Source organism: Salvelinus alpinus, chromosome 23 (genome assembly GCF_045679555.1).
Source record: "Salvelinus alpinus chromosome 23, SLU_Salpinus.1, whole genome shotgun sequence".
NCBI lineage: Eukaryota > Metazoa > Chordata > Actinopteri > Salmoniformes > Salmonidae > Salvelinus > Salvelinus alpinus.
This window is the reverse complement of record NC_092108.1, coordinates 50,291,142-50,579,499: the sequence shown is the minus strand read 5'-3', so window position 1 is coordinate 50,579,499 and position 288,358 is coordinate 50,291,142. Positions and strand designations below refer to the sequence as shown.

Below are 288,358 nucleotides of genomic sequence, written 5' to 3'. Positions count from 1 at the left end.
TCCCACCATTTTTTTCCTGCATAGGTAGCTATCACAATTTCGACCAAATAAAGATATAAATAGCCACTAACCAAGAAACAACTTCATCAAATGACAGTCTGATAACATATTTATTGTATAGCATATGTTTTGTTAGAAAAATGTGCATATTCCAGGTATAAATCACAGTTCTACATTGCAGCTGCAATCTGAAATAGTGCCGAAGCAGCCAGAATAATTACAGAGACCAACGTCAAATACCTAAATACTCATCATAAAACATTTCTGAAAAATACACAGCGTACAGCAAATGAAAGACCAACATCTTGTGAATCCAGCCAATATTTCTGATTTTTTAAGTGTTTTACAGCGAAAACACAATATAGCATTATATTAGCTTACCACAATAGCCAGAAACACAAGCCGTTTACCAGCAGCAAAGGTTAGCGATCCTAACAAACCAGCAAAAGATATATAATTTGACTAACCTTCATATACTTCATCAGATGACAGTCCTGTAACATCATATTACACAATGCATATAGGATTTGTTCGAAAATGTGCATATTTAATGGCACAAATCGTGGTTATACAATGTGATTAGTAGTCAAACTTCAAGCAATCTGTCCGGCGCCATCTTGGAGAGGCACCTAATCTAATCGATAACTAAATCATAAACTTGACTAAAAAATACAGGTTGGACAGCAAATGAAAGATACATTAGTTCTTAATGCAATCGCTGTGTTAGATTTTTTAAATTAACGTTACTACGATATACAGCGTGCGCTAAAGCGAGACCGCACCGCAATTCATGGCGGAATTATTGTTTCACATTTTTCAACATAAATACGAATTAATAGCATGAAGACCTCTTACTATTTGTTGAGCTTCCATCAGAATCTTGGGCAAGGTGTCCTTTGTCCAGAACAATCGTCTTTTGGTTGAAAGATATCCTCTTCAACCGTGTAATTAGCAGCTAACGTTAGCCATATGCCGGAGAGGTGTCCAACTCGCGACGACGCATGACAAAGAAATTCCAGAAAATCGCAATAAACTGCTATAAGTCGGTTTAAATTAACTACCTTATGAAGTTAAGACAAAAATCAAATTAAATCAGAGCCGGAGATATAGAGCTGCTAAAACGAAAGCTTTTCAGGACGCCATGCTGCTGTCCCTCCTGCGTCAGGCCCCCCGTTGAAAAGGTCGGACCTTCCGTTCCAAAAGCTTTTATAGTGCCCCAGATGGTGCAATCCACTCCATTCAAATTCTCACCGCTTACTGACATCTTGGGGAAGGCGTATGCAGTGCATGTAGCCCCATAGCTTACATGGGAATTTATAAACTGACCCTGGAACAGAGACCTCGATTTCAGAAATCTCACTTGACAGGAAGTGTGCTGCAGAATGAGTTCTGTTTCACTCAGAGAAATAATTCAAACGGTTTTAGAAACTACAGAGTGTTTTCTATCCAATAGTAATAATAATATGCATATTGTACGAGCAAGAATTGAGTACGAGGCAGTTTAAATTGGGAACACATTTTTTACAAAGTGCCAACAGCACCCCCTATTGAGAAAAGGTTAATAGCACATAATCTCACCATGGACTGCCCCCTATACACTAAAGCAAGATTTTGATACAGACCAACCAGTTAGATTGTTTCTATCTTCTCTTTTCAAAAGAGTTGCAGCTTGCTTGATGCTCCTTGGAACTTTGTGAATAATCAGACTCCCCTCAAATGACAGTTAGGTTAGTTGAGCTTTCTTCTGGTGTAGCATGCTTATTCTTTGCTGACTGAACATTTTTGTCAAAGTTTGTCAAAGTGGAAAATTAGTTCTCGCATGTAGCTGTGGACGCCCCTAAAGTCTGTCCATGATTCAGTTTAGTAATCACGGTCGTTATAGCGGAAAAAGGCCCAGAGAATCGTGCCAGGATATCAAGCGGGGTCCATTTGTCCTCATTGGAGCCAGAGTGGGCGATTTCAGTCTGAAAAAACTGGCGAGCGACACTAAACTCAGCTTCCACCAAATCTGTTTTGCTTAGATCCAGCAGTGGTTTCAGCTTTTTCACTAGAAAGTCATGGCTCTCTGGTTCAAGGTAATACAGGGCCTCCACCAGTTGGCTGTTGCATTCGCTAAATCGTCCTGACATTTCATCAATGACTGCATCCAACGTGTTGAAGAACAGTCTTTTACACTCTCTCCTGTCCTGCTTGCCTACTGTACTGTCCACCACATATTGCTGGAGATTTGTACTTGCAGCTGGTGGTGGTGTTGCGTCAGTGCCACTGGCACTGCACTGTGCCCAAATGGTGTCAAAACTCGCTGTCGCACCTCAGATTCTCAACGCACTGTGGACCTCTTTGACTCCAGTGTAAAGATCCATCGCTTTTGCCTGGAGTAAGTTGTTTGGAGGATCGAGAAGACTGAGTATTCTATGCACCATGGTGGCTGTAAACTTAAATTAAAGCCAGTGTCCGTCAACGCCTTCAGGAGCCCTGTAGCCTCGAATCGTCTGTGTTGTAGAAACGTGTGCGTTTTTTCCCGCTTTTTATGGAAACCCAAAGGAGTCATACCTAACCGCCTAGTGGCTTTCCATAGCCCCCCTAAACACACTGTGCTGTCCATTGTGCTGACACAGCGCAGCGGAGATACAGATGTTTCTTGCGCCAGCCTGTCGCTCAATAATTTTAATAGGGATACAAAACAGAAACTGTGGTGGCCAATAACGCTTTAGCCCTCTCGTGGAGCTGGGCCCGTCTCAATATACTGTAAATACTGTCCATGTAAATGAGGTAACAGCATTTGTTTCCATTTTCCCTTCCCTGTGCCACACCCTGCAGCTTACTACACTCACAGCCAACTGTATTTTCACCTCCCTTCTTAGCGACATGTTTTCTTGTTACCTCTCCAAGATGCAGTAAAGTGCCCTTCCTCATCATCATCATGTCAGTTCACATGATGTTGTCAGTTATTGTCAGCTAAAAAGCGGGAAAAACTGCTTTTTGCCATTTTCTTTAATAAAAGGTTAGGCCTATGGCCTACCCTCTCATACCGCCTGAAATCAAGTCTTGGTTTTAACTTAACAATGCATATACCAAATCTATGGATATAACAGCCTATAGTCTCATTTCTGTCAAACAGGTGCGCCTACCATTTATTTCTTAACTTAGCGCTAGGGGTCATATTTTTTTTTTTTTTTTTATACAGGTAACGAGTTCAAACAGGTGCAGCTAATACAGGTAATGAGTGGAGAATAGGAGGGCTTCTTAAAGAAAAACTAACAGGTCTGTGAGAGCCGGAATTCTTACTGGTTGGTAGGTGATCAAATACTTATGTCATGCAATAAAATGCAAATGAATTACTTAAAAATCATACAATGTGATTTTCTGGATTTTTGTTTCAGATTCCGTCTCTCGCAGTTGAAGTGTACCTATGATAAAAAATTACAGACCTCTACATGCTTTGTAAGTAGGAAAACCTGCAAAATCGGCAGTGTATCAAATACTTGTTCTCCCCACTGTATATATATATTTAAGCTATAGGGCATGAGGGGGGTGTGGCATATAGCCAATAAACCACGGCTAAGGGCTGTTCTTAGACAAGATTACTTTTTTGTTTTTGTTACATGACAGCCTATTCTAAAATGGATTAAATAAATAACAATTCTCAGCAATCTAGACACAACACCCCATAATGACAAGGCAAAAACAAGTTTTTAATAAAAAAAAAAAAACAGTAATACCTTATTTACATAAGTTTTCAGCCCTTTTGCTATGAGATTCGAAATTGAGCTCAGGTGCATACTGTTTCCATTGATCATCCTTGAGATGTTTCCACCTGTGGTAAATTCAATTGACTGGACATGATTTGGAAAAGCACACACCTGTCTACTGCATATACGGTCCCACCATTGACAATGCATATCAGAGCAAAAACCAAGCAATGAGGTTGAATGAATTGTCCGCAGAGCTCCGAGACAGGATTGTGATGAGGCACAGAACTGGGGAAGGGTACCAAAAACATTCTGCAGCATTGAAGAACACAATGGCCTCCATCATTCTTAAATGGAAGAAGTTTGGAACCACCAAGACTCTTCCTAGAGCTGGCCGCCCGGCCAAACTGAGCAATCGGGAGAGAAGGGTCTTGGTCAGGGAGGTGACCAAGACCCTATTGTCACTCTGACAGAGTTCCTCTGTGGAGATGGGAGAACCTTCCAGAAGGACAACCATCTCTGTAGCACTCCACAAATCAGGCCTTTATGGTAGAGTGACCAAACGAAAGCCACTCTTGAGTAAAAGGCACATGACAGCCCGCTTGGAGTTTACCAAAAGTCACCTAAAGACTACCAGACCATGAGAAACAAGATTCTTTGGTCTGATGAAACCAAGATTGAATTCTTTGGCCTGAATGCCAAGTGTCATGTCCGGAGGAAACATCCCTACGGTGAAGCATGGTGGTGGCAGCATCATGCTGTGGGGATGTTTTTCAGCAGCAGGGACTGGGAAACTAGTCAGGATCGAGGGAAAGATGAACAGAGCAAAGTACAGAGAGATCCTTGACGAAAACCTGTTCCATAGCACTCTGGACCTCAGGCTGGGGCAACGACCCTAAGCCAAGACAATGCAGGAGTGGCTTCGAGATAAGCCTCTGAATGTCCTTGAGTGGCCCAGTCACAGCCCGGACTTGAACCCGATCTAACCTTTCTGGAAAGACCTGAAAATAGCTGACAGAGCTTGAGAGGATCTGCAGAGAGGAATGGGAGAAACTCACCAAAAACAGTTGTGCCAAGCATGTAGTGTCATTCCCAATAAGACTCGAGGCTGTAATCGCTGCCAAAGTTGCTTGAACAAAGTACTGAGTAAAGGGTCTGAATACTTTTGTAAATGTGATATGTCAGTATTTTTTTTTTTATACATTTGCAAACATTTCTAAAAACCTGTTTTTGCGTTTTCATTATGGGGTATTGTGTGTAGATTGTTGAGGGAAAAAAACAATTTAGAATAAGGCTACAGCCTGAACAAAATTTGGAAAACGTCAAGGTGTCTGAATACTTTCCGAAAGCACTGTATATAGCCTAATAATCAACAAATTCTAAAACACTGAGAAATATTGAATTTTCATCAATTACATGACCCTCCCCTGTACTAGATTTAAAAAATGCTAAACCCTCCCCTCAACTGAAATTGAAAAAGCAATGCCCTCCCCCATTTTCCTTCAGGTAACCATTCTGTACATTTTTAACTGTACCTTAGATTAATTCTGACTATTTTGAGGAAGTGTATACTGGCTACGGCGTCTCAAGATGGACAAACAGTACTATAGCACACTCGTTCGGTTCGCCTAGCCTTTAGAGGGTTGTGATTGATTGGTTGCTTGTTCTCAGCAGCGAATCAAAAAAACACCTGGCTATAAGATGGGGAAATGAAGATTGGGAAATGAGAGTCAATGTGACCGTCTTTGAATACCTTTCCCTCGGGAGTGTTTGTGGGTAATATCCCAAAATGACGCTTTGATGTCAAGTCGCACTCAAAGGAGGAGGTTGTAGGGACTGTGGGACATGGGCAAGCTTCCCAAAGTCTTTTGTAGCTGAATTTCTCTAGAAACAATGTTTGATAGGGATCTTCTGTGTGTGATTGAACGAAATTCGTGAAACTAAGCACCTTTCTTTTCTACAATTGGTGTGGGTCTGGGTCATAGAGAGAAATAAAGTAAATAAAGCTACCTGTACAAAACTTCACGGAAACTCACCCTTGGTCAGGTGAGCTCCCACGGGAAGTATTTCCCGACTGGAGCGGGACACCTATGTTAATAGAATTACTAGAACGGACACTCCCATTCAAGTTCAACTGTTCTAGTCACTCAGTCGGGGTCTCAACCTCAACTTAATGTTACTTATGATAGTAGAATACACAATGTGCAATTTCTAAATTTGGTAGTGCATCAGCAGTTTTCCCCTTATGTTAGTCACTCAACCAACTAACATTTACTGACAGGGCACGCAAGGCACGTGCCTAGGTACCCTGATCTCTAGGGGGCCCACATTGATTTTGTTAGTCACTCTCACTCAGATATCATATGAACACAGCAAAATGTGTAGAATTGCAGGAAATTAGCCTAAAAACAATAAATTGTCCTCTCAACGGCATGTCAAAATGTGTAGAATTGCAGAAGCTTGCTTAAAAATTGCAACAATTTATCTACGCCCTATGGCAACATGTGTAGAATTGCAGAACACTAACTTTAAAGCTAGGGCTGTGACGGTCACCATAATAACCGATTGAAACATTTTAAATAAAAAAATATTGTAGAATTGTAGTGACAACATCAAAACTATGAAATAACACACATGGAATCATTTAGTAAGCAAAAACAAATAAAAATATATTTGAGATTTTAGATTATTCAAAGTAGCCACGATGACAGCTTTTGGCATTCTCTAACCAGCTTCACCTGGAATGATTTTCCAACTATTTTGAAGGATTTCCCACATATGCTGAGCTAGTTTTCCTTCACTCTGCGGTCCAACTCATCACAAACCATCTCAATTGGTTTGAGGTCCGGTGATTGTGGAGGCCAGGTCATCTGATGAAGCCCTCGCTCCCTCTCCTTCTTGGTCAAATAGGCCTTACACAGCCTGGAGCTGTGTCAGGTCATTGCCCTGTTAAAAAACAAATGATAGTCCCACTAAGTGCAAACCAGATGGGATGGCATATCGCTGCAGAATGCTGTGTTAGCCATGCTGGTTAAGTGTGCCTTGAATTCTAAATTAATCACCTACAGTATCACCAGCAAAGCACCCCCACTCCATCACACTTCTTCTCCATGTTTCAAGGTGGGAACTACACATGCAGAGATCATCTGTTCACCTACTCTGCATCTCAAAGACACCGTGGTTGGAATCAAAAATCTTACATTTGGACTCATCAGACCAAAATAAAGATTTCCACTCGTCTAATGTCCATTGCTCGTGTTTCTTGGCCCAAGCAAGTCTATTCTTCTTAGTGGTTTCTATGCAGCAATTCAACCATGAAGGCCTGATTCATGCAGTCTCCTCTGAACAGTTGATGTTGAGATGTGTCTGTACCTTGAACTCTGTGAAGCATTTATTTGGGCTGCAATTTCTGAGGAGGGAAACTCTAATGAACTCATCCTCTGCAGCAGAGGTAGCTCTGGGTCTTCCTTTCCCGTTGCGGTACTCATGAGAGACCGTTTCATCACAGCGCTTGATGGTTTTTGCAACTGCACTTGAACTTGACATTTTCTGGATTGAATGACCTTCAAGTCTTAAAGTAATGATGGAGTAATTAAAGCAATTGATTCACGTCCAACTACCACATTACTGATCCAGTATTGATGGTTAATTAACGTCTATAAATAGATTAAAATAATTTATTAAGCTTCCAATGACAAAAAAAAAAAATATGTTTTATTTAAATAATATGCAAGCTATCAGAGGGGGTGGTCCCCATTCCCCCACCATTTAGTGAACCCTCACCCATAGAATAATTGTTCGCTGACCTCAGTAGCGATATAAACAAAAACTACGCCATAAGCAAGAAAACAGCAGATATTGCGACAGACACCCTCCAAAATAGACCATCAGGTTGTGGCGAAATCCTGCACGGATCCTTCACCGTGCGCTGCCACTTTAAGAGCGAAGGAGGGGATAAAAGAGAGTTCGTTCAGCTCTTTGAGGAGGAGCTCTTGGGTGGCGCGACAGTTTGATTGTGTGTGCTATGCTGCAGAAGTTTTTGTTTGGTTTCAGCGTATGTAGTTTATAACGTATTTAACTCAATCATCGGTGTGATCGCTCTACTGCTTGGTTGTTTTCATTTGGGACCGCGCTGGTTATGGATCGCATGGATTAGTAGCAACATTGTTGCGAAGCTTTAACCTACAAACCAACAAACCATCAGACAGTACACCTGCACGCCTGAAGACCACAGCTAAGATCTCTCTTGTTCCCTTTCTCTCTTTTCTCTATCGTTCCAGTGCTTTACCCTGAAACAGACTCTCTATTTTCCTAATGCACTTCCCAGTGAAGTTCATTGGAGCTGGACTATTCTTGCCCTGCCAGAAGTATTTGGGTGGCCATTTTAGTTAAAAGGGAGATTGCTTTCAAGTGTGTATTATTATTTGAACTGTGTTGAGGTGGGGTGTACTAAGGACATGTGGCCGAGAAGATTGTGGACATTTTTGGTCTGCTACAGCTCCCTGAACATCATGGTCAGTGGCCTTGCTGTTCCATTTCTTGACTGCAGCTGTCACAATAAAAAAAACACAGTAAATTATATAAAAGACTAATGGATATGTAGCATCTTACAGGTTCCCCACGGCACGTAAATCAGCATAAACAACCGGTTTATCATTAAAACTTCTTGTCAATAGGGGGGCGCTGTTTTCACTTTGGTAAAAATCGTGCCCAAATTAAACTGCCTCGTACTCTATTCTAGATCGTACAATATGCATATTATTATTACTATTGGATAGAAAACACTCAAGTTTCTAAAACTGTTTGAATTATATCTGTGAGTAAAACAGAACTCATTTTGCAGCAAACTTCCAGACAGGAAGTGAAAAATCTGAAAACGAGGCTCTGTTTCAGGGCCTGCCTATTCAATTGCCTAATATTTATCGATATGAATGCACTTCATACGCCTTCCACTAGATGTCAACAGGCAGTGGAAGGTGGAATGGGGTGTCTAGCTTGATCTGAGGTCGAACAAGAGCTTTTGGAGTGGCAGGTCAGGAATTTCCTTTCTCTACCTAGGCGCATGAAGCACCTCTATATTGTCTTCTGATAAGCGTTCGGTATACACGGCTAATATCTCCGGCTCTGATTTTATTTGATACATGTGATAATAACATCATAAAGTATTTTTTTTTCAACCGAGTTGTATCAGTTTATTCAACGTTTATTGGGACTTTTGGAATTTTCCGTTCTTTGCGTCAAGAGAAGATGGGCATGTTCGCGCCACATGGCTAGCTATGGTTGCTAATTCGACAGGAGAAGAGGACATTCTAAAACCAAACAACGATTTATTCTGGACCTAGGACTCCTTGTACAAGATTCTGATGGAAGCTCAGCAAAAGTAAGAACAATTTATGATGTTATTTCGTATTTCTGTGGAAAATGTTGATTCCTATTCTCTGCCGTTTTGGTGGGCGCTGTCTCGCAATAACGCAAGCTGTTTGTTATGGTAAGTTATTTTTAAAAATCTAACACGGCGGTTGCATTAAGAACCAGTGTATCTTTCATTTGCCATACAACAAGTATTTTTATGTAAAGTTTATGATGAGTTCTTTGGTCAGATTAGGTGAGTGTCCAAAATAGCTCCGGACATTCTGGTGAATCGATGCTACATATTCACAATGTATAACCATGGTTTGCAGCTCTAAATATGCACATTTTCTAACAAAACATAAGTGTATTGTATAACCTGATGTTATAAGACTGTCATCTGATGAAGTTGGTCAAGGTTAGTGATTAATTTTATATCTTTTGCTGGTTTTTGCGAATGCTATCTATGCGGTGAATAAATGCGGTTGTGTGTTTGGCTATTGTGGTAAGCTAATATAATGCTATATTTTGTTTTCGCTGTAAAACACTTAAAAAATCGGAAATATTGGTTGGATTCACAAGATGTTTATCTTTCATTTGCTGTACACCATGTATTTTTCATACATGTTTTATGATGAGTATTTAGGTATTTCACGTTGCTCTCTGTAATTATTCTGGCTGCTTTGGTGATATTTTTGATGGTAGCTGCAATGTAAAACTATGATTTATACCTCAAATATGCACATTTTCGAACAAAACATAGATTTATTGTATAACATGTTATAACACTGTCATCTGATGAAGTTGTTTCTTGGTTTGTGACTAATTATATCTCTATTTGGTCGGTTTTGTGATAGCTACCTATGCGGTAAAAAAATTGTGAAAATATGCGGTTGAGTCTTTTGCTATTGTGGTTAGCTAATAGAAATACATATTGTGTTTTCGCTGTAAAACATTTAAAAAATTGGGAAATGATGGCTGGATTCACAAGATGTGTATCTTTCATTTGCTGTATTGGACTTGTGATTTCATGATATTTATATGCTAGTATTTACTTGTGGCGCTATGCTAGTCAGCTTTTTTACTGATGAGGGTGCTCCTGGATCCGGGATGGTGATGAAGTAGAAGTTAATTCGCCATTGCAAATCCTACTTGACGGAGCCACGAGTGTTACGCATAGCAGTACATATTCAATAGCATTTTCAACAAGTTTATATATTTAAATTATGGCGAATAAATCAGGAAAAGCTAAAACAAAGTCTAGGTATACAGATTTAACCCAATTTATAGAGGGAATTGATAGAGACAGCGAGACCGAGTCGCTTCAGGAAGATGAATCTTTCAGAGACGCTAGTTTTGACTCCCAGGCGGAAGAAATGTTTCTGCACGGCGAGGATGCCATGCTGGATTGGTAAATTCTAATGCTAATGTCATTGTTTGAAATTAGTAAGTTTTAAGTTCCTCGGCGTACACATCACGGACAAACTGAATTGGTCCACCCACACAGACAGCGTTGTGAAGAAGGCGCAGCAGCTTATCATCCATAAGGCGAGGTCAGTACAGGTGCATCAAAGCAGGGACCGAGAGACTGAAAAACAGCTTCTATCTCAAGGCCATCAGACTGTTAAACAGCCACCGCTAATTTAATTGATTCAGGCTCGACAATATCTCTCAAACATTGTTCAATGATCTCAAAAGGGCTTTGAACCCAGCTAAAAGTTGGTTAAAAACGGAACGATGCGACACTGAACTTCGAGGTCACAATGCGACTCATGCTGAAACTACTCTTCCAAGACATATTGCTTGTTCACTCTGTGTATGTTACCAGCCTCGAAACTGAACATCTGCTACTCGAAGCAGACTTGATTGATCGTTTGGTCCCACTGATGGATTGGAAACGCAACCAATTGTGGTCACAGGTAACCGTGCCGTCTCGAACACTGTCTTCTCCTTGCATTGACTGCGACACAGTCATCCACAAGGAGCATCTGTCGACAGCACCCCTTGGGAAAAAGACGTTCAGACACCTCTTGATGCAGAATCTGAATCAAGCCGATATTATGATATCAAGTCACATTCAACCAGCTAACCTGATTGACTATTATTTTCATGATTTCGAGCCAGCAGTCTCTGTGACTGAGCAAGTTCCTCCTCGTTGGAGTCATGTGATACTGTAGCTAAGATGAACTTCTCTTGTCCTTCGGACACTTCCGCAAGCACCGCAGCCGTCTCAGGAAACACGTGTAGAGTGGACTCTGCTTCCGATGATACATGTTCCGTTTTGAGAGGGACTGAAACCCCTTTCTATGACACTAACAGTGTCAGTCCCGCCACTGACTCAATGACTCCCACTGGGGAAACAAAAATATCCTTGTCTTAGTTCACAGGTACTGGAACGGTTGCCACATGCGGACGCTGTGGTGACTGGCAGGCCATGACGACTGGCAGGCCATGACAGCAACTGAGCGTTTTGAAGCACAAACACCAGGGGATTTGGTTGAAAGATTACAGGCAACGCGGCTGCTGACTACTCATACAAAGGGTCCAACCTTTTCTTTTGTACCTCGGACACCAAAGGGGAATACTGGGGGGGGGGGGGTTGAGACTACGTGCAACACTGTCTGATGAGGAAACAAATCTAGTTGTCAACTTCCACTTGAGAACAGAGAGGATCGGACAAGCCCCTCGACGGGGATAACCTTAGAATACATCTGAGATATCACTGGGGTTAAAATAAGTCCTGAAAACAAATGGTAACAATAAACATTCCATGTCATATGTAGTCTCAACTACAATACAACTGGTAAAATGCTCTAATCATGTGTTCCAGAAGGATAACATTTCAGAATGAATTGGTAAGATAGCTGTTCCCCTTGGGTACCACTACCAATGCCAGCAACCATCAGTCCAGCCACAATCAGTAAGAAGGTTAGAGACCTAACAATTCGAATTGCCATTGATAATAGCGACAAAGGAGGTAGTAGTCACTCAGCTTGCACGTGGAAGGGAGTCTCCAAAACACTCTTCTGATGGTTAACACACATGCCGCTAATAAATAGAACCCTCCATTCAGGAGTTAAGTTATTAAAAGTCATGAACCATGATCACACCGCGTACGACTAGTTCAGTGCTTATAGAGTACTTCTGTCGTGAGGTTAGCTCCTCCGTGGATAACATAGCTATGAAATAGACTCATTCAAACCTATCGCCACTACAATGGTGTAAGACACATTGACTTGTAGTAAAACCACTACAGGTCCCCTTGGCATGTGACTTGTCTCAGCCTCCAGTATTTATGCTGCAGTAGTTTATGTGTCGGGGGGCTAGGGTCAGTTGGTTATATCTGGAGTACTTCTCCTGTCTTATCCAGTGTCCTGTGTGAATTTAAGTATGCTCTCTCTAATTCTCTCCTTCTCTCTTTCTTTCTCTCTCTCGGAGGACCTGAGCCCTAGGACCATGCGTCAGGACTACCGGGCATGATGACTCCTTGCTGTCCCCAGTCCACCTGGCCTTGCTGCTGTTCCAGTTTCAACTGTTCTGCCTGCGGTTATGGAACCCTGACCTGTCCCAGACCTGCTGTTTTCAACTCTTAATGATCGGCTATGAAAAGCCAACTGACATTTATTCCTGATTATTATTTGACCATGCTTGTCATTTATGAACATTTTGAACATCTTGGCCATGTTCTGTTATAATCTCCACCCGGCACAGCCAGAAGAGGACTGGCCACCCCTCATAGCCTGGTTCCTCTCTAGGTTTCTTCCTAGGTTTTGGCCTTTCTAGGGAGTTTTTCCCAGCCACCGTGCTTCTACACCTGCATTGCTTGCTGTTTGGGGTTTTAGGCTGGGTTTCTGTACAGCACTTCGAGATATTAGCTGATGTACGAAGGGCTATATAAAATAAACTTGATTTGATTTGAGGTCGGCACCGATTCTTCTTAATGACACACGGCAATTGACACATAAATGATCTCATTCTGAACAGGTTGCAGCCTAGTAGGATACTTGGTAGGCGCTTGTGTAAGCATAAACGCACATGTACAACGGAACATTTAATGAGGATTTATACTAAGATCACTTAAGGGTACGAGCAAAATACCAGCCTTGGTAAAGTTGAAAATTCACTCTGAAGCCCCTTTGACTCCACATAATCACCAGTTTCTCCCCAGAGGTCCATAGGGTCATTCTTGTAGACGGTCCAAAGCTAGTGCCTTACCATGTAGTTATCAACTTAGGATAGTGCCCTAAGCAACACACCGCTAAGTAGGATCACCCTAGATATGACATTAGACAAAATGTCATGATTGTGAGGACAGACACTGGGAGATGAGAAGCAAGTACAGGGAGTGAATATTTAATAAATAACCGACATGAAACAAAACATGGACAGCGTCAGGACAAGGGAAACATAACGACATTAATGCTGACATGGGGATCAAACTGAATAGACTGATATAGGTAAGGCAATCACTAAAGTGATGGTGTCCAGGTGAGTCCAATGAAGCACTGATGCACGTAACGATGGTGACAGGTGTGCATAATGACGGGCCGCCTGGCGCCCTCGAGTGGGAGCAGGCTTGACAATGATAGAGTCATTTAGCCAACACCGTGGACGTATATAGAATATAGTCCAATTAGATGATTAATCTGTGGTAACTATATATTTTCTGTGTTTTTATTCATTTTTGTTTCATATTCTTTGACGATTAGGAAGTGTTAGAGCCACAAACAAGTTCCCCATACAACCACCAGTTAGTGCCACAATGCCGCTCATTTGGGGAGGAAATGAAATTATGTATTTTGTGAGTGCGTTGTTCACGTCTGTCTAAGTTACTGGGGTGGCAGGTCGCCTAGTGGATTAGAGCGTTGGGCCAGTAAATTAAAGGTTGTTGGATCAAATCCCTGAGCTGACAATTAAAAAAATCTATTGTTCTGTCCCTGACCAAGGTAGTTAATCCACTGTTCCCCAGTAGGCCATCATTGTAAATAAGAATGTGTTCTTAACTGACTTGCCAAATTAAATAAAAGTTATATAAAAAATACTGCCTAGACCCACCAGCCTGGATGACAGGTCTGGAATGGAGATCCACAAGCAGGACATCCCGTGGTTATTTTTATGGTGGGTTGCAACTTGCAAAGGATTCTGAGGTTGAACCCACCAGAGGGGGACTGTCATGACTACACGCTCAGATCAGCTTTGCAATGGTTGACAAATAACCAGGCCCTCTCTCACCCACAGAAGAGAGGAGGGTCATACATTTTATGCAGCAGAGACTTTCTCTCTTGCTCTTCAGTATCAATCAAAGGAATGGAATGTCTAGAGAGACTTTTGCCAGCCCAACTCTAACGTCCAAAAAGTTAACTTTGGAACAATATTTCTAACATCCGAATGTGGGAAATGGTAAGTGGATAGATGTAGAAAACTATTGTCATATTGTTTGTCATTTTGTGATGTTATTAAAAACTGAAACCCCCTTTGGCTGTCATCCAATCTGATGTGAATACAATATGAAGAATGTTTTTGTTAAGATAGGAATATGATTTTGGTTTTCTAATGAGATAATGGTTTTTGATGTCCTTTGCACTTTAAATAGCCATGCCCCGATTGAGCTCAGAGAGCTTGTCAGCGTGATGGAACCGCCCTTTTCGACCAGAGTGCTTAAAAGGACTGGCTAAGAATGAACATATCAGACCAGAAAGACGTGAGACCGTGGCCATCCCTTCTTCAGTCAGCTACCCCCCCCCCACACACAAAAAATAAACATCCATAACTGTCGGTTACACGGTTATATGGTAATTGTGCCAGCCCTATTTAAAGGTGCAAACATTTTCTCCACCGTCAAGATTCCACAAAAATATTCTTCCCGTGAAACAACGGTCCTGCTCACATTACATGAGTTTCACGTTGCGACCTCTGCAATTTCCAGATGTGTCATAGTACCCGTGGCTTTAAGAAGTGTCATCATCACCTCTCCTACTCTGTGGTTTTAACAGAATTACGGAGGTGCAAACAAGCACTTGCACAAGTCGCATCGTAGCACCCCCCTCACTACACAAGATATGATGGAATATTTCTGGCATGTCAGAAAAATAATTGGGACATAAGCTGCGGATCAGGAGAGCAATCAGGTTAGAGCCTATTACTTTAAGATTCACCTGCAATCCCAGAAATGTTATGGATCCTATAACAAAATCACAGTTTAATCGCGTAATGTATGGCAGGCTTTAGAGTTGTACATGAAGGAGATTTGTTTGAAAGGAAACCACGCTCCGTGACAAAAGTTCAAGAAGAAAGACACTTTGTAAACTAAGCCACGCTATCATATTCGACTTGGGGCCTGATACAAAAGCATGTTCTTGTTTTCAATTGAATGTGTCCGACAATAAATTGAGTTCCTTAGATAAAATGACTAAACTCAGAGACACACATACTGTATCTGCCTGACTGTCATTGTCATGAGAAAAAAAACATATAAGGATGACCTACCAAGAAGAAAAGGAGGGGGTCGAGGTATTGGCTGACGCTGTTGTGAACGGGGTGACCATGTGAATTAGCTATTAGATAGGATGTACTTGACCTTTGAATGAAGACATTTCCAGAACACACACGATAAAGGCAAATGCCACATCTGAGGCTCTGTCCGAAATGGCATACATATACCCTATGTAGTGCACTACTTTTGACCAGGGCCCTATGGGCTCTAGTCCACTAGCTAGGAAATAGAGCCCCATTCGGAATGCATTCTGACCCAGGATATTCACTATGTGTCATAAGGAGTGGCGTAAAGTGACTGAGCGATCAGTGTCCAATGTGACTACAGTGGCCCAGGTTTCACATGCGGGGTGGATTGATGCCCCCAAGCGCACACACACACACACACACACACACACACACACACACACACACACACACACACACACACACACACACACACACACACACACACACACACACACACACACACACACACACACACACACACACACACACACACACACACACACACACACACACACACACACACACACACAACCAGCATTAGTTACTCTGATAAAAATGTAAGAAACGTGTTTAATCCAGTTTAAAAGGGAAAAGGAAACCTTCATGAACAGCAGTACGTCCTCTTTTCAAGGTGCCGAATGTCAATAAACTATTTTATATGGCAGCCTTTAAAGCTATACAATATACAGAATCATTATTATGACAAACAGTTGGCAATGTCTACATAAAAACAGAAAGTACATAAGCTCTAAGACTTTCTCAAAATAGCTCCGGATCTGTACAAATGAAGAGATTTTAAGAAGTAAAATACCTGCATTTTGTCATGTTTCAAAGCAGTGTGCAAGACTCGTTCAAAAGACAATTACATACATGAGCATGTTCTATTCATGACCTAATCTATATCACAGCCGATTACTGTAAAAGCACAAGGAATTGACTGGTGTGCGTGGTGTCCTTGGGCTTCCAACGAGCTCCTCTTGAGCTGAGCTCTGTTTTTTTGTGTCTCTTTAAGTGTATTTTTTTGAAAATAATGAGAGATTAAAGCTTTATCTCAGATTCCAAAATGTTTTTTGACGCACTCCAGCAGCAAAGTGGTTCTCGGTACTCTGACAGGAGAGAATTTTTGTGATGTAGTTTCTTCCCCATTTACCTAATCATAGACCTTTACAGAATTGTTTGAAATGCTTATTTATCAGATTAGCAAATGTTCATGAGGTACACAGCATGTATTGAAATCTCTCACATGAGACCTATCACACTGATATTATATAAGGGTCATGTTCATTAGGGCAGGCAATGGATAAACGTTTAAAAATGTTTTGCAACAGAAAACTAAAATGAGTGTTTATTATTGGTCCAGGTAGCCCCTCCCTGTTTCAGTCAGTTTTCTTCAATTTGGTTCCTAATGAACATAGCCTGCTTAGGACTGAGTAGAGCTTCTAAAGGGTTTATAAATACATTACTCCCTTTCAGAGACACTTCGGATCATTTTAAACCACAGACAAACACTATTATGCCACATTTACATGGTAAGAAACACTGATTTCCAAATTTTTATATCACACTGGTGTTTTTACCAAAGTTCCTTTGTGGCTTCGGGGAATATACTATAAATATATCCATGGGTCTAGCTGGGTTACGCAGTATGAACCGTGAACATTGTGCTTTAATGAATCACATTTAAATCAGGTAACATGGGTTTCTGTAGTCATTTTATGAAGAGGGAAATATTACAACAAATTTAGACATACTTTTTTGGATATCCTTCCTAGTGCTCTTGCCGGAAGTAATATTATGTTGTGTTTTCAAAATATAAACCAACTATGATCTTACTCCGCAAAAGCTTTGTGTGTGAAGGTTAGTATGCATTATCTATTGACATAAGGGGGGTGGGTGGATATAGTACCTTGTTTGAGAGTGTGTTAATGGGGACAAAGTAGTAAAATGTTGGCTAATCACTGACTACTGTGCGTCCTACAGACTAATCATTAGCGGTGTGCTGAGTACACGGACAAAACAAGTATCGTAACGGATCTGGAGAATTTCTCTTGAATACGATTATGCCGCAAGTATTTTTGTAATTATCCATGCTTGGAAAAAAGTAATTTTCAGCTGCAATCTCCCTTTCACTCAAAGTGCTGTGTGCTGTGTGCTCTAAACAACTATTGGCCAGTTATTCTGTCTGTAAAGAAACAGGGGGGGGTATAGGTTGAGCCTGCTGCAACGATTAGATATAACAAGCCGCTCTCCCCCTTCTCTCATTTCCCCAGACAGACACACGCAGGGCTCTGTTTCACTCACCCATTTCACTTACAGTCACTCGTCTCAGGGCAAAAATCTTCCCTTTTCCAAAATGTGTGTATGAATTACAATCGGTAGCTGGTCATTGTTGTTCAATCTAGTTATTTTCTGTCAACGTTGATGATGCCACATGGTTGTTTTCGTCTATCTACTTGGCGTGGTTCAGTAGGCCTATTTTAATTTTTCTGTATAGTTATTCCATTGCTGACGACGTCCAAGCCCATGCTTGCTTACTATTATTATTTATTCTCTCCCAGTCATGTTTACCGAGTGACGGATCGTTAAGAAAATACAATGACAAATTAAGATTTTGATTGGAGAGAAAAGTTCTGCTCCTCTCAAAAGTGAAATAATATATGGGGCAAGCAAATTAGCCTACCTTCATTTAAAATGGTGTTCGTAATACATTCAAGCAGTAGTAGGCAGCCATGCAATTAGACTATTTATTAGCCTATTTAGTTGATAATTGACAAGAGCTAAGTAACTAAAACATGTGCATTTTTATCTGTTGGGGTCAATTAACTTTGAACAACGTGTGTGAATCAGTGAAATAACATAATGATGCCCTCTTAGATGCACTCTGAGTGATAGCGCAGTAATGCGCATTTGAGGTATAGGCTTTAACAGCATTTAAAGCGCACTTCCGGATTTTCGATCACTAGTAAATCTGATTAGGAGTATAAAGTGATATGATTACAAATACGAGTATGACAAGATCGGCACACCAATACTAATTGTGCTGCTGCTGCTGCTGAAAATGACTTTGACACCAGCTTTAGTAGTACAGAGCATGTACACTCAACAAAAATATAAATGCAACAATTTCTACGATTTTACTGAGTTACGGTTCATATAAGGAAATCAATCAATTTATATACATGGATTAGGCCCCAATCTATCAGATACAGTACACATCTGTTGGTCACAGATACCTTAAAAAAAAGATAGGGGTATGGATCACTAAACCAGTCAGTATCTGGTGTGACCACCATTTGCCTCATGCAGCACAACACATGTCCTTCGTATAGAGATGATCAGGCTGTTGATTGTGGCCTATAGAATGTTGTTCCACTCATTGGCTATGCGAATTTGGTGGATATTGGTGGAAACTGGAACACGCTGTCGCACACGTTGATCCAGAGCATCCCAAACATGCTCAATGGGTGACATGTCCGGTGAGTATGCAGGCCATTGAAGAACTGACCATTTTCAGGAGAAATAGGTGAAATCCTTTCAACTGTTGTTCTATATTCTCTGTGATATCCTCAACACGCCGTGACACTGTTTGTCTTGACAGGGAAACATTTTCAAACAGCTCTTTCTTGTCGGGGCAAAGTATTGCTGCAGAGTCAATTAAACATTCTTTAATGAATTCGCCCTCAGCGAATGGCTTGCTATGTTTAGTGATTTTGTGGGACAGTACATAGCTAGCTCTCACAATTCCGTCATTTGCTGAATGCAGTTTTGTGAAAAATCCTTGCTGCTTTTGCAACTGAGAAGGCAACTCTTTCGATGCACTTGCCCTCTGCTCAGAAGACATATTCCTATATTTCTCAGCATGCTTCGTCTGGAAGTGTCGGGACAAGTTTTAGTCTATCAAGACAGCGATGCTCTCTTTGCACACTAAGCACACACTAAGCACCCTGATACCTCAATAAAGAATTAATTTGATGTCCACTCTTGCATTACATTGCTTACATTGGTATTGACATTACAGTTGATCTGGAAGTATTACGTTTTTGGGGCGCTAAAATACGGTCAATTGTATGGACCAAGGCGATGTACAAAAGTGAGTGAGTTTACGTTATGTAAGTCAATGAGACAATATGGCATCTTGGATTAAATGTATTTTCGTTGTAAATGTTGTGGCTCTTAAAAGGTTACATTTTTACAAACAATGGCTCGTATTAAGTGTATTTACATGAGTACATACAATATGAACCATGCTAATGATATGTATTTTAGAAGGTTAATTGTTATGAAATGTATATCTAATGGATGCATGCTAACCCCTAACGTTAGCTAGCTAGCCTACCGTAACCTAGTTGTTGTTAGCTGTCCGTGGATTTATGTTACATTTAATACACAGGCCTCTTCTATAATTAGTTTGTACAATTAGCACTGTATATAAAGAGTGAATCAGATGTACTGTTGTTGCCTCAACAATGTATGGGTGTATTTAGTTATTTTTCTCACCACCATTTTAGTGATAGGGTAGCTACAGTTAGCTAAACAAACACTAATTAGATGGTAACTAACTGTTAGCTAGCTAGCTCCATGAAGTTAAGCGATAGCTTTAGCTATGATATGACAGCATTGAGAAAATGTAATTGTAATGTATTTGAGAATGTGTGAAAGTATTTGCTATTTCCATAATATACGGCGTCCACCCACACTGCCCAGAGTGGGTGAAATGCTCTTTGGTGATGAATTTTCACTTCCTTATATTATAAAATACATTTTACAAAGACAAATATGATTATTCATGTTCTGAATTGATCAGTGGACGTTCTCTAACATATCATTAGCAGTTTATCCAAAAAGTTGGATTTCGTAACCTAATACATCTGATATAACCACCGAGCTCTGTTGACATAGCAGTGCAGGTTTTTAGTAACAACTTTTGAGGAAATTACATTTTGTGGTCGTAGTCTTCAAAGTTGTTTCCACGGGTCGCAAAAAACTAAATTAGCATGACACAAGCTGAATTAAATGTAATAGGCTTTGAAAATAAAAAGCTTGGTATACGCTCGGTGCTCCATTGACATTTCACAGAGATAGCCTGGTTCCGCTCTAGGTTTCTTCCTAGGTTCTGGCCTTTCTAGGGAGTTTTTCCTAGCCACCGTGCTTCTACACCTGCATTGCTTGCTGTTTGGGGTTTTAGGCTGGGTTTCTGTACAGCACTTTGAGATATCAGCTGATGTAAGAAGGGCTATATAAATACATTTGATTTGTTCGATAATGTGCATATTTATATCCACAAATCTCGGTTTACATTGGCGCCATGTTCAGAAATGCCTCCAAAATATCCGGAGTAATTGCAGAGAGCCATGTCAAATAACAGAAATACTCATCATTAACTTTGATGAAAGATACATGGTTTACATATAATTAAAGATACACTTGTTCTTAATGCAACCGCTGTGTCAGATTTAAAAAAAACTTTACGTAAAAAGCACACCATGCAATAATCTGAGACGGCGCTCAGATTTAACAACATTTCTCCGCCATGTTGGAGTCAACAGAAATACGAAATTACATCATAAATATTCCCTTACCTTTTATTATCTTCATCACAATGCAGTGCCAGGAATCCTAGTTCCACAATAATTTCGTTGTTTTGTTCGATAATGTCCATTACTTATGTCCAATTAGCTAATTTTGCTAGCATGTGTAGTACACGTGTCCAAACGCTCGCCCAGATGCAGGCAAACGTTTGACGAAAACTTCAAAAAGTTATATTACAAGTCGAATAAACTGGTCAAACTTAGTAGAGAATCAATCTTCAGGATGTTGTTATCATATATATCCAATAACGTTCCAACCGGAGCATTCTTTTCAGTCTCTATAAGTAATGGAACGCATGACGATATCATGAGGAAAGTGCGTGACCAAGAACTGACACTCTGCCAGACCACTGACTCAAACACCTCCCATCCGGTCCCACAACACAGCATAAGCTTCATTCCACGTTCTACTGACTGCTGACATCTAGTGGAAGGCGTAGGAAGTGCAAACAGATCCATATATTACAGGGAATTGAATAGGCGATGACTTTAACATCGACCACTCTCAGAATTCTCACTTCCTGTTTGGATTTTTTCTCAGGTTTTCGCCTGCCATATGAGTTCTGTTATACTCACAGACATCATTCAAACAGTTTTAGAAACTTCAGTGTTTTCTATCCAATAGTAATAATAATATGCATATATTAGCATCTGGGACAAAGCAGGAGGCAGTTCACTATGGGCACGCAATTCATCCAAAAGTGAAAATGCTGCCCCCTATATCAAAGAGTTAAAAGGTCATTTACCACCTTCACAAGTGCAGTCTCAGTGCTATGATGGGGTCTAAAACCAGACTGAAGCATTTCGTATACATTGTTTGTCTTCAGGAAGGCAGTGAGTTGCTGCGCAACAGCTTTTTCAAAACATTTTCAGAGGAATGGAAGATTCAATATAGGCCGATAGTTTTTTATATTTTCTGGGTCAATGTTTGGCTTTTTCAAGAGAGGCTTTATTACTGCCACTTTTAGTGAGTTTGGTACACATCCGGTGGATAGAGAGCCGTTTATTATGTTCAACATAGGAGGGCCGAGCACAGGAAGCAGCTCTTTCAGTAGTTTAGTTGGAATATGGTCCAGTATGCAGCTTGAAGGTTTAGAGGCCATGATTATTTTCATCATTGTGTCAAGAGATATAGTACTCAAACACTTGAGTGTCTCTCTTGATCCTAGGTCCTGGCAGAGTTGTGCAGACTCAGGACAGCTGAGCTTTGGAGGAATACGCAGATTTAAAGAAGTGTCTGTAATTTGCTTTCTAATGATCATGATCTTTTCCTCAAAGAAGTTCATGAATTTATTACTACTTGGGGAATGCTGCTTCTTAGTTAGCTTTGCAACATTATCAAAAAGACATTTCGGATTGTTCTTATTTTCCTCAATTAAGTTGGAAAAATAGGATGATCGAGCAGCAGTGAGAGCTCTTCGACACTGCACGGTACTGTCTTTCCAAGCTAGTCGGAAGACTTCCAGTTTGGTGTGGCACCATTTCCGTTCCAATTTTCTGGAAGCTTGCTTCAGAGCTCGGGTATTTTCTGTATACCAGGGAGCTAGTTTCTTATGACAAATGTTTTTAGTTTTTAGAAGTGCAACTGCATCTAGGGTATTGCGCAAGGTTAAATTGAGTTCCTCAGTTAGGTGGTTAACTGATTTTTGTCCTCTTTTGTCCTTGGGTAGGCAGAGGGAGTCTGGAAGGGCATCAAGGAATCTTTGTGTTGTCTGAGAATTTATAGCACAACTTTTGATGCTCCTTGGTTGGGGTCTGAGTAGATTATTTGTTGCGATTGCAAACGTAATAAAATGGTGGTCCGATAGTCCAGGATTATGAGGAAAAACATTAAGATCTTCAACATTTATTCCATGGGACAAAACTAGGTCCAGAGTATGATTGTGACAGTGAGTAGGTCCAGAGAAATGTTGGACAAAACCCACTGAGTCGATGATGGCTCCGAAAGCCTTTTGGAATAGGTCTGTGGACTTTTCCATGTGAATATTAAAATCACCAAAAATGAGAATATTATCTGCTATGACTACAGGTCCGATAGGAATTCAGGGAACTCGGTGAGAAACGCTGTATATGGCCCAGGAGGCCTGTAAACAGTAGCTATAAAAAGTGATTGAGTAGGCTGCATATATTTCATGACTAGAAGCTCAAAAGACGAAACATATATATTTTTTTGTAAATTGAAATTTGCTATCGTAAATGTTAGCAACACCGCCGCCTTTGCGGGATGCACAGGGGATATGGTCACTAGTGTAACCAGGAGGTGAGACCTCATTTAACACAGTAAATACATCAGGCTTAAGCCATGTGTCACACCCTGGCCTTAGTATTCTTTGTTTTCTTTATTATTTTAGTTAGGTCAGGGTGTGACATGGGGAATGTATGTGTTTTTGTAGTGTCTAGGGTGGTTGTATGGTTTAGGGGGTTAAATAGAGTAGATGGGTTTGTGTTTAGTATAGGTGTCTAGCTGTGTCTATGGTTGCCTGAATGGTTCTCAATCAGAGACAGATGTCATTAATTGTCTCTGATTGGGAGCCATATTTAAGGCAGCCATAGGCACTAGGTTAATGTGGGTAATTGTCTATGTTGTACGTTTGTAGCATGTGTGTGCACTTACGTCATTAGCTTCACGATTCGTTTGTTGTTTTGTTTCAGTTTGTTATAGTGTTTGTTGCGTGTTTTTTTTCCTTTCTCTACAATAAAAGAGAATGTATTTTGCACACGCTGCGCCTTGGTCCACTTTCTCTCAGCAAGACGATCGTGACACCATGTTTCAGTCAGGCCAATCACATCAAGATTATGATCAGTGATTAGTTCATTGACTATAACTGCCTTTGAAGTGAGGGATCTAACATTAAGTAGGCCTATTTTGAGATGTGAGGTATCACAATCTCTTTCAATAATGGCAGGAATGGAGGAGGTCTTTATCCTAGTGAGATTGCTAAGGCGAACACCGTCATGTTTAGTTTTGCCCAACCTAGGGCGAAGCACAGACACGGTCTCAATGGGGATAGCTGAGCTGACTCCACTGGCTAACAGCCTGCTGCCTGGCCTGCACCCTATTTCATTGTGGAGCTAGAGGAGTTAGAGCCCTGTCTATGTTGGTAGATAAGATGAGAGCACCCCTCCAGCTAGGATGGAGTCTGTCACTCCTCAGTAGGCCAGGCTTGGTCCTGTTTGTGGGTGAGTCCCAGAAAGAGGGCCAATTTTCTACAAATTCTATATTTTGGGAGGGGCAGAAAACAGTTTTCAACCAGCGATTGAGTTGTGAGACTCTGCTGTAGAGCTCATCACTCCCCTTAACTGGGAGGGGGCCAGAGACAATTACTCGATGCCGACATCTTTCTAGCTGATTTACACGCTGAAGCTATGTTGCGCTTGGTGACCTCTGACTGTTTCATTCTAACATCGTTAGTGCCGACGTGGATAACAATATCTCTCTACACTCGCCAGTTTTAGCTTTAGCCAGCACCATCTTCAGATTAGCCTTAACGTCGGTAGCCCTGCCCCCTGGTAAACAGTGTATGATCGCTGGGTGATTCGTTTTAAGTCTAATACTGCGGGTAATGGAGTCGCCAATGACTAGGGTTTTCAATTTGTCAGAGCTAATGGTGGGAAGCTTCGGCGTCTCAGACCCCGTAACGGGAGGAGTAGAGACAAGAGAAGGCTCAGACTCCGACTCGCTGCTTAAAGGGGAAAAACGGTTGAAAGTTTCTGTCGGCTGAATGAGCGACACCGGTTGAGCATTCCTACAGCATTTCCCTCCAGAAGCCATGAGAAAGTTGTCCGGGTGCGGGGACTGTGCGAGGGGATTTGTACTAATGTTACTATCTGTACTTACTGGTGGCACAGACGCTTTTTCATCCTTTCCTACACTGAAATTACCCTTGCCTAACGATTGCGTCTGAAGCTGGGCTTGCAGCACAGCTATCCTCGCCGTAAGGAGATCGTTCTCCTGTATATTATGAGTACAGCGACTGCAATTAGAAGGCATCATGTTAATGTTACTACTTAGCTTCGGATGGTGGAGGTCCTGACGAATCATGTCCAGATAAAGCGTCCGGAGTGAAAAAGTTGAATGAAAAAAAAAGTTGTGAGGGAAAAACAAAAAATATAAACGTAAAAACCGTAAAGTTGTCAGGTAGCAAAGTAAGGTTGGCAACAAAACGCACAACAACACGTAAACAAAGCAGAGACAGACTGGCACCCAGGCTGGCTTTCAAATTGTACAACAGTCAATCAGTGAATTGGATGAGAACAGCTGATATTGGCCTTGTTGTTTAAATGAAATTCAATTAATAAATTGTTTCAGATGAAGACCATCAGACCAAAGGACAGATTTCCACCAGTTAAATGTCCATTGCTCATGTTTCTTAGCCCGAGCAAGTCTGACACGCTTTGCCCTCGGATTCATTCCTTCCCGCTGAGCGGATTTGCACCCTATAATTCAAGTATTTCCCATTCGATCACACATCCCATTCAATCACACATAACGCAAAAAACAAGGGCTGGCTACATCCCAAACAGCATCCTATTACCTTTATAGTGCACTACTGTTGACCAGGGCCCATATGTCTGTGGTCAAAAGTAGTGCACTAGTGTACATAGGAAATAGGATGCCATTTGGAAAGCATTTCTTGGGGGGAGCTTGAAGTGACAAATCCGGGCCTCCCTGGATTTTCCCATTTCATGCAATATGTGCTGTGTCATTAACATTACATGAGTGGAATTGTTACATTATATGTCTAGATAGACTCTCTCGCTATATTGCAGTCTCATTGTAGGTGTTTGCCGTAAGTGAGATATAATCTTTTCCTTCCAAGACAATGCTCATCCAATGTATTGCAATGTGTGTTGTAAAATGTGGATTTGACTGTGTTAAAGGCCCAGTGCAGTCAAAAACGTGATTTTCTGTGTTTTATATGTATATGCAGTATTTCCACTCTATGATGTTGGAAAAATACTGTGAAATTGGCTGTTTGAGGGATAGAGTTTTAGCCTGCCTGGTGACATCAACAGGTGGTAAATTAGTTAATAGACCAAAAAGAAAGAGAGTTCCAAACCTCACTGCCAATTACAGCTAGTTTTTCATTTTCCTCTCTCCCCTCAGACCATTCCCAGACAGACCTAGCAAAATTCTTGGTTGAGAAATTCCTCTTTGCTAAGAAGCAATTTTTTATTTTTTTGACTATTTCAATTGAAAACAATCACAGTAAGGTACTTAAATGTTACCCAGAAATTATTTGACATTGAGATAAAAATGGCTGCATTTGACCTTTAAATTGTAATAGAATCCAAAAGCCACATTTAATGATAGTCAAACTATGACAGAGACTATAAGGATTCAATTACATATGATTGACAGATTAATTCCCCTACTGTTAGATATGCACTACAGCATGTAACGAAGGTGGTCCGGAACCATATTTGTGTGATGAGTAAGTAACCTTGCCTTAGGCCTGAAGAATTGTGTTGGCTCCCCAAGATAATGCCTAGACTTTAATTTAGCAGGCTAACACAGTCTTATAATGCACAGGAGACCCAGGTTCATACCCTGGTTGGTAAAACCTACTCCTGCTATAACATAATTGTTTATTTTTTTTATTTTATTTCACCTTTATTTAACTAGGCAAGTCAGTTTAAGAACAAATTCTTATTTACAATGACGGACTACCCCGGCCAAGCCCTAACCCAGATGACGCTGTATCAATTGTGCGCCGCCCTATGGGATTCCCAATCGAGGCTGCTTGTGATACAGCCTGAAATCGAACCAGGTCTGTAGTGACGCCTCTAGCACTGAGATGCAGTGCTTTAGACCGCTGCACCATTCAGGAGCCCAAATAATGGTACAATTCATTTATTTTCTTGTTGCAATTTAAAGATATATATGTTTGATAAAGAGTATGTTAGTGTGTCCTATATTAATTCATACCGGATGTACGTAGCTTAGGAACTATGAGTGCATAGAAATTTAGGACAAGTGATGTGAAGATCAGGTACCAGTATGTTTCTGTTGTATTCACGAAATAATACTAAACAATACTATAGAATGCTTACCGTAGATGTGATCACTCAAGCAATGTCTGTGGAAGTTCACATACAGTGGGGAGAACAAGTATTTGATACACTGCCGATTTTGCAGGTTTTCCTACTTACAAAGCATGTAGAGGTCTGTCATTTTTATCATAGGTACACTTCAACTGTGAGAGACGGAATCTAAAACAAAAATCCAGAAAATCACATTGTATGATTTTTAAGTAATTCATTTGCATTTTATTGCATGACATAAGTATTTGATCACCTACCAACCAGTAAGAATTCCGGCTCTCACAGACCTGTTAGTTTTTCTTTAAGAAGCCCTCCTGTTCTCCACTCATTACCTGTATTAACTGCACCTGTTTGAACTTGTTACCTGTATAAAAGACACCTGTCCACACACTCAATCAAACAGACTCCAACCTCTCCACAATGGCCAAGACCAGAGAGCTGTGTAAGGACATCAGGGATAAAATTGTAGACCTGCACAAGGCTGGGATGGGCTACAGGACAATAGGCAAGCAGCTTGGTGAGAAGGCAACAACTGTTGGCGCAATTATTAGAAAATAGAAGAAAATAGAAGAAGTTCAAGATGATGGTCAATCACCCTCGGTCTGGGGCTCCATGCAAGATCTCACCTCGTGGGGCATCAATGATCATGAGGAAGGTGAAGGATCAGCCCAGAACTACACGGCAGGACCTGGTCAATGACCTGAAGAGAGCTGGGACCACAGTCTCAAAGAAAACCATTAGTAACACACTACGCCGTCATGGATTAAAATCCTGCAGCGCACACAAGGTCCCCCTGCTCAAGCAGGCGCATGTCCAGGCCCGTCTGAAGTTTGCCAATGACCATCTGGATGATCCAGAGGAGGAATGGGAGAAGGTCATGTGGTCTGATGATTCAAAAATAGAGCTTTTTGGTCTAAACTCCACTCGCCGTGTTTGGAGGAAGAAGAAGGATGAGTACAACCCCAAGAACACCATCCCAACCGTGAAGCATGGAGGTGGAAACATCATTCTTTGGGGATGCTTTTCTGCAAAGGGGACAGGACGACTGCACCGTATTGAGGGGAGGATGGATGGGGCCATGTATTGCGAGATCTTAGCCAACAACCTCCTTCCCTCAGTAAGAGCATTGATGATGGGTCGTGGCTGGGTCTTCCAGCATGACAACGACCCGAAACACACAGTCAGGGCAACTAAGGAGTGGCTCCGTAAGAAGTATCTCAAGGTCCTGGAGTGGCCTAGCCAGTCTCCAGACCTGAACCCAATAGAAAATCTTTGGAGGGAGCTGAAAGTCCGTATTGCCCAGCGACAGCCCCGAAACCTGAAGGATCTGGAGAAGGTCTGTATGGAGGAGTGGGCCAAAATCCCTGCTGCAGTGTGTGCAAACCTTGTCAAGAACTACAGGAAACGTATGATCTCTGTAATTGCAAACAAAGGATTCTGTACCAAATATTAAGTTCTGCTTTTCTGATGTATCAAATACTTATGTCATGCAATAAAATGCTAATTAATTACTTAAAAATCATACAATGTGATTTTTGGGATTTTTGTTTTAGATTCCGTCTCTCACAGTTGAAGTGTACCTATGATAAAAATTACAGACCTCTACATGCTTTGTAAGTAGGAAAATCGGCAAAATCGGCAGTGTATCAAATACTTGTTCTCCCCACTGTATGTGACTGAATTCAGGAAGGTGAGCTTATGTCAAACCTCCAACATTTTATACAATTACAGACTCAGCTTCAAAATTGGAGGAAACATGGGAAAGTTATGCTTCTTTGAAATGTTGATACACTTATTATCCTACTTTGGAGACAATTAATGAGTCAGCATGGCATTGTCATCCAGAAAGTAGTCTCTCTACTTAAACTTTCTCCTAAATTCATGGCAGAATTTTTGGGGAGAAATGTAGCAACACTTTTGCAGTTGTCCATATCTATAGTGCTTTCAGAAAGTTTTCAGACCCCTTGACTTATTCCACATTTTATTGTATTACAGCCTGAATTAAAAATGGATTGACATACAATACACCATAATGTCCATGTGAAAACATATTTTTAGAAATGTTTCCAAATTTACTGAAAATGAAATACAGAAATTTCTCATTCACATACACTACCTTTCAAAAGTTTAGGGTCATGGAATATCTACATAGGCGTACAGAGGACATTATCAGCAACCATCACTCCTGTGTTCTAATGGCATGTTGTGTTAGCTAATCCAAGTTTATCATTATTGTCCTGCTGATACATTTGTATGCCAGTGTTTATTGGAAAGCAGACTGAACCAGGTTTTCTCTGGGATTTTGCCTTTGCTTAGCTCTATTGTGTTTATTTTTATCCTAAAAACTTAACTCAATGTTTTTACTTTGGTGTTATGGATTATCATTGTCTTCATCAAACATGTAATCAGACAGGAAATAAATCAGTTAAATAGGGTTCTGAGGCGTCTCCTTCAGGGGTCAGTGATGGGATGGTAAGAATAGTCTCAATGGCTACGCTGCACAATTTCTTAATAGTAAGTTATAATAAGCATTATTGTAAAAAAATAAGTAAGCCATGAATCAACAATGAATATTGTAGCTCCCATAACACTAAATAATTACTGAACCCATCCAAATGGATTCCAATTGTTGTCTGGTTGGTGTTCTTTTGCGAGATCAACGCTAAGCTTTTTCAGATATTCCACTACAATAGTCAAGTTACCCTCACCCTGGGGTAAGAAGGTACAGCAATGGTCACCTATCATTTGGCACATTCTTATGCAAACATTCTGTCCCCGTATGTACTTAGCCGCCAGCTACAAATACATTTTGCACAATGAATTATTCTATCTAATCCAATACACGTTAGTCACTATTGCTAGTCCACTAACATAGTTATAAACATACTAAAACATGCTCAAGTCAATTGTACTGTATCATCCAGAAAGGCATATGTGTAACGGTTTTCTTCCATTGGTGAAGGAGAGGACCAAAATGCAGCGCGGCTAGTGTTCAACATATTTAATAAACAAAGAGACGAATACGTGAACACTATACAAAATACAAAATAACAAATGTGAAAACCGAGACAGACCTATCTGGTGCCGAACACAAACACAGAGACAGGAAACAATCACCCACCAAATCCCAACACAAAACAAGCCTCCTATATATGATTCTCAATCAGGGACAACAATTGACAGCTGCCTCTGATTGAGAACCATATTAGGCTGGACACAGAAACAGACAAACTAGACACACAACATAGAATTCCCACCCAGCTCACGTCCTGACCAACACTAAACAAGCAAAACACATAAGAACGCTGGTCAGGACGTTACAATATGTACTAATGTGCTTTAACATTATAATTTTGATAACATGGTAAAACAAAACCCCAACTATCAATGCTCCACGTTCAGTCTATCACTCAAATCCAATATAACACACACCCACACAGTTAGAATGTGTATTTACAAACAGTTTGCACTACTATCTTTCCTCGTTTATTCCTGTGTTACCCTGTCGTAAGTGGAATGTTAATGACAGATCGGTATCTCAATGCATTCTTAGTCTAATTTACTATACATTTCGCAGAGTGCAGACCTCCACAATCAACCTGCTACCCCAAATAAATAATTACAGCAAAGTTGACCAACCCCCCCCCTCCTCCTGGCACTCCTCCTTCTGGAGTGTCTTCATGTTCTTCTTCAGATTGTTTTTTAGTTCGTCCTTCCAATGGCACATGTTCAAAGTGGATGGCCGTTGATTATGCCTCTCACCTGAGCCTCCATTGTCCTTTACAGTCCATTATGTCTTGTCCATTTCCCTACCAGTACACCAGCAGCATGAAAGTAGTTGATCTCTCTCCATGCTCACTCCACATGGGCTCATGTCGCACTCCTGAGAAAAAAGGCATGAGAGAAAAGGCAGTTAAAGGCAGAGAAAAGGCAGCTTCGACTGGATGCTGTGTACAGGTTGCTGGCTCGGACTCAGGTCTCACGGTAGAAGTGGTGCAGGACCATACTGAACGCCATTGTCGCCATTGCTTTAGCCAGTTAGGGGGGGTTGAGGTTCTGTTCTTGGTCAAATTATCCGTCATGTATCTAGACACCATCTGTGGTCACTTTCCCCATAACCTCGAGAAAGGACAGATCAGAACAACAATTTAGTTTAGGCATTTCCGATTCAAGAAATCCAGACAAATGATTTACTGTATGACACATTTTTACTACTACCAATGTTCCTAATACACATTTCTAAGAGAAATGTAAAAAAGAAATATTAAAACATTTCAGATTGTCACAGGGTCGGGAAGTTAGAGGGCTAATCCTTAGGGAGAAATCCTGATCATCCAGCAGACCCAATCAGGTGAGATTTGACTCAAAACAAATGGAAACAGAACAAACAACACAACAATACACTCCTTCATATCAGTCGATACACTTCTAGATATCACTCGAGGTGTGTAAACAACTCCAATCCAAAAATCGTCAAAGGACTGGTAATTCCCCCATTTTGACACATGACTCACAACGTGATTAATGTGAAAATGAAAAAAACCCACAGCTGTTAACTTCTCTGGGATATGTGGGACGGTAGCATCCCACTTGGCCAAAAGCCAGAAGAAATGTAGCGCGCCAAATTTAAATATGAAATCACACATGAAAGACACCAAATTAAAGCTACACATGTTGTGAATCCAGCCAACATGTCTGATTTCAAAAAGGATTTACGGGGAAAGCACACCAAACAATTATGTTAGCTCAGTACAGCCACAGAAAAACACAGCCATTTTCCCAGCAAAAGATAGCTTTCACAAAAAGAAGAAATAGAGATAAAATTAATCACTAACCTTTGATGATCTTCATCAGATGACACTCATAGGACATCATGTTACACAATACATTTATGTTTTGTTCGATAATGGGCATATTTATATCCACAAATCTCCACAAAACATCCAAAATATCCGGAGAAATTGCAGAGAGCCACGTCAAATAACATAAATACTCATCATAAACTTTGATTAAAGACACATATTTTACATAGAATTAAAGATACACTTGTTCTTAATGCAACCGCTGTGTCAGATTTGTTTTTTTTTACTTTACGTTAAAAGCACACCATGCAATAATCTGAGACGGCGCTCAGATAAAAACAACATTTCTCCGCCATGTTGGAGTCAAAAGAAATACGAAATTACATCATAAATATTCCCTTACCTTTTATGATCTTCATCAGAAAGCACTCCCAGGAGTCCTAGTTCCACAATAAATTGTTGTTTTGTTCAATAATGTCCATTACTTATGTCTAAGTAGCTACTTTTGCTAGCATGTTTAGTGCACATGTCCAAACCCCCTCGCAGATGCAGGCGAACTCGGACGAAAACTTCAAAAAGTTATATAACAGGTCGAATAAACTGGTCAAAATAAGTAGAAAATCAATTGTTGTTCTCATAACTATCCAATAATGTACCAACCGGAGAATTCCTTCGTGTCTCTAGAAGAAATGGAACGCAAGGCAATATCATATGTAATGGGCGTGACCAGGAACTTGCATTCTGCCAGACCACTGACTGAAACACCTCCCATCCGGCTCAACATCACAGCAGAGGCTTCATTCCACGTTCTACAGACTGACATCTAGTGGAAGGCGTAGGAAGTGCAAACAGATCCATATCTTACAGGGAATTGAAAAGGCGATGAGTTGAATCAGCCTCAGAATTCCCACTTCCTGTTTGGATTTTTTCTCAGATTTTTACTCACAGACATCATTCAAACAGTTTTAGAATCTTCAGAGTGTTTTATATCCAGTAGTAATAATAATATGCATATATTAGCATCTGGGACAGAGTAGGAGGCAGTTCACTATGGGCACGCAATTCATCCAAAAGTGAAAATGCTGCACCCTATCATAAAGAAGTTAAATGAAAATAATGCAAATCAAATAATGAATCAAAATTACTACTATTAATAACTCCATAAGGAAATAATTGTATCTCATAAGTTAATTCAAGGAATAGAAAAATAGACTAGAATAGACAGGTCTGTCCTTCTCACGGTCCGAATCACACAAATAACTATTCATTATAAACTTCTTTGTGATAATAATTGTAGTTTTTTTACATATTACATATAAATCTTACCCAATGTTTCTCTCAGGCCTCACTAGAAAGTCAGACCAGAGGTCATTTAAAGTTCCGGGACCATTGATGCCGGCTATACGCACCAGGTCTCCAGTACGTCTCCACAGCCCGGTACGTCCTGTGCCTGCTTCTCGCACTCTCCCTCAAGTGCGCTTTCCCAGTCAGGTGCGTCCTGTTCCTGCTCCTCGGACTCTCCCTCCAGTGCGCCTCCACAGTCCAGTACATCCTGTGCCTCCTCCCCGCACTCGCCCTGAGGTGCATGTCACCAGCCCGGTACCACCAGTGCCGGCCCCACGCATTAGGCCTCCAGTGCGCCTCCACAGTCCAGTACGTCCTGTGCTTCCTCCCCGCACTCGCCCTGAGGTGTGTGTCATCAGCCCGGTATCACCAGTGCCGGCCCCACGCACCAAGCTTCCGGCAACAGTTCCCAGTCCAGAGCTTCCGGCGACAGTTCCAAGTCCAGAGCTTCCGGCAACGTTTCACAGTCCGGAACCTCCTGAGACGGTCCACAGTCCGGAACCTCCTGAGACGGTCCACAGTCCGGAACCTCCTGAGACGGTCCACAGTCCGGAACTTCCTGAGACGGTCCACAGTCCGGAACCTCCTGAGACTATCCGCAGTCCAGAGCCTCCAGCGACGGTCGGCAGTCCAGAGCCTCCAGCGACGGTCGGCAGTCCAGAGCCTCCAGCGACGGTCGGCAGTCCAGACCCTTCCCAGTCCGGAGCCTCCTGTGACGATCCACGGTCCGGAGCCTCCTGCGACGATCCACGGTCTGGTTCCTCCGGTGACGATCCACGGTCCGGAGCCCCCGGTGACGATCCACGGTCCGGAGCCCCCGCAACGATCCACGGTCCGGTTCCTCCGGCGACGATCCACGGTCCGGTTCCTCCGGCGACGATCCACGGCCCGGGGCCCCCGGCGACGATCCTCGGTCCGGAGCATCCGGCGACGATCCCCGCACCAGAGTCGCCATTGAAGAATAGGTATCCGCGAGCGGAGTGGGTACTTTGCCCCTGATGGTAGATGCCCACCCGGACCCTCCCCTATTGTGTCAGGTTTTGCGTTCGGAGTCCGCACCTTTGGGGGGGTACTGTCACGCCCTGACCATAGAGAGCCTGTTATTGTTATGCTGGTGAATGAGGACCCAAAAGCGACTTAAGAGAAACAGAGTCTTTAATCCAGTCTTAAACAAACAATGATACTCCTGGATATTATCATAGGAAAATCCAAAACAGGAAACTGAAATCCTCTCGTCAGTAGAGAGGAACGACTGGAGACGCGACCACAGACTGCAGGTCGCTTCAGGAAGGCACAGGCCGTAGCTGACATAGACACCTGCTCACACGCAGCATCTGAAGAAGGCAAAAACACGACAGGGCGGAACAAGGACACAGAACAGCAAACATCAAACAAGAATCCGACAAGGACAGAAGCGGAAAACAGAGGGAGAAATAGGGACTCTAATCAGAGGGCAAAATAGGGGACAGGTGTGAAAGAGTAAATGAGGTAGTTAGGAGAATGAGAAACAGCTGGGAGCAGGAACGGAACGATAGAGAGAGAGAGCGAGAGAGGGAGAGAGGGAGGGGGAGAGAGAGGGATAGAAAGAGGGAAAGAACCTAATAAGACCAGCAGAGGGAAGCACAGGGACAAGACATGATGATCAAAGACAAAACATGACAGTTATTCTCTATGTTGGTTAGGTCGGGGTGTGACTAGGGTGGGTCATCTAGGTAATTATATATCTATGTTGGCCTGGTATGGTTCCCAATCAGAGGCAGCTGTTTATCGTTGTCTCTGATTGGGGATTATATTTAGGCAGCCATTTCCCCTTTGTGGGATCTTGACTATGTATAGTTGCCTGTGAGCACTATGTTATCTTCACATTTCGTTTTGCTATTTATTGTTTTGTTTTGCTGGGAGTTTCACTTAGAAATAAAAAGATGTGGAACCCTGATCACGCTGCGCTTTGGTCCAATCATTATGACGAACGTGACAGTAGAAAATAGTAAAAACAATCCTGGATTGAGTAGGTGTGTCCGAACTTTTGACTGGTACTAGCTTCATTAATTTGATTAATATTAGGGTGTTTCTATTCCATGAAAAATGAAAAACCCTCAGGGTTTCCGTTGGGATGGAACAGAAAATCTGGCGCTGTACAATGTTACACTTGTAAATTCAGACTGTTTCGCTCTCGGAGCGCACACTGGACGTTCGGGCCGAGGAATAGGGTTGACTTGAGTGAGTGTTCTGGCCTTACAACGGCAGCTAGCTTGCTAGCTACTCCCAGACACAAATGAGACCACTTTACTCACCCTAGCTGAGCTGGTAAGGCAGTTTTTGTGTTAACCTGAACATTGGTGACTGTAACTGTGTTGGAAACAATTGAATTATGCTTTTATTCCGATGTTTGTTGAATGCTCGTATATGAACTATTCTGCGCTCTGGTACACTCAGACGAGAGTGTTCTGAAATCTGTGTAGATAGTAGGCTGGACACATGACATTTTTATCAACTAGTTCATTACATTAGCTGTGGAGCCCAGTTTCATAATATAACCATATTTCCCAGCTGCTTGCCATCGTTTTGAAGTACTCGCGAAAAAACAGGTCTTATTTTAATGCATTTTTCACCCTGCCAGCTCCTATTAGTTCTATTGAGCACCGTGGCACCAACTCACCTTCCGAACATTCTTTTCCCAGCTTATTGTTCAACGTCACAATGCCTGCTTCGCTATTGTTGGCAATGAGACCTGCTCACGTTGTTTTATAGTTAAAATGTAAACAATTCATTATATTGGAACTCTGCGGTCTTCCCATTGTTTCCTATGGGGGAAATATAGGCATGTCTGTCTATTTCGCGTGTATATTTAGATTTTTTTCAAGTCGGACACCATTTAAATCATGACAATCGTCTTTCTAATTATGTACGACTGGGCAGTTAGCTTGGTTGTCATAAAATGCTAGCCCCAAAATACGTTTTGCCCTTGGAATGCGAGCTCCCCCCCATTGTTTTCCTATGGAAAGTCATGCCTGTCTATTTCGCCAAATATCTCACTGTGTATATTTATATATTTTTTCAAGTCAGGCACCATTTTAAATCAGGAGAATCTCCTCTTTGTAATTATGTAAGTCTGGGCAGCGAGCTTGTTTGTCTTTGATCGTGTAGAAGTACATGAGATACATATATAACATACTGTATATACGTATAGGACAGCACTAGACATATAGTCTGCTGATTCCACTAAGTGCACACATACCAGAGGAATATGCGCCTAGGGCAACTGGACACACTAATGATAGAAGAGACACATAGTCTGCCAATTCCAATAAGGACACATACCAGAGAACATGCTGGGGCACTGAGTTAAATACAGTGCTGGGTCATAGGCCTATAGGATAGATGGACATATATTATTTTTAAGACAAGCACGGGTCTGGCCACTATTATAATTTAACTGAAAGCAGATAATGGGCGTTAGTAGGCGTGAACAAGCAGGAAGCCTGAACTAAAAAGATAATGATGGCAGGAAGAATTAGGGGAAGTATGCTTATTTGCATATGGGGTGGACCCATATGCTATTTGTGTATAAATGTTGGAGCCGGGGCTGGGAAGCGGTGTGTGTTCCGCGGGACATTCCGGCTGGCAATGCTCTGTATTAAAAGCCTAATTGATTTCACAAGTTCTTACGAGTGTTATATTTTTGAGACGATTTTCCACGACATATTTGGCGAGCTTAGCCAGGAGGGACAGGGACTGAGGAATGGCGTTCAGGGCTGGAGATAGTTTCTTTGGACAATCTGACAAACAAGGGTGGCCGCCCAACTATAAGAAGGTAAGCAAGTTCTTACAATAGTTGAAATGTTTGTGTAGATTGCTTCAGAGATCCTGTCTCAGCGAGAGGGGCGCCACGTAAGTCTCTCTTTCAAATTTCCTAAAATGAAACCAGTAAATACTAAAGAACTTTTGAATTCAATGAATTTGCATGTATGTGTAATTTGGGGAATTGTATTAAATATAAATGTATGCGCATGTATAGAGACTGAGTGAATAGGCGCTGTGAACTTTGCTTGTGTTAGGTGTTTAGCGGAGCGGGCATGCATGCGCTCGTACTGATCAGACCGTTCGAATGTGTAGCTTAAATGATGCGGTTGTTTGCGCATCTGGATGAGATGGCTGGCTATAATAAGGGACAGCCCATATGGTCAAAACAGATAATGTAGGTAGAAAATCCTGTGATACCTCTTCAATAAAATTAGTAGAAGGAATGCTTGGACAGGTTACTTATGAATAACGGCTCTAAAAATAATGGAGAACTGCATAAATAAGTAGTTAGGAAGCCACGATACCGCTCTTTAAAAAAGGAACATTTTTAAAGAGGTCTGCTTGGGTGGGATATTCACGGCAGAAGGGTCTGTGTGTGAATATTTAGTAGTTAAATAAATATTCATGGTTACCGCTCCGACAGGAGGACTGTACGGGTGAAATATTTAGGTTGCAGGAAAAACGTTGGCCCGATTGTGCGGCGTTCAACTGCAAAAGCAGCTTATACGGTTAAAACATAAATCAGTAGTTAAATAAATATTCATGGTTACCGCTCCGAAAGGGGGACTGTACGGGTGAAATATTTAGGTTGCAGGAAAAACGTTGGCCTGATTGTGCGGCGTTCAACTGCAAAAGCAGCTTATACGGTTAAAACATAAATCAGTAGTTAAATAAATATTCATGGTTACCGCTCCGAAAGGAGGACTGTACGGGTGAAATATTTAGGTCGCAGGAAAAACGTTGGCCCGATTGTGCGGCGTTCAACTGCAAAAGCAGCTTATACGGTTAAAACATAAATCAGTAGTTAAATAAATATTCATGGTTACCGCTCCGAAAGGAGGACTGTACGGGTGAAATATTTAGGACGTTGGCCCGATTGTGCGGCGTTCAAATGCAAAAGAAATCCTGCGAATAAAAACGCTCTGTCTAGCTAACGAGGTTTTGTAATTCAGTAGGTCACGCCACAATACTACTCTAATAATAGAAGAAAAGATCAGTATTGGGGGGTGAATAGGATATGAAGACAAGCTGATCCGATTAGACAGTAGTCTCGTCATATCGTAGAAATCCTATCAGTCTAGGCTTATGTTGAAGAAATGGATTAAAACCTTTTGTCAATAGGGGGTGCTGTTAGCACTTTATTTTTTTTGACATTGCCAAATTAAACTGCCTAGTAGTCAATTCTTGCTCGTACAATATGCATATTATTGTTATTATTGGATAGAAAACACTCTCTAGTTTCTATAACCGTTGGAATTATGTCTCTGAGTGGAACAGAACTCTATCTACAGCACTTTTCCTGACAGGGAGTGAGATTTCAGAAATCTTGGCCTCTGGTCCCAGGTCAGTTTTAATGTCCCTGTGAATGCTATGAGGATACAAACACTGCCTACACCTTCCTCTAGATGTCAGTAAGTGGTGACAATTTGAATGGAGTCGATTGCGCAATCAGGGCCCGTATAAAACACAAAAGACCGGAAGTAGCTTTCCTTTGGACCCTGCGCTCGACGCGAGAAGGACGTTGGACCGACCTCTTTCCAAGCCTTGGTTTAGCCAGTAATATATCGCCGGTCATGTTTTTACTTGTTATAGGTGTTAAAAACATCATAAGGTTTAAACCGTTTTATAGCAATTTATATCCGTTTAGTGCGATTTTGAGGCATTTATTTGTGACACCCTTCCATGAGCTGGGCACGTTTCCTGTACATACCGAACGTTATTGGCCATTTTGACGGGACAAGAGGACATCTTTCGACCAAAAGACGATTAGACCGGAGAAAGGATACATTGGCCAAGATTCTGATGGAAGAACAGCTCACAGTAAGAACTATTTATGATGATAAATCGCTGTTCTGTTGAAAAATGTTAAACGCATATATCGCCATTTTGTTATGTGTAGCTTCGCTTGGCGGACCCGGTATTGCACAGTAAGGATACTTTTTGAAATGTAAGTCAGCGATTGCATTAAGAACTAATTTGTCTTTCGATTCCTGTCAACCCTGTATTTTTTAGTCAAGTTTATGATTAGCTATCGATTAGACTAGATCACTCTCAAAGATAGCGCCCGACATTTTCAGGCCAGTTTTGCTACTATTCTCATTGTATAACCACGTTTTTTTGTGGCTAAATATGCACATTTTCGAACAAACTCTATATGTATGTTGTAATATGATGTTACAGGAGTGTCATCGGAAGAATTCTGAGAAGGTTAGTGAAAAAATTAATATATTTTGGTGATCATAACGTCATCGCTCCCCTTGCCTTGGATTCATGCTGGGGTAACGTTTGCACATGTGGTATGCTAATATAACGATTTATTGTGTTTTCGCTGTAAAACGCTTAGAAAATCTGAAATATTGTCTGAATTCACAAGATCTGTGTCTTTCCATTGCTATGCTTTGTCTATTTTTATGAAATGTTTTATGATGAGTAAATTGGTAATACACGTTGCTCTCTGTATTTATTCTAGTCGAGTTGTGATGGTGGGTGCAATTGTAAACTATGATTTCTACCTGAAATATGCAAATTTTTCTAACAAACACTATCCTATACAATAAATATGTTATCAGACTGTCATCTGATGAGGTTTTCTCTTGGTTAGTGGCTATCAATATCTTTATTTGGCCGAATTGGTGATAGCTACTGGTGGAGAGAAAAAATGGTGGACAAAGAAAAATTGTGTCTTTTGCTAACGTGGTTAGCTAATAGATTTACATATTGTGTCTTCCCTGTAAAACATTTTAAAAATCAGAAATGATTGCTGGATTCACAAGAAGTGGATCTTTCATCTGGTATCTTGGACTTGTGATTGAATGATATTTAGATGCTACTATTTACTTGTGACGCTATGCTAGCTATGCTATTCAGCTTTTTTACTGGTGGGGGGTGGGTGGTGCTCCCGGATCCGGGTTTCTGACTCGGTAGAAGTTAAGTCAATAAAGACAGACTGTAAGTTGTTTTTAGGTAAAAACAAAGTGATTGAATGAACGAATGGAAAAATAAACGAATGTATGAAAATACTGTAAGAGAATGAGTGGATCTGTGTAAAGATAGAACATTAGGAATAAGGAAGGATAGGTTGTGTGTGTTTAGGCAGAGCGTCCAGAAGAGGGAGCGCGCAGCCTTCCTGTGAATAGAGTATAGAGTTGTAGAAGGGTGCAGTTAACTGCTATTAGGCAGATGGAACGAAGTTAAGAAACATCGAAGTAAAATAAGTTATAAGCAAGGATAAAAAAACTGATGTGATAAATTGGTAAGAGACCGCGGTAAGAATAACAAAAAGGTGTCAAAACAAATAATAAATAAAAATACTTAAAAAGGCGTTAACCGAATAGTATAATACGGATAGGAAGTGGGTAACAAAAGAGAAAACAGAATCGCCAATAAACTGAAATTGTACTATAACGTTAAAACGAATCTAGGTTAGCTAAGATAAAGAGTGATAAATAGGTAAAATCCAGGACACATTAAGAATTCATAAACAGTGTAAACGGAGTAAGGGGAAAAAACAGGTGCTAGTCACTCTGTGGCCACAGAAACTACGGTCTAAAAATAGTCTGAAGGGCAGAGAGGGGTGTAAAAAATACTGAGGCTTGCCTCACTAGTAAATTGACCATAGGATCAAACAATAAGAATATAGAGAAAAGGTAAAAGTAAGACGTTAGATAGAGATCTTAACGGAGCGGGCAGTGGTCCCGTGTGGCTCAGTTGGTAGAGCATGGCGCTTGCAACGCCAGGGTTGAGGGTTCAATTCCCACGGGGGGACCAGGGTTCAATTCCCACAGGGGGACCAGGATGAATATGTATGAACTTTCCAATTTGTTCTGGATAAGAGCGTCTGCTAAATCACTTAAATGTAATGTAAATGTAATCTTAAAAATTGATTAGAACTGTAATAACAAACCAAACGAATAAAATGAATAAATAATGATATCTGTAAAGGGAAAAACACAGTGATATTTGAAGTACTGTACTAGAATAAGACATTAAGTCATCTGTAGTATTCAGAAATAATGTCTGTACTATATAGAGTAGGCTTTGATAAGAGAAATTAAGTGATGTGACAAATGAATTATTAATTGGAAAGGAGATTAGCTCTACCTCGGAAGAATAGTAAATAAAAGCTGTATAATACATGGGAGTATTTAGGAAAAATAAATAAATAAATAGTGGCATGAAAACAAAAGGACTGTTTCTCCATAGCATAGAGAGATGAGGGATTTCTTTTTTAAGCCATGGAGTCACTGAAAGAAGCGCACATTAGTTCTATCGAATTCGGATTGAATATGAAAAAACTGGATAATGGGGGACGCCATTACCCGGTAACATTCTATCATCAGAAAATACATAACTATAAAAGACAAATGTGGTTCCACTCGTCCTCGCAGACGTGCGGGTGATTAGTAGAACTATTGACAATATCTAAGAACAAATAAGAAAATAGCTCCCTGTTTTGAATATGGGTATAGCGGGTATGGGGAAAATTAGTGTAAGGTGACACTAGAACTTAGTGCGGTAGCAGGAAAGGCCGCTATACAAGAGTTTATATCCTTGTCAAAATAACAAACAACTAATCGGTTTGAGGTTAGTGAGAATGGAATTTTTACTTGGCGGTGTATAGTCTCTGAGCGAACAATGAGTGTTTCATAGAGATTACAGTTTATATGTGGTCAAGAAGAAGTATTAGATCACGTTTGACTTGACATCTAGTAGAGTACAGATGGAATTTTAATTGGTAGGCATTCTATACCGTCATTCTCTGAAAACTGTTAAGACGTTTATGGAATAAAAACTATTTGCTGATTAAAAGGTAACATTGTGAATATTAACGATATGTATACTTTCTTTTCCAGAAAAAAAGGGTTTAATCTTCTCTGGTCAAAATATAATTGGAGACTGCATTACTGTGGAAAGCAGTTAATTAAAGTCAGCCCCTTTAAAAATAAAAATATCTGGATAAGGCTAAAAAATTGAGTTCTGAATAGGTGAGTCCAGTCCCTTTGTGTTATTGGCTTATGATTCACTAGTAAGTACACCATGTACCGGGAATGAATATGCATTAGTAGATTTATTGGAAGGGTTTATTTCCAATTCAGTTTCAAATTGGGTATGCAGAAGGATGGAAATGTTTTTTGAAAAATGTATTTAAGTTGATCCTAAAGAAAGGGGAGTAGAAACATATTAATGGTGTCAAAATGCCCTGTATCCTAAGAATTTCCTGTGAAAGACTGATCACCTTTTACTAGAAATTGTTGGAACAGGTGGGATTTAATTATAAAATGATTAAAAGACACCAGATTCTATTCAAACTGTATAATTACTTTGAAAATCTATTATGTCCCTGGGAAAATTATGAAGAGTTGTACCCTTAAATTGAATAACTTATTCAAATAGGTTTAATTTTAATTTTGATATAACATGAGTTCATAGGTAAAATTATCAGTTCCTTGGGGTTATGGTCTTTGGGTAAATACACAATTGTGTTTTGTTCATTCTGCATATAAAAAGTGTTGAAAGTTACTCCAAAGAGTTTATTGGAGTGTGGGTCTCTGTGAGGGTTATGTTGATAAATACATCATCTGTAATTCGTCTGAGAAATCACCAGTAGAATAAGGGAGTTATCATGGAAGGTGACGTCAGAATGCTTTAAGGCATGGGAGAGAATATCATCACAAGTGGGTGTGGAGCTCAAACCCACCCTAACCGACTGAATAGTGAGGGACAACTGTGTCTGATAACCTATGAACTGTATCTAAAAATAGACATGCTGAAATGATATGGGCCAGGGAGAATAATGACTTAAGGGAATTGGGGTACTGACCTTTTATTACCAGGCCACTTATGAGAGAAAAACTGTGACAAAAGGGCTATTGGGAAAATAGATAAAACTGGTAATAAAAGTGTTTAGTATAAATGTCCATTATTAAAGGGATGATGTGTATTGAATAGATAAGGTCAAATTTGAGTTAAAGTAAACACTAAGGACTGTTATCCTGAATATTGGGTTGGAAAAAGTATTTAAAAAAGAACTGTTTAGTTATTTGGATATAGAAGTGTTTAAATTTAATAGGCCTAAGAAAGCTCTGGAAACTAATCCTGAGACAAGGAGGTTGACAAAACTTACAGAATATTAGATAAGGGTTTTTGTTTCTTTTGTTTTATAATGTCATTGGAATTATAATGATACAAATTTTATAATATAATTGAATAAAAAGGTAGTCTGTTGTGCGATGATACCCAATGATGAAGAAGAAATAGACCAACAATAACATTGGCATAGAATTACACGGATGGACATTTTCCCCAGGTTTAATTACATTACAAATAGTGATAATATTGCACATGTGCAATTATTATATATTTTTTTCTCTTTTTCTCATTTGGTCAATTTATTTTTGTTTTGAGGAACATAAGGTTGTGTATATGTTCCTGAGGAGGGACTGATACTGATATAAATGATATATAAATTGATTTAAGAATGTTTACATAGGGCTGTTATTAAAAATTAAGATTTAGTGATCTTGCTATAAGAAGAAAGTCTGTTGTCAGGAAATAACCCATGTGTTAGTGTGTATGTCCTCAGGAAGAAAAAAAAACAGCCAGAAATGGAAGGGCTTGGGCTGCATTCTGGAGACTGAGTGTACATCAAGATACACCAGGCTGGTGGTATACTTCGTACAACACTGCAGTGGTAAAGTTCTTCATGTCTCTCTTTGGTGGGTGCATAAGTCTCACGAGAAGTGAGGTCCAGCTGAATAATGGGTGAGCTTGAAAACACCATGACAGAGGACGTGGAATAAGAGAGAGAGAGAGATTAGATTCCACTATAGACATACTGGGTTGAGTTTGGGGGCTACTTTAGACATACTGGGTTGTGTTTGGGGGCTACTTGTTTCATTTTTTAATACATCATGTGAAAAAGAATAGATGATAGGATATTATACTCTAAACAAACATGTTAAAGGGATTGATATGAAAGCATATACAGTGTTGAATTAATTCAAGAAGAGATAATGTTAATTGTAGGTTATGCACATGATTATCAGTTGAAATGGAGCAGATGGGAAACTAAGTAAAAAATGACATGATTTGGGAACACCTCTCAGAACCTGGGGCCAAAAGGGGAAGACTGGGTGGAAGCATGAGGAAGCTTTTTAGGGCTTTTATTTTTGTGGAGTCCAGCAGAAAAGTATCCTGGAGGCATAGAGTCAGGTGAAGAGAGAGTGGGAATTGTCATGGTCTCAGATTTCAGTTTTCATGAATATATTTATGCATAACACATAACATTGTCAATACTGTTATGTTTGGTCTGTTGTTTTCCAAGTCTTATGTTTAGGAAACCAGAAGGAGAGGGGTTCGCCAGCTTCAGATGGAATGTCAGTTTGTTGTGTGATGAGTGATGGAAGTAAGAGGATGTATGGTGCAATTATAGAACAGAGGCCATAAGTCTCTAAGTATGAATGCCTCACAGAAAGAAGGCAGAAACCTGAACCAGGACGAGAGGTTCCGCGTCTGATGATCCAAGGGGACCAGAAGGACCTCTCCCAGTGATACCAGGAGATCTAGTCCACGTTCGAGTGTTCCGGAGGAAGTGGGATCAACCGAGGAGAGAAGGACCCTACGAGGTGGCAACAGCCACAAAAACAGCAGTCCAAGTGAAAGGAACCAAGACGTGGTATCATCTAAACCACTGCACACGAGTCCCAACAGAGAGAAGGATACAACCACATAGAGATGAGGACACAGAGGATGCTGATTCACCAGGAGGGAGCCCGGAGGGAGCAGGAGCAGCGGAAACGATTGAGACGCCAGGGAGGAGCCAAGAAAACAGCAAATCAAGTGAAAGCCAAAATACGACAAATGCACCGAGTAATGCACCCAGAAGAGGAGGAGAGGCCTCACAAGGAACAGAATGAGAACGTCTCTTCCTTTAAAATTGACACTCTTCCAGATAGGAAGCCAAGTCCGGCCTGAGGAGGGAGCCTCAGGTGAAGAAAGAGGAGGAAAAGTCCCGCATGCTGAAGAAGATGGAGATTTCCTCACAATTGACTTTTAAACTTTTGAATGGTCTCCTTTACAGACAATTGAAGTTAGAACAACAAAATAATAATGACATTGACATAACAGAAGTAACAGTGAATGCTAGTATAGAAACAACAGACTCATGCACAATCAAGACTTATGGTGGAAGCAGGAAGAGAAGAAAGGAATCAGTCGAACAATCCAAAAAGAATGACAAGGTTAGAATCTCTGTTCCACCTCAACTCAAAACAGAAGCAGGAGAACTGAAGTCTATCTCAATCATAAGGATCAAACCCTTACCGGAGATGGCACTCTGTGGATGGACACATCACCAAACAAAGGGACAAGTCGTTTGGGATCCGAAAGGATGTGACCTGACATTAATCAAAGAAAAAGACGAGAGGGTGCTCATCATGAACAAGAACAACAGTGACCGAAGGGAGTAGCTCCACGGTCATTAAGATTGATCCTACCCCTGCACCTGAACAGGAAGAACCTGTGACAATGACAACAACAATGGTGGCAGCTGTTGTGAAGACTACAGTAGCTACCACTAAGATGACATCGACTGTCCTTACCAAGCAGACCACCGTACCCACAAAGCAACCTGAGACGTCAGAGCCAGTAGTTTTTTACTGACATTTGGAACTTTCTGATAAACTCTACTGGCCTACCTCAAGACAAAAACATTGCAAAGATGACAGAAATAGATATATCAGACTCAGAACCACTCAAGGAAATCACACAAGAAGAAGAAGTGAAGAACGAATGTCAACAGTTAAACAGATGTCTGTAAGGAGAGATGACCCTCCTGTGGTGATTGATCCTGTACCGGGAAGCCCAGGCAATTATACCAATAAGTATGGAAAGCCTTGCAATGCGGTTGGAGGACCTCTTGACTGCCCTTTGGTAACCCTAACTGTCTCTATGAAGTGATTGGGGGGGGTGGTCATGCGTGTCACGATTTTCGTAAGGATGGTTTCATGTGTATGTTAAATTACCCAGTTCAGATGAATGTTTACTTATACATGTCCACAAAAAGTGTCATTTGCGCCGTAAGTGCAAGTGGTGCACAAAATTTAATGTGGAAGGCCATGACCATCACGGAGACCGCGTGTTTTGCGCGAAATGTCAAAGAGGTGATTGTAGAATCTGTCAGGATGAGGACTGTGCTCTTATGTAAGGATTTTAGTATATCTATTTTTGTTTAAGGCCTTGTGTTTTTGTATGTTTGGTTGAATTTTTAGATATGTATATCAATGAATATATCTGGTTTCCTTTAATTAAAGCTAGTTATGCCTTCTAAAAAACTAGGTTACTTTCAAAAACATGTTAGGTAACAGAGGGTATTCCGGTTACAAGTGTCTATGGACCATGTCCTTAATTTTCTAAAAAAAGGTTGGTATCATTGATATCACTTTATTAGAGAGGTGTCTGCGAGGGAGGATCATGTTGAAATGCTTAAATTTAGAATGATGTTGTGTTAATTTTCTTTTATAACTGCATGTAGGTCTTTGATTTTCTCATATTCAATTTATTATTATACTCATTGTATTATCTTTTATTTTTAATTTTCACATAACTGAGATAACCTCAGGCAAGGCTAGGTACCTACATGTTCATGCTTTTTCAAAAATGTAATATATTAATCTTTTTAATTTTATACTAAATTAGATCTTTTACTCTTATGAAAACTAGAGATGTTTGGTCTAGTTAGGTTTTCTTTAATGTTTCTGATTGGATCTTTTACTCCTATTTTCACATTGGAGATGTTTGGTCTAGTTGGTTTATATGCTTTACTTTGTTTGTTTATTTTATTGTCCATCATATGTATTCTCATTTACCATTCCAAAGTCATATTTGCATAATTTATGTGGCTATTTAGCCTCAGAGGAGGGATTTGTAGAAGTACATGAGATACATATATAACATATATACGTATAGGACAGCACTAGACATATAGTCTGCTGATTCCACTAAGTGCACACATACCAGAGGAATATGCGCCTAGGGCAACTGGACACACTAATGATAGAAGAGACACATAGTCTGCCAATTCCAATAAGGACACATACCAGAGAACATGCTGGGGCACTGAGTTAAATACAGGGCTGAGTCATAGGCCTATAGGATAGATGGACATATATTATTTTTAAGACAAGCACGGGTCTGGCCACTATTATAATTTAACTGAAAGCAGATAATGGGCGTTAGTAGGCGTGAACAAGCAGGAAGCCTGAACTAAAAAGATAATGATGGCAGGAAGAATTAGGGGAAGTATGCTTATTTGCATATGGGGTGGACCCATATGCTATTTGTGTATAAATGTTGGAGCCGGGGCTGGGAAGCGGTGTGTGTTCCGCGGGACATTCCGGCTGGCAATGCTCTGTATTAACCTTTCACGAGCCTCTACCCCGGGTCCGGGATCACCCCCCACCCCCCCCACACACTGATTAGCATAGCTAGCATAGCTTCACAAGTAGATAGTAGCATCTAAATATCATTAAATCACAAGTCCAAGACACCAGATGAAAGATACAGATCTTGTGAATAAAGCCACCATTTCAGATTTTTAAAATGTTTTACAGGGAAGACACAATATGTAAATCTATTAGCTAAACACGTTAGCAAAATACACAATTTCTTTGTCCACCATTTTTTCTCTCCACCAGTAGCTATCACCAATTCGGCTAAACTAAGATATTGATAGCCAATAACCAATAAAAAACCTCATCAGATGACAGTCTGATAACATATTTATGGTATAGGATAGGTTTTGTTAGAAAAAAGTGCATATTTCAGGTAGAAATCACAGTTTACAATTGCACCGACCATCACAACTCGACTAGAATTACTATAGAGAGCAACGTGTATGACCAATTTACTCATCATAAAACATTTCATAAGAATAGACAAAGCATAGCAATGGAAAGACCCAGATCTTGTGATTTCAGACAATATTTCAGATTTTCTAAGCGTTTTACAGCGAAAACACAATAAATCGATAAGATAGCATACCACATGTGCAAACGTTACCAGAGCATCGATTCAAGCCAAAGAGAGCTATAACGTAATCATCGCCAAAATATATTAATTTTTTCACTAACCTTCTCAGAATTCTTCGGATGACACTCCTGTAACATCATTTTACAACATACATATAGAGTTTGTTCGAAAATTTGCATATTTAGCCATACAAAACCGTGGTTATACAATGAAAATACTAGCTAATCAAGCCTCAAAATGTCGGACGTCATCTTTCAGAGTGATCTAGTTTAATCGAAAGCTAATCATATACTTGACTAAAAAATACAGGGTTGACAGGAATCGAAAGACAAATTAGTTCTTAATGCAACCGCTGATTTACATTTCTAAAATTATCCTTACTGTGCAATACAGGGTTCGCCAAGTGAAGCGATAACAAACAAAATGGCGGATTATGCGTTTAAAATATTTCGACAGAACAACGATTTATCATATTAAATATTTCTTACTATGAGGTGATTTTCCATCAGATTCTTGGGAAATGTATCCTTTCTTGGGTCTAATCTTCTTTTGGTCGATAGATGTCCTCTGTCCTTCGAAATGTCCACTAACATCGACCGAGACCCCGAAACGTGACCAAAGCTTCAAAGTGCACGACAAAGAAATTCCTCAAAATCGCACTAAACGGATATAAATTGCTATAAAACGGTTCAAATTAACTACATTATGATGTTTTTAACAACTATAACGACTAAAAACATGACCGGAGAAATATCACTGGCTAAACAACCATTTGGAAAGAGGCAAGTCCGATGTTCATCTTGCGTAAAACGCGCGAAGGGAAAGGACGGTACTTCCACGTCTTCTTGTTTTATAGTGGCTCTGATTGTGCAATCGACTCCATTCAAAGCGTGATGACGTACTGACACCCAGAGGAAGACGTAGGCAGTGTCGGTTTCTCCATAGCATTTACAGGCACCTTAAAACCGACCCCAGATCAGGGGTCAAAATTTCTGAAATCTGACTCCCTGTCAGGAAAAGTGCTGTAGAAGTAGTTCTGTACCACTCAGAGACAAAATTCCAACGGCTATAGAAACTAGAAAGTGTTTTCTATCCAATAATAACAATAATATGCATATTGTACGATCAAGAATTGAGCACGAGGCAGTTTAATTTGGAGACCAAAAAATGCTAATGCGGAACAGCACCCCCTATAGTTGCAAGAAGTTAAAAGCCTAATTGATTTCACAAGTTCTTACGAGTGTTATATTTTTGAGACGATTTTCCACGACAATCGCTAGACCAGAAATAGTCAGGAGTTTACATTTTTTCCCTACATTCACATTACGCAGATATAAGTACAGTTACTTTCTACACAAGTTGTTTTTTTCCAGTTTCATCCGACGAACAGATTTTAGTGGTAAAATAAAAAGGTCTACTTTTTTTGTGCTATTTAAGCAAAATGGAATTCTAAGCATCACTCCATTCAAAACAGGCTCTGCGAACTTTCGATTCCATTCATTTGCTATGGGCTTGCGCTAGTGTTCCAGTTTAGCCAACGTTCTTAAGCCTTGAGTGAATTTTGACTCGTTCTATTGTCCAGCCTATAGATAGCCAGAGCGAATTTACAAAAGCACCCGAAAGGCCATTGAGAACGCACTACGGCTATAACATTTAGCTAAGCTAAGAATGACAGGAATAATCAAGTCAATAAACATTGGGTAGTTAGTTAGCCTATTTTTAATATTCTGGCAAGTTTGATGTATAACTACAAACGTTAGGTAGCTAGTTAACATACCGGTACATACTGCTGTAATGATATGCTATGTGGTTCGTAAGGATAGCGTAACTAACAAATTGTCATTCAACATAATGTGTAAGGTAACTTATTTGAAAAGTCAATACTTTATTACATTGAATAGCAATCTACCCATTAGTCGTTAGGGCAAATCTGGTCTGTGATAGGAGGGGGGGTTTTCACAATGGCTCGGCTATTAGACTATTCTTTAGTAAAGGTTGAATAGTCTATTGTTCAGCTATTAGCCCCCCTCCCCAAATTGTTGTTCCCATCTCGTTCCTTTCTCTCTTCTACGCGTCATCATTCTGCGCCTGAGTGGCTCGCAAGCAAATTGATATATGCTATTGTTAGAGGAATTTTATTCCTATGTGTTCGTTAACCAATTAAATTATAACAAAGCAAACACTCTGTCCGTTTCTAAGAATTTGTAAGGTTCTTATTTGCATAAAATAGACATAGACCAGCCACCAAATTAATCAATAGCGTTTATTCTCGAGGGCTCTGACGTGCATATACAAAACCGTTCTTTTTATCCCTTCTCTTAAACTAACGCACATACATACACACTATATTTGGATTATCCCCTGAAGTCTCACCACAGTTTATTACCACTCAGCTGACAGTTCCAGTCCCCCCCAGATACGGAAAACCTGGAGGGGCTCTCGCTGTCTTATTTTATCTCCACAGAGTTATAGCTGGGTCGATTCAAACATAGGTTAAGGAGTCTCTTTGTTTTCTTTCGGCACACACATACATTCCTTTCTTCCCAAATGGTTATCATTTTTAATTACCCCTTGTCCATGCTACATAACCTCTAATCCTAATGGTTAATTTTCTGGATATAATTATTTAATCATTTATCTTAAACCTTTATAAAATATCTTAACAATTCTCCCTTAATGACTAAATAATTCATCCTGACATCATCCTGACATATCAAACACTGAGCCACGAGCTGCTCAGTGACACGAGCCTACCAGACAAGCTAAATGACTTCTATGCTCACTTCGAGGCAAGCAACACTGAAGCATGTATGAGAGTATCAGCTGTTCCGGACGACTGTGTGATCAGTAAGACCTTTAAACAGGTCAACATTCACAAGGCCGAGGGGCCAGACGGATTACCAGGACGTGTGCTCTGGGCATGTACTGACAAACTGACAGGTGTCTTCACTGACATTTTCAACATGTCCCTGATTGAGTCTGTAATATCAACATGTTTCAAGCAGACCACCATTGTCCCTGTGCCCAGGAACACTAAGGCAGCCTGCCTAAATGAAGTGCTTTGAAAGGCTAGTAATGGCTCACATTAACACCATTATCCCAGGAACCGTAAACCCACCCCAATTTGTATACCGCCGAAACATATCCACAGATGACGCAATTTCTATTGCACTCCACACCGTCCTTTCTCACCTGGACAAAAGGAACACCTACGGGAGAATGCTATTCATTGACTACAGCTCAGCGTTCAACACCAAAGTACCCTCAAAGCTTATCAATAAGCTAAGGATCCTGGGACTAAACACCTCCCTCTGCAACTGGATCCTGGACTTCCTGACGGGCCGCCCCCAGGTGGTGAGGGTAGATAGCAACACATCTGCCACGCTGATCCTCAACACTGGAGCCCCTCAGGGGTGCGTGCTCAGTCCTCTCATGTACTCCCTGTTCACCCACGACTGCGTGACAGTCACGACTCCAACACCATCATTAAGTTTGCAGATGACACAACAGTTTATAGGCCTGATCACCGACAACAACGAGACAGCCTATAGGGAGGTGGTTAGAGACCTGGCCAGGTTGTGCCAGAATATCAGCCTATCCCTCATCATAATCAAGACAAAGGAGATGATTGTGGACTACAGGAAAAGGAGGACTGAGCACGCCCCCATTCTCATCATTGGGGCTGTAGTGGAGCAGGTTGAGAGCTTCAAGTTCCTTGGTGTCCACATCATCAACAAACTAGAATGGTCCAAACACAACAAAAGTCATGAAGAGGGCACGACAAAACCTATTCCCCTCAGGAAACTAAAAAGATTTGGCATGGGTCCTCAGATCCTCAAAAGGTTCTACAGCTGCAACATCGAGAGCATTCTGACTGGTTGCATCACTGCCTGGTACAGCAACTGCTCGGCCTTCGACCGCAAGGCACTACCGAGCGTAGTGCGTACGGCCCAGTACATCACTGGGGCTAAGCTGCCTGCCATCCAGGACCTCTACACCACGCGGTGTCAGAGGAAGGCCCTAAAAATTGTCAAAGACCCCAGCCACCCCAGTCATAGACTGTTTTCTCTACTATTGTTAATAAAACGTTTACTGGAGACAGGAGAACAAGTGGAGACATAGGACGAGGTGGATAATTGTATAATAAGGCAGGTTTATTCAAGTGTAAAAATATTAGGCAAAGCGTGCAGCACGGCTCCCTCTGTCTGATCCGTAAGGGATCGTCAGGAAGAGAGAGCGTTTAAACAGTTGTACAGTTATATATGGGCAACAAGCAAAGTAGGTTGATCTGGTAGTCTGGCCTTCCGATTGGTCTATCTGGGTCTTGGGTAGTCCTGAACAGGCCTGGTGTCCACGTTCCATTGGTTCCTGACATAGTTCTTTGTCTGGAGCTCCAACCCTGAGTTGTGAGTGTCTGAGTGATTGTCATGGGGGAGGGAAGTTGTGGGTGTCGTGCATGTGTCCAATGAGTCCAGCATATGTCCAATAGAAAGAGGGAGTGTGTATATTGTGTCAACCATAGCTAATGTTTGAGAAGTTGTTAAAACAAGTTACCAATATCTAATACAATTCCTTACAAATCCCCCTCTTCACGTCTCACAAGAGACGTGACAAAGTATATAAAAAGACAAAACTAAAGGATAAAATTTGTCAGAAGACAAATTTTTGATTCCCTCTCTTCACGTCTCACAAGAGACGTGACATAAAAGTATATAAAAAGACAAAGCTAAGGGATAAAATTTGTCAGAAGACAAATTTTTGATTCCCTCTCTTCACGTCTCACAAGAGACGTGACATAAAAGTATCTTAGTCCTCAAATAGATAAACAGGTCCAGCTTCCCCATCATCAAGCAATGGGAACATTCGGGCCCTTTCCTGATTAGGGTCTATGGCAGCAGTTATAACACGGCTAACAAGCGTGCGCGCACATGGAATGCAACAGCATCCACAAAGTACAAGAATGCCTGCAAAAACGGAAATAGATACTAGGACAGAGGAAACCAACGTCTTATATTTACCAAAGGCATCCATCCATGAGTCCCACATAGACGTGTCCACTCCAGAATGCTGTTTCATCTTACCATTAAGGGCACGAAGTCCCTCTAATGCTACAGTTAGACTCCCATCCGTAGCTGTGTTATTGGGAATGAAAGTACAACACTGCTCACCAAACATTTCACAGACCCCCCCCCCGTTCAGCCAATAACATATCAACCGCGATTCTATTTTGAAATGCCATCAGGGATGTGGCTGCCAATTGTCCATGGACCGCCTCGAAGCCTTGTTGAGTCCAATTGCCCAGTTTCTGGACATTAAAATGAATGTAGTTAATTCTGTCCACATTTTTATTAACTGTACACCACCAACAGACAGAAGATTCAAACCCAGCTGTCACTTGGTCCACCAGTTTATATTCATCTGGCACCCCCTAGGGACACCAATAGCATCAATGTAAGTTGAGTCGTAAATGAGCAAGGACCAAAAAGGAGACCACTCCAATAACTACACCTGGAGTGGCCAACCACACATTAGTAACCCAAAAAACGAGAATATGTTAAACCCTCAGGTCCATCCCTCTATACAACCTGTACCAGGTGGGCTCGTCGCCACCCGGGAACTTCAAACCTTCACAACAGGGAGGACAAACATCACTTTTTATTCATTCGACCACATCAACTACAGCAAACCAAGGGTCCTCCTCTGTCAAGCCCACTCTCCTGCGGAAGCTTGTTTTCATATCAGCCTCTCCAACTGGAGCATCAAGCAACGGCATCATACCAGAGGCCCCCTACACATCTGTAACAGACTTCATCAAACAAGGTATGATACAGGCAACACAGAAATGAAAAACAACAACTAGTGTCAAAAATCCAGTATTCATCATTGCAGCGTACTTACCAAACCAACCACCCAGCCAGGGGAACAGTCCACTCTCCTCCACACCTGCAAGACCCTTCATCTCCATTGATAACCTTGCCAACCCACTCAGAGCTTTTGAAATGCTCCCATCCGGACTAGTATTGTTAGGAACAAACGTGCAACACTGTTCTACAATCTTTTTACATACACCTCCCTGGTTGGCCAGACTTATGTCCAGTGTTAGTCTATTGTGTCTACTGGTTTGAGAGGTAGCATCCAATTGTTCAGCCATCCCTGTAAGTGCTGTGTGGGTGTAGTTAACAAATCATTGTTGATTATATTAGATATAATTGATCCAGGCATTCTGCTTAGCATCAACAATGGCTGGGCCAATGATGGGAATCAGATGCCACAGGCCATCATTCCTGTTTGATGTCTGGTATTCGTGGGGGACCCCTATTGGGACCCCAACAGGTTGGTGTGCATGTTATCTGTACCCTCGGACCAAGGAGCGTCACGTTTCTACCGTCTCCTGGGTTGGTCCCGAGTCTCTGTGTCATGTACAGCTCCCAGAAGTTGGTTAGCTATAACCTCAATAATAGGCAATGGTGGTATCAGACTGGCCAAAACACATGTGCAACGACAATTTCCTTTCAAAATGGGGTCAACCGCCTGGCAGGTCCACACATCCACCATACATCAGCAACACCTCTAGTTAATAGTGGCATTAGTGATGCAGGTAGTAATAGGGAGCCCTCCATAGTCCCTACCTCTACCTGTACCAGTGTTACAGCTGTAATATCCTCCATATGCCTTAACTCCCCACGGTACCTTCTGGGGAGGTACTTCTGGGAACACAAAACTCAAGAGTTTTACACAAGGTTGAATTTGGCTTAAGCTTTCCAATATGCACATCCAACCTTCCCCATTACTTAGGACAAATGGGTGAGCAGCCAGAATAGGTCTGGCATGTCCACATACGACACAGTCCTTTCTATTAAGTGTTTTGTAGGCCAACCACATATTCTCCCTTCCCTCATAACCGGTTTCAGTCCCCAATTGTTCACTATCTGAGATGTCTTTTATATTTATCACCTCTACCGGATTAGAGAGCTTAGGTGGTGTTGTGGGACTTGGTCTTGAAGTGGTGGAGGAGGCCGGCTGAACCCTGGTCCGTTGGAACTGGTGGTGGTTCTGGCAGCACTGTGATGGTATCATCCCCATAGTATCCCAAACAGACAGCTCAGGACCACAAGCAGTTCTGTAAAGCCCCATCCTCTCCCAGAGAACACATCACCAGCCAGAGATCAAGCAACACTTTCACTTATAAGCACGTACACAGTGAGGAAAGGTCGGGGGCAGGGAATTCTTCATTAAGGAGTTGATCCCCGAACTCTATTAGTAACGGTTCTTCTCCTTAACTCTGTGATCATTCGGCAGTGTCAGTGTGTCTCACCCTCCAAGTGTGATATGCCCCCAGGTCGAGTGAATCACCTTCTCCCTTAATTCACCTGCAATGCATACAATCTTGGACATACAGGTTTGGTTAAACAAACAACCTTTTCATGTAATTAACAATACTTCTTACTATTTCTATATCTGCTTGTTTAGCTAGATTTTTTTAATTTTTTATTAGTTTATCATCCAATAGGCCACATCCTATCCTAGACCACAACTTACCCATCCCCCCTTTTTTACCTGGCTCTGCCAGGTAACAACCTTGCCTAACCTAACCAATGACTTAGGTAAAATTAGTGTAAATTATCCTTATGTCTGACATTATCATGTAGGAACGCCCCTTTCATCCGCCGCATGTCCAATTCTCCCTTGGGCGTCCATTCATATCTATCCTTTTCCAATTCTCTGTCAAGTGACTTATCTACTTTAAAAGGTATCTGTGCTGCTTATATATGTTCTTAGATATATATATATTTATTGATTTAAACCGTATCCCTCTTCTCACCTATCTTATTTCACAGCCTACCTTGCTCATGTCCTGGTTCCCCCCTCTCCACTCTGCTCTCAAACCTTCAAGGCCTCAACAGTGCGGGGTAGACCCCTCTGTCTGCCCTTTTTTAATAATAGTCAATAACAAACTATGAGTTCCTTTGCAATATTATCAATTTACCTCAAAACTAGTATCCCAAATGACACAAATTCATTATTCTCACTACATTTCCCCGTGAGTGATCAAGTCACCGGAAAATGCAACGAAAACAGAAAGATAGGTCAAAAGGTCACACCTACATTCGTGTTCCATACCATATCCAGACATACCAAAAGAACCCTTTATCTTCTCAAAGTCCCTTACCTAAATAAAACTCAAAAAGTAAAACTCCTATTTCAATATGAGTGTATTCTTTTAAGATATCTTGTCTCTGGGAACACGGAAACCCCTATCCTAAACATTTACTGCAAAAAACAAAATTATGTCACCAGCACTCAACCAGGCTCCCCGTCGGCTGGGAGACCGTTGAGTGCTGCAATACTGCCATCTTCTGTCCATTCACTGCACAGCTCTCCACCCACTCTCCTTCAACCTGCTCAATTTGAGCCATATTAGTTTCTTATTTTAACTGTTGTTTTTTACAAATTTTGATTTATTTTTTAATCTGTTATTACCTAGTTAGACTAGGGTGTCCGTGACATACATCCATGGGGATCCGGTTATAGTTATTCTATTAACCATGTGAAAGTGCCCAGGGACACCCCAAATATCAGTAGGAATATCACAAATAAGGGGCCAGATATCCCTAGTCTTGCCCAGGGAGGGAGAAATGTCCCTCTAACTGGGCGAGGTTTCTTTATCAGGGGAGGCGGAGTTTGATTCCGCATCACCTGAGTCAGGAATGTCTTCATTTGGAATCGAATTTAAGCTGTTTAAATCAGCTCTGACTTCTGTCAGTGTTCTAGAAGGGATCGGGGCTGGAGTGCAATGTGTGAGGTGGTGCCAAGGTGCGCCTGATTTACCTTTGACCTGGACTGAGTGTGAAGTAACCTCCCTCACTTCGTACAGTCCAGTCCACCTGGGTTCTAGCCACTTTCTCTTGTGGACATTAACCCCACCCAGTCACCAATTTTTCCTTCAGTGGTGCCAGTTCTCCCGTCAGCTTCCCCGTTGGACCTTGTGAATCTGTGTGAAGAGAGCTGCAGAAAGTTCCGTCAATTATCAGACATTACAATTTGTTGTACATCAAGGGCGGGCATATGACCTCCCTCCCTTGGTGAACCCAGCATGACTCCTCCAGCCATTGTCTCATGAGGAGAGAGGTGGGTGCCTGCACCTGGAGAGGCTATCATGGCCAGCAACGCCAGGGGCAGGACTTCAACCCAAATCAACTTCAAACCAGCACATACATTTGATTGGCGCGTTCCACGAGACTTATGAGATTGTGGCCTGTACACTAACCCCATCATTAAACAACATCCATTAATCAGTTGACATTTACACATCCGACCCTATTGGTACATGGAGCGTTTGTCATTAAACAATACACACCCAATCTTTCCTCCACCTGTCTCAGGTGTTGGTTTCTGAAATGGGACCCGTTTGTCGGATCGGATTTGCCTTGGAACTCCATACCTTAGTATGAGTTTGGTTTGCAGCCACTTAACTTCTTGCAACTATAGGGGGTGCTGTTCCGCATTAGCATATTTGGGTCTCCAAATTAAACTGCCTCGTGCTAAATTCTTGATCGTACAATATGCATATTATTGTTATTATTGGATAGAAAACACCTTCTAGTTTCTATAGAAGTTGGAATTTTGTCTCTGAGTGGTACAGAACAATTTCTACAGCACTTTTCATGACAGGGTTCAGATTTCAGAAATTTTTACCTCTGATCTGGAGTCTGTTTTTAAGGCGACAGTGAATGCTATGAAGAAACCGACACTGCCTACGTCTTCCTCTGGGTGTCTGTACGTCATCACGTTTTCAATGAACTCGATGGGACATTCACAGCCATTATAAATGACCAAAATGTATAGAGACCGCCCTTTCTCGTCGTGCGCCTGAAGCGTGAAGGCCATCGGACTTGCCTCGTTCCAAATCGTTTTTTAGAGAGTGATATTTCTCCGGTCATGTTTTCAGTCGTTATAGTTGTTAAAAACATCATAATGTAGTTAATTTGAACCGTTTTATAGCAATTTATATCCGTTTAGTGCGATTCTGAGGAATTTATTTGTCGTGCACTTTCTAGCTTTGGGAACGTTTCGGGGTGTCGGTCGTTGGTGGTGGACATTTCGAAGGACAGAGGACATCTATCGACCAAAAGACGTTTATAACATAGAAAGGATACATTGCCCAAGAATATGATGGAAGAACAGCTCAAAGTAAGCAATATTTAATATGATAAACCGTGTTTCTGTCGAAATATTTTAAACGCATATTTCGCCATTTTGTTTGGTATAGCTTCACCTGGCGAACCCTGTATTGAAAAGTAAGGATAATTTTAAAAATGTAAATCAGCGGTTGCATTAAGAACTAATTTGTCTTTCGATTCCTGTCTACCCTGTATTTTTTAGTCAAGTATATGATTAGCTTTCAATTAAACTAGATCACTCTGATAGATGACGTCAGACATATTGAGGCTTGATTTCCTAGTATTTTTATTGTGTAACCACGGTTTTGTATGGCTAAATATGCACCTTTTCGAACAAACTGTATATGTATGTTGTAAAATGATGTTACAGGAGTGTCATCGGAAGAATTCTGAGAAGGTTAGTGAAAAAATTAATATCTTTTGGCGGTGATTACGTTATAGCGCTCTTTGGCTGGAATCGATGCTCTGGTAACGTTTGCACATGTAGTATGCTAACTTATCGATTTATTGTGTTTTCGCTGAAAAACGCTTAGAAAATCTGAAATATGGTCTGAAATCACAAGAACTGGGTCTTTCCATTGCTATGCTTTGTCTATTTTTATGAAATGTTTTATGATGAGTAAATTGGTCATACACGTTGCTCTATCTAGTAATTCTAGTGGATTTGTGATGGTCGGTGCAATTGTAAACTGTGATTTCTACCTGAAATATGCACTTTTTTCTAACAAAAACTATCCTATACCATGAATATGTTATCAGACTGTCATCTGATGGTTTTTTTTATAGGTTATTGGCTATCAATATCTTAGTTGAGCCGAATTGGTGATAGCACCTGAAGGAGTAAGAAACTGATGGAGTTAGAATAGTGGTGTATTTTGCTAACGTGTTTAGCTAATAGATTTACATATTTTGTCTTCCCTGTAAAACATTTTAAAAATCTGAAATGGTGTCTTTATTCACAAGATCTGTATCTTTCATCTGGTGTCTTGGACTTGTGATTTAATGATATTTAGATGCTACTATCTACTTGTGAAGCTATGCTAGCTATGCTAATCAGTGTGTGGGGGGTGGGGGGTGCTCCCGGATCCGGGGTTAGTAGCCGTGAAAGGTTAATGACCGATTTTGCATCCTCCCTTGCTGTTGGTATTGCCTCAACCTATTTAGAGAACCTGTCTACCATAACTAACAGGTACCTTTTCCATTTGTCACATTGTCTTGCCCCATATCTGTGTAATCTATGCTGATGTCCTGCTAACCCATTGTGGTCCATCAGTATGGACTGCTCCATGAGCATACGCTGAGTCGGTGTAGATGTTTACAGTCTTTCCTTCAGCCTTTTCCAAAGCTTGTGTTAACCCTATGATTTCTGCCAGTTGGGCCGATGCAGGTTGTGGGATGATGGCAGATTCCAAGGTCACGTGTGATCCCTTCGGAAGCTGCTGCACCACTGCGTATGCTGCTATGTTCCCTTCCTCTCCTCTATAGCAGCATCCATCTTGTGTATAACCATAGGTCCAGGTTGGTGAGTGGTTCGTTCCCCAGGTCAGGTCTCAGTTTCAGTTCCTGTGCAGCTCTTTCTGCACAGGAGTGGGGTAGACCTTCTTCAGCATTGAGTGCGTCTGCCATGTTTTTGTCAGTGTTGACAAATGTGATGTGTGATTGTGTGCATTTATTCTGAATTTTCGTTTTTCTTTCAGCGCTGAACGTGAATTCTTTGCTCATCAGATATGCTGCAACCCCATGGTGGGTGTGTATTTCCAATGGATGGCACATTACCAAGTGGGCTGTTTTTTCAATAGCTTTTGCCACTGCAGCTACATATCTGGAACATGTGGTTTGTCCTACTTCGATGTGGTCCAATTTGGAGGAGTGATACATCAACACTCTTCTCTCCCCCTCTTGTTTCTGAAAAAGGATGGATGATGTGAATCCTTCCTTTTCAGAAACATCCAGATGGAATTTGTTTTTGTAGTCAGGTGATGTCAATGCTGCTGCCACTGAGAGATCTGTTTTCAAAAGTGCAAAAGCCTTTGATGCTTCAGTGGTCCATGTCAATGACGAGTGTAGGTTCCTTGGTCCCGCCTCTCGCACTATTTCTCTCAGTGGCTCAGTTCGGGCAGTGTAGTCTGGGATGTGTGTTCGGCTGTACCCTGTCAAGCCAAGGAAAGACAACATTCCCGACACCGTGATGGGGCGTGGATGATGAAGTATAGAGTCTTTGTGGGTTTTGGAGAGTCCTGCTCCTTCTCCCGAGATTTATCTGCCAAGGAAAAGGACAGTTCTGCGACAGGTCTGGACTTTGCTCATTTTGACTTTGTATCCTTTGACGGCCAGAAAGTCCAGTAATGTTTTTGTCATCTGTAGGCAGAGATCAGACGTGGGAGCCCCCAGCAAAAGGTCATCTACATATTGGATCAGTATCACACCTTCTGGGATTTTCAACTCTGCCAGGTGTGTCTTAAGGATATGATTGAATATTCCGAGTGAACACCTATAACCCTGTGGAAGAACAAAATAAGTGTACTGTTGATGTTCATACGTGAACGCAAAGAGTGGCTGAGAGTCATCAAGTGGGATGCTGAAGAAAGCATTAGCCAGATCCACCACCGTGAAGTATTGGTGTTTTGGAGACAGATTGCTCAGAGTGATGTGAGGGTCAGGGACAGGTAGGTCTATAGGTGCAGTAACGTCATTTACTGCTCGGAAGTCTTGAACCATCCGGTATGTTTCTCCTCCAGCTTTCAGCACTGGTAGGATCGGCGTGTTCCATGGAGATACAGTTCGATAGATAACCTGTGCTCTCAGTAACCCATCAATGGTCGGTTCGATCCCCATGATCTGTTCGGGTTTCAAACGGTATTGAGTTCGGTAGATAGGTATTTGATCTGGGTTCAGTAGGGTGATGGTGACCGGTGTCACCTGTAATTGGCCCACATCAAAAGGGGTATGAGTCCATAACCTTTCATCTATGGTGGAGATCAATGCTTTGGTAGACGGGTGGTCAGTGTATGGCTTACCATGGTGTCTTGGCAGGGTCAGTCGTTCTGGAAGACAGTGTTCTTCAGTGTCAACAGTCATGAACCTCCACATGTTTTCAGTGGTGGCCTTGTGTATTCCCGGTGTTTGGGTGGGTTCCCACTGAAGTTTGGATGCTCGTCTGATCATAGGGCCCAGGCTCCTTGCTTCAAAACCATTTCCCACCGCTAGTGTAACATGGGGAGCTGACTCCTCCCCTAGTAAGTACCAGGATTTCAAATGAGGTGGTAGGATGACTGGTGCTGCCATCCCCTCTTGTCCACACACAATGGTGCAACACCTGATGGATGGCGTTAGGTGCATCATGTTCTCATCCCAGTCATCAATGTATGTGTTCACGTCATTGTCAGTCACATTCAATGTACAGTGAATCTCAGCTTGTGGGGTCTTGTATGGGTGTAATGCATAGAATGTTGGGTCGGTGTCAATGGGTATGGGCACTGACGTGCCATATGTCCAGTTTGTTTACAATTGTAGCAGTTCATTGGTCGTGCTTGACCTGTCCCCCAGGGTGATGGGTATCGTGGTTGTTGTCCCCATGTTGAAGGATAGTCTTGTTGTGTTGGTTGATAGTATGGTGGGATGTCCATGGGTAATGGCTGATCCAGGAGTTGTGATGGTAGGTTAGGTCCCTGTGGGGTTGACATGGGGGGTTTTTGTTGCTGTATCATTTGTGAAACCGTTTTTTCAATGATTTGTGAGATGTCTGGTTGATCTTCAGCCACCATCTGTTTCTTGGGTTTTTCTCCTTTCTGGGCCTCTTTCAATTGTAGTTTCAAAAGTTGTACCTGTAGGGACTGGACTTGTGTTTCAGCCCCTCCCTTATCCTTATTGTATTGGGTGATGTGGTGATGCACATGGGAATTGAACTGAGCCTGGGGAAGTGCCATTAACCCCACAGTGCCCCTGAGATGGGTTGGGGCCGATGGGGCTGCTGTGGTGGTAGGTGGGGCGTCATTATTGTTGGGCCTGCCCTCTTTGGTGTCAGTTGGTGCTCCAGTGACCACCCCCATATTATCAGGTTTCCTGTAAGGGAGTGCTCTCCTCATTTCTTCAATCGCCCACATGCCTATTTTTAGTTCTGCCTCCGCTTTTTCCCTATGCTTTGTTCTATGTCTAGGTCTATTATTATCTTTGTATACTTTAGCCCGTCACTGATCGAAACCAGCGATGTATTTATTTATTTATTTTTTCTAACCCCCCCCGTCTCGTGTCCGACCCGCGTGGACAAAGAATTTTATTGCCGTGTAATCGATGAATTATTTTCGTTTTCCAACAATATTTCAGCTATATCTTTTTGAAACAATATACGAATATATTCACGCGCTCCTGATATAATTGGAATGACAGTTTTAGGTACTTATAATAAAAATATTATTTCTCTTCGCTTATTCAATTAATTAAATACTTTGGCAAAATATTTCAGAAGTTTCCTTTGGGAACAATATACTAGTAAATCAAGCGCTTCTAAAATAATTGTCAAATTAATTCTAACCCTTAAGGATTTATCAACAGCAGGAGAGGGAAAAATCAGGTCAATTTATCAGCAGAAAATAGCTGCTTCTCTGACCCGGCGGTCACTTCCAACACAGCCTCAATTTAGCATATGGCTAATTATTAGCAATCGGTCTCGTGGAACGTTCAATCACTCACATTAATTTGGAGAGTTTCAGGTTTAAATACCATTACTCCTATTTCAAGCTTAGATTTATCACCGATGCTCCTAGTTGAAGAATATTTCGACTAGTCCCAGATTACTAATGCGACTTGAATCCCAATGTGCCAAGCTTAGATTTATCACCGATGCTTCTAGTGGAGTGCCATTTCCACTAGCCTCAGATTACTAATACGACTTGAACAGGCTACATTACATTTCAACACTTTGAGTTTCAAGTTTAATACCATTACTCCTATATCAAGCTTAGGTTTATCACCGATGCTCCTAGTGGGGTGCCATTTCCACTAGTCCCAGATTACTAATTCGACTTGAACAGCGTCAAGCTTAGATTTATCCCCGATACTCCTAGTTGAAGAACAATTCAACTAGTTCCAGATTACTAATTCGACTTGAACAGCGTCAAGCTTAGATTTATCCCCGATACTCCTAGTTGAAGAATAATTCAACTAGTTCCAGATTACTAATTCGACTTGATTTTATACTTCGCAAATATCTTTACACAATGCCTTAAGATTCTAAACAATTCCACATAAATTTAGCAACAATTCACACTCACCACAGTACTTCTGATCATTGAATTTAGATATTGGCTATAATACAATATACAGAATTTGATTAAACAGGCATCTGCTCACCTTTTAGTTTCGAGCTCTTTTGATCAGTTTCCTGGGTGAGTTGAATCGCGATTCTCCTTCAAAAAAGGTCACCTCTCCTTCTGGAATCTTTCTCCCACGCGTCTCCTGTCTGATCAATTTTCTATGGACCGAAATCAAAGGTGTATTACCATCCTCTGCTTACCAAGTCTGTTAATAAAACGTTTACTGGAGACAGGAGAACAAGTGGAGACATAGGACGAGGTGGATAATTGTATAATAAGGCAGGTTTATTCAAGTGTAAAAATATTAGGCAAAGCGTGCAGCACGGCTCCCTCTGTCTGATCCGTAAGGGATCGTCAGGAAGAGAGAGCGTTTAAACAGTTGTACAGTTATATATGGGCAACAAGCAAAGTAGGTTGATCTGGTAGTCTGGCCTTCCGATTGGTCTATCTGGGTCTTGGGTAGTCCTGAACAGGCCTGGTGTCCACGTTCCATTGGTTCCTGACATAGTTCTTTGTCTGGAGCTCCAACCCTGAGTTGTGAGTGTCTGAGTGATTGTCATGGGGGAGGGAAGTTGTGGGTGTCGTGCATGAGTCCAGCATATGTCCAATAGAAAGAGGGAGTGTGTATATTGTGTCAACCATAGCTAATGTTTGAGAAGTTGTTAAAACAAGTTACCAATATCTAATACAATTCCTTACACTATCGCATGGCAAGCGGTACCGGAGTGCCAAATCAAGAACCAAAAGGCTTCTCAACAGCTTTTACCCCCAAGCCATAAAACTCCTGAACAGGTAATCAAACGGTTACCCGGACTATTTGCATTGCCCCGCCTCCCCAACCCCTCTTGTACTCTGTTGCTACTCTCTGTTTATCATATATGCATGGTCACTATACATTCATGTACAGTGGGGAGAACAAGTATTTGATACACTGCCGATTTTGCAGGTTTTCCTACTTACAAAGCATGTAGAGGTCTGTAATTTTTATCATAGGTACACTTCAACTGTGAGAGACGGAATTTAAAACAAAAATCCAGAAAATCACATTGTATGATTTTTAAGTAATTAATTCGCATTTTATTGCATGACATAAGTATTTGATCACCTACCAACCAGTAAGAATTCCGGCTCTCACAGACCTGTTAGTTTTTCTTTAAGAAGCCCTCTTGTTCTCCACTCATTACCTGTATTAACTGCACCTGTTTGAACTCGTTACCTGTATAAAAGACACCTGTCCACCCACTCAATCAAACAGACTCCAACCTCTCCGCAATGGCCAAGACCAGAGAGCTGTGTAAGGACATCAGGGCTAAAATTGTAGACCTGCACAAGGCTGGGATGGGCTACAGGACAATAGGCAAGCAGCTTGGTGAGAAGGCAACAACTGTCGGCGCAATTATTAGAAAATGGAAGAAGTTCAAGATGACGGTCAATCACCCTCGGTCTGGGGCTCCATGCAAGATCTCACCTCGTGGGGCATCAATGATCACGAGGAAGGTGAGGGATCAGCCCAGAACTACATGGCAGGACCTGGTCAATGACCTGAAGAGAGCTGGGACCACAGTCTCAAAGAAAACCATTAGTAACACACTACGCCGTCATGGATTAAAATCCTGCAGCGCACGCAAGGTCCCCCTGCTCAAGCCAGCGCATGTCCAGGCCCGTCTGAAGTTTGCCAATGACCATCTGGATGATCCAGAGGAGGAATTGGAGAAGGTCATGTGGTCTGATGAGACAAAAATAGAGCTTTTTGGTCTAAACTCCACTCGCCGTGTTTGGAGGAAGAAGAAGGATTAGTACAACCCCAAGAACACCATCCTAACCGTGAAGCTTGGAGGTGGAAACATCATTCTTTGGGGATGCTTTTCTGCAAAGGGGACAGGATGACTGCACCGTATTGAGGGGAGGATGGATGGGGCCATGCATCACGAGATCTTGGCCAACAACCTCCTTCCCTCAGTAAGAGCATTGAAGATAGGTCGTGGCTGGGTCTTCCAGCATGACAACGACCCGAAACACACAGCCAGGGCAACTAAGGAGTGGCTCCGTAAGAAGCATCTCAAGGTCCTGGAGTGGCCTAGCCAGTCTCCAGACCTGAACCCAATAGAAAATCTTTGGAGGGAGCTGAAAGTCCGTATTGCCCAGCGACAGCCCCGAAACCTGAAGGATCTGGAGAAGGTCTGTATGGAGGAGTGGGCCAAAATCCCTGCTGCAGTGTGTGCAAACCTGGTCAAGAACTACAGGAAACGTATGATCTCTGTAATTGCAAACAAAGGTTTCTGTACCAAATATTAAGTTCTGCTTTTCTGATGTATCAAATACTTATGTCATGCAATAAAATGCGAATTAATTACTTAAAAATCATACAATGTGATTTTCTGGATTTTTGTTTTAAATTCCGTCTCTCACAGTTGAAGTGTACCTATGATAAAAATTACAGACCTCTACATGCTTTGTAAGTAGGAAAACCTGCAAAATCGGCAGTGTATCAAATACTTGTTCTCCCCACTGTACATACTACCTCAATTATCCCGATTAACCGGTGCCACCGCACATTGGCTACCCAGCCAATCTGCATTGTGTACCTCCACCCACCACCCACAAACCCCTCTTTTACGCTACTGTTACTCTCTGTTTATCATATATGTATAGTCACTACCTACATGTACATACGACCTCAATTAGCCCGAATTAACCGGTGCCTGTTTATAGCCTCGCTACTGTTATAGCCTCGCTACTGTATATAGCCGCACTACTGTTATTTTTAACTGTCTTTTTACTGTTGTTTTTATTTCTTTACCTATCTATTGTTCACCTAATACCTATTTTTTTCTTAAAAATTGCACTGTCGGTTAGGGCCTGTAAGTAAGCATTTCACTATATGGTCTACACCTGTTCTCTTCGGCGCACGTGACAAACAAACTTTGATTTAATTTGATTAAGTTTACCTCACTCATGGTTTCAATATATGCCAATCTTGACAATTTTCCAAGGTAGTGATACCCACTTCCCCGGATAGTAGTTATGGTTTTTGTGCCTTTTAATTGTTCACGACACCTGATACTTTGTATTCGGACCAATACTAACACTCTGCCAATTTACTACTGGTGTCACCGGAGGGTGAGACGCAGGGCGATCCGGATGGAGGCGGTGGAAATCACTCAGCAGTGATGGATCCAAGATGTACTCCACCGGTACCCAGCACCTCTCCTCCGGACCGTACCCCTCCCAATCCACGAGGTACTGCAGGGCCCTCACCCAGCGTCTAGAGTCCAGGATGGAACGTACTGTGTACGCCGGGGGCCCCTGGATGTCCAGAGGGGGAGGAGGGACCTCCAGCACCTCACCTTCCTGCAGGGGAACAGCTACCACCGGCCTGAGCAGAGACACATGAAACGAGGGGTTAATGCGATAGTAACCTATAACACACCTCGTTTATCCTCCTCAGGACTTTAAATGGCCCCACGCACCGCAGCCCCATCTTCCGGCAGGGTAGGCGGAGGGGCAGGTTTCGGGTCGAGAGCCAGACCCGGTCCCCCGGTGCGAACACAGGGGCCTTCTGCCGCCCACCAGCCCGTTTTAGCGATTCCTGGACGGCTCTCCAGGTCTCCTTTGAGCGCTGCACCCATTCCTCCACCGGAGGAGCCTCAGTCTGGCTCTGATGCCAAGGTGCCAGGACCGGCTGGTAGCCCAACGCACTGGAAAGGCGACAGGTTCATGGAGGAGTGGCGGAGTGAGTTTTGGGCCACCTCCGCACATGGGACGTACCTCGCCCATTCTCCTAGCCAGTCCTGGCAAATACGACCGCAGAAGCCTACCCACATCCTGGTTCACTCTCTCCACCTGCCCATTGCTCTCGGGGTGAAAACCTGAGGTCAGGCTGATCGAGACCCCCAGACGCTCCATGAACACCCTCCAAACCCTGGACGTGAACTGGGGACCCCGATCAGAAACTATGTCCTCAGGCACGCCGTAGTGCCGGAAGACATGGGTAAACAGGGCCTCCACAGTCTGCAGAGCCGTAAGGAGACCGGGCAACGAGAGGAGACGGCAGGACTTCGAAAACCGATCCACAACGACCAGGATCGTGGTGTTCCCCTGAGACGGGGGAAGGTTGGTGAGGAAGTCCACCGACAGATGTGAGCGGGGAGGGGCTGTAACTTCCCTCTAGGCAGGTGTCTAGGAGCCTTACTCTGAGCGCACACCGAACAGGAGGAGACATAAAACCTCACGTCCTTAGCTAAAGTGGGCCACCAGTACCTCCCCCTAAGACCCCGCAACCGTCCTCTCAATTCCCGGATGACCCGAGGAGGGTAGCGTGTGGGCCCACCGGATCAATTTGTCATGAACATCAAGCGGCACGTACTTCTGGCCCGCTGGACACTGTGGTGGCGTAGGTTCTAACCGTGACGCCCGCTCGATGTCTGCGTCCACCTCCCATACCACCGGTGCAACCAGACATGAGGCCGGAAGTATGGGAGTAGGATCGATGGACCGCTCCTCGGTATCATAGAGACGGGACAGTGCGTCGGCCTTAGTGTTATGGGAACCTGGTCTATAAGAGATGGTGAAATGAAATCTGGTGAAATACATGGCCCACCTTGCCTGGCGAGGATTCAGTCTCTTCGCTGCACGGATGTACTCCAGATTACGGTGGTCAGTCCAGATGAGAAAAGAGTGTTTAGCCTCCTCAAGCCAATGTCTCCACACCTTCAGAGCTTTTACCACAGCCAGGAACTCCCTGTCCCCCACGTCATAGTTTCGCTACGCCGGACTGAGCTTCCTCGAAAAAAAAGCGCAGTGGCGAAGCTTCGGTGGCGTGCCCGAGCGCTGTGATAGCACGGCTCCAACCCCAGCCTCGGATGCGTCCACCTCCACCATGAATGCCAAAGAGGGGTCCGGATGTGCCAATACGGGAGCATCAGTAAACAGGCCTTCAGGCGACTAAAAGCTCTGCTCGCCTCCGCTGACCACCGCAAACGCACCGCCCCCCCATTCAGCAGTGAGGTAATGGCCAAAACCTGGCCAAAACCAGCCACCTGGCCAAAACCCCGGATAAACCTCCGGTAGTAATTGGCAAACCCTAAGAACCGCTGCACCTCCTTTACCGTGGTCGGAGTCGGCCAATTAAGCACGCAACGCGGTCACACTCCATCACCACACCAGATGTGGAAATGCGATACCCCAGGAAAGAGATGGCTTGTTTGGAGAACACACATTTCTAAGCCTTGACGTACAGGTCATGCTCCAACAGTCGCCCAAGTATCCTGCGCACCAGAGACACATGCACGGCGCATGTGGCGGAATAAATCAGAATGTCATCGATATAAACCACCACACCCTGCCCATGCAGGTCCCTGAGAATCTCATCTACAAAGGATTGAAAGATGGCTGGAGCATTCTTGAACCCATACGGCATGACGAGATACTCATAATTGTCAGGATTGTTCCAGTTTTGGTCACTAGATGCCCCCATTGGGCTTTTTTGCTCCGGTCGCCCTAGATGCAGCACCCCGTAACTCCATGGAGGTTGGAGCGGGAGTGCTGGGGGGTGGAACAACCAGAACCCGCTCTGGATGCCCGCGAGCAGCTAGCAGGTTGTCCAGCCGGATTGACATGTCGATTAGTTCGTCTAGTGTGAGGGTGGCGTTCCGACAAGCTAGCTCCCTGCAGACGTCCCCCTGGAGGCTACACCGGTAGTGGTCCATCAGGGCCTTGTCGTTCCACCCCACTCCAGCGGCCAGGGTCCTAAACTCCAGGCGCAGGCTGAAGAGGAGCTGGAGACAAAGTAGGGAGGCCGCTTCTCTCCCATCTCTCCATTCTCTCCATCATTTGATCCATCGCCGTCCCAATCCGGTGTAGGATGGCTGTGTGATGAAGGACACGCTCTTCCATGGATGGGAGGGGGCGCAGCTGCTCCTGCTGACTCCATGTTTATGGTGCGGGCTTCTGTCAAGGAATTCTAGGAGTGGTGGGTGTAGAGTCAGGCGCAGAGAGCAATACTTCCAATGGATGCGTTTATTTCGCTTGGTCTAGCCAACAATCAGGCAATGACCATAAAACAGGTGTGTCTCCAAAAACCAGGAAATAAACATACAGGAGAAAAACAACTTCACCACTGACAGTAGGAATAAGCCCGCACAAAAGCAGGCGGGCACTGGAAGTTTAAATAGACCATTGATGAACCAAAATAAGCAACAGGTGAAAACAATCAAGACAAAACTGCCTTTCTGTTTCCAACAACTGCGAGTAGTTGAGAAAGTACCCTGTACGTCCCATGCATAGTACCAATCACATGTAATCCCCAATTTACAGAGAAAATCTCTTCCTGACAAATTTACAGGACAATATGCAGACATTAATTAATTGATCAACTTTAGGGGAGGCATAGGGGCAGTCACTCCACATTGCTGACTGATTCATTTGACATGGGAGGTTTAAAGTTATGCCAGACCTTGCAGCACCAGTGTTTACTACAAAATCTATTGACTCACCTCTGACAAAGAGACAAACCATTGTCTCCTCGTAGGGGTTTGAAAAAATCTTTAAAAGCTGTCCAAGGGTGTCAACTGTCTCTACCTTCCGTCAGTCCATATGTGGGTTGGGATTGTTTTCGGTGGAGGTCCGGTTTTCCAAACGTACCCTGCTGCCCTCTGTTTACTCGGGTTTGGACACTTTCTAGCGAAATGTCCCTCTTTTCCACAGTTGTAACAAGCAAACACACACTCAGACACAAACACACAAAACAGTATTTGGTTAGGAATCTCTGCCTTTCATATAATAAAAAAAATGGTAATTTCTACTCCATCAAAATATTTTTAATTACTCTATGTAATTTAAAATGTTGTACCCACATGGTAGTCCCTCCTATGCAAATTTCCGTGTAGGTAATTTAAATGTATAGCTGGTTTCCCAATAATAACCAACTGTTTTACCAGTACACTGATTAATACATTTTGTTTTACAATGTTTATTACCTGCAGGAATAATTGTATTTTTTCTAACCTGCAGGAATATTTTCTTATTTCTTATTATTATTTCTTATACTTCATCAGATGACAGTCCTGTAACATCATATTACACAATGCATATAGGATTTGTTCGAAAATGAGCATATTTAGCAGCACAAATCGTGGTTATACAATGTGAATTGTAGCCAAACTTGAAGCAATCTGTACAGCGCCATCTTGGAGAGGCACCTAATCTAATCGATAACTAATCATAAACTTGACTAAAAAATACAGGTTGGACAGCAAATGAAAGATACAGTAGTTCTTAATGCAACCGCTGTGTTAGATTTTTAAAATTAACGTTACTCGACATACAGCGTGCGTTACAGCGAGACCATGCCGAAATTAATGGCGGACTAATAATTTTACATTGTTCCACAGAAGTACGAATTAACATCATAAATAGCTCTTACTTTTGGATGATCTTCCATCAGAATCTTGGGCAAGTGGTCCTTTGTCCAGAACAATCGTCTTTTGGTTGAAAGATGTCCTCTACTCCTGTAGAAATTAGCTGCTAACGCCGATGTACCGGAGAGGTGCCCAACTCGCGATAACGCCTGACAAAGAAACTCCAGAAAATCGCAATAAAGTGATATAAACTGCTATAAGTCGGTTTAAATGAACTACCTTATGAAGTTTTTAACTTGTTATGGCTGCAGGGGGCGTATTGAAAAACTGGAAAATATGTGCCCATTTTCAAATGGCCTCTTACTCAATTTTTGCTCGTACAATATGCATATTATTATTAGTATTGGATAGAAAACACTGTCTAGTTTCTAAAACAGGTTTAATTATTTCTCTAAGTGAAACATAACTCTTTTTACAGCCCATTTTCTATCCAAAAGTGAAATTTCCAAGAAGCTATGTCTCTCTTCAAGATACTCTCTATAAAAGGCCTTGGCACTTAGGACTGTAGAAACACGTCACACGCCTTCCCCTGTGTGTCATGCGGAAGTGAGAGAAGAAATGACTTGATTATCTCTGTCAGGGACTGAAAACAACATCTTGGAGTCAGAAGTGCGCACTTAATTTTTTTTTCTGGGCGCGAAATAGGAACTGGACTGCGCTCCTGGAAAACGCTCGTTATAGGTGAATATGACCTCCGGCTTCGATTTTATTTGATACATGTCACAATATCATCCTAAAGTATGTTTTTTCAATATACTTTAATTATATTATTGAAATTTATTCTGGACTTTAGACGTGATGCGACGCAAGAATTTTGTCAAGACGGAGAGGTTAGCACGGCATGGCCAGTGTGCATGCTAATTCAAGAGGGACATCGTTCGTTCTGGGTCCAAATGAAGACGGTTCTGAACAAAGGACCCTTTGGAGAACATTCTGATGGAAAATCAACAAAGATAAGGACCCAATTTGGGATGCTTTTTCATATATCTGTCGAACTGTGCTATCGCTAGCGTTTGACTAGAATCAATGCTGCTGTGTGTTAGCTATTGTAGTAAGCTAATATAACGATATATTGTGTTTTCGCTGTAAAACACTTCAGAAATCGGAAATATTGTCTGTATTCACAAGATCTTTCTCTTTCATTAGCTATCCACCATATATTTTTCTGAAATGATTTATGATGAGTAATAAGGTAGTTGACGTTGGTGTCTATTTTCTCTGGCTACTCCCGTGCGATTTCTGACTGTAGCTATGATGGTAGCAGTAATGTAAAACTGATTTATAGCTAAAATATGCAATTTTTTTGAACAAAACATAGATTTTTTGTGTAACATGTTATAGGACTGTCATCTGAGGTAGTTTTTTCTAGGTTATTTAGGTTGGTTCTAGGTTAGTTAGGTTGGCTTGTGCATGCTACTTGCATCCTACTTGTGCTGTGAAAAATGTCTGTCCTCTTTTTTATTTGGTGGTGAGCTAACATAAATATATGTGGTGTTTTCTCTGTAAAACATTAAAAAAATCGGACATGTTGGCTGGATTGACAAGATGTTTATCTTTCAAATGCTGTATTGGACTTGTTAATGTGTGAAAGTTAAATATTTAAAAAAAATAGATTTTGAATTTCGCGCCCTGCACTTGAGCTGGATGTTGTCATAGGTGTACCGGCGTCGGGCTGCAGCCATAACAGGTTACAAAAAACAAATTAAATCAGAGCCGGAGATATAGAACTGCTAAACCGAAAGCTTTTCAGGACGCCATGCTGGTGTACCTCCTGTGTCAGGCGCCACATCGAAAAGGTCGGTCCTTCCGTTCCAAGAGGCTTTATACTCCCCCAGATGGTGCTATCCACTCCATTCAAAGTCTCACCGCTTACTGACATCTAGGGGAAGGCGTAAGCAGTGCATGTAGCCCCATAGCTTACAAGGGAATTTATAAACCGACCCTGGAACAGAGACCTCGATTTCAGAAATCTCACTTCTTGACAGGAAGTGTGCTGCAGAATGAGTTCTGTTTCACTCAGAGAAATAATACAAACGATTTTAGAAACTAGAGAGTGTTTTCTATCCAATAGTAATAATAATATGCATATTGTACGAGCAAGAATTGAGTACGAGGCAGTTTAATTTGGGAACGAAAATTCTACAAAGTGTAAACAGCACCCCCTATTGAGAAAAGGTTTTAACCTCGCAGTGTTAGAATTCTAAAAATATATTCATTACGACATAAGGCTTATGTTATAGCGAGAGAGTGGCCAAAACCTGTGCGCAAAACTACTAGTACACAGTTCGACAGATATATGAAATAGCATCACAAAATGGGTCCTACTTTTAGCGATCTTCCATCAGAATGTTGTACAAGGGGTCCTTTGTCCAGAACAGTCGTTGTTTGGATTTAGAACATCGTTTTTCCCTCTTGAATTAGCAAGGACACTGGCCAAGTGGCGCGAAGCTCTCCATCGTCAACAAACACAGACAACGCAACACGCCTAACGTCCCGAAAAAATTTCAATAATCTAATAAAACTATATTGAAAAAACATACTTTACGATGATATTGTGACATGTATCAAATAAAATCAAAGCCGGAGATAGTATTCGCCTATAACGACAGCTTTCCAGAAGGCAATTCCAGGTTCATCTTCACGCTTTCCAGAAAACAGGAAATGGCGGACACGTCATTCCAAGAGGATTTATTCCACCTCAGACCAAGATAATCACTTCATTTCTTCTCTCACTTCCTCTTGACATCTAGGGGAAGGTGTATGACGTGCATGTATACTCATACGTATCATGCCCATTTATAGGCAGGCCCTTGAACAGAGCATCATTTTCAGACTTTCCACTTCCTGGTCAGAAAGTGTGCTGCCAAATGAGTTCTGTTTTACTCACAGACAAAATTCAAACGGTTTTAGAAACTAGAGAGTGTTTTCTATCCAATAGTAATAATAATATGCATATTGTACAAGCAAGAATTGAGTACGAGGCCGTTTAAATTGGGCACGATCTTCCCCCAAAGTGAAAACAGCGCCCTCTGTCCTCATCAGGTTTATTCAGGAAATTGTCCTGGTATCGCTGTAGTACCTCAGGATCTTATTCTGGAATCACTTACATCAGGACTCTGTCCTGGTATCTCTAACACGCATGACCTGTTAGAACAGGACTTTCTATAAGTTAGAACAGGACTTTCTATAAGTTAACTTTCCCCAATTGGAGGCTGTGTTTAAGAAAATCACTCTCACCCTTAATTTATTTTACCTGTCCGAAATGTATCCACTCACTGACACTCCCGGTAGGTCCAAGGAGGGTCCGTCCAGCTCCAAGTAAGTGGAGTGTGGGCTACCCTGAGCCACATTTAACGAAGACCCTGCACGCAGTTAACCTCGGTCTCCCAGGAGCAATCAGCAAGCGGAGTTAGCATCTCACCTCTGTCACCAAATTGTCGTAGAAATTATAATGAAAGAAGAGACTGCAGATTCTTTCAAACAACACTTTATTATAGGTTTTCTAAAAATGGAGCAGTTAACTATACACTTCAACAGTTGTGCAGTTAAGGCCCAACGAACAGCGTCGGTTCTCAGCTTTTATAGAGAAGCACATCCTTTTTGTATACCTGGCAGTCAGCAGATAGTGTGTAAAAGGAAATGAGTTGTCTGTGCAGATTTAAGATAGCTTGAGGTTGATAGCCTAAGGGCTCAACCGTCTAACTGCATTTACAACAGCAAACACTATAATGTGCTCCTTTCTTCAAGTTTCCATACATGTGACTTTCTGTAGATAGTAAACCCACGGGATGTCACATGCTGCGGTCACACCCAAACAGACCTTAGCTATATGCCCAGTCTTATGACTAAGTCCCACAAAGACAAGTTTGTATCAAGTTAAAACACAAGCATATAAAAATAAACTATTCATTAAGCAGTCAAACACGGGATGGCATGACTAATTGTGTCATTTTCCACAACACATAACAAATGGGGTTGAATACTTGTCTCAAGACATAATTCTGACATTATGTGGTATTGTGTGTAGGCCAGTGAAACAAAATCTCAATTTAATCAATTTTAAATTCAGGCTGTAACACAAAATGTGTAAAAAATGAAAGGGTGTGAATAATTTCTGAAGGCAATGTATACATTTAAAAACATCAGCGGTAGCAAAGATTAGCTATATAATGACCAGTGAATACCCCATTCTATTATAGACAGAAGCCTGTGACATGACAGACCAATCAGAACACATCACTCGGCATGTCCAATCCCTCCATTGTATCAGCCAATCATGGATCCTGCAAATCGTGGATCCTGCCATTCAAGATTATTCGAAATCATGGTAGCAGCCACATTTATGTAGAAGTGTTTAGAAACATATTCTATTCTTATTTACAATAAAAGTGACTACTAAATGACACAATACATTATTTACCATTAATTTCTATTGGGCACAAAATAATCTGAAACACAACCAAAACAAACAGCAAATGCATCCAACAAATGTGTAGCATCACAAGCATAATGTAGACATTGCGTGATATGAATATGGGACCAAAATACTTAACTTTTTACGACACATACAAGTAAATTCATCCCAATATATTTGGGGGAATATGTACAAAAAGTGCTGTAATTTCACCCGATTTGAATTAAAATATACTCAAATTGAAGCTGACTGTCACGATCGTCTTAATGAATAGACCAAGGCGCAGCGTGAGTAGAGTTCCACATATTTTTAATAAACCGAAACTCAGCAAAACAAACAAGCACAAACGAAACGTGAAGCTACTGGTACACACAGGCAACTATCCGTAGACAAGATCCCACAAACACAAATGAGGAAATGGCTACCTAAATATAATCCCCAATCAGAGACAACAATAAACAGCTGCCTCTGATTGGGAACCATATCAGGCCACCATAGAAATACAAAACACCTAGATGACCCTCTCAAGTCACTATCACGCCCCAACCAACAGAGAAAAAACTGCTTACTATGGTCAGGGCGTGACAGTACCCCCCCCCAAAGGTGCGGACTCCAACCCCAAAACCTGACTCAATAGGGTCCGGGTGGGCATCTATGATGGATGACACGGCGCCGTGCATTGTCGCCGGAGGAACTTGACCGTGGATCGTCGGAGGAGGAACCGGACCGTAGATTGTCGCAGGAGGAACCGGATTGAGAACCCCTGCTGAAGGCTCTGGACCGCAGACCGTTGCTGGAGGCTCTGGACCGCCGCCCGTTGCTGGAGGCTCTGGACCGCCGCCCGTTGCTGGAGGCTCTGGACCGCCGCCCGTTGCTGGATGCTCTGGACCGCCGCCCGTTGCTGGAGGCTCTGGACCGTGACTCGTTGCCGGAGGAATCGGACCGTGGATCATCGCCAGAGGAACCGGACCGTAGATCATCGCCAGAGGAACCGGACCGTAGATCGTCGCAGGAGGATCTGGATTGAGAACACCTGCTGAAGGCACTGGACCGCAGACTGTCGCTGGAGGCTCTGGACTGCCGCCCGTCGCTGGAGGCTCTGGACCGTGAATCGTTGCCGGAGGAATCGGACCGTGGATCATCGCAGGAGGATCTGGATTGAGAACCCCTGCTGAAGGCTCTGGACCGCAGACCGTCGCTGGAGGCTCTGGACTGCCGCCCGTCGCTGGAGGCTCTGGACCGTGAATCGTTGCCGGAGGCTCTGGACCGTGAATCGTTGCCGGAGGAACCGGACCGTGGATCATCGCTGGAGACTGCGGACTGTGGCCCGTCTCAGGAGGATCCGGACTGTGGACCGTCTCAGGAGGTTCCGGACTGGACTGTGGAGGTGCACTGGAGACCTGATGCGTGGGACCGGTACAGGTGGTACCGGGCTGATGACACGCACCTCAGGGCGAGTGAGGAGAGGAGGCACAGGACGTACTGGACTGTGGAGTCGCACTGGAGGTCTAGAGCGCAGAGCTGGCACAACTCTTCCTGACCGGATGCTCACTCCAGCCCGGCAAGTGCGGGAAGCTAGCACAGGACGCACTGGGCTGTGAAGGCAAACTGGAGAACTGATGCGTGAGACCGGTACAGATGTCACCGGGCTGATGACACACACCTCAGCTCTGCAGCGCTCTCAATGCCAGCACCTCTCTCCGGAATCTTGCGTCGAGCTCCTCACTCGACTCCCTGACTGGCTCTGGTTCACTCCTCGGCTCCGCCGACTGCTCCATGTGCACCCCCAAAAATGTTTATTGGGGTTTCTGTAGCCTTCCTCCCCGACGTCGTTGCTGTTCTCTCATGCTCCTAGGCGACTACCGCCAAGGAAGGCGATCCTGTCCTGCCAGGATTTCCTCCCAAGTCCAGGATCCCTTCCCATCCAGGATCTCTTCCCAAGTCCAGAATACTTCCTCCTCCTGGGCACGCTGCTTGGTCCTTTGTTGGTGGGATCTTCTGTCACGATCGTCGTAATGAATAGACCAAGGCGCAGTGTGAGTAGAGTTCCACATATTTTTTATAAACCGAAACTCAGCAAAACAAACAAGCATAAACGAAACGTGAAGCTACTGGTGCACACAGGCAACTATCCGTAGACAAGATCCCACAAACACAAATGAGGAAAATGGCTACCTAAATATAATCCCCAATCAGAGACAACGATAAACAGCTGCCTCTGATTGGGAACCATATCAGGCCACCATAGAAATACAAAACACCTAGATGACCCACCCAAGTCACTATCACGCCCCAACCAACACAGCTTACTATGGTCAGGGCGTGACACTGACCGTCTGCAATTTAACCTCAAAGTCATTGTATCATTTCAAATGCATAGTGCTGGAGTACAGAGCCAAAACAACAACAAAAAATGCACTGTCCCAATACTTTTTAAGCTCACTGTAGGACTCATGTTTGTTTGGCTTCTGCACACACTATTTCTTCAATTTTCCCTTTCACCATGGCCTGTACTACGCACTCTTCCTCATACTCCTTCTCAATGGGAATTTTTTAATGCCTTTTTCATCCCTTAATTAGGTGTGTCTCTGTAACGCCCTTCAATCCTCTGCACAGGTCATTTAGGAATGTTCCCCACATTGTCTCGACCTAACACATTTGGTTCCCTCCTCTTTTAGTCTTTGGTTCCCCCTAACAAGGCACAGGTCTTCATATATGGACTGTGTCAAAAGTAATGCCATGCTGCTTTGTGTGGGGGGAGGATCTGGCCCCTGTCTAAATAGCTCTCCCCAGACTTATGCTGTATATATAGATAGTTGGGCCAGTGCTGTTTCTGTCTGAACATTCCAAGTGTGCCACTTTCTCCTCTATAACTGTTGCTAAGTGAAAATTGACTCTTCCGCGTTGTGCTGTATATTTATGATAGTTTTCCACAGATCGCAGATATGCAATTTGCAGAGTACAGACTTGGTTTGACATTATCCTGAATGGTAATCAATAAAAATGTCTGTTAAATTCGCTGCTCTGTTTAGCTTTTTTACACCGTGTCATTTCATAGGAAATTGTCGGAGGTGCTCTCGTAATGTTACATCATCAAAATGTTGAGAATAAAGGCTCCCCCTTTTCCTTCTGTACATTCTCAAAATGAAGGATATAATAACATGTTCCTTCTTTTCTTTCGTTATTTCTTTTCATTCCTCAGGCCATCTCCATTGGACACAGCTATCCATAAGCAGACATCGGAGGTGGGGGCGGGAAAGGGGGGAGGAAAATAGGTTGGTGGGGGGTTCCTGGGTATGGGGTTTGTTCACAGCTAGACGGGCATGATGACCGCACTGGAGGCCCTACTCCTCCTCTAACCACCGCGTGCCCAAGCGGCATAAGCGGGGGGCCTTCGCCGTCATTCAGTGGACTCGCTGAGGCGTATGAGCACACATGCCCCACAGGAGATGAAACCGTTGTGATTGAAAAGCGACCCAGTCTCTCTCCTCCAAAAGCACCTGTCCTCTCTATTCCAAAAGCACCCATTATCTCTCTCTCTGCACCCCTTTCTTTCTCTTTTCTCTCTAACCGATCAATAACAAGTAAAACTATGGGAGCCTAAGATGAGAGATGGGGAAGGAGGGGCAGAGGGATGGAAGGAGAGGGGTCTAAGACTACAGGCTCGACTGCTTCAGTGTTGTCGACATCTGCCACTTATCAATGGGTGTCTTGATTGATTGAGGCCCACAGTAACTGCTTCGCAAAAGAGAGTGGAAGAAAGAGAGACGAAAAACAGAGGAGAGAGAGGTGCCTAAAGGATGGAGAAAAAGAGCAGTGGCAGCAAGTCCAGTCCTCTCTCAGCCAACAACAATATTGATGTTATTTTTCTGGCTCTTCAAAGGCAGCAGTCTGGGTTCTTGATTTGGGGTGTTGTGCTACAGCAGTTTCCCAACTCCTCTCAGAGGCTTGTGAGAAAAGCATCCTAGACACACACACACACACACACACACACACGCTCACATGCATACACATAGCCACACCATTGCACACGAGTGCAAATGCATACATATATATATACACACACACACACACACACACACACACACACACACACACACACACACACACACACACACACACACACACACACACACACACACACACACACACAAACCCCCCCCAGGTAGAGGAAATGGAGGAGAAATAAATATTCATCTGATTATGAAGCTTAATAAACTCACTCCAAGGGGAATGCTTATTTTTTGTGGCCTTTGGGCAAACATTGTTTCCACATGACAGGCTCACTGGCACAAATATACACATCTTTAAAATATTTTCACACTTTTTACTTTGTGTCACCTTGGGTGTTTGGGCACTTTTGTCTCACGGTGGAGAGACTCTCTTTTTTCCAATAGGTTATTTACAATTCCTCATAACAAGTTTTATTGAACATTTTCCACATATTTTGTATCTTGATAAAGTTGAGAAAAAGTAAGCAGATACATACAGACAAATGAAAACAGTATTCAAATAGATTTTTTAGCAGAATGTAACACAAGCTGGTTGGGAACTCACTCTGTTACAGTACATGGTCATTATGTGTTGAGTGTTGTGTACTCATGTCACAGTATATCCCGTTAAGAGGTCAATTTAGTTAGATAAATAAAAAAACGAAATGACAACTCAAAGGTGACTCTTCTTCCACCTGTGTGAATTAATTCTATTAATACTCTTATTATAAACAAATAGTTTTATGGCTGATGCACTAAAGATGCCCTACGGTCACACTCTTACTCATTCCAATATAGGCTTTGAAGACAGAGCGGATCTTCCTCTTTTCATGTATTGTTGGGATGAGTATGGCATCTTTAGTGCCTCAGCCATACATCTATTTGTGTACAACATGATTGTTGTATATTTTATTCTATGCATTACAGATTACGTCTTGGTCTACACACCGCAAACAACTTAAGATAAGAATCCACAAGTAGACATGCATGGGGTTTCGCCTTTTTCATGTTCCACAATGCTCATACTTCCACCCCTCTCATATATAACTCTATGAAGCCTTTCATGAATGGAGATTCAATGCTTCACCCATAGGCTTGAATCACCCCTGTAGCCACCCTGTTGGAATGAACATAGAGTTCACACTTGGAGGTGCCCTCTATTGTTCTGTGAACAGACAAGATGATGTAAGTGCGCAAGAGGCGCATCATCTGTTCTGTGCCTTCAGCGCTCAAATGCTGGTGTATTCCCATAAGACATGTGAGTGAGTGAGTGCAGGCCGCCATTTGTTTGTGTGTGTTTGTGTGTGTGTGGGGGGGAGGTTGCCGTGTGGGTGTGTGTGTATACACTCAGAAATAAAAGGTGCTATATAGAACCTAAAATGGTTCTTCGGCTGTCCCCATAGGAGAACCCTTTGAATAACTATTTTTGGTTTCAGGTAGAACCCTTTTGGGTTCCAAGAATAACCCTTTCCGCAGAGGGTTCTACATGGAACCCAAAAAGGTTCTACCTGAAACAAAAAAGGGTTATCCTATGGGGACAGCCAAAGAACCCTTTCTGAACGTGTGCTCGTCCTGTGTTTGTATGCTGGGGAGAGGGGGGAATCTAATTATGTTGCGGCTCATAGAGCTTGGACAAAATGTCCTGGGACTTGTCCCCACTCTGGGAACATGTAATCCTTAGCCATAAAATACAGTCTCTCACGTCAAATGCTACATCTAAGGAGATAGTGTACCAAATGACACTATATTCCCTATATAGTCCACTAAATAGTGAATAGGGTACCAAAAGGAAAGGCTAAATACAGAATAGGGTGCCATTTTGGATGCATCCACAGTGTGCTAGCTCATCACTTCCCATTCACTGTTCAAAACCAATGATGTCATAGACCGAAAAAAAAAATTGAGTGAAGTTTACTTAAATGATGTCTACTTCACATAAATATACTATGTCATTATAACAAATCCCTTGTGGGTGAAGTTTACTTAAACACAAACGATCTTGTCAATAGGGGGGCGCTGTTTTCACTTTGGAATAAATCGTGCCCAAATTAAACGGCCTCGTACTCTGTTCTAGATCATACAATATGCATATTATTATTACTATTGGATAGAAAACACTGTGAAGTTTCTAAAACTGTTTGAATTATATCTGTGAGTAAAAAAGAACTCATTTGGCAGCAAACTTCCAAATAGGAAGTGAAAAATCTGAAAACGAGGCTCTGTTTCAGGGCCTGCCTATTCAACTGGCTTTTATTTATCGATATGTATGCACTTCATACGCCTTCCACTAGATGTCAACAGGCAGTGGAAGGTTGAATGGGGTGTCTAGCTTGATCTGAGGCCGAATAAGAGCTTTTGGAGTGACAGGTCCGGTATTTTGTTTGTTTTCGACGACGCGCGGGGGACCTCGACATTGTCTTCTGAATAGCGTTCGGTATACACGGCGAATATCTCCGGCTCTGATTTTATTTGACACATATGAGAAAAACATCATAAAGTAAGATTTTTCAACCGAGTTTTATCAGTTTATTCACGTTTATTGGGACTTTTGGAATTTTCCGTTCTTTGCGCCAAGAGAGGATGGGAATGTCCGCGCCACAATGCTAGCCAAGGTTGCTAATTCGACAGAAACAACTCAACACGCTTTGAACCAATGAAGGTATGGAAACTCAATATACAGTAATTCCATAAAAAATTACATAAACACATGGAGAGACGGCACAAAAACTTAGTCTTAATTCAACACAGCTGATTATTGGGAAACAATATTCAATGATGAAATATTTTCCATTAATGACTTCTAAAACATGCTTCTAAACATCAATAATATCAATATATTGTTTCAGTTACAATAATAAAAGGTCCAATAAAGTAAACAGTGTTTCCTGAACAAGTATCATTCCAAGATGGCATAGCAGTCAAACATCTTTGTCTTTGTCCTGTCGTGTCCCTTGTAAAGATCTTTTTATATATTTTTCTTCGCATATCTTTTTAAAATATTTTCCTAAACCTCAACTTCTAAATACTCTCCTGCAACCCGCCTCACCCAATGTTGCGTGGATCTGTTTTTTTTCTAAAGTATTTCTATTTACTTCGGATCTGGAATCCCTCAACTGAAGCTAGCCAGCTAACTAGCTACCAGCTATCAGTCAGCAAACCACTGCTAGCAGTCATCAGCTAACCTTTAGCTCGGAAAGCTCTCACCAGTTTGTACAACGTGACTCAAACCAGAGCATAACGGACCTATTTTTCTCTCCATATCCCCGGATTCCTACCACAAACTCTGAACCTTTTCATCTGGATCTTCGCAACTAGCTAACCACAATCCCGGGTGACTACTCCTGGCTAGTGTTTCCATCCCGGAGCAAGCACCAATTAGCCTGAAGCTAGCCTGGCTAGGACTCCTGGGCTACCACCGAAGCCCACTCCTGGGCTACAATATCCGGACCCCTTCTACTGCCGGTACGGGGCACGGAACCCCGCCGATCCTCTACGACTGGAAAACTGACATAATTCCAACAGACCCCTCAGGCGCGACGTCCGCTGAAGGCCCATTCTGCTAACTGCGGCCTGCTAGCTATCTAGAGCTATTTGGAACCCTACTAATCCACGACTGGTCAATCGAAGTCACCTCACGAGGAGGCAAAAACAGACTTACCTCCATCGCGACGTCCCCCAAAGGCCCTTCTGTTAACTTGCTCGCCCCGGTATGCTAACTGCTAGCTTGCTAGCCCCGGTCTGCTAACTGCTTGCTTGCTCACCCCGGTCTGCTAACTGCTAGCTTGCTAGCCCCAGTCTGCTAACTGCTAGCTTGTTAGCCCCGGCCTACTAACTCCTAGCTTGTTAGCCCCGGCCTGCTAACTGTCTGAATCGTCGTGTCCCCAGCCAGTCCAACCACTCACTGGACCCATATGATCACTTCACTACGCATGCCTCTCTCTAATATCAATATGCCTCGTCCATTACTGTCCTGGTTAGAGATTACTCACTTATTTCACTGTAGAGGCTCTAGCCCTGCTCAATGTGCCTTAACCAACCATGTTGTTCCACCTCCTACATATGTGATGACATCACCTGGTTTAAACGTCTCTAGAGACTATATCTCTCTCATCATTACTCAATGCCTAAGTTTACCTCCAATGTACTCACATCCTACCTTACCTTTGTCTGTACACTTTGCCTTGAATCTATGCTATCGTGCCCAGAAACCTGCTCATTTTACTCTCTATTCCTGAACGTGCTAGACGGCCAGTTTGTATAGCCTTTAGCCGTACCGTTATACTACTTCTCCTCTGTTCCTCTGGTGATGTAGCAGTTAATCCAGGTCCTGGAGTGCCTAGCTCCACTCCCACTCCCCAGGTGCTCTCATTTGTTGACTTCTGTAACCGTAAAAGCCTACTCCCTAAGTTTGTTTTACTCACTACTTTTGCACACTCTGCCAACCGGGATGTCTTAGCAGTGTCTGAATCCTGGCTTAGGAAAACCACAAAAAACCCTGAAATCTTCATCCCTAACTATAACATTTTCCATCAAGATAGAACTGTCAAAGGGGGCGGTGTTGCAGTCTACTGCAAAGATTGCCTGCAGAGTTCTGTCTTACTATCCAGGTCTGTACCCAAACAATTCGAGCTTCTACTTCTAAAAATTCACCTTTCCAGAAACAAGCCTCTCACCGTTGCCGCTTGCTATAGACCACCCTCGACACCATATGTGAATTGATTGCCCCCCATCTATCTTCTGAGCTCGTGCTACTAGGTGACCTAAACTGGGACATGCTTAACACCCCGGCCATCCTACAATCTAAGCTTGATGCCCTCAATCTCACACAAATTATCAATGAACCTACCAGGTACAACCCCAAATCCATAAACACGGGCACCCTCATAGATATCATCCTAACTAACTCGCCCTCCAAATACACCTCTGCTGTTTTCAATCAAGATCTCAGCGATCACTGCCTCATTGCCTGCATCCGTAATGGGTCTGCGGTCAAACGACCACCCCTCATCACTGTCAAACGCTCCCTAAAACACTTCAGTGAGCAGGCCTTTCTAATCGACCTGGCCGGGGTATCCTGGAATGACATTGACCTCATTAGAGTAGAGGATGCCTGGTTATTCTTTAAAAGTGCCTTCTTCACCATCTTAAATAAGCATGGTCCATTCAAAAAATGTAGAACTAGGAATAGATATAGTCCTTGGTTCACTCCAGACCTGTCTGCCCTTGACCAGCACAAAAACATCCTGTGGCGTTCTGCATTAGCATCGAATAGGCCCTGTGATATGCAACTTTTCAGGGAAGTTAGGAACAAATATACACAGGCAGTTAGTAAAGCTAAGGCTAGCTTTTTCAAACAGAAATTTGCATCCTGTAGTACAAACTCAAAAAAGTTCCTCCCAGCTGCCCACTGCTCTGAGGCTAGGAAACACTGTTACCACCGATAAATCCACGATAATTGAGAATTAAAAAAAAAAAATCTCTAAGGCTGGCCATGCTTTCCACCTGGCTACCCCTACCCCGGTCAACTGCCCGGCACCCTCCACAGCAACCCGCCCAAGCCCCCACCATTTCTCCTTCAGCCAAATCCAGATAGTTTATGTTCTGGAAGAGCTGCAAAATCTGGACCCCTACAAATCAGCCGGGCTAGACAATCTGGACCCTCTCTTTCTAAAATTGTTGCAACCCCTATTACTAGCCTGTTCAACCTCTCTTTCGTATCGTCTGAGATTCCCAAAGTTTGGAAAGCTGCTGCAGTCATCCCCCTCTTCAAAGGGGGTGACACTCTAGACCCAAACTGCTACAGACCTATATCTATCCTACCCTGTCTTTCTAAGGTCTTCGAAAGCCAAGTTAACCTCTAATTCCTCCCAAACCCGGATCCGGGAGCACCCCCCACAGTAAAAAAGCTGACTAGCATAGCCTATCATAGCGTCACAAGTAAATACTAGCATCTAAATATCATTAAATCACAAGTCCAAGACACCAGATGAAAGATACACATCTTGTGAATCCAGCCATCATTTCTGATTTTTAAAATGTTTTACAGGGAAGACACAATATGTAAATCTATTAGCTAACCACGTTAGCAAAAGACACCACTTTTTTTACTCCACCAGTTTTTTACTCCATCAGTAGCCATCACTAATTCGACCAAATAAAGATATAAATAGCCACTAACCAAGAAAAAACTTCATAAGATGACAGCCTGATAACATATTTATTGTATAGCATATGTTTTTTTAGAAAAATGTGCATATTTCAGGTATAAATCACAGTTCTACATTGCAGCTGCAATCTGAAATAGTGCCGAAGCTGCCAGAATAATTACAGAGACCAACGTCAAATACCTAATTACTCATCTTAAAACATTTCTGAAAAATACACAGCATACAGCAAATGAAAGCCCAACATCTTGTGAATCCAGCCAATATGTCAGATTTTTTAAGTGTTTTACAGGGAAAACACAATATAGCATTATATTAGCTTAGCACAATAGCCAGAAACACAAGCAATTTACCAGCAGCACAGGTTAGCGATCGTAACAATACAGCAAAAGATATATAATTTTTGACTAACCTTGATATACTTCGTCAGATGACAGTCCTGTAACATCATATTACACAATGCATATAGGTTTTGTTCGAAAATGTGCATATTTAGCAGCACAAATCGTGGTTATTCAATGTGATGAGTGGCAACAGGTCATGCATTCTGGCCGGCGCCATCTTGGAAAGGCACCTAAGTTTACGATTATTTATCGATTAGATTGACTAAAAAATACAGGTTGGACAGCAAACGAAAGATGCATTAGTTATTAATGCAACCGCTGAGTTAGATTTTTAAAATTAACGTTACTAGACATACAGTGTGCGTTACAGCCAGACTAGTGCCGCAATAACGGCGGACAAATGCGTTTACATTTTTCCACATAAATACGGAATAACATCATAAATAGTTATTACTTTTGGACGAGCTTCCATCAGAATCTTGGGCAAGGTGTCCTTTGTCCAAAAGAATCGTTGCTTGGATGTAAAACGTCGTCTTCAACTTCGGAATTAGCAGCTAACAATAGCTATGTGGCCACAACATTCCCAAATCCCCAAAACGCAATACTAAGGAAATTCCGAAAATAGCAATATACTCGCATAAACTGATATAACTCGGTTTAAAATAACTTCGTTATGATGTTTCTAACACCTATATCGAATTAAATTACAGATGGATATAGCTAAGGCCGATAACTGAGCGTTTCAAAATGCCATCTTTAGGTCTTGCTTTGCGCAATGACGAATGACGAAAAGAGAGCGCACTTCGTTCCTTGGCCTTTTATAAGCTCTGAGAACTACGTAGACACTCCATTCCACTTCTCATTGGTTACTGACATCCAGGGGAAGGCGGGTGCAGTTCATGTCGACCCATAGGACACATACAGAGCTTTAAACTGATCTGAGAACAGAGCCTCGTTTTCAGACCTTCGCAGTTCCTGTCATGGATTTCGCTGCAGAAAGAGTTCTGGTTCACCCACAGACATAATTCAAACGGTTTTAGAAACTAGAGATTGTTTTCTATCCAATAGTAATAATAATATGCATATTGTACGAGCAAGAATTGAGTACGAGGCAGTTTAATTTGGGAACGATAAATGTCCAAGTTGAAACAGCACCCCCTGTAGTGTCAAGAGGTTTTAACAAACAGATTACCGACCATTTTGAATCCCACCGTATCTTCTCCGCTATGCAATCTGGTTTCAGAGCTGGTCATGGGTTCACCTCAGCCACGCTCAAGGTCCTAAACGATATCATAACCGCCATCGATAAGAGACATTACTGTGCAGCCGTATTCATCGACCTGGCCAAGGCTTTCAACTCTGTCAATCACCACATTATTATTGGCAGACTCGACAGCCTTGGTTTCTCAAATGATTGCCTCGTCTGGTTTACCAACTACTTCTCTGATAGAGTTCAGTGTGTCAAATCGGAGGGTCTGTTGTCCGGACCTCTGGCGGTCTCTATGGGGGTGCCACAGGGTTCAAATCTCGGGCCGACTCTCTTCTCTGTATACATCAATGATGTCGCTCTTGCTGCTGGTGATTCTCTGATCCATCTCTACGCATACGACACCATTCTGTATACTTCTGGCCCCTCTTTGGACACTGTGTCAACTAACCTCCAGACGAGCTTCAATGCCATACAACTCTCCTTCCGTGGCCTCCAACTGCAAGTAAAACTAAATGCATGCTATTCAATCGATCACTGCCCGCACGTCCAGCCTTACTACTCTGGACGGCTCTGACTTAGAATATGTGGACAACGACAAATACCTAGGTGTCTGGTTAGACTGTAAATTCTCCTTCCAGACTCACATTAAGCATCTCCAATCCAAAATTAAATCTAGAACCGGCTTCCTATATCACAACAAAGCATCCTTCACTCATGCTGCCAAACACACCCTCGTAAAACTGACCATCCTACCGATCCTCGACGATATCATCTGTAAAATAGCCTCCAACACTCTACTCAACAAATTAGATGCAGTGTATCACAGTGCAATCCGTTTTGTCACCAAAGCCCCATACACTACCCACCACTGCGACCTGTACGCTCTCGTTGGTTGGCCCTCGCTTCATACTCGTCACCAAACCCACTGGCTACAGGTTATCTACAAGTCTCTGCTAGGCAAATTCCCGCCTTATCTCAGCTCACTGGTCACCATAGCAGCACCCACTCGTAGCACACGCTCCAGCAGGTATATCTCACTGGTCACCCCCAAGGCCAATTCCTCCTTTGGTCGCCTTTCCTTCCAGTTCTCTGCTGCCAATGACTGGAACGAACTGCAAAAATCACTGAAGCTGGAGACTCATATCTCCCTCACTAGCTTTAAGCACCAGCTGTCAGAGCAGCTCACAGATCACTGCACATGTACATAGCCCATCTATCTACCTCATCCCCATATTGTATTTATGTATTTATCTTGCTCCTTTGAACCCCAGTATCTCTACTTGCACATTGATCTTCTGCACATCTACCATTCCAGTGTTTAATTGCTATATTGTAATTACTTCGCCACCATGGCCTAATTATTGCCTTAACTCCATTATCTTACCTCATTTGCACTCACTGTATATAGACTTTTTGTTTTATTTTTTTCTACGGTATTATTGACTGTATGTTTTGTTTATTCCATGTGTAACTCTGTGTTGTTGTATGTGTCAAATTGCTATGCTTTATCTTGGCCAGGTCGCAGTTGCAAATGAGAACTTCTTCTCAACTAGCCTACCTGGTTAGATAAAGGTGAAATAAAATAAAATAGAGTGCAAATGTTCACATTTAAAGTGAACACACAGTTCCCTTAGCAACGTCACCAGGCTTGGGGTCAATTCCTTTTCAATTCAGTCAATATAGAAAGCAAACTTGGCAAAATGAACTTGGCAGTGTTAGGCATGTTCAAGTGTCGTGTGTTACAAACAATGGACACCATGCTTGAAACAAAGTCAATATTTATCAATGCATGATATTTAGCAGGGGGGTAATAAATTATATTAAGGAAAATGACGGTTCTAAGAATCACCATGATCTACTATTATTTACCATTCACATTTAAAGAGTGTACACAGTTTACAGTAGCACCTCCCCCAGGGTTAGAGTTGATTCCTTTTCAATTCAGTCAATTCAGGAAGTAAACTGAAATTATAATATAAATTCCAATTTTCCTTATTGCATCCTATGAGAAAAAGTTATTGGAATTTCAGGAATTTCTTCCTGAATTGACCTCAACCCTGACCTCCACTGATACATTGCCCCATATGTAAGCCCCCAAATCAAATTGGCAGTGGTAGGCCTATCCAAGTTCAACAATGGGCAACATGTTTGAAACAAGGTAATTATGTCTCAAACAATAAGTCATCCTTAACATGATCAAAATAGTTAAGTTGACCGACACAGTTTTTAAGCAAATTCCCAACACTTCCTAGATCAGTGAAAATACAGATGCATCAGTAAATGTCCAGTGGTCATCAAGATAATAGATTATGTGCAGAATAAAAGATCATGGTGTCATGCTTCTCCTATTGTTCTACACAGTCCTACATAGAATTTGTGTAGTAGAAAACAGGCAATATTCATTGGGAGAATTTCAATTTCATTTCCTTGATTACTCGCATCTTCTCTCCTTGATTCCTTGTGTCCTCCAATTGGTTTTGAGAAGGAGGCGAGAGAATACGAGGAATCAAGGAAATGCAATTGAGATTCTCCCATTGACAAAGAGCAGGTTATTACAAAGAAATATGGTCTCCATCTCTTTATTCCAAATCCATTTCTTGGAGGAATCTCAATTGCATTTTCTTGATTCATTGTGTCCTCTCTCCTTGCCTCCTTCTCAAAACCCATTGGATGAGATGATGAGAGGTCCCTCCACTTAGAACTTCTCATCCAATGGGTTTTGAGAAAAAGATGAGGCGAGAAGATGCGAGGAGACAAAGAACCGCAATTGAGATTCTCCCCTAGGCTCTCCTCCCTATGGGCTCATAAAAGTGTAGAAGTATGCATTCATTTATGACAAAGGCTTCACAAAGACTTCATTTACTGATCATACTTCAAACAACTTTATATTTTGTACTGTATTCTAGATACAGCTCAACATAACAGTTCTTACTGAATCCAACCCAATGTCTCGTGGAACAAAAATAAATACAGAAAACTCCTGCCTTACGCCACATTCATAATGTTGAAAAAAGAACACAGGGTGTTTTAAGGCAGTGTTTGTCATTTGGGCAATGTCTTGACTTCAGTTTAACATCTTTTAAACTGAGCAGGATTTTCTGAATGAACTCAAAGGTGTTGGACAGTTCTTTGGAATAACTGAGATGTAGATCATAGATTAGACCAAACATTACCAGTTAAGCTTCCGCCAGTCTGGGGACAACAGAGATACTTGACCAGGTTGTAGTGGACTATATTTTCGGCGTGGTCACTGACGATTATAAGTAGTGCTACCGATTCGTCACCAAGCTCGTCAGAATGTTATATAGCAATATATCCACCCTGACCTATGGTTGTCTAGATAAAGTTAACACCATACTCACCCATCTAATCCTCTCAGATCACCACAGGTGTATAGGAGCTAGGTGTGGATTAATTCGTAATGGGCGCAATAACCAACAGCAACCAGATTAATAAAAAAGCTACCTTGCAAGTTAAGCAAAATTCAAAGACTTCCTTATGCAACAACACAAGAAGAGCACAGAGAACAGTGGTATGCCTTTTGTGGACATCCTTAAACTAAACATTTATTTTATGACATAGGGTTGCTAATCTAACCTGGTACATCAACAGTATGTCATTGGTAACAATTTACTAAATATCCACAAGAGAAATATTTGTATATTTAGCCTAAAATGACCTGTGATAAGTGCTGGGCTTGGTTTAATTTAACTGGTACAATGGAATCAAAGGAATAGTCACCAAAGGGCAAACTCTTAGCTGCCTTTCAAATACTATTGTTATAATTTCAAGGTTTTGAGTGTCATGGTGAAAATCTCATTTACATTTCCTTGATTTCTCGGGTCCTCTGTCCTCGCTTCAGAAAGGACTGACCTCTTCTCGTCCAATGGATTTTGAGAAGGAGGCAAGGAGAAAGGATGTGAGGAATCAAGGAAATGCAATTGAGATTTTCCCCTGTACAACACTTTTGATAAAGCAATGTCACAACTCGGATATCCAAAGCTTACCTTTAATTAATTGGTAGCCGGAAGTCTAGATGAGCACCAACATCCTTCAGTCAGGCCTGTAGAGAGAAAGTATCAATATAATGAGTATTACTATTCTTAAAATAGGCTTAAATGGTAACTAGTCTACATAGCAAAGTATGTTGGCCCCGTTACTGTTCATACAGACATAATTTGACAAAATAACATTGACAATTTTTGCTTAACGTTTCACACCCAAGCAAAAGCCCTTGATGTCCACTTCAGAAAATAAGCATATTACGTTAAAACATAATTCATAATTAGTTTTTAACTTAATGTTTTAATATGCAATTCAATTCCCTTACTGTAATTCTGGCAGTATTACACTGTAGTCAGGCAGCACTGCATTCAGAGTTTGGGCCGACGCTAATGCTGCCACCACCATGATTCACCGTAGGGATGGTGCCAGGTTTCCTCCAGACGTGACGCTTGGCATTCAGGCCAAAGAGTTCAATCTTGGTTCATCAGACCAGACAATTTTGTTTCTCATGGTCTGAGAGTCTTTAGGTTACTTTTGGAAACTCCAAGCGGGCAATCATGTGCCTTTTACTGAGATGCACTGTCAACTGTGGGACTTTATATAGACAGATGTGTGCCTTTCCAAATCATGTCCAATCAATTGAATTTACCACAGGTGGACTCCAATAAAGTTGTAGAAACATCTCAAGGATGATCAATAGGAACAGGATGCACCTGAGCTCAATCGAGTCTCATAACAAACGGTCTGAATACTTACGTAAATAAGGTATCTGTTTTTTTGTTTTAATACATTTGCAAAAATGTCTAAACTGATTTTTTTGTCATTATGGGGTATTTGGTGTAGATTGATGATAATATATATTTTTTAAATAATTTTTAGAATAAGGCTGTAACGTAACAAAATGTGTAAAAAGTCAGGGGGTCTGATTACTTTCCGAATGCACTGTAAGTTCAGTCATAAAAATGTACTTAACAAGTCATATAATAAGTTGCATCGACTCACTATGTGTGCGACAATAGTGCTTAATATGATTTTTGCATAACTATCTCATCTCTGTACCCCACACAATTATCTGTAAGGTCCCTCAGTCGAGCAGTGAATGTCAAACACAGATTCAACCACAAAGATCAGAGAGGTTTTTCAATGTCTCACAAAGAAGGCCACCTATTGGTAGACTGAGGGGAAAAAAGCATGGTGAAGTTATTAATTACGCTTTGGATGGTGTATCAATATACCTATTCACTACAAAGATACAGTCGCTTTACTAACTCAGTTGCCGGAGAGGAAGAAAGCAAATCGGGCATTTCACAATGAGGCCAATAGTGACTTTAAAACAGTTATGGAGATTAAAGGCTGTGCTAAGAAAAACTGAGGATGGATCAACAACATTGTAGTTATGCCACAATACTAACCTAAGTGACAGAATGAAAAGAAGGAAGCATGTACAAAATAAAATATATTTTTAAAATATATTTTAAAATATAAATATGTTACATCCCAAAACATGCATCCTGTTTGCAGTAAGGCACTAAAGTAAAACAGCAAAAAACATGGCAAGGAAATTAACTTTATGTCCTGAATACAAAGTGCTATGTTTGAGGCAAATCCAACACAACACATCACTGAGTTTCACTCTTCATATTTACAAGCGTGGTGGCTGCATCACATTACGGGTATGGTTGTCATCGGCAAGGACAAGGGAGTTTTTTAGGATAAAAATAAACGTAATAGAGTTAAGCACATCCAAAACCTGGTTCAGTCTGCTTTCCAACAGACACTATGAGGCAAATTCACTTTTCAGCAAGACAATAACCTAAAACACAAGGGCAAATATAAACTGCTTACCAAGATGACATTGAATGTTTCTGAGTGGCCTAGTTAAATTTTTGACTTAAATCGGCTTGAAAATCTTTGGCAAGACTTTAAAGTGGCTGCCTAGCGATGATAAACAACCAACTTAACAGAGCTTGAAGAATTTTTTAAAGAATAATGTTCAAATATTGTACAATCCAGGCGTGCAAAGCTCTTACAGACTTACCCAGAAAGACTCACAGCTGTAATCACTGCCAAATATGACTATAACATGTATTGACTCTGCAGTGTGAATACTTATGTGTTTAGGTCTTTCTGTATTTTATTGTGTTTTTTATCCTTCATGTTTTATTTAGCATTTATATAACCAGGGAAGCATTTATATAACCACTTTTTCGAGAGACATCACACAGACACAAACACAGACACTGTCAAACAGACAGACAGAAACTGTTACAACTTTGCAAGAGATCATTTGTGATTTTGGGGATGTCACTTCTTGCCACTGTAGGGCAGTAATGCATAAGGTGGTTAGGTTAGGTCAGAGACGATGAGGCAAAGCGAGAGGGTTTACGCTGCCTAAATCTGTCCACAAAAATAAGACTAAGAAGTGAGGAAGTCAATGGAGGTCAACAAAAAAGGTCAACAAAAAATGGAATTGCTAATTTTCTACGTGAGGCTTATTTAATCTAATAGACGTTTCATAATGGTTAGGTTGTTACAAATGCAGTGATAAGTGGACGCAAGTGGCATTTCAAAACTACTTTGTATTGGAGTTGAGCCTGTTGTTCACACGCGTATCTGCCCTCTCAATGGATAGAATGGTGCCACCTGATCTCGCCTCCTCTTGCCTGCCTTCCATCTTTGAGGACATGTATTTCCATTGTTAGAATGATCACCCGACCATCTTGTCAATATAATAGATAATCTTTGTTTAGGTTTTAAAGGGTGGCTGAACTTCCTAATTTGGTCTAATTTTTCATCTTGGTAAATAAGAAATGCATCAGCGGGGGGTGTCTCTTGTGTGTGTGTGTGTTTGTACATGGCAAGTGTTTGTACATTCACTCTGCCAAAACAATACACAGTTACAGTCACTCACCCTTCTAGATAACTTGAAACAGTCTAACCAGGTCTTGTGTCTTGAAGTCGCCCAGCCTAGCTAGTGCTAGCCAACTTCTTTCACAAATTAACTTCAGCCGGCTGGTGTATAACCATGGCAGAGCTGGTTTGACATTTGACATCTCTGTGGCTAGTTAGGGACCATCAATAAATGACTCAATGTAAATGGGACAATATTTTCATGTTGCACGTGTCATTAAATGTTTTCAATATTTGTATATGAATTTCTACAATTTATAGTTGGTTAGAGGTTTTTACATCATTGAAAAAAAAAAATATTACCATTTTAAAAATATTGTCCCATGTACAATGTGTAATTTACTGATAGACCCTAACTAGCCTCATAGAGATATTGAATGTCAAACCAAATTGGCGATGGGCATTATGATCAGGTCAGGTGCAGCTGTGCTCTGAAATGATGATTACTTGGGAGATTCCAGCTGTCGGCATGTGGGCAGGATTGAAATAAACCCAACCCAAGGAAAACTGTTGCTTGCGGGTGGCGCAGTGGTCTAAGGCATTGCATCTCAGTGCAAGAGGTGTCTCTACATTCCCTGGTTCAAATCCAGGCTTTATTACATCTGGCTGTGATTGGGAGTCCCATAGGGTGGCACAATTTGCCCAGCGCTGCACAGATTTTGCCGGGGTAGGCTGTCATTGTAAATAAGACTTTGTTCTTAACTGACTAAACCTAGTTAAATGAAGGTTAATATTGTAAAAAAATATGATGTTTTACTATTATCTCTCAAATCTCAATTTGTACACTAGAATAAATGTTTTTGAGTTATAGCGATGCCACATAGGCCGTTTTCAAAATGAGAAGTCGCTTTTTAGAGGCGGTCGCTCTTTAAGGGGGGCTGAACACACCGATTCAGCATGCTGCTCATAAAAAAAACTAGATTTAGGTCTTGGAGGTGTGGTTCAATGTGTGTGTTTTGTTCACTATATCATACGCTGGCAGTTATTGTTGTTTGTCCCTTGAGTCACGGTAGCAACATTTCATCCTCAATGAAGTCTGAATGAATCTTAAATTAATCAAAAAATCTGTAATTAATTTTGACATTTTTGCCAAGGAGGTCTTAGTCGCACAATTTTACGTCTAGCTAAGGGGTTTAGTGCAGTATTTCTCAAGTAAAAATGTTGCTGTACAATTGGCTAGAGCGCAATCAGTTTTCATTTTTTTCCAAATCTCTGTTTCGGAAGACACTGACCTTTAAGACCAAAATGATAATTTTTGGTTCAGCTGCTCTTCAAAGGTAGACTCAGCGAGATGACATAGATTCACAAAGTAAACCGTAGTAGTGGGTCAATTTCTGCAAAAACAAGGAGTGTTAATTAAAGCACGAAGCTAAACTTCTTTGCTGTTTGTGCACATGCGCAGATATTCTGTGTGACTGTGTGAGAGCAAAGTCTTGCATGTTGCTCATCTAAATGTGTGCATTCGAGCAGATCACTTTTGTGAACTTGGTGACCATCGTTGGTTACCTCCTTTCAAAGTGTGTTGCATTCTGGGAGTAAAAATGTATGGAAGTTTGGTATCACGTGTCGTAATGACGCAGAATTAAAATTGCTGCAACCAGAAAAGCAGAGGATATTGCAGTTTCGAGAGTCTCGTTGGTAGGAAATCCGTGATCAGAGGTCATCCATCTTATTATCAAGTGACTGGCCAGCAGAATGGAAGGAAGAGGTGGCCAGTTCTCCCTTCTTCTTAATCTCGCCAGGATCCCCCTCTCTTGCATTAGTAACATCGCCGTTTCCTCTTGGGTAGCCTGAAAATTGGGTCACAATTATAGAAAGAGCCCAGGGCAGATGAGTCGAAGTTGAAGTTGAGGCCTGAAATTAGGTAAGTAACTGCCGATCTGATGTTAAAAAGTTGTTGTTGGTTGTAAGAAATTATAGCGGATACATTTCGTGAAAATAAAGTTTAAATAAATGTGTGTGTTGGTCTCAGAGCTGGTCTCAGAGCATTTTGTATTATTCTGTACATAGATCTGAGACACTACATTTAGTATGATATGCTACGTTTCGTATTGGTATATATTAATTTGTGGATATCCATCATTCCTTTCATATGATATGTTATGAATTACAATTTGTAAAATATGTTACAAATTAGCAAAATGGAAAATACGTTTCGTATTGGTATATATTAATTTGTGGATATCCATCATTCCTTTCATATGATATGTTATGAATTACAATTTGTAAAATATGTTACAAATTAGCAAAATGGAAAATGTGTTATGAATTCGCAAAACATATGATCTGTTACGAATTGCAATTTGTTGTGGCTGACTATCTAGGTAGGTAACGCCAACATTAGCTAGCTGGCTAATGTTAACAAGGCTAGGGGTTAGGGTTTGGGGTTAGTGCAGGGTTTCCCATACTCTGTCCTCAGGACTCCATGGGGTGCACATATTCCCCCCTAGCACTACACAGCTGATTCAAATAATCAACTAATAATCAAGCTTTTGATCATTTGGATCAGCTGTGTAGTGTTAGGGATAAAACCAAAATGTGCACTCTTTGGGGTCCCGAGGACCGAGTTTGGGAAACGCTGGGTTAGGGTTAAGAATAGGAGTTAGGTTAAAGGGTTAAGGTTAGGGGAAGGGTTAGCCAAAAGGGTTAAGGTTACGGGTAGGGTTATCTAACATGCTAAGTAGTTGCAAAGTAGCTAAAAAGTAGTAAGTAATCGACCAACCACCCTCCTTTTGTTTTTACCTTAAGTAACCTTCTGTCTTATTTACATTTACTATGTTCTGTCTATGAGACCAGGCTGGTGTAAATGTCACATGTGTGTGTCACATGTGTCTGTCTGTCTTCCTACCTGCATGTGTGCATGCATGTCACGTGTTTATGCAGCACTGCCAGATTTGAGTTTGAGTTATGCAGATACAATTCGTGATTACTGGCAAATAGATTCGCCAGAGTTGACTGTAAACCCTGAGGGAAACAGAAGCGTAACCTATTGCCTTGGGAGGGCATTACACACACGTTGTGTTTAGGTAACCTGACAAGACACAACAATCAGATGGTTGGTTACACACTGCACACTGGTCACAAAGTAAATGTATTGCGTTGTTTGTGACAATATGTTATTTGGCAGTTTGGAAAGTTTTTTTACAAGGTTATCTGTTATCACACTGCTGCCATAAGTCTATTTCCTCCTTAGTGATAATTAGTTCAGTCCTACTACCCACCCATGTCTATGTTCATCCTAATTCAATAGTATTCTTAAAATATGCCAACAGTATTGTTGCGCATGGAAAAGTAGCCTAGAGCAGTACGCTTGACTGCCTGCCTAGCATGCCTATAAGGTGCCATTGAAGCGTCCGGGCATGTGACGCTTCAATGGCAACACGTCCCACAGCATGCGGGGCCATCATCGGTCTGCGTCCCGCTGCAGCTGTGACTTCTCAATGGAGCTCATTGTAGCGACAACATGTAGTTGGAGCTAGGGAGCTGAGCAGCGCAGTTATTGCAATCACGTTGAGCGCGCTGCTGTCTGTTGCAGTGGCATCGTCCTGACTGTGTGTGAGAGAGGAAGACATCAAACGACCGTAGTGGTAAGGTAGGGCTTATAAGATGTTACAGTGAGGCATCCTCAAGACTTCAACTATGGCAGAGTCTTTACAATGTGTTGGATTCTTTTTTAGAGCATACATGCGGTAAAGAGATCAATGGAACGCAGAACGTAGGGGATAGAAGAAGAATACTGGATTGGGCATATTCAACAAATCTAACAAAGTAGATATTCCTCAATTGTATTGTAACAGGCCCACAGTGTGGTTACTAAAGTCCGATGTGCATATATTTGGCTGTTTTCACTGCATAACATTTAGAAGTAGTCACTTTTCATGTTTAGAAGTGTCTGTTAAATGCGAACTCCCGTTCGTATAAGCTGGTAGAAATAGGTGGTAGTCAGTCGTTTTGAACTGTACTGCAGGTGACGATGACGTGAACATGTATTGGGGCTGACATCCATACATTTTTCTTGGGGGCAATGAGAAGATTCGGTATCTTTACCCCGCGAATTTCCATTAATTTGGTCAAGGTCCATTGACTTCTTTACCGCATCTATTGGCTATGCGATTGCGGTTTCCTTTTGAGTGCGTTTCGGAGCGCGAGAAAAAAAGGTATGAACCAGGATTCACTTTATATTATAACTGTCCAATTTTAATGCTTTGGATATTTTATGAGTTCTAGTATATTTCTTTGACACACATGTTCTGTATGAACTAAAAACGCATGTTTCTTCAAAACTGACTAGATATGGTTTTATTCTCAGTAGAATTTAACCTTAAGGAATCTGGAAGAATATAACAACTTGGAATTTTACATTTTTTAAATGTTTCAATCCGAAAAGATCTGTTTTGCTTAGGCTATTTCTCAATTTCCTATAACAGTGATGTTTCTTGCATGCGATGTATAATTGCATAATATGATAGTGATGCCTCTAATGAATATCGAAAACGATTGCATCGCAGACTCATGTATTAGTATTCCGTAGGCAATATTATAAAGCTGTATAATTATGGATCGGGCTACCTATACAGCGGCTCATGTTGCTCATACATTTTTTATTAGTTTAAACTTTTATGTATATTAACCTATACATCGAAACTATTTTATATGACATATTGGACGAATGGGAACTATCATTATCATGAATAATTGGTAAAGTAGGCTAGACTAGGCTATAATTTGCGTGTCCTCAAAACATTTTCAGTTTATTAGTGCGTAGGCCTATACGTTTGAGTGACACTTTGGGTTTCATAATAAATATAGGCAATCATATATGGCAGATAATGTGGTTAACTCTTGTTGATATGAAATGACACAGTATCATTCCATGTCTAACATCTCTGCATCATTCATCAGTCGAGTCAATGATTGTGCCGTTTGAATAACGGTCTTTCTGGTCCAGAGTATAGGTTTTATTTTGTCCACTGGGTGGCGTGGATGATACTAGCCTATAGATTGTAATGATTTGGGGTCCCTGTTCTAGCAACATTATGATCTGTAGGTCTATAGCCTACGACAAAGCAAAGTTATTCGATATAACTCTTCTGATTTTAACATTTGGGGGGATGCAAAGTCAACAACTACTCTATGTTTGAAAAACATATATTAAATAGACAATAGTTTATGTAGGCCTACAAATTGAGATGTTTTAGAAGTTTCACAACTTATACTTTTCTTTAACAATTTAAGACAATATTTGCCCAATATTAGGCCGTAATTCTTCCCCAAACAGATTGTTGTTTGATATGTGGGAGGCAGGTAAGATGAACTGAAAGGTTGATGTTTCGAATCTCAGTGCTGACATGGTGGAAAATCAGTCTGTATCCTTGAGCAAGGCACTTTACCCTAATTGCTCATGTAAGTCCTTCTGGAAAAGAGTGCATACTAAAATATAAATATGTTGATTTCTCTGCTAACCCTGGTCTAATATTTTGCGCAGAGGGAGAGTGCTCCCTTCTCGCTTAGTTCATGGTTCCGACTATGCTTGTTTTATTTCCAAGCAACTTGTTCACCAATGACAGTGAAGTGAAGAAATTGTCCATGGTGATATTCCTCTCCTTGCCAGTGTAAGGTTCCAGAAGCCTCATCACCACATTCTCCGTCACTCGCTCACCTGCTGCCCGATGTGGATCTTTTTCAGCGCGTACCGTTCTGGTTTGTTTGCGTTTAGGCCTCAAATGTGTAGGTTCAAGCTGAGGCTCAGAATCAGAAAAGTAATCATCAGAGATGTCATGATTCATTTCTTTCCCACCATCTGAGTCCTTATCATTCAGATATTGTAGCAGCGCTAACGCAGCATGTACATCCATTCTCCTTGGTCTTCTTGCCATTGTAAATTACACTCGCTCTCACTGTGTACTCCAAGTTAGCCAGAGTAGACTGATAAGACTGCTTGGATTTGGTGGACTGATATGGAGTACATTCCATTTTGAGATTATAATTAGAATATATCTATACAATAGAATGGCCCGCCCTGTTCTTCTGTCACAATTGGTGATTACAGAATTATGCATTGTTTGCTTCCCCTTGCTCATCAACTCACCCATTCTCCGCCTTTCTTCTCCATCATACTTTACTTAATTTATTTAATCTATTGTTATATGTGTGAAATTAGTTTCATATAGTTTAGGTGCTGTGCAGGTCTGTTTATTATTCCGACTGAGCTCGAACAACGAGACAAGATTGAAGATGATGATGTAGCCCACGTGTTTCCCTTAACACTAGAACCGCTGGGCCTCGAGGGGCCCCTTGTAAAGGGGTACATAACTGGTGGCAGGGAAGTCAGACGCAGGAGAGCAGAACTAGGTAGTAGCCGGAGCAGTTTAATCCAAAAACCAACGGCATAAACATACAACAGAATATGGGTACAAAAAAAACGAAGCGCACCAGTAAAGAAGTGCACAAGCACTTACAACAAACAATCCCACACAAAGACATGGGGGGAACAGAGGGTTAAATACACAAAAATAATTATGAGGGAAATGGAAACCAGGTGTGTTGGAAAACAAGACAAAACAAATGGAAAATGAAAAGAGGATCAACGATGGCTAGAAGACCGGTGACGCCAACCGCCGAACAAGGAGAGGAAACGACTTCGGTGGAAGTCGTGACACCCCTTTTCAAGCTAACAAGCAGTCATTGTGACTGCAACATTCTAAAAGTGTAATTAATACATTTATATATGCTATCTCTAAAATAATAATGTGGTTGTGCTCACGAAGGTGTTAGGTAACACTAGAATACAATTTATTTCCCATTTTAAATAGATAAATAGCATTTTCATAAGTTTATGTTACTGTAAGCTATATGTAAAAACAAAAAACACAAACGTTCAATCAATTTTATGCGTGTGTAACGGTGTTCCTCCTCCTCTTCATACGAAGAGGAGGAGTAGTGATTCGACCAAGGCGCAGCGTTGTGATATGACATGATAATATTTATTTGAACAAGAACAAAACGAACTATACTTGAAATGATACAAAATAACAAAACGAAAGTAGACAGACTTAGAACGACGAACTTACATGAAACACGAAGAACGAACGAACAAGTACTTACTACAAAACAAACGAACGAACGAAACAGTCCCGTATGGTGCAAACATATACACAGACACAGGAGACAACCACCCACAAACAAACAGTGTGAACAGCTAACCTATATATGGTTCTCAATCAGAAGACAACGTCAAACACCTGTCTCTGATTGAGAACCATATAAGGCTGATTACAATAGACCTAAACATAGAAACACAAAACATAGAAATGCCCACCCAAACTCACGTCCTGACCAACAAAACATACAAAACTAACAGAAAACAGGTCAGGAACGTGACATAACCCCCCCCTCAAGGTGCGAACTCCGGGCGCACCAGCACAAAGTCTAGGGGAGGGTCTGGGTGGGCATCTGACCACGGTGGTGGCTCAGGCTCTGGACGAGGTCCCCACCCCACCATAATCAAACCCAGCTTACTTCTCCCCTTTAGAATGACCACCCCATTATTCCACCCACCTAATATAAGGGGCAACACCAAGATAAGGGACAGCTCCGGGACAAGGTAGCTCAGGACAGCGAGGTAGGTCGGAATAGAGAGATAGCTCAGAATAGAGAGGTAGCTCAGGATAGAGAGATAGCTCAGGATAGAGGGGCAACTCCGGACTGAAGGGCAGCTCCGGACAGAGAGACAGCTCTGGACTGAGGGGCAGTTCTGGATTACTAGCCGCTTCGGGCTGAGGGGCAGCTCATGGCAGGCTGACGGCTCTGGACGCTCATGGCAGGCTGACGGCTCTGGACGCTCATGGCAGGCTGACGGCTCTGGACGCTCATGGCAGGCTGACGGCTCTGGACGCTCATGGCAGGCTGACGGCTCTGGACGCTCATGGCAGGCTGACGGCTCTGGACGCTCATGGCAGGCTGACGGCTCTGGACGCTCATGGCTCGCTGACGGCTCTGGCCGCTCATGGCTCGCTGACGGCTCTGGCCGCTCATGGCTCGCTAACGGCTCTGGCAGATCCTGTCTGGCTGGCGGCTCTGGCAGATCCTGTCTGGTTGGCGGCTCTGGCAGATCCTGTCTGGTTGGCGGCTCTGGCAGATCCTGTCTGGTTGGCGGCTCTGGCAGATCCTGTCTGGTTGGCGGCTCTGGCAGATCCTGTCTGGTTGGCGGCTCTGGCAGATCCTGTCTGGTTGGCGGCTCTGGCAGATCCTGTCTGGTTGGCGGCTCTGGCAGATCCTGTCTGACGAATGGCTCTAGCGGCTCCTGACTGACTATCGGCTCTGACGGCTCGGGACAGACGGGCGGCTCTAATGGCTCGGGACAGACGGATGGCTCAGATGGCGCTGGGGAGACGGATGGCTCAGATGGCGCTGGGGAGACGGATGGCTCAGATGGCGCTGGGGAGACGGATGGCTCAGATGGCGCTGGGGAGACGGATGGCTCAGATGGCGCTGGGGAGACGGATGGCTCAGATGGCGCTGGGGAGACGGATGGCTCTGGCCGGATAAGGCGCACTGTAGACCTGGTGCGTGGTGCCGGAACTGGAGGCACCGGGCTAAGGACACGCACCTTCATGCTAGTGCGGGGAGCAAGGACAGGGCACACTGGACTCTCAAAGCGTACTCTCTGCCTGGTGCGTGGTACCGGCACTGGTGGCACCGGGCTGAGTGCACGCACATCAGGACTAGTACGGGGAGAAGTAACAGTGTGTACAGGACTCAGGAGACGCACAGGTGGCTTAGTGCGTGGTGCCGGAACTGGAGGCACCGAACTGGATACACGCACTACAGGGAGAGTGCGTGGAGGAGGAACAGGGCTCTGGAAACGCACTGGAAGCCTGGTGCGTGGTGTAGGCACTGTTGGTACTGGACTGGGGCGGGGAGGTGGCGCCGGAAATACCGGACCGTGCAGGCGTACTGGCTCTCTTGAGCATTGAGCCTGCCCAACCTTACCTGGTTGAATGCTCCCGGTCGCCCGACCAGTGCGGGGAGGTGGAATAACCCGCACCGGGCTATGTAGGCGAACCGGGGAAACCATGCGTAAGGCAGGTGCCATGTATGCCGGCCCGAGGAGACGCACTGGAGACCAGACGCGTTGAGCCGGCCTCATGACACCTGGCTCAATGCCCAATCTAGCCCTACCAGTGCGGGGAGGTGGAATAACCCGCACCGGGCTATGCACACGTACAGGAGACACCGTGCGCTCTACTGCGTAACACGGTGTCTGCCCGTACTCCCGCTCTCCACGGTTAGCCTGGGAAGTGGGCGCAGGTCTCCTACCTGCCCTTGGCCCACTACCTCTTAGCCCCCTCCCAAGAAATTTTTGGGTAGTACTCACGGGCTTTTCGGGCTTCCGTGCTAGACGCGTCCCCTCATAACGCCGGTTCCCTTCTCCGGTTGCCTCTGCTCTCCTCAGTGCCTCCAGCTGTTCCCATGGGAGGCGATCCCTTCCAGCCAGGATCTCCTCCCATGTGTAGCAACCTTTACCGTCCAAAACATCCTCCCATGTCCATTCCTCCTTCTTGCGTTGTCCCTTCCTCCCGTTACACCGCTGCTTGGTTCTGGTTATTTGGTGGGTGGTTCTGTAACGGTGTTCCTCCTCCTCTTCATACGAAGAGGAGGAGTAGTGATTCGACCAAGGCGCAGCGTTGTGATATGACATGATAATATTTATTTGAACAAGAACAAAACGAACTATACTTGAAATGATACAAAATAACAAAACGAAAGTAGACAGACTTAGAACGACGAACTTACATGAAACACGAAGAACGAACGAACAAGTACTTACTACAAAACAAACGAACGAACGAAACAGTCCCGTATGGTGCAAACATATACACAGACACAGGAGACAACCACCCACAAACAAACAGTGTGAACAGCTAACCTATATATGGTTCTCAATCAGAAGACAACGTCAAACACCTGTCTCTGATTGAGAACCATATAAGGCTGATTACAATAGACCTAAACATAGAAACACAAAACATAGAAATGCCCACCCAAACTCACGTCCTGACCAACAAAACATACAAAACTAACAGAAAACAGGTCAGGAACGTGACAGCGTGGCATTCTTTTGTTACAACTATGAAACAAAAACCATATGTGTTGGAAGATGGTAAGAGCTTCTATTAATAAGTATTTATAAAAAAAAATACCCCAATTACAAAGATGCACGGTCAGCAGAACACGGTCAAAGGATGAAAACAGTAGCCTTAACATAATTACAAGCGCCACGTGTTCTTGATAAATAGTGAAAATCAGCACAAAAGCAATAATGGCATTATAATGAATATAAGTGTCAATATGACAGCAGTCAAAAATAGTCCATTATTGTCAGCTTTTGCTTGCTTACATTGTTTGCGTTTTCACGCAATGGCATCAGTGTGAGGGTGTTGGTGAATGGAAAAATGCAGAGTCAGGCGCAGGACACAGACATGAGTAATAGTCCAAAATGTACTCAAAATATAAGTAAAGTTCCAACAAGGAAAAACACAATAATCCAGAGCACGAACCCACATGACCAACAATAACGCACAAAACAGAGAGCGAAGTCAGAGGGTTAAATAAGGAACATAATTAATGGAATGGAAACCAGCTGTGTATGATAAAGACAAAACAAAACGAAAATGAAACATGGATCGGTGGTGACTAGAAAGCCAGTGACGTCGACCGCCGAACGCCGCCCGAACAAGGAGAGGGACCAACTTCGGCCGAAATCGTGACAGTACCCCCCCTTGACGCGCGGCTCCAGCAGTGCGCCAACACCGGCCTCGGGGACGACCCGGAGGACGAGGCACAGGGCGATCCGGATGGAGGCGGTGAAATTCCTGCAGTACTGATGGATCCAGGATGTCCTCCACCGGCACCCAGCATCTCTCCTCCGGACCGTACCCCTCCCACTCCACGAGGTACTGAAGGCCTCTCGCCCGATGTCTTGAGTCCATGACGGCTCGCACAGTATACGCCGGAGCCCCCTCGATGTCCAGAGGGGGCGGAGGAACCTCCCGCACCTCAGACTGCTGGAGCGGACCAGCCACCACCGGCTTGAGGAGAGACACATGGAACGAGGGGTTAATACGGTAATCAGGGGGGAGTTGTAACCTATAACAAACCTCGTTCAATCTCCTCAGGACATTAAATGGCCCCACAAACCGCGGACCCAGCTTCCGGCAGGGCAGGCGAAGGGGCAGGTTTCGGGTCGAGAGCCAGACCCGGTCCCCTGGTGCCAAGGCCTCACTGCGGTGGCGGTCGCTACTCACCTTCTGCCGCCTGATGGCCCGTTGTAGACGCGCATGAGCAGCGCCACATGTTGCCTCCGAGTGTCGAAACCATTCATTCACCGCAGGAGCCTCGATCTGGCTCTGATGCCAAGGTGCCAGGACCAGCTGATAACCTAGCACACACTGGAAAGGGGATAGGTTAGTGGAAGAGTGGCGAAGGGAGTTTTGGGCCATCTCCACCCAGGGGTCCTGGCAATAGGACTGCAGAAACCTACCCACATCCTGGTTGACTCTCTCCACCTGCCCGTTACTCTCGGGGTAAAACCTGAGGTGAGGCTGACCGAGACCCCCAGGCATTCCATAAACCCCGTCCAGACTTTAGACGTGAATTGGGGACCCCGATCAGAAACTATATCCTCAGGCACCCCGTAGTGCCGGAATACGTGGGTGTACAGGGCCTCCGCAGTCTGTAGAACCGTAGGGAGACCGGGCAAAGGAAGGAGACGGCAGGACTTAGAAAACCGATCCACAACGACCAGGATCGTGGTATTACCCTGTGACGGGGGAAGATCCATCACGAAATCCACCGATAGGTGTGACAACGGTTGTTGTGGAACGGGAAGAGGCTGTAATTTCCAGGTGGCAGGTGTCTAGGTGCCTTGCACTGGGCGCACACTGAGCAGGAGGAAACATAAACCCTCACGTCCTTAGCTAAAGTGGGCCACCAGTACTTCCCAGCAAGACAGCGCACTGTCCGGCTGATGCCAGGATGACCAGAGGAGGGTGACGTGTGGGCCCAACAGATCACACGATCGTGGACATCAAACGGAACGTACAGACACCCAACTGGACACTGTGGGGGAGTGAGCTCTGCACGTGACGCCCGCTCGATGTCCGCGTCCACCTCCCATACCACCGGTGCCACCAGGCAAGAAGCTGGAATTATGGGAGAGGGATCCGCGAACCGCTCCTCCGTGTCATACATCCGGGACAGTGCGTCTGCCTTAATGTTCTGGGAACCTGGTCTGTAGGATAGAGTGAAAACAAAGCGGGTGAAAAACATGGCCCACCTCGACTGGCGAGGGTTCAGTCTCCTAGCTGCCCGAATGTACTCCAGATTGCGGTGGTCAGTCCAAATGAGGCAAGGGTGTTTACCCCCCTCAAGCCAATGTCTCCACGCCTTCAGAGCCCTGACAACAGCCAACAGCTCCCGGTCCCCCACATCATAGTTTCGCTCCGCCGGGCTGAGCTTCTTCGAAAAGAAAGCGCAGGTGCGGAGCTTTAGTGGCGTACCCGAGTGCTGAGACAGCACAGCCCCTATCCCAGCCTCGGACGCATCCACCTCAACTATGAACGCTAAGGAGGGATCAGGATGAGCCAGCACGGGTGCCGAGGTAAACAGATGACTAAAAGCCCTGTCCGCCTCAGCTGACCACTGTAGTCGCACCGGTCCCCCCTTCAGCAAGGAGGTAATGGGAGCCGCTACCTGACCGAAACCCCGGATAAACCTCCGGTAGTAGTTGGCAAACCCTAAGAACCGCTGCACCTCCTTTACCGTGCTTGGAGTCGGCCAATTACGCACGGCTGAAATGCGGTCATTCTCCATCTCCACCCCTGACGCGGAAAAGCGGTACCCTAGGAAGGAGATGGACTGTTGGAAGAACAGACATTTCTCAGCATTGACGTACAGGTCATGCTCCAACAGTCGACCAAGCACCTTGCGCACCAAAGACACATGCTCGGCGCGTGTAGCGGAGTATATTAGAATGTCATCTATATACACCACTACACCCTGCCCGTGCAGGTTCCTGGAAATCTCGTCTACAAAGGATTGGAAGACTGATGGAGCATTCATCAACCCGTACGGCATGACGAGATACTCATAGTGCCCAGATGTAGTGCTAAATGCCGTCTTCCACTCATCCTCCGCCTTGATACGCACCAGGTTGTAAGCGCTCCTGAGGTCCAATTTTGTGAAGAAACGCGCCCCGTGCAATGACTATGTCATACATGCTATGAGAGGTAGTGGGTAACTGTATTTTACCGTGATCTGATTCAAACCTCGATAGTCAATACACGGGCGCAAACCTCCATCCTTCTTCTTCACAAAAAATAAACTCGAGGAGATGGAAGGCCGAATGTATCCCTGTCCCAGAGATTTGGTGACATATGTTTCCATAGCCGCCGTCTCCTCCTGTGACAGAGGATACACATGACTCCTGGGAAGTGCAGCGTCTACCAGGAGATTTATCGCAGAATCTCCCTGTTGATGGGGTGGTAATTGAGTCGCCTTCTTTTTATAGAAGGCGAGTGCCAAATCGGCATATTCGGGGGGAATGTGCATGGTGGATACCTGGATTGGACTCTCCACCGTAGTGGCACCTAAGGAAACACCTACACACCTCCCTGAGCACTGACGAGACCATCCCTTGAGAGCCCTCTGTTGCCACGAAATAGTGGGATCATGAAAGGCCAACCAGGGAATGCCCAACACAACAGGAAATGGAGGAAAGTCGATCAGAAAGAGACTTATTCTCTCCTCATGATTCTCCTGCGTTATCATACGGAGTGGAGCTGTGACCTCCCTGATTAGCCCTGACCCCAAAGGACGACTATTTAAGGCATGTACAGGGAAGGGGACATCAACAGGAACAATAGGGATCCCTAAACTAAGTGCAAAGATACGGTCAATAAAGTTCCCAGCTGCGCCTGAATCTACTAGCGCCTTATGCTGGGAATGCTGGGAAAACTCAGGAAATGCTATATACAACCACATGTGTGCAACAGGGAGCTCTGGGTGAGGTGTGTGCCTACTCACCTGAGATGATCCACCAGTGCTCCGCCTGCCACCTCGATTACCTGGGGAACCTCCCCAGTACCGACCAGCAGTGTCCCCCCTCCGGTCCCCCTCATAGCAGCACCTCCCAGCTCCAACGGGGTAGGATCTGAGGTGCTGGTGGATGGAACTGACGGACCCCGATCTGGACGTCTGCAGGAGGCCAACAGGTTATCCAGCCAGATTGATAGGTCCACCAGCTGGTCCAGGTTAAGGGTGGTGTCCCTGCAGGCTAACTCCCTACGAACGTCCTCACGTAAACTACACCTGTATTGGTCGATCAGGGCCCGCTCTTCCATCCTGCGCCGGCGGCCAGAGTTCTAAAGTCCAGAGCGAACTCTTGAGCGCTCCTCATCCCCTGTCTAAATGGAACAAGCATTCCCCCGCCGCTCTCCCTTCAGGTGGATGATCGAAAACCGGGTGAAATCTTCGTAGTTGTCCAATGTCGGGCCTTCTCTTCCCCAGATGGCGTTGGCCCAGACCAGTGCTTTTCCAGTCAGACAAGAGATGAGGGCGCTCACTCTCTCGCGTCCCGAGGGGGCCGGCTGAACAGCTGCCAGGTAGAGCTCCAGCTGGAGTAGGAACCCCTGGCACCCGGCAGCCGTTCCATCTTACGATCCCGGGAGCGAGAGCCGAATCCCACCGGATCCTGATGGAGGTGTGGACATCTGGGTCGGTTGTTGTGGGAGCTGGAGAGGTGCTGATGGGTGAACCGGAAAACCCCCTCTCTCCCATCGGTCCATGGTTTGCAGTACGATCCATGGCTGTACCGAGACTGTAACATGGTGCTGCTAAACACGCTCCTACATTGCGAGAGGAGGGCTGGCTGTACCTGCTGACTCCATTTGTGGTGCTTTATTCTGTGAGGGTGTTGGTGAATGGAAAAATGCAGTCAGGCGCAGGACACATGAGTAAAGTCCAAAATGTACTCAAAATATAAGTAAAGTTCCAACAAGGAAAAACACAATAATCCAGAGCACTAACAACACGAACCCACATGACCAACAATAACGCACAAAACAGAGAGGGAAGTCAGAGGGTTAAATAAGGAACATAATTAATGGAATGGAAACCAGGTGTGTATGATAAAGACAAAAAAATGAAACATGGATCGGTGGTGACTAGAAAGCCGGTGACTTCGACCGCCGAACGCCGCCCGAACAAGGAGAGGGACCACCTTCGGCCGAAGTCGTGACAATCAGTTAGATTTCATTTAGCGGTTATCCCTTGTCCTAACAGTCCACACAAATCTTTGCCACTGTCACTTACTTGAAACATCACACAAAAACTTAACTTGCAGGCGACATGAGTGTCTTGGGTTCTGTTCTTTGTTCATCTGGCCATCTGGCACTTTCTCCTCCAGGTGCTGTACGCAATTTGGCTCGCGCAAAAGCTTGCATGGAAACTTTGCTGCGGCCTTGGCCCTCATATGTCTCTCACGTAGCCAGTATGCTAGACTCATGGTGAAGTCTCTCCTGGGCATGGTGTTGTTCATGCACTGCTTGAACAACACTTGTGTGTTGATAGCAGCCAAGTCAAGCATGTTGTAGAACACAGTAACAGGCCAGCAGCGGGTGCCTCCTTTCACACAGTACAACCGTGCCATCTGATCCAAAACATCCACCCCAACCTATGGAACAGTATATAGTAGAAAACATTATGATTATTGTCCCTTAGGAAAAACAACATGTATTATACAGAAGAGCATAATGCATTGCATACGTTTACCGATATATGGCAATGTAATATTTACATATCTTGTTTGGTTGTAGGGGCGTAATAGTATCCGGTTTTCTCTTTATTGTCTCCCTTTCAATGGCAACTGTCGGATGCATTGTGCTCATGACAGAAACACTCTTTCTTGCCTTGATTTGGTATAGTGTGACTGTTGTCTTGTCATTTTTTAGCACCGTTGTGGAGAACAACGGCTGTGCAGGTGCATTATTTTGCACAGAGGGAGGGAGCACCCGTCTCGCTTAGTTCATGGTGCCGACTATGCTTGTTTTATTTCCAAGCAATTTGTTTGCCAATGACAGTGAAGTGAAGAAATTGACCATGGTGATATTTCTCTCCTTGCCAAAGTTGTCCACCGGGGCCTCCCACTCCTCTCTCTGTTCTGGTTAGAGCCAGTTTGCGCTGTTCTGTGAAGGGAGTAGTACACAGCGTTGTACGAGAGCTTCAGTTTCTTGGCAAATTCTCGCATGGAATATCCTTCATTTCTCAGAACAAGAATAGACTGACGAGTTTCAGAAGAAAGGTCTTTGTTTCTGGTAATTTTGAGCCTGTAATCAAACCTACAAATGCTGATGCTCAACTAGTCTAAAGAAGGCCAGTTGTATTGCTTCTTTAATCAGAACAACAGTTTTCAGCTGTGCTAACATAATTGTTAAAGGGTTTTCTAATGATCAATTATCCTTTTAAAATGATAAACTTTGATTAGCTTACACAACGTGCCATTGGATAATGGGCCTCTGTACGACTATGTACATATTCCATAAAAAATCTGCCATTTACAGCTACAATAGTCATTCACAACATTAAAAATGTCTACACTATTTCTGATCAGTTTGTTGTTATTTTAATGGGCAAAAAATGTGCTTTTCTTTCAAAAACAAGGAAATGCATAAGTGACCCCAAACTTTTGAACGGTAGTGTATATGTTGTTATATGTGTGAAATTAGGTTCAGTATAGTTTAGCTTCAGTTTTGAGGCAAATACCGGGCTGATTATCAACTGGACACCGCATATTTCATTGGAGGGGCAACGGGTGAAAACCATTGAAATAAAGACATCCCTTCCTAAAACTGGTTTATAACTCCAGTTCTATTTTTGATATTATGATTCGAACAACATCAATCTGTTATATAGACTTATTTAGGCAAATTCAAGGACGGAGGGGGGCATGACTTTAAAAATGGGAGAGTAATACAATAAATATATTCATGAGCTGTCAAAATTACTGATTTAGTGGTTCTAGTTAAGCCGGTAGGCCATGATAAGCAATCACAGCGCAGGCACTGCATCACATGTTGATTAGGGCCCTATACTTACCGCCCTAATGTCCTATAGAGATGCGTATAATGTGTGTGCCATCTGTATTGTGAAAAATAAATAGGCCTATGTTAAACAAGTCATCTACAAATAGAATCACATTACTCTTGGAAACAATGTGGAAGATTAATAAATTAACACACTAATCATGAAATAGGCCTAGGTTAGTTGATGACATGTTATTTGCAATAAGCATGTTGCTTTGAATACTTAAGTCTGTGCTTGCATGTAGCCTATGCTGTGTCAGGGTGTGTTTTGAATAGTCAATGTGTTAATTAAGAAGGACATCGAGTAGCTTGCAGCATACGCACAGGGCAAAATTATTAGGTTATACTTAATGCTTAATGCCATAGGAAAAAACCTAGAAGTGATTTATTTTTATTTTTACGATGGATTAATTCATTTTAATTAAAAGTTTTGTAAGAGTCAATTCACATTTGGTTAATTGATTAGGCTGAGTTCTGGTATGGAAATCATCATGCCTTTCCGTAAGCTATGTCTCCAAAGTGTTTCTCAACTACATGCATGATAACTTCTGCCTCAGTCTCTCTACCACAATAAAGAGATGAAAATTGAGTCGGCTAGCCATTATAACAAGGCTATGTTACCAGTCACTCCCCACGCTGGACTTTATGTCCAGATGACAGGAGTGGCGTGCACTCTCTGTGTTGAGCGATCACTCCCCAGGAGGCTGCAGTTGTTCCCACAGCGTGGTCTTGTGCTCTAAATGCCTGTGTTTGCACTTCACTCCAAGGGAGCTCTCTGTTTCTAGCAAATGGTTTGAGGAGAAGAAGGGACATAGAGTAGTGGGAGAGGGGAAGGGGGTTAGATATGGAGGGACGGTGGTGGTGCAAACGCTTGAATTGCGCACGGTTTGAGTGCGCTCTCTAGAAGCGTGCGCTTTCCGCCTGTGCAATGCGCGTCAGATGGCAGGAGAGTCTAATGAGACTTCATCATCCTGTCTCAGTCCATTTGGACAAGCCGCAGAACATTGCTTCGGCCATGCAGTACCAAGACCGACAACAGGCATATTTCAGGACTGGGACGAAAAAAAGGTGGGAAGCGAAAGAAGGGAGGAGGGTGAGGGCAAAGAGAAAATAAGGACAACTCTACTTGGTGCTCAGTTGCATATAGTGCTTCATATAGCAACTCCTGCAATAGCCTTCTTTGTTGGTTTCACACTGTAAGCCACATAGTACCAGACCTGGCGCTTGGATAAAGTGACTAAGGGGGCAGTTGAAATCGTCGAGGGGGCAATTTTGGGGAGGATTCTTGCATTGGAATTACAGTGCCTTCGGAAAGTATTTTTTTACGTTGCAGCCTTAATCTACACACAATACGGCATAATACGGCATTTTAGACATTTTTGCAAAATTATATATTTTTAAACGGCAATACCTTATTTACCTTATTTGCTATGAGACTTGAAATTGAGCTCAAGTGCATCCTGTTTCCATTGATCATCCTTGAGATGTTTCAACAACTTGATTGGAATCAACCTGTGGTAAATTCAATTGATTGGACATTATCTGGAAAGGCACACACCTGTCTATATAAGGTCCCACAGCTGACGGTGGAAGGAATTGTCCGTAGAGCTCCGAGACAGGATTGTGTCGATGCACATATCTGGGGAAAGGAACCAAAAAATATCTGCAGCATTGAAGGTCCCCAAGAACACGGTGGCTCCATCATTCTTAAATGGAAGAAGTTTGGAACCACCGACGCGCATTGCACAGGCGGAAAGCGCACGCTTCTAGAGAGCGCACTCAAACCGTGCGCAATTCAAGCGTTTGCACCACCACCGTCCCTCCATATCTAACCCCCTTCCCCTCTCCCACTACTCTATGTCCCTTCTTCTCCTCAAACCATTTGCTAGAAACAGAGAGCTCCCTTGGAGTGAAGTGCAAACACAGGCATTTAGAGCACAAGACCACGCTGTGGGAACAACTGCAGCCTCCTGGGGAGTGATCGCTCAACACAGAGAGTGCACGCCACTCCTGTCATCTGGACATAAAGTCCAGCGTGGGGAGTGACTGGTAACATAGCCTTGTTATAATGGCTAGCCGACTCAATTTTCATCTCTTTATTGTGGTAGAGAGACTGAGGCAGAAGTTATCATGCATGTAGTTGAGAAACACTTTGGAGACATAGCTTACGGAAAGGCATGATGATTTCCATACCAGAACTCAGCCTAATCAATTAACCAAATGTGAATTGACTCTTACAAAACTTTTAATTAAAATGAATTAATCCATCGTAAAAATAAAAATAAATCACTTCTAGGTTTTTTCCTATGGCATTAAGCATTAAGTATAACCTAATAATTTTGCCCTGTGCGTATGCTGCAAGCTACTCGATGTCCTTCTTAATTAACACATTGACTATTCAAAACACACCCTGACACAGCATAGGCTACATGCAAGCACAGACTTAAGTATTCAAAGCAACATGCTTATTGCAAATAACATGTCATCAACTAACCTAGGCCTATTTCATGATTAGTGTGTTAATTTATTAATCTTCCACATTGTTTCCAAGAGTAATGTGATTCTATTTGTAGATGACTTGTTTAACATAGGCCTATTTATTTTTCACAATACAGATGGCACACACATTATACGCATCTCTATAGGACATTAGGGCGGTAAGTATAGGGCCCTAATCAACATGTGATGCAGTGCCTGCGCTGTGATTGCTTATCATGGCCTACCGGCTTAACTAGAACCACTAAATCAGTAATTTTGACAGCTCATGAATATATTTATTGTATTACTCTCCCATTTTTAAAGTCATGCCCCCCTCCGTCCTTGAATTTGCCTAAATAAGTCTATATAACAGATTGATGTTGTTCGAATCATAATATCAAAAATAGAACTGGAGTTATAAACCAGTTTTAGGAAGGGATGTCTTTATTTCAATGGTTTTCACCCGTTGCCCCTCCAATGAAATATGCGGCCAGCTCTTCCTAGAGCTGGCCGCCCGGCCAAACTGAGCAATCAGGGGAGAAGGGCCTTTGTCAGCTGGTAGGTGACCAAGAACCCGATGCTCACTCTGACAGAGCTCCTCTGTGGAGATGGGAAAAAGTTCCAGAAGGACAACCATCTCTGCACCACTCCACCAATCAGGCCTTTATGGTAGAGTGGATAGACGGCAGCCACTCCTTAGTAAAAGGCACATGACAGCCAGCTTGGAGTTTTCCAAAAGGCACCTAAAGATCTCAGACCATGAGAAACAAGATTCTCTGGTCTGATGAAACCAAGATTGAACTCTTTGGCCCGAATGACAAGCGTCACGTCTGGAGGAAACCTGGTAACATCTCTACGGAAGACTCCATGCTGCAATCGCTGCCGAAGGTGCTTCAACAAAGTACTGAGTAAAGGGTCGGAACACTTATGTAAATTTGATATTGCAGTTTTTTTGGTTTGATAAATTAATAAAAAATTCCAAAAACTTGTTTTGCTTAGTAGTTATGGAGTATTGTGTGTAGATTGATGTGGGGAAAAAAACTATTTAACCAATTTTAGAATAAGGCTGTTACGTAACAAATTGTTTAAAAAGTCAACGGGTCTGAATACTTTCCGAAGGCACTGTATATTATATTTAATACCTTCCCAAGTTCTCTCACGTCACCCCGCTCCTCCGCTCTCTCCACTGGCTTCCAGTTGAAGCTCGCATCCGCTACAAGACCATGTGGCTTGCCTACGGAGCTGTGAGGGGAACGGCACCTCCGTACCTTCAGGCTCTTATCAGGCCCTACACCCAAACAAGGGCACTGCTTTCATCCACCTCTGGCCTGCTCGCCTCCCTACCTCTGAGGAAGTACAGTTCCCGCTCAGCCCAGTCAAAACTGTTCGCTGCTCTGGCACCCCAATGGTGGAACAAACTCCCTCACGACGCCAGGTCAGCGGAGTCAATCACCACCTTCCGGAGACACCTGAAACCCCACCTCTTTAAGGAATACCTAGGATAGGATAAAGTAATCCTTCTAACCCCCCCCCCCCCCCCCCTTAAAAGAGTTAGATGCACTATTGTAAAGTGGTTGTTCCACTGGATATCATAAGGTGAATGCACCAATTTGTAAGTCGCTCTGGATAAGAGCGTCTGCTAAATGACTTAAATGTAAATGTAAAATGTAATTAATTATACAATAATATCCATAACCAAACATTCTAAATTCATAGGGGAATATGTTGGGATTAACAGTAACTTCACTGATGAATATATGGGGCATTGATAAATATTCTCAAAACAATTGACACAATGAAACATATAGTGTGTACGAATTGGCGGGAGTTAGTGTGCAATAGTGGAGAGAGACGTGGATATATAGCGTATCTTCGCCACACACCCCTAACCTTATTCTGGTCTCGACATTTTAAATTATGCTCGAGATACATTCCTCACACATAAACAGTAACCTCAAACATTGTCAGGATGTAGCAGTGTTCATTTTCCCTTCACCTGAAATCATTTCGGTTCAGTAGCACTACCCAGACTAATGGACATGTGACATCAAGGCAGAAGGACACATTCCAAACGAGCACTGGGTACATGATAAATATTGACCAATATGGTATGTCCATTTGATGAATTCTAATATCCGTACATTACTGACCCGTAACTGAAAATGTTGAAGTGCGTTAGCTAAAACCCTAAAGCGAGGTGACGTCAGACCGTCTACTTAAGTAGGCAATAGAAACAAAGCCTGTCTATCATGTTCATTGATTGGGTTCAGACGAACCGTCACTCCAAAACTAGCGAACCAATGGAGACTCATTGTCTACGCCTCCCTCTAAACCCCCGCCCTTCACGGAAAAATAATGCCAAAACTCGCAATCGAAAAGACTGGCACTGAAAGCAGAGAAACAAACATCGAAAGCAAAGATACGTGTAGCGTAACCAAAAGTTAGTACATGCAGGCAAGAGTGTAGGTAAAATCTATTCAATAGGATTGGTTGCTGGGAAAGTTTATCCAGAAACTAATTTTGCATTTGTTTTCAAATATTTTTAAAACTAATTTGTCAGAGATTTGCTCTCGCTTTTAAATTATTTGCTTACAAGTTATTGGGTTTTGCTATTGATGTCTTATTTTTGTTTACAATTCTATACATTTTACTTTCAAATGTTTGGTTTTTGATTTCAACATCCATTATTTCACCTGTCCTCGAAAATACACTGCTCAAAAAAATTAAGGGAACACTTAAACAACACAATGTAACTCCAAGTCAATCACACTTCTGTGAAATCAAACTGTCCACTTAGGAAGCAACACTGATTGACAATAAATTCCACATGCTGTTGTGCAAATGGAATAGACAAAAGGTGGAAATTATAGGCAATTAGCAAGACACCCCCAATAAAGGAGTGGTTCTGCAGGTGGTGACCACAGACCACTTCTCAGTTCCTATGCTTCCTGGCTGATGTTTTGGTCACTTTTGAATGCTGGCGGTGCTTTCACTCTAGTGGTAGCATGAGACGGAGTCTACAACCCACACAAGTGGCTCAGGTAGTGCAGCTCATCCAGGATGGCACATCAATGCGAGCTGTGGCAAGAAGGTTTGCTGTGTCTGTCAGCGTAGTGTCCAGAGCATGGAGGCGCTACCAGGAGACAGGCCAGTACATCAGGAGACGTGGAGGAGGCCGTAGGAGGGCAACAACCCAGCAGCAGGACCGCTACCTCCGCCTTTGTGCAAGGAGGAGCACTGCCAGAGCCCTGCAAAATTACCTCCAGCAGGCCACAAATGTGCATGTGTCTGCTCAAACAGTCAGAAACAGACTCCATGAGGGTGGTATGAGGGCCCGACGTCCACAGGTGGGGGTTGTGCTTACAGCCCAACACCGTGCAGGACGTTTGGCATTTGCCAGATAACACCAAGATTGGCAAATACGCCACTGCCGCCCTGTGCTCTTCACAGATGAAAGCAGGTTCACACTGAGCACATGAGCACATGTGACAGACGTGACAGATTCTGGAGACGCCGTGGAGAACGTTCTGCTGCCTGCAACATCCTGCATGACCGGTTTGCACATTTGTGGCCTGCTGGAGGTAATTTTGCAGGGCTCTGGCAGTGCTCCTCCTTGCACAAAGGCGGAGGTAGCGGTCCTGCTGCTGGGTTGTTGCCCTCCTACGGCCTCCTCCACGTCTCCTGATGTACTGGCCTGTCTCCTGGTAGCGCCTCCATGCTCTGGACACTACGCTGACAGACACAGCAAACCTTCTTGCCACAGCTCGCATTGATGTGCCATCCTGGATGAGCTGCACTACCTGAGCCACTTGTGTGGGTTGTAGACTCCGTCTCATGCTACCACTAGAGTGAAAGCACCGCCAGCATTCAAAAGTGACCAAAACATCAGCCAGGAAGCATAGGAACTGAGAAGTGGTCTGTGGGCACCACCTGCAGAACCACTCCTTTATTGGGGGTGTCTTGCTAATTGCCTATAATTTCCACCTTTTGTCTATTCCATTTGCACAACAGCATGTGAAATGTATTGTCAATCAGTGTTGCTTCCTAAGTGGACAGTTTGATTTCACAGAAGTGTGATTGACTTGGAGTTACATTGTGTTGTTTAAGTGTTCCCTTTATTTTTTTGAGCAGTGTATAATGTTTACATTCTCAACTTTATTTTTCATGTTCACGATTAATTTGATTTTGAAATCAATACATATGGCGTGAGCTTGACCCCATAAGGCTAAGCCCCCTTTAGCCCCCTCGCGGATCCGGGTATGACACACACACACCACCAAACACACACAAACAAACAGAGAGTCATGCTTTGAAAGAGGAGCTATTTCCCCTTGAGAGTGAAGCAGGGATATGGCTACAGAGATGTGTAAATCTTGCCCGGGGACCCACGGTGCCCTTGTGTGCACTGTGTACACACCAGAGAAGAGAGGGAATTACTGGTTGTGTGTGTGTGTGTGTGTGTGTTCATGTGTGCATGCGTGTTTGTGTGTGCGGGGCTGATGGGGGGGTTGGAAACTCGTTGGCAAAATGTTTGGTGGGATGGAATTCAATCCAATCGTGCTTTCTCAGCTATGCACCTTTTAAAGCCAATGTTCCAGTGTTCGCAGAGACCGCATTCAACACTCCCCATGTCTGATTGGATTGAATCCCAGCCCCAGTCTAGGCTACAGAGTCAACAGGGTTAAGTGGAATAACATAACGTAGGCTACCATCAAGTTTATATACACAGCAGCACCAACTCACAGGGCTGAATTCAGTCAAATCGGCATTGCAGTAGTTTAGCATGTTAACATATCGCTTCTCTTGTTGCCAAATCAAATCTCAGAGCGATATTGGGTAGTTTCAAAGCACCAGGCAAAGCACTTCAAAGCACTTCCCCTCACAGGAAGATGCTTCAGAATAAGTCATATGTGTGTAAATCACTCCTCAGCTTGATGTCTCCACCCGCTGCTTCAAATTGCTAGCTTTTTGGTGGCGCAGCTGGCTACGATGTTGTCAACAGGGCGGTGACGTGTGCAGGACAGACGTCCCTAGATCCAGCCCACGGCTGTGAGTTGGTGAGGGAGGAAAAAGTAATGATAAGCAAACAGCGTGATGCCTGTTACCTGTGCATGACTGCTTGTGCAGGATTTTGTTGGCTAATATAAATAAAGATTTGACATTGCCAAGACAGGTCAGGAGAAATGGAGAAGTGTGGAATCAGTCAGGTCTGCCCCTCTTCTCTGTGGCCACTGAACAATAATGACTCCTATCGCAAGGGTGAGGGTGAGCAAGGATAGGACATAACACGGACATCAGAGTTTCTAATAACTCCATTCAATGTTCGCAGACCGGGGTTCAGAAAGTATTCGTTTCCTTTAAAATATTTTGATATAGCCGGCCCAAATCGCTTGCTAGCTTCTTTAGTAACAAACTATTTCTCAAGCAAGAATTTTGCTCATACTGTGGGAGTGGACTGAGTGGGGAGGGGAAATCTAGCTGTTATTGGTAGAGAGGTTTGGAACTCTTTGTTATTGGTCTATTAACCAATTTACCCCCTGGTGATCCCGCCGATGCAAACTTGCTGATTAGAAGGTCCTGTGTAGGTTGTATTTTCAACCAGCAACTATCAGGAAATAACACTGATACATTTTTTTCAGATTTTACAGTGTTAGTTTCATCAGCTGTTGTACAATAGGATAAAAACACAATTGTTTTGACTGCACTGGGCCTTTAAGAGCCCAGTGCAGTCAACTGTTTCATTGCATGGAGTGCCAGATGGACGGGATTGCACTTTTGGGACAACTCCACTTGTTCCATTGTGCCGGGCAAGCTAAATCAAGCGCTACTAGCATATTTTAAATAACTTTCCAGTAGTAGTTGAGCCCCAGTCTGGTAGTCAGGTCCGCCCTAACGTCACGTGCTATACACGCTTATAGGCTCTGCTAGTGCTGTCAGATACATTGTAGTGTAGTCACTCGAATGTACAGCAACGAGTCGTCTAGAATAGTAATAAATAAAAATCATATGGGTGGCCCCAGCGAGAACCAAACCCACTACCCCTGGCGTTGCAAGCGCCACACAGGAATAGAATAGTGAAAACTGAATCTGACATTCTAGGTGATTATATCCAATAGCTGTGTTTACCATTTCCTGAACTCTCCAGTTGTTCAATTCAACAGACTGTATTGCATGTATGCTGTTTAGAGACGGTATCTATCTAATCGGTTACTAAGCACTTGTAATTCCCTGTAAAGTGAGGCTTATAAAAGAGATTAGAGGGTTCAGATAAGACATTTCCTCTTCATGCAAATGTCACCTCAGCAGCGTTGCAGCATGTGGGAAGAGAGAGAGAGAAAGAGAAAAAGAAAGGGAGTGAGAGAAGGAGGGAGGGAGAGATGGATGGATGGATGGAAAGGAGGCTGGATAGAGGATGATCAAAGAGAATGGCATAAGTTCATCTTGCACCTCTGAATCCAAGGGGCCTTGTGAATAGTGAGGAGAGTCTGTGGGTTTATTTTTGTAATTTTAGTATTTTTTAAAAGTATTACATTTTAGATTTTTTCACCTTTTTTTTACACTCCAAAAACAAACGTATACATTCGAACAACAACTTGACCAACAATGACTACCTCTCATCTGCTCAGACCCGCATGCTCACACCCCCATCCCTAGTGCCTACATTATTGTTAGCAACTTAGCCTTAAATTGTACCAATTCGTTTTTCTCGGTGGCCCATGCTATTTCAATGTTTCAATAATAAATCGTAAAAATGTTCCATTGTGTCCAAGTTTTGCTATACACTTTTTCAAGATTTGTGATGAAAAGAGAGTTGTCCAGCCAATCGCGCTACACCCCCATATGCCATGTCTTGAAATATGCAGACTGTCACGGCCGTTGAAAGAACTTGACCAAAGCACAGTGTGGTGGGCGTACATATTCCCTTTTATTAGGTGATGACGCCGACAAAACAATAAACAATCGTGAAGCTTAAGGCTAAGTGCCACAAACAAAGTTAACTTCCCACAAAGACAAGTGGGAACCCTACCCGGCCAAAACATAGAAATACAAATAATAGAACGAAAGAACATAGAATACCCACCCCAAATCACACCCTGACCAAACCAAATAGACATAAAAAGGATCTCTAAGGTCAGGGCGTGACACAGACGGATTAAAGTAAGTTTACATTGTATTACTTCTAACAGCCAACTTTTAGCTCTGCCGACAACTTTAGGACTTTATAGCATTCCCAGAAAGCATGGGCTATTGAATCATTACAAGTTTACACATGAGACATGACTCTGCCAGTCGTGCTTTAGCATTTGTGAAATTTGTCTTTTGTATAATACATTATATACATTAGTTTATACTGGATTGAGCATACATTTTTGCTAAGTGTAATTTCATTAGTTATGCTCCAACTTTCCTTCCTTTTTAAGTCTTTGTTCCAATAATTTATATTTTTTCTAAGAGATTGTTAGTTGAATATGCTCTCTGCAAGGTTTTGCATATCTTCCCTATCATATGAACATCCTTTTCTGATTTAAATAAGATTACCTCAATCCAAAAGATTTCAAATCGAAATGTTGTGATTTGCAACTTTTAAGTTGCATGTATTTGACTATTGGTCAGTCCAAAATTACTTTTTAATTCTGTCATGGACCTAATTGTATTTCCTGTTACCAAGTAATTTGTGGTTTCTATGTCTATAGTTTTCCATGTGGACCAATTTATCAGTGAATTCTGAAATCTATCCAAGCATTGTTCCATAAGGTTGTTTTTAGTGAGTGATGTTGGTTCTTGTTGAAGAAATTACATTTTCTTCCATGTTGTTATAGTGTTCTTAACTATGAAGTTGTTAGCTTTATCTTTTGAAAATAGATTCTGGGGATGAGAATGTGCATCTTCAATATGTACAGATTGTTCCTCTTTAGGCACTAGCCACACGTTTCAACAATTACTTGTCCACTAGGGGTGTTGTGGATGCATATATGTTGCAAGTAAAAGCCTTGGTTAGTGAGTTGATACAATTCCAAGTCAGGAAGGTTAAAAAATTAAGCAAATTCATACTTGATCCGAAAATGTGGTTGCAGGCTTCGCAATGGAGGGTGTGACGCAAATGCGGAGCCTCCGGAGGAACGCAGAGGCCAAATCAAGCTCTCTACCGTATCGCTAGCTGTGCGCCTCTCAAATTTGGTAAAAATCCGGAGGGCTCTGTATAGCTCTGCATTGACATGTTTGGTTGCAGTATGTGGGGGCGGTACGTCCTGTATGAACACAAACTTCCTTGACAACTTCCTTCACAATAGCTCTGCTCCGCTAAGCGCAAGAAGTAGGAAGTATGAAAGCCATGAAGTCTGCTGAGGCTGCATCGCAGTAGATGCTGTAAGGCCAGCCTTTTAGGAAGATGTAAAACTTTGCTTTTATTCTATGAATTTTATTTCCCCATATAAGGTCTGTTATACTTATTTAGAAGAATGCTTTAGGTGGTGTAATTGGTATTACCGAAAATAAATACAAAAACTTTGGCAGAAATGCAATTCTAAAGATGTTTATTCTAACTAAGATTTATGGGAAGTTTATTCCATTTAGTTAGATCTGTTTTCATATTGTTGAGTAATGGAATAAAGTTATCTTTACATGTTTGTTGTTTGTTGTCACTTATTAAGCATCCTAAGTATTTAATATATGTTTTGTGAACATCTAAACAGCCAAATACAAATCCCCATGTCGAACCAAATATTGTATATCAACACGTCCTGTCATCCGTCAATCAAACTGCAAAACAAAAGTGCTGTCATTCACTCATCAAACCAAAACCAACCTTAAGGCTCAAGTTTAGGCGTGAATTCCGAGTGGTTAGACTTAAGGTTTGCATTAAAACAGACAAACTAAAATGAAAAAACAAGTGCCTAGCACTGGGAATGTACCCACAATGTTCGGAGCCATAGCTCACTTGTTAGCCCATCCTCACCCCCATCGACAACACCCCTAGTGGACAAGTAACTGTCGAAACGTGTGGCTAGTGCCTAATCCACTGGAGCTTTGGCTTGTTTATGTTAGTATATACTGTGAATTGCATCAAGAGAGATAACAATATTGTTAGATATTACTGCATGGTCAGAACTAGAAGCACAAGCCTTTCGCTACACTCGCATTAACATCTGCTAACCATGTGTATGTGACAAATACAATTAGATTTGATTTGATTTAGTTGGGCCACTTATGGACATTCAGAGACTTGTCCCGAATCTACTCCTGCGTTGTTTTCGCTGTGTGCTTAGGGTCCTGTTGGAAGGTTAACCTTCGACCCAGTCTGAGGTCCTGAGTGCTCTGGAGCAGGTCCTCAACTGGTAGCTTCATTAAATAGTACCCGCAAAACACCAGTCTCAACGTCAACAGTGAAGAGGCGACTCCGGGATGCTGGCCTTCGTGGAGCGAACCAGCGAACCCGATGTCTGTTCAATCCGACGTCTGTTGCGGCCATAAACAATTGACAGCGAAGCAGCCTTGGTGGAAGTTAGGGCATTCATCATTCCTGCGCTACACGGAGCAGAGCTGTTGTGTGACAGGCTTTGTGGCGGGCTTTGTGTTGTCGGGCGACCTCTCCTTACAATGTCTAACTTTTCTTGAAAAGTTTGTCTTGAGAATGGCGTTATAATTATATCCTCGACCAAATCGATATCTTCTCCTCCTTCCGCCATTGTGGGTTGAAAAAACAGCTTAGGTAGTACGCGAATTAATTCGTTTATCAAATTCAGTTTCCTAGATCTGCATAGACCTGCCCATAGGACCTGCCTCTCAATATTGGTAATCCAATCAAAAGACGTGCACGCACTACGCCTGCTAGCTGGCTCCTGTGTAACACTGGAGCCAGCTAGCAGGCGTACAATAGCCAACTCTAAAGCTGATTGGTTGACACTAAATTTTAATTTCCATTCACTATAAGCTACAAGCGCCCGCACTGTTGATTCTGAAGGCCTGAGGGCAGATTTTAGACCCCTGGCAACACATGATGGCTGAATATGATTGGATAAAAGATCTAACATAAAGACCAGCCCTCCAAATCTCAACCTGGGGCTGGAAGCAGTGCAACCAAGAGGAAAGCTTTGAAATGAAGAGTATAACTCTTACTCTGGGGAATAATTTAATACATATTTGTGGGAAAATATATTTAAAAAATATATATATATATTCTGATGATGTTTAGGCCAGCAGAGAAGGCCTTGCAGGCCCTGACGGCCCACCACTGCAGTAGGGTAGTATTTATTACTGCACACCATAGAAAATAAAGTGAGTGTTTCTTATTGGACAAGTTCAGGTACTCCCTCCCCTGTTTTGGACCATTTGGACCATTTTCTTCCATTTGGTGCCTAGTCTTACATGGCCAGCCTTCCTAATCCTGTCTTTTTCTCTTGACTATTGGCTCTGAGTAGAAATGATGTTTCCACTCAGGAGATGCTTGTGTTTTGTAAAAAACAAAAAATAAATGTTTTCCGTGTCTCTTTTCCTATCATGTCGGACTAAGTTTTGGTTGTCATTCGTTTTGTATCATATGCATGCTAGCTTATTGCAAGTCAGAATTATTTTGGAACTTCACCCATGCAAAATATTTTATTGGTTTGATAAGTGGCAACGCATCACTAGCTTCCGTACTCCACACCTTTTATCGTCTTTCTGAAAGGAGAACTTCTCTAGGCTTTCGAACAGTAATGTGATTAACATGGGCTGACATGGCTAGCCTCACAAGTCAGACACAGGGTTTTCAGACAAGTTTCCCTTATGTGAATTTTTTTCTCACATGTTTATTTAGACCACTCCCATCCAGGGACCAGGGACAAGAGGACTAGTGCCTCTAACACCACTGAAGACCACACATTTTTTTTTAACCTTTATTAAACTAGGCAAGTCAGTTAAGACATTTGTTTTATTTACAACGACGGCCTACCAAAAGGCAAAAGGCATCCAGCAGGGACATACAGTGGGGAGAACAAGTATTTGATACACTGCCGATTTTGCAGGTTTTCCTACTTACAAAGCATGTAGAGGTCTGTAATTTTTATCATAGATACACTTCAACTGTGAGAGACAGAATCTAAAACAAAAATCCAGAAAATCACATTGTATGATTTTTAAGTAATTCATTTGCATTTCATTTGCAGCCATAAACCGTGGCTGCCTTCCAAGCAATGGTAACCTCCCCAGAAAGGAGAGACAGGTTAAAAATGTTGGAGATAGGCTTGGCGATTTAAAGAAGAAAGGGTCTAAACCATCTGACCCAAATGTCTTTTGGGGGGCTCCTTTAGCACCTAGAACTCAGTGACTGGCTGCAGGGAGAACATTTGTATCGGGCAGGGGAAAAATAGGGAGAAGCATTGGGGATAGTCGCATTAGAACGGGTGGGAGATGAGGAAATGTTGGATGGGCAAGGAGGCATGGCTGAGTCAAATAAGAATCCTGACTTAATGAAGTGGTGATTAAAGAGCTCAGCCATGTGCTTCTTGTCATTAACAATCACGTCATCAACATTAAGAGACATGGGCAGCTGTGAGGAGGAAGGTTTATTCTCCAGGTCTTTAACAGTTTCCCAGAACTTATTGGGGCTAGACCTACAGAGAGAGAGCTGCTCCTTAAAGTAACACACTTTTGCCTTCCGGATAGCCTGAGTGCAATTTTTTCTCATTTGCCTGAACAAGAGCCAGTCAGCCTGCGTATGCGTGTGTCGTTCCTTTTGCCAAATGAAATTCTTGATGTGGAGTAACTCTGCAAGATCACGGTCGAACCAGGGGCTGAACCTGTTTTTAATTCTCATCTTCTTTATGGGGGAGTGTTTGTTAACAATATCACTGAAAATATTTTTTTAAAAGGTCTAAGCGTCTTCGACAGAGCTGATTCCATACCATTTTACAGAGGCCAGATCATGAAGGAAGGCTTGCTCATTAAAGTTTTTTAGCAAGCGTCTATGACAAATCAGGACAGGTCGTTTCACTGAGCAGCCATTACGAACACAGGCTGTAAAACAGTGATCACTAAGGTCATTACTGAAAACACCAGACTGATACCTATCAGGATTATTTTTTTAGTATAACATCAAGAAGAGTTGCATTTTTTGGGTGTTTGGAGTCATACCGTGTGGGATTGGTAATAATCTGAGAAAGATTTAGGGACTCCCATTGCTTTAGGACTTGGTCAGGTGGTTTAAGCATGTCCCAGTTTAGGTCACCTAGCAGGACAAATTCAGACTTAGTGTAAGGGGCCAGGAGAGAGCTTAGGGCAGGTAGGGTACAGGCCGGTGCTGATGGAGGACAATAGCACCCAGCAACAGTCAACAAAGAGCTACATTGAAAGTTTAATACTTAAAATCAGCAAATCAAATTGTTTGGGTACACACTTGGTGGAGACAACCCGAGCACTGAAGGTGATCCTTGGTAAAGATTGCCACTCCCCCACCTTTGGAAGATGTGTCTTGCCGAAAAAGGTTATAACCAGAAAGGTTAACATCAGTATTCATAACACTCTTCCTTAACCGTATCTCAGTAATGATCAACACATCTGGATTGGAGGTGTGAAAACCCAGACTTTGTACGAGAGCAGAAATCAGTGAAGCAGATATCAGAGCACAAGTCAGAATTGCGGCTAGCAACAGTAGATTGGCCAGGGTGTACATGCACATTTCCAGATATCATCAACAGTAATACAATCAAGGCATGGCATAGTACAGGGAGAGCTCTGCAGTGCTGATTTATGACATCTGAATTTTTTCACCTTTATTTAACCAGGTAGGCTAGTTGAGAACAAGTTCTCATTTGCAACTGCGACCTGGCCAAGATAAAGCATAGCAGTGTGAACAGACAACAACACAGAGTTACACATGGAGTAAACAATAAACAAGTCAATAACATGGTAGAAAAAAAGAGAATCTATATACAATGTGTGCAAAAGGCATGAGGAGGTAGGCAATAAATCGAATAATTACAATTTAGCAGATTAACACTGGAGTGATAAATCATCAGATGATCATGTGCAAGTAGAGATACTGGTGTGAAAAGAGCAGAAAAGTAAATAAATAAAAGCAGTATGGGGGGTGAGGTAGGTAAATTGGGTGGGCTACAGTGGGGAGAACAAGTATTTGATACACTGCCGATTTTGCAAGTTTTCCTACTTACAAAGCATGTAGAGGTCTGTAATTTTTATCATATGTACACTTCAACTGTGAGAGACGGAATCTAAAACAAAAATCCAGAAAATCACATTGTATAATTTTTAAGTAATTAATTTGCATTTTATTGCATGACATAAGTATTTGATCACCTACCAACCAGTAAGAATTCCGGCTCTCACAGACCTGTTAGTTTTTCTTTAAGAAGCCCTCCTGTTCTCCACTCATTACCTGTATTAACTGCACCTGTTTGAACTCGTTACCTGTATAAAAGACACCTGTCCACACACTCAATCAAACAGACGCCAACCTCTCCACAATGGCCAAGACCAGAGAGCTGTGTAAGGACATCAGGGATAAAATTGTAGACCTGCACAAGGCTGGGATGGGCTACAGGACAATAGGCAAGCAGCTTGGTGAGAAGGCAACAACTGTTGGCGCAATTATTAGAAAATGGAAGAAGTTCAAGATGACGGTCAATCACCCTCGGTCTGGGGCTCCATGCAAGATCTCACCTCGTGGGGCATCAATGATCATGAGGAAGGTGAGGGATCAGCCCAGAACTACATGGCAGGACCTGCCCAATGACCTGAAGAGAGCTGGGACCACAGTCTCAAAGAAAACCATTAGTAACACACTACGCCGTCATGGATTAAAATCCTGCAGTGCACGCAAGGACCCCCTGCTCAAGCCAGCGCATGTCCAGGCCCGTCTGAAGTTTGCCAATGACCATCTGGATGATCCAGAGGAGGAATGGGAGAAGGTCATGTGGTCTGAGGAGACAAAAATAGAGCTTTTTGGTCTAAACTCCACTCGCCGTGTTTGGAGGAAGAAGAAGGATGAGTACAACCCCAAGAACACCATCCCAACCGTGAAGCATGGAGGTGGAAACATCATTCTTTGGGGATGCTTTTCTGCAAAGGGGACAGGACGACTGCACCGTATTGAGGGGAGGATGGATGGGGCCATGTATCGCGAGATCTTGGCCAACAACCTCCTTCCCTCAGTAAGAACATTGAAGATGGGTCGTGGCTGGGTCTTCCAGCATGACAACAACCCGAAACACACAGCCAGGGCAACTAAGGAGTGGCTCCGTAAGAAACATCTCAAGGTCCTGGAGTGGCCTAGCCAGTCTCCAGACCTGAACCCAATAGAAAATCTTTGGAGGGAGCTGAAAGTCCGTATTGCCCAGCGCCAGCACCGAAACCTGAAGGATCTGGAGAAGGTCTGTATGGAGGAGTGGGCCAAAATCCCTGCTGCAGTGTGTGCAAACCTGGTCAAGAACTACAGGAAACGTTTGATCTGTGTATTTGCAAACAGAGGTTTCTGTACCAAATATTAAGATCTGCTTTTCTGATGTATCAAATACTTATGTCATGCAATAAAATGCAAATTAATTACTTAAAAATTATACAATGTGATTTTCTGGATTTTTGTTTTAGATTCCGTCTCTCACAGTTGAAGTGTACCTATGATAAAAATTACAGACCTCTACATGCGTTGTAAGTAGGAAAACCTGCAAAATCGGCAGTGTATCAAATACTTGTTCTCCCCACTGTATATACCGATGGACTATGTACAGCTGCAGCGATCGGTTAGCTGCTCGGATAGCAGATGTTTAAAGTTGTTGAGGGAGATAAAAGTCTCCAACTTCAGAGATTTTTGCAATTCATTCCAGTCGCAGGCAGCAGAGAACTGGAAGGAAAGGCGTCCAAATGAGGTTTTGGCTTTAGGGATGATCAGTGAGATACACCTGCTGGAGCGCGTGCTACGGGTGGGTGTAGCCATCGTGACCAGTGAACTGAGATAAGGCGGCACTTTACCTAGCATAGCCTTGTAGATGACCTGGAGCCAGTGGGTCTGACGATGAACATGTAGCGAGGGCCAGCCGACTAGGGCATACAGGTCGCAGTGGTGGGTCGTATAAGGTGCTTTAGTAACAAAACGGATGGCACTGTGATAAACTGCATCCAGTTTGCTGAGTAGAGTATTGGAAGCTATTTTGTAGATGACATCGCCGAAGTCGAGGATCGGTAGGATAGTCAGTTTTACTAGGGTAAGTTTGGCGGCGTGAGTGAAGGAGGCTTTGTTGCGAAATAGAAAGCCGACTCTAGATTTGATTTTGGATTGGAGATGTTTGATATGAGTCTGGAAGGAGAGTTTGCAGTCTAGCCAGACACCTAGGTACTTATAGATGTCCACATATTCTAGGTCGGAACCGTCCAGGGTGGTGATGCTAGTCGGGCGTGCGGGTGCAGGCAGCGAACGGTTGAAAAGCATGCATTTGGTTTTACTAGCGTTTAAGAGCAGTTGGAGGCCACGGAAGGAGTGTTGTATGGCATTGAAGCTCGTTTGGAGGTTAGATAGCACAGTGTCCAAGGAAGGGCCAGAAGTATACAGAATGGTGTCGTCTGCGTAGAGGTGGATCAGGGAATCGCCCGCAGCAAGAGCAACATCATTGATATATACAGAGAAAAGAGTCGGCCCGAGAATTGAACCCTGTGGTACCCCCATAGAGACTGCCAGAGGACCGGACAACATGCCCTCCGATTTGACACACTGAACTCTGTCTGCAAAGTAGTTGGTGAACCAGGCAAGGCAGTCATTAGAAAAACCGAGGCTACTGAGTCTGCCGATAAGAATATGGTGATTGACAGAGTCGAAAGCCTTGGCCAGGTCGATGAAGACGGCTGCACAGTACTGTCTTTTATCGGCTTATGATATCGTTTAGTACCTTGAGCGTGGCTGAGGTGCACCCGTGACCGGCTCGGAAACCGGATTGCACAGCGGAGAAGGTACGGTGGGATTCGAGATGGTCAGTGATCTGTTTGTTGACTTGGCTTTCGACGACCTTAGATAGGCAGGGCAGGATGGATATAGGTCTGTAACAGTTTGGGTCCAGGGTGTCTCCCCCTTTGAAGAGGGGGATGACCGCGGCAGCTTTCCAATCCTTGGGGATCTCAGATGATACGAAGGAGAAGTTGAACAGGCTGGTAATAGGGGGTGCGACAATGGCAGCGGACAGTTTCAGAAATAGGGGGTCCAGATTGTCAAGCCCAGCTGATTTGTATGGGTCCAGGTTTTCCAGCTCTTTCAGAACATCTGCTATCTGGATTTGGGTAAAGGAGAAGCTGGGGAGGCTTGGGCGAGTAGCAGCGGGGGGGGCGGGGCTGTTGGCCAAGGTTGGAGTCGCCAGGAGGAAGGCATGGCCAGCCATTGTGAAATGCTTGTTGAAGTTTTCGATTATCACGGATTTATCGGTGGTGACCGTGTTACCTAGCCTCAGTGCAGTGGGCAGCTGGGAGGAGGTGCTCTTGTTCTCCATGGACTTTACAGTATCCCAGAACTTTTTGGAGTTAGAGCTACAGGATGCAAATTTCTGCTTGAAAAAGCTGGCCTTTGCTTTCCTGACTGACTGCGTGTATTGGTTCCTGACTTCCCTGAACAGTTGCATATCGCGAGGGCTCTTCGATGCTATTGCAGTTCGCCACAGGATGTTTTTGTGCTGGTCGAGGGCAGTCAGGTCTGGAGTGAACCAAGGGCTATATCTGTTCTTAGTTCTGCATTTTTTGAACGGAGCATGCTTGTCTAATATGGTGAGGAAGTAACTTTTAAAGAATGACCAGGCATCCTCAACTGACGGGATGAGGTCAATATCCTTCCAGGGTACCCGGGCCAGGTCGATTAGAAAGGCCTGCTCGCAGAAGTGTTTTAGGGAGCGTTTGACAGTGATGAGGGGTGGTCGTTTGACCGCGGACCCGTAGCGGATACAGGCAATGAGGCAGTGATCGCTGAGATCTTGATTGAAGACAGCAGAGGTGTATTTGGAGGGCAAGTTGGTCAGGATAATGTCTATTAGGGTGCCCATGTTTACGGATTTAGGGTTGTACCTGGTGGGTTCCTTGATGATTTGTGTGAGATTGAGGGCATCTAGCTTAGATTGTAGGACTGCCGGGGTGTTAAGCATATCCCAGTTTAGGTCACCTAACAGAACAAACTCTGAAGCTAGATGGGGAGCGATCAATTCACAGATGGTGTCCAGGGCACAGCTGGGAGCTGAGGGGGGTCGGTAGCAGGCGGCAACAGTGAGAGACTTATTTCTGGAGAGATTAATTTTTAAAATTAGAAGTTCGAACTGTTTGGGCATAGACCTGGAAAGTATGACAGAACTTTGCAGGCTATCTCTGCAGTAGATTGCAACTCCTCCCCCTTTGGCAGTTCTATCTTGACGGAAAGTGTTATAGTTGGGTATGGAAATCTCAGAATTTTTGGTGGCCTTCCTAAGCCAGGATTCAGACACGGCAAGGACATCAGGGTTGGCAGAGTGTGCTAAAGCGGTGAGTAAGACAAACTTAGGGAGGAGGCTTCTGATGTTGACATGCATGAGGCCAAGGCTTTTTCGATCACAGAAGTCAACAAATGAGGGTGCCTGGGGACATGCAGGGCCTGGGTTTACCTCCACATCACCCGAGGAACAGAGGAGTAGTAGGATGAGGGTGCGGCTAAAGGCTATCAAAACTGGTCGCCTAGAGCGTTGGGGACAAGGAATAAAAGGAGCAGATTTATGGGGAAGGTTGAATAGATTCTGGGCATAATGTGCCACCAGGGGTATGGTGGGGCACGGGTACAGCGGAGGCAAGCCCAGGCACTGGGTGATGATAAGAGAGGTTGTATCTCTGGACATGCTGGTCTCAATGGGTGAGGTCACCGCATGTGTGGGAGGTGGGACAAAGGAGGTATCAGAGGTACGGAGAGTGGAACTACGGGGTCCATTGCAAACCAAAACAATGATAACTAGCCTGAACAACAGTATACAAGGCATATTGATATTTGAGAGAGACATACAGTAAGGCATAAAGTGATTGCAGGTCTTGATTGGGAGAGCTAGCTAAAACAACAGGTGAGATAACAGCAGCTAGTCAGCTAACACAGCAACGCAGGTAAAAATGGCGACGACTAGGCAGAGAGGGTCGGATTAACTACACACAGAGCCTGAGTTAAAGCACAGAGCCGACAGATAAAACACAAATAAACAGAATGGAGTACCGTGAATTAATGGACAGTCCGGCAGGCATCAGCTATGTAGCCAAGTGATCATAGTGTCCAGGGGGCAGCCGTAGATGGAGCAGGGAGGCCGCCACTAAGCTAGCACGCGGTGTTTATAGTTTGTAGCCCGGGGGGGTGGTCTGCTCAGACGGAGGGGGTCTGCTCAGACGGAGGCCGGTTGAGGGCACAGCAGATGGGGTATTCGTCTGCAGACCAGACGTGGTCGTGTCGACAGAGAATCCAAGCCGGATGGCGATGGCGAAAGAGAGGTTGTGATTGTAGAATTGTGTTTGCTAACTGGTGCTAGCTTCGTGGCAGTGGCGCTAGCTGCGCTAGCTGCAAGCTAGCTGTGAGGATCAGAAGTAGTGGCTCAGGGATTACGGCAGGAATCCGGCGTTGTTGTCGAGAGACAGTCCGATGCTGGTAAATTGGTGAGTAATATCCAGGCTAATAACAGGGCTGGTGTCTGTGCAGAAGGTAAAAGCTGCTAGCAGCGGCTAAAAATGGCTAAATAGCTTGTAGCTGATTAGCTGGTTAGCTACTGGGGGTTCTTGAATGTGTTCCAAAGTTAAAAAATAATAGCGATTCCGTATCACATTGGGTGAGGTGGGTGAGGTAGGTTACCGGAAGGTATAATCGAATTAAAAATCGAAAAGAGATAGATTATTTTTTTTTTTTATATATACAAGAAATGCGAAAAATACAAACGTACACGAGAGGACTAAACAAACACGTCTACACTGCTACGCCATCTTGGTTTGGAATGTGCATCAGATGGCAACAAGATCATATTGTACAGCAATTTCATCAGTTACCATGAGTACAAAGCTGGCGAAAGGTGGTTAGTATGGGATGGTAGGCCAAAAGGTAACCAATAGAGAGTCAGAGTCCCGAGTGTGAGAACAAACATAGTCTAACAACCAGGGCAGATGGTGAACCAGGGCAGACGGTGAACAGATCGCCAGGTGGAATCCAAGCAGCAGTGCAGCAGGCAACAGGAGTAGGTGTCACACCCACTTGGGAGAAGCTCAAAGGCTTCAACACCTATCTCGCTTCACACGTCAGTGCTAAAGAAAGAACCCTTGGAATTTAGTATTTAGTTCCCATATGCTCAACAGTATATGGGAGAGGCTATACGGAAACACCTGGTTCCCAAAATGTATGTCATATGTCAAGCAGCGAGAGTTGAATAGGGATGAATGGATTCATCCTAATGAGCCCTCCCAAGCTAGCTAGTTTATGCTTCTGGCTAAAAACTTCAACTATATATATATTTTTTTTTACAAACATGTTGTAATGCTGTAGTTGTAAAAAATGTTTTTTTAAATCACTACAATAAATGTGCTTTAGATGTCACCCTGACCTGATATTGGCTACACTATCTAGCTACTTCCCTCTCCGTACTGCAGGACAGCAGTCAATAAGCTGGTGGAAACTCTCCCCATTGAGCAGTAGACTGTATCACTGTGACATCCAGATTCTTACTACCAATACTCCAAGTTATTTCTCGTGTAGGCTGCTATCCTACTCTAAGTATAATCAGTGGGATGTTAGCTACCGCTAGCGACATGTGATACTGCTACCCAGTGGGAAGCACCTCGATACAACACCGTTGCACTGGTCATTCTCCCCGGCATGTCGTTACGTTAGATAAATGGCATGTCACGGTGACATCCAGATGGTGACCAATACTACAAGTTATTTCAACCTTACCCATCAAAATAAACATCACTTTCTTTTACAAGTTTTAACTAGCTCCATGCTGCTTTTGATGCCAGCTAGCCGCTATAAACTAGTTGGCTGAGAAGGGCACATCAAGACGACTGACTGACCTGACTGAACTGAATCCATTCGTCTCCACTCGACTCTCAGCTGCCCGACATACTTCATTAATTTGGTCACCAGGCATGTCCGTATAGCCTCTCCCATATAATGTAGCTGCCGACAGGCACAGTGGTCTTACAGCTCCTAGGGTAAGAGCAAACAAAGGCTTCTGGAGTGAGCATGACTGCTGATGCCATTTCCACACACAACTCAAAGGCAAGTCACACAGAGACAATGAGAGAAGGCTTTCTCCACGTAGCTATGAGAAAACAAATCTTTCCTATTGAATCTTCACTGCGGTTTGATAGGCTCTGTATTATATGATTGTCAATGCTTGCTTGTTCTTTTGAAAGTCTCAATGGACAGTGTAATCTCAAAGACTGTTTTCTCAGCCGCAGCGAAAGGTTAAGCCACTTTGAAGTACAATGTAATTCATCATGCGACAGTGAAAGTATTTACCGACTTCAGGTACCTTTTGTAGTTACCAGAACTTAAATATATTTATCTCGGTAGAAACTATGTCACGGTGTTTTTTGTATTATTATTGCTTACAGAGGTGTCATGCCCTTCCAAGGTGCACCACTTAGGAAAGATGTGCTAGGCAGGACACTAGATGTTGTAGTGTGTGCAGACTGTACCGTCAGTGGAGGAGGAGAGAAAGTGTTGAGTGACACACAGCGTTTCATTTGATTTTAGCTGCCGATGATGGGCAGGACTCGCAGGAAGTATGTTTGTAAATTAATTGAATCAAGCTATGTAGCCTATTGATTCCGTCTTGATGAATACATTTTTATAAAGTGTTTTGTTGTTTCTATATAATACTAGCCACCTAGCAATTATTTAGCTAGCCAGCTAGATAGGTTCCCAATCGCCTAACCTCATAACTAGCTACCGAGGCATTTTAGGCTATTAATCAAGTTAAAGTAGTTTGTCTAACTATCTTAGCTGGCATACTTGCGGGCAAGGTAGCCTGACTTTCGAAAATACAAAAATTGCTTTCATTCTTAGGTTAAGATACTATATACCATGCATAAAAGTTTGTAAAAAACAAACGAGAGTCAAAGTCCTAGTCTCCACGGAAATCTAATTATCATAAGAAAAAATCCCAATAAAAATATGTACGTTTTAGCTAGAGATCAGTTATTTTTTCTCAATCCACAGCATCCCGCTGATGTCTCACTTCCGCATCTGCGGTGCACTGTGACAGAGCTAGAGCTCTTCTCACAAAATTGTCTGTAGTGTCCGAACTGTAGTGTCCCCTCTATGGAAAGATGAGACTCTCGTGAACACGATGGTGCTCTCCATGTTGCTCTACGACCCCCACAAGTTTCTTAGGACTCATCTTAATTCAGTACAACTGATCTGCCAACTTCTGTCTATAGCGTCCAAACAGTTTGGGCTGTACACTAATATGACCCCTCTATGGAAACGTGAGACTCTCACAAACACGTACACGCCAACAGGCCTCACAAGACTCGTCTGAAAAAATTTATGGAAATACTGTTCAGTGCCAAATATAAGGAATTAAATACAACAACAAAAAATACAAAAAAATTGTCTAGGTATATGTAGGTCTATGGTGGCCTGAATTGGTTCCCAATCAGAGGCAGCTGTTTATTGTTGTCTCTGATTGGAGATCATATTTAGGTTGCCATTTTCCCTTTTGGTGTTGTGGGTTCTTGTCTATGTGTAGTTGCCTGTTCAGCACTCTTTGTATAGCTTCACGGTTCGTTTTGTTGTTTTGTTAAGTGTTCATTATTAAAATAAAGAGAATGTACGCATACCACGCTGCGCCTTGGTCTCCTCCCTACGATGGCCGTGACACTATCTGTTGTTCCATGTAGTGCATATGTTATTCAATGCATTTGTATATGGGCTAATAGCAGTAAGGCCACATATTTTTTAAATCAAATAAATGTTTTATATTTTGGGGGGATACTTCAAGGGCTCTTAAAATTCTACATGAAATAGCTAAATGATTCCACATTGACAAATGCTAAATTCTCTGGATTTTTTATTTTTATGGATGCATGTTATCCCTGAATGCTTGTTATTATACATGTAAGCCATGGCATGAGAATTTTCATCCAACATTGAATCTCTCTCTCCACCTCACCTTCTTTTCCCTCTCACTCTCCCCTCCCCCCTCTCCTTCTCTTCCTTCCTTCCTTCCTTCCTTCCTTCCTTCCTTTCCCTCCCTCCCTCCCTCCCTCACACCCTCTCTCTTTCTTTCTGATAGGCTCCAATTATTCATTGTGCTCAGGTGTAAAGAAGACCATTCTGCTGCCGTAGCCGTTTTCTGACTCCTTGACAACCAACAATCACTATCTTCCGTCTGTCTGCTGAAGGATACACTTGCTTGTTAAACAAATGACACCTGGACTGGGGTGTCGCTTCTGTTGAACCCCAAAATTGCTGTGGATGGTTGACAACATTTCTTCTTGAGTCTTTCGCAGTTCATTTTCACCCAAAAAATGTGTATCGCAATGATGAGACTGACTACACTGTGGAGTGTGGTTAGCCTGTTGACTTTGTTGCTATTACCACTTTGGGAGATGGGCTGCTCTGGCCTGAGCTTTAACTCAGTGCCCCTGCCGCCGGTCGGGGCGTACCAAAGAAGCTGCGAAGGGGGGGCACACCACAGGCAGAGGCGCAGTTGGGTGTGGAACCAGTTCTTCGTGCTGGAGGAGTACACAGGGGATGAGCCACTCTATGTGGGCAAGGTAAGAATTTCTCTCTCATCTGGATTCTCTCTCAGCTGTGCATTTATACAGGGAACCGGTGGATGTGTGACTGTCCTAATATGGACACCATACAGGTGGATTCGGGGAAGGGGAGAAAAGATGCTGAGTACAAGATGATCAAAAAGTCTTGACCCAACTATGACTGGAGTTAATGCTACTTGTGTTATCCAATACTTATTTACCTGTTTGTGCATTTGTTGGAGATGTGAGTTCACAGGAAGGATTTAGGAGTAACAGAGAACATTTTGTGTTTCAGAGAGTCTCGGGTTCTCAGGTCTTCTCCCATCTCCATTAGATGCTCTTGTGTAGAAACCTTTTCATAAAGAGTGCATGAAGAGCGCAAGGGTTTTCAATTGCATGTTTACTTCAGGGGTTTATTTAGTGAGATGAAACCTTCAGAAGTTTGCCGATAGAAATAAATAGAGCTTACTTGATTCCCTAATTCTACTTGACAATCATGCCTGTTCAAAAAAAAAAAGGCTTTCTATCTGAACATTCTGTAACTTTGCATCCTCCTGAACAGGCCTGTGGTGTCCACTTATGCCTCCTGCTTAAGGTCTGACAAGAATTATAGGTTTTGATAGGGCACCTCCAAGATGGAGTAGTGAATGGATCTCATCACATTGTGATACAGTGGCAAGAAAAAGTATGTGAACCCTTTGGAATTACCTGGAATTCTGCATCAATTAGTCATACAGTTTGATCTGATCTTTATCTTAGTCACAACAATAGACAAACACAGTGTGCTTAAACTAATAACACACAAATTATTGTATTTTTCTTGTCTATATTGAATACATAATTTAAACATTTACAGTGTAGGTTGGAAAAAGTATGTGAACCCCTAGGCTAATTACTTTTCCAAAAGCTAATTGGAGTCAGGCGTCAGGTAACCTGGAGTCCAATCAATGAGACGAGATTGGAGATGTTGGTTAGAGCTGCTATAAAAAACACTCACAAAATGTGAGTTTGCTATTCACAAGAAGCATTGCCTGATGTGAACCATTCCTTGAACAAAAGAGAGCTCAGAAGACCTAATATTAAGAAGTGTTTACTTGCATAAAGCTGGAAAGGGTTACAAAAATGTCTCTAAAAGCCTTGATGTTCATCAGTCCACGGTAAGACAAATTGTCTATAAATGGAGAAAGTTCAGCACTGTTGCTTCACCCTAGGAGTGGCCGTCCTGCGAAGATGACTGCAAGAGCAGTGCAGAATGCTCAATGAGGTTAAGAAGAATCCTAGAGTGTCAGCTAAAGACTTACAGAAATCTCTGGAACATGCTAACATCTCTGTTGACGAGTCTACGATACTTAAAACAGTAAACAAGAATGGTGTTCATGGGAGGAAACCACGGAAGAATGCTGTCCAAAAAAAACATTGCTGCACGTCTGAAGTTTGCAAAAGAGCACCTGGATGTTCCACCGCGCTTCTGGCAAATATTCTGTGTACAGATAAAAACAAAAGTTGATGTAAGGGCTGTCTCTCTCCTCATCCTCGGACGAGGAGAGGAGAGAAGGATCATCAGACCAAAATGCAGCATTCGGGAAGTAAGCCATCTTTTTATTATTAACGACGATGGCAACACGAAACAAAACACTTTCAAATATACAAAACAAGAAAACGACGTTGACGAAACCTGAACATAAACTTACATAACTAAACGTAAACTCACGGACAGGAAACAGACGACATCAAAATAAACGAACAGCCAAACAGTCCCGTATGGTACATACATTCAACGACACAGGAGACAATCACCCACCAACAAACAGTGAGAACACCCTACCTAAATATGACTCTTAATTAGAGGAGAACGCAAAACACCTGCCTCTAATTAAGAGCCATACCAGGCAACCACAACCAACATAGAAACAGATAACATAGACTGCCCACCCAAAACACATGCCCTGACCTAAACACATACAAAAACAACATAAAACAGGTCAGGACCGTTACAGTTGAGTTGTTTGGAAGAAACAAACAACACTATGTGTGGAGAGAAAAAAGGCACAGCACACCAACATCAAAACCTCATCCCACCTATAAAGTATGGTGGAGGGAGCATCATGGTTTGGGGCTGCTTTGCTGCCTAAGGGGCTGGACAGCTTGCTATCATCGACGGAAAAATATATTCCCAAGTTTATCAAGACATTTTGCAGGGAAATGTAAGGCTATCTGTCCGCCAATTGAAGCTCAACAGAAGTTGGGTGCTGCAACAGGACAACGACCCAAAACACAGGAGTAAATCAACATCAGTCCTGACCTCAACTCGATTTAAAATGCTGTGGCATGACCTCAAGAGCGGTTCACACCAGATGTTCTAAGAATATTGCTGAACTGAAACAGTTTTGTAAAGATGAATGGTCCAAAATTCCTCCTGACCGTTGTGCAGGTCTGATCCTCAACTACAGAAAACATTTGGTTGAGTTTATTGCTGCCAACCAGTTATTAAATCCAAGGGTTCACTTTTCCACCCTACACTGTGAATGTTTACATGGTGTGTTCAATAAAGACATGAAAACATATAATTGTTTGTGTGTTATTAGTTTAAGTAGACTGTGTTTGTCTATTGTTGTGACTTAGATGAAGATCAGATCAAGTTTCATGACCAAATTATGCAGAAATCCAGGTAATTCCAAAGGGTTCACATAATTTTTCTTGCCACTGTATGTGATTGTGGCAGCTCAACCGAATGGCTGGTTTGGGCACACATATCCACAAGGAAAAGGAAGCTCTGATTGTGTCATGCCCTGATCTGTTTCACTTGTCCTTGTGCTTGTCTCCACCGCCTCCAAGTGTCGCCCATCTTCCCCACTTGTCCTCTGGGTATTTATACCTGTGTTTTCTGTCTGTGCCAGTTCGTCTTGTTTGCTTAAACCTCTCTGGGATAGGGGGGACGCTTGCGTCCCACTTGGCCAAAAGCCAGGGAAAATGCAGAGCGCCAAATAAATAAAAAAAATGATATAAAAATCTAACTTTCATTAAATCACACATCTAAGATACCAAATTAAAGCTACACTCGTTGTGAATCCAGCCAACATGTCAGATTTGAAAAAAGGCTTTTCGGCGAAAGCATAAGATGCTATTATCTGATGATAGCACAACAGTAAACAAAGAGTGCAGCATATTTCAACCCTGCAGGCGCAACACAAAACGCAGAAATAAAATATAAATCATGCCTTACCTTTGACGAGCTGCTTTTGTTGGCACTCCAATATGTCCCATAAACATCACAAATGGTCCTTTTGTTCAATTAATTCCGTACATATATATCCAAAATGTCCATTTATTTGGCGCGTTTGTTCCAGAAAAAAACAGCTTCCAATTTGTATTACTACAAAATATCTCAAAAGTTAACGGTAAACTTTGCCAAAACATTTCAAACTACTTTTGTAATACAACTTTAGGTATTTTTTAACGTTAATAATCGATCAAATTGAAGACGGGTCTATCTGTTTTCAATACAGGAGGACAACAAACTAACGCTACTTTTCTAGTCTTGCGCAACTCTCAAACAGTACACATAACGTTACTCTGATTCAAGATGGCCGTACTTCTTCATTGCACAAAGGAATAACCTCAACCAATTTCCAACGACTGGTGACATCTAGTGGAAGCGGTAGGAACTGCAAACAAGTCCATTAGAAATCTAGTATCCCAATGAAAACTCATTGAACAGACAGTGACCTCAAAAAAAAAAGAAATCTGAATGGTTAGTCCTCGGGGTTTTGCCTGCTACATAAGTTTTGTTATCCTCACAGACATGATTCAAACAGTTTTAGAAACTTCAGAGTGTTTTCTATCCAAATCTACTAATAATATGCATATCTTATATTCTGGGGATGAGTAGAAAGAAGTTGAAATTGGGCACGCTATTTATCCAAAAGTGAAAATGCTGCCCCCTATCCTAGAGAAGTTAAGCCTACCAGTGGTTTGTCTCAGCTCCTGTTTTTCCCCAGTCGCTCTTTGTCTCGTCCTCCTGGTTTTTGACCCTTGCCTGTTCTGACCAGGTACCTGCCCGCCTGACCACTCTGCCTGTCCCTGACCTGAGCCGGCCTGCCATCCTGTACCTTTGTTCCACCTCTGGATTACCGACCTCTGCCTGACCTGACCCTGTGCTTGCCTGTCGTCCTGTAACTTGGCCTCTACTCTGGATTATCGACCCCTGCCTGCCTTGACCTGTCGTTTGCCCGCCCCTGGTGTTACAATAAACATTGTTACTTTACACAGTCTGAACTTGGGTCTTACCTTGATTCCTGATAGATTGTTGGGCAATACAAGGGGAAGAAAGTAATTCAAACACCCAACCTACACTTTTTTTGGAAATTATGTTGAAATTATACTCTAACAACCCTAGTCGATAGGCACCTTACAATCTCTTACAATGGGAATAGTGGTTAGGGCGTTCTTCTTTGGGCCTGGTGATTTGGGTTTGCGGCCTGCTAGGGAACTCATGCTACTGCCTCCGTTCATTAAAATACTACAGAGATACTATTTTCAATTACTATTGTTGAATGGCACTAGTTGGCAAAACAGAGGCATTTGGAAAGCTACATACTGTACAGCAACAGGGAGGTCTGGAAGACACAGGCATTATAATATTATTCTAATCCCTTAATCAACCCTACCTTAGTCTACAGTAAATGAAGACATAGCAAAGCTACTTAAGCAGTGACATTTTCTTAAGGCTCAAAATTTCTCTCGTTTACGATCTGAAAGAAAAGCCGAAGAGCAATTGCATCAACGAGACCTCTCGAACGCGAGCGTGTACATCCTCTCATTTGATACTCGACCCAGTCAAATAATCGCTGATGAGTTCATTGCGATCAAAGGATTCCTTTATCTTTCAAATGCTTTCAGTATTGAAACAGATCTTGTATGTAGATGGCAGGGGCATACAGCGATGAACACGTCTCTTTCGCTTGGGAATCCGAGAGGTTGTTGGAACGCGTGTCTCTCATGGGGGGTGAATCTATCGAGTGTTGCCTTACACGTAAATTAATCTTTAGCATGCGGACAAGTGGGAGGACACCACCACAAACCATGAACGTAACCATTTGTGAGTCCTTAGTCTTCTCGGCACATATTAGCAGTGGTGGAAAAAGTACTCAATTGTCATACTTAAGTAAAAGTAAAGATACTTTCATAGAAAATGAAGGCACACATCTGTCTATATAAGGTCCCACAGTTGACAGTGCATGGCAGAGCAAAAACTAAGCCATGGGGTCGAAGGAAATGTCCATAGGGCTCCGAGATAGGATTGTGTTGAGGCACAGATCTGGGGAAGGGTATCAAAAAATGTCTGCAGCATTGAAGGTCCCCAAGAAGACACTGGCCTCCATCTTTCTTTAATGGAGAACCAAGACTCTTCCTAGAGCTATGGTAGGCATGTTGTGTAAGTCAAATTATACAACCCCCCCCCCCCCAAAAAAAAAAAAAACTTTCATTCCAGGTTGTAAGGCAACAAAATAGGAAATATTCCAAGGGGGTTGAATACTTTCGCAAGCCACTGTATATTTACAAAATGGATCTGTGATTTTCACCAATGTCATGTCACATTCTTTTTGGGGAACCATTTTGTTTCAGGCTCTTTTATTTATTGGGTACTTGAGGGACAAATGCATATGTCCCTCTAGTACACCATTGTATGACAACATTCTTAAGCCATTTCTCCAATCTACATAAATTGTTATGAATGTTCAAAAGCATAACTAGAGAAGGAGTGTAATGCAGTTTCAGTAAACTGTTGTTTTTAATCACCTTGAGCATTTTTCATTCGGATTTCAAGCTTATTTTTTGGGTTTCTAATTCATCCATTTTTTGCACTACAGCAATATATTGTGGTGCTAGGACAGCTATTTGATATACCTGCTTTACAGTACAATGTTCTTTTTGCTTAACTTGAATTATCACTACTACTATTTTCAAGACTCTGACAGCCTTCCACGCTTGTAAGGTAATTTATCTTATTGGCCGTACAGTGGGGAGAACAAGTATTTGATACACTGCCGATTTTGCAGGTTTTCCTACTTACAAAGCATGTAGAGGTCTGTAATTTTTATCATAGGTACACTTCAACTGTGAGAGACGGAATCTAAAACAAAAATCCAGAAAATCACATTGTATGATTTTTAAGTAATTCCTTTGCATTTTATTGCATGACATAAGTATTTGATACATCAGAAAAGCAGAACTTAATATTTGGTACAGAAACCTTTGTTTGCAATTACAGAGATCATACGTTTCCTGTAGTTCTTGACCAGGTTTGCACACACTGCAGCAGGGATTTTGGCCCACTCCTCCATACAGACCTTCTCCAGATCCTTCAGGTTTCGGGGCTGTCGCTGGGCAATACGGAATTTCAGCTCCCTCCAAAGATTTTCTATTGGATTCAGGTCTGGAGACTGGCTAGACCACTCCAGGACCTTGAGATGCTTCTTACGGAGCCACTCCTTAGTTGCCCTGGCTGTGTGTTTCGGGTCGTTGTCATGCTGGAAGACCCAGCCACGACCCATCTTCAATGCTCTTACTGAGGGAAGGAGGTTGTTGGCCAAGATCTCGCGATACATGGCCCCATCCATCCTCCCCTCAATACGGTGCAGTCGTCCTGTCCCCTTTGCAGAAAAGCAGCCCCAAAGAATGATGTTTCCACCTCCATGCTTCACGTTTGGGATGGGTTCTTGGGGTTGTACTCATCCTTCTTCTTCCTCCAAACACAGCGAGTGGAGTTTAGACCAAAAAGTTATATTTTTGTCTCATCAGACCACATGACCTTCTCCCATTCCTCCTCTGGATCATCCAGATGGTCATTGGCAAACTTCAGACGGGCCTGGACATGCGCTGGCTTGAGCAGGGGGACCTTGCGTGCGCTGCAGGATTTTAATCCATGACGGCGTAGTGTGTTACTAATGGTTTTCTTTGAGACTGTGGTCCCAGCTCTCTTCAGGTCATTGACCAGGTCCTGCCGTGTAGTTCTGGGCTGATCCCTCACCTTCCTCATGATCATTGATGCCCCACGAGGTGATATCTTGCATGGAGCCCCAGACCGAGGGTGATTGACCGTCATCTTGAACTTCTTCCATTTTCTAATAATTGCGCCAACAGTTGTTGCCTTCTCACCAAGCTGCTTGCCTATTGTCCCGTAGCCCATCCCAGCCTTGTGCAGGTCTACAATTTTATCCCTGATGTCCTTACACAGCTCTCTGGTCTTGGCCATTGTGGAGAGGTTGGAGTCTGTTTGATTGAGCGTGTGGACAGGTGTCTTTTATACAGGTAACGAGTTCAAACAGGTGCAGTTAATACAGGTAATGAGTGGAGAACAGGAGGGCTTCTTAAAGAAAAACTAACAGGTCTGTGAGAGCCGGAATTCTTACTGGTTGGTAGGTGATCAAATACTTATGTCATGCAATAAAATGCAAATTAATTACTTAAAAATCATACAATGTGATTTTCTGGATTTTTGTTTTAGATTCCGTCTCTCACAGTTGAAGTGTACCTATGATAAAAATTACAGACCTCTACATGCTTTGTAAGTAGGAAAACCTGCAAAATCGGCAGTGTATCAAATACTTGTTCTCCCCACTGTATATGCCTCAATTAATCATATTAGTCATTCCCAATGCTGGTACCCCACTTCATAAAACCAGCCACCAAGACCAAGAGGGACCCTGTACCTTTCCACATCTCCATACCGATCTGATTACCCAATTGCAAGTTGACTGGAATCAGTGTCCGTAGTGACTCCTATCAAGCATTGTTTTTGAAACCAGTGGACAGCCAGTGAAAAATGCCCTCTTGCAACAGCTGCATAGTGTGGATCCCAGCCTTTTGAATAAAAGTGAGGCTTTTATTGCTCAATCTAATTCATGCTGATACATTTTTTTATCTAGAGGCCTAATGGACACATGCTCAAACTCGCACACTTTTGATAGACTTGAAGGGGCAATCTGTAGTTTCTACATCCATTTTTTTTTTAAGTTCTGTTGATAGCTGCAATATCACAACCTACACTCCGTTCAAAGTTTGGAGTCACTTAGAAATGTTTTGCCCATTAAAATAACATAAAATTCATCAGAAATAGTGTAGACATTGTTAAACCTCTCTGGGGCAGGTGGGACGCAATCGTCAGCTTGCAATTTGCGCAACGTCACTACAAAATGTATCAAAAATGTATCAAAAAAAACAGCTTCCAATTTGTATTACTACAAAATATCTCAAAAGTTAACGGTAAACTTTACCAAAACATTTCAAACTACTTTTGTAATACAACGTTAGGTATTTTTAAACGTTAATAATCGATCAATTTGAAGACGGGATGATCTGTGTTCAATACAAAAAGAAAACAAACTGACGCAACTTTTTTCGTAACGTGCCTCTCTCAAAAAATGTACTTCATGTGACCCTCATTTACGATAAACCTACTTCTTCATTACACAAAGGAATAACCTCAACCGATTTCCAAGGACTGGTGACATCCAGTGGAAGCGGTAGGAACTGCAAGCAAGTCCATTAGAAATCTGGTGTCTCTAAGAAAACTCATTGAAAAGACAGTGACATCAAAAAAATAATAATTCTGAATGGTTTGTCCTCAGGGTTTTGCCTGCTACATACGTTCTGTTATTTTCACAGACATGATTCAAACAGTTTTAGAAACGTCAGAGTGTTTTCTATCCAAATCTACTAATAATATGCATATCTTATATTCTGGGGATGAGTAGCAGGCAGTTGAATTTTGGCATGCTATTTATCCGAAAGTGAATATGCTGCCCCTGCCCACAAGAAGTTAATGTTGTAAATTACTATTGTAGCTGGAAACGGCAGATTTGTTATGGAATATCTACATAGGCGTACAGAGGCCCATTATCAGCAACCATCACTCCTGTGTTCCAATCAAATCAAATCAAATGTATTTATATAGCCCTTCTTACATCAGCTGATATATCTAAGTGCTGTACAGAAACCCAGCCTAAAACCCCAAACAGCAAGCAACAGGTGTAGAAGCACGGTGGCTAGGAAAAAACTCCCTAGAAAGGCCAAAACCTAGGAAGAAACCTAGAGAGGAACCAGAGGGTTATCTTCAACCACCAACGTACCATCCTGAGACAAGGCCGAGTATAGCCCACAAAGATCTCCGCCACGGCACAGCCCAAGGGGGGCGCCAACCCAGACAGGAAGACCACGTCAGTGACAACACACTCAAGTGACGCACCCCTCCTAGGGACGGCATGGAAGAGCACCAGTAAGCCAGTGACTCAGCCCCTGTAATAGGGTTGGAGGCAGAGAATCCCAGTGGAGAGAGGGGAACCGGCCAGGCAGAGACAGCAAGGGCTGTTCGTTGCTCCAGTGCCTTTCCGTTCACCTTCACACTCCTGGGCCAGACTATACTCAATCATATTGAGTATATTAGTGAAGACGAGTCTTCAATAAAGACTTAAAGGTTGAGACTGAGTCTGCGTCTCTCACATTGGTAGGCAGACCATTCCATAAAAATTGAGCTCTATAGGAGAAAGCCCTGCCTCCAGCTGTTTGCTTAGAAATTCTAGGGACAATTAGGAGGCCTGCGTCTTGTGACCGTAGTGTACGTGTAGGTATGTACGGCAGGACCAAATCGGAAAGATAGGTAGGAGCAAGCCCATGAAATACTTTGTAGGTTTGCAGTAAAACCTTGAAATCAGCCCTAGCCTTAATAGGAAGCCAAATTTGGTTCTAGTCAGGATTCTAGCAGCTGTATTTAGCACTAACTGAAGTTTATTTATTGCTTTATCTGGGTAGCCGGAAAGCGGAGCATTGCAGTAGTCTAACCTAGAAGTGACAAAGGCATGGATACATTTTTCTGCATCATTTTTGGACAGAAAGTTTCCGATTTTTTGCAATGTTACGTAGAGGGAAAAAATCTGTCCTTGAAACAATATTGATATGTTTGTCAAAAGAGAGATCAGGGTCCAGAGTAACGCCGAGGTCCTTCACAGTTTTATTTGAGATGACTGTACAACCATCAAGATTAATTGTCAGATTCAACAGAAGATCTCTTTTGTTTCTTGGGACCTAGAACAAGCATCTCTATTTTGTCCGAGATTAAAAGTAGAACATTTGCAGCCATCCACTTCCTTATGTCTGAAACACAGGCTTCCAGCGAGGGCAATTTTGGGGCTTTACCATGTTTCATTGAAATGTACAGCTGTGTGTCATCCGCATAGCAGTGAAACATTATGTTTTTGAATGACATCCCCAAGAGGTAAAATATAAAGTGAAAACAATAGTGGTCCTAAAACGAAATCTTAAGGAACACCGACATTTACAGTTGATTTGTCAGAGGACAAACCATTCACAGAGACAAACTGATATCTTTCCGACAGATAAGATCTAAACCAGGCCAGAACTTGTCCGTGTAGACCAATTTGGGTTTCCAGTCTCTCCAAAAGAATGTGGTGATCGATGGTATCAAAAGCAGCAATACGGTCTAGGAGCACGAGGACAGATGCAGAGCCTCGGTCTGACGCCATTAAAAGGTATTTACCACCTTCACAAGTGCAGTCTCAGTGCTATGATGGGGTCTAAAACCAGACTGAAGCATTTCGTATACATTGTTTGTAGCAAGGCAGTGAGTTGCTGTGCAACAGCTTTTTCAAAAAAATGTTGATAGGAATGTGAGATTCGATATAGGCCGATAGTCTTTTATATTTTCTAGGTCAAGGTTTGGCTTTTTCAAGAGAGGCTTTATTACTGCCACTTTTAGTGAGTTTGGTACACATCCAGTGGATAGAGAGCCGTTTATTATGTTCAACATAGGAGGGCCAAGCACAGGAAGTAGCTCTGTCCGTGTAGACCAATTTGGGTTTCCAATCTCTCCAAAAGAATGTGGTGATCGATGGTATCAAAAGCAGAACTAAGGTCTAGGAGCACGAGGACAGATAATAATAAACAGTAGTTTAGTTGGAATAGGGTCCAGTATGCAGCTTGAAGGTTTAGAGGCCATGATTATTTTCACCATTGTGTCAAGAGATATAGTACTAAAACATTTGAGTGTCTCCCTTGATCCTAGGTCCTGGCAGAGTTGTGCAGACTCAGGACAACTGAGCTTTGGAGGAATACGCAGATTTAAAGAGGAGTCCGTAATTTGCTTTCTAATGATCATGATCTTTTCCTCAAAAAAGTTCATGAATTTATTACTGCTGAAGTGAAAACCATCCTCTCTTGGGGAATGCTGCTTTTTGGTTAGCTTTGCGACAGTATCAAAAAGACATTTCGGATTGTTCTTATTTTCCTCAATTAAGTTGGAAAAATAGGATGATCAAGCAGCAGTGAGGGCTCTTCGATACTGCACTGTACTGTCTTTCCAAGCTAGTCGGAAGACTTCCAGTTTGGTGTGGCGCCATTTCCGTTCCAGTTTTCTGGAAGCTTGCTTCAGAGCTCGTGCATTTTCTGTATACCAGGGAGCTAGTTTCTTATGACAAATGTTTTTAGTTTTTAGGGGTGAAACTGCATCTATTGCGCAAGGTTTAAATTGAGTTACTCAGTTAGGTGGTTAAAGTCACCAAAAATTTGAATATTATCTGCTATGACTACAAGGTCTGATAGGAATTCAGGGTACTCAGTGAGGAACGTTGTATATGGCCCAGGAGGCCTGTAAACAGTAGTTATAAAAAGTGATTGAGTAGGCTCCATAGATTTCATGACTAGAAGCTCAAAAGACGAAAACGTCAGGGTTTTTTGTACATTGAAATGTGCTATCATAAATGTTAGCAACACCTCCGCCTTTGCATGTTGTGTTAGCTAATCCAAGTTTATCTTTTTAAAAGGCTAATTGATAATTAGAAAACTGTCATTGATTAAAGAAGCAATAAAACGGGCCTTCTTTAGACTAGTTGAGTATCTGGAGCATCAGCATTTGTGAGTTTGATTACAGGCTCAAAATGGACAGATACAATTTCTTTCTAAACTCGTCAGTCTATTTTTGTTCTGAGAAATGAAGGCTATTCCATGCGAGAAATTGCCAAGAAACTGAAGATCTCGTACAATGTTGTGTACTACTCTCTTCACAGAACAGCGCAAATTGGCTCAAACCAGAATAGAAAGAGGAGTGGGAGACCCCGGTGCACAACTGAGCAATAGGACAAGTACATTAGAGTGTCTAGTTTGAGAAACAGACGCCTCGCAAGTCCTCAACTGGCAGCTTCATTACATAGTAACCACAAAACACCAGTCTCAACGTCAACAGTGAAGAGGTGACTCCGGGATGCTGGCCTTCTAGGCAGAGTTCCTCTGTCCAGTGTCTGTGTTCTTTTGCCCATCCCCAAACTTTTGAACGGTAGTATATATATTTATATATCCATTGATTCTTGACGAATATTACTTATAGATGCCTCAAACTTGTTTTTCTCCAATATTTGTAAACATTGTAAATGTAAACAAACACTTCATAACATGGTTATAACAATGCATCCATAGCTCTGGCTATTAGTCTGAGAGTGGTTACATTTCTCCAGGACCATGCCTCAGCTTTTTACCAAAACAGAGGTGGGGCCACCGTTTTGTTATTGTTTCAACTATGGATTTAAACAGCTGCATATTATCAAAATATCAAAGTGTCATCAACAAAACAGTAGGCCTACAGCAAATGCAGAAAATGACATTCATTTTTCACATGTAAATAGCACTTTTCAGTAGTGCTCAAAGCAGGCCATTCCATGAGAGCAGCATTTATTTTTCAACTCGAATCAATGAGCCCAATCAGTCCTCCATGTTAACAAAATCTTAAACAAATGAATAGGGCTGGCTAATAAGTCCTTAGTTTTGGGGTTATGCTCAGGTATTTATACTTCCATATTTCCAAATCATATTGTCACGCCCTTACCTTACATAGCCTTTTTTATTCTCTATTTGGTTAGGTCAGGGTGTGACTTGGGTGGGCAAATCTATGTGTTCTATTTCTTTGTTGGCAGGGAATGGTTCCCAATCAGAGGCAGCTGTCTATTGTTGTCTCTGATTGGGGATCATACTTAGGCACCCTGTTTTCCACCAGAGTTTGTGGGATCTTGTTTTTGTACTGTTACTGTGTAGCCTGCAGAATGTTACGTTTGTTCGTTTATCTTTTTTTTTTTTTTTTTACACACATTTTTGTCTTCTAATGCCTCTTAAGGGGAAGGTAACTGAATGTAATCAGATTACGTTACTGAGTTTGGGTAATTCAAAAGTTACGTTACTGATTACAATTTTGTACAGGTAACTAGTAACTAACGGATTACATTTAGAAAGTAACCTACCCAACCCTGGTTGCAGCCTTAATAAGACAGACGAAGCAGGGTTTGATATGTATGAGCATGGCAAGAGAATATTCAAGTCGCTGAGGGGGTTGTAGTTATTAAAGGACCTTGCTAACAAGTGCTCTGGCTTGTTCAGTGTGAAATAGCATGGTAGCGTGGAGCCAGGGTCCGTAGCAGTTAATTGGTGCACTGGGCCTATAAGGGTATTGCCCTTTGGGACCGTAAAGCCAACCTAAGGTCACTTTTAAAGTGGCGTTCAATCTCAAACACCAAGTCAATCTTGCGTATTTGAAGTGTTGATGTTCATATAGTCACAGCATTTACTGATACTTTAAGTCCACTGCCTCCAGTGCAATAGGCCTGATCAAAAATATTGCGGAATTCCACACGATTCCCCGTTAACTCTATTACGATTCCTTTAGCACAGTATGGAGCGACCCAGAGCATCCTGGCCTGAGCCGATCACATTTTCCCCTATCCTTCCCTTGTTTGCCTAGTTTCTCCTGAGGAGAAGCCCTTTGAGTCCAGGTTTAATTGGAGGAGATCCTTTGCAGGCAAGGAGGAGAACGTTCGCCAGGAGCGTCTGGGAATCTACTGGGCCGCTGCTGCAGTCTATTACCATTTCCTGTTTACCACGCAGCCCCAAAAAAACCTGACATGAACTTCATTCTCTTTGGTGTGATTTTGAATGTGTTTGTTAATGAAATGCAATTCCAGGGCTATGAATCTGTATCTCCCTGTCTCTGGGCTGCTCCGCAATGGCCATTTATCAGAGCAGGAGGTGAAAGTCATCAGTTTGGCAATCACCAGTGCTTTCTCCTGGCACGCCTTCAAGCGACACCACAACAGCCATTCTCACCGAGACACCACACACACGCACACAGAGACACACACACACTAATTATGGAGAAAATGAATAGTCTGCCTTTCATATAATTAGGTAGATGGGCTGGTGGCTGTGGCATGAACATCTCTTTTCATTCAAGCCAGCAGAGCTCTTTATGTGCTGAAAACGATATGAGCAGACATCTCTGATTCTAATGAAGATGATAAAAGTAAAAAGCTCTCGATGTCATTTGAATGGAGCAGTACCACAAAGTAATACAATACAATTTGCATTTATATAGCTAGCACTCTTGATGCGTTCATTCATTCACCCCCCCAAAATGTAACTTAAAAAGGGAAAGGAGTTTCTGGCAATGAGACTGGAAACATACAAGAGTCTCATTCAAAGCTATCAAATTCCTTTCTGACCCTCTAAAACAAGACCAAGGTTCAAATACTATTTGAAATCAATCAAATATTTTGAATGGTTGCTTTAGCCTGCCTGGGGTGCTAAATTGGCAGGGTTTGCAGTTTTGCGAATAACCTATTAGTTCCATTGCATCAGGCAAGCTCAATCAAGCCCAGCTTAATTTGAAATTGTTTAAATAGTATTTGAACACAGGTCAGCTAAGAACCTGGTGGTGAGTTGGGGTAATTGTATTGGATCTTTCAAATATTGGCATTCTTAAATACCATAGGCATTCTGTCATGTCTTTTTAGGGATGAGAGGCTCTCCACCAGACAGAAAAATAAATTATGAAATGTGGAGGTGCTTCTCCTCCACCTGAGCTCAGAGCAGAGGGAGGCAGCGGGAGCCAAAGTGAGACGATGACAGGAGGCCCTGAAATATGAAGCATTCTTTCTTCTCGCCGTCTCTCTTCTTCTCTGGGCCTTTCTCTCTCTCTTTCTCTCTCTGTCTGAATCTCTTTCTCAGGGTTGCTTTCTCACTCTTGCTTTCTCTCTCTGTCCCTCTCCTCCACAACACAATAAACTGAGACGTTATATTCTAGGGTATTTCTAAGGCACAAAGGATTCGGATGCTTGTGGTATACACAGATGCGTCAAATAAATAGAATCAGGATCTGTGTTTGAATACATGCCAGTGCTGATGGAAAGCATATACTCTGCAATGAAATACAGTTGAAGTCGGAAGTTTACATATACTTAGGTTGTCATTAAAACTTGTTTTTCAACCCTTCCACAACTGTCTTGTTATTAACAAACTATAGTTTTGGCAAGTTGGTTAGGACATCTACTTTGTGCATGACACAAGTCATTTTTTTACAATTGTTTACAGATTATTTCACGTATAATTCACTGTATCACAATTCCAGTGGGTGGTAAGTTTACACACACTACGTTGACTGTGCCTTTAAATGGCTTGGAAAATTCCAGAAAAGTATGTCATGGCTTTAGAAGCTTCTGATAGGCTAAGTGACATCGTTTGAGTCAATTGGTGGTGTACCTGTGGATGTATTTCAATTTCTTTGCTTGACATCATGGGAAAATCGAAAGAAATCAGCCAAGACCTCAGAAAAACAATTGTAGAACTCCACAAGTCTGGTTCATCCTTGGAAGCAAACGCCTGAAGGTATCACGTTCATCTGTATAAACACCATGGGACCACGCAGCCGTCATACTGCTCAGGAAGGAGACGCCTTCTGTCTCCTAAAGATGAACGTACTTTGGTGCGAAAAGTGCAAATCAATCCCAGAACAACAGCAAAGGACCTTGTGAAGATGCTGGAGGAAACAGGTACAAAAGTATCTATATCCACAGTAAAACGAGTCCTATATCGACATAACCTGAAAGGCCGCTCAGCAAGGAAGAAGCCACTGCTCCAAAACCACCATAAAAAATCCAGACTACGGTTTGCAACTGCACATGGGGACAAAGGTCGTACTTTTGGGAGAATTGTCCTCTGGTCTGATGAAACAAAAATAGAACTGTTTGGAGGAAAAAGTGGGAAGCTTGCAAGCCGAAGAACACCATTCCAACCGTGAAGCACGGGGGTGGCAGCATCATGTTGTGGGGGTGCTTTGCTGCAGGATGGACTGGTGCACTTCACAAAATAGATGGAATCATGAGGTGGGAAATTATGTGGCTATAATGAAGCAACATCCAAAGACATCAGTCAGGAAGTTAAAGCTTGGTCACAAATGGGTCTTCCAAATGGACAATGACCACGTATAATTCCAAAGTTGTGGCAAAATGACTTAAGGACAACAAAGTCAAGGTATTGGAGTGGCCATCACAAAGCCCTGACCATGATCCTGTAGAAATTTGTGGGCAGAACTGAAAAAGCATGTACGAGCAAGGAGGTCTACAAACCTGACTCAGTTACACCAGCTCTGTCAGGAGGAATGGGCCAAAATTCACCCAACCTTTTGTGGGAAGCTTGTGGGAGGCTACCCAAACCGTTTGACCCCAGTTAAACAATGTAAAGGTAATGCTACCAAATACTAAATTGAGTGTATGTAAACTTCTGACCCACTGGGAATGTGATGAAAGAAATTAAAGCTGAAATAAATCATTCTCGCTACTAATATTCTGACATTTCACATTCTTAAAATAAAATGGTGATCCTAACTGACCTAAAACAGGGAATTGTTACTTGGATTAAATGTCAGGAATTGTGAAAAACTGAGTTTAAATGAATTTGGCTAAGGTGTATGTAAACTTTCGACATCAACTCTATTATTGGAATTTATTTGTATTTTCTATTGTTTTATTGACTGTACATACAAAACAACCCATGAACTCAAAGGAACATGCGTACATCTGAAAGAACTAGATAGCTATAAGTAATACAGTGAAAATTCCACCTAGCCTATTAAAGGGAAAGATGGAGCTACTACCATATTGCTTATGCCTATCAAATTCTTTCAGATCTACACAAAGTGCCTCCGAGGGGAAGGGACTGTTTTTGGACCAAGCCTCTTGTCTTCATCTTCCAAGTCAGCAAGAGGCTCATATCCATAAGAATCATTCATGAATGACAGAGTATGCTAATACTGCCAATAAGAAGGCAAACCTTCCGACTGGTACACAGCAGCCCTTTTCAGATGCATAGACCAAAATCCAACAATTGCTTCCCAGCTTTCCAATGCTCATTACTAAGTTATCTCAAAACTTTGCAAATGGTCTAGCTGTTGTTCTGCCCTGCATAAGAGTGAACAGTGCCCTGACAAACAGCTCTATTTTGTTATTCTGTTAGATCTCTTGTAAAATTAATTTGGGAGATAGACTATTCAATTGGTCATGTCTATATTCATTTCCTATAAAGGGAGAGATTGTATGTAAGTCAAGTAGACTCGTCAAAAATTTAATTTAATATGAACTTCCCCTGTTACCTTTCTGAACAGGGCTTTGTTTCCGTGATGGGAATGAGGTTACATTGACACATTGTCACGCCCTGACCTTAGAGATCCTTATTTATTCTCTATGTTTGGTTAGGTCACGGTGTGACTCGGGTGGGAAAATCTATGTTTTCTATTTCTTTGTGTTTTTGGCTGAGTATGGTTCCCAATCAGAGGCAGCTGTCTATCATATATAGGTTGTCATTTTCCGTTTGGGTTTTGTGGGGAGTTATTTTCTGTTTAGCTGTTTTTGTTGCCTGACAGAACTGTGCGCTTTCGTTTTTTCTACTTTGTTATTTTGATGCGGTGTTCAGTTTATTGAAAAATCATGAACGCCTACCACGCTGCACCTTGGTCTCCTTCTTTATCCGACGAGTGCCGTAACACACATTAGTCGTTTAGCAGATGCTCTTATCCCGAGCAACTTACAATAAGTGTGTCAACAAAGTCAAGCACATAACATAATCATTGCTAATAAAACCTGTTACATTAATTACTTTCAGGGTAATCTGTATTGTATTCCTGTCTGCCTGACCAGGGACACAAAGTTTCAAAATAACTTCATACTCGCTAAGCTAGCGTGCTTACATTTACCCTACCATTAGGTTGTTGTTTACAGTAAATTCTTCACTTCTCACGAGAGAATAAGTGTAACACTTTACATTAAGTTGCTCTTTTACCAGTGTAGTAACACTGTTATTACTACAGTTACAAAATTGTTGCTACATATTACTTTAGTAAATACTTAGCAATTACATAGAAATCGATTTTTCCACATTTTCCCATACAACGTCCTTTAAATATAGAGGGATGATTGAGTCTTAAGTATTGAATTAGAGCCGCCATCTGCACGGCATCCATCAGCTCTCGGTCTCACCCGCTGTAATTGAATTTGCCCAAACTAAATCCCATGTACTGTCTTGGAGTGTGGCGGGCCAAAGCCCATCACTCAGGATATGACATGCATTTCGACGCCGCTTATTTGATAGGATGGTTTATGAGCTGGCGAACGGGCACGTTCGTTGAGGGGAGAAAACAGTCAGAGACTGATAATTGATGTGTGCTGGCAGGAGAGAATACACGACAACGCCATATTCCTTCATCGGGTGACATTTACGGAGGGGCCAGTTGAGATGTGGGGTTAGCTGCGATACAGGAAGTGAAACAGATGAATACTAAATTAGCGTGTCTGAAACGAGCTGGGTTTGTAATCTCGCTGGCATAATTGGTGTTCGCCATGTGCCATTGGACAAACGAGGAGGCTTGTGTTAGCTAGGTTCATTTGTCTCCCTTTATAACTGTTGCAATATATTGTGTTTGATAGATGCACACACACATGAACACCCACAGACAGACACGTTCACACACACACACACACACACACACACACACACACACACACACATACACACACACACACAGCCTTTGTTAGCCTGGCTGGCTGTTTCTGCCTGGCTGTCTCTATCTGTACATTTACATTTTACATTTAAGTCATTTAGCAGACGCTCTTATCCAGAGCGACTTACAAGTTGGTGCATTCACCTTATGATGTCCAGTGGAACAACCACTTTACAATAGTGCATCTAACTCTAAGGGGGGGGGGGTTAGAAGGATTACTTTATCCTATCCTAGGTATTCCTTAAAGAGGTGGGGTTTCAGGTGTCTCCGGAAGGTGGTGATTGATTCCGCTGACCTGGCGTCGTGGGGGAGTTTGTTCCACCATTGGGGTGCCAGAGCAGCGAACAGTTTTGACTGGGCTGAGCGGGAGCTGTACTTCCTCAGAGGTAGGGAGGCGAGCAGGCCAGAGGTGGATGAACGCAGTGCCCTTGTTTGGGTGTAGGGCCTGATCAGAGCCTGAAGGTACGGAGGTGCCGTTCCCCTCACAGCTCCGTAGGCAAGCACCATGGTCTTGTAGCGGATGCGAGCTTCAACTGGAAGCCAGTGGAGAGAGCGGAGGAGCGGGGTGACGTGAGAGAACTTGGGAAGGTTGAACACCAGACGGGCTGCGGCGTTCTGGATGAGTTGTAGGGGTTTAATCGCACAGGCAGGGAGCCCAGCCAACAGCGAGTTGCAGTAATCCAGACGGGAGATGACAAGTGCCTGGATTAGGACCTGCGCCGCTTCCTGTGTGAGGCAGGGTCGTACTCTGCGAATGTTGTAGAGCATGAACCTACAGGAACGGGTCACCGCCTTGATGTTGGTTGAGAACGACAGGGTGTTGTCCAGGATCACGCCAAGGTTCTTAGCGCTCTGGGAGGAGGACACAATGGAGTTGTCAACCGTGATGGCAAGATCATGGAACGGGCAGTCCTTCCCCGGGAGGAAGAGCAGCTCCGTCTTGCCGAGGTTCAGCTTGAGGTGGTGATCCGTCATCCACACTGATATGTCTGCCAGACATGCAGAGATGCGATTCGCCACCTGGTTATCAGAAGGGGGAAAGGAGAAGATTAATTGTGTGTCGTCTGCATAGCAATGATAGGAGAGACCATGTGAGGATATGACAGAGCCAAGTGACTTGGTGTATAGCGAGAATAGGAGAGGGCCTAGAACAGAGCCCTGGGGGACACCAGTGGTGAGAGCACGTGGTGCGGAGACAGATTCTCACCACGCCACCTGGTAGGAGCGACCTGTCAGGTAGGACGCAATCCAAGCGTGGGCCGCGCCGGAGATGCCCAACTCGGAGAGGGTGGAGAGGAGGATCTGATGGTTCACAGTATCAAAGGCAGCCGATAGGTCTAGAAGGATGAGAGCAGAGGAGAGAGAGTTAGCTTTAGCAGTGCGGAGCGCCTCCGTGACACAGAGAAGAGCAGTCTCAGTTGAATGACTAGTCTGTACATACGCCATGTGTATATATAGGAGTTGATGAATCACCATTCAGAGTTGGGCATCTTTGAGACATTTGAGGGCACTAAGTTTTTACAGCAGGGTTGGGGTCAATTCAGGTTTCCATTCTGTCAATTCAGGAAATTAAATTGAAATTTTCCCATTCGGTCAAAAAGTAATTATGTTAATTCAGTCTGTTGAAATAATGTGGAAACATTAGTTGGTTCAACCATTTTTTGGTCCGGTGTGATGTTTCTCCTAGCATAGTGGCGGGTTTGTGTCTAACAGCTGAAATAACCTATCATAATATGGTCCTAACTCTGTCATTACCCATATATTTACACCTGTTGTGACTTAAATTGCATTATTTATGGATGGCTATGACACCGATATAAGATTTTCAAAACCCATATTTATTCTAATTAATTTTTCCCTGCCAAGAATTTTCCTTTCATTTGAAAGTTTGTTTCTTAAATCCTTTGTTGTTGTAATGAATTCTTTACAGTCATGTATATATATATATATTTTTTATCATATTTTAAATAACTTGTAGAAAATGCACTTTATGACACTGTCATGAAGCATTATGACCATCCTGTGTCACTTTACTTGGACTAAGAAATATATGACCTTATATCAATCATCAGTCAAAAAGAGTGTGTTTTGTCCTGCTCCTGAAATATGCTCCTGCATTAATCCCAGTCATCAGCAAGAGAGGATTGAGGTAGGTGCATGTCTGACATCAACCAACTTCTGTACCCACGCTACTTTTTGCCTACATTCAGTATTAACCCAGTTTGTTCTCTGAGCTGTTTCTTTAGTCTGTTTTCTTGAAGCAACTTCAAGCTTGCATTTGTTATACATTTCTGGTGGGCCTTTTTCTAAGCAGGGAGCAAAGATATTGTCCTCAGATGTGACATTGTGATATCTAGCACTTTTCTGTCCTGTGGAGCGGTAAGAGATGCCCACTAGCCTTGGAGGAATGACAGCCATGAGCCACAAGGGTCATACTCTGTGTGGACTTTGTGTGCTCAGCTCTTTTCTGACATTGTTAAAAGCAACATCCTGAGGACCTGACCATCCTAAAAGGGATAGACTGAGAGACATTTGTAACTAGGAAATCTCAGCCACTTCTCCACACAGATGTAGGATTTTAATTTGATCACCCTTTTGTTGCTAGATAATTGTCCTGTGCCGCAGGAAATGTAGATGAGCTATGTGATATAGGTAAATTCACTGAAAACACAAACTAACACATAGCTAGGGTCGTTGATGTGACAGCCCTTTTTTAATTCTCTATATTGGCAAGCACAAACTTTTGTTTCTTGTGACTTGAAAAGCCGTAGTGTCAATCAATAATATAATAATTGTAACAGTTTTCCTCCTCCTCTTCATCCGAAGAGGAGGAGTAGTGATTGAACCAAGGCGCAGCGTAGTGAAATGACATGATAAATTTATTGAACACGACGAAAAAACAAACTAAACTTGAATAAACTAACAAAACAAATAAACGATGCAGACAGACCTGAACGACGAACTTACATATAACGTGAAGAACGAAACGAACAGGAACAGACTACATAAAATGAACAAACCGCAAACAGTCCCGTATGGTGCAAACATATACACAGACACAGGAGACAACCACCCACAACGAACACTGTGAAACAACCTACCTAAATATGACTCTCAATTAGAGGAACGCCAAACACCTGCCTCTAATTGAGAGCCATACCAGGCAACCCTTAAACCAACATAGAAACAGACAACATAGAATGCCCACCCAAACTCACGTCCTGACCAACTAACACATACAACAAACTAACAGAAATAGGTCAGGAACGTGACATAACCCCCCCCCTAAGGTGAGAACTCCGGGCGCACCAGCACAAAGTTTAGGGGAGGGTCTGGGTGGGCATCTGACCACGGTGGTGGCTCAGGCTGAGGGCGAGGTCCCCACCCCACCATAATCAATCCCCGCTTCTTTATCCCCCTCACAATGCCCACCCTCCAAATAACCCCACCTAAATTAAGGGGCATCATCAGGATAAGGAGCAGCACCGGAATGAGGGGCAACACCGGAATGAGGGGCAACACCAGAATGAGGGGCAACACCAGAATGAGGGGCAACACCAGAATGACTGGCGGATCCTGGCTGGCTGGCTCTGGACGCTCTTGGCTGGCTGACGGCTCTGGACGGTCATGGCTGGCTGACGGCTCTGGACGGTCATGGCTGGCTGACGGCTCTGGACGGTCATGGCTCGCTGACGGCTCTGGACGGTCATGGCTCGCTGACGGCTCTGGACGGTCATGGCTCGCTGACGGCTCTGGACGGTCATGGCTCGCTGACGGCTCTGGACGGTCATGGCTCGCTGACGGCTCTGGACGGTCATGGCTCGCTGACGGCTCTGGACGGTCATGGCTCGCTGACGGCTCTGGACGGTCATGGCTCGCTGACGGCTCTGGACGGTCATGGCTCGCTGACGGCTCTGGACGGTCATGGCTGGACGGCTCTGGCTGGTCCTGGCTGGACGGCTCTGGCAGATCCTGTCTGGTTGGCGGCTCTGGCAGATCCTGACTGACGAATGGCTCTAGCGGCTCCTGACTGACTAACGGCTCTGACGGCTCGGGACAGACGGGCGGCTCTAATGGCTCGGGACAGACGGATGGCTCAGACGGCGCTGGGGAGACGGATGGCTCAGATGGCGCTGCGGAGACGGATGGCTCAGACTGATCCTGTCTAGCGGAAGGCTTTGGCTGCTCCTGTCTGGCGGAAGGCTCTAGCGGCTCCTGTCTGGCGGAAGGCTCTAGCGGCTCCAGTCTGGCGGAAGGCTCTGTAGGCTCATGGCAGACGGGCGGCTTTGCAGGCTCATGGCAGACGGGCGGCTTTGCAGGCTCAATACAGACGGGCAGTTCATGCGGCGCTTGGCAGACGGACAGTTCAGGCGCCGTTGGGCAGACGGCAGACTCTGGCCGGCTGAGACGCACTGTAGGCCTGGTACGTGGTGCCGGAACTGGAGGCACCGGACTGGAGACACGCACTTCAAGCCTAGTGCGGGGAGCAGGGACAGGACACACTGACCTCTCAAAGCGCACTATAGGCCTGGTGCGTGGTACCGGCACTGGTGGCACCGGGCTGAGTGCACGCACCTCAGGACGAGTACGGGGAGAAGGAACAGTGCGTACAGGGCTCTGGAGACGCACAGGAGGCTTAGTGCGTGTTGTCGGAACTGGAGGCACCGAACTGGATACACGCACCATAGGAAAAGTGCGTGGAGGAGGAACAGGGCTCTGGAGACGCACTGGAAACCTGGTGCGTAGTGTAGGCACTGGTGGTACTGGGCTGGGGCGGTAGCGCCGGAAATACCGGACCGTGCAAGCGTACTGGCTCTCTTGAGCATTGAGCCTGCCCAACCTTACCTGGTTGAATGCTCCCGGTCGCCCGACCAGTGCGGGGAGGTGGAATAACCCGCACCGGGCTATGTAGGCGAACCGGGGAAACCATGCGTAAGGCAGGTGCCATGTATGCCGGCCCGAGGAGACGCACTGGAGACCAGACGCGTTGAGCCGGCCTCATGACACCTGGCTCAATGCCCAATCTAGCCCTACCAGTGCGGGGAGGTGGAATAACCCGCACCGGGCTATGCACACGTACAGGAGACACCGTGCGCTCTACTGCGTAACACGGTGTCTGCCCGTACTCCCGTACTCCCGCTCTCCACGGTTAGCCTGGGAAGTGGGCGCAGGTCTCCTACCTGCCCTTGGCCCACCACCTCTTAGCCTCCCCCCAAGACATTTTTGGGTGTTACTCACGGGCTTTTCGGGCTTCCGTGCAAGACGCGTCCCCTCATAACGCCGGTTCCTCTCTCTCTTTTCCTCCGCTCTCCGAACTACCTCCAGCTGTTCCCATGGACGGTGATTCACTTTAGCCCATGGTCCTTCTCCGTTAAATATTTGCTCCCAACTCCACAAGTCCTGTATACTTTCCCGTTGCTCGAAATTACGCTGCTTGGTTCTGGATTGGTGGGTGGTTCTGTAACGGTTTTCCTCCTCCTCTTCATCCGAAGAGGAGGAGTAGTGATTGAACCAAGGCGCAGCGTAGTGAAATGACATGATGAATTTATTGAACACGACGAAAAAACAAACTAAACTTGAATAAACTAACAAAACAAATAAACGATGCAGACAGACCTGAACGACGAACTTACATATAACGTGAAGAACGAAACGAACAGGAACAGACTACATAAAATGAACAAACCGCAAACAGTCCCGTATGGTGCAAACATATACACAGACACAGGAGACAACCACCCACAACGAACACTGTGAAACAACCTACCTAAATATGACTCTCAATTAGAGGAACGCCAAACACCTGCCTCTAATTGAGAGCCATACCAGGCAACCCTTAAACCAACATAGAAACAGACAACATAGAATGCCCACCCAAACTCACGTCCTGACCAACTAACACATACAACAAACTAACAGAAATAGGTCAGGAACGTGACAATAATACTCTTAGTAATACTCTTGTTAATCTTTAATTTACAATCTGTAGAAACTATGAGAATAGAAAGATTCAGAAGTTTTACGAAAACATTTCAGCACAGTTTAAAAATATATGGCAATTAGAAATCAAAACTGGATGGTTTTCAGAGATAAATGGGAGGGTTTGAGGGTAGCTGAAGGGTGGGACTAAAAACAAATAAAAAAAGATAACTAATGTAATGAAAACATGAATCAAATTTTGTTCACCTACTCTTGTACTTATGAAACTGAAGTTTATTTTAAGAAACAGTAGTCCTCAAGTCAATTCATGATATTTCTAAATAGTTCTGATTGATTCAATTTTGTCCCCAAAATGTCCACATGGTGTGACACAATTTTGTGATAAATTGCGCAGGGGAGGGTTCTCTTACAATGAGGAAGTACATAAGACATTGCTGGAGCACATGGTCTGAACAGATTGTAAGCTTTTTTAGAAATATTTCTTCCATTGACATAAAAGGGGTCCATTTCTTAGTCCTTTGGTGTGACGCCTTTTGAATGTATAATAGAAATAAGAATATTACAGTACAAATCGAATGGTAGGCTTAATGTTAACAATAAGGCCAAAAATGTACCATATAGCCTGATAGATTCACTGGTGGGACAGCTTTTTTCCCTTGGTGTGACATGAAGAGGGTATCACATCAGAGGAAATAATGACAATTTTAGACTTATTTTCTATCTAATAACACTTATTTGTATTATACATATGTGTCCTGTTGCAATTTTGCTCTTTTTAAGTGGTTCTGAGTGCAGTATTTACATATTCATTCTCCCACGCCTGGTTTCTCACATCCTGCAGGTGACCATTGCTCCGGCGACCTCTGGGTCGGTCTCTGCCCTCTGGTTCTTTTACCTGGCCCTAGTGCTGGTGCAGGTAGATATTGGCGACTGAATGTGGTGCTCCCACTCCTGGTTCTCACTCTCTGCATTAGACCAAACATCCCCTCGATCCCTCTGTCTCTGTCCCACCAGTATCACACCTCCTGGCCAATTGGTATACGTAATCCATCCCTGGGAGGGACACGTTGTGTTTCTCAAACCCTGTCATTAGCTCCATTTTGCGGTTTACTCCAAAAACCCTCCAAAAGAACACGTCTCGAGTGGTGCCTCAGCTCCCACGGCTTCGACTGTTGGTAGGTTGGGACCTTACACTGGGTAGGCTTAGGTCTCCTCCATCACTGGAGAACTCTTCCCCTGCGCCTTTCTGCACTGCCAAGTACACATCAATGTTCTGGGGGCTATCGGAGTGATCCTGCCAGTAGCATATTCCTGTCTCAAAGACTTGCCATGCAAGTCTTAGTACAAAGGGCCGGTACAGTGAAACTGCAAATGCCTCATTAAATTAGTTATGGTTCCTTTGATTGCTCCAACGTCACTTGGATTGGATGACTGCAGCAATGATAGAGCTAATACATGCCAACAAGTGTTGACCCTCAGGGATGCATGCATTTATTCAGACCCAAAACCCATGCGAGGTAGGCCTACTCTCAGATGCTTTTGGTGACCCTATAACTTCGACAGTTGGCATGCCATTCGTGGCAGTCTGCCCTATACACTTTCAATGGTACTTTCTGTTCATTCCATAGTGACCAAAGGGGAATCATGGTTAGATTCCGGAGAGGGAGCCTGAGAAACGGCTACCACATCCAAGGAAGGCAGCAGGCGTGCAAATTACCCACTCCCGACTCGGGGAGTTAGTGACCAATACAGGACTCTTTCGAGGCAATGTAATTGGAATGACTACATTTGAAATCTTTTAATTAATGAGGATCCATGACTGATGTTTAGAAGTTGCATTTTAGAGCAGTCAGAAACTTCTGAAAGTGTCATTATTTATGTTTTAACCATAACATTTAACTGCCTGTTGTGTATTTTCCATCGGTGTGACATAATGTCCTATGGGTTGGCGCCAATAAATGAAAAGAAAAAAAAGGGGTTGTCTTGAACAAAATGTTACAAATATTTTTTTAACATGAGGCAGGTAACATTATCATAATACACAAGTAAACTAATTGCTTTTTTTGTACTGTAGGTTTTTGTCAAATGACTAAATCTTACTAAAAATGTATTGGGGAGACACTTGGTTATCGTCATTATACAAGAAAATGTTGTGTTTTTCAATTGAATTGACAGAATATGATTACTGATTTTAAAACAGAAGTATTTGGGAATCATTAAACACCCCCCAAAAAGCTGGCCACATAAATAACATTTGGAATTGTTTAGACAGTTGTTTTTTCCAATTAGATGTTTTTTTTTCTTACATTTTATAATAAAACATGTTTTCACTATTGTTTTGGCCATTTGGCAACTTTCTACTTTTCATGAAGCCTCATTTTGACCAGCTAATCGCCTAACCATCGATCAAGCAACGTTATAGACTAATTGCTACGCCAATACAGGTGATATTCATATTTTATATTGGAAAATGTACAGGGAAGCTAAGTTGTGCACCTGTACTCGACCAAGTCTTGAGGGGGAGAAAAAAAGAAAGTTCTCAACAACATCAACACACAGCCAAGTTCCCTACCCGAAATGTATATGTTTAAAAACGTGTTGGAAATACAATAATTGCACAATTACACATTTGATTGTAAGACAAATTGAATTGTAACATGTTAAAAATGCATTCTACCCTGTCTTTGCTTTCACAAACATCTGAAAAAGCTTGTCTGGAGAGCATTTTTAGTGCCCGAATACATTATTTTGTATTCTAAATGTACTGAAAACACGTTAAGTCATTTCACATGTATATCCCCTGTTTTTGTTTACACGACTATAACTCTTGCAAACATGTCATATTTGCGGTCATATCTCAATGGCTAGTAGCTATTTTGGCCTTGACGGAACTGATGTCCTCACCTATTCCAACTAACATCCCTTGAGCAACTTTGAACAAATAACACAATGGCTGGATACTAAAGCAGCAAAAGGTTCTAAAAAAGGTTCTGTAAGCAGCTGCGGGCAATCACTTAGAAAAGAGCATTGAGCTGTGCCATGGAGACCATCTTGTTATCTGCCTTTGCCCATAGAGAGGAGGGTGGATATGGAATAGACTTCTGTGTTGTTCTCCTTGGTTCATTACTGTAAATACACAGATGACTGAGCAGAACACAGAACAAAACCCAACCATGCCCCACAAACACACACACACATTTGTTTAACTATCAAAATCTTATTTTCCCTAACCTTAACCCCTAACTCTAACTCCTAACCTTCATTGTAACCCTAACCCCTATGCCAATAATAGCCTTTTTCTTTGAGGGGAACTGCGAAATGTACCCATTTGTCTGGATGTTCCTTGTTTTACTATCCTTGTAAGTACTTCTGTTCCCCACAAGGATAGTAAAACCAAACACACACACACATACACACAAACTCTCTTTTCATACTCCTGAGTCTGGAGAAGGTTAGATTGACCTGAAAAGTATGATGGTTTCAATATTAGAGGAGAAAAAGCTAAGGGCCTGGCTTGTGACCCAGGTGCCTCTAGAGACCGAAATTAAATAAAGCGTTTCTCTATTTGAAACAGAGGGAGAGAAAGAGCGGGGGTGGATGGGTAGAGAGGGAGAAGGGCAACATAGATTTCCTGTTTGAGATGATGTAGAGCATTTTTTTTCAATCTCCAGACACCAGTGATGGCTGCTGAGGGGAGGACGGCTCTAAAATAATGGCTGGAATGGAGTGAATTATATCAAACACATGAAAAAAAAATGTGTTTGATACCATTCCATTTACTCCATTCTGGCAGTATTATGAACTGTCCTCCCCTCAGTAGCCTCCACTGCCAGACACATATTACAGTCATGAATGGATTGTATTAGAATTATTTTCCATTGAGAAATGAAAACAAGCCCAAAGATGGCCTATGTCTTTGTTTTTACATAGAGCAATTATATTAATAGCATTGAATATAAATCTCCTTAATTCAGAATGTGATACGAAAAACACTGGCGCGTTGTGTTTCTTCACATATGGAGGCAGATGTGAAATAACTTGTTGGCCAATATTTGCATTTTAACTTGAGATTCAGTGTCTGTATTTGAATGAAATCCATGGTAATAATGAGCGAAGTTTGTACACTGGGGCAAAATTATTAAACTACGTAAATCCATGTTGGTACACCACCTCAAGTAAGAAATGACAGAAAAACACATTTTCTTGAAAACAGATCCCCGAAACCTAGGGCACCTGGAGGGGTACCTGAGAAATTTAAAGCGTGTTGTACACTGATGTATTATGTTTAACAAGATATCCTTGACCAAGGACGGCAGTTGGTATTCATGTGTTCCAGAAATGTGCTGATTCTGCAAAGACTGAGGTGTGTGAAGAACAGAACAACTTGACTTAATCTTAACACGCAATTCCCAGCTGTCTTTTAAACAAATTCTAAACCAGATCAAATCATTTCAACAGTATCTAAGGATTATTCTATATTAGTTCAATGATATACAGTGCCTTCAGAAAGTACACACCCCTTGACTTTTTCCATATTTTGTTGTGTTACCGCCTAAATTTCAGATTGGTTAAATTGAGATATTGTGTCACTGGCCTACACACAATACCCCATGATGTCAAAGTGAAATTATGTTTTAGTATTTTTTACTAATTCATAAAAAATTATAGCTGAAATTTGTTGATGGTGGTGGCTGCGTAATGTTATTGGTATGCTTGTCATCGGCAAACACTAACAAAACACTAATAAATAAATGATATAGCGCTAAGCACAGGCAAAAGCCTAGAGGAAAACCCGGTTCAGTCTGCTTTCCAACAGACACTGGAAAACAGGAATTCATCATTTGATATATGAGTAAATCAATATTGTCACTGGTTCGATTTTGAGGTGCTATTAACACAAAGACATGTAAAGTGTCATCTTTTATATTGTCTCAATAACTATCTGACTCCCACAACCTCAAAATGTGTTTGTTTAGTTGTCTGGGGGGGGGTTTGAGAGCAGAGCAGAGGACCACTTTCCATTGTGACAAATGGAAAATAAAGCTGTTTTATTTTGTAATATAACCTCCTCTCTACCCCTGTAGCTGCACTCGGACGTGGACAAGGGTGAAGGGCAGGTGAAGTACGTGCTCAATGGCCAGGGAGCTACCTCCATCTTCACCATTGATGAAAACACTGGTGATATCCATGCCACCAAGCGTCTGGATCGCGAGGAGCAGGCTTACTACACACTCCGGGCTCAGGCCAGGAATCGCAAAAACAACCTGCCCATGGAGCCCGAGTCTGAGTTTGTCATCAAGGTCCAGGATATTAATGACAATGAGCCCAAGTTCCTAGATGGGCCCTACTCAGCCAGGGTCCCCGAGATGTCCCCAGTGGGTGAGTAACATTAAGTGACATCAACCCAGTGGGCAAAACCGAGCAAAAACTGTTTTTGGTTGGAATTATCTAATTTCAACCATCTAATTACAACCAGTTTTTCCTGCTGGGAAGTCCTATGGAATGGTGCAAAAAATGCATAGTGGGTGACAAGCAATAGGCATACACTGTGTAGCATGGAGGACGTTTTGTTTAACTTTCTTACTACACTGGACAAAAATATGAACGCAACATGTAAAGTGTTGGTCCCATGTTTCATGAGCTGAAGTAAAAGATCTGTCACGTTCGTTATAATGATTGGACCAAGGCGCAGCGTGCATAGAGTGCCACATGTTTATTTAAATGAAACTCCCAGAAAACAATAAAGAAACAAACTAAACGTGAAGAAAAATGGAGTACTCACAGGCACTACACAAAAACAAGATCCCACAAAGGGGAAAAGGCTGCCTAAATATGATCCCCAATCAGAGACAACGATAAACAGCTGCCTCTGATTGGGAACCATACCAGGCCAACATAGAAATATAATCACCTAGATCATCCACCCTAGTCACACCTCGACCTAACCAACATAGAGAATAAAATCTCTCTATGGTCAGGGCGTAACAAGATCCCAGAAATGTTCAATACGCATAAAAAGCTTATTTCTCTCAAATTCTTTGCACAAATGTATTTACATCCCTGTTAGTGAGCATTTCTCCTTTGCCAAGATAATCGATCCACCTGACAGGTGTGGCATATCAAGAAGCTGATTAAACAGCCTGATCCTTACACAGCTGCACCTTGTGCCGGGGACAATAAAACGGCACTCTAAAATGTGCAGTTTTGTCACACAGCACAATTCCACAGATATCTCAAGTTTTGAGGGAGCGTGCAATTGGCATTTTGACTGCAGTAATGTCCACCAGAGCTGTTACCAGAGAACTGAATGTTAATTTCTCTACCATAAGACACCTCCAATGTTGTTTTAGAGAATTTGGTAATGGCCTTACAACTGCTGACCATGTGTAACCACGCCAGCCCAGGACCTATACATCCAGCTTCTTCACCTGCGAGTTCATCTGAGACCAGCCACCCGGACAGCTGATGAAACTGTGGGTTTGTAGAACTGAATAGAGTGCCCCCATGGTGGCGGTGGGGTTATGGTATGGGCAGGCATAAGCTACGGACAACGAAGACAGTTGCGTTTTATCGATGGCAATTTCAATGCACAGGGACACCGTGACAAGATCCTGAGGTCCATTATCGTGCAATTTATCCGCCGCCAACACCTCATAGTTCAGGATGATAATGCATGGCCCCATTTCGCAAGGATCTGTACACAATTCCTGGAAGCTGAAAATGTCCCAATTCTTCCATGGCCTGCATACTTACCAGACATGTCACCAATGAGCAAGTTTGGGATGCTCTGGATCGACGTGTCAACAGCTTGTTTCAGTTCCCGCCAATATCCAGCAACTTCGAAGCCATTGAAAAGGAGTGGTACAACATTCCACAGGCCACAATCAACAGCCTGATCAACTCTATGCAAAGGAGATGTGTCACACTGCATGAGGCAAATGGTAGTTATGCCAGATACTGACTGGTTTTCTGATCAATGCCCTTACATTTTTTTTACCCCGTAGAGTTGATGTCCACGCACCTGCGGAAATCTAATTAGCATTAAAAAAAATAACCATGCAAATCTGTCCGTTTAAGATAGAGATATCTTGGATGCTTATGAATCCACCGCATCCACCAATGTTACACTTCCGCATCTACGGTGAAAGGTGACAGAGCTAGAGCGGTATTTGTCAGACCATGAGACATCCCGAAAATTGGTCTTCTCACAAAATTGTTTGTAGCAACCGAACGGGAAGCAACGTCAGCACAATATCTGTTCGTCGGGAGAGTCAGGAAATGAATTTCCATGGCCGATCAGCTGCACACAAGCCTAAGATCACCATGCACAATGCCAAGCATTGGCTGGAGTCACCGCCATTGTAAAGCTTGCCGCCATTGGACTTTGGAGCAGTGGAAACACTTTTTCTGAGTGATGCATCACTCTTCACCATCTGGTAGTCCATCGGAATAATCTGGGTTTGGCGGAAGCCAGGAGAACGCTACCTGTAGTGGCAACTGTACCGTTTGATGGAGGAGTAATAATGTCTGGGACTGTTTTTCATGGTTCGGGCTGGGCCCCTTATTTCCAGTGATGAGAAATCTTAACCGTACAACATACAATGACATTCTAGACAATTCAGTGCCTCCAACATTGTGGAAACAAATTGGGAAAGGTCCTTTCCTGTTTCAGCATGACAATGCCGCGTGCACAAAGCGAGGTCCGAGCAAAAATGAAATGGTTTGTCGAGATCGGTGTTGAAGAACTTGACTAGCCTGCACAGAACCCTGACGTCAACCCCATCGAACAGCTTTGGGATGAATTGGAATGCTGACTGCAAGCCAGGCCTAATCGCTCAACATCAGTGTCCGACCTCGCTCATGCTCTTGTGGCTCAATGGAAGCAAGTCCATGCAGCAATGTTCCAACATCTAGTGTAAAGCCTTCCCAGTAGATTGGAGGCTGTCCACATACTTTTGGTCATGTAGTGTGAATGGATCTGATTAAGAGAAAACTATTTGTTTAATTTGGTAATTAAGAGCTTGTTTGCAGTAATGCCTCTCAAGACAATTTGCTGTGACAAATGAGATGGCACGTAGAAAGAAAACTGTAATATGCCAGCTATAGTATTAGAATTTTTATTTAATCCTTATTTTACCCGGGAAATTGACTGAAAACACATTCTCTTTTACAACATTCTCTTTTAAACATTCAAGTCTAAATTACCAAAGTTACGATAGATTGTCAGAGATTTTCTGTTAATTACCAAAATTCCTGAAGATTCCGGTAACTTTGGTCAGTTTTTTTACATTTGACCGTAAAGGTCAAATATGTTCCCCCAATTTTCCCTTTAAGTGCCACCAAAGTAACACAGTGGTGACGTCTCTGTATCCCTTATGAAAGGAATATGTCCGAAGCCACAATTGGCAGGCAAAGGGCAAACACATAAAAAAGAAAAAATACAAGAAACGTCGAAAAGTAGACTTTTTTGTCTTCATAGAGAGCCATTGAATTGTACCTTGACCAAGATATAGTGAAAGAGAAGCCGGCTGTGAAGCCATTAAACAACCGGGAAAGGAGGCGGCCTTTTCAATCATGAGGAGAAAGGGACCAGAGGGGGATCTTATTTAACTGAATCCAAGATTCAAGATTCTACCAATACATTTGAGTAGCCACCATAGCTGGCTGAAATGGTCCCCTTGTGACTGAATCGATTGTGCTGAAGAATTGCAGTTTAATTACTGAAGGCCAGTTGAACCACCAAGGTAGTGATTGGGTGACATTTTATATGCAGATATTGTATGTTGGGGAATGTATAATTTCTTGGAACTGTGTGAGTATGTGTATACCAATGCAAATGGCAAAAAACACATGCATGCAATCAAAACTCGCAAATGTATGTCTGTGGTAGCTTCCGTGTGGGCTGTCTTGAAACGTGTTGTTCTTCCCGATTCAGGGCATGGCGGAAATGATAAATTCACAAAACAACTATTATTAGCGTCCATGTGTTTTAATTAGGATCATGTTCAAAATGTTTATTAAACATAAGCAGGCTTTATCACAAGTTTCATATTAGCGAAGGTATGTTTTGGAGCAGTTTGAAATAAAGTTTTGGCTGATTTTCAAAGCACACCTCACAACCAGGCTCATGAGAATGAGGCGGCAGGTAGCCTAGTGGTTAGAGCATTGGACTAGTAACTGAAAGGTCACAAGATTGAATCCCAAAGCTGGCAAGGTAAAAATCTGTCGTCCTGCCCCTGAACAAGGCAGTTAACCCACTGTTCCTAGGCCATCATTGAAAATAAGAATTTGTTCTTAACTGACTTGCCTAGTAAAATTAAAAAAATGTAACACATTGAATTGAAACGCAAGACCAACTCTAGCCTACACCATGCAATACATTATCACTACAACCCTACTTTAGGCCTTTCGTCTAGTGGATAACACCACCACCACGTTCACTATCCAACCGAGTCCTCATGGGATCAAATCCTGGTTCCACAGCTACTTCGACAAAAAAAAATTATCAGCATTTCTCTGTCTACCTACATTATCCTGTCTGTTCAACTACGACACTTGAAGAAAAATCAAATTGCGAACAGGCTTTTCAGTTGTTTTTATGACCAAATGATTTGTCATTACAGGCACATCTGTGGTGACGGTGGTGGCAACAGATGCGGATGACCCCACATATGGAAACAGTGCCAGGGTGATCTACAGTATCCTCGAGGGCCAGCCCTACTTCTCTGTGGAACCAAAGACAGGTGAGGATTAAACCAAATCACACAGAGGTGTATACTGTCTAAAAGCTGGATCAACGAACACCCCAAGGTGTTGGAAGCCAGGGTCAGCCACAGTGAAGCACCCCTGGAGCAGTTTTAGGGGTTAGGAGCAAAATAGGGATACCTAGCATCCCATCAGATTCTGTGCTTACATACAAATTACATACAAATTATTAAACCTCTGCAGGGATAGTTTGTTAGATTCCAAAATTAAAATATGAGATATATTGGAGAATTCTGACATTATGTTACACAGCAAAGTCAAGTTTCCTCAAACTTACAAAGGGCAATTAGATTGAAAGCTTATTTGAGAGTGTTTTATGTTTTGTACATTTTAAGTTTGTAGATAAATACTTTACTGAATATTTCTTCAAATTGCCCAGTAGCGGTACGTGGGTAAAATCACTGAGGAAGCCAAGCCAGGATAAAAGCCATGTTACAACTTATGTTGTGATAATTGCAATGTTTGCTCTATAACCCATGAGTTCATATGCCACCGTAAAACACGATAAAGCTGAGACAACAAAATTACAACAAATCAAATCAAATGTTATTGGTCACATACACATATTTAGCAGATGTTATTGCGGGTGTAGCGAAATGCTTGTGTTCCTAGCTCCAACAGTGCAGTAGTATCTAACAATACACACAAATCTAAAAGAAAAAGAATGGAATTAAGAAATATATAAATATGATTGAGAAATGTCAGAGTGGCATTGACTAAAATACAGTGAAATAGAAAACAGTATATACATATGAGATGAGTAAAGCATGTCCAAAATTCCGTCAACAGTCACACTGTGGTGGAATAAATTCAACTACACATGAGTTAAAGTAAATAATGCATGTAACAAAAAGTTACATGACCTACAGCATGGTCAAGCAATTTAATGTGTCAGTTCATTAAACAGTTTACTAAACAACTATGGTATGGTTGAGAGAATGCCAAGAATGTGCAAAGCTGTCATCAAGGCAATGGGTGGCTACTTTGAAGAATCTCAAATATAAAATGTATTTTGATTTGTTTAACACTTGTTTGGATACTACATGATTCCAAATGAGTTATTTCATAGTGTTGATGTCTTCACTATTATTCTACAATGTAGAAAATAGTAAAAATAAAGAAAAACCTTGGAATGAGTAGGTGTGTCCAAACTTTTGACTGGTACTTTATCAAAGGTGGAAATTATTATCTAGTTATCACTCTATACAACTCAAACTGTGTTTATGATGGTTCTCCTGATGTTTCTGAGTGTAAGGGGGGTGCACACGTACAGTAGTCTGTTCCCAGATTAAAAGCCTCTCCTCTGCCATCAAGGACAGCATTTACAACCTAACACGCTGCCTCTTATTTCATCATTCTGTGTGCTGACCGTGGGCGACGGGGACAAACTGTAATAACGTTCCTGAGTTATGAGTTTAAGGCTCAGAGCGGTGATGGCGCATTCGCCAAGGATTATTCTAGAATACAGCCATAATGTCATTGTCATACCAGGGAGAAACTCTTCCCAGCGAGCAAAAGAGGTTGCAATGACATCGTTATGACGTATTTTATGTTGTGGTCAGGTTGTGTACTGGTTGTTTAAGGAGGTTTTGTTAATGTCATTTAATCAACCATAAAAATATATCTTCATCTGGTTGTAACCTAATGATCTGACGAGATCATAAGAACCAAAATACGACTTATTTCCCATGATGCCTTGATCTCGCCATCTTTTTTTTCTATTTTCCGGAGTGTAACAAAGACCAGTTGGTTGTCTTCTCTACCAGAAAACCAGTTTACAACCAGAAAAAAACTAAATTATTACATCATGTAACAAATTTTGCACGCTGGGCAAGTCGTAGTGGGATTTGTCTATTCTTTTTTCTGAGTTACTATAATATTATAATGAATCTGAGTAAAAAATTAATCAGTCATTTCAAGATGGTTGAAAAATTGCCACGTAGAAGACATAACATAAGTTGATTCATAAAACATACCAAGATGTACCACGTTATATTATAACTGAAGGCCCTAAGTAAAGTGTTACTGAATCTTTTTTTGCAGGCGTGGTCAAGACAGCTCTGCCCAATATGGACCGTGAGGCACGGGACCAGTATCTGTTGGTCATCCAGGCCAAGGACATGGTCGGCCAGATGGGAGGACTCTCTGGGACCACCTCCGTCGTGGTGACTCTCACTGACGTCAACGACAACCCACCACACTTTTCTCGCAGTAAGCCCTTCTTTTCAGTCAGTTTGCACTATTTTTTTTATTTAACCAGGCAAGTCAGTTAAGAACAAGTTCTTATTTACAATGACAACCTACACCAGCCAATCCCGGACGATGCTGCGCCAATTGTGCACCGCCCTATGGGACTCCCAATCATGGCCGGTTGTGGATTCAAACCAGGGTGTCTGTAGTGATGCCTCAAGCACTGAGACGCAGTGCCTTAGACCGCTGCGCCACTCTGGAGTCCAAAGACTGTAAAAATGGGAACGGATGCATCTCTGCATTAAGGAGATAGACTGAGGGTGAGGCTCTGCGATAGACTAGAGTTATGTCCAGTGGGTGTACTTGTACATCAAGCTGCCTCAAGAGATAAACAGGAGATAGGCTCCTGCTCATATGAGACGTTCCGGCTCACTCGTGCAAGGCTACTTACTTACTTACGTCCTTCTCAGGCTGGGTCTAAAGTTTTATATTTAAGGGCAAAAATAACATTGTTTTGATAAAACTGTATACAGTATTTTGCGGGCCAGAATCTATCTACAGGACCATAATCAACCGCAGAACACCATTACTCAACTAGAAAAGGCAATTTTTTACTGGATTTTTACAACAACAGTTTTTTTATCGCTACCTAATGAAAGGTGGTGCCATTGTTAAGAAGACGGTATTGAGACAATGCTATAACAGCATTATTGAGTGATAGAGAAGGGGTTGACCCATCTAAAGATCTGCATTTTCAGATCAAAAAGCTCCATCCCAGAGACTTGTGGAGAATGAGGATGCTTTTGTCTACCTGCCCATGTACTTCAAGTGAAATTAGCATGCTGGCTAAATCTGGCACGTTCACAGAAATGTTGATTAATATGCTTTGTCGCTTTCAAATAAACTTAATAAAGTGAAGTTGCAACCCTGAAGGTTCCATGGTTCCTTGAGGTGTGTATAACAGTGTTGGGCTGCGTGGTGCAGCGGTCTAAGGCACTGCATCTCAGTGCTAGAGGCGTCACTACAGACCCTGGTTTGATTCTAGGCTGTATCTACAGGTCTTGATTGGGAGTCCCATAGGGCTGCGCCCAATTGGCACAGCGTCATCTGGGTTTGGCTGGGGTAGGCCGTCATTGTAAATAGAATTTGTTCTTAACTGACTTGTCCAGTTAAATAAAGGTTAAATATATATATATATTTTTTTTTTTAATGACTCAGCCAGGGATGGAGCTCCCAACCTTCCAATCTCAGGGTGGACACTAACCAAAAGTTGTTGGTTGAGAAGGAAGTGGTGGTGGGAATCTATAACTTGTATGTGTGGGCTGTTTTTATAATTTTCCTCTTCTCTCTGTCTCTCTCTGTCTCTCTCTCTCTCGCCTGTAGAAAGTTATCAATTCAGCATGTATGAGTCCCTGCCAGTGGCCTCAGTGGTAGCCAAGATAAAGACGCTAGACTCGGATGTGGGGCCCAATGCTGAGATGGAGTACAGGATTGTGGATGGGGACGGCCTCGGGTTGTTCCGAATCACCCCCGACCGAGACACACAGGAAGGCCTCATCACTCTGCAAAAGGTATAATGCAGACCTTTCCTTTAAGGAAGCCATCGCTAGAGGTCTGCTATAGTATTGCACTGTCCTCATGGACACCCTATAAGACCAATAGATAAGGTGTCCGTATTAGGACACAGGAAGTTGTGTCAGAGTTTGAAGTTGGTGTCAAAACGACAACACCAACTCAAATCTCCAAGTGAGTTTGACACAAATTCCATGGACGTGTAACTCTTGTCCATGGACACTCTATAGATGCAGATCCTTAATCTAATGCTTTTCCAACTCTGGTCCCAGATAGCTACTTTTTGTGCATGCTTTTGCTCCACCCTGGCAATAACACACCTGATACAGCTAATCATTTTACATTTTTAATTTAACCAGGAAAATCCCATTGAGACACAGGCTTATGTGAAACAGGTGTGTTAGTACTAGGCTGGAACTAAAGCCGGTACACACCATAGCTCCTCAGGCTGTGTTGAAAATCTGTCTTGCCTACTTTATTATTAACCTTTAATTAACTAGACAAGTAAGTTAAGAAAAAATTCTTATTTACAATGACGGCCTAGCGGGTAACAGTGAGTTAAGGTTAACTGCCTTGTTCAGGGGCAGAATGACAGATTTTTACCTTGTCAGCTCAGGGACTCGATTCAGCAATCTTTTGGTTACTGGCCGATCACTCTAACCACTAGGCTACCTGCTGCCCCCATAACTATTTACTAAAACTACATACTGTGTACTAATTATATTACATACCATTTAGAATGTACTGTTTAGTATAAATGTATGCAGTAAGCAACAAATATCAACATACTAAGCTCACCCATATGGAGAATGCGTTCAAAATGCGCAATTCTGTTGTTTCCCGCCATTCGTTCATGTTGATACAGACCTCCTCTTATCTGATTATCAGCTGTTGTAAAACACATGTGGGTCTGAAAAGATGATTCTCTTGCTCAAAAGCCTGCAGCGAATTCTACTAGATGAAAAGCCAAAATGAGTATGACATCCTAGCATTTGAAGCACACGACATTTTAGAAATTTGACATACTATAAAACTTTATATTTTCGCAAATCCAATCAGTCTACTATTTAGAACACAAGTATGGGTATTCATACACACGGCCAATGTCTGTAAGACGTCCCCTGGAATTTGAAGAACTTGACTTCTAAATGATTCTTAAGTTTCTCTGAACTTAATCATAAAGCTTTTGACTCTTGACAAAATATCTGTTTCAAATGGAGATAAAAATATCTCTTTAGCTTTTCTCTACAATTTGAATTATTTACAGACAATGAGTGTATGCTCAATACTTTGCATTTGATATCTTAAAAAGCAATAATTTCATAACTCTGACAGGATGAATAAATGAGGAGCTGCGAGAGTTTTTTTTTTTCAGGTTCTTGTACCTTTGTCTTAATATCAATATGTTGCCTTGGCACAGGTATGTACTGTAAGTCAATATGACAGCAATGTTCAGAGATTGAGGAGATTCAGAAAACAATTGTATATGTGTGGACAAAATGAGATCAGAATAGTAAAGGGTATGAGAGTAACCCTGGGCCTTTATCTATTGTGAAGTGATTTTTGCTGACTTATTTTTTCTTTCTTAATTTTTTCTTGTTCCTCACTTCCTTCCCTCCCTCTCGTTCTCTCTCTCCCCCCTCCCTCTCTTCCTTATTTTTTTTTTTACTCCCTTCCATATTTAAAAAAACATTTGTCTCTTTCCTCCATCCTCAGTGGCTTGCGAAAGTATTCACCCCCCTTGGAATTTTTCCTATTTTGTTGCCTTACAACCTGGAATGAAAATGTTTTTTTTGGGGGGGTTTGTATAATTTCACTAACACAACATGCCTATCACTTCGAAGACGCAAAATATTGTTTATTGTGACACAGACGAGAAATAAGACAAAAAACAGGAATCTTGAGCGTGCATAACTATTCACCCCCCAAAGTCAATACTTTGTAGAGCCACCTTTTGCAGCACTTACAGCTGCAAGTCTCTTGGGGTATGTCTCTAAAAGCTTGGTACATCTAGCCACTGGGATTTTTGCCCATTCTTCAAGGCAAAACTGCTCCAGCTCCTTCAAGTAGGATGGGTTCTGCTGGTTTACAGCAATCTTTAAGTCATACCACAGATTCTCAATTGGATTGAGGTCTGGGCCTTGACCTAGCCATTCCAAGACATTTAAATGTTTCCCCTTAAACCACTCAAGTGTTGCTTTAGCAGTATGCTTAGGGTCATTGTCCTGCTGGAAGGTGAACCTTCATCCCAGTCTCAAATCTCTGGAGGACTGAAACAGGTTTCCCTCAATAATTTCCCTGTATTTAGCGCCATCCATAATTCCTTCAATTCTGACCAGTTTGCCGATGAAAAACATCCACACAGCATGATGCTGCCACCACCATGCTTCACTGTGGGGATGGTGTTTTCTGGGTGATGAGAGGTGTTGGGTTTGCGCCAGACATAACATTTTCTTTGATGGCCAAAAAGCTACATTTTAGTCTCATCTGAACAGAATACCTTCTTCCACATGTTTGGGGAGTCTCCCACATGCCTTTTGGCGAACACAAAACGTGTTTGCTTATTTTTTTCTTTAAGCAATGGCTTTTTTATGGCCACTCTTCCGTAAAGCCCAACTCTATGGAGTGTACGGCTTAAAGTGGTCCTATGGACAGATACTCCAATCTCTGCTGTGAAGCTTTGCAGCTCCTTCAGGGTTATCTTTGGTCTCTTTGTTGCCTCTCTGATTAATGACCTCCTTGCCTGGTCCATGAGTTTTGGTGGGCAGCCTTCTCTTGGCAGGCTTTTTGTGGTGCCATGTTCTTTCCATTTTTTAATAATGGATTTAATGGTGCTCTGTTGGATGTTCAAACTTTTGGATATTTGTTTATAACCCAATCCTGATCTCTACTTCACAACTTTGTCCCTGACCTGTTTGGAGAGGTCCTTGGTCTTCATGGTGCCCCTTGTTTAGTGGTGTTGTAGAATCTGGGGCCTTTCAGAACATGTGTATATATACTGAGATCATGTGACAGATCACGTGACACTTAGATTGCACACAGGTGGACTTTATTTAACTACTTATGTGACTTCTGAAGGTAATTGGTTGCACCAGATCTTATTTAGGGGCTTCACAGCAAAGGGGTGAATCCATATGCACATACCACTTTTCAGTTTTTAATTTTTTGAAATAAGTTATTTTATGATTTCACTTCACCATTTTGGACTATTTTGTGTATGTCCATTATATGAAATCCAAATAAAAATCCATTTAAATTACAGGTTTTAATGCAGCAAAATAGGAAAAATGCCAATGGGGATGAATACTTTTCCAAGGCACTGTGTTCCTTCCATACAAATATTATTTCATCTAATGCGCAATTGCGTTTTTTCCAGCCATTTTTTCATTTTGGTACAGCACATCCCCTTATGTCATTATCAGCTGTTGTCAAAGACATTACGTCCCAAAAGATGATTCTCTTCCTCAATAGCATGCAGCGAATTCGTACTAGATGAAAAGCCAAAAGAATTGTCGAAATTGTCAAAATTTTACTTACAATATTTGACTAACTATATTTTCACATTCCCAACTAGCCTACTATTTAGAACTCAAGTACTGGTATTCAGTCATGCCCAAAGTCTGACCCTCCCTCCTTCTTTCCCTACTTCCTTCAATAAATATCTCTCTCTCCCTTTTAAATCGGTAGGGCCTGGACTTTGAGACCAAGTCGAGCTACACCCTGCGTGTCGAGGTGTCCAATAGAAACATCGACCTGCGATTCCTCTCCCTTGGCCCATTTAGCGACACAGCTACAGTGCGCCTCATCGTGGAGAACGTGGACGAGCCGCCTGTCTTCTCCTTGCCGCTCAGCAAGATGTTAATATCGGAGGAAGCAAAGGTTGGCACCACCATCGGGACGGTCTCCGCACATGACCCCGACTCCACCAACAGTCCCATCAGGTAGGGGTGTGGCAAGGATTTGTCTTGTCTTTGGCTATGCCGGATTAAGTGATATGACATGCTATTCTATAAAATCCTTTCTCCGTAATTAATATTATCTGATTGAGCTAATCATGTAAATGTAATTAACTAGAAAGTCGGGGCACCACAAAATAATATTTATAGAGCTGTTATCTTCCGAATAAACTCTTAAAGACCTAGTAATATTTACATCAATAGCAGTCAATATTAATCGTCACCTTATTTCAGTCTCATCTGAAAGTTGTAAATTCTTGGTTATCTTCACGAACCCTGGCTAATCACACATATTTACATATACACAGAATGAATCATACCTTGATTACAAATTACGTCATAAAGGAAAATGTCCCTAGCGGACGGAACAGATATGACAGCTGGTGACACAAAAGAAAAGGGGGCTGGGTTTGAGTGAAAGAGCGGGAAGACTTGAGGAACAAAGGGAGAAGCCATGCTATCGTAAATACAGTATCTTATGCATTCTAAATTACCGCCCATTTGGAAAAGGAAAATGCAATAAATATTTACTCTGAGCTACGCTTCGGTAGGTTGGTGGTAGATGGAAGGCCGTGTTTCCCAACAGAGTCCTTTGTCCTTTGAAGAATGTCTCTGGTGGTAAATTGGCTACGTTGTAGTGTTTTCGTTGGGTGGTAAATGGGATACTCTGTCTGTCCTTTCCTAGCCCACGTTTTTAGCTGCTGTTGCTAACTCAACGGCTAGGAGGTATCACTTCTGTAGTGAATAAGAGTTCAAAGTTCATACCATTCGCAACCACGCTGAGGTTGGCTTCGTTCTGTAGTTATTATCTGAACCATTCTGACATCGGATCGTCATCCTAATGTACCCGGAACAGGAGGTTACATTTTCCTCAAGGCTTTATATAGTGGAGGGAGAAGGGTGTGTTTTCATAGTTTTATAACCCCTGTCTCTTCACAGGGGCAGGCCACTGATTGAGCACAGCCCTAACCTTATGAAAACCCAAATCTCTCATTTGGAAGCTAAAATTACATTTAATATTTTCACCAATGTTATATTCAAACATTTAAATTGCCCAACAATTCCATGTGAATCTGATAACTCTAATGTGTAGACTTTCCACTGTAGAGTTTGTCATCCTATCATTGATGAGAATGTCTCAGATGACAACCGAACTGACATCATATTCATTAAGTACCAACTCATATGTTCAACTGGTCGGATTACCAAAATATGGTTCATTTCCCCCCACCTTCTGATGTTCCCAGAATCTCTATGTTAACCAAGGGATTTTCAAATGTCACATCAGTAGGGTAGAGAGAGGAAAAAGGGGGGAAGAGGTATTTATGACTGTCATAAACTTACCCCCAGGCCAACGTCATGACAGATTCATCATAGCAAGTTCTAAATCGTAATGCTCTGTTACTGTTTGAACGTTTTTGATCAGTTCTATTTTGTGTTTCTACGACAAATACATGTGCTGGTTGTTTAACTGCTTGTTATGTATTTGGTATGCATCAGTTGTAGCCTTCCTCATTCGACATATGATTGCTCCTTATTATAACAGCCTGCATAAATGTACAGTATGCATCCCTGATTAATGCATTCTTAATGCATTGCCCACAGATGGTCCATAGAATCTGTTTATATGGCGGGTGCTGTTGAATCTGGCCCTTGATAGGAAGCCTCATCAACAGGCTCTCTCTCCTGTCTACCTAACTCCAGGTACTCAATAGACCGCAACACCGACTTGGAGCGCTTTTTCAACATAGACGCCACCACCGGTGTCATCAGCACTGCCAAGCCGCTGGACAGAGAAGTCAACGCCATACATAACATCACCATCTTCGCCATGGAGAGCTGTAAGTGTCCTTACTCTGCTCTGTCTGCACAGTTGCTACATTACATCCGGGTTCTTGTCAATCACTGTTACAACTTACAGATACACAATGGAGTTGCTAATTGTGTACATCAAATGTTGGCTTTCTGTACAATGAGACGATTTCTGGACAATATGTCTATTTAAGGGACCCCTAAAGAGCACCCCTAGAGGCAAATGTTATGTAGTGCCTCTTCAACAGTGACATCACATACGATTTAAGACTATTTCACACTGACAAATCCCAAATTCTCTTTAAAATTAAGTAAATCCTGTATCATAAAAGATAGACTTAAGCTTCCTGTACTATTTCCCAATGAATATCATTAGTAGAAGGCTCACTGAGATGTTGCCAAATTCTCCCGGAAGTCTGAAAATCAGTAGGGAGAACGTGCACAGACCCTTCATCTCCTTGACTCGTAAAGGAGAGTTTGTGCAGATGCTCTGCTGCTACAGAGGTCGACTGCAGTTGATTGCTGGCTCTAGAACTTGTGGTTTTTGATCGAGCCTCACCTTGATTCCAAACGATGGCCGAAGCTGATCCCCACACACACACACACACACACACACACACACACTTTCCTCCCAACGCCCGGGCTCTCCCGCTGCAGACTTTGTCTGTGACCTTCACCAAAAGAAATGCACCTGTTCCCCAATCGTTCCATCTGACTCAGTACTACTGAGGCTGGAGTTCAATCAAACTTGCACCGTGGCAAACCCCCATTGGGGCTGGAGGAGTGTAACATTGCTCCTTAATCATTTTACTTTCAACATACTTAAGTAGATTTCTAACTACTCTAACATAACGAATCCCCGAGCTGACAAAGTAAAAATATGTATTTCTGCCCCTGAGCAGTTATCCCACTGTTCCCCAGGCGTCGAAGACGTGGATGTCGATTAAGGCAGCCCCCAGCACCTCTCTGATTCAGAGGGGTTGGGTTAAATGCGGAAGACACATTTCAGTTGAATTTATTCAGTTGTACAACTGACTAGTTATCCCCCTTTCCTTTCCTTAATGTAATTTTAGTTTCAACATATTTACATGTAAATACACTCTTAGAAAAAAAGGTGCTATCTAGAACCTAAAAGGGTTATTCGGCTATACTCATAGCAGAACCCATTTTGGTTCCAGTTAGAACCCTTTTAAAAAGGGTTCTCCTATGAGGACAGCTGAAGAACCCCTTTGGAACCTTTTTTTCTACGAGTGTACAGTACTTTCTACTCTAACATTGCTCCTTAGTCAATGACATTTCACTTTCAACATATCAGTAGAGTTGAGTAGGGTACTCTAACATCCCTCCTTGTAAATGTAATTACAATTTTTACATATTTTATTAGAATAGAGTACTACTATAACCACTCCTCAGTCAATTTCATTTGACTTTCAAAACATTTTAAGCAGTGCGATTAATTAGACAATGAGTAAATATTGAATAAAACTCAAATCAAAGTAGATATAACGTGCATTTTTGCAGGGACAGTATATGAATTTTTTATTATTTTTTATTTCACCTTTATTTAACCAGGTAGGCCAGTTGAGAAAAAGTTCTCATTTACAACTGCGACCTGGCCAAGATAAAGCAAAGCAGTGCAACACAAACAACAACACAGAGTTACACATGGAACAAACTTACAGTCAATAACACAATATAAAAAGTCTATATACAGTGTGTGCAAATGGAGCAAGGAGGTAAGGCAATAAATAGGCCAGAGTAGCGAAGTAATTACAATTTAGAAAATGAACACTGGAGTGATAGATGTGCAGATGATAATGTGCAAGTAGAAAAACTGGTGCGCAAAAGAGCAAAAAAGTTAATAAAAACAATATAGGTAGGTAGATTTGATGGGCTATTTACAGATGGGCTGTGTACAGCTGCAGCGATCGGTAAGCTGCTCAGATAGGTGATGCTTAAAGTTAGTGAGGGAGATATAAGTCTCCAACTTCAGCGATTTTTGCAATTCGTTCCAGTCATTGGCAGCAGAGAGCTGGAAGGACAGGTGGCCAAAGGAGGTGGTGGCTTTGGGTTGACCAGTGAGATATACAGTTGATGTCGGAAGTTTACATACACCTTAGCCAAATACATTTAGACTCAGTTTCACAATTCCTGACATTTAATCCTAGTAAAAATTCCCTGTCTTAGGTCAGTTAGGATCACCACTTTATTTTAAGAATGTGAAATGTCAGAATTTATTTATTTCATCACATTCCCAGTGGGTCAGAAGTTTCCATACACTAAATTAGTATTTGGTAACATTGCCTTTAAATTGTTTGACTTGGGTCAAATATTTTGGGTAGCCTTCCACTAGCTTCCCACAATAAATTGGGTGAATTTTGGCCCATTCCTCCTGACAGAGCTGGTGTAACTGAGTCAGGTTTGTAGTTCTCCTTGCTCGCACTCGCTTTTTCAGTTCTGCCCACAAATTTTCTATGGGATGGAGGTCAGGGCTTTGTGATGGCCACTCCAATACCTTGACTTTGTTGTCATTAAGCCATTTTGCCAAAACTTTGGAAGTATGCTTGGGGTCATTGTCCATTTGGAAGACCCATTTGCGACCAAGCTTTAACTTCCTGACTGATGTCTTGAGATGTTGCTTCAATATATCCACATAATTTTCCTCCTCATGAAGCCATCAATTTTGTGAAGTGCACCAGTCCCTCCTGCAGCAAAGCACCCCCACAACATGATGCTGCCACCCCCGTTCCTCAAGGTTGCGATGGTGTTCTTTGGCTTGCAAGCCGCCCCCTTTTTCCTCCAAACATAACGATGGTCATTATGGCCAAACAGTTCTATTTTTGTTTCATCAGACCAGAGGACATTTCTCCAAAAAGGACGAACTTTGTCTCCATGTGCAGTTGCAAACCGTAGTCTGGCTTTTTTATGGCGGTTTTGGAGCAGTGGCTTCTTCCTTGCTGAGCAGCCTTTCAGGTTATGTCGATATAGGACTCATTTTACTGTGGATATAGATACTTTTGTACCTTTTTCCTCCAGCATCTTCACAAGGTCCTTTGCTGTTGTTCTGGGATCGATTTGCACTTTTCACACCAAAATACGTTCATCTCTAGGAGACAGAATGCGTCTCCTTCCTGAGCGGTATGGCGGCTGAGTGGTCCCATGGTGTTTATACTTGCATACTATTGTTTGTACAGATGAACGTGGTACCTTCAGGCGTTTGGAAATTGATCCCATGGATGAACCAGACTCGTGGAGATCTACAATTTTGAAATGTGGAGGCAATTATTTTTTATAAAGACTAACTCATATGATTTCTCCTGTTCTATTGTTTCATTGTCTAGAGGCCAAAGGCATTATCCTAATGATATTTGCGACCCTTGAAAGTTGTTGCATCTTTAAATCCCTCTGCTTTCTAATTGTCACACCCTGACCTTAGAGAGCCTTTTTATTTCTCTATGTAGTTAGGTCAGGGTGTGATTTGGGTGGGCATTCTAGTTTGTCTGTTTCTTTGTTGGCCAGGTTTGGTTCCCAATCAGAGGCAGCTGTTTATCGTTGTCTATGATTGGGAATCATACTTAGGCAGCCTTTTTCCCACATGTGTTTGTGGGTAATTATTATTATTAACTCCCTGTCATAGATGAGCCAAGGCGCAGCGTGCATGTAATACCACATCTCTTTTAATCGTAGTGAAACCTTCACAAAAAGAACAGGTAAACAGAATCAAACGTTACACAACCGTGGCGCACACAAACACACAATTTTTTTTAAATAATTACCCAAAACATTAGGTGGGAAAAGAACTGCCTAAGTATGATTCCCAATCAGAGACAACGATAGACAGCTGCCTCTGATTGGGAACCACACTCGGCCAAAAACAAAGAAGTAGAAACCATAGAATGCGCACCCAAATCACACTCTGACCTAACCAAATAGATAAATAAAACGGCTCTCCAAGGTCAAGGCGTGATATTTAAGCTAAACATTCTGATCTGTTCCATCAGCCCTATTAAATGATAGGCATACAACTCCACTACACTACTTTGATACGTATCAGTGGGAATTAAGAAGTGAGTATACGCAATGCCCACAGAAAAATAAGTGGGTATACGGTATTTACCTGCATATACCCTCCACTACACCACTGCTATTGAGGAAGGGAATCATCTTTTCACACCCACGTGTATTTGACAACAGCTAATAATCAGAATATGTGATGTCCTGTACAAAAATGAACAAATCACCATTGCACATTAGATGACGCTTTCTCAGTATGTATGATTAGTATGTTGATATTTGTTTCTTACTGCATACATTTTTACCAACAGTGAATTCTAAATAGTAGGACGTTTGATAAGTACACAGTATGTAGTTTTAGTAAGTAGGTAAGACAGATTTCGGACACAGCCATAGACAGATATGGATATTGATTTGAATAATGTTGAGTAAAGAGATTGTGAGTTTTGCTCCAATATCAAAGTAGCCTTTGGGAACACAGTCTTCGGTTGCCACCTTACATAGGGCTCTATTTTCAGCTGGCGCTATGGAGGCGCAGGTGTCAAACGCATATTAGTTTGCAATTTTGTCATGTTAAAACTGGCACGTTGGCATTTTCCAGCCCTAACGCCAGGTTTCAAGTTCAGTTTTAATTTTGCGTCACAAGTAAAGTGAAATGCCTTTCTTGCAAGCTCTAAACACAACAGTGCAGTAATCAATAACAATGTAATACAAAAAATAACGTAAGCTGGAACAAAAACACCCAAGAAATAAAAATACTAAATAAGAAGATCAAGAGAAAGTAAGTAAGCATACTGTATACAGGGTCAGTCAGTTCCCTTACCATATTTACAATGTTTACAATGATACTGGAGTGATAGAGATAGATATGTATAGGGCTAGGACCAGGATGTCTTGCTCCCAGACAGACTAAATAACTTTTTTGCTCGCTTTGAGGACAATACAGTGCCACTAACACGGCCCGCTACCAAAACCTGTGGGCTCTCCTTCACTGCAGCCGAGGTGAGTAAAACATTTAAACGTGTTAACCCTCGCAAGGCTGCAGGCCCAGACGGCATTCCCAGCCGTGTCCTCAGAGCATGCGCAGACCAGCTGGCTGGTGTGTTTAAGGACATATTCAATCAATCCTTATTCAAGAGGGCCACCATTGTTCCTGTTCCCAAGAAAGCTAAGGTAACTGAGCTAAACGACTACCGCCCCGTAGCACTCACTTCCGTCATCATGAAATGCTTTGAGAGACTAGTCAAGGACCATATCACCTCCACCCTACCTGACACCCTAGACCCACTCCAATTTGCTTACCGACCCAATAGGTCCACAGACGACGCAATCGCAACCACACTGCACACTGCCCTAACCCATCTGGACAAGAGGAATACCTATGTGAGAATGCTGTTCATCGACTACAGCTCAGCATTTAACACCATAGTACCCTCCAAACTCATCATCAAGCTGGAGACCCTGGGTCTCGACCCCGCCCTGTGCAACTGGGTCCTGGATTTCCTGACGGGCCGCCCCCAGGTGGTGAGGGTAGGTAACAACATCTCCACCCCGCTGATCCTCAAGACTGGGGCCCCACAAGGGTGCGTTCTGAGCCCTCTCCTGTACTCCCTGTTCACCCACGACTGCGTGGCCATGCACGCCTCCAACTCAATCATCAAGTTTGCGGACGACACTGCAGTGGTAGGCTTGATTACCAACAACGACGAGACGCCCTACAGGGAGGAGGTGAGGGCCCTCGGAGTGTGGTGTCAGGAAAATAACCTCACACTCAGCGTCAACAAAACAAAGGAGATGATTGTGAACAGCAGAGGGAGCACCCCCCTATCCACATCGACGGGACAGTAGTGGAGAAGGTGGAAAGTTTTAAGTTCCTCGGTGTACACATCACGGACCAACTGAATTGGTCCACCCACACAGATAGCGTTGTGAAGAAGGCGCAGCAGCGCCTCTTCAACCTCAGGAGGCTGAAGAAATTCGGCTTGTCACCAAAAGCACTCACAAACTTCTACAGATGCACAATCGAGAGTATCCTGTCGGGCTGTATCACCGCCTGGTACGGCAACTGCTCCGCCCACAACCGTAAGGCTCTCCAGAGGGTAGTGAGGTCTGCACAACGCATCACCGGGGGCAAACTACCTGCCCTCCAGGACACCTACACCACCCGATGTCACAGGAAGGCCATAAAGATCATCAAGGACAACAACCACCCGAGCCACTGCCTGTTCACCCCGCTATCATCCAGAAGGCCAGGTCAGTACAGGTGCATCAAAGCAGGGACCGAGAGACTGAAAAACAGCTTCTATCTCAAGGCCATCAGACTGTTAAACAGCCACCACTAACATTTAGTGGCCGCTGCCAACATACTGACTCAACTCCAGCCACTTTAATAATGGGAATTGATGAAAATGATGTAAAAATGTATCACTAGCCACTTTAAACAATGCCACTTAATATAATGTTTACATACCCTACATTACTCATCTCATATGTATATACTGTACTCTATATCATCTACTGCATCTTGCCATCTTTATGTAATACATGTATCACTAGCCACTTTAAACTATGCCACTTTATGTTTATATACCCTACATTACTCATCTCATATGTATAGACTGTACTCTATACCATCTACTGCATCTTGCCTATGCCGTTCTGTACCATCACTCATTCATATATCTTTATGTACATATTCTTTATCCCTTTACACTTGTGTGTATAAGGTAGTAGTTGTGGAATTGTTAGGTTAGATTACTTGTTGGTTATTACTGCATTGTCGGAACTAGAAGCACAAGCATTTCGCTACACTCACATTAACATCTGCTAACCATGTGTATGTGACAAATAAAATTTGATTTGATTTGACTAGGCATCAGGATGATATATAATAAACAGAGTAGCAGCAGCGTATATGATGATTGTATGTGAGTGTGCGTGTGTGTAGACTCAGTATAAATGTTTGTGCATATTATGTGTGTGTGAGCAAATTATGAAGTGTGTTTGTGTGTGTGTTGAAGGGTCAGTGAGTGTGCATAGAGAGAGTGCAAATGACTACACAGACTATGAATTCAATTAGTCCATGTAGCCATTTTGTCAGGTATTTAGTTAGCTATTTAGCAGTCTTATGACTTGGGGATAGAAGCTGTTCAAGGAGCCTGCTTGACAGACTTGTTCCGGTACTACTTGACATGCAGATGCAGAGAGAACGGTCTATGGCTTGGGTGGCTGGAGTCTTTAACGATTTTCTGGGCCTTCCTTTCACACCGCCTGATATAGAGGTCCTGGATGGCAGGGAGCTCGGCCCCAGTGATGTACTGGGCTGTCTGCACCACTCTCTTTAGAGCCAAGCCGTGTTACATCCGGTCAAGAAGCTGTCAATGGTACAGCTGGAGAACCTTTTGAGGGTTTTAAGGCCAATGCTAAACATTTTCAACCTCCTGAAGGGGAAGATGCACTGTCACGCCTTCTTCATGACTGTTCGCCTGTGTGTGGACTACCGTAACTCCTTAGTGATTTGGATACTGAGGAACTTGAAGCGCTCGACCCGTTCCACTGCAGCCCTGTTGATGTGTCAGGGACACAGCTGATGTGAACAGTAGTACTTCTCTTCTTTGTCATCCGGGAGATAGGTTGCATCACAGAGCTCATCTTTCCTGAAAGGAGAAATAAATACAGTTGTGTAAATGTTTCGTAGTTATGTCTAGATAGAAAAAATATGAAAAAAAGCAGTAGGTAGTCTACATACACAATAAACAGGGTCCATGTGGGACCACAATTGCTTTGCAGCATGTTCAGGATTTGGTAGTCAGTATACCATTTGAATAAACTAGATTTCCTAAATAGTGGTGTGTTTGCATTGGCTGAAAAATATAGGCTCTACAGCACTAGCTCAGCCAGCCAGGAGTACCTGTAGGTGAGGTTGAGGGAGATTGACTGATCAATTGTTTCATCCAGGAAAGAGGTTTCATCCGAGCAGGGGTACAACATCATTCCTGAAGTAAAATCTAAAAAAGGAATTATTCAAAAAGCTAAAAAAAATCCATAAATCCAGCACAGGTCTACACAATATAAAAGACGCATCAAACTGGTTATGCTATTTATTGAACAGTTCAACAGGCAAAAATGAACATGTTCATTAGTGATTTACTTTGTTGGTCATATCGCTTATGAAAGTGAACATGGAATGGAATGTAGTTGATAGAAGATTCCCCAACTTGTGCCCGCTAGACTAAATAGAAAAACAAGATACTCATCTTTGACTCAAGATTACTTGACCCGAAGGAAATGTCATAAACAGAGCTGACAGGATTTCGCATTATCAATCAATCAATTTTATTTTATATAGCCCTTCGTACATCAGCTAATATCTCGAAGTGCTGTACAGAAACCCAGCCTAAAACCCCAAACAGCTAGTAATGCAGGTGTAGAAGCACGGTGGCTAGGAAAAACTCCCTAGAAAGGCCAAAACCTAGGAAGAAACCTAGAGAGGAACCAGGCTATGAGGGGTGGGCCAGTCCTCTTCTGGCTGTGCCGGGTGGAGATTATAACAGAACTATGCCAAGATGTTCAAAAATGTTCATAAGTGACAAGCATGGTCAAATAATAATCATGAATAATTTTCAGTTGGCTTTTCATAGCCGATCATCAAGAGTTGAAAAACAACAGGTCTGGGACAGGTGGCGGTTCCATAACCGCAGGCAGAACAGCTGAAACTGGAATAGCAGCAAGGCCAGGCGGACTGGGGACAGCAAGGAGTCACCACGGGCGGCAGTCCCGACGCATGGTCCTAGGGCCCAGGTCCTCCGAGAGAAAGAAAGAGAGAAGGAGAAAATTAGAGAGAGCCAAGATTTTCAAAATGTTCATAAATGACAAGCATGGTCAAATAATAATCAGGAATAAATCTCAGTTGGCTTTTCATAGCCGATCATTAAGAGTTGAAAACAGCAGGTCTGGGACAGGTAGGGGTTCCATAACCGCAGGCAGAACAGTTGAAACTGGAATAGCAGCAAGGCCAGGCGGACTGGGGACAGCAAGGAGTCACCACGGCCGGTAGTCCCGACGTATGGTCCTAGGGCTCAGGTCCTCCGAGAGAAAGAGAGAAGGAGAAAATTAGAGAGAGCCAAGATTTTCAAAATGTTCATAAATGACAAGCATGGTCAAATAATAATCAGGAATAAATCTCAGTTGGCTTTTCATAGCCGATCATTAAGAGTTGAAAACAGCAGGTCTGGGACAGGTAGGGGTTCCGTAACCGCAGGCAGAACAGTTGAAACTGGAATAGCAGCAAGGCCAGGCGGACTGGGGACAGCAAGGTGTCATCATGCCCGGTAGTCCTGACGTATGGTCCTAGGGCTCAGGTTCTCAGAGAGAAAGAGAGAACGAGAGAATTAGAGAGAACATACTTAAATTCACACAGGACACTGGATAAGACAGGAGAAGTACTCCAGGTAACCAACTGACCCTAGCCCCCCGACACATAAACTACTGCAGCATAAATACTGGAGGCTGAGACAGGAGCGGTCAGGAGACACTGTGGCCCCATCCGAAGAAACCCCCGGACAGGGCCAAACAGGAAGGATATAACCCCACCCACTTTGCCAAAGCACAGCCCCCGCACCACTAGAGGGATATCCTCAACCACCAACTTACAATCCTGAGACAAGGCCGAGTATAGCCCACAAAGGTCTCCACCACAGCACAAACCAAGGGGGGGCGCCAACCCAGACAGGAAGATCACGTCAGTAACTCAACCCACTCAAGTGACGCACCCCTCCTAGGGACGGCATGAAAGAGCACCAGCAAGCCAGTGACTCAGCCCCTGTAACAGGGTTAGAGGCAGAGAATCCCAGTGGAGAGAGGGGAACCGGCCTGGCAGAGACAGCAAGGGTGGTTCGTTGCTCCAGAGCCTTTCCGTTCACCTTCACACTCCTGGGCCAGACTACACTCAATCATATGACCTACTGAAGAGATAAGTCTTCAGTAAAGACTTAAAGGTTGAGACCGAGTCTGCGCCTCTCACATGGGTAGGCAGACTGTTCCATAAAAATGGAGATCTATAGGAGAAAGCCCTGCCTCCCGCTGTTTGCTTAGAAATTCTAGGGACAATTAGGAGGCCTGCGTCTTGTGACCGTAGCGTACGTATTGGTATGTACGGCAGGACCAACTCGGAAAGATAGGTAGGAGCAAGCCCATGTAACGCTTTATAGGTTAACAGTAAAACCTTGAAATCAGCCCTTGCCTTAACTGGAAGCCAGTGTAGGGAAGCTAGCACTGGAGTAATATGATCAAATTTCTTGGTTCTAGTCAGGATTCTAGCAGCCGTATTTAGCACTAACTGAAGTTTATTTAGTGCTTTATCCGGGTAGCCGGAAAGTAGAGCATTGCAGTAGTCTAACCTAGAAGTAACAAATGCATGGATAAATTTTTCTGCATCATTTTTGGACAGAAAATTTCTGATTTTTGCAATGTTACGTAGATGGAAAAAAGCTGTCCTTGAAACAGTCTTGATATGTTCGTCAAAAGAGAGATCAGGGTCAAGAGTAACGCCGAGGTCCTTCACAGTTTTATTTGAGACGACTTTACAACCATCAAGATGAATTGTCAGATTTAACAGAAGATCTCTTTGTTTCTTGGGACCTAGAACAAGCATCTCTGTTTTGTCCGAGTTTAAAAGTAGAAAGTTTTCAGCCATCCACTTCCTTATGTCTGAAACACAGGCTTCTAGCGAGGGCAATTTTGGGGCTTCACCATGTTTCATTGAAATGTACAGCTGTGTGTCATCCGCATAGCAGTGAAAGTTAACATTATGTTTTCGAATAACATCCCCAAGAGGTAAAATATATAGTGAAAACAATAGTGGTCCTAAAACGGAACCTTGAGGAACACCGAAATGTACAGTTGATTTGTCAGAGGACAGACCATTCACAGAGACAAACTGATATCTTTCCGACAGGTAAGATCTAAACCAGGCCAGAACTTGTCCGTGTAGACCAATTTGGGTTTCCAGTCTCTCCAAAAGAATGTGGTGATCGATGGTGTCAAAGGCAGCACTAAGGTCTAGTAGCACGAGGACAGATGCAGAGCCTCGGTCTGACGCCATTAAAAGGTAATTTACCACCTTCACAAGTGCAGTCTCAGTGCTATGATGGGGTCTAAAACCAGACTGAAGCATTTCGTATACATTGTTTGTCTTCAGAAAGGCAGTGAGTTGCTGCGCAACAGCTTTTTCTAAAATTTTTGAGAGGAATGGAAGATTCGATATAGGCCGATAGTTTTTTATATTTTCCGGGTCAAGGTTTGGCTTTTTCAAGAGAGGCTTTATCACTGCCACTTTTAGTGAGTTTGGTACACATCCGGTGGATAGAGAGCTGTATTATAATGTGGCTTATGTTACCGTTCCTTCCCTTTCTTTAGGCTAAGCTTCTAGCTACAATGGCGTTCTATGAAACCTGAATGTACTATGTAACTAACATTTATAGCAATAACTACACATTGTAGCTACAACAGTAACACCAACAATCAATACCCATATCCAATGTTGCTACTTACAAGTGTCTGTCCAGTAGAATAAGGCCATGCCTTGCTTGCTCGAATGTGTCTTCCACCAAAACAAGCCTATGTGCTGAACAGCAACTTTCGGGAGTCAAATCATTTTGGTGGGGGATGGGCAATGCTGGTCACTACCGGTCAAAAGTTTTAGAACACCTACTCATTCAAGGGTTTTCTTTATTCATACTATTTTCTACATTGTAGAATAATAGTGAAGACATCAACACTATGAAATAACACATAGGGAATCATGTAGTAACCAAATAAGTGTTAAACAAATCAAAATATGTTTTATATTTGAGAGTCTTCAAATAACCACCTTTGACTTGATGACAGCTTTGCACACTCTTGGCATTCTCTCAACTAGCTTCACCTGGAATGCTTTTCCAACAGTCTTGAACTTTTTGTCCAGAATACAATGTGTTATGTTTGGGGCCAAACCAATCCAACAGATTACTGAGTACCTCTCTCCATATTGTGGAGTAACTACAATGCTACTCAGTTTTCCCCTATATAACAGCCATTAAACTCTGTAACTGTTTTAATGTCACCATTGGCATCATCGTGAAATCCCTGAGCGATTTCCTTCCTATCTGTCTGTATTATAAGCTCACAGGGATCATTTATGGTGCCTGTAACTGCATTTAGACATAGCCTATTTAAAACAAGTTATGGAATTTTAATAAGAATTTGGTCAGAATTATACACTGTAATTTTAGGCCTTATCAATAGCCTAGTAAATTGAATCTTGTTTATTGACTATGTTTGGCATGTCCATGTCCAGATTGCAATATAAAGTAGGCCTAGCCCCTAAATCAGTGTCAATGCTGTAGCCTATGTTTAACAATGTATTTCCATGTTGAAACAATGCAATTAGAACAATGTGGAAAGCATATATATTCAACATATTTAGCAAATATGGGGCAGGCTATTTAACAAACTAGGCTATAACGTATTCAACATTCTATTTGGAGTTGATGACAATGCAATACATAAAAGACTGTAAATACACGACGTGAAGCAGCCATATATTTAGCCATGGAGCACATTCTGATTGGGCACTGAGGGGCCGAGCCTAGACACTCCCACAACTTGTTTATTCATAAAAACCGAGCCCTTTCGCACCACCGCCAGCTTCTACGCCCATAATTCCAGTTGTGAAAATAGCAAAAATATTGTAGACACACCCCCGAACACATACCGCTACACTCTGAGAAGAAAGGGTTCCAAAAGGGTTCTTCGGCTGTACCCATAGGATAACCCTTTTTGGTTCCAGGTAGAACCCTTTTGGGTTCCATGTAGAACCCTTTCTACAGAGGGTTCTACATGGAACCCAAAAGAGTTCTACCTGTAACCAAAAAATGGATCTTCAAAGGATTCTCCTATGGGGACAGCTAAAGTATCCATTAAGGTCGTAGATAGCGCCTTTTTTTCCAAGAGTGTAATGCCAGCGCTAATATTAACCATTGCGTTAGGTTTGTTGAAATAGAGACTTTAAAGTCAATAGATCATGGTCAGAGGCATCGCAGCTCCCTTAAATGTGTCTTGGCAGGGAAGATTGAGGTGTCTTCTCCTATGTTTCTCTGGGTGGGAGACATGGCAGATCCCTGAAGAAGCCGTGTGTCCATTGTGTTAGCCAGAGTTAGCAATTAGCAAAAAAATTAAGGTATTCTTGAAAACAAATCTTGGGACAGGCCTCAAGGACACATATTAGGTTTAGTCTTGGACTAAAAAGCATGCTCAATAGGGAATCTCCATTTAAATAGCTTCTTAGTCAAGGACTAGAATTAGTCTGTGTCTGGTAAACTAACCCTAACTGCAATCAGATGATCGAGCTCACCATAACAATTGGATGCCTATCACCCTTTGGTGTTGTGACTCCAAAATGTGCTATTCGATTATACAATTGCAGGAAAAGCTGGGCTTCAGATGTGAGATGTTTCTTTTAGAAATTGATTGAAAAGCTTCTATCTTTGGATATCCTCATGATTTGGATATTTGATGAGTTGTTTGTCTCACTTTGGACTGGGATTAGAAAGTTAGAGATAAGTTGTACCACAGCAGGCCAATTTGCAAGAACAGAAGTTTGCTCCAAAGGCTAACACTCAGTTTTTGTCTCTCTATACCTCGTTCCAGTCTATGCCCTCAAGACATTGAATAGAGTGGGGAGCTGTATCTCTATGACAACATACTTTACTGCCATTGTCAGAGTCGGTAGAGCTCAGCTAAAATATCACCTCTCTTTATTTATTTCCTTTGGGCAGCATCATAAACCAACTGGGTTACTGTACCTGGAGAGTGAGGCAAGATTCCTGGATCTGCTTCCCACCTGTGGCTGGCAGCCTTACTGAGAAGTGTGTGTATGTATGGTGTGTGTGTGATTTACAGTACTCTCTCTCCCTCTCTTGCACTCTCTCACCGCTTCACCTGTAAATTAACAGCAGATGTGCATGACTCACTGACAGATGCACATAGTCTATTTCCGAGTCGAGCTGCAATCAGCACTGTGGAGACATGTAGCTAACGCTACACTAGTGAAAGGTGTTAATTTCGCAAATGTTTTATTCATGGGGATGTTTTGATATCATTTGCATGAGGGAGATAAACATTGGATATTTGCACTGGAATTTTGCACTACAAACACATGTACTGTATGCTTACAGGAAATCTCATTATGATATTGGCCGCGTTCCAGACCGACTACAAAGCAGTCAAACTGCACATATTAATCATTGATTTGGGCATCAGATTTCAATATCATTGCAACGTCTGCTTCCAACTCACACCCTCAAACACGTAGATCCCCTGAACGCAGCTCACTCTCCAGATCCCAATCACCTGTTCACACACCTGTATGTCATTATCACACACTATTTAGTTCAGTTCTTTGCACCCAGTCACTGTGAGGTATTGTTTGTTTGGTGACACACGGCTTTCAGAGCTCTGGGTTTCCCGTGAGTTACTCCTCCCGTGTACAATAGATTTTGCCTGCCTCACTAATGATGCCTTTTGCCTATTCCCTGCCTGTACTTTAGCCTATTGGATTTCCTGTTATCTACCTATTACCTGATCTCCTGGACTGCGTTACTAGCCTTTTCCCTGCCTGTACTGTTGCCCTTTTGGACCCCTGTGTATGACCTTCTGCCTGCCCCTGGACCCAGCTACCTGCCTCCTCCTGTGGTCCTTTGCAATAAACACCTGCTGCGCCCTGCACTTGAAACAAGCTCTCTGTCTCCCCTCGTGTTAACTTCTCTGCGCTACGGATCCCTTTAGCGGGATCATTTTCCTAAACAACCGCTGAATTGCAGGGCGCAAAATATTACTAACAATATTTATAATCATGCAATCACAAGTGAAATATACCAAAACACAGCTTAGCTTGTTGTTAATCCACCTATCGTGTCAGATTTTGAAAATATGCTTTGCAGCGAAAGCAATCCAAGCTTTTGTGAGTGTATCAATCAATGCTACAACAGCTAGCCCCAAATTAGCATGGTCACGAAAGTCAGAAAACCACTCAAATTAATCGCTTACCTTTGATAATCTTCGGATGTTTGCACTCACGAGACTCCCAGTTACACAACAAATGTTATTTTTGTTCGATAAATATTACTTTTATAACAAAAAAACGCCATTTGGGTTGCGCGTTATGTTCGGAAAACCAAAGCCTCGTTCCGTTCGACGAAAATTCCAAAAAGTGTCTGTAATGTTCGTAGAAACATGTCAAATGTTTTTTATAATCAATCCTCAGGTTGATTTTAACAAACATAATCGGTAATATTTCAACCGGACCGTAACCTATTCAATAAAAGAGAGAAAGAAAATGTCGCTCATTTTTCAAAATAAAAGCCATGAAACTATGTCTAAAGCCTGGTCACAGCCTGAGGAAGCCATTGGAAAATGAATCTGGTTGATACCCCTTTAAATGGAAGAAAGACGGGCCAGGAAACACAGATTAAAAAAATGAATAAATCACGTCCGGGTTAGATTTTCTCAGGTTTTCGCCTGCAGAATCAGTTTTGTTATACTCACAGACAATATTTATTATATGCATATTCTACGATCTGGACCTGAGAAATAGTCCGTTTACCTTGGGAACGTTATTTAAAAAATAAAAATCTGACCCCTAGCGTCAAGAGGTTTTAATTACAATCATATTGATGCTTTTACTGTCATGTTAAACATTTTCGGAGGTTATGCGGCGGCCTGGAACACAGCCAATGTGTCATCCCACAAAATTATATACTGTAGATGGCAACTGATACATCCTAATTTTGTGCTATTTGCTCAATTAAAGCAAGGCGTTTAGAGTCGTGTTCATTAGGGCATGTTCACACCACAGCAAAACATTTTGCAACGTAAAACAAAAACAGACAAGTTTAAATAGTACCTCCTTGTTTCACTCTGTTTCGGACAGTTTTCTCCCATGTCGTACCTACTTGTTAGATTCTAAATATCAGAGTAAGAACTCGGCGAACATTGTGAAAGCTTTAACCAAGTTTATTCATCCCAAAGAATCGAACAGCTAAACAGACAAAGACATGGTTCTACCAGTGGTGGTATATATACGCCAATTTGGGGTGGAGTCACCTCCTTCTCGCTAAACATTGCATCTTTATTGCTAGGCAGGAAATTAAGTGATACGGGCAATAAACTGTTCCTTCTCCCTTAATGTGACCTGACCTGACTTCGACCCCCTTCATCACTAATCCACGGCTCTCTCCCCTTATCAGTGCTGCCACGTGATTGTTTCCCCTACACTCAGTACATTCCAAACTTAATTGCACTGATCATATACATTCCTCCTACAGATACCCATTAACTTATGGTGTAGACTCTAGACTATGGCACCCCTCATGTCTCGAGCATAGCTAATGATTAATAATATTCAAAGTTTAGAAATCCGAAACCCATCAGTCCATCCTCTTTGAACATTTGATATCATACTGTTCAACATTACATAAACTTGGAAATGACTTAGAAATGGACAAACAATGACAATAAAACATGAACAAAAAATACAACATAATTGACATTCACAGTGAGGTTTAAAAACTTTGAGACTTATGGCCTCTGTTCTATAGGCTCACCATGCACACACTAATTTCCAGTTCTCATAGAACACTGATAATACCGTGTCTGCTGGTGTTGTCGACTCCTTCCATTTAAACTTTCTCCTTCTGGTTCCTAAGACAGTGATAGCACAGACACAGACAGTGATAGCAATGAGAAACACAAAACAACAGTATTAACAAGGTGGTAAGCTATGCATAATTATATGTGCATGAAAACCCAAAGTTTGAAAACATGACAACTCCCACTCTCTCTTCACCTGACTATCCCTTCAGGATACTTTTCTGCTGAGTTTGGCAAAAATGAAAGCCCTGAAAAGACTCCTCTTGCTAGCAAAACATTTTGCAACGTAAAATGAAAACAGACAAGTTTAAATAGTACCTCCTCGTTTCACTCTGTTTCTGACAGTTTTCTCCCATTTCGTATATACTGAACACAATTATTACATTACTGCCATTGTAAGACTGAACTGACCGACCTTGCATGGTAGCCAGACATTTGTTGATCGAGAACGGATTTGAACCCACAGCGTTAGCAACCTTGCAGTGAAGCTCTCTGGCTAGATTCAAATCAAATCAAACTTTATTTGTCACATGCGCCGAATACAACAAGTATAGACTTTACCGTGAAATGCTTACTTACAAGCCCTTAACCCAACAGTGCAGTTCAAGAAGAGTTAAGAAAATATTTACCAAGTAGACTAAACTAAAAAGTAACACAATAACGAGGCTATATACAGGTGGCACCGGTACCGAGTCAGTATGCGGGGGTACAGGTTAGTTGAGAGGTAAGTTGTACATATAGGTGTGGGTGAAGTGACTATGCATAGATAATAAACAGCGAGTAGCAGCAGTGTACAAAAGGGAGGGGAGGGTCAATGTAAATTGTCCGGTGGCAATTTTATTAATTCATTTATTATGGCTTGGGGGTAGAAGCTGTTGAGGAGCCTTTTGGTCCTAGACTTGGCGCTCTGGTATCGCTTGCCGTGCAGTAGCACAGAAAACAGTCTATAACTTAGGTGACTAGAGTCTCTGACAATTTTATGGGCTTTCCTCTGACACCGCCTATTGTATAGGTCCTGGATGGCAGGGAGCTTGGCCCCAGTGATGTACTGGGCCGTACGCACTACCATCTGTAGCGCCTTACGGTCAGATGCCGAGGAGTTGCCATACCAGGCGGTGATGTGACCGGTCAGGATGCTTCGTGTGCACTATGGTGTTGAACGCTGAGCTGTAGTCAATGAACAGCATTCTCACATAGGTGTTCCTTTTGTCCAGGTGAGAAAGGGCAGTGTGGAGTGCGATTGAGATTGCGTCATCTGTGGATCTGTTGGGGCGGTATGCGAATTGGAGTGGGTCTAGGGTGTCTGGGAGGATGCTGTTGATGTGAGTCATGACCAGCCTTTCAAAATACTTCATGGCTACCGATGTGAGTGCCACGGGGCGGTAATCATTTAGGCAAGTTACCTTCGCTTCCTTGGGCACAGGGACTATGGTGGTCTGCTTGAAACATGTAGGTATTACAGACTCGGTCAGGGAGAGGTTGAAAATGTCAGTGAAGACACTTAACAGTTGGACCGCGCATGCTTTGAGTACATGTCCTGGTAATCAATCTGGCCCAGTAGCTTTGTGAATGTGGACCTGTTTAAAGGTTTTGATCTCGTGCAAAATTCAGTATTGCTTGCCTCGAAGCGAGCATAAAAGGCATTTAGCTCGTCTGGTAGGCTCGCGTCACTGGGCAGCTCGCATCTGGGTTTCCCTTTGTAATCCGTAATAGTTTTCAAGCCCTGCCACATCCGACGAAGCGTCCAGATTATAAGAATCCAGATTAGTGTCCCACTCCCGCTCTAGCCTTTAGCTCGATGTGGATGTTGCCTTTAATCCATGGCTTCTGGTTGGGATATGTACGTACAGTCACTGTGGGGACAACGTCGTCGATGCACTTATTGATGAAGCCGATGACTGAGGTGGCGTACTCCTCAATGCCATTGGAAGAATCCCGGAACATATTCCAGTCTGTGCTAGCAAAATAGTCCTGTAGCATCTGCGTCATCTGACCACTTCCATTTTGAGCAAGTCACTGGTACTCCCTGCTTTAGTTTTTGCTTGAAAGCAGGAATCAGGTGGATAGAATTATGGTCAGACTTACAAAATGGAGTGCGGAGGAGAGCTTTGTATGCATCTCTGTGTGTGGAGTAATGGTGGTCTAGGATTTTTTTCTTCTCTGGTTGCACATGTGACATGCTGGTAAAAATTTGGTAAAACTGATTTAAGTTTGCCTGCATTAATGTCCCCGGCCACTAGGTGCGCTGCTTCTGGATGAGAATTTTATTCTTTGCTTATGGCCTTATAGAGTTGGTTGAGAGCAGTCTTAGTGCCAGCTTCGTTCTGTGGTGGTAAATAGACGGCTACGAATAATATAGATGAGAACTCCTTTGGTAGCCACTGTGGTCTACAGCTTATCATACGGTACTCTACCTCAGGCGAGCAATACCTCGAGACTTCTTTAATATAGACATGGCGCACCAGCTGTTATTGACAAATCGACACACCCCCACCTCTCAACTTACCAGAGGTAGCATCTCTGTTCTGCCGTGCATGGAAAATCCCTTTAGCTCTATATTGTCCGTATCGTCGTTCAGCCACGTCTCAGTGAAACATAAGATGTTACAGTTTTTGATATCCCATTGGTATGATAATCTTAATCGTAGGTCATACATTTTATTTTCCAATGATTGCACGTTAGCAAGAAGAACGGATTGCAGTGGGAGTTTACTCGCTCGCCTACGGATTCTCAGAAGTGTACTCCTGTTTCTTTAACCTAACGAAAAACATTTGATCTCCCCTGCAGCCTAAATAAATCGAAATAATTGTTGTCATATCCTCTTCATTATGCAGCAAAAACGTGCAGAACTGACCCAAAGTAAGGACAGCGAGAGGGAGAGACGGTTGGAATTATATTGTGGCAAATGCTTTTTTATCACAGAGGACAAACGGAACGAGGGCAGTTGTAATTGCCAAGCAGTCAGACACACAAAAACTCTGAGTCTGAGCCTGCCTGGCAGGGTTGGTTCAACAAAGCCAAAGCCCCTGGATTGGAGAGCACAATATACAAACATTTTGTCAAAGCTACTAATGACAACCTTGACGACCTCATACCTAACCGGTGGGAATACCGGTGGAGAACCCCCACCCAGGTAGTGGTAGTGCTGGCAAAACTGGCTGCAGTAATCCATGGGGAGGGGGCCAAATTTGGACAATCAGAGAGAGGGTCAATTATTGTGGCACTGGCGGCACAGAATAATCAAATGGTCTGACTGAACAGAGATGCTTAGGAAGAAGGGTCACAACGGGGGAACAGCGCGTGTGTGAGTGTTGGGGGGAAGGGGGGTGCCCGAGCTCCATCAGCTACGACTAGACATTGGTTAACTTTTCTAGGGTAAGGGGCAGCATTCAGAATTTTGGATGTGAGTATAACAGAACTTATTTAGCAGGCGAAACTCCGAGCACACACCATTCAGATTTTTTTTTTTGAGGTCACTCTCTTTTCAATGAGGTTTCATTGGGAAACCAGATTTCTAAGGGACCTGCTTGCAGTTCCTACCGCTTCCACTGGATGTCAACAGTCTTGAGAATTTGGTTGAGGTTATTCCTTTGTGTAATAAATAAGTACGGCCATCTTGAACGAGAGTCACTCGACGTGTCAGGTTTGTTAGAGGCGCGAGACCAGAAAGCTAGCTACAGTTGGTTTTAATCCTGTATTGAACACAGATCATCCCGTCTTCAATTTTATTGATTATTAACGTTAGAAAAATACCTAAAATTGTATTACAAAAGTAATAACAGATAACCTTTGTGATATTTTGTTGTCACGTTTGAGCAAGTTGGAACTGGTGTTTTTCTGGATCAAACGCGCCAAATAAATGGACATTTTGGATATATATCGACGGAATTAATCGAACAAAAGGACCATTTGTGATGTTTATGGGACATATTGGAGTGCCAACAACAGAAGCTCGTCAAAGGTAAGGCATGAATTATATTTTTATTTCTGCGTTTTGTGTCGCGCCTGCAGGGTTGAAATATGCTTATCTCTCTTTGTTTACAATCGTGCTATCATCAGATAATAGCATTGTTTGCTATCGCCGAAAAGCCTATTTGAATTCTGACATGTTGGCTGGATTCACAAACAGTGTAGCTTTAATTTGGTATCTTTCATGTGTGATTTAATGAAAGTTAGATTTTTATAGTAATTTTTATAGTAATTAATTTGAATTTGGAGCTCTGCATTTTCTCAGTGTTTTGCCAAGTGAGACAGTAGCGTCCCGCCTAAACTCAGATTTTTGGATATAAATATGAACTTTACCGAAACAAAAAATACATGTATTGTGTAACATGAAGTCCTATGAGTGTCATCTGATGAAGATCATCAAAGGTTAGTGATTAATTTGATCTTTATTTCTGCTTTTTGTTTACTCCTCTCTTTGGCTGGAAAAATGGCTGTCTTTTTCTGTGACTTGGCTCATACCTAACATAATCGTTTGGTGTGCTTTTGTCGTAAAACCTTTTTAAAATTGGACACTTTGGCTGGATTTACAACAAGAGTATCTTTAAAATGGTGTAAAATACTTGTATGTTTGAGGAATTTAAATTATGGGATTTCTGTTGTTTTGAATTTGGCGCCCTGCAGTTTCACTGGCTGTTGACGAGGTGGGACGCTACCGTCCCACATACCCTAGAGAAGTTAATCAAATCTTGACATTCCTGCTCAATTTGGCATGCCTTCTCAAACAGCTACAACTATATACACATTCACACATCAAGTATTCTCTTGAGTTGGGCTTGGGGATTGAACAACTGTTGAACGTGTGTGTGTGTGTGTGTGTGTGTGTGTGTGTGTGTGTGTGTGTGTGTACGTGCATGAATGAGTGCGTAGGGGGTTGATGGTCGGTCTATCGGTGGAAGGGGAGAGAGGGGTAGAGGTATTTGTGTCGGAGGGGTGGGGTGAGTGCGTGTATACATCCCACATCTGTTGCTATGGGGTAATGATGGATGGAATCACAAGGTGTAGTGTAAAATGAATTGTAATAGCTTGCCAAATGTTTTAATTTTGTACTGCCAGTCCTTGTTATAGGTAAAAATCCTTCGTAGGAAGAGCCTACATTATTCTGGATATTATTCGTCAATTGTGGAAATAATTAACACATGCACAATTTTTTTATGTAAATACAGTACCAGTCAAAAGTTTGGACACACCTACTCATTCAAGGGTTTTCTTTATTTTTACTATTTTCTACATTGTAGAATAATAGTGAAGACATCAAAATTATGAAATAACACATGGGATCATGTAGGAACCAAAAAACGGTTAAACAAATCTAAATATATTTGAGATCCTGTGAAGTAGCCACCCTTTGCCTACTCTTGGCATTCTCTCAACCAGCTTCACCTGGAATGCTTTTCCAACAGTCTTTAAGGAGTTCCCAAATATGCTGAGCACTTGTTGGCTGCTTATCCTTCACTCTGCGGTCCAACTCATCCCAAACCATCTGATGCAGAACTCAATCACTCTCCTTATTGGTCAAATAGCCCTTACACAGCATGGAGGTGTGTTGGGTCATTGTCCTGATGAAAAACAAATGATAGTTCCACTAAGCGCAAACCAGATAGGATGGCGTATCACTGCAGAATGCTGTGGTAGCCATGCTGGTTAAGTGTGCCTTGAATTCTAAATAAATCACCCACAGTGTCACCAACAAAGCACCCCCACACCATCACACCTCCTCCTCCATGCTTCATGGTGGGAACCACACATGCGGAGATCATCCGTTCACCGACTCTGCGTCTCACGAAGACACGGCGGTTGGAACCAAAAATTTCAAATTTGGACTCATTAGACCAAAGGACAGATTTTCACTGGTCTAATGTCCATTGCTTGTGTTTCTTAGCCCAAGCAACTCTCTTCTTATTATTGGTTTCCTCTAGTAGTGGTTTCTTTGCAGCAAATCAACCATGAAGGCCTGATTCAGGCAGTATCATCTGAACAATTGATGTTGGGATGTGTCTGTTACTTGAACTCTTTGAAGCATTCATTTGGGCTGCAATTTGTTAGGCTGATAACTCTAATGAACTTATCCTCTGCAGCAGAGGTCTTACTTTCCTGTAGCGGTCCTCATGAGAGCCAGTTTCATCATAGCGCTTGATGGTTTTTGTGATTGCACTTGGAGAAACTTTCAAAGTTCTTGAAATGTTGTGCACTGACTGACTTTCATGTCATAAAGGAATGATGGACTGCCGTTACTCTTTGCATATTTGAGCAGTTCTTGCCATAATATGGACTTGGTCTTTTTCCAAATAGGGCTATCTTCTGTATATCGCCCCTACCTTGTCACAACATAACTGATTGTCTCAAATGCATTAAGTGTTTAGCATTAAATTCCACAAATGAACTTTTAACAAGGCACACCTGTTAATTGAAATGCATTCTTAGTGACTACCTCGTGAAGCTGGTAGAGAGAATTTCAAGAGTGTGCAAAGCTGTACCAGGGCAAAGGGTGGCTATGTTGAAAATATAACATATATTTTGATTTGTTTAACACTTTTCTGGTTACTACATGATGTGTTATTTCATAGTTGTGTTGTCTTCACTATTATTCTACAATGTAGAAACTAGTAACAATAAAGACAAAAAACTTGAATGAATATGGGTGTGTCCAAACTTTTGAATGGTATTGTATATCTTTTTAAAACTACAAATAATACTGTCGTGGCCAAAAGTTTTGAGAATGACACAAATATCATTTTTCACAGTCTGCTGCCTCAGTTTGTATGATGGCAATTTGCATATACTCCAGAATGTTATGAAGAGTGATCAGATGAATTGCAATTATTTGCAAAGTCCCCCTTTGCAATGCAAATGAACTGAATCCCCCAAAAACATTTCCACTGCATTTCAGCCCTGCCACAAAAGGACCAGCTGACATCATGTCAGTGATTCTCTCATTAACACAGGTGTGAGTGTTGACGAGGACAAGGCTGGAGATCACTCTGTCATGCTGATTGAGTTCGAATAACAGACTGGAAGCTTCAAAAGGAGGGTGGTGCTTGGAATCATTGCTCTGTCAATCATGGTTACTTGCAAGGAAACCCGTGCCGTCATCATTGATTTCCACAAAAAGTGCTTCACAGGCAAGGATATTGCTGCCAGTAAGATTGCACCTAAATCAACCATTTATCAGATAATCAAGAACTTCAAGGAGAGCGGTTCAATTGTTGTGAAGAAGGCTTTAGGGTACCCAAGAAAGTCCAGCAAGCGCCAGGACCGTCTCCTAAAGTTGATTCAGCTGCGGGATCGGGACACCACCAGTACAAAGCTTGCTCAGGAATGGCAGCAGGCAGGTGTGAGTGCATCTGCACGCACAGTGAGGCGAAGACTTTTGGAGGTTGGCCTGGTGTCAAGACGGGCAGCAAAGAAGCCACTTCTCTCCAGGAAAACATCCGGGTCAGACTGATATTCTGCAAAAGGTACAGGGATTGGACTGCTGAGGACTGGGGTAAAGTCATTTTCTCTGATGAATCCCCTTTCCAATTGTTTGGGGCATCCGGAAAAAAGCTTGTCCGGGGAAGACAAGGTGAGCGCTACCATCAGTCCTGTGTCATGCCAACAGTAAAGCATCCTGAGACCATTCATGTGTGGGGTTGCTTCTCAGCCAAGGGTGTGGGCTCACTCACAATTTTGCCTGAGAACACAGCCATGAATAAAGAATGGTACCAACACATTCTCCGAGAGCAACTTCTCCCAACCATCCAAGAACAGTTTGGCGACGAACAATGCCTATTGACTCTTTGCATCAACTTCATGTAATTGTCAATAAAAGCCTTTGACACTTATAAAATGCTTGTAATTATACTTCAGTATTCCATAGTAACATCTGACAAAAATATCTAAAGACACTGAAGCAGCAAACTTTGTGAAAATGTATATTTGTGTCATTCTCAAAACGTTTGACCACAACTGTACAACAGAGGCTAAAGAGTTAATCTGGTTCTGTTCTGTAGGTTTCACTATGTGTTCTTTTCAAAGGATGTGTTCCAATCTCTCAAAGGACTTAGGATTCATGTCTACAGAGGTGGTCTGTCAGTCACTGGAACGACAACCCAACTTGGGATGGGGGGGGGGGGATTTAGTGGGTGGAATATTGTAGGACAATTGGAGGTTGACTCAGTCGCAATGCAAATATCATGGTACACCTATATGGACATTCAATCAGCATTGTACTTTTTAATGGTACATTTGCAAACACATTGCGGTAAATCGAATTGAAACTTGTATATCATTATGCTAAGTGGTGAAATAAGTTTAGCTAGTTATAAATGTAAAGGCTTAGTGATTAAAAAGAAAAGACAATCAGTTTTTACCTGGCTAAAAGACAATGAAACATACAGTTGAAGTCGGAAGTTTACATTCACCTTAGCCAAATACATTTGAACTCAGTTTTTCACAATTCCTGACATTTAATCCTAGTAAAAATGTCCTGTCTTAGGTCAGGTAGGATCACCACTTTATACTAAGAATGTCAGAAAAACAGTAGAGAGAATGATTTTTTTCAGCTTTTATTATTTTCATCACATTCCCAGTGTGTCAGAAGTTTACATACACTCAATTAGTATTTGGTAGCATTGCCTTTAAATTGTTTGACTTGGGTCAAACACTTTGTGTAGCCTTCCACAAGCTTCCTACAATAAGTTGGGTGAATTTTGTCCCATTCCTCCTGACAGAGCTGGTGTAACTGAGTCAGGTTTGTAGGCCTCCTTGCTCGCACACGCTTTTTCAGTTCTGCCCACAAATGTTCTATATGATTGAGGTCAGGGCTTTGTGACGGCCACTCCAATACCTTGACTTTGTTGTCCTTTAGCCATTTTGCCAAAACTTCGAAGTATGCTTGGGGTCATTGTCCATTTGGAAGACCCATTTGCGACCAAGCTTTAACTTCCTGACTGATGTCTTGAGATGTTGCTTCAATATATCCACATAATTTTCCTCCTCATGATGCCATCATTTTTGTGAAGTGCACCAGCCCCTCCTGCAGCAAAGCACCCCCACAACATGATGCTGCCACCCCCATTCTTCACGGTTGGGATGGTGTTTTTCAGCTTGCAAGCCTCCCCCTTTTCCCTCCAGACATATCGATGGTCATTATGGCCAAACAGTTCTATTTTTGTTTCATCAGACTAGAGGACATTTCTCCAAAAAGTACAATCTTGTGTCATTTGCAAAACGTAGTCTGGCTTTTTATGGCGGTTTTAGAGCAGTGGCTTCTTCCTTGCTGAGCGGCCTTTCAGGTTATGTCGATATAGTACTCGTTTTACTGTGGATATATATACTTTTGTACCTGTTTCCTCCAGCATCTTCATAAGGTCCTTTGCTGTTGTTCTGGGATTGATTTGCACTTTTCGCACCAAAGTACGTTCATCTCTAGGAGACAGATCCTCCTTCCTGAGCGGTATGTTGGCTGCGTGGTCTCATGGTGTTTGTACAGATGAACATGGTACCTTCAGGCATTTGGAAATTGCTCCCAAGGATGAACCAGACTTGTGGAGGTCTACAGGTTTTCTGAGGTCTTGGCTGATTTCTTTTGATTTTCCCATGATGTCAAGCATAGAGGCACAGAGTTTGAAGGTAGGCCTTGAAAAACATCCACAGGTACACTTCCAAATGATTCAAATTATGTCAATTAGCCTATCAGAAGCTTTTAAAGCAAGACATAATTTTCTGGAATTTTCCAAGCTGTTTAAAGGCACAGTCAACTTAGTGTATGTTATCTTCTGACCCACTGGAATTGTGATACAGTGAATTATAAGTGAAATAATCTGTCTGTAAACAATTGTTGGAAAAATTACTTGTGTCAGAGAAGGCCGATTGGCCGATTTTACTGTGTCGAAAAGGGACAACGCAATCCCCTCTAGTTAATGCCCTTGTTATCCTGGAGGTGCTTTCCTTGAGCATAATATGCCAGGATAGAGATGGAGGGACAAGACCATTCAGGATCTTAAGACAAGGCTTGCATCTACATACTGCTTAAAGCTATCCAGGCTAAAAAAATTATGTTTGTAAATGATATGACAATGGCGGTAACTATTTGGTTTGTTATATAAAATCTTAAGTGTTTGTTTGTAGAGTGATTCAATTGGTTTCAGAATAGTAGCACCTGCTTGTGACCAGCATGTGAGTCAATATCTCAAATGTGAGTAGATCATTGCATGCATATATAGTTTGGCGGCCTCCAGAGGAAGGAAATATCTTATAAATCTATAATCACCTTCTTCAGATGTTTGGAGTCCAAAATGACACCAAGATACCTGAAGTTAGACACACATTTCAGATTCTACCCATTAATAAGAACAGCTCGTTGGGAAGAATCAATGGATTTCTTAGAGAAGTACATACAGTCTTGTCGATATTTAAAATCATTTGTCATCCATTTAGAAACATGTACAATAGCTTCAGTTAACTTGTTAACAACCAATTGTCTATTTTTTGAGTGTACATAAAGAACTGTATCATCTGCATGTTAACTTGTTGGCAAGCAAGTGGGAGATCATTTATATAGATGGTTAACAGAAGTGGGCCTAATATTGACCCTTGTGGGACCCCAATGTTATAGTTAAGAGAGTTCATTGAAATGGTTACTTGCATAGATAGCGAGTCTTTTGTTTAGACATATAGCTAGCTAGCTAAACAATGAACAATTATCCGAACTCATAACGTTACTACCCTGCATGAATCTACAGGTAGCTAACCACCAGGTTCAATGTTAGCTAGCTAGTTAACATTAAGCTATAACTAGCAATGCAACTGGCTCTGTGATCCAAATAATATTACTACACAGATCATACATGTAAGGTTAGCTAGTGAGCCAGCCAGCTAACGTTAGCTAGCTAGCTAACAGTACGCTTTAACTTGAAATGAAAACAACTTTGACAAAATAAGAAATGTGTAATATCTGAAAATGTAGCTAGCTAGTCTATCTTACCTGTATACATGGATGGATTCTTCTCCCTCTCTGTCATGGATGCGATGGTTGCCCATAGTTTGAAGATGTAATCCGGAGACAGATGTTTTATACCATAGCCTTCTGTGTTCTCTTTTCGACCCTCTTTGCATAATTGCAATCAAACGGCAGAATCTCCTTAGCTATCATACTCTAATTCCACTGATTTCAAAACTTGGCCTTCCAAAAAGTGGAGAACAACGCTTTTGCAGTTCTACTACGTGATATCTTAAAAAAAAATGCACGTTGGAAAGGATTACCTACACATACTGACCAGCTGACAGAAGCGTGCTACATGGCAGACCAATCCAAACTCATCTCTCGGCATGTCCAGCCCACCTACAATCATGGCTAGCGGGAAGGTTCATGTCTTTTTCCATTGCTAAGCCAACTAGACTCCTAAAATATATTTTGATTTGTTTAACACTTTTTTGGTTACTACGTAATTCCATATGTGTTATTTCATAGTTTCGATGACTTCACTATTATTCTACAATGTTAAATAGTTTCAATAAAGAAAAACCCTGGAACGAGTAGGTGTGTCCAAACCTTTTACTTGTACTGTCCTAATATTGAGTTGCATCCCCTTTTCGTGGGCGTGGAAGATTTTTTTGTATGAGATAGGACTGTTGTCGGGGGATTGTTGTGTTTGGCCCCTCTGGCCCCCCTCCCAGAGGTTTCTTTTCACTTCATCTGCTGACTCGAGCCAAAATCCTCACTCCTCCCTAGCTCCGCAGCTGGCCTGCCTTATCAGAGACTAACTATTGCCCTTTGTGTCCTTCCTTAGAAACATGGATTTTATGCACCCCCATTGTCTCACTCAGTAACTTTCCATATGGCAAGTCCTTATCTACCCTTCTATTGACCCAACATATACATTCCTTATACATGCAAATAATCAATAAGTTCTAGTATGGTAACATGAATAAGTATATTTCAAGATGGAATCCAACACTAGTAAGACAAAATGTCTAGACCAATTAATTAAATATACCTCTTGATTATAAAGATGTTATATGTGCTACATTATCATGCATCTCATACAGAATGTGTCCATAGGGCCATAGGTCATTATACTATACACAAAGTTTGTAGGAAGTTGCAAATGAGATAAAAAATAGTCTGATTTAAAATATCTGTATTTATACCTTCAAACGATTCTACAGTGGAGAATTTAGCGTGCCGAGTAACCTTGACCTGTCTGTTATCCCTGATTCATAATTTATATTAAGGTAAAGATTCAGATGAAGATGACGTGAACAAGACAAAATGAGCTTGTTAAAAAGCAAACATACAGTACGTTGTCTGGCCATGAAAACCACTGAGTTGTCGTCGAGCTCTGACTCTTTATGAGGAAACTTCCAGACTTCCTACACAGACTGTTTTCTGATGGCTTTAAAATGAATGTTTTCTTAAAGGGATAGTTCACCCAAATTAGAAAAGTACTTATTGGTGCTCTTACCCAGTCTATTTACAAAGTAATACAGCAACCCATGCTTTGGTTTTGTTTACCTGGACACTGTTGCCAAATGCTAACTTTTTAGTCTCTGAAATTGTCTGAAATTGATCCTGTAGCTCTATGAAGTTAACTTAAGACACTTACAGATACAGGTGTGTGGTGAATGTGTCAGTCAATCGTGTTAGGTTCTTATATTTCAGAGTAAATAACCCAAGGACACTAGAGAAGCTTAACCAAGTTTAATTCTTCCCAAAGGTTCTGTACAGCTGTATTCAGACAACACAACATTTGTCCCATCCAGATATTTATATCCCACTTAACCTGTTATGGCTGCAGCCCGACGTCAGCCCGACGCCGGTACACCTATGACAACATCCAGCTCAAGTGCAGGGCGCGAAATTCAAAATCTATTTTTTTTAAATATTTAACTTTCACACATTAACAAGTCCAATACAGCATTTGAAAGATAAACATCTTGTCAATCCAGCCAACATGTCCGATTTTTTAAATGTTTTACAGAGAAAACACCACATATATTTATGTTAGCTCACCACCAAATAAAAAAGGAGGACAGACATTTTTCACAGCACAAGTAGGATGCAAGTAGGATGCACAAGCCAACCTAACTAACCTAGAACCAACCTAAATAACCTAGAAAAAACTACCTCAGATGACAGTCCTATAACATGTTACACAATAAATCTATGTTTTGTTCAAAAAATGTGCATATTTTAGCTATAAATCAGTTTTACATTACTGCTACCATCATAGCTACAGTCAGAAATCGCACGGGAGTAGCCAGAGAAAATACAGACACCAACGTCAACTACTAATTACACATCATAAAACATTTCAGAACAATATATGGTGGATAGCTAATGAAAGAGAAAGATCTTGTGAATAGAGCCAATATTTCCGATTTTTCAAGTGTTTTACAGCGAAAACACAATATATCGTCATATTAGCTTACTACAATAGCTAACATCACAACAGCATTGACTCAAGGCAAACGGTAGCATAGCACAGTTCGACAGATATATGAAAAAGCATCCCAAATTGGGTCCTTATCTTTGTTGATCTTCCATCAGAATGTTCTCCAAGGGGTCCTTTGTTCAGAAATGTCTTTATTTCGATCCAGAACGAACAATTTCCCTCTTGAATTAGCAAGCACACTGGCAGTGCGACGCTAACCTCTCCATCTTGAAAAAATTATTGCGTCGCATCACGTCTAAAGTCCAGAATACATTTCAATAATATAATTAAACTATATTGAAATAACATACTTTAGGATGATATTGTGACATGTATCAAATAAAATCGAAGCCAGAGATCATATTCACCTTTACAGAGTGTTTTCCAGGAGCCGAGTCCAGGTCCTACTTCGCGCCCAGAAAGAAAAATAAACTGCGCAACACTCACTCCAAGAGGTTGTGTTCAATCCCAGGACGAGATAATCAAGTGATTTCTTCTCTCACTTCCGCATGACACCCAGAGGAAGGCGTATGACGTGTTTCTACAGTCCTAAGTGACATGCCCTTTTATAGACAAGGGCTTGAAGAGCGACATCGATTTTGGAAATCTCACTTCCGGATAGGAAATGGGCTGTAAAAATAGTTCTGTTCCACTTAGAGAAATAATTAAAACGGTTTTAGAAACTACAGACTGTTTCCTATCCAATGGTAATAATAATATGCATATTGTAAGAGCAAAAATTGATTAAGAGGCCGTTTGAAAATTTGCACATATTTTCCAGTTTTTCAATACGCCCCCTGCAGCCATAACAAGTTAAGACACTCCTCCTCCTCTCCAATCCTTACAATTTATGGCTCTACAGGAAGCTAATAAAGAGGGTAACAGGATACCAAACATTTATTACTCTCTTAGGAGACTCTGTCCTCACCTCCTGACCTCAACCCCTCTTTCATCTAATACACAGATGTCCATCTGTCTTTCCGTTATCAACACGTCGCTCTCCTCTCCATCAAACACATTCCAAAGCCTTCTGGCTTTCTACAGAGAACCCTTAACTTCCTCCTTTGATTCTATGCTTCTTCTCTATCATTTATTTAATATCTCAATGTTCAAAATGTCAAACCCAACAATGGAAACTGATGTTGTTTTAGGGCAGGACATGCAACTGGGTATTGCTTCAAACATTTAGCTTCCCTGCATTTACACCATCAGCTACCAGATACATGCTTCAAAGACCAGTGCATTTGGTTGACCCTTGACCTCACCTCGATCCTTGACCTCATGTTTCTCTCTTGTTTATTTTTTCAGTGCACCCATTACAAGTGGGAAAGGGCATAATTCTGATCACAGTGACGGACATCAATGACAACGCACCCGTCTTCGCCATCGAGTACGAGACCTACCTTTGTGAGAGTGCCAGACCTGGACAGGTATGTCAACATCTAAATATCCTATGCCTCCAAAAGCTACTATTTGTAATGGAAAACCACAGTGACAAATACATTTTACACTGGACTGACACAATTTAATGTTCTGAGGCAGTTCAAAGAGGATGTGACGGGATTCTGGTAGTGCTGTTATATTGGGTAAAAAAATAATTTTGGCTGTCATTGTCGCAATTAAAACAAAACATGAATAATTGGACATATGAATAATTAGGCACATTTTGGAGACAGAAAACTATTATCTGCGCAATAATTCTCTCATAGTCAACTGTATAATTGCAGGAGTGGTCAGGTGAAAGGAGTTAGATGCGTCACATGGATCTCCATAGCAGGTGCCTAATCAGGGGATCAAAGCATTGTGCTGCCATGTGGAAAAAGTTTTTAAAGAGCGATGAAAAACAGGGGGATTGTTGGGGGGATTGTGGCATGAAATTGATTTGTGCGAAAGCGTGGTGTGGTATCAAGTGCTCGGTGTCAGCTCACCACGACAGCCAACTGGCCACGCTGACACCACATGTTTACTTATGCATCCTCCGTGGTGTGAGAGCACAGCTGAGATGTGTGTGTGTGTGTGTGTGTGTGTGTGTGTTGCCTGCTGCCTGCGTATGCATGTGTTTGACATTACACCTGTGTGTGTGACGAAATGGCATCATTAAGACGTTCATGCTATTGCAAATAAGCTCCACATTCCCGCATTCCATACGAAAATAATAGCAGTGAATTTTTCACACCACATTGGCATTCCCCATACTCAAAAATGTATTGTATTACACCAATTGAAAGACAGTTAAACGGTCTCTTCAAGCAGCCATTATAATAATATACCTTCACACACATCTGTCCGAAAACAATTACAATGGGAGATGATAGCTGACAACGTCTTAACTTTAGCTAATTTTTATTCATTATTACAGGAAAATAAACTCACAACAGGATCATTCCTTACAAGTTAATGTCAAGCTAATTACATAAAATAACTTACAGTTGTGAGTGTGACGTAATAAAAGCAAGGCATTCTGATCATTTTTGAACTTGGACACTGTCTTGTTGGCCTAACTTTATATCCTAATTTGTCTTTGGTGCAGGTCATGTTGTTCTTCATATTACCATCTCTGGTAAACACACACTATATCAAATAAAAGCTACGTTTATTTGTCACATGCACAGGATACAGAAGGTGTAAACGGTACAGTGAAATGGTTAAATGCATAGTGGAGTCTTATGTTTACGTATGTAGCTAATCCCAACTCATAAGGTTACTACCATGCATGATTCTGCAGGTAGCTAAAGCTAACCAACTAGGTTCAATATTAGCTAGCTAGCTAACATTAGGCTATTACTAGCAATGCAAATGGATTTCTGAGATACGAAAAATATTTACGACACAGATAATACACGTAACATTAGCAAGCAAGCCAGCCATTCCACTGATTTCAAAACTCGGTCAACTTCTTCTGTGACAACAACACGGTTGATCGCCGTTAAAGTCTGCAGGTCTGCCCAAGCTGACAGACAACAATGGTATGTTCCCCAATAACCAACCACAATCATTCACAATGTCAGCTCTGGATGAGTGGCATTTAAAACATGCACTCTGATGATTGATGAGGACAGCCTGCAACTCCTCCTCAACACAGGAGCTAATGTGTCTCTGATTAACTTAGAGACATATAGACAGTTTCTCCCACCAACCATTGGGCATCCCCTCAACTGCCCTATGTGGTTATGCCAACTCCAAAATTGACATTGTGGGATCCATCCAGCTACCTCTTAAATACGGGGAGAAAGCTTCGCCAGCTGTTTAGTTTTAATGTGTCTCGCCAATAGGGCTCGACCTGTTCAACAGCCTACCCTTCTCCCTTTTGGACACCAGTGGTTCAGAGATCTTCACTGTCGCCACCCTGTGGCAGCAACAGCACCCTGCACCCTGCGCTGGGATGCCTCTTCTCCTTTGCACATCAGCCCCTGATTGATCCCACCGTGACCCCCCCTCTACTCCGCGTTCCACTGGCCCTGCGAGCAGATTTCGTTGCCGAGCTCCAGCACCAGCTAGAGGAAGATATCATCAAGCCTATCGATGCATCCCCCTGGATCTCCAACCTGGTGGTGGTAAAAAATTAATCAGGGGGCCTGCGTACCTGTGTGGACCATAGAGCAGCAAATAAGACCATCATCCCAGATAAATAACCCCTGCCCACTGCTGAAGAGCTCACTTCTCTGTTCTACGACTCCACTGTGTTCACCAAGCTGGACTTCCATCAGGGATACCTACAGGTGCCGCTACACCACAGAAGCCGCAACCTCACAGCATACATCACACACTTAGCTGTCTTCCACTACAAGCGCATGGCATTCGGATTAAGCTCTCCCCAGCTGCTTCCAAAATATTATGATGTCTGTCTTCACGGGGATCCCATCTATCTCGATGACATTGTTGTTCATGGGCCCACTACCAGGGTCAATGATGAGCGCCTACACAGCGTGTTCACTTCACTGCCAAAACACCACCTCACTCTCAATGGAGAAAAGTGTTTCTTCTTCGCCCCTGCCATTGACTTTGTGGGATTTTGCCTCCTAGCCAAGGGGATTTCCCCACTCCCCCCCTTACACTGAAGTGATCCACCATATTCCAGAGCCAACCTCTGCTGCCCAGGTTGCATCCTTCCTGGGTATGATATCGTACAACCTCTGTTTCCTACCACAGAACTCATCCACAACCGCTCTGTTGCGCCACCTGCTGAATAAAGTGGTGCTCCGATGCTGTGCATCTCCTTAAATCACAGCTCATCTCATCACCGGTCTTGGCCCACTTCGACCTCCCAAGCACCACCCTTGTCACGTGCGATGCCTATGCCGTTGCCGTAGGAGCAGTGCTGTCCCGGCTGAAAAATGGACAGGAGAGGCCGATCGCCTTCGCCTCCCGAGCCCTTAGCCCACAGAGCAGAGATATTCTGTGGATGAGCGGGAGGCTCTAGCATGCGTCTGGGCATGTGAACGGTGGCACATGTATCTGTACTGACATGCATTCACACTTCGGACGGACCACTAAGCGCTCACCACCGTTCTGGCCACGTCTGGTACAGGCCTCAAACCTCTCCACCTCTACCACTGGTTGAACTTCTGCCTCAAGTTCATAAGTCTCTAAGAGCTTTACCCACCTGGATTGTACAATATTGACACATTGTTATTAAAACAATTCTTCAAGCTCTGTCAAGGTCATTGTTGATCATTGCTAGATTTTCAAGACGATTTAAGTCAAAACTAACTAGGCCACTCAAGAACATTCACTGCAGCCAACACCATGTTTGATATTTTGAAGAGTGATTCTCAGTGATGTTTTGTGTTGGATTTCCCCCGAACATAATGCTTTGCTTTACTCAGCAAACTGGATGCAGTTTATCACAGTGCCATCCGTTTTGTTACTAAAGCACCTTATACGACCCACCACTGCGACCTGTATGCCCTAGTCGGCTGGCCCTCGCTACATGTTCGTCGTCAGACCCACTGGCTCCAGGTCATCTACAAGGCTATACTAGGTAAAGTGCCGCCTTATCTCAGTTCACTGGTCACGATGGCTACACCCACCTGTAGCACGCGCTCCAGCAGGTGTATCTCACTGATCATCCCTAAAGCCAAAACCTCATTTGGACGCCTTTCCTTCCAGTTCTCTGCTGCCTGCGACTGGAACGAATTGCAAAAATCTCTGAAGTTGGAGACTTTTATCTCCCTCAACAACTTTAAACATCTGCTATCCGAGCAGCTAACCGATCGCTGCAGCTGTACATAGTCCATCGGTATATAGCCCACCCAATTTACCTACCTCACCCCCCCATACTGCTTTTATTTATTTACTTTTCTGCTCTTTTGCACACCAGTATCTCTACTTGCACATGATCATCTGATGATTTATCACTCCAGTGTTAATCTGCTAAATTGTAATTATTCGATTTATTGCCTACCTCCTCATGCCTTTTGCACACATTGTATATAGATTCTCTTTTTTCTACCATGTTATTGACTTGTTTATTGTTTACTCCATGTGTAACTCTGTGTTGTTGTCTGTTCACACTGCTATGCTTTATCTTGGCCAGGTCGCAGTTGCAAATGAGAACTTGTTCTCAACTAGCCTACCTGGTTAAATAACGGTGAAATAAATGTAAAAAATTGTATTTGCTTTGTATTTTTTTCAGTTTAACTTTAGTGCCTTCTTGCAAACAGGATGCATGTTGTGGAATATTTTTATTCTGTACAGTCTTTTCACTCTGTCATTTAGGTTAGTATTATGGGGTAACTACAATGTTGTTGATCTATCCTCAGTTTTTTGCTCTCACAGCCATCTGTAACTGTTTTAAAGTCCCCATTGGCCTCATGGTAAAATATCTGAGCGGTTTTCTTTCTCTCCGGCTACTGAGTTAGGAAGAACACCTGTATCTTTGTTGTGACTGGGTGTATTGATACACCATAAAGTGTAAATAATAACTTTCCCATGCTCAAAGGGATATTCAATGTCTGCTTTTTTATTTTTTTACCCATCTACCGATAGGTGCCCTTCTTTGCGATGCATTGGAAAACCTCCCTGGTCTTTGTGGTTGAATCTGTGTTTGAAATTCACTGCTTGAATGAGGGACTTTACATATACTTGTATATGTGGGGTACAGAGATGAGGTAGTCATTCAAAAACCATGTTAAACACTATTATTGCACACAGATAAACTTGTTATGTGACTTGTTATGCACATTTTTACCCCTGAATTTATTTAGGCTTGCCATAACAAAGGGGTTGAATATTTATTGACTCCAGATATTTCAGCTTTTCATTTTTAATTCATTTGTAAACATTTCTAAAAACATAATTCCACTTTGACGTGGGATATTGTGTGTAGGCCAGTGACACAAAATCTCAATGTAAATTTTAAATTCAGGCAGTAACACATCAAAATGTGAAAAAAGTCAAGAGGTGTGAATACTTTCTGAATGCACAGTATATATTAAATAGTCAGTGGTATAAGTTATATAATTAGTAGTATACAGACCTATGTCCAATGTATGCATGTTTCATTAATTTGAACAATAGGCTTAATTGAGCTAACATATGCCATTGCCCGTAGAGACACATAAGGCAAGGCCGAGGAGATGATATCTCCTATATGATAACTATACAGTATATTATAAACTGGGTGGTTCAATCCCTAAATGCTGATTGGCTGACAGCCGTGGTATATCAGACCATATATCACGGGTATGACAAAATATTTATTTTTACTGCCCTAATTACGTTGGTAACCAGTTTATAATAGCAATAAGGCACCTCGGGGTTTTGTGGTATATGGCCAATATACCAGGGCTAAGGGCTGTGTCCAGGCACTCCGCGATGCGTCGTGCTTAAGAACAGCTCTTAGCCGTGGTATATTGGCCATATACCACACCACCTTGGGCCTTATTACTTAATTATATACTCCTCCAATTCAAATCTGGACATCGAAGCCAGTTCCACAGCTTTTTTTGTCAATCCCCTCTAATCAGGGACTGATTTAGACCTGGGACACCAGGTGTGTTCAATTAATTATCAGTTAGAACAGAAAACCAGCAGTATCCCGGATCTCGTAGGGTGGGATTTGAATACCCTGTTATATAATGTAGTTAGTGGGATTCAATCTCATATGTAATGAGTATATAGTAAGTGTTATTCACACGTGGCTTGAATGAATACTTGTGAGTTGTTTAAAAGTTAGGCTTACATTTTTTGAGGAGATAATATATCCTATATGATAACTATTGGTAGTGGTTGTCAATATCCTATATAATAACTATATATATTAAATAGTTGTATTCACACCTGGATCAAATGTACAGTGCATTCGGATTAAGACTTTTACCACATTTTGTTAGTCTTATTCTAAAAATATATTTTTCATTCCCGTCATCAATCTACACATAATACACCATAGTGACAAAGCAAAAACAGGTTTTTAGAACATTTTGAAATATTATAATTAGCTAAGTTTTCAGACCCTTTACTCAGTATTTTGTTGAAGCACCTCTGGCAGCGATTACAGACTCAAGTATTTTTGGGAATGACGCTACAAGCTTGGCACACCTGTATTTGGGGAGTTTCTCCCATTCTTCTCTGCAGATCCTCTCAACGTCTGTCAGGTTGGATAGGGAGCGTCGCTGCACAGCTATTTTCAGGTCTTAACAAAATCCTGTCTCGGAGCTCTACGGACAATTCCTTCGACCTCATGGCTTGGTTTTTGCTCTGACATGCACTGTCAACTGTGAGACCTTATATAGACAGGTGTGTGCCTTTCCAAATCATGTCCAATCAAATGAATTTACCACAGGTGGGCTCTAATCAAGTTTTAGAAACATCTCAAGGATGATCAATGGAAACAGGATGCACCTGACCTCAATTTCGAGTCTCATAGCAAAGCGTCTGAATTCTTATGTAAATAAGGTATTGCTGTTTTTTATTTGCAATACATTAGCAAAAATGTCTAAACTGTTTTTGCTATGTCATTATGTGATATTGTGTTTAGATTGATGAGAAAAATTTATAATTTAATACATTTTAGAATAAGGCTGTATTGTAAAAAAATTGAAAAAGTCAAGGGGTCTGAATACTTTCCGAATGCACTATATGCATTTAAAAGTAAGACATGTTTTTAGTTTTTTTGTAGAGTACCTGAATACTACCCTGGTCTCAGTTCTGTTTGTGCTGTATAACCAATTACTATGGTCATTGTAATGCCAAACATGGAGCTTTCCTGACAAACGTGGAGTTGACATACTAAACTTTGAGTTGACATAGCATGACAACAACTACACTGAACGGAAATATAAATGCAACATGTAAAAATGTCAACAATTTTACTGAGTTACAGTCCATATAAGGAAATCAGTCAATTGAAATACATTCATTACACCCTAATCTATGGATTTCACATGACTGGGAATACAGATATGCATCTGTTGGTCACAGATACCTTAAATAAAAGGTAGGGGTGTGGATCAGAAAACCAGTCAGTACCTGGTATGACCACCATCTGCCTCATGCAGCGCGACACATCTCCTTTGCATAAAGTTGATCGGGCTGTTGATTCTGGCTTGTGGAATGTTGTCCCATTCCTCTTCAATGGTTGTGCAAAGTTGTTGGATATTAGCGGGAACTGGAACACGCTGTCGTACACAACGATCCAGAGCATCCCAAACGTGCTCATTGGTGACATGTCTGGTAAGTATGCAGGCCATGGACATTTTCAGCTTCCAGGAATTGTGTGCAGATCCTTGCGACATGGGGCCGTGCATTATCATGCTGAAACATGAGGTGATGGCGGCGGATGAATGGCACGACAATGGGCCTCAGGATCTCGTCACGGTATCTCTGTGCATTCAAATTGCCATGGATAAAATGCAATTGTGTTCATTGTCCGTAGCTTATGCCTGCTCATACCATAACCCCACCGCCACCATGGGGCTCTTTGCTCACAACGTTGACACCAGCAAACCGCTCACTCACACAACGCCATCTGCTATCTGCCTGGGACAGTTGTAACTGGGATTCATCCGTGAAGAAGATACTTCTCCAGCATGCCAGTGGCCATCGAAGGTGAGAATTTGCCCACTGTTATGACACCAAACTGCAGTCAGGTCAAGACCCTGATGAGGATGACTAGCATGTAGATGAGCTTCGCAGAGATGGTTTCTGACAGTTTGTACAAACCCACAGTTTCATCAGCTGTCCGGGTGGCTGGTCTCAGACGATCCCGCAGGTAAAGATGCCGGATGTGGAGGTCCTGGGCTGGCGTGGTTACATGTGGTCTTTGGTTGTGAGGCGGGTTGGACGTACTGCCAAATTCTCTAAAACAACGTTGGAGGCGGCTTATGCTAAAGAAAGTAACAGTCAATTCTCTGGCATCAGCTCTGGTGGACATTCCTGCAGTCAGCATGCCAATTGCACGCTCCCTAAAAACTTGAGAAATCTTTGTTGTGTGACAAAACTGGACATTTTAGAGTGGCCTTTTTCTGGCAACCTATTGGGATTAGGCTAGATGATTTGAGGATGGTGATGCCAGATGATGATGATGGAGTTGACTTGCTGGCCCTGATGTCTTTCTAAGCTCAACCTCTCTGTAGCCTGGACTTAGTTCTCCACCACAACTAACGTGTAGCACCCACTTGAGTGATGCCTTTTCAGCTGCTATTGCGCAAAGAAGCTCACCACACATCAGTCCAGAGCAGTAGTCATCCTCCTCACGAGCTCTTTGCCATTTCCACAATTCAGTCAGGTCTCATTGATCAAGAAGTCTGTGCTGAGTGAAATGCATATTTTAAATGCAGCAGGCTTCTTAGCCAGCCAAACTAAACAAGCAGACTTGCCATCAGTCCTTCAACTCCATGGGTAAAAATAACCATATATATCCAATCAACGACACTCAATCATCTAAAATATGTACAAAATATACAGAGCTCTCTGTTTAGGCTACCTTACAGAGCCATGGCAGCCATTATGTGATTCATAAAAACGATCAAAATGAGCCCCTGGTTGCAGCACTGGGAGACACACTGACAAAAACGAAATAAAAAATACTAGCCTACATACAGTGCTGTGAAAAAGTATGTGCCCCCTTTCTAATTTTCTCTACATTTGCATTTTTTTTATACTGAATGTTATCAGATCTTCAACCTAAACCTAATATTAGATAAAGAGAACCTGAGTCAATAAATAACACAACAATGATATAGCTACATTTATTTCATAGACAAAGTTTGCAACACCCAATGCCCCTGTGTGAAAAAGTCATTGCCCCCTTACACCCAATAACTGGTTGTGCCACCTTTAGCTCCAATGACTCCAACCAAACGCTTCCTGTATTTGTTGATCAGACTCTCAAGTCGCTGTGGAGGAATTTTGGCCCACTCTTCCATGCAGAACTGCATTAACTCAGCGACATTTGTGGGTTTTCAAGCATGAACTGATCATTTCAAGTCCTGCCACAACATCTCAATTGGGATTACGTCTGGACTTTCAAAAACTTCAAATTTGTTGCTTTTTAGCCCTTATCATGTAGACTTGATTGTGTGTTTTGGGTCATTCTCTTCCTGCATGACCCAGCTGCGCTTCAGCTTCAGCTCACAGACAGCTCACAGCCTGACATTCTCCTGTAGAATTTTCTGATACAGAACAGAATTGATGGTTCCTTCTATTAAGGCAAGTTGTCCAGGTCCTGACGCAGCAAACCATCCCCAAACATCACACTCCCACCACCATGCTTGACTGTTGGTATAAGGTTCTTACTGTGGAATGCAGTGGTTGGTTATCGCCAGGCATAATGGGACCGATGTCATCCAAAAATGTATACTTTTGAATCATCTGTCCATAGAACATTCTTCCAAGAGTCTTGATGATCTTCCAGGTGCTTTTTAGCAAACTTCAGTCAACTTTTTGGACGAGATGGGTCTCATGTCGAGAGTAGGAGTAGAAAATAATATATTTTGCATTGGCAAAATGAAAGTTCAAAATTGGTTACTGAAACAGACACACTCAAATCCGATAGGTTAACCAGAGAAATAAGAAACAGACTAGAGGTAAATCATATCTGTATGCACTCACAAGCATTTACACTATGATCATTGCATCAATCATATTCATCCACAATTCGAATGTATATGATATTTACAAGGCCAACGTCAACAGTACCTTAGACTCCTGTGAGTTCAGTATTTACTGCCTATACCTGATTGTAATCAGATGACAATGCCAATCCTGTAAAAAGAAACAACATGACTGTGTCCCTGATTGACTATGCTGCTTTGAAGCTGCTGCAAAGAGTGCTTAAAGACAATTTATTTCCTCCATTAGAGACTTATATTCAAACTGCAGAGAGAGGGCGAGATGGAGGGAAGAGAGAAGGAGAGAGAGGCGCAGATTGTGTTTCCACATAATACCCTGTGGAAACATCATTGTTTGCACTGAAGCAAATTAGGCCCAGCTTGTTCAAGTACCCACTCTAAATCGTATTTGTTGTTCCCTTACTGTCAGTGGTGTGTATTCATGGTTGCCAAGGGAAGCCAGGCTTCCCCAAATATTTGTCTCTGTGTTTTCATAATTTTCCCAATTTGCAAGTGGCTAAATCTCACTGGAGAAATCATCCGATCGAGGGAAACAGCGCCCCTCTGTCTGAGTATTTGTAGCCCATGTGTCTGATGCTGTCTGGAACAAAAGAGTATGACATCTTGCCGCTGTAGCATTTGATTGATTGATACCAGCAAGCATTTGGCCTGCCTTGATAAAACAATTATGAAAGAATTAGACAATCAGCCAAACGCTCAACCCTGGGTTGCCCTGGTCGCAGCAAAACTCATCCCAAGGGGTTTGGATTTCGCTTCACACCAATCCAATCATATCCTAAGGTAAACGTCGTCATTGTCAGAAAACACTTGTCTGTTTGTGTTAATGTCCTGCAGTGGCTAGCTTGCTAACTCAACTCTTTCCTAAGCCATGGATGGAGATGGGGATTTAGACTTGAGGCTTTGACTTAATTCTCTCTACAGGCTAAGGATTACGGCGGCGATTCTGATCTAACCATAAATTCATATATTGTGCCACTGGCCTGAGACAATTGAAGTTCAATATGCAGCCTAGATGTAGCCTAGTAGGCTCACGTTAACTAACTAGCTAGCTAACTTAGCTGGTTCATTGTTGCCCATGCGAGGAAGTTAGGCAAGCAAGCACTTTAGCTAGGTAGCCTATGACATCAAAAACTAAAATCATGCTGTATGACAGAGCCATAGACCGTTTAGCCAACATGAAAGACAGGAGGATGGCATTGGCGTTCAACTAGTCTACAAGTACTGTGAGTAAAAAAAAAATGTTTTCACTTGCGCACCTTGCACACACAGACAGAAATCAGTACCATGGACAGCCACATTATATTTAGCAACACTGATAAATTGTTTTGGTATCTTTAAGTTTGTTTTCAGTGTATTAAATTAAGAGTATATAGCCTTATTGATTTGATGATGTTTAAATGTTCAAGTTGAAAGGGTGATGGAGTAGCAGAGGCAGGGCTCCTGTTGTCTTTTTGCTGACTTACGGTATCTCTGTGGTTCTAAATCAGCAGTTGTTTGGTAAACTGTCAAAAACATTATCTTGCTTGACCATGCTGCAGGTCATACAGTGGGGAGAACAAGTATTTGATACACTGCCGATTTTGCAGGTTTTCCTACTTACAAAGCATGTAGAGGTCTGTAATTTCTATCATGGGTACACTTCAACGATGAGAGACGGAATCTAAAACAAAAATCCAGAAAATCACATTGTATGATTTTTAAGTAATTAATTTGCATTTTATTGCATGACATAAGTATTTGATACATCAGAAAAGCAGATCTTAATATTTGGTACAGAAACCTTTGTGTGCAATTACAGAGATCATACGTTTCCTGTAGTTCTTGACCAGGTTTGCACACACTGCAGCAGGGATTTTGGCCCACTCCTCCATACAGATCTTCTCCAGATCCTTCAGGTTTCGGGGCTGTCGCTGGGCAATACGGACTTTCAGCCCCCTCCAAAGATTTTCTATTGGGTTCAGGTCTGGAGACTGGCTAGGCCACTCCAGGACCTTGAGATGCTTCTTACGGCGCCACTCCTTAGTTGCCCTGGCTGTGTGTTTCGGGTCGTTGTCATGCTGGAAGACCCAGCCACGACCCATCTTCAATGCTCTTACTGAGGGAAGGAGGTTGTTGGCCAAGATCTCGCGATACATGGCCCCATCCATCCTCCCCTCAATACGGTGCAGTCATCCTGTACCCTTTGCAGAAAAGCATCCCCAAAGAATGATGTTTCCACCTCCATGCTTCACGGTTGGGATGGTGTTCTTGGGGTTGTACTCATCCTTCTTCTTCCTCCAAACACGGCGAGTGGAGTTTAGACCAAAAAGCTCTATTTTTGTCTCATCAGACCACATGACCTTCTCCCATTCCTCCTCTGGATCATCCAGATGGTCATTGGCAAACTTCAGACGGGCCTGGACATGCGCTGGCTTGAGCAGGTGGACCTTGCGTGCGCTGCAGGATTTGAATCCATGACGGTGTAGTGTGTTACTAATGGTTTTCTTTGAGACTGTGGTCCCAGCTCTCTTCAGGTCATTGACCAGGTCCTGCCGTGTAGTTCTGGGCTGATAACTCACCTTCCTCATGATCATTGATGCCCCACGAGGTGAGATCTTGCATGGAGCCCCAGACCGAGGGTGATTGACCGTCATCTTGAACTTCTTCCATTTTCTAATAATTGCGCCAACAGTTGTTGCCTTCTCACCAAGCTGCTTGTCTATTGTCCTGTAGCCCATCCCAGCCTGTTGCATGTCTACAATTTTATCCCTGATGTCCTTATACAGCTCTCTGGTCTTGGCCATTGTGGAGAGGTTGGAGTCTGTTTGATTGAGTGTGTGGACAGGTGTCTTTTATACAGGTAACGAGTTCAAACAGGTGCAGTTAATACAGGTAATGAGTGGAGAACAGGAGGGCTTCTTAAAGAAAAACTAACAGGTCTGTGAGAGCCGGAATTCTTACTGGTTGGTAGGTGATCAAATACTTATGTCATGCAATAAAATGCAAATTAATTACTTAAAAATCATACAATGTGATTTTCTGGATTTTTGTTTTAGATTCCGTCTCTCACAGTTGAAGTGTACCTATGATAAAAATTACAGACCTCTACATGCTTTGTAAGTAGGAAAACCTGCAAAATCGGCAGTGTATCAAATACTTGTTCTCCCCACTGTATAACTGTTTGTTAGATGCAATACTTTCTTTGTGGATTTCACTGAATGTTTTTTGCTCTCCGTTTTTTTACTGAAACAAACGTATGTGTAGTTGAGTTTATTCCGACACTGTGACTGTTTTCTTTTTGTTGTCACAGCCTTATTGTATATCACGGTGGCGTATGAACGGATGTGTTATAGAGCAAACAATTCAAATTTCACAACATAGTTTGTAACATGGCTTTTTTACTGGCTTGGCTTCCTCATTTATTTTACCCACACACTGCTACTGCTTACAGTGTCCCTATTAGGACAGCCTCAGTCTCAGCAGGAGTTGTCTCAACTCCTGCTATGACTGGGCCTGTCCAAATATGGACACCTTATTCCCTAAGTGTTGAGGTGCTGGTGATGCACGGCTCATCTCAACAAGCGCTACATCTCTGTCTTTGAAAGGTGTAGCTGAAATTCCCCTGTGGGAGAAACTCTCTGTGTGTTTTTTGGCCCAGCCGAATTCCCGTCGGCAGGATTTTTCAAAGGGGGACTTTCTAGCCAAATTACTTGTACACATCTTGAAATGCCTGTTGGGCTGAGGTGACTCTTTGTTCTTTTTGCTGTAATATGAAAATCACTGTATATGTTTTTCTCTATCTCCCTTATGACTCTTGTCAGATGTCTGTGACAAAGGGAGCTCTAACGCTACCAACTGTATGTCATCTTACCCTTGAGGCACCAATTCATCCAAGTTTAGAGGGCCTTGGAAATCATTACACAAGTAAGGTGCAAAAAACCTAAAAGCAGATTTACCTAACTCAGTGGAGATCGAAGGGATCTCCGGAGTTAGCCATCCCTGAAACCGGGTCTGGTATCTCGTACTTCTGTAAGTTAAGCTACCACGGACATTATTTGCAGGAGGGCTTTAGAAACAAAAAGAGTGCAATGCATCGATCTACGAGACTTCAGAGAGTGCCAGCCTACTTTCTGATACAGAAAGCAGTGATGTATACTGAACCTATCGCCTGTAATAAAGCATAGAAATTGCTGTCTACGTACTTTTGAATGGTAGCAATCAGTGAACACTTTTACCTTAACACTGACCTAGAGTAAGTGTATCCAGAAATGTTAAATACATGCCATCAGTGAACACAATAACAGTGTACATTTAACACTGATCTGGTGTTGTATTTATTAAGACATTAGAATTCAACATCAGAATTACATTTTTACATTAGGTCACTGTTAAATGTAAACTGTTATTGTGTTCACTAATGGCTTGTATTTAACACTTCTGGAATACAGCATTTACTCTAGGTCAGTGTTAAGCTAAAAGCAGTGGTTTAAAGTACTTAAGTAAAAATACTACCCAAGTAGTTTTTTGAGGTATCTGTACCTTACTTTACTATTTATATTTTTCCCAACTTTTACTTCTCTACATTCCTAAAGAAAATAATGTACTTTTTACTCCTTACATTTTCCCTGATACCCAAAAGTACTCGTTACATTTTGACAGGAAAATGGTCGAATTCACACACTTATCAAGAGAACATCCCTGATCATCCCTACTGCCACTGATCTGGCTGACTCACTAAACACAAATGCTTCGTTTGTAAATTATGTCTGAGTGTTGGAGTGTGCCCCTGGATATCCGTCAATAAAAATTTAAAAATGTAATTGTGCCGCCTGGTTTGCATAATATAAGGAATTTGCAATGGTTTATACTTTTACTTTGACATTTGATACTTTAAGTACATTTTTGCAATTTCATTTACTTTTGATACTTAAAGTATATTTAAAACCAAATACCTTTAGACTTTTACTCAAGTAGTATTTTACTGGGTGACTTTCACTTTTACTTGAGTCATTTTCCATTAAGGCATCTACTTTTACATTGACAATTGAGTACTTTTTCCACTGATTGCTACCATTCAAAAATCTGCAGGAAGGAATGTCAAGCAAAACATTTATTATGCAACACATTACAATGAGCAGGGTAGAAAGGACTGAGAAACATTTCCACACTGATGAAGGCACATGCTATCCATTCAACAAGTCCAAAGCAGCTTTGTCATTATCATGTAAAGAATTGTTTAACTGTGAAAGGTTTGTCTCCAAATCCCCCTCATGACAGATGAGCACAAGGTGTAAGATAACAGTGAGGCGTCATTACAGCCATTTGCCTTGAGTGGAATTTTAAGGTAAAAAACTGAAATAATTCATTTTATGTTGTGGTCTTCTACAGGTAAAATAAAGTGCACTGGACATTATACAAAATATCCTGAAACAAACTAAATGCATGTTTGACCACTAACATTTCTTTGGTATCACTTTTATTCAGAGCTCTCCAACCCTAATCTAGTGCACCTGATTCTAAGAGGCTAATAAGGCCCAGCTGCCGGGCCAATAAATAGTCCCTAGCTGGGACCAATTGGCCTGTCCCTAGGCGGGACACACTTGCGTACGCAAGTAGTGGATGGATTCTGGGAATTGTACCGCAGGTTGGCGCCCTCGGCTGGTCATATGGCTCGCTGGGTCAACAGGTAGAATCAAATCAAATGTTATTTGTCACATGCTTACTTACAAGCCCTTAACCAACAATGCAGGTTCAAGAAAATACGAAAAAAAAGTTTAACACAATTAAAGAGCAGCGGTAAAATAACAATCGCGAGTCTATATTACAGGGGGTACCAGTAAAGAGTCAATGTGCAGGGGCACCGGTTAGTCGAGGTAATTGAGGTAAATTTATTAACCTTCATTTAACTAGGCAAGTCAGTTAAGAAGCTGTTTAGAAGCCTCTTGGACCTAGACTTGGCGCTCCGGTACTGCTTGCCATGCGGTAGGGTGGCTGCTCGGTAGGGCGGCTGCAGTCTTGGACAATTTTTAGGGCCTTCCTCTGACACTGCTGGTATAGAGGTCCTGGATGGCATGAAGCTTGGCCCCGGTGATGTACTGGGCCGTACGCACTACCCTCTGTAGTGCCTTGCGGTCGTAGGCCGAGCAGTTGCCATGCCAGGCAGTGATGCAACCAGTCAGGATGATCTCAATGGTGCAGCTATAGCACCTTATGAGGATCTGAGGACCATTGCCAAGTCTCCTGAGGGGGAATAAGTTTGTCGTGCCCTCTTCACGACTGTCTTGGTGTGCCTGGTCCATGTTAGTTTGTTGGCGATGTGGACACTTGATGATCTCCAACAGCTCCACTACAGCCTCGTCAATGAGAATGGGGGCGTGCTCGGTCCACCTTTTCCTGTAGTCCACAATTATATCTTTAGTCTTGATCAAGGTGAGGGAGAGGTTGTTGTATCTGACCTCCTCCCTATATGCTGTCTCGTCATTGTTGGTGATCAGGCCTACCACTGTTGTGTCATCGGCAAACTTAACAATGGTGTTGGAGTCGTGCCTGGCCATGCTGTCATGAGTGAACAGGGAGTACAGGAGGGGACTGAGCACACACACTTGAGGGGCCCCTGTGTTGAGGATCAGCATGGTGGATGTGTTGTTACCTACCCTTACCACCAGGGGGTGGCCCGTCAGTAAGTCCAGGATCAAGTTGCAGAAGGAGGTGTTTAGTCCCAGTGTCCTTAGCTTAGTGATGCACTTTGAGGGCACTATGGTGTTGAACGCTGAGCTGTAATCAATGAATAGCATTCTCACATAGGTGTTCCTTTTGTCCAGGTGTGAAAGGGCAGTGTGGAGTGCAATAAAGATGGCATCATCTGTAGATCTGTTGGGGCGGTATGCAAATTGGAGTGGGTCTAGGGTTTCTGGTATAATGGTGTTGATGTGAGCCATGACCAGCACTTCATGGCTACAGACGTGAGTGCTACGGGTCGGTAGTCATTTAGGCAGGTTACTTGAAACATGTTGGCATTACAGACTCAGACAGGGAGAGGTTGAAAATATCAGTGAAGACAATTGCCAGTTTGTCAGGCCATGTTCGGAGTACACGTCCTGGTAATCCGTCTGGCACTCCGGCCTTGTGAATGTTGACCTGTTTAAAGGTCTTACTCACATCGGCTGCGCAGTGCATGATCACACAGTCGTCTGGAACAGCTGGTGCTCTCATGCATGTTTCAGTGTTATTTGCTTCGAAGTGAGCATAGAAGTAATTTAGCTCATCTGGTAGGCTCGTATCACTGGTCAGCTCTCGGCTGTGCTTCCCTTTGTAGTCTGTAATAGTTTGCAAGCCCTGCCACATCCGACGAGCGTCAGAGCCGGTGTAGTACGATTCGATCTTAGTCCTGCATTGACCCTTTGCCTGTTTGATGGTTCATCGTAGAGCATAGCATCATTTCTTATACGTTTCCGGGTTAGAGTCCCGCTCTTTGAAAGTGGCAGCTCTACCCTTTAGCACAGTGCGGATGTTGCCTGCAATCCATGGCTTCTGGTTGGGGTATGACGTACAGTCACTGAGGGGACGATGTCATCGATGCACTTATTGAGGAATCAAGTGACTGATAGTGTACTCCTCAATGCCATTGGAAGAATCCCGGAACATTTTCCAGTCTGTGCTAGCAAAACAGTCCTGTAGCTTAGCATCTGCTTCATCTAACCACTTTTTTATTGACCTAGTCACTGGTGCTTCCTGCTTTAATTGTTGCTTGTAAGCAGGAATCAGGAGGATATAATTATGGTCACATTTGCCAAATGGAGGGTGAGGGAGAGCTTGGTACGCATCTCTGTGTATGGAGTAAAGATGGTCTAAAGTAATTTTTTCTCTGGTTGCACTTTTAACATGCTGGTAGAAACGAGGTAAAACTGATTTAAGTTTCCCTGCATTAAAGTCCCCGGTCACTAGGAGCGCCGCCTCTGGATGAGCGTTTTCCTGTTTGCTTATATACAACTCATTGAGTGCCGTCTTAGTGCCAGAATTGGTCTGTGGTGGTTTGTAGACAGTTATGAAAAATACAGATGAAAACTCTCTCGGTAGATAGGGTAGTCTACAGCTTATCATGAGATACTCTACCTCAGGCGAGCAAAACCTTGAGACTTCCTTAGATATTAATGGTCCAGTGCAGTAAAAAAAAACATGATATTACTGTGTTTTATATATATGAGGTTGGAAAAATACCGTAAAATTGTGAAAATTATGATAATGCACTTTCATTTTAATAGCTGTTTGAAAAGACCACCTAAAATTACAGCCTGTTTTGTTGGGATGGAGTGTTGGCCTGCCTGGCGACATCACCAGGCGATAAATTATACTGAACAAGAAATATAAACGCAACATGCAACAATTTCAAAGATTTTACAGAGTTACAGTTCATATGAGGAAATCAGTCAATTGAATTAAATTCAATTGTGTTTGTTGTCCATAGTTTATGCCTGCCCATACCATAACCCCATCACCACTATGGGGCACTCTGTTCACAATGTTGACATCAGCAAACCACTCGCCTACACGACGCCATACACATGGTCTGCAGTTGTGAGGCCGGATGGACGTACTGCCAAATTCTCGAAAACAACGTTGGAGGCAGCTTATAGTAAAGAAATGAACATAAAATTCTCCGGCAACAGCTCTGGTGGACATTCCTCCAGTCAGCATGCCAATTACACGCTCCCTCAAAACTTGAGACATCTGTGGCATTGTGTTGTGTGACAAAATTGCACATTCTAGAATGGCCTTTTATTGCCCCCAGCACAAGTGGCACCTGTGTAATGATCATGCTGTTTAATCAGTTTTTTGATATGCCACACCTGTCAGGTGGATGTATTATCTTGGCAAAGGAAAAATGCAAACAAAGTTATGCACAACATTTTAGAGAAATATGGAACATTTCTGAGATATTTTATGTCAGCTCATGAAACTTGGGACCAACAGTTTACATGTTGTGTTTATATTTTTGTTCAGTGTAGTTAAGAATGAAAGTTCCAAACCTCTCTGCCAATAACAGCTAGTTTTCAGTTTTCTCCTCCCCACACAGACCACTCCCAGAGTCCTAGCAAAATTCTTGCTTGAGAAATTGCTCTTTGCTGAGATGCTGTTTATGTGTTTGACCATTTAGATTGAAAACAATCATAGTAAGGTACTTAAGTGTTTCAAATGATTTAATATGGAGATAAAAACAGCTACATTGGACCTTTAAACCTGTCTAGGACAGGGGTTCCTCTAGCGCCACTCCTCCCACATTCCACTGAAAAGGCAGAGCGCGAAATTCAAAAAATATTTTTTAGAAATATTTAACTTTCACACATTAACAAGTCCAATACAGCAAATGAAAGATAAACATCTTGTGAATCCAGTCAACATGTCCGATTTTTAAAATGTTTTACAGCGAAAACACCACGTATATTTATGTTAGCTCACCACCAAATACAAAAAAGCACAGACATTTCTTTCACATGCACAAAACCAACCTAACTAACCAAGAACCAACCAAACTAACCAAGAAACAACTTCATCAGATGACAGTCTTATAACATGTTACACAATAAATCTATGTTTTGTTCGAAAAATTTGCATATTTGAGGTATAAATCAGTTTTACATTGCAGCTACCATCACAGCTACCGTCACAAATAGCACCGAAGCAGCCAGAGTAATTACAGACACCAACGTGAAATACCTAAATACTCATCATAAAACATTTCTGAAAAATACATGTTGTATAGGAAATGATAGATACACTAGTTCTTAATGCAATCGCCGTGTTAGAATTCTAAAATTTACTTCATTTAGACATGCAGCTTACGTTATTGCGAGAGAGCGCCCAAAATCTGGGCGCTAACTAAAAGTAAACATGTTCGACAGATATATGAAATAACATCATAAATGGGTCCTACTTTTGATGATCTTCCATCAGAATGTTGTACAAGTGGTCCTTTGTCCAGAACAATCGTTGTTTGGTTTTAGAATGGCATTTTTCCCTCTCGAATGAGCAAGCAAAACTAGCCAAGTGGCGCTAAGCTCTCCTTTGTCACCAAACGCAAAGAACGCAACACGCCTAAACTCCCGGAAAAATTTCAATAATCTAATAAAACTATATTGAAAAAACATACTTTACGATGATATTTTCACATTTATTAAATAAAATCAAAGCCGGAGATATAAGACGTCTATAACGAATGCTTTTCAGAAGCCAATACTGGTGACCTTTATGTGCTTCCTGAACAAAGGAATTCTGGGGTCATGTCATTCCAAGCTGTCTCTTTTGACCATAGAAAGAGCTTGAGACCCCATTTCACCTCTCACAGCCTATTGACATCTAGTGGAAGGCGTATGAAGTGCATGTATACTAATAGAATTCAAGCAAACGATTAGGGAGGCCCTGGAACAGAGCCTGGATTTCAGATTTTTCACTTTCTGACAGGAAGTTTGCTGCAAAATGAGTTCTGTTTTACTCACAGATATAATTCAAACGGTTTTAGAAACTTGAGAGTGTTTTCTATCCAATAGTAATAATAATATGCATATTGTACGAGCAAGAAGAGTACGAGGCCGTTTAAATTGGGCACGATTTTTCCCCAAAGTGAAAATAGCGCACTCTATCCTCAACATGTTTAAGACACTTTATGTTGGTGTTTTCTTTCTTTTGGTAGCTACCTATAGGTCGCAGGTGATCAATGGTTTGTAGGATATAGCAATGGGTACTATCATGAACTCTTTTCACTGTGAGGGAAATTTTCCTTCCTTGAATCAGGAATTGAGGATGTTTCATATTGGTTGTCTATGTTCACAAGCAAATTCACTTAAAATATTTGGCAAGCCATCAGGGCTTGGAGCTTTTAACTGTTCTCAGCTTGTCATACACGTCCCACACATTGACGTCTGGGAGTGGCTGCGGGGCAGGCAGAGGACTCTGTTGTGTTACAGTCTGAATTTAAAATTGATTACATTTAGATTTTCTGACACTGATCTACACACAATACCCCATAATGTCATAGTGGAATTATGTTTTTCGAAATGTTTACAAATTAATAAAAATGAAAAGCTGAAAATCTGAAATGTCTTGAGTCAATAAGTATTCAAACCTTTTGTTATAGCAACCCTAAATAACTTCAGGAGTAAAAATATGCTTCACATTTCACAGAATACATTATATGGACTCACTCTGTGTACAATAATAATGTTTAACGTCTGTAGAATCCGAATGGTTTGAGCTACACACTATTAAAAGCTGTCTATGAAAAGCTGAGATTCTCACGAACACGCACATGTAACATTTGCTTTATGACGCTCACAAGCTACACAAGTCCTTAGAAGGTAAGAGGTTCTTCTACATAGAAGATCTAAGGAAATCCAGGACATGGTGTCTATAATACTGTAATAAGCAGACATAGTTGCTGTGACAAACTTCAAACTCCACACTGTTGTCATAGACTAGTTGGATATTAATTGGCCAGTGAGCAAACTATTTCTGTACTTACAGTACTTTTTTTTGCATTTGTCAACAACACTTGAGAATGCAACTGTTTATGTAAACGTATTTGTGTTCTACTTGTAGCCCTGGTTGACCTGAAAAGAAAATGGTAAAACACTTAATTGTGAGGCTAAATATAAGGGCTGGACATACAGTGCATTCGGAAAGTATTCAGACCCCTTGACTTTTTCCACATGTTGTTACGTTACAGCCTTATTCTAAAATGGATTAAATGCAACAACAAAAAATGCATCAATCTACGCACAATACCCCAAAATGACCAAAATAAAACTTGTTAAAAAAATTATAATTGAAAAACCTTATTTACATAAGTATTCAGACCCTTTTTTATGAGACTCGAAATTGAGATTAGGTGCATCCTGTTTCCATTGATCATCCTTGAGATGTTTCTACAACTTGATTGGAGTCCATCTGTGGTAAATTAAATTGATTGGACATGATTTGGAAAGGCACACACCTGTCTATATAAATTCCCACAGTTGACAGTGTATGTTAGAGCAAAAACCAAACCATACGGTTGAAGGAATTTTCCGTAGAGCTCCGAGACAGGGTTGTGTTGAGGCACAGATCTGGGGAAGGGTACCAAAGAATTCTGCAGCATTGAAGGTCCCCAAAAACACAGTGGCCTCCATCATTCTAAAATGGAAGAAGTTTGGAACCACCAAGACTCCTCCTAGAGCTGGCCAAGCTGAGCAATTGGTGAACAAGGGCCTTGGTCAGGGAGGTGACTAAGAACCCGATGGTTACTCTGACAGAGCTCCAGAGTTCCTCTGTGGAGATAAGAGAATCTTCCAGAAGGACAACCATCTCTGCAGCACTCTACCAATTAGGCCTTTATGGTAGAGTGGCCAGACAGAAGCCACTCCTCAGTAAAAGGCACATGACAGCCCGCTTGGAGTTTGCCAAAAGGCACCTAAAGGACTCGCAGACCATGAGAAGCAATATTCTCTGGTCTGATGAAACCAAGATTGAACTGTTTGGCCTGAATGCAAAGCATCACATCTGGTGGACTAGTCAGGATTGAGGAAAATATGAACTGAGCAAAGTAAAACCTGCTCCAGAGTGCTCAGAACCTAAGGTTCACCTTCCAACAGGACAACGACCCTAAGTACACAGCCAAGACACCACAGGAGTGGCTTCGGGACATGTTCCTTAATATCCTTGAGTGGCCCAGCCAGAGCCCGGACTTGAACCCAATCGAACGTCTTTGGAGAGACCTGAAAATAGCTGTGCAGCGACACTCCCCCATCCAACCAGCTTGAGAGGATCTGCAGAGAAGAATGTGAGAAACTCCCCAAATACATTTGTGCCAAGGTTGTAGCGTCATACCCAAGAAGACTTGAGGCTGTAATAGCTATCAATGGTCCTTCAACAAAGTACTGAGTAAAGGGTCTTAATACTTGTATAATAATAAATGTAATATTTTTTATTTGAAAACATTTCTAAAACCTGTTTTGGATTTGTAATTATGGGCTACTGTGTGTAGATTGATGAGAAAAAAATACAATTTAATCCAATTTAGAATAAGGCTGTAATGTAATGTAACAAAATGCTTCAAGTGAAATGCCAGTACAGGGACAACGTGGAGTCGCAATTCAACGGCTCAGACACGAGACGTATGTGGCAGGGTCTACAGGAAATCACGGACTACAAAAAGAAAACCAGCCACGTCACGGACACCGAAGTCACGGACACCGACGTCACGCTACCAGACAAACTAAACACATTTGCCCACTTTGAGGATAATACAGTGCCACCGTCGCGGCCCGCTAACAAGGACTGTGCCCCCCCCCCCCTCCTTCTCCATTGCTGACAAGAGTAAAGCATTTGAATGTGTTAACCCTTCTAAGGTTGCTGGCCCAGATGGCATCCTTAGCCGCGTCCTCAGAGCATGCGCAGACCAGCTGGCTGGTGTGTTTACGGACATATTCAATTGCTCCCTATCCCAGTCTGTTGTACAACAGTACAGTCTCCTGTACCCAAGAAGGCAAAGATAACTGAACTAAATGACTACCGCCCCGTAGCACTCACTTCTGTCATCATGAAGTGCTTTGAGAGAGTAGTCAAGGATCATATCAAAGGAATACCTATGTAAGAATGCTGTTCATTGACTACAACTCAGCATTCAACACCAGAGTACCCTCCAAGCTAATCATCAAGCTGGAGGCCCTGGGTCTCAACCCCCACCCTGTGCAATTGGGTCCCGAACTTTCTGATGTGCCGCCCCCAGGTGGTGAAGGTAGGAAACAACATCTCCACTTTGCTGACCCTCAACACTGGGGGCCACAAGGGTGCATGCTCAGACCCCTCCTGTACTCCCTGTTCACCTCAGGAGGCTGAAGAAATTTTGCTTGTCACCCAAAACCCTGACAAACTTTTACAGATGCACAATCGAGAGCATCCTGTCGGGCTGTATCACAGCTTGGTACGGCAACTGCACCGCCCTCAACCTCAAGGCTCTCCAGAAGGTGGTGCAGTCTGCACAATGCATCACCAGGGGCAAACTACCTGCCCTCCATGACACTTACAGAACCCGATGTCACAGGAAGGCCAAAAAAATCAAGGACATCAACCACCCGAGCCACTGCCTGTTCACACCGCTACCATACAGAAGGCAAGGTCAGTACAGGTGCACCAAAGCTGGGACCGAGAGACTGAAAAACAGCTTCTATCTCAAGGCCATCAGACTACTAAACAGCAATCACTAACTCAGAGAGGCTACTGCCTACATTGAGACCCAATCACTGGCCACTTTAATAAATGGATCACTAGTCACTTTATACAATGCCATTCTAAATAATGGCACTTTAATAATGTTTACATATCTTACATTACTCATATCACATGTATATACTGTATTTTAAACCATCTATTGCACCTTGCCTATGCCGCTCGGCCATCGCTCATCCATATACTTACATGTACATATTCTCATTCACCCTTTAGATTTGTGTGTATTAGGTAGTTGTTGGGGAATTGTTAGATTACTTGTTAAAAATTACTGCACTGTCGGAACTAGAAGCACAAGCATTTCACTACAATCGCATGAACATCTGTTAACCATGTGTATGTGACAAATAACAGTTGATTTGATTTTGATGCACTGTAAATGAAAGTCAGATAAATGAAAAGCTGATTTTTTTCTGGGGTCTCGGGACTGATAGGGTTAAATTAGACAGACATAATTGAAATGTTCAATGATGTTGGGGCATTTCAAAGCGTCAATAACATCTTGCCTCACCGCCATGTCATGTTTATTAAGTTCTCATTAATGTATAAATGCCTTTTGATGAAGAGTAAATCCAAGGGATTACCAATAACAATTCCTTGTTGTTCATTGTTAATTGCATTATCCTTACACGACCCATCCTCATCCCTGGAGTTTTGCTTACAAAAGCAAAGCAGTAATGAACAAGCCACATGTATTCATTTCCAAAACCCCAAAAAGGTTGCCGCTTCAGCCGTCGCAATGTAAAACAGATGCAAAACAGATGGCAGGTGTGTAAGCGTCAGTCCCCAAATCCCATCAGCAACCCACACCTGTTATGGGGTTATTCATGTAGCTTTTGCTTGCCTTCTGTTGTCAATCTCAGGGTGCCTGAGCTATTGTTTAGTGCCCTTGATTCGGCCATTTTGATTCTTTCCCAACTGTCATTCCATTATTGTTTATGATGTGCCATCCAGAGCTGGTTTTAACTGCCAGTGGTTTTGCACAAAGGCCTGTGCTGTTATGGCAGACGATGAAGAAGAATTATGAGGCTAAATTCGATATAGAGCAGCATTTTTATACGACGGTCCAGCACTTGTCAGAGTTATTATTTGAATTATTTTCTATATGCCTGCTGCCTTCCTAAATGACTCGTATAGGCTTTTTATAGCCACTGGCTGACAAACAAGCTTGACGAGTCTGAAGTGTCGTCTCTTCCCAAGCTTTTGTATATTTGTAGCATTTCTAGGTAACTATGTTCTATAGGGGTGCTTCCATGGAGCGAAGGATATAACAATAGTAAAATAAAAGGCAGGTGAAAAAAGGCAGCCTACACCTTGTTTTACATCTGTTATCACAGATAACTGATACTGTATAATAATACACTGGAAATATACAGTGCAAGTATTCACACCCCTTTACTTTTTCCACATTTTCTTGTGTTACAGACTGAATTTAAAATAGACTAAATTGAGATATTGTGTCACTGGTCTACACACAATACACACAAAAAGTCAAAATGTTTTATTATTATTATATATTTTTTTACAAATTTAAGCTGAAATGTCTTGATTCAATAAGTATTCAAACCCTTTTCTATGGCAAGCCAAAATAAGTTTAGGAGTGAAAATTAGCAATACAAGTCGTGTTTAACATGACTTTTGAATGACTACCCCATCTCCGTACCCCACACATTACATTATCTGTAAGGTCCCTCAGTCGAGCACTGAATTTGAAACACAGATTCAACCACAAAGACCAGGGAGGTTTTCCAATGCCTCGCAAAGAAGGGCACCTATTGATATATTGGTTAAACATTCAAAAGCAGACATTGAATATCCCAGGGATTTCACCATGAGGCCAAAAGTGACTTTAAAACAGTTTATTGGCTGTGATAGAAGAAAACTGAGGATGGATCAAATACATTGTAGTTGTTAACCTAAAAGTGAAAGTTAACCTAAGAGTGAAAAGAAGGAACTTTTACAGAATAAAAGTATTCCAAAACATGCAAATGTGGCAAAAAAAAGGAACTTTATGTCCCGAATACAAAGCTTTTGTGGAAAATCCAACACTACACGTCACTGAGTACCATTCTTCATATTTTCAATCATGGTGGTATCTGAATCATGTTATGGGTATGCTTGTCATCGGCAAGGACTAGGGAGTTTTATTTTGGATACAAATAAACGGAATAGAGCTAAGCACAGGCAAAATCCTAGAGGAAAACCTGGTTCAGTCTGCTTTCCAACAGACATGGGGAGACAAATTCACCTTTCAGCAGGACAATAACCTAAAACACAAGGCCAAATATACACTGGAGTTGCTTACCAAGATGACATTGAATGTTCTTGAGTGGCCTAGTAATAGTTTTGACTTAAATCAGCTTCAAAAATCTATGGCAAGACTTGAAAATGGCTGTCTAGCAATGATCAACAACCAACTAGACAGAGCTTGAATAATGTGCAAATATTGTGCAATCCAGGTGTGCAAAGCTCTTTTTTATATTTTAAATGTTTTTAATTATCCTTGATTTTATATCAGGGAGTCATACTGAGACCAAGGACTCTTTTACAGATGAGCCCTGAATTACAGGCACGTTGTGACGGCCCTGAATCTTTCTGAACCGTCTCAGTGCTTCTCCTTTAATTCCCAATTAAATAGTGCTTCTCCTTCCAATAGGGCACTTCCCCTTTAATTCCCAATTAAATAGCCAGCATCAGCTGTGCAAAAGTGGGGTTGTGATGGAGACGTGAATGAGGATGTGGTCAACCCTCAGTTCTGAAGCTTCTCTATTCTGTTTGTTTTGTTGACTTTAAACGTGTGTTTTGTAGCCTAATAGCTAGTTTACCCAGGATCTGATCCACTCTTTGCATCCGTGGACTACACCTCTCCGTTGTTCTTCGTGGCCTTTCTCCGCTGGAGATCTGTTGGCGGATTGGATTGTCTGATTGACCGACTGACTACAACCTTTTTGTATACTGTATTTCATTTGTTCTGGGGTGATGTATACCGTGATGATTTGTAATTAGTTGTGAGGACGTATTAGTATTTGATATGCTTTATATTTGTGTGGTAAAATAATTGTTATTTTGATTGTATGATTAATTTACGCTAAACTTGTATGAACGGACAAACATTTCGGTATGCCTTATGATTAACGAGACGTTGTGTGATCATAACAACATACAGGAACTCAAGTCCTTCTGTTCACCTGACTTAGAATTCCTCACAATCAAATGTCGACCGCATTATCTACCAAGGGAATTATCTTCGATTATAATCACAGCCGTATATATTCCCCCCCAAGCAGACACATCGATGGCCCTGAACAAACTTTATTTGACTCTATGTAAACTGGAAACCACATATCCTGAGGCTGCATTCATTGTAGCTGGGGATTTTAACAAGGCTAATCTGAAAACAAGACTCCCTAAATTCTATTAGCATATTGATTTCGCAACCAGGGCTGGTAAAACTCTGGATCATTGTTATTCTATCTTCCGCGACGCATATAAGGCCCTCCCCCGCCCTCCTTTCGGAAAATCTGACCACGACTCCATTTTGTTGCTTCCAGCCTACAGACAGAAACGAAAACAAGAAGCTCCTGGTCCAACCAATCTGATTCCATGCTTCAAGACTGCTTCGATCACGTGGATTGGGATATGTTCCGCATTGCGTCCAGCAACAACATTGACGAATACGCTGATAACGGTGAGCGAGTTCATTAGAAAGTGCATTGGGCGACGTCATACCCACAGCAACTATTAAAACATTCCCAAACCAGAAACCGTGGATTGATGGCAGCATTCGCGCGAAACTGAAAGCGCGAACCACTGCTTTTAAACAGGGCAAGGTGACCGGAAACATGACCGACAAGTAGTGTAGCTATTCCCTCCGCAAGGCAATCAAACAAGCTAAGCGTCAGTATAGAGACAAAGTAGAGTTGCAATTCACCGGCTCAGACACGAGGTATGTGGCTGGGTCTACAGTCAATCACGGATTACAAAAAGAAAACCAGCCCCGTCGCAGACCAGGATGTCTTGCTCCCAGACAGACTAAATAACTTCTTTGCTCGCTTTGAGGACAATACAGTGCCACTGACACAGCCCGCTACCAAAACCTGCGGACTCTCCTTCACTGCAGCCGACGTGAGAAACATTTAAACGTGTTAACTCTCGCAAGGCTGCAGGCCCAGACGGCATCCCCAGCCGCATCCTCAGAGCATGCGCAGACCAGCTGGCTGGTGTGTTTACGGACATATTCAATCAATCCTTATCCCAGTCTGCTGTTCCCACATGCTTCAAGAGGGCCACCATTGTCCCTGTTCCCAAGAAAGCTAAGGTAACTGAGCTAAACGACTACCGCCCCGTAGCACTCACTTCCTTCATCATGAAGTGCTTTGAGAGACTAGTCAAGGACCATATCACCTCCACCCTACCTGACACCCTAGACCCACTCTAATTTGCTTACCGACCCAATAGGTCCACAGACGACGCAATCGCAACCACACTGCCCTAACCCATCTGGACAAGAGGAATACCTATGTGAGAATGATGTTCATCGACTACAGCTCAGCATTTAACACCATAGTATCCTCCAAACTCGTCATCAAGCTCGAGACCCTGGGTCTCGACCCCGCCCTGTGCAACTGGGTACTGGACTTCCTGACGGGCCGCCCCCAGGTGGTGAGGGTAGGTAACAACATCTCCACCCCGCTGATCCTCAACACTGGGGCCCCACAAGGGTGCGTTCTGAGCCCTCTCCTGTACTCCCTGTTCACCCACGACTGCGTGGCCATGCACGCCTCCAACTCAATCATCAAGTTTGCGGACGACACTACAGTGGTAGGCTTGATTACCAACAACGACGAGACGGCCTACAGGGAGGAGGTGAGGGCCCTCGGAGTGTGGTGTCAGGAAAATAACCTCACACTCAACGTCAACAAAACAAAGGAGATGATTGTGGACCCCCCCTATCCACATCGACGGGACAGTAGTGGAGAGGGTAGTAAGTTTTAAGTTCGTCGGCGTACACATCACGGACAAACTGAATTGGTCCACCCACACAGACAGCGTTGTGAAGAAGGCGCAACAGTGCCTCTTCAACCTCAGGAGGCTGATTCGGCTTGTCACCAGAAGCACTCACAAACATCTACAGATCACAATCGAGAGCATCCTGTCGGGCTGTATCACCGCCTGGTACGGCAACTGCTCCGCCCACAACCGTAAGGCTCTCCAGAGGGTAGTGAGGTCTGCACAACGCATCACCGGGGGCAAACTACCTGCCCTCCAGGACACCTACACCACCCGATGTCACAGGAAGCCCATAAAGATCATCAAGGACAACAACCACCCGAGCCACTGCCTATTCACCCCGCTATCATCCAGAAGGCGAGGTCAGTACAGGTGCATCAAAGCAGGGACCGGGAGACTGGAAAAACAGCTTCTATCTCAAGGCTATCAGACTGTTAAACAGCCACCACTAACATTGAGTGGCTGCTGCCAACATACTGACTCAACTCCAGCTCACTTTAATAATGGAAATGTATGTAAAAAATGTATCACTAGCCACTTTAAAAAATGCCACTTAATATAATGTTTACACACCCTACATTACTCATCTCATATGTATATGTATATACTGTACTCTATATCATCTACTGCATCTTGCCATCTTTATGTAATACATGTATCACTAGCCACTTTAAACTATGGCACTTTTATGTTTACATACCCTACATTACTCATCTCATATGTATATACTGTACTCGATACCATTTACTGCATCTTGCCTTTCTGTACCATCACTCATTCATATATATCTTTATGTACATATTCTTTATCCCTTTACACTTGTGTGTATAAGGTAGTAGTTGTGGAATTGTTAGGTTAGATTACTTGTTGGTTATTACTGCATTTCGCTACACTCGCATTAACATCTGCTAACCATGTGTATGTGACAAATAAAATTTGACTTGACTAAGGTCACTTGAGTTCCCTGAACTTCTTTACCGGGCTGGACTCTTTTTAGGCCCGAGGTACAGGACATTTTTGGAGGAACCAGAGCTCATTATTTGTTATATTATGTGTGTGTGTGTGATCATTTATGTTGGCAATATAACCCACACAAAAGAATACAGTTGTTTTTGAAGTTATTTTTAATGTTTTAAGGGTTTATGAAAAGTGTATTTCCATCCTGACTTTTACATAAGTCCTGTGTATTGGTGTAGACTTGACGTGCCAGATGGGACTCATTCCCTCCCAAACCAAAAGGAGAAACCAATGTTTTCTCTGGTAGGCACAACCTACCTGGCACCCCTATAAATAATAACCTCAAGTCAAAACCATTACAACATGCCTGTCTATATAAGATCAAATCAAAATGTTGTTATTCTCACTTACAAGCCCTTAACCATCAATGCAGTTTTAAGAAATATAAGATTTAAGAAAAATATTTACTAAATAAACTGAGAGCAACAATAAAATAATAATAACAATGTGCGGGGGTACTGGTTAGTCGAGGTAATTGAGGTAGCATGTAAATGTAGGTGGGGTAAAGGGACTATGCATAGATCATATACACTGCTCAAAAAAATAAAGGGAACACTTAAACAACACAATGTAACTCCAAGTCAATCACACTTCTGTGAAATCAAACTGTCCACTTAGGAAGCAACACTGATTGACAATAAATGTCACATGCTGTTGTGCAAATGGAATAGACAAAAGGTGGAAATTATAGGCAATTAGCAAGACACCCCCAATAAAGGAATGGTTCTGCAGGTGGTGACCACAGACCGCTTCTCAGTTCCTATGCTTCCTGGCTGATGTTTTGGTCACTTTTGAATGCTGGCGGTGCTTTCGCTCTAGTGGTAGCATGAGACGGAGTCTACAACCCACACAAGTGGCTCAGGTAGTGCAGTTCATCCAGGAATCCACATCAATGCGAGCTGTGGCAAAAAGGTTTGCTGTGTATGTCAAGCGTAGTGTCCAGAGCATGGAGGCGCTACCAGGAGACAGGCCAGTACATCAGGAGACGTGGAGGAGGCCGTAGGAGGGCAACAACCCAGCAGCAGGACCGTTACCTCCGCCTTTGTGCAAGGAGGTGCACTGCCAGAGCCCTGCAAAATGACCTCCAGCAGTCCAAACATCTTACTACTTGACACAGCCCTGTTTTCTGCTCAGTCATTTTTGACTGACATATGTCTGCACTGCTTTGAATTTATGCCCACCACACACAAAGTATTGTTATTTAACCTGGATAAGACTAAACAAAAATTAAGCACACTCATGTGGATCAATAATTGTAATAAGGCAAGCTTGGAGGTTCAATACTTTTCTGTAATCTTGAGGCAATCTCACGAATTTTGGCAGAGCTCCTCAAACGATGACAGCAGCTGTTCCAGAGGTCTCTTGGGGCTCTGTGCAGTCAATATACTGTACCGTTGTTCGCTCTGCCTCATAATGCTGGAACCATAAATAGATAAACCATAAATAGAGAGGTCACGTAAGGTCCTCTGACTCATATCGGGAGAGGCCCACAATTTGCAAAACGTATGATATGTTACAAATTTGTTCTGGCTAACTTTAGCTAGGTGGCTAACGTTAGCTAGGCTAGGGGTTAAGGTTAGGGTTAAAAGGGAGTTAGGTTAAAGGGTTAAGGTTAGGGGTAGGGTTAGCTAAAAGTGTTAAGGTAAGGGTTTGTGGAAACGTTAGTTAACATGCAAAGTAGTTGCAAGTAGCTAAAAAGTAGTTGAAAAGTTGCTAAAATGCTAAAGTGGTCCTTGATGAGATTTGAACACGCAACCTTTGGGTTGCTGGACGTTCCCGATATATACACTGCTCAAAAAAATAAAGGGAACACTTAAACAACACAATGTAACTCCAAGTCAATCACACTTCTGTGAATTGAAAAAGCCCATTTCAGAATGGTGAAAATGTGCCCAGGGAATGGCTTTTGTACTCTCTCTCGAAAGGTAGTGTGTTTTGTTTGCCGACTTTTGGGGGACAAGAACAGTGGACTGCCATATTCAAAGCCATTTGGCAGTATTGGTTACAGTGATTGGAAACACACGAATGACTGCTTATTTGAGCATGAAGGATCTGAATGGCATAGAATAACAAAAGTTGCTTGCCTACATTATCCAGACAGCGGATAAGGGAGCATTAGACTTCAGGGGTCATAGTGAAACATTAGGGCGTCCTGACAATAGAAATGATTAGGGTATGGTAATAAGCCAGTGTGATCCTTTGTTAAAAGCACATTTAGAGAAATACATAAATGCCGGCAAAGGAAATCTCTCTTACCTCTGTAGGGATCTGCAAGGAATTTATTGAACTGATGGGACAGAAGGGGGTGAATGAAATGATCAGTCAATTAAAGATATTGAAATACTTTTCAATCAATGTGGATTCCATTCCAAATGTGGTATGAGCGTTTTCTCAGATTTCTGCCCACCAGTACCATTCCTTTATTGGGGGTGTCTTGCTAATTGCCTATAATTTCCACCTTTTGTCTATTCCATTTGCACAACAGCATGTGAAATTTATTGTCAATCAGTGTTGCTTCCTAAGTGGACAGTTTGATTTCACAGAAGTGTGATTGACTTGGAGTTACATTGTGTTGTTTAAGTGTTCCCTTTATTTTTTTGAGCAGTGTATAAAAACAGTGAGTAGCAGCAGCATAAAACGTGTGGGGGGGGGGGGGGGGTCAATGCAATAGTCCGGTTAGTCATTTTATTAGCTGTATAGCAGACTTATGGCTTGGGGGTAGAATCTGTTAATGCAACCGCTGTGTCAGATTTCAAAAAAACTTTACGGAAAAAGCAAACCATGCAATAATCTGAGACGGCGCTCAGAACTATAGTCAAATTAGTTGGTGTCAACAGAAACCAGAAATTACATGATAAATATTCCCTTACCTTTGATCTTCATCAGAATGCACTCCCAGGAATCCCAGATCCACAATAAATGCTTGATTTGTTCGATAATGTCCGTTACTTATGTCCAATTAGCTACTTTGGTTTGTTCATTTGGTAAACAATTCCCAAGTCACAAAGCGTGTTCACTAAAACGTGACGAAATGTCCAAATGTTCCGTAACAGTCAGTAGAAACATGTCAAACGATGTATTGAATCAATCTTTAGAATGTTGTTAACATAAATCTTGAATAACGTTCCAACCAGAGAATTACATTGACTTCAGATGAGCGATGGAACGGCGCTAACTCGCATGTGAACACGCGTGGTCAAAGAATGGCCACCTCATGGCAGTGGTGACTAATTCTTCTCTCATTCGGCCTCCCTTCATAGTAGTCATCAGACAAAGTTCTACAGACTGTTGACATCTAGTGGAAGCCGTAGGAAGTACAAACCCATTCATATCTCGCTGTAATTTCAATGGGATCTTGGTTGAAAATCCACCAGCCTCAGAATTTCCACTTCCTGTTTGGATTTCTCTCAGGTTTTTGCCTGCCATATGAGTTCTGTTATACTCACAGACATAATTCAAACAGTTTTAGAAACTTCAGAGTGTTTTCTATCCAATACTAATAATATGCATATATTAGCAACTATGACTGAGGAGCAGGCCGTTTACTCTGGGCACCTCTGTGCACCTTTCATCCAAGCTACTCAATACTGCCCCTGCAGCCATAAGAAGTATTTTGTACCTATATTTGGTGCTCTGGTACCGCTTGCCATGCAGTAGCAGAGAGAACAGTCTATTACTAGGGTATCTGGAGTCTTTGCCAATTTTTACGGCCTTCCTCTGACACCGGCTGATATAGAGGTCCTGGATGGCAGGAAGCTTGGCCCCAGTGATGTACTGGGCCGTACGAACTACCCTCTGTAGTGCCTCGCGGTTGGAGGCCCGAGCAGTTGCCATACCAGGTGGTGATGCAACCAGTCAGGTTGCTCTCGATGTTGCAGCTGTAGTACCTTTTGAGGTTCTGAGCACCCATGCCACATCTTTTCATTCTCCTGAGGGGAATAGGAGTTGTTGTGCCCTAATTTATGACTGTCTTGGTGTCTTTGATAGTTTGTGGACACCAAAGAACATGAACCTCTAAACCTGCTCCACTACAGCCCTGTCGATGAGAATATGGGTGTGCTCGGCCCTCCTTTTCCTGTAGTCCACGATCATCTCCCTTGTCTTGATCACGTTGAGGGAGAGGTTGTTGTCCTGGCACCACACTTCCAGGTCTCTGACCTCCTCCCACCATCGTTATCGGTGATCAGACCTTTCACCGTTGTGTCGTCTGATAAGGGAGTACAGGAGGGGACTAAGCACTATGGTGTTGAGGGCACTATGGTGTTGAACGCTGAGCTGTAGTCAATGAACAGCATTCTCACATAGGTGTTCCTCTTGTCCAGGTGGGAAAGGGCAGTGTTGAGTGCAATAGAGATTGCGTCATGTGTGGATCTGTTGGGGCAGTATGCAAATTGGAGTGGGTCTAGGGTTTCTGGGTTGACGGTGTTGATGTGACCTATGACCAGAGTTTCAAAGCATTTCATGGATACAGACGTGAGTTCTACGGGTCTGCAGTCATTTAGGCAGATTACCTTGGTGTTCTTGGGCACAGGAACTATGGTGGTACTATTTATATTTTTGGCAACTTTTACTTGACTAAATACTAAAAGAAAAGAATGTACTTTTTACTCCATTCATTTTCCCTGACACCCAAAGTACTCGTTACATTTTGACAGGAAAATTCCCACACTTATCAAAAGAACATCCCTGGTCATATCTACTGCATCTGATATGGAAGACTCACGAAACACAAATTCTTCATTTGTAAATTATGTCTGAGTATTGGAGTATGCCCCTGGCTACCCATCAATAAAAAAAAAATACAATTGTGACTGGTTTGCTTAATATAAGGAATTTGTATTGATTTATACTTTTACTTTTGATACTTAAGAACATTAACAATTCCATTTAGTTTTGATACTTAAGTATATTTAAAACCAAATACTTTTAGACTTTTACTCAAGTAGTATTTTAAAGGGAGACTTTTTTTTACTTTTACTTGAGTCATTTTCTATGAAGGTGTCTTTACTTTTACTCAAGTTTGACAATTTAGTACTTTTTCCACCACTGATTAGCAGCGAGTGCTCAACCGTATAGAAAGCCTGACGGGTGAATGAAGAGGGCAGCACAATGTTGCCTTTCATCCATAAAGTTAATTTACAACTAGGGATGCAGCAGAGATAGTGCTATGACCTGGTCTAAAACCTGACTGATGTACAGTACCAGTCAAAAGTTTGGACACCTTCTCATTCAACGTTTTTTCTTTATTTTTACTTTTTTCTACAATGTAGAATAATAGTGAAGACATAAAACTATGAAATAACACATATGAAATCATGTAGTAACAAAAAAAGTGTTAAACAAATCCAAATATATTTTACATTTCAGATCCTTCGAAGTAACCACCCTTTGCCCTGATGACAGCTTTGCACACTGTTGGCATTCCCTCAACTAGCTTCACCTGGAATGCTTTTCCAGCAGTCTTGAAGGAGTTCCCAAATATGCTGAGCACTTGTTTGCTGCTTTTCCTTCTCTCTGCTATCCAACTCATCCCAAACCATCTCAATTGGGTTGAGGTCGGGTGATTGTGGAGGCCAGGTCATCTGAAGCACTCAGTCACTCTTATTCTTGGTCAAATAGCACTTAAACAGACTGGAGGTTTTTTGGATCATTGTCCTGTTGAAAGCAAATTTTGATAATCCCAAACCAGATGGGATGGCGTATTGCTGTGGTAGCCATACTGGTTAAGTGTGCCTTGAATTCTAAAAATATAATTGACAGTGTTAGCAGGAAAGCACCACCACACCAACATACCTCCTCCTTCATGCTTCACGGTGGGAACCACACATGCGGAGATCATCCGTTCACCTACTCTCTCACAAAGACACGTCGGTTGAATCCAAGAATCTCAGATTTGGACTCATCAAACCAAAGGACAGATTTCAATGTTCATTTCTTATGTTTCTTGGCCCAAGCAAGTCTCTTCTTATTATTGGTGTATTTTAGTAGTGGTTTCTTTGCAGCAATTTGACCATGAAGGCCTAATTCATGCAGTCTCCTCTTAACAGTTGATGTTGAGATGTGTCTATTACTTGAACTCTATGAAGCATTTATTTGGGCTGCAATATTTGAGGCTGATAACACTTATGAACGTATGCTCTGCAGCAGAGGTAGCTCTGGGTCTTACTACATGATTCCATATGTGTTATTTCATAGTTTTGATGTCTTCACTACAAGGTAGAAAATAGTAAAAAATTAAGAAAATCCCTGAAATGAGTAGCCGTGTCCCGAAATATTAGCTGGTACTGTACATTTAGAATACATTTCAAAGATAAGAAAGGTGTTAGCTGAGAATTCATCAAGGATTCTAATATTTTAGCAAGTCAAGAGATTTTAGAAATAGGCTGATAATTATTTAGATCACAAGGGTCACCACCTTTGTGAATGGGGAGTACATGGGCCGCCTTAAAGACTTACACAGAAAGACCCCCAGCTTTAATCGTTGCCAAATGTGATTCTAACAATATATTGACTCAAGGGTGTGAATACGTATGTGAATGAGATGAGGTATTTCATTTTCAATAAATTAGCAAACATTTCTAAAAACATGTTTTTTCCCTTTGTCATTATGGGGTATTGTGTGTAGATGGGTTAGAGAGAAAATATATTTAATAAATTTTGAATTCAGGCTGTAACACAACAAAATGTGGAAAATAATGTATGAAATGGTATGAACACTTTCTGAAGGCACTGTACTTATAATAACAGTAACCATGGGACATCTTTTCAATCAAGGGCCCTTTTTGGGTAAATTTCATGAGCTTGAAAGGCGGAAGAATTTAACATATGCCTATGGCCCGTACAGAGCTAGGAAAAAAGCTTTCAAGTTCTCTGCCCCATCCGATTGGAACGAGCGTCGAAAGGTCCTGAAATTACAGGAGCTCATCCCTTTAAATTAGTTAAAAGCTAGATTAAACACCATGATTGAAAATGAAGTGGGGGACTGTTAAAGTTTTGACCTAGTTACACCACACTTTCCCAAACGATCTTGCTGTTCAATTTGTACATTTATGTCAGTAAACTGTAGTGCTTGGTGTTTTATGTTGTAAATGCTTTGTGTTTTGTGTTGCTATTTTGGCCAGATCTCTCGTGTAAAATAGATTATTAGGCAGAGTTGTGAAGTAAAAGCCATATCTCAGACTCGCCAATAAAAATAAAATATTAAGATGAGCAAAAGAACACAGACAGTGGATTGGAAAAAGTGTTATGGAAGAAGAACCGTTGTGATACACAGAAAAAAAACAGAAAAAAATTTAAGATGCTGGAGGAGTGCTTGACGCCATCTGTCAAGCATGGTGGAGGCAATGTGATAGTCTGGGGGTGCTTTGGTGGTAGTAATGTGGGAGATTTGTACAGGGCAAAAGGGATCTTGAAGAAGGAAGGCTATCACTCAATTTTGCAACGCCATGCCATACCCTGTGGACGGCGCTTAATTGGAGCCAATTTCCTCCAACAACAGGACAATGACCCAAAGCACAGCTCCAAACTATGCAATAACTATTTAGGGAAGAAGCAGTCAGCTGGTATCCTGTCTATAATGGAGTGGCCAGCACAGTCACTGGCCAGCACAGTCACTCTTGCTGCTGCTGATTCTCTGATCCACCTCTACGCAGGCGACACCATTCTGTATACATCTGGCCCTTCTTTGGACACTGTGCTAACAAACCTCCAAACGAGCTTCCACGCCATACAACGCTCCTTCCGTGGCCTCCAACTGCTTTTAAATGCTTGGTAAACGAAGTACATGCTCTTCAACCGATTGCTGCCCGCACCCTCCCGCCCGACAAGCATCACTTCTCTGGGCTGTTCTGACTTTGAATATGTGGATAACTACAAATACCTAGGTGTCTGGTTAGACTGTAAACTCTCCTTCCAGACTCACATTAAGCATCTCTAATCCAAAATTAAATCTAGAATCAGCTTCCTATTTTGCAACAAAGCCTCCTTCACTCATGCTGCCAAACGTATCCTACCGATCCTTGACTTCGGCGATGTCATTTACAAAATAGCTTCCAACACTCTACTCAGCAAACTGGATGTAGTCTATCACAGTGCCATCCGTTTTGTCACCAAAGCCCAATATACTACCCACCACTGCGACCCACCACTACATATTTGTAGCCAAACCCACTGTCTCCAGGTCAACTATAAGTCTTTGCTAGGTAAAGCCCCGCCTTATCTCAGCTTACTGGTCACCATAGCAACACCCACCCGTAGCACACGCTCCAGCAAGTATATTTCACTGGTCATCCCCAAAGCCAACACTTCTTTTGGCTGCCTTTCCTTCCAGTTCTCTGCTGCCAATGACTGGAACGAATTGCAAAAATCACTGAAGCTGGAGTCTTATATCTCACTCCCTAACTTTAAGCATCAGCTGTCAGAGCAGCTTACCGATCGCTGCAACTGTACACAGCCCATCTGTAAATAGCACACCCAACTACCTCATTCCCATATTATTACTTACCCTCTTGCTCTTTTGCACCCCATTATCTCTACATGCACATCGTCATCTGCACATCTATCCCTCCAGTGTTAGTGCTAAATTGTAATTATTTCGCAACTAAGGTCTATTTCTTGTCTTACCTCCTTACTTCATTTGCACACACTGTATACAGATTTTTCTATTGTGTTATTGACTTTACGTTTGTTTATCCCTGTAACGACCTGGGTGTCGGGGGGTGTGAAATCAGACGCAGGAACAGCAGAGCTTCAATACGGTGATTTTTAATGCCCAACCGGCAAACCAAAATGTCCAACACGGACTTACTGGGTGTCATAAACACCTGTCTACAAACACGGGAGACAAACCCAGTACACAATACAATAAACCACTCCCGAAATCCACAGCTACAGACGAACAATCCCGCACAAAGAAGCATACAGGCTGGCTGACTAATAAAGCCACACTAATTACCAATTACCTCAAACCAGGTGATACAAATAAACACATAAGGAGGGGGAGGAAAAAGAGTCAGTGGCAGCTAGTAGGCCGGTGACGACGACCGCCGAGCGCCACCCGAACGGGAAGGAGAGCCTGCCTCGGTCGAAGTCGTGACAGTACCCCCCCTCTGACGCGCGGCTCCCGCAGCGCGCCGACACCGGCCTCGAGGTCGACCCGGAGGACGAGGCGCAGGGCGATCCGGATGGAGGCGATGGAAATCCCTTAACATAGATGGATCCAAAATGTCCTCCACCGGTACCCAGCACCTCTCCTCCGGTCCGTACCCCTCCCAGTCCACGAGGTACTGCAGGCCCCTCACCCGGCGTCTCGAGTCCAGAATGGCCCGTATCGTATACGCCGGGGACCCCTCGATGTCCAGAGGGGGAGGAGGGACCTCCGGCACCTCACCGTCCTGCAGGGGACCAGCTACCACCGGCCTGAGGAGAGACACATGAAACGAGGGGTTAATACGATAATAGGAAGGGAGTTTTAATCGATAACACACCTCGTTTATTCTCCTCAGGACTTTGAAGGGCCCTACACACTGCGGCCCCAGCTTCCGGCAGGGCAAGCGGAGGGGTAGGTTTCGGGTCGAGAGCCAGACCCTTTCCCCCGGTACAAACACGGGGGCCTCACTGCGGTGGCGGTCAGCGCTCCTCTTCTGCCTTCTAGTAGCTTGTTGAAGGGACTCCTGGACGGCCCTCCAGGTCTCCTTGGAGCGCTGTACCCACTCCTCCACCGCAGGAGCCTCGGTCTGGCTCGGATGCCATGGTGCCAGGACCGGCTGGTACCCCAACACACACTGAAAGGGGGACACATTAGTAGAGGAGTGGCGTAGTGAGTTCTGGGCCATCTCAGCCCAGGGAATGTATCTCGCCCACTCCCCTGGCCGGTCCTGGCAATACAACCGCAGAAACCTACCCACCTCCTGGTTCACTCTCTCCACCTGCCCATTACTCTCGGGGTGATAACCGGAAGTCAGGCTGACCGTGACCCCCAGACGCTCCATGAACGCCCTCCACACTCGGGACGTGAACTGGGGGCCCCGATCAGAAACGATGTCCTCCGGCACCCCGTAGTGCCGGAAGACGTGGGTGAATAAGGCCTCCGCAGTCTGTAGAGACGGCAGGACTTAGAAAACCGATCCACAATTACCAGAACCGTAGTGTTTCCCTGAGAGGGGGGAAGATCGGTCAGGAAGTCTACAGACAGATGAGACCATGGCCGTTGTGGAACGGGGAGGGGTTGCAACTTCCCTCGAGGAAGGTGCCTAGGAGCCTTACTCTGAGCGCATACCGAACAGGAGGAAACATAAACCCTAACGTCTCGAGCTAAGGTAGGCCACCAATACCTCCCCCGAAGGCTCCCCACTGTCCTCGTCACCCCAGGGTGACCCGAGGAGGGTAGGACATGAGCCCACCGAATCAGTCGGTCCCGAACACCAAGCGGTACGTACCTACGGCCCGCCGGACACTGAGGAGGCGCGGGTTCCGCCCGTAGCGCCCGCTCGATGTCCGAGTCCACCTCCCATACCACTGGCGCGATCAGCCTCGAGGCGGGAATGATGGGAGTGGGTTCGGTGGTCCTATCCTCCGTGTCGTAAAGGCGGGACAGTGCGTCTGCCTTCACGTTTTGGGAGCCGGGTCTATAGGACAACGTGAACCGAAACCGGGTAAAAAACATGGCCCACCTTGCCTGACGTGGGTTCAGTCTCCGAGCTGCCCGAATATACTCCAGATTCTGGTGGTCGGTCCAGATGAGAAAAGGGTGCTTAGCCCCCTCAAGCCAGTGTCTCCACACCTTCAGAGCCCTGACCACCGCTAACAACTCCCGATCCCCCACATCATAGTTACGCTCCGCGGCACTGAGCTTACTAGAGAAGAAAGCGCAGGGGCGGAGTTTTGGTGGCGTACCCGAGCGCTGTGATAGCACGGCACCCACCCCAGCCTCGGACGCGTCCACCTCCACTATGAATGCTAAAGAGGGATCCGGATGCGCCAACACGGGAGCATCCGTGAACAGAGCCTTCAACCTGTTGAAAGCTCCATCCGCCGCCGCTGACCACCGCAACCGCACCGGACCCCCCCTCAGCAGTGAGGTAATGGGAGCCGCCACCTGGCCAAAACCCCGGATAAATCTCCGGTAGTAGTTGGCAAAACCCCAAAACCGCTGCACCTCTTTTACCGTGGTCGGAGTCGGCCAATTACGCACGGCCTTTATGCGGTCACTCTCCACCACCACCCCCGAGGTGGAAATACGATAACCCAGGAAGGAGACGGCTTGTTTGGAGAACACACACTTCTCAGCCTTGACGTATAAGTCATGCTCCAGCAGTCTGCCAAGCACTTTGCGTACCAGAGATACATGCGCGGCGTGAGTAGTTGAGTAGATCAGAATGTCATCGATATACACAACTACCCCCTGCACGTGCAGGTCCCTGAGAATGTCGTCTACAAAGGATTGGAAAACGGCTGGAGCATTCTTTAACCCATACGGCATGACGCAGTACTCATAGTGGCCCGATGTGGTACTAAATGCGGTTTTCCACTCGTCTCCTTTCCGAATACGCACCAGACTGTACGCGCTCCTGAGGTCCAGTTTTGTAAAGAACTGCGCTCCGTGAAATGATTCCACCGCCGAAGCGATGAGAGGTAGTGGGTAACTAAACCCCACTGTGATGGCATTTAGACCTCTATAATCAATACACGGACGCAAACCTCCCTCCTTTTTCTTCACAAAAAAGAAACTCGAGGAGACGGGTGAGATGGAGGGCCGAATGTACCCGTCCCAGAGATTCCGTGACATATGTCTCCATAGCCAACGTCTCCTCTTGGGACAAAGGGTACACGTGACTCTTAGGAAGCGCAGCGTTAACCTGGAGATCTATCGCACAATCCCTACCCGGTCGATGTGGTGGTAATTTCGTCGCTTTCTTTTTACAGAAAGCGATTGCCAAATCGGCATACTCGGGGGGAATGCGCACCGTGGAACCCTGGTCTGGACTCTCCACCGACGTGGCACCAATGGAAACTCCCAGACACCTTCCAGAACACTCCTATGACCACCCCTGGAGAACCCCCTGTCTCCACGAAATATTGGGATTGTGCCGGGCCAACCAGGGAATACCCAGCACCACTGGAAACGCAGGCGAATCAATAATGTATAGACTGATACGTTCCCTATGATTCCCCTGCGTCACCATGTCCAGGGGAACTGTGGCCTCCCTGACCACCCCTGACCCTAATGGCCGGCTATCTAGGGAGTGAACGGGAAAGGGAGAATCTATCGGCACAAGCGGAACGCCCAACTTACGGGCGAGTCCGCGATCCATAAAGTTCCCAGCTGCACCTGAATCGACTAGTGCCCTATGCTGGGAAGAGGGGAAAAAATAAAGGAAAAAAATTGAGACAAACATGTGACCAACAGGGGGTTCTGAGTGAGTTTGGTGCTGACTCACCTGGGGTTTGTAAGTCGCTCTGGATAAGAGCGTCTGCTAAATGACTTAAATGTAAATGTAAATGTGATCGAGAAGCGTTCCGCCTGACATCTTGACTCCCAGACAGACCCCCCCAGCACCGGTCGACCGTGTGTCCTCTCCGACCACAGCTGGTGCAGGGGGGGCCTCCTCCTCCGGTACCCCTAGGCGCGGCCCCTCCCAACTCCATCGGGATGGGAGCCGGGGCGCTGGGTGGTGGAACGCACAGGACCCTCTCCGAACGCCCGCGGGCAGCCAGCAGATTATCCAGTCGGATGGACATGTCAATAAGCTCATCTAGAGAAAGCGCGATGTCCCGACACGCTAGCTCCCTGCGGACGTCCTCCCGGAGACTACACCGGTAGTGGTCAATAAGGGCCCTGTCGTTCCACCCTGATCCCGCGGCCAAGGTCCGGAACTCCAGCGCGAAATCCTGTGCGCTCCTCTTCTCCTGCCTGAGATGAAATAGTCTCTCACCCGCCGCTCGGCCGTCTGTGGGGTGGTCAAACACGGCACGAAAACGACGGGTAAACTCCGGGTAGTGCTCCTTCGCGGAGTCCGGGCCATTCCAGACTGCGTTGGCCCACTCCAGAGCACGACCCGTTAGGCAGGAGACGAGGACACTCACCCTCTCCGCTCCCGAGGGAGTGGGGCGAACAGTGGCCAGGTATAGCTCCAGTTGGAGTAAGAACCCCTGACAACCTGCCGCTGTTCCATCATAATCCCTCGGGAGCGTAAGACGGAGCGCGCTGGAGCCGGGGGATGGAGAGTCCTGGGGGGGAGCCGAAGGTGGAGAGAGGAGCCCACTCCTCTCCCATCGCTCCATTCTCTCCATCATTTGGTCCATGGCTGATCCGATCCGATGGAGGACGGTGGTGTGGTGGAGAACCCGTTCCTCCATCGATGGGAGAGGGTTGGCTGCTGCTCCTGCTGACTCCATTTGAATGGTGCGGGATTCTGTAACTGTTGCTGTATAATATACTGTTGCTGTATTCACTCCCTGTTTGTGTCCCAAATGGCAACCTTTTATAGTGCACTACTTTTAACCAGGGCCCATAGGGCTTTGGTCAAAAGTTGTGCACTATATATGGAATAGGGTGCCATTTGGAACGCTAACCCTGTTGGCAGGTTGTTCGATCTCCAGTTTCCAGGAGATTTTCTGGCAGATTGAGTTTGCTGACTCTGGCTCTTCTCGAGGGCAGGGCTCGGCACGGCTGGTGTTTAACCCGGCCAAAGCTAGGGGGATTAGGCCACTGCAGAGCGTCGGACCGAGTGAATCTTCTTAGAGCGCAACCTGATGGGCCTCCACTGATAATCATCTTTTAAACACAGCACTTTTAAATGGTGTGCAATATTTTGTAAGCCAGCCCGGGGATGGCTTTAATGCTTCGTAAACTGTCCTAGGTAAACAATGTGTGTGTTTGTGTGTGCAGTATTAGTTCATTGGCTTAATCCCACACTTCCTCATGTCCATTTGGTTTGGAACTGATATTTGGACCCCCTATGATGTTTTTGAGAGAATTCAAGGTAATTATGGTTTATAATAGTATAATTCCATCACCATCCTGAACTCTGTAGTCTATTTGTTCTGCAGCTGACATGGCTACAATACACACAACATGTATTGTGTCATATTATACAAAATATATCAGGTTCTACTTACATGAGTATTTATTTATCAGGTTGATATATTGTAACACAATTATTATTATGAGTATTGTTGAAAGGGTCTATTATCATGTTGGTGTGAGGCTAAAGCTGACTACAAGCAGTTCAATGGGGATTGTGTTGGCGGTGGAACGGTCACCAAATTGTGTTTGATTTTCCTTGCCTGTTTTTTAGAAAATATCTCTCACTTCCACTATACGATGTCTCCTGACTCCCAACCCTATAGAGTGTGGTACTGCCTTCCCTCTCAAGTATGACCTATATGACATTCCATATTGTCATGTCAGATTTTATAGCTTGTGTTGTATCTATCTCTTGGTGATATGTTTTTTACTTGGTGCTGCTCCAACATGGTGTCCATATTAGGACAGCCTCAGTCTCAGCAGGACTTTGATAGCAGGACTTTCAAACAATAAAAAAATCTAAAGCAAAAATCACTGAAGCTGGAGATTCTCTAACTTTAAGCATCAGCTGTCAGAGCAGCTTACCAATCACTGTACCTGTACAGTCGTGGCCAAAAGTTGAGAATGACAAATTTTAATTTTCACAAAGTTTGCTGCTTCAGTGTCTTTAGATATTTTTGTCAGATGTTACTATGTAATACTGAAGTATAATAACAAGCATTTCATAAGTGTCAAAAAGCTTTTATTGACAATTACATGAAGTTGATGCAGAGTCAATATTTGCAGTGTCGACCCTTTTTTTTTCAAGACCTCTGCAATCCGCCCTGGCATGCTGTCAATTAACTTCTGGGCCACATCCTGACTGATGGCAGCCCATTCTTGCATAATCAATGCTTGTAGTTTGTCAGAATTTGTGGGTTTTTGTTTGTCCACCCGCCTCTTGAGGATTGACCACAAGTTTTCAATGGGATTAAGGTCTGGCCATGGACCCAAAATGTTTTGTTCCCCGAGCCACTTAGTTATCACTTTTGCCTTATGGCAAGGTGCTCCATCATGCTGGAAAAGGCATTGTTCGTCACCAAACTGTTCCAGGATGGTTGGAAGAAGTTGTTCTTGGAGGATGTGTTGGTACCATTCTTTATTCATGGCTGTGATCTTAGGCAAAATTGTGAGTGAGCCCACTACCTTGGCTGAGAAGCAACCCCACACATGAATGGTTTCAGGATGCTTTACTGTTGGCATGACACAGGACTGATGATTGCGCTCACCTTCTCCGAACAAGCTTTTTTCCGGATGCCCCAAACAATCGGAAAGGGGATTCATCAGAGAAAATGACTTTACCCCAGTCCTCAGCAATCCAATCCCTGTCCCTTTTGCAGAATATCAGTCTGTCCCTAATGTTTTTCCTGGAGAGAAGTGGCTTCTTTGCTGCCCTTTTTGACACCAGGCCATCCTCCAAAAGTCTTGCCTCACTGTGTATGCAGATGCACTCACACCTGCCTGCTGCCATTCCTGAGCAAGCTCTATACTGGTAGTGCCCCGATTCCGCAGCTGAGTCAACTTTAGGAGACGGTCCTGGCGCTTGCTGGACTTTCTTGGGCACCCTGAAGCCTTCTTCACAACAATTGAACCACTCTTCTTGAAGTGCTTGATGATCCGATAAATGGTTGATTTAGGTGCAATCTTACTGGCAGCAATATCCTTGCCCGTGAAGCCCTTTCTGTGCAAATCAATGATGACGGCACGTGTTTCCTTGCAGGTAACCATGTTTGACAGAGGAAGAACAATGATTCCATGCACCACCCTCCTTTTGAAGCTTCCAGGCTGTTATTCAACTCAATCAGCATGACAGAGTGATCTCCAGCCTTGTCCTTGTCAACACTCACACCTGTGTTAATGAGAGAATCACTGACATGAAGTCAGCTGGTCCTTTTGTGGCAGGGCTGAAATGCATTGGAAATGTTTTTTGGGGATTCAGTTCATTCAGTTTGCCTATCAGCCTAGCAGAGGAGTTGATGATGCCATTCTTACACTCCTTAACATGGTCTATAGACATCTAGAGAGTGCCAAATCCCATGTCAGGGTTCTGTTTGTTGACTTTTCTTCTGCCTTCAACACAATCCAGCCTTACATTCTGGCACAGACTCATTCGGGACTTCTCCTTAGATGGGGGGCTGGTTTTGTGGCTGTTGGACTTCCTGAGCCAACTCTCACAGCGAGTCAAAATAGGTCCCCATGTGTCGGATATACGCAATACCAACACAGGCTCTCCTCAGGGATGTGTTTTGTCCCCACTTCTGTACATCTTGTACACTAATAGTTGTACTAGTTCCCATACTGACAGACACCTCGTTAAGTTCGCTAATGACACTGCCTTGATCAGCCTGTTGCATGATGACGAGGAACATCATGGCCCGGTTCTAGATGACTTTGTAGAGTGGTGTGAGGAATCACACTTGGTCCTCAATACCAACAAGACCAAAGAGATGTGCGTAGACTTCAGGAAGCGTACAACACCTACCTCTGCAACATCTATCAGAGGTCAGAGTATAGAAATTGTAGAGGAATATAAATATATGGGTGTCCTTTTGGACAATAAGCTTCAGTGGAGTAAATGTACAGACCTGATCTACAAAAAGAGCCAACAGAGACTGTACTTTCTCAAAAAGTCGGGATCTTTTAATGTAGACTGTACTGTATTGACTCTGTTTTACAAATCTTTTATTGAGAGTATTTTAACTTTTTGTATTGTTTGTTGGTTTGGCAATGCCACTGTCAGCCAGAGAAATATGCTGAGAAAGATTATTACCACAGCAAGCAAGGTACTTGGAGTCAAACAGACAGGCCTGGATGAGATCTTTAAGGTCAGGGCCCTCCGTAAGGCTCACAAAATCATTTTAGACCCAAGCCACCCCCTGTACCTGGACTTTGAACTACTCCCCTCTGGGCGCAGGTATAGGGCACCCCTCAGCAGGAAAAACAGAACGAGACAATCATTTGTGCCAGGTGTGATAGCCCTCCCGCCAGCAGGCTAGCCTTTTCTTTTTTTTAAATGTTTTATTTCTTATTTCTTATTATTTTTATTGGTACGTAACTGTTATGAAAGTTGTATTGTAAATTTTGTTTTGTATTTAAACGCCACTTTAAATGTGTACATGACACTGCAACAAAATTTCCCCATGGGGACAATAAAGTAAGTAAGCATGGCAAAGAGGGACTTTGCAATTAATTGCAATTCATCTGATCACTCTTCATAACATTCTGGAGTATATGCAAATTGCCATCATACAAACTGAGGCAACAGACTTTGTAAAAATGTATATTCGTGTCATTCTCAAAACGTTTGGCCAAGGACTGTACACAGCCAATCTGTAAATAGCACACCCAACTACCTCATCCCCATATTGTTATTTATCATCTTGCTCTTTTGCACCCCAGTACAGTATCTCTACTTGCTCATCATCATCTGCACATCTATCACTCCAGTGTTAATGCTAAGTTGTAATTTTTTCACCTCTATGGCCTATATATTGCCTTCCCTAATCTTCTACATTTGCACACACTGTACATAGAATCTTCTATTGATATTGACTGTACGTTTGTTTGTGTAACTGTTGTTTTTGTCGCACTGCTTTGCTTTATCTTGGCCAGGTCACAGTTGTAAATGAGAACTTGTTCTCAACTGGCCTACCTGGTTTAATAAAGATGAAAGCATTTTTTTTTTTTAAGACTGAGTCTGTCTTAATATGGACACTATACTCTAGAATACAAGACAAATTCCTATAACTGACCTGAACTGAATGTAACCTTTGGTCCTCTGTCCCCTGCAGGTCATTGAGACCATCAGCGCAATGGACAGAGACGAACCTCAGAGTGGACACCGCTTCTTCTTCTCCCTGACTGCAGAGGCTGCTGGGAACCTCAACTTCACCCTGAGAGACAACAAAGGTAAAGGCCAGACACATAGTCATATTTGGCCAACGAAATGTGCATAGTTGGCAGCAGGACAACCTAGAAGAATAAGAGAGCCCTTCATACTGAATGCCTAGTTACCAAGCTCCACAACACCATAGTGGTTTCCTAGCCCTGATATGGATATTTTCCATTATCCAAACATTATATCAGAGCTAACTGTCATCAAGATTAGTTGGAATCCACCAAGTATTACTATCTGAACACAATTTTAACATTGTATTGCTGCTATGCCTTCCTCCTCACAGACAACACCGCCTCTGTGCTGACCAAGCGAGGGGGTTTCCAGCGTCACGACCAGACTATGTACCGCCTCCCCGTCCTCATCATGGATGGCGGGAGCCCTGCCCTCAGCAGCACCAACACCCTGTCCATCCGAGTGTGCGACTGTGACCCCGATGGAGCTATCCAGTCATGTGGGAGTGAAGCCTCCATGCTCTCAGCAGGCCTCAGCACTGGGGCCCTCATCGCCATCCTGGCTTGCATCCTCACACTTCTAGGTATGAGGCAGCCATTATACCAAAACACATCAGTGCCCCATCAGGCCTGCAAGCTGCATTTGTGTGGCACCCAGGCTGACATTTCACATCTTATAACAGTACAAGAGAGTCGAAGGAGTTAGTTTATCAAAGTCGCGAGATAGCAGGCTTTCACATTAACGACTTCACTGTACACCAGGCATTCATGGAATGCCCATCTGGGGAAATAAAACATCTGTTTTGATATTTTAATACAGGAGTCGATGAACAGTGTTCATGTACCTTTTCACGTTACACTAGTTGTACCCAGTTAATCCCAAAATGTCCTTCAAACATTGGTGTGTCGTACGAACACAATATTGGTGGTGAATATCATGTAGTGTGTTGAATAATAACGTGGGCTTTGGGAGAGAAGGACTTGTTGCCATGGCAATCATTTTGACAACACGGTGGTGCGACGTAACTTCTCTAACACCAGAACTATATGAGATGCACATGATGCAATTGTGATCCTGCTGTATTGTAAGCGTTCTAAACTTGAAGTTGTTAGCTCCGTATTAAGAACCTTATTAAGAAAATAGACAAATGTTGCCAGCTACATGTATGATTGAAGTCCTATCAGGCATTGGACTCTCCGGCCCCTGTGGGACAGTAGCACTATAATCAGGAAATAGTCCACTTAAGGTGGCCAGATTGGCTTGTTTCCCCCCCGAACCTCCATTGTGAATGCTGATCTTGATTGCTGTCTGAGTTATTTGTTGATTGTTTGAGAGACTGTAAGCTCGATTTGTACCCGTTCATTCTCTCTGATTAGCTAACCAGTCAGTAGATTTTTGGGGCCAGAGATATTGAGGTGCTCAGAGGTAGTAAATCCAGATTCATGGTTTGATTGTTTCTTGCTTAGATAATTGTTAGTTTGTCACTCAAAAAAGGACATGAAAGATACCTGACTGAACTATGTACATATCAGGCTGCCTGATGAAGAGGTTGTTTAGTTTAAACATGTTGTGCCAAGTAACTGTGTAATGAATTCAAATGGTCTGCTCCAACTAGTCTATATAGGCCTACTTTTTATTGTCCTTGAGTGTCCTGAAAGACGTCTGACAAATAAAATGTATTATTAATATTATTATTAGGGATCCAAGCTCCGAAGGGACTGGAACCCTATTATAATTGTTAGGATTAATATTATTAGGGGTTCAAGCAGGGATTTTGTGAAAAAGGAAAATTCCTATGAGACGGTAAGGCCTAGGAGGGTGCAACCTTGCATGATGGTAAAGGGCCAAAGGCCACACCCTCGAATACATTGCCATGCCAATTGGACACATGGTGTTGCTATAACAAGCAATTAAATATGCAAACTTTGAAAGGTCACGCCCATCACCCCTTGTGACCTACAATCATGGGGAGAATTGCAATTGCATACTCCTCGTGTCCAATTTCCTCTCTCCTGGCCTCCTTCTCAAAACCCGTTGGATGAGAAAGCCGAGGTCTCTCCCCTCTGACCTTCTCCTCCAATGGGTTTTGAGAAGGAGGTGAGGAGAGAGGACGCGAGGAGTATGCAATTAAGATCCTCGCATGGAATTCGGTACAAACATCAAGCAATGTTATTAGAACATTCTCAGAACGTCAGAGGGATAACAGCGCAACGAAACACTTATGGGACCTAATGGGAACATCGCAGAATGTCCTCAGGATCTCCCCTGTTTGCTGAGTTACTGCTGTTCAATCTTCATCTCAATGAATGCATGTGCATGTATTCTGTTTTTTGCTGATTATAGTGTTCGGATTCCTAAATTCTTTGTCAATATACACTGCTCAAAAAAATAAAGGGAACACTTAAACAACACAATGTAACTCCAAGTCAATCACACTTCTGTGAAATCAAACTGTCCACTTAGGAAGCAACACTGATTGACAATAAATGTCACATGCTGTTGTGCAAATGGAATAGACAAAAGGTGGAAATTATAGGCAATTAGCAAGACACCCCCAATAAAGGAATGGTTCTGCAGGTGGTGACCACAGACCGCTTCTCAGTTCCTATGCTTCCTGGCTGATGTTTTGGTCACTTTTGAATGCTGGCGGTGCTTTCGCTCTAGTGGTAGCATGAGACGGAGTCTACAACCCACACAAGTGGCTCAGGTAGTGCAGTTCATCCAGGAATCCACATCAATGCGAGCTGTGGCAAAAAGGTTTGCTGTGTATGTCAGCGTAGTGTCCAGAGCATGGAGGCGCTACCAGGAGACAGGCCAGTACATCAGGAGACGTGGAGGAGGCCGTAGGAGGGCAACAACCCAGCAGCAGGACCGTTACCTCCGCCTTTGTGCAAGGAGGTGCACTGCCAGAGCCCTGCAAAATGACCTCCAGCAGTCCAAACATCTTACTACTTGACACAGCCCTGTTTTCTGCTCAGTCATTTTTGACTGACATATGTCTGCACTGCTTTGAATTTATGCCCACCACACACAAAGTATTGTTATTTAACCTGGATAAGACTAAACAAAAATTAAGCACACTCATGTGGATCAATAATTGTAATAAGGCAAGCTTGGAGGTTCAATACTTTTCTGTAATCTTGAGGCAATCTCACGAATTTTGGCAGAGCTCCTCAAACGATGACAGCAGCTGTTCCAGAGGTCTCTTGGGGCTCTGTGCAGTCAATATACTGTACCGTTGTTCGCTCTGCCTCATAATGCTGGAACCATAAATAGATAAACCATAAATAGAGAGGTCACGTAAGGTCCTCTGACTCATATCGGGAGAGGCCCACAATTTGCAAAACGTATGATATGTTACAAATTTGTTCTGGCTAACTTTAGCTAGGTGGCTAACGTTAGCTAGGCTAGGGGTTAAGGTTAGGGTTAAAAGGGAGTTAGGTTAAAGGGTTAAGGTTAGGGGTAGGGTTAGCTAAAAGTGTTAAGGTAAGGGTTTGTGGAAACGTTAGTTAACATGCAAAGTAGTTGCAAGTAGCTAAAAAGTAGTTGAAAAGTTGCTAAAATGCTAAAGTGGTCCTTGATGAGATTTGAACACGCAACCTTTGGGTTGCTGGACGTTCCCGATATATACTGCTCAAAAAAATAAAGGGAACACTTAAACAACACAATGTAACTCCAAGTCAATCACACTTCTGTGAATTGAAAAAGCCCATTTCAGAATGGTGAAAATGTGCCCAGGGAATGGCTTTTGTACTCTCTCTCGAAAGGTAGTGTGTTTTGTTTGCCGACTTTTGGGGGACAAGAACAGTGGACTGCCATATTCAAAGCCATTTGGCAGTATTGGTTACAGTGATTGGAAACACACGAATGACTGCTTATTTGAGCATGAAGGATCTGAATGGCATAGAATAACAAAAGTTGCTTGCCTACATTATCCAGACAGCGGATAAGGGAGCATTAGACTTCAGGGGTCATAGTGAAACATTAGGGCGTCCTGACAATAGAAATGATTAGGGTATGGTAATAAGCCAGTGTGATCCTTTGTTAAAAGCACATTTAGAGAAATACATAAATGCCGGCAAAGGAAATCTCTCTTACCTCTGTAGGGATCTGCAAGGAATTTATTGAACTGATGGGACAGAAGGGGGTGAATGAAATGATCAGTCAATTAAAGATATTGAAATACTTTTCAATCAATGTGGATTCCATTCCAAATGTGGTATGAGCGTTTTCTCAGATTTCTGCCCACCAGTACCATTCCTTTATTGGGGGTGTCTTGCTAATTGCCTATAATTTCCACCTTTTGTCTATTCCATTTGCACAACAGCATGTGAAATTTATTGTCAATCAGTGTTGCTTCCTAAGTGGACAGTTTGATTTCACAGAAGTGTGATTGACTTGGAGTTACATTGTGTTGTTTAAGTGTTCCCTTTATTTTTTTGAGCAGTGTACCTTCCCATCCATCCCGACCAACCACTCTCATTTTGTTTTTTCCTTAAGTGTCCTTCTGTCTTATGTAACCGTTCCAAACGTAACATATTATACTCATTTGAGTATCCCTGATTTATGTTTACTATGTTACATCTAGTTTGAGACCAGGCTGCATTACACCTCAGTGATAATTCACATCTAACATTTTTAGGCAGCCAACATATTGATGACCATAAAGTAATCTATTATTGGCAGTGTCTGTGTCTCAATCTGTCCCCTGCATTCTGGCTGACATAGTCTGTAATTGTGGTGATCGGCGAGTGTTGACTGGCACCCATTCAGCTGAAGTACATCGGAGGTCGCTTGACTCACTATGTCAAACACTGTATTTTTCCTTACAAGGGCCAAGTCTGCTGCATTTGACAGAGGTGATCTCACTCTCTTCCCTTGTCATTTGGTACCATTCCTATTCCTCATGGACATGGTTTGAGGGTGGAGTGGAGAAAATTGACAGTATAATGGTGGTTAATTCTTCACAGCCTAAAAACAGCCTAAAAAGACACAGATTAAATGTAGGGTATTTACCATATTAATGGAATGATAGCATTTATGATTGAATGAAAATACCATAGCGATTGATCAATAGAAAGCCTAATGCCGCCAGCAAATACCATGTAAATGATAATGTATTGGATAGTGGATAATTATTTAATTGTTTCAAGATTGTATGGATAGCAAAAATGTATCAGTACTGCTCAGAAGGCTTGTACTCTTCAAGATGGATTATGATGATGCAGTACATTAACATCTGAATGTGCATCAATTCATTTCAGTACAGCATGGCCAGGCAGCCAGACAATAACCCCAAGCACACATCAAAATCTACAAAGAAATGGTTAATTGGCCTCAAAATAAACATTTTGCAATGGCCATCTCAGTCTCCAGACTTGAAACCCATTGGAAACCTGTGGTTTGAATTGAAAAGCGCAGACGAAGGATATCAAGAATCTGGAAGGATTCTGTATGGAGGAATGGTCTAAAATCCCTCCCAATCTGTTCCAAATGGTCTAAGATCCCTCTCAATGGTCTAAGATCCCTCCCAACTCATAAAACACTTTAAAAAAGGCTCAGTGTCGTTATCCTCGCAAGGTGATGTGTTGAAACAGGGGTGTCAATAATTCTGATCCCATCCCTTTTAAGATTTTTTTTATTACTTGTTTTACAAAATCTCTTTATCTGAGAAATTGTATTAGTATAAAATAATAGAATTTTCAAATTCTTTTGAGCGTACAATATAGCTCAGAATTTAAAATTATTTATTTTATATAGTAATTTTACCCCACTGTAGACAGAGGAGAGGAGAGGGAGCCCAGCCACTGAATCTATCAGTGGCTGGGCTCATTATAAAATATGTCGATGAGAATGGGCCCAGCACTAAATATTCTGCTTGTAGTCTCATTGATTTTGCATGATGGATTATTTTCTCAGTTCAAATATGGAAAATTGGGCATAATGTTCAATTGATCTACCGCATATCTCGCCCACTCATCTTAGGCCAAAACTGCCATGTTGCTAAATCAAGGCCTTAAGTGAGGCCTGTCGCGTGCAATTTGTGACACTACAGTTAAATGAGTGCACAGGGTCCTTGTGGAATGTTTATATTCATACAACAATAGGTATTCAACTGTTGGTGAATTTTAGATATAAAAGAGTAGTATATCCGGTCCAAAATAAATTGTGTATTAAGTCAATGCCAACGTTTGGCTGACGCATGCAATCCGTGACATTACAGTTGACTGAGTATGCACGGGGGCCTTGTGACACGTTCATAATCACTATATAATAACATTCATTCAACCGTCGGTTAATTTGACACGTGTTAGATTAGTACCGGTATTCAAGCACCCATGCTCACAAACACAAAGGAAGTCCTCATTCATGTCATATATTTTTGTGCCAAACTTTATTATTTTCTGTTCAGCGCTTGTACAAATTCATTTAACTGTATTTACTGTGTGCAAAATGGATAGTAGAACAAAGAATTACCGAACAATACTCCTGAAGGTTTCTTTACAATGCTATATGGTATATGATGAACGTATGGTCATGTCAGACAAGAGATAGCGTCTGCCACGCTTATAGAAAACTTCTCATGGCCTGACAACTAACACTGAGGATGATTAGTCATTGTGTTTCCGCTTGATAAAGTTGTGACTGTACCGGACATGTTTTTAGCTACTTTCTCAAAGCTGTCATATTGATCCTGTAGGCCTGCCACATAATGCCTCAGTGAACTAACCAAATCAACAGCGTTGCACAAGTCCAGGTCAACTGCCTGCAGTGTAGTACTTGTGTTCTGAACTCGCATAAGAATGTTATTCCACATATTGCACAGAAAAGCAATCTTGAGTTTCTACATTTATTTTTTAGCGCCCTGGCTTCATCACTAGAAGTGAAATGCTGGTTAGTCTCGTCAGATATTTTGTTTGGAGACGCCTGTATAAAGTATAGTTCAGACACAGTCCGCTAATTGCTTGTGCTGACCACCTTGTATTAGAGAATTTTCACCATTCTGAAATGGGCTTTTTAAAAGTGTTGTTTCTGGTGTTTGTTTTGACGTTCTGATGCTGATAAGTCAGCGTTTTTCTTTTCTGGCACAATTCTGGTCCCTTCTTAGTACGCAGACTGTCATCAAGTTTACCACAACGAGCTGGGTCAGTGATGTAGGAGTCCTCCTCGCTGACAGCAGCAGTTGAGGCACATGTGGCAGGGGCAGTTGGAGGTTTCTTCTGCACGCTCTTCTCTGCTACCAGGCTAGTTGTGGTGGCTGCTGCCGGCGGTGGCGTAGTGTGGTGGTCCTGGTCCTCCTGTATAGCAGCTGATATAGCGAGAATGAGGCTTGTTTAGAAAGTTGTTGCCTCGCCAGTAGGCTTATCTTCCTCCTCTGCTGTCTGGTCAACTGCTGGCGGTGTGATTGGGAGCTGGTCCACATGATTCAGGCTTCCTGCTAGCCCAGTTGCTGTTGTTGCTAATGTTAGCCCATCAGCATCATTCAACAGCAGTGGCTGTTGAACTCTGTTGAGAGGAACTGGAAGCTGGCTTACTGAAATATCCAGTTAGTTTTGGTTAAAAATGTTTTTGCATACCTTGGTCCCGGAACTCTTTCAGCCTCTGTCTTTTTTTTCTTTTGAACTGGCTCAGCTCGCTACAGTGTACATGACTTTGAGGAACATCAAAGGTAGCCACCAAATTACGACTATTAGACACAGCTAACCCATTGCGCCAGAGACAATTAATCAGTTATTACAATTCCAAATATGGACAACATTCAATCAGCCGCTGGCAAACCATCTAATTCCATAAAAATAAAAATAAATCCAGGGCCCCTAATTTAATTCAGATTTTTAACTGGACTGGACTACAGCCAAGGTTAGCATGTGCATTAAAACTCCCCTATCTGTCATGCAATGTTGCATACCCAACATGTTGAACATGAACAGCAGAAATCCAACAAAACGTTTTGTAGTTTTTGGGTGAGTTACATATCTATTACCAGGCAATTAATATTGTTATTATGATAAATTGTAATCATAGCCGCGGGAAGCAGGGGTGATGGGGGTGCTGCTGACCCCCTGATAAATTGAAAAAATATATGTCCCAGTCAAGAGTTTGGACACACCTACTCATTCCAGGGTTTTTCTTTATTTGGACTATAGAATAATAGTGAAGACATCAAAACTATGAAATAACACACAAAAAAAAGTGTTAAACAAATCAAAATATGTCTAATATTTGAGATTCTTCAAAGTAGCCACCCTTTGCCTTGACAGCTTTGTACATTCTCGTCTGGGTCGTCCGGGTTAGGGGAGGGTTTAGCTGGCGGGGATGTCCTAGTCCCATCGCGCTCTAGTGACTCCTGTGGCGGGCCGGGTTCATGCACGCTGACATGGTCGCCAGTTGAACGGTGTTTTTTCCGACACATTGGTGCAGCTGGCTTCCGTGTTAAGCGAGCAGTGTGTCAAGAAGCAGTGCGACTTGGCAGGATTTTGTTTCAGAGGACACATGGCTCTCGACCTTCGCCTCTACCAAGTTTCAGTGATATGACTGTCAGGTTTTGGCCAGGACTGTTTAGGTTTTGTTCACTAGATGTCCCCCTTGCACCTTTTTTGTACCTTTTGTTTTTCTTGCTCCAATTATTGTTTGCACCTGTAAGTCATTCCCTTGTTAGTATTTAAACCCTGTGTGTTCCTTAGTTCCTTGCTCAGTGTTTGTAAGTTAGCACCCAGCCCCAGCCCAAGCCTTGTTTTATATAGACTTTTCTCTTGTTGGATTTTCCAGAGGTTCTCTGGTTTTGTTCTTGTTTAGTATTTGAGTAGTCTTTTGAGGTTTGTTTTTCCCTGCTGTTTTTTACCACTTTGTGGATTTTTTGTTGTATTTTGGAGGATATCCATTTTTCATTAAACCACCATCTCTAGTCTGCCTCATCTTCTGGGTTCTGCCAATTATTAAGTGACTGTTTCTCGCACCGGGTCCTGACAGAAACACTGAGCCATTAATATGAACCCAGAGGCAGCCAGTACCCAGGACTTTTTTCCCATGCTGTCCCACCACGAGGGGACTGTCCAACGTCACGAAGCTGCTCTGGTTCAGCAAGAGGCCTTACTGGCTGGACATTATCAACTTCTGTCGGAGATGATGACTTCCATAAAGCAGATTTCTGATCAACTTTCTCCTGCAACCGCTTCTGCTCCAGTTCATCAGATTCAAGTGCCCGTGGCAGTTAACCCCCTGGCTGAACCTCGTCTGCCGCCTCCCCAACGGTTCTCAGGTGATCCGAGTGTTTGTAAGGGGTTTTTCACCCAATGTTCTCTCTCCTTCGAGCTGCAACCCTCGTCGTTTCCCACCGACCGGTCCAAGATAGCATATATCATCACCCTGCTGTCGGAAAAAGCCCTAGCCTGGGCTACTGCTGTGTGGGATGCCCAAAGTCCCTGCTGTGCCAGCTACTCTACCTTTGCTGAAGAATTCAAGCGAGTGTTTCAAGGTCCTACCAGCGGTCCTGACTCAGCCAAACAGCTCCTGACTCTCCGCCAAGGTCGGCGCAGCGTGACGGACTATGCCATCCAGTTCCACACGGTGGCAGCAGCGAGTGGCTGGAACGACGAGGCGCTCACAGTGTGCTTTTTGAAGGGTCTTTCCGACACCATCCAAGATGAACTGGCCACTCGGGAACCACCAGACAACCTCGAGTCCCTGATCAAGTTGGCTTCACGCATAGACCAGCGTCTGAGAGAGAGAGAGCTCAACCGTAGATCTCTCACCCTAGCTCCTATCGGTCCCAGCTCCGAGTCTCCACCTTTATCCTCGCTGACTCCACCGGAACCCATGCAGGTTGGACGCATCTCCCAGGCTGAGAGAGACCGCCGGATGAGGGAGCGATGCTGTCTATATTGCGGCAAACCGGGCCATTTCCTCTCCACGTGTTCCGGGCTCCAGGGAAAAGGCACTCTCCCGTGCAGGCCTGGGAGGACTGTAACGGGAAACATAACCTCCTCCCATCCATCCAACTCCCGCCTGCTCATTCCAGTTACCCTTTCCTGGGACAACCACGAGCTTCCCCTTCAAGCCTTGGTAGACTCTGGAGCCGCAGGTAACTTCATGGATGGTGTCTGGGCGAAGGAGAATGGCGTTCCCTCTGAACCTCTAAGTGACCCCATAAGGGTTACTACGCTGGATGGAAGCCCTTTGGGATCTGGACTTGTCACTCGTGTCACTACCCCCTTGCGACTTTCAGTTTCCCAACACCAGGAAGTGATGAACTTTCATCTGACCTCGTGTTCCGAGTTCCCTCTCGTCCTTGGATACCCCTGGCTTCACAGCCATAACCCTCACATCGACTGGTCTGTGGGCACTATCAAGCAGTGGGGTCCTACGTGCCAAGCCACTTGTATCTTCCCAAGTTCCCCGAGTTCCCCTCCCGAGTCTCTAGAATCCATCGACCTGTCCCGAGTTCCCGAGTGTTACCATGACCTCAAACCGGTATTTAGCAAACAGAGGGCCACCAAACTACCACCCCATAGACCTTACGATTGCCCCATCGACCTGTTTCCGGGCACCTGCCCCCCCAGGGGTCGGATCTTTTCCCTATCTCCTCCCGAACGAGCTGCTATGGATACCTACATCAAGGACTCTCTGGCAGCAGGCCTCATGCGTCCATCCACCTCGCCAGCGGGAGCAGGGTTTTTCTTTGTGGCCAAAAAAGACGGGGGATTACGTCCTTGCATCGACTACCGGGGACTTAATGCCATAACCGTCCGTAACCGCTACCCGCTACCCCTTATGGCCACAGCCTTTGAGCTGCTCCAGGAAGCAGTGGTCTTCACTAAGCTTGACCTGCGGAACGCATACCATCTTGTGCGGATCAAACCCGGTGACGAGTGGAAGACCGCTTTCAACACGCCTACTGGTCACTACGAATACTTGGTGATGCCCTTCGGCCTGACCAACGCCCCGGCTGTGTTCCAAGCGCTCATAAACGATGTGCTTAGGGATATGCTTAACATTTTCGTGTTTGTTTACTTGGATGACATCCTCATCTTTTCGAGCTCCCTTCAAGAACACACCAAGCATGTCAGACAAGTGCTCAAACGCCTCCTAGACAGCCATTTGTACGTTAAGCCGGAAAAGTGTGAATTCCATTCCTCTCGAGTACAATTCCTGGGATTTATAGTGGAACCCGGTCGAGTCCAGATGGACCCCAAGAAGGTAGGGGCGGTAGCGGATTGGCCCACCCCCAAGTCCGTTAAGGAAGTTCAGCGTTTCCTGGGCTTCACCAACTTTTACCGCAAGTTCATCAAGAACTTCAGCTCGGTGGCAGCCCCTCTCTCAGCTGTAACCAAGGGTGGCAACACAAGATTTCTGTGGGGAAGAGAAGCTGAGACGGCCTTCCAAGGACTCAAGCAGCGCATCCTCTCTGCTCCCATCCTGACACTACCAACGGCGGATGAACCTTTTGTGGTGGAGGTAGACGCATCAGAGGTTGGGGTTGGAGCTGTCCTGTCTCAGAGGGGTGAAGACAAGAAGCTTCATCCTTGCGCCTTCTTCTCTCACCGGCTTACCCCGGCCGAGAGGAATTACGATGTGGGGGATCGTGAACTCCTAGCAGTTAAGATGGCATTGAAGGAATGGAGACACTGGCTCGAGGGGGCTTCTCAACCGTTTCAAGTGCTTACGGACCACAAAAATCTGGAGTATATCCAGCAGGCGAAGCGGTTGAACTCCAGACAAGCTCGATGGTCTCTTTTCTTCAGCCGATTTCAGTTTATCCTCACCTATAGACCCGGGTCGAAGAATCTCAAACCGGACGCCTTGTCACGAATCTACTCTCCTGCCATTCGAGAAGATACTGACATGACTGTCCTTCCGGCCGCTAAGATCGTGGCTCCGATCTCGTGGCAAGTGGAGGATACCGTGAAACAAGCTCAAGCCATCGAACCGGGCCCTGGAGGAGGTCCTGCTAATCGGTTGTTTGTTCCCAAGGCAGCAAGATCCCAAGTCCTTCTGTGGGGGCACTCCTCTCGCCTCACCTGTCACCCGGGCGTAGGTCGCACCTTGGAGTTCATTCAGCGTAAGTTCTGGTGGCCCACCATAAAAGAAGACGTTGCCATTTTCGTCAAGGCCTGTCCCGTGTGCTGCCAGGGCAAATCTTCTCACCTCCGCCCTCAAGGACTCCTTCACCCTTTATCTATTCCCCACCGACCCTGGTCCCATATCTCGTTGGACTTTATTACTGGTCTTCCTCCGTCCCATGGTAATACTACTATCCTAGTCATCATCGACAGGTTTTCTAAGGCGGCCAGGTTTGTTCCCTTGACCAAATTACCTTCTGCCAAGGAAACAGCTGAGTTGGTGATTAACCATGTGTTCCGAGTCTTTGGTATCCCGCAAGATATGGTTTCCGACAGAGGTCCCCAGTTCGCCTCAAGGTTTTGGAAGGCCTTCTGCCAACTCATAGGGGCCACGGCCAGTTTATCTTCAGGGTACCATCCGGAGTCCAACGGCCAAACTGAGAGGATGAATCAGGAGCTGGAAACCACCCTCAGATGTATGGTTTCCAACAACCCCTCCACATGGTCATCCTTCATTGTTTGGGCCGAGTACGCGCACAACACCTTGTGCTCCTCCTCCACTGGTATGTCTCCGCATGAGTGTCAGTTTGGCTATGCTCCGCTATTGTTCCCGGACCAGGAGGCAGAAGTCAGAGTGCCTTCAGCCTCGAGGTTCATCAGACGCTGTCGGCTTACGTGGAAGAAGGCCCGTCTTAATCTTCTGCGTTCCTCACAGCAGTACCAGCGACAAGCCAACAGACGTCGCCGTCCCGGTCCTACCCTGTACCCCGGCCAGAGAGTATGGCTCTCAACAAAGGACTTACCGCTAAGGGTGGAGTCTCGCAAGCTGTCCCAGAGATTCATCGGTCCCTTTAAGATTGCCAGGAGAGTCAATCCCGTTACTTTTCGCCTGCATTCACCCAGATCCCTTAAGATCAATCCCACATTTCACATTTCCTTATTAAAACCTGTCTCCCCTTATTCCGGCAGGCAGACCTCCCCCTCCGCCCCGTGTCATCGGAGGCCAGTCGGCTTATACCGTCCACCGGATACTGGATTCCCGCCGGGTGCAGCGGTCCTGGCAGTATCTGGTGGACTGGGAAGGCTACGGTCCCGAGGAGCGCTCCTGGGTTCCTGCCAAGGACATACTGGACCCTGACCTCATTCGTCAGTTCAGGGTCCTCCACCCTGAGAAGGCTGGTAGGAACGTCAGGAGCCGTTCCTAGGGGGGGGATTCTGTCAGGTTTTGGCCAGGACTGTTTAGATTTTGTTCACTAGATGTCCCCCTTGCACCTTTTTTGTACCTTTTGTTTTTCTTGCTCCAATTATTGTTTGCACCTGTAAGTCATTCCCTTGTTAGTATTTAAACCCTGTGTGTTCCTTAGTTCCTTGCTCAGTGTTTGTAAGTTAGCACCCAGCCCCAGCCCAAGCCTTGTTTTATATAGACTTTTCTCTTGTTGGATTTTCCAGAGGTTCTCTGGTTTTGTTCTTGTTTAGTATTTGAGTAGTCTTTTGAGGTTTGTTTTTCCCTGCTGTTTTTTACCACTTTGTGGATTTTTTGTTGTATTTTGGAGGATATCCATTTTTCATTAAACCACCATCTCTAGTACTGCTGTGTCTGCCTCATCTTCTGGGTTCTGCCAATTATTAAGTGACTGTTTCTCGCACCGGGTCCTGACAATGACAACACTATAACTACAATAGGATATCACGAAATTGGGGAGAAAAAGAGGTTAAAAAAATATGATAATAATAAAACGTAAAATAATAAAGGCCTGCTCCTTAACAAGCAACACAGTTCTGGGCTTTCCACCCACTGGGTCGATGTGAGCACTTTTCTCTGATGGATCACATAGCTGTCCATTTGAGTTCAGTTTTAGTAGGCACAATCTTAGTTACAACACCCCATCTCATCTCTCTCTCACACACACACACACACACCAGTTGTAAGTAAAGAAATGTGCGCTATGTTAGCAATGGCCTATTCCTAGGCGCTTGAGTTTCAAGTTTCTACCGATCTGCGTGCAAGTTCTGATTATCGTGTGCTCATTTTTATTAACAGTTTCATTTCAATAGTAGCGTTTTAATTTCTCAAAATCATTTTAACTTGGTTATATGTTACAAAAGGGAATTTGATAATCTAAACATTTAAATCCCACTAATACGAGAGCACCAGCCTTTGCCATATGGACACATTGAATCACAGTGAACCATTGGCGGCTAAATAAATGAGACAGCCTAGGCCAATATAGGGGTAGTCCTGTAACTTATTTTGTCGACTAAATAAAAATATATAAATCCTGAAAAAATCCTGATGGAAATGCAGGTTATTTCATCTCTCTATAGATACTACGCCTTTCTGCCTCCCTTTTTATCTGTCTTACTAGGTCCAGCCCAATGACTGTATATATGAAGGTCTGGTAAGCTATTGCTTGTGAACTTGTGGTGTCTATTATTTATCGAATCAATTAACTATATTTAATTGTTACCCAATTAAATGAATCATGTAACAATTAACTCATTCAGAATTTGGGGCACCACGGAAGATGATGTTTATAGAGTTACCATCGAATTAAACTCTAAAAGATATAAGTTATATATCGATAACAGTCACTTATTAATCGCCTCATATCAGTCTCATTCTGAAAGCCGCATACTCCCTGGATCCGCAAGAACCCCAGCTTTACTTATGATTCAGCACTACACAAAATCAGTTTAATTATTTATTTACTAGCTAACTAGATAATAACAAAGAATAACATAAACACTTAACACATGAGAAAAAGTCCCTAGCCGACTAACAGCATGCCTGCTTGGTTACCACAAGAGGGAGTGGTAGATGAGGAGAGGGAGAGACAAAGAGAGAGTCAAACCTATCGTTGATACATTTGGAAACTACCCTCAAAGTAATAATTTACTCTGCACACGAACCAAGAGATCATGAATGTATTTATGTGTAGATGTCTTTGTTCTTCGTCTCTGTTGAAACCAATCAATCCATCTATGGGGAAGTTGTAGTGTCCCGCTTCAGTGTAAGGCTCTAATTGTCCACCAGAGGTCACAATGTCCTTCTTCTTAGTTGTCTTTGTCTTGTAGTGGAGTGTTCACATATAACAGATACTCTGTGATTGTCTGTGATGGGATTTTGTCCTTCCCACCTCATGTCTTTAGTCAAAGTTCTAGGACCACTTTTATATGGCCAGCTGCAGAATGGCAATGTTAAGGTCTAATCTTCTTCACTTGTGTGGAGATTCAAAGTTCTAACCATTTTCAGCCATGTAGACACAGCTACATGTTTTCTGGTCTAAATGAATTATTCAGTGTTCAACTCCCGACCACTTTACAGGCCAGTAGCAACCTGGCAATGTTTGGTCTGGTAGGTGAGGCTTCTCATTTAGTGTTGAGAGTTTGTGTTTGCAACCATTTCAAAGTGTGGACCACGGTCTCACGTCTTCTGGTATCTTAATTCTTAGCGAGTCCTTTTTAAGCACTCTGGTCGGAAAGGGAGGTTGCATCATACTGACACGCTCTTCTGACCTCATTCGGGGCGTGGCTACTTAATGTGCAAAGGACATGAAAAGCCATTAACTCATTAGAAAACCAAAATCACATTCCTATCGTAACAAAATAGTTGAATCGTTCTTCATATTGTATTCATAATTTATTGGATGGAAACTTGACAGCCAAAGGGGTTTTCCTTCCTAAGTTACAGTATTTTGTATATACAGTTTTTAATACCGTGACAAAATGACAAGCAATATGACAATATTATTCTTTAGATACCCACTGACCATTCCTATCTTAGAAATATTGTTCCAGTATTCACTTTTCGGGTGTTATGGTTTTGGCAGCAAAAGTCTTCTGGGGGACAAAGGCATTCCTTTGATTGATACTGAAGAGCAGGAGGGAGATTCCCTTCCTCCCTGATTTATGACAGTCTTAATTAAGCTGTCAAAACCGTCCCAGCCCCCCCTTTCCTCTTCTGTGGGTGAGAGGAGTCTGGTCATCGTCGGCCATTTGCAAATCTGATCTGAGGCCTTGGACCCTCAGCCAGGAGAGTCATGACACTTGCAACATTGTATCAACTAACCTATTCCTGGCCCTCAGAGTTTATGCACCAGGGAGCTCCGGACAGACACAGCTGTCTTTGTGCAAAGGAATATCTGTTCAGGTAGGCTATTTCCACTGGATATATGAGAGCATGACATTTTGCTCTTTCAGACCCAAGCCTGGTGGTTATCTAGGGGGAGAGTGTTGTAAAGATTTTTCAAATACTGTGAGGAAATATCATTGAGTTAGTGAAATATCATTGACTAACTCATCAACTAACTCGCTGACTGACTAACTGAGAATCTCAATTTATGGTGAGGTCAGACAATCAGACATCCAGTTAACCTATGCTCATGCATGGAAGCTCAATTAACATTAAGCGGATATAGAAACCAGACATGCTCATTGCTGACAACCCCCCCCCCCCCCCCCCCCCCAGTGGCGGTTCAAGCTTGTATAGCTCCCTGGGCGAACCCCCCCTTCAGCGCCCCTCCCCCCAATAACATTCTGCACTAACTGACTTTTGGAACGCAAATAAATAATAATAGCAAATAAATAATAATAAATAAATAATAAAACTCTATAAATGTAAATACAAAAATAAGACTCGTAAATATTAAAAATAAGTAACAAAGACAACCCTAAACTTAACCAGAACCCCTAGCCAGTGTACTAAAGTACTTAAGTAAAAATACCCCAAAAATGTAGTACTTTAAAGTATCTGTACTTTACTTTACAATTTATTTTTGTGACTACTTTTACTCCACTACATTTCGAATGTAATGATTTTTTTCCCACAATTCAGACACTTGTCAAGACAACATCCCTGGTCATCCCTACTGCCTCTGAAACAAATTGTAGTATATAAATACAAATAAAAAAAGATAATTGAATTATTACACTATTACCGTATTGCTAACAACAAACACACAAATAAAACTAAATTGCACAACTAATTGCATTAGTACTCTACAAAGTTATAGGTGCGCTATTTGATAGATTCCCCCGCTCCCCCTACCCCGGGCTTCCACTGGGGAGACCTGAGGTCAACCTGCCACCTCCCATTCTCGTACTTCTGAGTGGGCGACCTTCCCAGGCAGTGGCCTGCCTAGCTCACAAACTAGAATCAGGGCGCCCATTCCGACAAGGTTAATTGACCCACAGTCCCACACGGTGACATGATATCATTGACATGACGTGCAAATGAGCGAGAGAAAACCGATCGGGCAAATGTCACCATTCGGAATATATATATATATTTTTTTTAATTGTTCGGCCGCTCCATGCTGCCCCCGGCAAGATGCTGCCCAGGGAATGGCATCATGCCTGGGGATGAGGTATGGTCCTGGCGGCTTCCGTATTTCAGCCTGGCGGTTGCAGCGCTGATGGATGGATTATTAGACATTTGCCTCCCCTGCTTTGCCCACTCACTCTGCAGCGACAGAGGTTATTTTCAACCCTGGGAGTATAGATCCGACGCGGGAGAGGAGGGGATTCTGGCAGGCAGTCACTAACCTGATTGGTGGACTGTGACTGTCTCGGGGAGTGTGTTTGACGGAGATGTGTATGTTGGTGGTTTTGTGTGTTGTGTGTGGGTGTGTCCGTGAATGTGTGACACAGAGATATTCTATGTGTGTGTGTGTGTGTATCTGTGAATGTTTATGTGTGCTGAGTTGAAAGAGGGGAGATCTATGTCATAGGGTCTATATGCACACAGCCCACGTAGTCAAGTGCTCAGCAATGGGGTGTTCAGCACGGCATAGTATATTAGTCTTTCAGGTGGTGTGTTGTTCAGTACTTTCAGCTTGCCCTTGAAATTGATAGAGCCTATGGTCCCTCAAACTTTGCTTTTAGAATATTGTGAGGAAGTTGGTTTATATTGTTTTAGACTCTATTCAATTTTAGGATAAAACTTTTCTAGCATGTCAAAAGATGGCACAGAAGTGGTCTTTCAAGTATATAGAAACAGAGGTCCAACCTTGACATGGTTTGGGGGCTGCACTTGGTCCGTTTGCTTTTAGGGGCTGCTGCTTTATGACTGGCATATAATCCTGTTTTATTGCTCAGATAGACATATGCTGTGCCCATAAAAAGGATTTAGCGCTGGCCTGCCCAGGGTAAGCAACTTGTGGGAGCAGCCGACTATTACCTATTAAGTGCACTTCTTTTGACCAAGGCCCATAGGGCTCTGACCAAAAGTAGTGCACTCTAAAGGGGTTAGGGTGACATTTGGGATCGCAGCACTGTTAAACCCTGATATTTACAGCATATTTGGCCACTCCAAATCTCTGTGCTCATGTTTGTCTGTGTGTTTATCTCTGTGTTGTTTACATTCTAACAACATGAGCAGGCCAAATACATATTTTAAAAGTATAAATCTTGAAAATCTCATGAAGTAATTTGCGAATACCTCAAAGGAGTCCATTTAAGGTTGATAGAGATCTTTTTGATTTGTCAAGATCTGAATTCAACATGAAATAACCTTAAATCAACCAGAAATCAACTTGAATTCCACCGGAAATAACCTTAACTTAGGACTGTAATGACTAACACCTTTTCTAGATAGCACCACACTCGATGAACAGCTAGCTGTGCTCAGTACAAGTGCAGTACTCGCTGCAGTACAAGTGATTAAAACCTAATCAGTTGAAGATATTAATAAAACTAATGTAGCGGATCATCCGCCCCCATCTTAAATGTAATTTTCTAGACAATACCAGAACTGTAGTTTCAGGCTAAAGGCGGGGAAAATACAACGAGGGTGTCTTATATGCCTTGGCTGAAAACACAATGAATAACATGGGCCTATTGTAATACAGATAGTATCGCTCTTTATCAATCGACTCCATTCCTTTCTCCACCCCCACTGGCTCTTTATCGCTCTATCCATCAAATTGTTTCTCGGAGCTAAGCTTGCCTCCAACGGTTGTGTTGATGTGTTTAGGAGGCCTAATGCCACACAGGTGGCAGACAATGTTTCCCTATCATTACCAGTATGTTTTGGTCTACGACCCAAAATTATGAAAAATCTTTTCTAATATAGCACAAATGTCCTGTACTGTAAAAATTACACAGTGGTCCTGGACATGTGATGCCTCTGTCGTTTTGTCCATCTTGGCTCAAGGTTTGACAAAGAATGTCTCCACAATGATATTCATTGACAGACCATTTTCACTTTGTCTACTAATGATTAACCCTCAGCTATATTGATCCTCTGCCCTTTGTTGATGGTGATGGTGACTGTCCCGCTCTGTCTCTCCCTCTCTCAAAACAGTGCTAGTCCTGTTGATCGTCACCATGCGACGGAGGAAGAAAGAGCCCCTGATCCTGGACGAGGAGCGTGACGTGCGCGAGAACATTGTGCGCTACGACGACGAGGGTGGCGGCGAGGAGGACACAGAGGCCTTCGACATGGTCGCTCTCCGCAACCTGAAACTGGTCCGTGAGAGCGGTGGCAAGACCCGCCGTGATGTCACCCCGGAAGTGCCCACCCTCTTCTTGTCTTCCCGGCCACCGCCAGACAATGGCATCTTCCGCGACTTTATCTGGGACCGGCTGAAGGAGGCCGACGTGGACCCGTCGGCACCGCCCTACGACTCGCTGCAGACATATGCCTTCGAGGGCAGTGGCTCGGCCGCAGAGTCCCTCAGCTCACTGGATTCCCTGAGCACGGACTCGGAACAGAACTACGACTACCTCAGCGACTGGGGGCCGCGATTCAAGAAGCTAGCAGACCTCTACGGCCACAGCGATGACGGTAACCTCTTCGCCTCTTAGCCCTCGGTTGAGCCTGCCAAACTGTTGGCAAGGACAATCTAACAAATGAGGGAAGGAAACTGAAGAATATAAAGAAGGATACAAAAAAGCGAATGTGAGATGACGAGTCGAAAATGCTGTACTCAGAGGATATTTGATTGGTGTATATAAATGCATCAATGTCAGTAAAAATAACAAAAAGGATGTTGGTTTTCCATTCAAAATGTTTTTTTGGGGACTGGCAGAATTTTTCAAAGAATGAACTTTGAGAGATTTTGTTAACTAGATTTAATATGATGGAAATTATGCAAAACTTAAGACGTTGGGATGGGCTCCAGACCCTTTGGTAGGACCTCAACGCACAAATTTCCAAACTTTCTCAACTCACGTGACGTTCAAATGTGACAATGTGAACCAATATCTATGCTCCAGTGTTATTACAACAGTGACATTATCAAGTACTCCATTTCGTGGTCAAATGAAAACAGTGCCACCTTGAACTACTGGCCCTGTAGTCTGTCACAGGGTTCACTGTGATCTGCAATATTTGTTTCAAATGTATATTTATAGAACAGATTCTCAATTTCTTTACTAAACAAGATAACTCCTTATGGATTTTACAGCAGTTTTTTTAACAATGGATTTGATCAATTCAGGCTTACCGTGGTTCGTGTTCAGTAGGGATCACCGTAGCAAAATATTTTGAAGCAGAAAACAGAAATAAGTGTTTCTTATTGGACCAGTAGTCTCTGCCCCCTTTCTTCAATTTGGTGCCTAACGAACATGGCAATGATCTCTCAACCATTTAGAGTATCAGAAATATTACATTCCTATACATTTATGTAGACACCTGCCAGGGATGTCCCTTGTCACACTCAAGTTTTTAATGAACATGCTTTAAGGGTCACAGTGCCGCTGAAGGGTTTATGAAGACTCCCTCCATTGATGCAAGGGAACAAACACCTCTCACTTACATTGCTCCGTTAACAACTTGACACACAGCATGACGCTAAGAGCAGAAGCGTAACATTGTTCCCCTAGGTCTAAATTGAATGCAGCGTATTGGTATCTCCAACATTCAAAGCTGTTGTGATGTTTGTTTTATGTATCCTATGAGGTGTTCTAGCTACCATGTTGGTTTAAACTGTGTTTTTTTAATGGAAACAGCTATAGCAGCATGGGAAAATACAGTTAACAATGTGTTGAAGAACATTTACAGCAAAACTTCGGGCATTTGTAAAAACACCAAGCCAAGGAGAATGTCAATTGCTATTTCACATACAGTGAGTATAAATGTATGAAGTCAGATTAGTTTGAAATAGACACTTAACTTGCAAAATAAGAAATATGCATACATCATGCTGCTTAAAACATATTTTGTGAGAGGGAAATGCAAGGAAAAGCAGCTGGAAAATCTTTTGATTGAGAGCTCTTTAGGTTTATATGAACATATTGGTATATATGCAGAAACATACATACAATGCAATGTCAATACAATGTAAAAGATACATGACAGCCCTTCTGAAGCTGATGACCATATCCTTTAGTTTTATTTTCATTCACATACAGGCAGTTGGTTTTCCCCATTGGGCCACTGCATATACTGCTGCATGTGTTTGGCCAGGTAGCTTGCCAGGGAGCAAAAATCTGTGAATGTGAGGTCATCAGCCTACTTGACAGGATGGATGCTCTTTGGGAGGCTGGAGTCTATGGTGATCATGCATAGCACAAACAATAGGTGGAGAGAGCATGCCACCCTGGGGAACTACAGCTGGGACTGGCTGTGAGTCGGTGAGGTCGAGAACATGCCCTTCTGTCTGCTTGCGGTTGCCCAGTTCGCTCTTGATGGAGATCCATAGTGAGGGGGTCACCCCGTGCTCCACTAGAGTTAGTAAGAGATGGCTATGGTTTAGGGTGTCAAATGCTCTGGAAAAGTTTATGAAGGTTACATGAACATCCTGCTTTGGCAATTCATTTGATGCGTTGTGCCAGAGCAGACACTGTTGACCTGTTCTTCACAAAGCCATGTTGTGAGGAGTTGATGTTATGAGCAGTCTCCTTCTACGGTATGTTGTGTTCAATTGCTCATAGATTTTTCCCATGGAGCTGAGGAGAGAGATTTGCCTGTAGTCTTGGAGGAAGATGGGGTTGCTCTTTTTAGGCACAGCACAGATGGACTTTTTCCATTGAGAGGGGGAAGTAGCTGTGTTCCATAGATAAGTTGAAGATGTCGCACAGTACTGGTGCAAGCTCCTTACAGTACGTTTTAGGAACCAGAGAGGGATCTCGTCGGGCCTGCAGACTTCTGCCCATTCAGCCGCTTCAGATGGGTTTTGATCTGGCCAATGTTGAAACTGGGGGGACAGACGTTTGTAAGCTTGTTTTCAACAGCCTCAATTTCAGGGATCATGCATGTTGTACCTTCCCATACATATAGAATCCTGTTGATTGAGGGCTGAAAGGTTTCCTCTGGTCTCACTCGCACCAATCAAGCTTTTCAATGATTTGTACTAGCCAGCAAAGTTAGACGACTCCAGCTGTTGGACTTCTGCTTGGAAGTACTCTTTCTTGGCATTTTTCACCAGAGCTGCAACTTTCTGCTGAAGCGTCTTGTATTCTGCTTTGTCTTGACTGTGAAAGGCTTTCTGTCTGGATGAGCTGAGGCTGAGTCTGTGTGTGTGTGTGTGGTCATCCATTGCTTGTCTTTGGTGGTCAGTTAGCTTTTTTTGATGGAGAGATTACTATTGAGAGTAATTTTTAGGAAAGAGTTAAGTTCATCTGTCTGCTCTTGGCAATGTTGTGCTGTGTAGACTGATGTGAAACGATCTATATTTAGTGCCATGGAGAGAGCTCTTAGGTTGTCAGAGGAACGGTGTTTGTAGATGTATTGAGCTGGTGATTTAGGGTATTCACCTGCTGACCACAATATGGTCTGGTGATCCGACTCACCTGTCAGTGGTAGATGCTTGGCTTTGGAGTATAGGCCTTTCATGATGGTAAATATGGAGTCTAGCTGATTAGCTCCACATGTAGAGTTTGTTACCACTTGGTTAAGGCCATACCTAGAACAAAGAAAACCATGCTTGAATCTGTTTGTCACCCAGAATCACAAGACCTGGGAGGGTGTATTTGCGTTGCACATGGTCCAAGCACCGCCCTAGATACTCTGAGACCTCGCCTCTTTAGAAGTTGGGGGTGGGATGTAAATGATATCTGTTATAATACAGTTCAGGCCACGGTGAGGCGTGAGAGTTTCGTCCACAGTGAAAAACACCACAACGAGTGTCCTCAAGTTCACGTAGTCGTTTGTGCCTGATGTTACTGTCAATGTATAGGGTGCACACAGCTGTTACACAGCTGTTTACTTATTTTATTTGATGACGGTTCATACATTTGATGCTCATTAGTAGGAGAAAAAGTTATACAATAAATTAAAGCAAGACAGTCCTACATATCCTTTTCATGCTATTGTGTTGACTCAAACCATACAATGCTATTTTAGCTTAAATCCAACAGGTCTAATGATGTACAATGCAGTCCAAAGGCATTTTTCAAGACTTCACATAAACATCTGCTAAGACCCCCTGATAATTTCTTAAATTTAATCTCACAACAATCTTGAGTTATTATCAAATATTGAGGCCATAGAAAAATTGTCAAGTTGATTAAAAACTTATAATATATGTTGTATAATATTATTATATATAATAATTCATTATACTTTTGGCTTGAAGAGTTACCAGAAGATATGTGCCTTCACACTTGGTCCCTTTCAGCCAATTTTCTTTTACTCAGTGTGGTTGACTTTTTGTGCAGTGTGAATTCTCCAAAGGAACTCAGACCCCGAAGCTAACCGAACTGAGACCTCAGACCATCTCGAGTTTGATTCGCTTGAATTCTGCGGTCTGGTTCCTTTTTTAGGGCAATGTTAACACAAAGCTCTCCATGTTCGCTTGTAAATATTCCCACACCACACACTAGGCTACTGCAACACCATTTTCCCTACCATAAACCTTCACATTAGTGCCACAAAAGAGATAATATGATGATGTGCTGTTTTTGGATATTGATTAGCGATTGTCAAGGATGAACATATGTGGAGTTTTGTACCAACACGATGTTCAGATTATTTGTTTGCCATATGTGATCTATAGGCTAAGAAAGCTTCATACGCTGTTTATTCGATTGTGGGGTTTGAATAGTGTGAGAAGACAACAATATTTGGTGAGAATCACAACATATGGTACAAAATCAATACTAGCTCCTAAAGAGAAAGTACATTGGGTGTACACCAAATATTGTTTCAGTCCCGTTTCAAATGATGTTCAGCCTATAAAGACTTCATAATGCCTTCATAAACACTAAATAAATGTGTTACAAATCATCTATAACCGTATGTCATGCTTTATAAAATGTTCATAAATGTGGCATAACTGTGTTATAACTCTACATGTTGAATATGATATAAACATGTGCTTTATAAAGGGTTCTGAAGGGTGGCACACGCTCTAAAGTGAAGTCGTGTAAGTCCCATTACACCCAATCTCGTTCCCAGACACTTCCGTCCAAATCAAAAGTTTTTTTCCACATGTGCCGAATACAACAGGTGTAGACCTTACAGTGAAATGCTTACTTACAAGCCCTTAACCAACAATGCAGTTTTAAGATAAATAAGTGTAAAGAAAGTATTTAAAATAAACTGAAGCAAAAAATAAAAAAATTAAAGAAATAAAAAAGTAACAATAACAAGGCTACAGTGGGGAGAACAAGTATTTGATACACTGCCGATTTTGCAGGTTTTCCTACTTACAAAGCATGTAGAGGTCTGTCATTTTTATCATAGGTACACTTCAACTGTGAGAGACGGAATCTAAAACAAAAATCCAGAAAATCACATTGTATGATTTTTAAATAATTAATTTGCATTTTATTGCATGACATAAGTATTTGATCACCTACCAACCAGTAAGAATTCCGGCTCTCACAGACCTGTTAGTTTTTCTTTAAGAAGCCCTCCTGTTCTCCACTCATTACCTGTATTAACTGCACCTGTTTGAACTCGTTACCTGTATAAAAGACACCTGTCCACACACTCAATCAAACAGACTCCAACCTCTCCACAATGGCCAAGACCAGAGAGCTGTGTAAGGACATCAGGGATAAAATTGTAGACCTGCACAAGGCTGGGATGGGCTACAGGACAATAGGCAAGCAGCTTGGTGAGAAGGAAACAACTGTTGGCGCAATTATTAGAAAATGGAAGAAGTTCAAGATGACGGTCAATCACCCTCGGTCTGGGGCTCCATGCAAGATTTCACCTCGTGGGGCATCAATGATCATGAGGAAGGTGAGGGATCAGCCCAGAACTACACGGCAGGACCTGGTCAATGACCTGAAGAGAGCTGGGACCACAGTCTCAAAGAAAACCATTAGTAACACACTACGCCGTCATGGATTAAAATCCTGCAGCGCACGCAAGGTCCCCCTGCTTAAGCCAGTGCATGTCCAGGCCCGTCTGAAGTTTGCCAATGACCATCTGGATGATCCAGAGGAGGAATGGGAGAAGGTCATGTGGTCTGATGAGACAAAAATAGAGCTTTTTGGTCTAACTCCACTCGCTGTGTTTGGAGGAAGAAGAAGTATGAGTACAACCCCAAGAACACCATCCCAACCGTGAAGCATGGAGGTGGAAACATCATTCTTTGGGGATGCTTTTCTGCAAAGGGGACAGGACGACTGCACCGTATTGAGGGGAGGATGGATGGGGCCATGTATCGCGAGATCTTGGCCAACAACCTCCTTCCCTCAGTAAGAGCATTGAAGATGGGTCGTGGCTGGGTCTTCCAGCATGACAACGACACGAAGCACACAGCCATGGCAACTAAGGAGTGGCTCCGTAAGAAGCATCTCAAGGTCCTGGAGTGGCCTAGCCAGTCTCCAGACCTGAACCCAATAGAAAATCTTTGGAGGGAGCTGAAAGTCCATATTGCCCAGCGACAGCCCCGAAACCTGAAGGATCTGGAGAAGGTCTGTATGGAGGAGTGGACCAAAATCCCTGCTGCAGTGTGTGCAAACCTGGTCAAGAACTACAGGAAACGTATGATCTCTGTAATTGCAAACTAAGGTTTCTGTACCAAATATTAAGTTCTGCTTTTCTGATGTATCAAATACTTATGTCATGCAATAAAATGCAAATGAATTACTTAAAAATCATACAATGTGATTTTCTGGATTTTTGTTTTAGATTCCGTCTCTCACAGTTGAAGTGTACCTATGATAAAAATGACAGACCTCTACATGCTTTGTAAGTAGGAAAACCTGCAAAATCGGCAGTGTATCAAATACTTGTTCTCCCCACTGTATATACAGGGGGTATCGGTACACAGTCAATGTGCGGTGGCACAGGTTAGTCGAGGTAATTGAGGTAATATGTACATGTAGGTAGAGCTAAAGTGACTATGCATAGATAATAAACAGAGTAGCAGCAGTGGAAAAATGGGGGGGGGGGGGTCAATGCAAATAGTCTGGGTAGTCATTTGATTAGCTGTTCAAGAGTCTTATGGCTTGGGGAAGAAGCTGTTAACTTCTTGCAACTATAGGGGGTGCTGTTCCGCATTAGCATATTTGGGTCTCCAAATTAAACTGCCTCGTGCTAAATTCTTGATCGTACAATATGCATATTATTGTTATTATTGGATAGAAAACACTTTCTAGTTTCTATAGAAGTTGGAATTTTGTCTCTGAGTGGTACAGAACAATATCTACAGCACTTTTCATGACAGGGGTCAGATTTCAGAAATTTTTACCCCTGATCTGGAGTCTGTTTTTAAGGCGACAGTGAATGCTATGAAGAAACCGACACTGCCTACGTCTTCCTCTGGGTGTCTGTACGTCATCACGTTTTGAATGGAATCGATTGCGCAATCACAGCCATTATAAAACCACAAAATGTATAGGGACCTCCCTTTCTCGTCGCGCGCCTGAAGCGTGAAGGACATCGGACTTGCCTCATTCCAAATCGTTGTCTAACCAGCAATATTTCTCCGGTCATGTTTTCAGTCGTTATAGTTGTTAAAAACATCATAATGTAGTTAATTTGAACCGTTTTATAGCAATTTATATCCGTTTAGTGCGATTTTGAGGAATTTCTTTGTTGTGCACTCTGAAACTTTGGACACGTTTTGTGGTCCCGTTCGATCGTTAGTGGATATTTCCAAGGACAGAGGACATCTATCGACCAAAAGAAGATTACAACATAGAAAGGATACATTGCCCAAGAATCTGATGGAAGAACAGCTCAAAGTAAGCAATATTTAATATGATAAATCGTTGTTCTGTCGAAATATTTTAAACGCATATTTCGCCATTTTGTTTGTTATCGCGTCACTTGGCGAACCCTGTATTGAAAAGTAAGGATAATTTTAAAAATGTAAGTCAGCGGTTGCATTAAGAACTAATTTGTCTTTCGATTCCTGTCAACCCTGTATTTTTTAGTCAAGTATATGATTAGCTTTCAATTAAACTAGATCACTCTGATAGATGACGTCAGACATATTGAGGCTTGATTTCCTAGTATTTTTATTGTGTAACCACGGTTTTGTATGGCTAAATATGCACCTTTTCGAACAAACTGTATATGTATGTTGTAAAATGATGTTACAGGAGTGTCATCGGAAGAATTCTGAGAAGGTTAGTGAAAAAATTAATATATTTTGGCGGTGATTACGTTATAGCGCTCTTTGGCTGGAATCGATGCTCTGGTAACGTTTTCACATGTGGTATGCTAACTTATCGATTTATTGTGTTTTCGCTGTAAAACGCTTAGAAAATCTGAAATATTGTCTGGAATCACAAGATCTGGGTCTTTCCATTGCTATGCTTTGTCTATTCTTATGAAATGTTTTATTAAGAGTAAATTGGTCATACACGTTGCTCTCTATAGTAATTCTAGTCGTCTTGTGATGGTCGGTGCAATTGTAAACTGTGATTTCTACCTGAAATATGCACTTTTTTCTAACAAAAACTATCCTATACCATGAATATGTTATCAGACTGTCATCTGAAGAGGTTTTTTCTTGGTTAGTGGCTATCAATATCTTAGTTGAGCCGAATTGGTGATAGCACCTGAAGGAGTAAGAAACTGATGGAGTTAGAATAGTGGTGTATTTTGCTAACGTGTTTAGCTAATAGATTTACATATTTTGTCTTCCCTGTAAAACATTTTAAAAATCTGAAATGGTGGCTTTATTCACAAGATCTGTATCTTTCATCTGGTGTCTTGGACTTGTGATTTAATGATATTTAGATGCTACTATCTACTTGTGAAGCTATGCTAGCTATGCTAATCAGTGTGTGGGGGGATGGG

At 42.8% G+C, this 288,358-nt stretch overlaps 1 protein-coding gene across 1 annotated transcript; it reads left to right on the top strand.

Moving 5' to 3' along the window:
• The first annotated feature begins 97,702 nt into the window (after window positions 1-97,702).
• On the top strand, window positions 97,703-284,377 carry LOC139551221 (cadherin-7-like). The gene is made up of 12 exons (XM_071362697.1): window positions 97,703-97,914; window positions 136,192-136,675; window positions 166,565-166,859; window positions 171,104-171,223; window positions 173,289-173,456; window positions 174,819-175,006; window positions 178,695-178,948; window positions 180,668-180,804; window positions 212,203-212,324; window positions 260,091-260,208; window positions 260,481-260,732; window positions 279,512-284,377. The coding sequence occupies exons 2-12, from the start codon at window positions 136,427-136,429 to the stop codon at window positions 280,012-280,014; spliced, it is 2,406 nt and encodes an 801-aa protein (XP_071218798.1). The 5' UTR covers window positions 97,703-97,914; window positions 136,192-136,426; the 3' UTR covers window positions 280,015-284,377.
• The last annotated feature ends 3,981 nt before the right edge of the window (window positions 284,378-288,358 follow it).

Bases quoted from the DNA above. Each gene is read 5' to 3' on its own strand.
- LOC139551221 (XM_071362697.1), top strand. From the start codon at position 136,427: ATGTGTATCGCAATGATGAGACTGACTACACTGTGGAGTGTGGTTAGC. The intron at 173,457-174,818 runs GTAAGCCCTTCT...TCTCGCCTGTAG, and splicing joins CCCACCACACTTTTCTCGCA to AAAGTTATCAATTCAGCATG. The intron at 175,007-178,694 runs GTATAATGCAGA...TTAAATCGGTAG, and splicing joins GCCTCATCACTCTGCAAAAG to GGCCTGGACTTTGAGACCAA.